A 235504-nucleotide genomic window follows, 5' to 3' on the forward strand; every position below is an offset into this window, starting at 1 on the left:
GCCCAAAGGACAATTAAAAATACCAAAAAGAGGACATGGAGGGAATTCTGTTCCACCATTGGTAGTGAAACCGAACTAAAAGATATCTGGAACATGTTTAAACAAATGAGTGGTAAAAGGAAGGTAACAAAAATCCCTGCATTAGTAGATGGAGAGAAGATGGCAGTAACAGACAAAGAGAAGGCGGATGTTCTGGGAATCTCATTTGCTGCAATACACAGTGGTGAACATCTAGATGATATACATAGACAAGAAAAAGAACGGGCAATCAGAGTAAATGAAAATGTGAGGGAAAAGAGAGAAGATGATATGTCAGCTCTTGATGTGGATATTTCAATGTCGGAACTTAAAATAGCTTTGCAAGACACCGGGTATTCAGCCCCAGGACAAGATCAGTTAAGTTATGCCATGTTTAGACAGATGCCTATGGAAACTTTGAAGATTATACAGAGACTCTTTAATAAAATATGGAGGGAAGGGGTTATACAGAAGGTGTGGAAAGAGGTGATAATATTACCATTCAACAAACCAGGGAAAGATCCTGCTAATCCAGGAAATTACAGGCCCATAGCTTTGACCTCACACTTATGTAAATGGATGGAAAAAATAATAGTAAGTAGATTAACACATGTTCTGGAACAGAGAGGATTATTATGCAAGTATCAGTTTGGATTTAGAAAATGAAGATCCACAACTGACACTCTTGTTCTAGTAAGTAATGAAGTGGAAAAGGCTATGAAAATGAAAGAGTTAATGGCAATAGTCTATTTTGACACTGAAAAGGCATACGATTCCATGTGGAGGGAAGGGCTGCTCATTAAATTAAGTAATATGGGTATGGGAGGGAGATTATGTAATTGGATACTAGACTTTTTATCAGACAGGAAAATTAAAGTCAAGGTTGGGGAGGAAGTTTCTAAGGACATTGAAATTGATAATGGTATCCTACAGGGTAGTGTAATCAGTCCTACACTGTTTAATATCATGATAAATTACATTTTCTCAGATCTTGAAGGCTGTATCAAATCTGCATTATATGCAGATGATGGGGCTATATGGATAAGGTGAAGAAATGTGAAATATGTAATAGGAAAATTAAGAGAAGCAATAAAGAAAGGGGATAAATGGTCATTTAAATGGGGGTTTAAGCTGTCAATGAGTAAATCATGCTATATGATATTTACAAATAAGCAAAAGATTGATGTTGAGAAGCTGACACTATATGGGAAGCCAATGGAGAGGGTGTCTGAGTTTAAGTACTTAGGACTATGGCTAGATGATAAATACACATGGAAAGTGCATATTAAACATATAGAATCAAAATGCAAGAAAGTAATAAATTTACTAAGAGCAGTGGCTTGATATGATTGGGGGGCTGATAAGCAGTGGATTGATATATACAGAGCTATTATGAGATCGACAATTGATTATGGATGTATAGTCTATGGAGCAGCAGCTAAGACAATACTACAAAATGTAGACAGATTACAGTATAGAGCTCTACGGCTATGTATAGGAGCCATAAAGTCAACCCCCATTAATGCTGTCCTAATAGAAGCAGGTGAAATACCATTGGAGTTCAGAAGAGAAAAATTATCACTTACATACTGGATTAGGTTAAAAGGAAGTGGAGAGGAAAACCCCACAAAAATAACAATTCAGAACTGCTGGGAATATGACAAATTTAAGTGAAGTGGATTTGGATGGACATCGAAAGAAAGAGCTAGTGAATATGGCTTGGAGGCTATAGAGTTCACTAGGACTACCCCAATTAGTAATATTCCACCATGGCTTTATCCAGCAACAGAAGTAGATATTAATATATTAGAGAAGAAAAGAGAATGGCAAACAAATGAAGTGGGTAACAAAGCAAGTTTATATGTAAGAAATAAGTATTTCAACTACCTTAAAATTTACACAGATGGGTCAAAGAATAAGCAAGGGAGTGTGGGAATTGGTGTATACATCCCTGAATTGAAAATAACTATAGCTAAAAGACTTTCCTATTATTTATCAGTATATACAGCAGAATTAGTGGCAGTCATAATAGGGTTACAATGGGTTGAAGAGGTTAAACCGGATAGGGTGGTTATATGCACTGATTCAGTCGCTGTTTTGGGAAGCATCCAATCGAGGAAAAGTGATAGAGAAGATCTTATCATAGAACTATTTCAAAATTAGTTTAGGATCCATAGAGATGGTATTGATGTGCAGTTTTGTTGGGTGCCAGCTCATGAGGGACTGAAAGGAAATGAGGGTGCTGACTGGCTTGCAAAAAAAACTTTACAAAAGGAAATCTCAATTTCAATTACATTAGGAAAAGGAGAAGGGAAAGCCCTGATTAAGAATACAGGAATGGAGATTTGGCAGAATAAGTGGGATGAAGATCTGAAAGGAAGGAGATTTTAATAAATTCAAAAATCAGTTAAAATAAAGATCTATAAAGAAAAGAACAGAAGAGAGGAAATAATAATAACAAGACTCAGATTAGATCACACAGGATTAAATAGTACGTTGGCTGTTCTAGGGAAAAGAAATAGTAATATGTGTGCTAACTGTGGAGATAAAGAAAATGTAGAACATGTCATCATGCATTGTACCATATATGAATCTGATAGAAGGGTCTTACATGACAAAGGACGGGCGTGGGATCTAAAAGGGGTATTGGGAACAGAAGGGGAGGAAGAAGGAATAAGAGAGATCAGGAGGGCACTTTTTACCTTTTTAAAAAGCACAAAATTGAATAATAGAATATGAGCTAAGTGACATGGTGATACACACTCTTGTACAGTAGGTGGCGGTATGCACCTTTAAAAGTTGTTTGCAACCTGCCAAAAAACGAAGAGAAGAAGAAGACGAAGAAGAAGAACGTGTACCCTAGAGGTTGAAGAGGGAAGTAGTACATCCGCTAGACCAGTAGGTGGCAGTAATCCGCCCTCAACAGCTTTTCACATTATTATAAAGACGCGAGCAACCGTTTAGAGTCAGCATGTCGCCGGTACAGTTTAATATCTCAGCAGAAGTTTGAGGAAACACCGCATATTATTCTGCTATTTCAGTTGACAAAATAAATAATTCGTTTAGGATTTTTCCTGTCGCCATCAAGAAGCAGTTACTGGAAAATGTTCGTGGCGAAAAGTATCGCAGCAGATCATAAAGATCTCATTCACGATGTTTCTTATGACTTCCATGGTCGGAGGATGGCGACCTGCTCCAGTGATCAGAGTGTCAAGGCAAGAAACCGCCGTGTCTGTGTTTACTCTCACTACACAGGACATTATGTAGAGGCTGACTGTGTCTCAAAACCTAATGAGCTGAGATGCCTACATAGACAACATAGAAAAGGCTGCACGCGCCTTTGATGATTGATGCCCAAAATGAGGTCTAGGTAGGCAGCAGGTTTTGAGACACAGACAGTAGTCTTAAATAAGTGAAAGATGTTTGCTGCAACTTTGCATCAGTTTGGGCATCTTTGCCTGTGATGCAGATGCAGTTCACACTTCAGCTCCAGCCACTGGCAATTCTTCTCTTTATAACGTGCTGTTTAAGTCAAATATCATCAGTCATCTTTAGTTTTGGGATCCTCAGATTCAGAATATCCTTTCTGGGGGTCTAGACGCCATGTGTGAGAGATATGAATGAAGAGCTGTTAGATGCCATGACATTAGGGGGTTTGGTAGAATAGGAGATGAATGAACTGTTTGTCGTTTACAAAAGTTTGGGAAAGGTCCTTATGGAGCTTCTTGTTCTAGATGATCAAGAATTTAGTAATATTATGTATGTGTGTATTTCGTTCAGGCAGGCTTAAGCCTCATGTTGCATGTTGCATGTTTTTACAGACTGGAGTTTAGTTCATGTAGCAGTTTCAGATCGAAGTCTTTGTTACGTCTGATTTCTGGCTTTTCTGAACTATTGTAGGTCTGGGATAAAGGTGACAATGGAGAATGGCACTGCACTGCCAGCTGGAAGGTATGATTGTTATTTCTTGTGTTGTGATCTGGGTGTAAATGCCCATTGAAATGTCAGGCTCAACGCTAAGGATTTTTTCTACTGACCCGTTTGGGCCAGTGGTTCAGATTTTTACTTGGAAAATATAAACAAACAAATATAAACTTTAAAAGCGCTCCAGCTTCACTTTAAGCATCGTGTAACGGCAAATGTTCTTGGTCATAGCGGGTCAGAGCTCAACACTAAGGATTTTTTTTAGGGCTGCCCCCTGATAGTCGACCAAACCTTAGTCGATGAGAAGAGTCTTGGTTGACCAAGTTTTGATTGGTCGGTTCGTCGCAGGAAAAAAAAACCCGCAGGAAACTGACGAACACCAGTATTACTGCTGGTTGGATGCTAGGTGGAACTATGGGGTAATATTCATTAAGCAGGGTTAGGGTTAACGCTACACAATAAAGCAAGACACCTTGATTTCAAACTTTGTACTTTATTTTAACTAAAAATTCAAATGAAACTGGAAAAAATTAATTGCAATTAAAATGTGTGTTCAACTTTTTGAAAGATGGCTTTACAACAGTTGTGAAGGGCAACATCTCTCTGGCAAAGAACCTACTTCATCTGTGCATTCTCTACCAGTCGGGAATTTCGTTGTCCGGGAAAATACATCATGTGTGTAATAAATTCGTTTTGTTCCTTCCTTCACGATATATATATATATATATATATATCGCAATATCCATTTACATTGTCAACACCTGGGCTGAGGGATCGGTGAATATTCTTGCTTTGGTGATTTTGCATTGAAAATTAAATGAATTTATTTAAAAAATGAAAAACGTTTCTAAATACATTTCTAAATTGAAATTGCACTCCAAACGAAATGAAAAAGCAATTAAAATAATGAAGTGATTAAAAAAAACGATATACTATATATAACCTTCCATTTACCGTCAGGCAAGTTTCCGTCTAAACATGCAGGTGGAAAATTACTTACACAAATGAAGACATAAAAACAATTATAAATGTAAAAATTATAATTATAATGATGATAATAATCACTGAAATGTAAATCATGGTTGGAGGTGAATGTGTTTTTGTATTATTTTATGTTTTAATCACAGATGTATAGGCTGCAGAGTTGCGTTCACAATAAACTGCTCTGTGGAAATAAAGTGAACTGAACTCAGAGCACCTCCTGAGCTGAGATGTCTGAGGTCATTTGCAGCACTCATAGACGATACTGTTCTTGCAAAAACAAAAATCAGAAGACAGAAACAAAGAAAGAGTGAGAACCTTTTACATGCACGTGTTCCAAGAGACTGCACGCCTCTGTACAAACAGCGTGTCATACATGCGCATAGACGGCTTTTCTGTCATCTGTTCTTAATTATATAATAAATTGTTTCTTCAAGCATGTCTGTGTGTCTACGGGCAAATTATTTGTAATATTAATTTGATAATAATAATAATAATAGCTTAATAATAAAAATAATAATTTAATACATTAATGGGAAAACGAGCCAAATATCGTCTTGACATGGTCAAAGGCATCAGCTATTGGCGATAACTCTGACCATCATCGATCCCCGAGTCTATCATCCGTCAGCACAACCCTAATGTGCATTTCTCTCTATAAATAAACAAAATGTTCAGACAGTCTCCTTGCTGGTTTTTCCGACTCATTCAGAATCATTACCGCTTTTGACCTGCGTGAAGTTGGCCCCCCCACCCAACGCAAAACGTCGGCAAAATATTCTCAATCGTTTGTGCTCCGTTTGTGCTGTAAAAAGTTTCGTTTGTGCTGCTTCGGCTTTTTAGATATTAAAATAATATTTATAGGTCATTCTGAGGTCGCTCAGCCCCCCCACATGCTCCAAATTCACCTCAAATAGTCTCGTTTGTTTGTGCTTCGTTTGTGCCGGTAAAAGTTTCGTTTGTGCTGCTTCGGTTTTTTAAATATTAAACACTGAATTACAGGCGAATTATAAATGCTGATATTTATTGAATACAATACTGACAGATTAAAATAGATCACTTAATGGTCACAAAAATCAAATATAGGTTAGTAGCAGTCTCGGTCATTCTGATTACTATATATTAGGCTACTATTTTGTATATTTCTAGAATAGGTCTATCTTGTTTTGTGTGTAGTCAGTACGATTTATGAGCAGTGAGCATTTTACTTTGGTTTGTCATTTCAATATCTTACCAAAATGTTGGATGAAGATGTTTTAATACAACAACAACTCCTTATCAATGTTTTTGTAGTTGCTATGGTGTTTATTAAAAAACGTATTGGTGTTCAGACTGCAGCAGCTCAATATTCATCTGGTGCTGTCGGACTCTTTTTCTGTCACTCACTTTCGCTCAGCTCTGGGCACGAGAACAAAAGTGCAAATCTCCTCGATGTGAACACACTTTTAGAGTCGAATTGCCGAAGACTTTCTGTCAAGACTAATCATCACATCATTTGTTCAATAAACAATTATCTTTACTTCATTCACTGGTCTTTCCTGAATGAACTTTTTATTTATTTACATGGAGTATCATCTGCTACACTTCACTGCCATCCACTAGGCACAAGTGACACTTCTGTTCAAGATGCTCTTGTGGAAATGAGTGTAGAGTTTGTAGAGAAGTCGATATAAATCAAATTTCTGGCCAATGTAAGTACAATGTTTTAACACTGTCAGTTACAATATTATATGTTAACTTCAAGAATAATGGTACAACATTCAAGAGAGCTAAGATTGTCAATGTTTATTGAACAGAAAACTCATTGCTAATACTAATATATGCTCATTACAGTTGCACATGTGACCCATGTTAGTTTTTTGAATACATTGTTCATCTAGGGGTCAACATTACCATATTGGTCCTAATATAAGATAAATTATCCTTATATATTATTATTATATTATATTATCCTTATATTCAGACCAATACAGTAATACATGAAGACAAGTTTATACTGAACATGACATTTTTTGAGTCAGGATTATTTAAGTGGGTAATTATGTTTTGCTTATGCCAGATGCCCAAGAAACCAGCAGTCGACAGAGATTACATTTTCACTGTCCTGTGTTCATCTAAAGAGGCCGTAGTCCAAAATGGCAACATAGTTACTCCTAATCAGAGCATCTGGACAGAGCTTAGTAAGCAGCTAGAAAACAAAATCACTGCAAAGGCTCTATACACTTTTGTTAAATTCAATAGACACAACATCTGGATTGCTTTAGGGTTTACTCATGAATGTGATCATGAAACAAATGGCAGTAGTGATGACACTGATTTTGAGCCAGGGTCCCTTTCACCCAGTTTCATTTCAGAAATGGATTGAATTCATGCCTGAAATGGTTAAATACAACAACAAGTTCTCTAAAATACAAAAAGGGAATACACAATTTTAAGCCTGGCATCTGGACACATGTGATATATCATCACATGTTTTTAAGTTTAAGTTTTTAAAGGTCCATTATTTGTGTTAATGGATGTTCGATAGTACACAGTAATTACATTTCAAAAGTAAAATCATTTTGGCTTAATTCATTGAGTCACGAGTTTCCACATACATATATAGTACTAGTCAAAAGTTTGAAAATATTAAGATTTTTTAATGTTTCTGAAAGAAGTCTCTTCTGCTCATCAAGGCTGCATTTATTTGATCAAAAATACAGTAAAACAGTAATGTTGTGAAATATTATTCCAATGTAAAACAATTGTTTTTATTCCTGTGATCAAAGCTGAATTTTCAGCATCATTACTTCAGTCTTCAGTGTCACATGATCCTTCAGAAATCATTCTAATATGCTGATTTGCTGCTCAAGAAACATTCATTATTTTCAGTTGAAAACAGTTGTGCTGCTTGGAAACCATGATACACAACCATTCAAAGGTTTGGGGTAAGTATGATACTTTTATTCATCAAGGATGCATTAAATTGATCAAAAGAGACAGTAAAGACATTTATATTGTTAAAAAGATTTCTATTTCAAATAAATGCTGTTCTTTTTACCTTTCTATTCATCAAAGAATCCACACAAAAATGTATCACGGTTTCCACAAAAATATTAAGCATGCAAAAATGGTTTTCAACATTGATAAAAAATAAGAACCATTCTTAATAATTGAGCACCAATAATAATTGATAATAGTTGAGCACAAAATCAACATTTTACTATGATTTCTGAAGGATCATGTGACATTGAAGACTGGAGTTTTTCTTTTTTTTTTTTATTATGCCAGTCAAATTACAAACAATGAACATGACAATAGTCATTCCAACACATAGTATAAAATATAGAGCATATATAGACTACAAATAGAAAAAAGAATATACAGTATAATCTATAAAATAAACAATACAAGTAAAACAAAGAAAAACAAAAATGAAATTAAAAACAAACAAACAAACCACTGAAGACTGGAGTAATGATGCTGAAAATTCAGCTTAGACATCACAGAAATAAAATTACATTTTAAATTATATTAAAACAGAAAACAGCTATTTTAAAGTGTATTGTTTCACAATATTACTGTTTTTACTGTTTTGTTTTTTTTTTGTTTGTTTTTTTTAATCAAATAAATACAGCCTTGGTGAGATTAAGAGAATTCTTTCAAAACATTAAAAAATCTTAATGTTTCCAAACTTTTGACCTGTACTGTATAGGCCCGCCCACACACACACACACACACACACACACACACAGCCTATGTATGTATAAACACAGAGCTACAGCAAACAGATTATGGTGCCTGTATTTATGACAGTGTTAATATAACTACTGTTATTCACATAACTACATACAGTAACAAGTAAAAACACTTGGAGTTTGTGTTACATTCCACGCATCCTCTGATCCGCTATGTCCGTTAAAAGTTGAAAATGCACAGTGGATAGGTAACAGTTAAGTGAATGCGAAAATATTTACAGCACAAACGATTGAGACTGTTTTGCCGACGTTTTGCGTGGGGGGCCAACATCACGCAGGTCTGCTTTTTATATCACAATTCCAGTGGGTCAGAAGTTTACATGCATTAAGTTAACTGTGCCTTTATGCAGCTTGGAAAATTCAAGAAAATTATGTCAAGCCTTTAGACAATTCGCCAATTAGCTTCTGATAGGAGGTGTACTGAATTGGAGGTGTTCCTGTGGATGTATTTTAAGGCCTACCTTCAAACTCAGTGCCCCTTTGCTTGACATCATGGGAAAATCAAAAGAAATCAGCCAAGACCTCAGAAAAAAAATTGTGGACCTCTACAAATCTGGTTCATCCTTGGGAGCAATTTCCAAAAGATTTTACTTTTTGGAGAAATTTCCTCTGGTCTGATGAAACAAAAATTGGAAATTTTGGTCATAATGACCATCGTTATGTTTGGAGGAAAAAGGGTGAGGCTTGCAAGCCGAAGAACACCATCCCAACCATGAATCATGGGGATGGCAGCATCATGTTGTGGGGGTGCTTTGCTGCAGGAGGGACTGGTGCACTTCACAAAATAGGTGGCATCTTGAGGAAGGAAAATTATGTGGATATATTGAAGCAACATCTCAAGACATCAGCCAGGAAGTTAAAGCTCGGTCGCAAATGGGTCTTCCAAATGGACAATGACCCCAAGCGTACCTCCAAAGTTGTGGCAAAATGGCTTAAGGACAACAAAGTCAAGGTGTTGAAGTGACCATCACAAAGCCCTGATCTCAATCTGGTAGAAAATTTGTGGGCAGAACTGAAAAAGCGTGTGCGAGCAAGGAGGCCTACAAACCTGACTCAGTTACACCAGTTCTGTCTGGAGGAATGGGCCAAAATTCCAGCAACTTATTGTGAGAAGCTTGTGGAAGACTACCCAAAATGTTCGACCCAAGTTAAACAATTTAAAGGCAATGCTACCAAATACTAACAAAGTGTATGTAAACTTCTGACCCACTGAGAATGTGGTGAAAGAAATAAAAGCTGAAATAAATCATTCTCTCTACTATTATTCTGATATTTCACATTCTTAAAATAAAGTAGTGATCTTAACTGACCTAAGACAGGGAATGTTTTCTACGATTAAATGTCAGGAATTGTGAAAAACTGAGTTTAAATGTATTTGGCTAAGGTGTATGTAAACTTCTGACTTCAACTGTAAGTGCTTTACAGATATAAATTCATAAATAGAACATATTAACCTCAAATGTCCTGTCGTTTACACGTGTTTTTAAGTGAAGAGTTCTGTGAAGCAAATTATGGGTTTTCACTTACCCATTTAGTCATGCTGTCAACTTTTGGGCCATAGTGTTTTCACAAGCAGGATCAAAGACCTAGTCACTGAGTTAAAGATTTGATTATTTGCTCAGTATAATAAAACGTATGAATTCCTGAGAGAGGAGAGCTTGCTACTAAATCGGTTGTGACGTGTAATATAAAATATAGATATTTTGCCTCATCAGTGAAACATGAAATTAAACAACCCAAACAAGACCAAAACTGACTGATACTCAAGACAGAAAGAAAATACCTGTAGAAATGAGAAATGTGACAGGTGTTTTATAAGGATGACTGTTTTAAATAGTCATTTTCAGCCTGCAGCTGAACAGCTCTGATAATAACAGCCATAGAGATTTTGCTTCGATTCTTATAATCGTATCGTATGTATTATTAATTTTCACCAACATGTTAAAACGAAATTTGGGAATTTCATGCATTGTGAACATGGAATGTGCTGTGATACTTAGTTGCATAAGACGTGCAATCCCGCTCTGAAATTTCCTCTGTAAACTGTAATTTTCTCTCGCAGTACATACTTACTCTTGCGCTTAAGATGGACATTCAATCTCTTGTGCTATACCGCATTATTATAGTGTGCTTTCATTGAAGTTACCTATTGAATCATATATATGTTAATTGAAGAAGCATGAACATCCATCCCTCGTTTATCATGAGGATTCAGATTGCTGACTGTTAAGCGCTACTGAAGTGCGTGCCAGCCTGAGAAGCGGATAATATGAGATGATGATCAATATTTATCATCGCTTGCCCTCCAAATCAGTCTCAGCTGAACTCATCAGCACCTGCTTCTAGTGTGCAATGAAGCGATTTCCATTTGCATGCCCGTGTGAAGTGGGTGAAAGACATTGCACATATTGGATAGGGGTCAGTCCATCTCAAGTGGTCCCATACAGGTTGCTTGACCATTTTTTATTTTCCTATTTTTTGTTTTGTTTTTTGGAGTGATTACCTCTATGTGCTGGTATTGCAAAACACTAGTTTTTTTATTTTTTATTTTACTTGGTTTGACCACGTCGGCCATCTTTGTGTCATGGTACATGACAAATTTTGGTTATACAGCTGTTTACGGAATCCTCTATCTCGGCTCAGGATGGTCCTAGCTCCTTGGAACAAAAACTGATCTCTAGAGCACATTACAAGGTACATGAACATGTATACAAATTGTGCACATTATTGTACCTTAGACTTTGCACTTAAGTCCTAATGTAATGCTTAAGAAAGTTCCACTTTTAGGGTCAATTTATAATGGGGTACATATGTAAGTATAGTGTGAATGCAGAACATTTCAGGTTTAAGAATTCTCTTATTTTTTTAAAAATTCGCCTAATTTTCTGGTTGAATATCTCTGGTGGGGGACCAGGTAGGAACCTGATTTTGAGTTTGAGATTCCACTGGTAACAGAGCTAGGGCTAGTAGAAATCTGGTGAAAAGCCTACTTTATTCATGCATTTTGAGAAAGTACAGATGTAATATAAGCATAACAAATAATAAAAATGCACAGTATTTTACTGTAATTGTTTATGATTGACGTACAGTAGCTTATGCTTGTCAATGAGGTCTAAAATTGTACTACTTTTGATATTGGCAACAGTGAAGCATGATCTATCACAGGGTTCTTCAAAAAGTTATTAAACAAGCATTTAGTTTTAAGTAACTAAAGTGAACTGTATGTGGAGTCTGCACACAACATCAAAACATCAAGCTGATGGTTGAGTCAGCAAAGCTAAAATGGACTACAAGGACCTGCTGGAACTTCTAGCCTGTGACATAAACAGTTATGACTGCATGCTCAACAAGTGTGACCAGTGTCCAGGTATAGAGGCCTTACTGCAGATGATTGAAGATTCAGTGAAAGATGACACACTTCCTGATAACATCACCTTTAAGCAGTGGATTATGACTGACAGAGCAGATATGATCACTGTCGTTCTCCCTAGGGATGAATTCTCTGTTTCTCTGGCTGAGAAACTCAATGCGTTAAGACACACCATTGGTTGAGGACATCAGCGTGGAAAACGTATGTTTTTGTAAAATAATTTCCACATACCTGGACCAAGAACATCATTCAAATCGTCTACTGTGGACAAAGTGTGGGTTCTCATGAACAATGTTTTCAGAAAACTGACACCCGCCGAATTGACTACTTTCACCGGACGCTCCCACAACATTTCAGAGAGACTGAGTGAGGAAATCTCACAGCTTCTAATAAAACATGAATGTGCAAAATGAATATGTACCTTGTAATATGCTTTAGAGATCAGTTTTTGTTCCAAGGAGCTAGTACCATCCTGTGCCGAGATACTGAGGTTTCCGTAAACGGCTGTATAACCAAAATGACGTGTGCCATGACACAAAGATGGCCGTCGTGGTTAAAACAAGTAAAATAAAAATAAAAAAACTAGTGGTTTTGCAATACCAGTACATAGAGGTAATATACAACAAAAAAAAAATTGGGGAAATTAAAAATGGTCAAGCAACCAACTTTACAATTATTGGACCACTTGAGATGGACTGATCCATAGAACAGACGTGAAAATAAGTTAAAAAAAAAAAATAAAAAAACTGGCCATTCTCTACGATGCGCAACGTCACATTTTTGAATCGCGATATATCATCCCACGAAAAACCATTACACCCCTAAGATAAATAGGAAACTAAATGTGAAAAACATTTCGCTGTTCACATCTTCAGAGGCACCTTTTTTGGAGGAATTCCTGGAATATCAGATGGGGGAAAAAACAGTTCACCTGTCAAATATAGCAAAACAAATTGGACTTTTTTGACCCATGTTTGCATTTTATGTCCATTACATGTATTCTCATTTCTGACTGTCTTTTTTTTTTTTTAGACCCACAGTGGTTCTGTGTGGAGAGTGACATGGGCGCACCCTGAGTTCGGTCAAGTGTTGGCATCATGTTCGTTTGATCGCACTGCGGCTGTATGGGAGGAGATAGTCGGCGAATCCAATGACAAACAACGCGGTCAAAGTCACTGGGTATGTCAAATGATTCTCTTTTTCAGAATCTAAGTCACACAAACTGTGAATTACAGAGAAGTGTCCAATCCATTTTACACTACCACTCAAAAATTTGGACACACCTACTCCCTCATATGCTGGGCACTTTTTGGCTGCATCTGACTTGAATGAACGCAGCATAATAGTTAAGGGTGTAAATCGCCGGTTTCATCACGATACGATCTTGTATCGATTCTCTTAGCCAGCAATCTGGTGTTGAGTCTGCCACGATACTATTTCGATTCAATTCAGGGGTCTGCGAGTGATATTAAGATATTATGTGCCTATTTTACACAATCAGTTACATTTATTATGTTAAACATGCAACCAAAATATAATTTAATATTTTATTGAGCTCTCAGAAAAGTGCAAATCCAGTATCCACATTTGGACATCCACAAAAAATATAAAATACAATAAAATAAATAATATAAAAAATAAAGTCATAAAATCACATACAAGTGATCATCAATGTTTTGATGACAGCTCATTGGCTTATGGAATGAGGGAAACACTAGAGTGACCATTTGTAGTATATTGGGACATATCAGAATATCGGGGCTCTTGAGCTGTTTGACATGGTTGAATTGCTCCAAAGCACTTTAAAAGAGAAAATTCTCATGTAGAATTCAAATGTGTTGCATGCGCCACCATATTGAGGGAAGCCTGATTTAATTATGTATGTGAGCCGCTCCGCGCTATGCTGTCACCAGAGCTTGCAGCCCCGTTGACGCGCACACGGAGAGGGCAGAGCGCAACTTCAATCGCTCCACGCACATCAGTGTCCCACATGATGAGAAGCATAATTAGCGCTTATAAAGCGAGATGAATATCATAAGGTTGCTGCATCACATTATGTGTGCAGATATGGCTGGCATTAGAGCGTTAAGGTACATTTAAAAAAAAAATATACATCGATCTTTACATGCTGTATCGATGACATCGCATCGTTGGTTAATTGATCAATGCATCGATCCAGATCGATAAATCGTTACATCCCTAATAATAGTAGAGTATTTTCTTGGTATTGTGACTGCGATGAATCGATTAATAATACTTATTTTGTGTGGAGCATATTCATGTCATATTCTTTATGTAGGCTACACATCCAAAACGAACTGTGATTGATACAAATAATAATAATAATTTTGACACATCAGGAGTAGACCTAAATGGAATCCTGTAATTGACACTTCTCATGAATGGTTAGCCTAATTGTGGCATCTGTAATTGATTAGAGAAAACTAAATTTAATCATTTAAGCATAAGGCTTCAAATCAAATCAAATCACTTTATTGTCACACAGCCATATACACAAGTGCAATAGTGGGTGAAATTCTTGGGTGCAGTTCCGATCAACATAGCAGTCGTGACAGTGATGAGACATATACCAATTTACAATAACATCAAATTAACACAACGCAATTTAAACATCTGATATACACATAATTACACATAACAATATACAAATAATAACATACACTGTACAGTATACAATACACACTATATAGAAACACATTATTCAATAAAAATAAAAATATATAAAAAAGTATATATAGAATGTACAGTATTGTACTGTATTGACATTCAGGCTGTCGGTTGATAGTCAGTTGTTAAGAGAGAATATAATATAATAATAATATAATTTATGACAGTCCGGTGTGAGATATAAGAGTAAGGGTAATAAAGTGCAGTGCTGATGTATTTGATCGTGGGAGATCAAGAGTTCAGAAGTCTGATTGCTTGGGGGAAGAAGCTATCATGGAGTCGGCTGGTGCGGGTCCTGATGCTGCGATACCGCCTACCTGATGGTAGCAGTGAGAACAGCCCGTGGCTCGGGTGGCTGGAGTCTCTGATGATCCTCCGAGCTTTTTTCACACACCGCCTTGTATATATTTCCTGGAGGGAGGGAAGCTCACCTCCGATGATGTGTCTGGCAGTTCGCCCCACACTTTGCAGTGCTTTGCGGTTGTGGGTGGTGCTATTGCCATACCAGGCGGAGATGCAGCCAGTCAGGATGCTCTCTACAGTGCAGGTGTAGAACCGTGTGAGGATGTGGCGGTTCGTTCCAAACTTCCTCAGCCGTCTCAGGAAGAAGAGGCGCTGATGAGCCTTCTTCACAACGACTTCAGTGTGGATGGACCATGTGAGTTCCTCAGTGATGTGGACACCCAGGAACTTGAAGCTGCTGACTCTCTCCACTGGTGCTCCATTGATGGTGATGGGACTGTGTTCTCTGTCTTTTCTTCTGAAGTCCACCACAAGCTCCTTTGTCTTACTGACGTTGAGGGAGAGGTTGTGCTCCTGACACCAGTGTGTCAGAGTGTGCACCTCCTCTCTGTAAGCTGTTTCATCATTGTCAGTGATCAGACCTACCACCGTCCTGTCATCAGCAAACTTAATGATGGCATTGGAGCTATGTGTTGCCACACAGACATGTATGTACAGGGAATACAGGAGTGGGCTGAGAACACAGCCCTGCGGGGCTCCAGTGTTGAGGGTCAGTGAGGAGGAGATGTTGCTGCCTATTCTAACCACCTGGCGTCTGCTTGACAGGAAGTCCAGGATCCAGCTGCACAGCGAGCTGTTTAAGCCTAGAGCCTGGAGTTTCTCATCTAGCTTGGAGGGCACTATGGTGTTGAATGCTGAGCTGTAGTCTACAAACAACATTCTCACATAAGTGTTCTTTTTTTCCAGGTGGGAGAGAGCAGTGTGTATTGTAGATGCAATGGCATCATCAGTGGAGCAGTTGTTGCGGTAAGCAAACTGCAACGGGTCAAGAGAGAGAGGCAGCACAGAGCAGATGTAATCTCTGATTAGTCTCTCAAAGCATTTGCTGATGATGGGGGTCAGAGCAACAGGACGCCAGTCATTTAAGCAAGTTATTTTTGATTATTTTGGAACAGGCACAATGGTGAATGTTTTAAAGCATGTGGGGACTACAGACAAAGAGAGGGAAAGGTTGAAAATGTCCATAAAAACACCAGCCAGCTGGTTCGCGCATGCTCTGATGACGCGGCCCGGAATGCCGTCTGGGCACGTGGCTTTGAGTATTTAGCTCATCCGGGAGAGAGGCAGCGGTGTTCATGGCGGAGTTTTTATTCCCTTTAAAGTCTGTGATGATGTTAATTCCCTGCCACATGCTTCTAGAGTTGGTGGTGTTAAACTGTCCTTCAATCTTGCTCCTGTACTGGCGTTTTGCAGTTCTGATAGTTTTTCGGAGGGCATAACTGGCTTGTTTATGCTCCTCCGCGTTCCCGGAATATAAAGCAGAGGTCCGCACATTAAGTGCTGCGCGAACATCGCTATTAATCCAAGGTTTCTGATTCGGATAGATCCGTATTGTTCTGGTCGGAACCACGTCCTCTACGCACGTTCTGATGAAACATATTACGCTATCAGCATAAAGCTCGATGTCGTCATCAGAGGCGGACCGGAACATCTCCCAGTCCGTGTGATCAAAACAGTCTTGTAGCGTAGAATCTGATTGGTCCGACCAGCACTGGATCGTTCTGAGGGTGGGTGCTTCCTGTTTCAATTTCTGCCTGTAAGCGGGCAGAAGCAGAATGGAAGAGTGGTCCGATTTGCCAAATGGTGGGCGGGGGAGGGATTTGTAGCCATCCCGGAAGGGAGAGTAGCAATGGTCCAAAACCCGGTCCCCTCGTGTGTTGAAACTAATGTGCTGGTGGTATTTTGGTGCGACTGATTTTAAACTGGCTTTATTAAAGTCCCCGGTCACAATGGACGTGGCCTCAGGGTGCGCGGTTTCCTGCTCACTTATACTCCCATACAGTTCCTTGAGTGCCCGGTCTGTGTCGGCTTGTGGGGGAATGTACACAGCTGTGATAATGACCGCTGTGAATTCCCTCAGTAGCCAGAATGGTTGACACAGAAGCATAAGAAATTCCAGATCAGGAGAGCAGAAAGTCTTGATAGAATGTACGTTCCTCTGATCACACCAGGATTTGTTGATCATAAAACATACACCACCTCCTCTGCTTTTACCTGAGAGGCTTTAGATTAAAAGGTTTTTAAGTAGGGTTGTGAACCAAGAATTGCATCATTTTGAAAAAGAATACAGATTTTCAGGACTCTAGGTTCCATTAATGGTTCCCGAACATGCATTATTCCACTGATGCGGATGGGACTCCTTGCTACAATTCAATACTTTGACTGTGTTTCCTGCTACCACTCAGTGGCACTACAGCTTAAATCTACACAGCAAAAGATACAGCGCTTCCTACTGAACTAATGACCCTTATCTGACCATTCTTTTTAGTGAATCAAAATCTTACTAAAGCGCAAGTCATTCATTTCATTATATCCGTCTTGAAATGAATCAAGAATTCAATAATTACTTAATTTCATTAACACAGAGTAACTCCTGGACGGTTGTTGATATGATAAAGTGTTGTTAAAGATACACAATCACATTACGAGTTTTGTTGTAATTAGTGGTATTTTTATGAATGAATGAATAAAATATATATTAAGAAGTGTGTATAAACCCCTTTTCAAGAATCTGTTCTGTTAAAATATGAAATGATCTCATCATTTGGTAACAGGCTGCTGATGGCAGTAAATCCCTTAAAGTGCATTACTTATTTCCAAATATTTCTTCCACAAAAGTACTAAAAGAATCGATAATTAAACTGTTAAGGAACCGGACTCTTTGGAATAATTTTTTTTATTTATTTATTTATTTTTTTGACTATTCCCATCTCTATTTTTGCAACACCAATTCCGAAAAAGTTGGGACAGGATGCAAAATGCTAATAAAAACAAAAAGTGATTTGTAAATTCTGTTCAATTTAACACTGATATATGGAAAACACTACAACAACACATGATGTTTTACCTTGTGAATTTATTTGTTTTTTTGAAAATATACACTCATTTCAAATCAGTTGATTGCAACACGCTCCAAAAAAGTTGGGACAGTTGAGTGTTTACCACTGTGTAAAATCACCATTTCTTCTTATAACACTTAAGCGTTTGGGCACTAAAGACTTAAGACAAGTTTAAGTTTAGCTAGCAGAATTTCCCACATTCATCCATTATGCAGGTCTTTAGATTCACAATTGTACAGGGCTTTCATTGTCGTAGTGTGTGCTTAATAATGCACCACACATTCTCAACTGGAGACAGGTCTGGACTGCAGGCAGATTAATCTAGCACCCGGACTCTCTTCTTACACAGTCATGCACTTGTCATGCAGTTTGTGGTTTGGCGTTGTCCTGCTGGAAAATGCAAGGATGACCCTGGAAAAGACGGGGTCTGGATGGCAATATATGTTGCTCCAAAATTTGTACATACCTTTCTGCATTAATGGAGAAGTCTGCAGCGTTCTGGACAGTGTTGATGTATGGCTTCTCCTTTGCATAGCAGCAAGACTTGACTTGCATCTGTAGATGCAGCAGCGAATGGTGTTGGCTGACAAGGTTTACCAAAGTATTCCCGGTTTTTAACACCGTGACGTCTGAGGGATCGGAGATCACGAGCATTCAGAATTTTATTTTTTGGCCTTGCCCTTTATGCATCAAGATTTGACCTGATTCCTTGAATCTTTTAACTATATTGTGCACTATAGATGGTGAAATTCCCCAAATCCTCCCAATTAGTCTTTTGGGGAACATTGTTCACAAAGCGCTGGATTATTAGCTGACACATCTGTTGTTGAGTCTCAACCCATCCATGCTCTTAAAGGACTAGGCTTTTTATTGGAGGCTCCTTATTTACTATAACACAACTGCCTCACCTGTTTAAAATCTCCTGTTTCACATCACCTTGTCAGTTCAACTCGTCAGATTGTTATTAGTCTTGATTTGCCCCTGTCTCAACTGTGTTGCAGCCAGGCATCAATTTCAGAAAATATCTTCAAAAAACAATGTCTGTTGATTATTTTAAACATGAAGTACCTTGTCTTTATACTGTTTGTTTAAAACAAGTCAAAGTACACTTACAAATCACTCCTTTTTGTTTTTATTAACATTTTGTCTACTGTCCCAACTTTTTGGAATTGGGGTGTTAAGATCATGAGAAACAAATAGTGTAGTGTATATGCAAAGCAATGTCACATTTCCTGTATTGATTTCTGCTGTGTGTTCATACAGATCAAGAGAACCACACTGGTGGACAGTCGAACATCAGTAACTGATGTGAAGTTTGCACCCAAGCACATGGGTCTGATGCTGACCACTTGCTCTGCAGATGGGGTGGTGCGCATCTACGAGGCCCCTGATGTGATGAACCTCAGTCAGTGGTCTCTACAGCATGAGATCTCCTGCAAGCTCTCCTGCTCCTGCATCTCCTGGAACCCGTCCAGGTCTGAACGTGATTTTTACACACTCGGTTACATCAAGACCTTACTTGCTATTTCCTCTTATGTAGTCTTTTACAAGATGACCCTGTGTCTAGTTTAAAATTCAGGAGCATTGTGTGTATGATCTGCCCTTTAGTTCCCGAGCTCATCCTCCAATGATAGCTGTGGGCAGTGATGACAGTAACGTGACATACAGTGGCAAAGTACAAATCTATGAGTATAATGAAAATACCAGGTATGAAATTCCTGTGTTTATTATGTTAACTTTAGTTCCTATTTTTCTAGATAGCCCTTACAAGCACATTTCTAATGGGTTTATGTTGACATTACAGGAAGTACGCCAAAGCTGAGACACTGATGACTGTGACGGATCCAGTGCATGACATCACCTTTGCTCCTAATCTCGGGAGATCTTTCCATGTGTTGGCGATAGCGACCAAAGACGTCCGCATTTTCAAGCTAGTACCGCTTAGGTAAATAAGCACCTCATACAAAGTATTAAAGGAGGTAAGCAGACACATATTTTTGTTTTTAGTAATATCCATAAATCTAGACATGCAAGAAATGATGGCTAGCCATTGCACCATAACCTGCAGATATATATTAAAACAAATAAAGATTGCCTCATTATGAGGCATACAGTCATATCTGTACAACACTTCCTTTTTAAGGTGTTTGACATTTCAAACCATGTGGCTTATTGAGGAATGGTGTGCTTTTATTTTTCTAAGTGATCTGACTTGCGTTTTTCATTTTTGAAAAAGTCCCTTAGACTTTGTGTTCTGTGTTTAACAGGCGAGAGAGTGCCACCAGCTCTGGTCCTACTAAGTTTGAGGTGCAGGTGATGGCTCAGTTTGACAGTCACAGCTCTCAGGTGTGGCGAGTGAGCTGGAACATCACCAGCACTCTGCTGGCCTCCTCTGGAGATGATGGCTGCGTGCGACTCTGGAAAGGTCAGCTGTGAACTTAATCTACTGCCTGCTGAGTGAACCTTTTCGACAGCTATTTCAAACGATAGCTCTTTATCATTTGCCTATTTAGATATTAGTCTTAAAGCCCAACTCTTTTATGTTCTTTCAGTGATGAAGACCACTTTGGCACAATTGTTTTTCATATTTGAAGTATTTTTGATTCCAAAAATCTCACTAATTTAAGGGTTATGTCATCCAAAAAAGAAAATTCTCTCATCATTTACTTACCCTTATGCAATCCCAGATGTGAATGACTTTCTTCTGCAGAACACAAATGAAGATTTTAAGAAGAATATCTCAGCTCTGTAGGTCCATACGATACAAGTGAATGGTGATCAGACCTTTATAGCTGCAAAAAGCACAAAGGCATCATAAAAGTTATCCATACGACTCTAGTGGTTTAATCCATGTCTTAAGAAGCGATGTGAAGAATTGTGGGTGAGAAACAGATCAATATTTAATAATAATAATAACAATAAAAACAATATTTTTTACTATAAATTCTCCTCCCTGCCCAGTAGGTGGCGATATTCAGGAAGAATGCAAATCGCCAAAAACAAAAGAAGAACAATGTGAAAGTGGAGATTTGTAGTAAAAAAGGACTTAAATATTAATCTGTTTCTCACTCACACCTATCATATCATTTCAACAGACTTGGATTAAACCACTGGAGTTGTAAGGATTATTTTATGTTGCTTTTATGTGCTTTTTGGTCATCATTCACTTGCATTGTGAGGACCTACAGAGATGAGATATAGAAATATTGAGTAAGTAATGAGAGATTTTTCAGTTTTGGGTGAAGTATTCCTTTAAAGGGGACCTATTATACAAAATTCACTTTTACATGGCGTTTGAACATAAATGTGAGTCGGCAGTGTGTGTACACAACCACCCTACAATGTTAAAAGTCCACCCACTCCTCTTTCTTATATTTCTATTAATCAAAACCAGCATTTCAGAATGATCAGTTTTCGTTTCTGCTCTAAAGTGACGTCACTTTAGAGCAGGCCTCACCCACGACTGGTGACGGACTCCACAATATTATCATAGATCCTCCCCTGAGTGATGACACACAGTCCACCATTTATTTCCACGCTGGAGCAGCTACAGTGAGAAGAATAATGTCTCAGCTTCGTAAGCATCATACGTGTTCTGTTGTTGGCTGTAAAAGTGAACATAAGAGTCTTCATGTACTCCCAGCATCAGAGCCACTGAAGACGCAGTGGACAAGTTTTGTTTTTGAAGCAAATGTGCCCCAAAACATACCAAAATTTGTGTATGTTTGTGCAAATCATTTTACACTGGACTGCTTTGTGAATGAGGATCAATATTGTGAAGGTTGCACGGGAAAGGATGAGTCGGGAAGCTCAGACACGGTCAAAGTAAGGCTTTTATTTTCTGCCCTCTGCACAGCCTGTACACTCTCTCTAGTGTTTTCCTGGGTTCACTCAGTTAGCTTCACCAATAACAAAAAACTCTCCATAAACTTCTTAAAAGACATGCAGCTTTTTGACATTCAGGACACACGCCAACACTGGACTGACATGTTGTTCTCTCTCTGCTTCTGACGGTGGCATGGCTGTTTATATGCTGCTCTCCCCAGCTCACTGGAATTAGAGACAGGTGTTAGACATAATTTAGCTCTGGTGTAAGCGCCCTTACTGCATTCTCTCTCTCCGGACGGGCACTCGACCACGCCCCCGCTGCCACAAATATAAAGCAGAATTTTCCAAAAATTCTCAAGCATGGATCAGTACCAACTGTCTGTGTTCCAGCTTTAGTATCGCGCTTTATATTTTGCGAATGTTTGCAAATCGCCTTTCCTGAATATGCTTGTTAGCTGAATCCACAGGCTAATGCAGCTAAAGTTACCATTGTCTCTGGTTGTCTTCACGGAGACCAGAGCTATGTCGTTATTTTTACGTTTACTGTCTGTATAATAATAGGGGGTGGGGAGCAGCAGCTCATTTGCATTTAAAGAGACACACACGAAAACAGCGTGTTTTTGATTCCACCCAAAAAGAGGCATTTACAACATGGTATAATAAATGATCCGTGGGGTATTTTGAGCTGAAACTTCACAGACACATTCTGGTGACACCTGAAACTTATATTACATCTTGTAAAAAGGGCAATAATAGGTCTCCTTTAATGTTGTCTACTCTTTAACACACATACTTCACCACAGAGTAAAAATGAAACCAAAATTGACCATATTTATTGATTTCGGCCATTTTAGAATTTCCACAAACTGAGCTGTTGGATTAGTCACGCCCCCTCTTTCCAAATCCCCGCATTCCGAAGATACCAAATGAGCTTTGAGACTGACACCGAGCCGAAGTGGTTGTCAAAAATAACAGCTGCAAAATGGCGCCCTCAACTGACAACTGTTATGAACAACATGGCATAAAAATGGCATTAAACCTCAATAATTCACTACAACACTATGAGAATGCGCAAAATAATTGACAGGCAGAAAGCGTCAGAGGCCGTGGCCCGCAGACACTTTTGTTGTTTGCTGTTTACAGAGTCTAGAGCTGTCACAGAGAAAGGTGAGATATCTCAAGACACTTAGAGTTGAAGTCAGAAGTTTACATACACTTCGGCTGAAGTCATTAAAACCCATTTTTTTAAGCACTCCACAGATTTAATATTAGCAAACTATAGTTTTGACAAGTTGTTTAGGACATTTACTTTGTGCATGACACGAGTCATTTTTCCAACAATTGTTTACAGATGGATTGTTTCACTTTTAATTGACTATATCACAATTCCAGTGGGTCAGAAGTTTACATACACCAAGTTAACTGTGCCTTTAAGCAGAAAATTGTCATGCAATTAGCCAATTAGCTTCTTACTGGATAATTGGTGTCAATTGGAGGTGTACCTGTGGATGTATTTTAAGGCCTACATTCAAATTCAATGCCTCTTTGCTTTACATCATGGGAAAATCAAAAGAAATCAGCCAAGACCTCAGAAAAAAAAAAGTCTGGTTCATCCTTGGGAGCAATTTCCAAACGCCTGAAGGTACCACGCTCATCTGTACAAACAATAGTATGCAAATATAAACATCATGGGACCACACAGCCATCATAACGCTCAGGAAGGAGACACATTCTGTCTCCTCGAGATGAACGTAGTTTGATGCGAAAAGTGTAAATCAATCCCAGAACAACAGCAAAGGACCTTGTGAAGATGCTGGAGGAAACAGGTAGACAAGTATCTATATCCACAGTAAAACGAGTCCTATATTCACATAACCTGAAAGGGTGTTCAGCAAGGAAGAAGCCACTTGTCCAAAACTTCCATAAAAAAGCCAGACTACAGTTTGCAAGTGCACATGGTGACAAAGATCTTACTTTTTGGAAAACTGTCCTCTGGTCTGATGAAACGAAAATTGAACTGTTTGGCCATAATGACCATTGTTATGTTTGGAGGAAAAAGGGAGAGGCTTGCAAGATGAAGAACACCATCCCAATCATGAAGCTTGGGGGTGGCAGCATCATGTTGTGGGGGTGCTTTGTTGCAGGAGAGACTGGTGCACTTCACAAAATAGATGGCATCATGAGGAAGGAAAATGATGTGGATATATTGAAGAAACTTCTCAAGACATCAGCCAGGAAACTAAAGCTTGGTCGCAAATTGGTCTTCCAAATGGACAATGACCCCAAGCATACCTCCAAAGTTGTGGCAAAATGGCTTAAGGACAACAAAGTCAAGGTATTGGAGTGGCCATCACAAAGTCCTGACCTCAATCCGATAGAAAATTTGTGGGCAGAACTGAAAAAGCTTCTGCGAGCAAGGAGGCCTACAAACCTGACTCAGTTACACCAGTTCTGTCTGAAAGATTGGGCCAAAATTCCAGCAACTTATTGTGAGAAGCTTGTGGAAGGCTACCCAAAATGTTTGACCCAAGTTAAACAATTTAAAGGCAATGCAACCAAATACTAACAAAGTGTATGTAAACTTCTGACCCACTGGGAATGTGATGAAAGAAATAAAAGCTGAAATAAATAATTCTCTCTACTATTATTCTGACATTTCACATTCTTAAAATAAAGTAGTGATCCTAACGGACCTAAGACAGGGACCTAAGTTTTCTACAATTAAATGTTAGGAATTGTGAAAAACTGAGTTTAAATGTATTTGGCTAAGGTGTATGTAAACTGACTTCATCTGTATTTCATTAATATCTTTCATGGAGTAAGACATTTTTTTGCAGACCTTTCCATGAAAAAATTTGATAACAGCACCTTTAATTTCCCTGCTCTTACTGTGCACGAATCATCAGCACACATTATTCTAAAGAAGAAAAGTAGCTTTTTAATTTTGGGGAAAATTCATTTTGCTCTTCACCCATGGTTCTCAAAGTGTGGGTGCATTTAGGTATTGTAAGGGGGACACAGAATACTGCCCCATTTTTTTAATATAAAAAAGCAAGAGTGTAACAAAACGATGAAAACTAAAAGAAAAGATAAAACTTTGTTTTCATAGTTTTTTTTTTTTAACTAAGTATTTTTGTAACATGAAGCTGAAAGCCAATGATTTAAAAGCTGTTTTTATTTTCAATAAATAAAATAAAATAAAAAACAATTCCATAATTTTTTTGATCAGATAATGGGTGAGAAGAGATTTTCTAGTTTATAATGGGGCATGACTGAAAAATTGAAAATTGAGAACCACTGCTGTACATTGTTTTTGTCCAGTCAAATGCTCTTCTTAATACCAGGGATGAGTTCTTATATTTCCTGCCCAAATGTCCTGTTTTAATAGGAAAACATCAGAAAGAGAACTGTGATTTGATTGGGGTCTTTATTAAACTTTCTTTTTCTCTGAAATTACTTTTTCTTCTGATTTAAACTAAGAAAAACATCATATTAACCAATAATATCACAGCATGACACGAAATAAATCCCATGAAAGACTTTGTGCTGTAAATGCTGTTTCATGTCTTGAAACCCTGCAGCTAATTACATGGATAACTGGAAGTGTACAGGGATCCTGAGAGGAGATGGGAGTCCAGTGAACGGATCTTCAGGACACACTTCTGCTCTTGGCGCTGTGGGCGTCTCTGGAGCTGCACAGATGGTTGTTGTGGCGGCTTCTGCTGGAAGGTATGCGGTGGTGCTGTGATGTTGGGATGGGTGATTTGATCAAAATCTCTGTAGGAGTAATTTTTTAATCATGAGAATGGTACAACGGTACATCTCAGATGTGTTTGACTTTCTGCTGAACACAAATGAAGATTTTTAGAAGAATATCTCCGCTCTGTAGGTCATCACAATGCAAGTGAATGGTGGCCGGAAGGTCCAAAAAGCACAAAGGCAGCATAAAAGTAATCCAAATGACTCTAATGGTAAAATCCATGTTGTCAGTAGTAGGGGTGGGTAAAAATATAGATTTTCTGATCAATCGTAATCTTCATATGGACTATCTCTATATCGATTCTTAAATCCCAAGATCAGTCTTTTACTCCGTGCAATCCTCCACTACAGTGAGAGGAAATCATCAACCTGCATTTGCAACCAAATTTCACACAATGCGACTAAAATATATATATATATATATTTGTTAACTGGCTGGTAAATGTTCAGATTTCACTCACCTGGAGTATAGTTTAGTGGTGGAGTATTCAGCAGCGAGATCCTTTCACCGCATGTTGAGAGTAAAAGTTATTCCGTGTAATGTGTGTCCAAAGACATGATCCACGCAACCCATTTGTCATTGAATAATGTCTCTTTTAATACACTTTGCTCTTTACAGTCAGTTGTTAATCAGAAACAACAAAAAAAGAAACATTTAATTCTAATCATGCATGGCACAGATAAGATAAACCATTCGAGACTCTCTCGTTAATATGTGCTCATTTACAGATGCTCTTTACAGATCTGCTGGTTTTCTTAAAGAGAGAGTACAGAGACAGAAATAATTTATTTCATATGTTAGCAAAAGGTACGTTATAACTAAAATAAACCCATATGAATTTATATTGAATCGGAATAGAATTGGAAGTTATATGATAGGAGTTATATGATTATTCCTTATTCAGAAGTGATATGATAGGTCTGGGTGAGAAACAGATCAATATTTAAGTTTTTTTCTTTTCTTTTTTTTTTTTTTTTTACTATAAATGTCCACCTTTGACCAGCCTGACCAGTAGGTGGCGATATGCACGAAGAATGTGAATCGCCAAAAAAACAGCAAAAGAATGTGAAAGTGAAACTGGAGATTTATAGTAAAAAAGGTCTTAAAAGGGGCCTGGGTAGCTCAGCGAGTATTGACGCTGACTACCACCCCTGGAGTTGCGAGTTCGAATCCAAGGTGTGCTGAGTGACTCCAGCCAGGTCTCCTAAGCAACCAAATTGGCCCGGTTGCTAGGGAGGGTAGATTCACATGGGGTAACCTCCTCGTGGTCGCTGTAATGTGGCTCTTGCTCTCGGTGTGGCGCGTGGTGAGTTGTGCGTGGATGCCGCGGAGAGTAGCGTGAAGCCTCCACACGTGCTACATCTCCATGGTAACGTGCTCAACAAGCTACTTGATAAGATGCGCGGATTGACAGTCTCAGACGTGGAGGCAACTGAGATTCGTCCTCCGCCACCCAGATTGAGGCAAGTCACTACACCACCACGAGGACTTAGAGCGCATTGGGAATTGGGCATACCAAATTGGGGAGAAAAATAAAAAGGACTTAAATATTGATCTGTTTTTTAACCACACCTATCATATTGCTTCTAAAGATATTACTTTTATGCTGCCTTTTTTACTTTTTGGAGCTACAAAAGTTTGGTCACCATTCACTTGCATTGAATGGACCTACAGAGCTGAAATATTCTTCAAAAAAATATTTATTTGTGTTCTGCAGAAAAAAGAAATTCATACACATCTGGGATGGCATGAGGGTGAGTTAATGATAAGAGAACATTCATTTTTGGGTGAACTAATCCTTTAAAAAAGGGGTTGATTTTTATTGTTGGAGGTTGCCTTTTATGTTGCATGAGTTGATAGACATGCTATTTGCATTTGACCATTTCTGTTTGCATTTTTTTAAACCATTATGCTGTGTTGTGGTTTATACATAACTGTGTCTTATTTTTAACAGAAAAAAAGCTCAGATGATGCCAGGCTAATGGCATTAAATGCTGATTGGCTGCTTGCTGCATGCACAGGATTGGACAGAGAACTCATTGACCCTTTTCCCTGCACTGTGTTACACCTGTACACTCTTCCAACTACTAATCCAGCAGAAGTGTGTGATGACGCCTGGATCTGTTGTGTGACTGTTAGAGCAACTGTGCCTGTTGTGTGTTCTGTTCAGTGGCACTTAACTAATGTTGAAGTTTGTGCTTTTTGGACAAATTACACTAACCACGATTCGCCTCAATATTGACATGCTTATTAAATTTGTGATGTGATATAATATTATTATATTGTTTTTTTTTGTTTTTTTACTCAATTGAACTTTAGGTTATTGTTCAAAACTTAAATGAATTTGCCATGTTTGCATCAAGAAATCACTTCTAACTGACAGATGTCATGATAGAAAACAGCCATAGTGACCATAAGACCAGTTTGTTGGTAGGAGTCAGACCATATTTGCAATTTTTTGGGGTGCTTGTGGAACAGCTTAATGGGAACAATTGCTCTCAGTGAACAGTATATGGGTTAATATCACAATTCACCACCTATATTAACATTTCACATCTAAAGACAAAGCTTTTCAGGACATTTTCATGACATCATCCACAGAGGTGATCTGAACCTGGCAACATATTTTTTATTTCACGTATTTATATACAAAGCTTTTTAAAAAAAAAAGTCTTAATACCTCTGGGTCAATTTGACCCGGTTCATATAAAAACTTTAGAGTGTTAGAAAAGTTACAATTCTTATTTATAAGTACATTTACACTCATAATTGCACATAAGCAAACACAAATGCAAACAAGATTTTTTATTGATATTAATTTGTTTGTTATTTTACTGTTAATTCAGTGTTCATTAAAATGTTCAACATGTTCAAATGAGATATAATAAACAAACATCTGTTTGAAAAATGTAGAATAAATGCAAATTAAAGTTATTAGATTATTTTTTCAAATAATTATCAAAAGAATTTCAAAGTAAAATTCTTTAAAAAAACAAACAAACAAAAAAACACAAGTCTCATATCTGCTCCGATCACTGCTATAAGCCTCAAGTAGCCACAAACTCTATATCAGCTCTTACCTTAGGTTTTTTTTATTTATTTTTTTATTTTTTATTTAATTAATCCATTTTTACTTGTCTCTCATCTTGTCTGGGTAAATAATCCACTGTTATGTCTCAAATGTCCAGAAAAAAATGCAGTTCAGCAAAGAAAGTATTAAAAACAAATAATTTGAATATGTTCCTGACTATTGATGATGAAGTATTATACATCATAACAAAGCTGAGGTTCTTAGAGGCCGAGATATTCCACAAAACATGAGAGAAGACTGGATTACTATGGGTGAAGAAGTTACAAAACACATTTGGGTGCCTCCTGCCTTTCAGATCTGTATATTGTGATGGAACATGTAAGAGAAGAATTTTTTTTTTTTCTATTGATCGCTGCCATCTAGTGGAATGATCTAAGACTAGAACTAACAGCCATTATTACCAGCTTTTGAAATTAAATGGGTCAATTTTACCCAGCAGGTTCAAAGTAGGGACTTGATCTTTAAGACCACCCAAGGGTTAAATAAGCATGATTTAAAGACATGAGAACAACTTCCACCATGACATAGAATTAATATATCTTTGTTTTTCTTATCATTACATTAGTGAAAACTGAGGGAGTGTGCTTAATTGTCATGAAAATAATGTCACAATGTCAAAAATCTAATAGTCATAAACTGTCGCTTATAGTAAATCCAGATTTTCTTTAAGCCAAGTATTTTTTTTTTCTTCTTTGATTTTGGGGTGAAATATTAACTGGACATGGTGACATTTTTGGTGAGATTAACCCATATTCATATTTTTGCTATTTAGTGTAGGGCTATTGTTCCTCACTGTATATTGTGCAGTGTAAACAATAGAGGGAGACTGTGTTTAGTTCTGCCCAGTTCGTTTCAGACACCTGGCTCCAAATTTGGCATTACTAACACATTTTCTAATTTGTTGATTTGGATGCAACTGATGCAGTGCAGAAGCCCATTAGTCAATAATAAACCCATGGATATGGTTCAACCATATCTATCTCAGTAAATAAATTATTATCAGAAGCGTGTGCCAATCCAAAGTCTTGATGTATGAATTCATGCGTCATAATCAAGGGCTGGCACCCCTAGCTGGTTGAATGCCACATGTTTTATTCACGAGATGCCAGCACCCCCTCAAGATAGGAAGTGGGTAAATTAATTATGTTTGTGATGTACTTTAGCAATTCAGATTTAGAAGGAACTAATACAACATTTAAGAGTGTTTATTGGTAAAATAAAACTTGTTTTTCAGATTGTCATGCTGTCTGAGTCTTGTGCCTGATGTACTTCTAATAACCTCCTCTGTGAAGTTTCTTTGAACAGAGTGGTCCTCATTCAAGGAGACCTTGCATAAGTACAAGTTGGACTGAGTAGACCTTTATTTTTATATCTAAATAAGAAGTTTGTTTTTAAAATGTCACTTTGACACAGTATGATTTTAATTTTAAAGCTGATGTAACTTTTTCTGTGTTAAAATACTTTCTCCTATCCCAGCTTAATTTGCACTGTAAAAATTGTCTAATTTTAACGGTAAAAGACTTTAAAAATGCTACAGAAAAAAAAAAAACTTTAATTGGTTAATGGGTAGTTACCTTGAAATATATGGTAAAAAGTAATAATATATTTAAAAAGAAAATGAATTTTACGGTAAAATGCCGTAAAAAAAAAAAATTTCGATGTAAAAAGTATGATTTTTTTCCTGTATAACTAACAGTAAAAAAACAATTATTATGGTTAGCAAGAGAGTACATGTACTTTTTACGGAAAATTATTGTTAAAATTACAGTAAAAATAAAAACAATAACCGGGTGTACCCAGAATTCCCTGCGTGACCCATAACATTTAATTACATTTTATGGGAATAGTTATATTCTTATTTTTAATATCAGTTATGTACTTTGGGGTACAAATATGTTATATTTGATGTAGATTAGTTCATGTTTATTGCATTATTTTAATTTCACATGTGTTACCCTGATGGTGTTTAGTGTTTGTGTGAGTGACACACGTCTTTCTAGCAAGTCAGTCCACAGTCGGCCATGTTTTATAATGCTCTCGGGAGATTAATTCTAGTCATTACAGTGCAGCTCCTATCTACTTGAATGGAGAAAATCCTAAATCTCAAAAATAGTTGGTCAAGATTACAATCAAAAAACATATTTCAAATCAACAATAAAATCTGACAATACTGGTATAATTGTGATTATTTACCTAATATTACCACAAAAAAACAAAATTTTCCCTGCTTGTATAGCTAATGCGCAGGCGCGTTCTCGAGTTGATTGACAGACAATATCTGTATCTAATCGGCTCTTTTAACTGTAAGGCGGGATTTCTTATCTACATCCGTTGACCGGTGGGTGCTAGAGCTTCTCTGTTGAGCGTTCCAATTTCTCCCATTCATTTGAATAGAAGTGGCCCATCTCTGCTAAATAATCTCTGGTGACACTGAGTTCTGTCTCTACATGTTTATTTGTCATCGCTCCTGGAAGAGCCACTATTGATGAACTTCATGTCATCATGTGCCCTTCTATAATTACTACAGTGATTAACAATACATTATAAAGTGAAAAGCAGATTTTTACAGTTTCAGAAGGTTAATATATCAAGTTTATCATTTAATATGATAAATGGTATTGCACTGTAAAATATCCAGGCATCAAAATTACATCCCGTAAAGCCTGAAACGTGGTTACCGTATTTTTCTTGGTAAATCTCTGGCAACCACAGCTGCAGGTAATTTACCGTCAATTTTACGGATTTTTTTTTTACAGTGTGCAGAGACAACTATTAGTAAGCCAATCATAGGTTTTCTCTGAAACAGTAACAACTGTCTTTCTTTGGTGCTATACATATTGCTTTGTTTGTTTTGAGTGACCCACTTAGACCCGCCCCAACAACATTACTCAACAAATGGCATGAGTTGGGGGCGGGACAATCTCTTTTTTTGACCAACGGCAGACGGGGTGTATTTAGAAAGCTGTTTTGAAAACAAAGTGTATTTTTGCAATACCATTTGGTGGCGCTAATACAACAGAAATTACATACTTTAGCTTTAAAGGAATATTTTGTGCTTAATACATGTTAAGCTTGATCGACAGCATTGGTGGCATAATGTTGATTACCACAAGACTTTATTTCGACTCGTCCCTCCTTTTCTTTAAAATAAGAAAGCCACAGTGCTAAAGCATGAATTTAAACTTTACTGGTTAAGAGCGGTTTAACAGGAAATAACTGTCTGTTCTGAAAATTGAAAAAAGCAGACACAATCACAAGAACTTCATAGATTTTTTTTAGTTTGGCTGATATCAACAGACACAGAAGAGAATCATGAACATCTGAAACTCAGGTTAATACAGGTAATCCACTAAAATAACTAACAATTCTGCTAGAAATGTTGCTTTTGTGCTTGTGCTTTCTTTGTCTTATGACTTTTTGCACTATATTGTCATGCAGTAGCACACTGACATATATATGTCAGTGACATATAAACACACTGACATACATCAATCACTATGTATAGTGATTGATGTATGTAGCCATGAAGTCAGAGACCCTCCCTTCGAAATCCGATCACAAGTGGGCACAGGAGATGCATTTGAGCGACCAGCTGTAAACGACAATGTGTCTCGCCTGACCACATGTGGTCGGATCAGCTGAGACGCATCTTAATACAAGGTGTAAACAGGGTCAGTGTTATAAAAGTATAGCCATAAGTCATAAACAATATGCTTGTTAACATGATGTGTAAAATAAAATCACTTAGGCTACTAAACATTTCTGAGTAAAGTTACATCCAATTTTACAATTGATGCCATGATTACATAACATAACTTTACAGCTCAAATAATACATGAGTTTCAACAAAGGAATTAATGTAAGTGTTTTTATAAAACTATAAGCTTCACATTTCTACCTTTAAAACTCATACAAAATTGGAGGGACGAGTCAAAATTATTTTTTGTGGTAATCAACATTATGCACAAATGCTGTCGATTGAGCTTAACTTGTATTGAACACGGAATATTTCTTTAACTCTGAGAATAGTAACTTGTGTTTTATAGCTGTATTTCCTCTTCATTAAATTATAATTTTAATTCATGTTATAATTATAATAATGCACCAGTTTTGTTCACCTGTTTATCCTCAGTGTCAATTTTCACATCTCTCTCATTCTTGTTTTGTGTGTGTTGTGGGTGAATCTTGTTTCTGTTGCTTGTTTGGCTTGGCACCCACTCTTTATCCTATAGGTATTTCTTCCCTCATTTGGACCCCCCCAGGGCTGGATCTAGACTGGCCCACCTCCTGCCTCCTCCCTCGCTCATCGAGCAAATGTATGAGCCTGATCTGAACCACGCTCTTCAGCTCCGTCATCGATACATAACCAACTCCACCGATCAAACCACTGAACATGACTGAGAACTGTTTTTTTTATTATCTTATTTTGTTCATAATAACCATACTATGATCAAATATGCTGGGTTGTTTTTCAATTGAATTTTATTTATTTTTTTTTTTTCAGTTTTCTCAAAAAAGAGAAGAAATTTTATTTTGCATTAACAAAATGAAGCCTATTTTTAGGATTTTCATTTTAGGACTTGGACTATTTTTACTATAGATTTTTTTTGCATTGTGACATTATTTTCAAAGCTTTTCAGCACATTTTCCACACAATTTCTTCCCAAAAACTGTAATTTGTCCAGACATTGTACTTTCTCAAATTTTGCTCCATTGTGATTCTCAGTAGATTCTTATTACTGTGACAGAGTATTTATCCTCTTGCGGTCAGAAATCAAAACAATGTAATGTATATATTATTTATCAATACCATACCATCAGTCTGGACTATCCTGTTGACTTGCGCTCTGTTGTTGTTTGTAATAAGTATATTGTGTTTATTGTTTGGTTTTCTTGTTTTGTTTACATGTATTTTTATTTTTGAGCATTGGCTGAAAGCTAAAGTACACATGGTATTATTTTTGTCATTATTAGTAGTAGTGACTCAGTCAATTGCATGACACAGTGTCATGTGTTGTCAACATGGCAGCAACCATGAGGGGGCGACCCGCTCAATATAAAATTAAACAGCTTTTATTGGGTTTTTGGCATGACAGGAGACTTCATCTATTGTGAGTGTTCATCATTTTCAACATATTTCTAAAAGATGATATTTATGTCTTTATGTGTAAAAATTTTTATCAAGCAAAATCTTACTTGGTGCACATTTAGTGCACCTTAGTGCAAATTTTTCATTTTAAAATCAAAACATTAACAAAATCATAGTATGCCCTCTACACTGAGAACTTCAAACCTCATTGGTTCTCATCAGTCTCGTGACCAAACGTTTGATATGATGTCATGACGTGGTCACAACACACGACAGAATAATGTTAGAATGCAAAACAATGTATGGTCCTATAAAAAAGGCTTTATTTTCTTCTAGCAATATATGATTTCTTGTTTGTTTCTTATTATTTTGGTGAAACATGACCTTGACATGTTCTTTATAGGTTTTGTGAGATCCACCCTCTTGCATTTGGCTCATCCATTCTGAAATCTTAGTTACGAGACAACAAGTATCCTACTTTTAAAACAGATTTATGAATTTGCTCTTTCTGTGTTGTTACAATCAATAACACTTTAAGCTTCTGTATATGTCAGATTGTGATTGGGTTGACCAGCCAGTCCTGAGTGGATCAAAACACTTTTAGTCACAGTTATATCTTTGGGTCTATTTTATTCCTCTTCTGTGTTTCTGTGGCAGATGTAACTGGCCAGGGCTTTTGCCCTCAGGCTAGAGAGTATTTTAATCAAGAGAACATGTGATCTGCTAACCCATGTCTGCATTGCTTTGGCAAGGATTTACTGATACACAACCACACAGCAATGGCAAACAAGCTTGTTAAATCCCTGCCTTTTCTTTCTGCCTTTTCTTTCTGCCTTTCCTTTCTGTCTTTTCTATCTATCTATCTATCTATCTATCTATCTATCTATCTATCTATCTACACTATGTGGCCAAAGGTTTGTGGACACCATATGTGCTTGATGAACCTTCAATTTCAAAACCATATGCATCAATTTCCCCCTTTGGTGCAATAACAACTTCCACTCTTCTGGGAAGGCTTTTCACTATACTGTATGTAGTGACATGGCTGCAGGGATTTGTTCCCATTCAGACACAAGTGCATCACTGAGGTCTGGCACTGATGTTGGGTGATGGGGCGATGGGGCCTGGCTTTCAGTTGGCATTCCAATTCACCCCAAAGGTGTTCAGTGGGGTTCAGGTCTCGGCTTTGTGCAGGCCAGTCAATTTCTTCCACATCAGACACAGTAAACCATTTCTTTATAGACTTTGCTTTGTGCACAGGGGTATTTTCATGCTGAAATAGAAAAGGGCTCTCCCCAAACTGTTGCCATAAAGTTGGAAGCACCAAATGCCCTAGAATGCCATTGTTTGGAGTAGAATTATGATTTATCTTCACTGGTATTAACGGAGTAACCAAACTCTTTAATTAGAAGGGGGTGCCCACATATTTTTGGCCATATAGTGTGTGTATCTATCTATCTATCTATCTATCTACCTAACTATCTGTCTGTCTGTCTGTCTGTCTGTCTGTCTATCGAGCCCTGATTGACACAGGATCCACCATCTCCATTGTCCGCCCTGGGGTCCTGCCAGGGACCAAGTGACTGTGGGCACTGATAACATTACCCATTAGTTCTGGTTGGCCGACGTTGAGGATGCACTGTGGAGCATGACACACTGTGGAGCATGTGTAGATGTAGCAGGGACTCATCTCCGATTAGGTAAGAACATTGTGCCCTTGCAGAGGGGTCAGAGAACAGCTGGAGTGTCCCGGGCCCACCTACGGAGGAAATCAACCAGCCAGCAGACCTGGGAGTCACCCCAGGAAACTACGCTCCTGGATGTCCAGACCATACTGCACCAGGACTCCCAACAAGTGCCACCCCACACTGGCAGTTTGTTGCAATGGGAAACCCCATCATCAGAGACCATCCAGGCTGTCCACAAACTGTGGCAGCGCAGCAGGGGAGGACTCACCACTAATCAAGGTCAGCAGCTCTGGGAACTGTTTGACAAAAGCCAGGACATCTTCATGGCGCGAGATGAGGAATGTTGGCAGACGGGGCTGATAAAGCATGAAATTGACACCGGCACTGTTCCACCGATACGCCTGAGGCCCCACGGACTGGCTCTGGCCAAGCAGTCGTCGGCGGAGCGGAAGATCCTGGAGATGGAAAAGGCAGGAGTCATTGAGCTGTTAAACAGTCCGTGGGCAGCTCCCGCTGTGCTTGTTAGGAAAAAGGACTCTGTGTTGAGTACTGACGTATCAACGCAGTCATAAGGAAAGATTCCTATCCACTGCCCCGCATTGACAACACCCTGTATTACATTGCTGGCTCTAGCTGGTTCAACTCCCTTAACCTCAAAAGTGGGTATTGGCAGGTGGAAAAAAGCCCAAGACTGCTTTTATCATTGGTCAAAGGCTTTGGCAGTTCCGGGTGATGCCGTTTGGACTTTGCAATGCCCCTGCCACCTTTGAGCGCTTGAAGGAGCAGGTGCTGACAGGTGTCTCTCATCGGGCATCTCTTGTCTGGTTGGATGACCTGCTAGTACACGCCCCAGACTTAGGAGGGGCTCTGCAACCCAACCTAAAGAAGTGCCATTTGTTACGCCGAGAAACAGTTTTTCTGGAGCACATAATAAGCATCGCAGATGTAGCCACTGACCCAGCTAAGGTGACAGCAGTACTGGACTTGCCCATGCCAAAGGACACTACCGAACTGCGCAGTTTCTTGGGTCTGGCATCTTACTACCAGCGAACTTCGCCACCATCGCAAGTCCACTGCACTGGCTGACGGAGAAAGGCCACCCCTTTAATTGGGATGGTGCCTGTGTGGAAGCCTTCCATCAGCTGCGGGAAGCTCTGTCTGAGGCTCCAATGCTGGCATATCCTGACCTAGGGCATCCATTCATCATTGACACTGATGCAAGCAACATGGGGGTCGGAGCAGTGTTGTCTCAGGCGGGCAACAACAGGGAACATGTTGTCGCTTACTACAGCCAAGCCTTAAGTAAAGCTGAGAGGAACTATGGCATCACCCGTTGAGAGATGTTGACAGTGATGCGGGCGCTCCACCACTTCCGGCCATACCTCTAAAGATTCCAGCTGTGAACTGACCATGCTTCTATTACCTGGCTGCTGAGTTTCTGAAATCCAGAGGGTCAGGTAGCCTGGTGGCTGGAGGTCCTTCAGGATTATGATTTTGAAATCCAGCACTGAACTGGCTGGCAGCATGGGAATGCAGACGCTCTGTCCCACCACCCATGTGAGGTGGTTGACAATTGCAGACGGCTGGAGGAGCGAGACCAGGCGGTGCGGGAGATGACCATACGACAGATTGACGGAGAGGTTGGCGACTGGGCTGCAGCCCAGCAGCTGCAGGAGTCCGACTCCACAATAGTGAGGCTATGGGCATGGCTGGCAGCCGGACAGTGACCAGAGTGGCAGGAAGTGATGGCACTGGAACCAGAAGTGAAAGCCTATTACTCGCAGTGGGACACTCTCACCCTCTATAATGATCTGCTGTACCAGCAGTGGCAAGCACCCAGGGGGCAACTACCTACTTGCAACTACTGGTGCTCCCTTAGACCCCAGGTCATGCAAATGGTCCATGGCTCGGTGGAGGCCAGACACTTTGGGGTGGCAAATGCCCTGAAATGGCTGAGGAGTCGTTTTAACTGGGCAGGATGTCGTCAGGATGTGGAGCTTTACATCCAATCTGTGATGCCTGCACAACCCAGAAGGGTCCCACGCGACAACCGCATGCCCCTCTGCAGCAGTACCTGGTGGGGGCGCCTATGGAGTGGGTAGGGGTCGACATCCTGGGGCCCTTTCTGATCTCAGAGGCTGGTAACCGCTATGTCCTTGTGGCCATAGAACACTTCACGAAGTAGCCCGAGGCATAAGCGGTACCTGACCAGAGCACTGCAACGACAGCAGAGAGGTTGGTGGAGGAAATGTTCTGCTTATTCGGGGCACCGAGGTAAGTCATAGCAATCAGGGACACAACTTCGAAGCGGAGGTCTTTGGAGAAGTTTGTCGGCTCCTGGGGATCAGTGATGGCCTGGTGGAGCGATTTAACCACACCCTTTCCACCCAACTGGCCATCCTGACTAGCGATCACCAGCACGACTGGGATCGTCACCTACCCCTTTTACTGTGGTCCTACTGGATGGCAATTCAGGAGTCCACAGTTTACACACCGGCTATTCTCATGTTTGACCGGGAGCTCCGGACACCGGTGGCCCCCTACAGAATACGGGTGGTCCACCAAAAGGCAAGAAATCAGCAGGGGAGTGTGGCGGCGAGACAGAAGCGGGCGTACGATATCCGCAGCAATGACAAGGACTTTACTCCTGGGAACAAAGTTTGGGTTTATTGCCCAGAACGGAACAAGGGCCGCTCTCCAAAACTCTGCAGTCACTGGCGAGGCCCTTGCGAGGTATTGTCTAAAGTTTGTGATGTCATCTACCAAATTCGGATGGTAGGGCAGAGGCGACGGACAGTGGTGCTTCATCGGGAACGACTCGCCCCGTACCAGTCCTTGGCAGCGGAACATTCTGGTGAGAGCAGGGAGGGGGACTCTCTGCTGGTGATTGGGGAAGCCGGGGATACCTCAAGGCTACAAGTAGCCTGCCACTCAACAGCCTGATACCCATGAGGAACATCCAGAGGCCCTCCAGGGCTATGTTTGTGATACCGTTGGTATTGAATTGGTAACCTCTGAGTGAAAATGTTTAATGTGTGTTATTTTATACGCAATAGGGTTTGTAGACGCCAGGACGGCTATCTGTTATGGGGGAGCAGTGTAGCATCACAGTTGCTAGTTCTGATTGGCTGCTCATGTTGCAATGCATTATGTGTACTTGTCATTTTCTCTCACCCTCTGGCAGAAATGTAGCACCATTAGTTAGGTGCTTGGGTGTGCTGTGTATTTCCTAGATTGTTCTGTGTTGGGTGCCAAAAAAAAAAAAAAAGCTTTTGAGTGTGATTAAACCATGGCACTTGTCTTCATTAAGACATTTCTCTGTCTGTCTGTCTGTCTGTCTATCTCTCTATGACGCATGTCTATAGTAGCCCCAGATTGCAGTCTGGACAATGGGACAGGGTGACACGTTGATGACACAAGAGGCACTTCAAACTTAAAAAAGTGGAACGATTTAGGAGGAAGGAGAAAATAATGACGTTGTCATTGCACGAGTTGAGAGAAACTGGTCGGTGTAAAGTTAGTTAATATATATACACTATATGGCCAAAAATATGTGGACACCCCCTTCTAATTAAAGAGTTTGGTTACTCCGTTAATACCAGTGAAGATATATCATAATTCTACTCCAAACAATGGTATTCTAGGGCATTTGGTGCTTCCAACTTTATGGCAACAGTTTGGGGAGAGCCCTTTTCTATTTCTTCTGCTCCGCCAACGACTGCTTGGCCAGAGCCAGTCGGTGGGGCCTCAGGCGTATGGGTGGAACAGTGCCGGTGTCAATTTCATGCTTTATCAGCCCCGTCCGCCAACACTCCTCATCTCGTGCCATGAAGATGTCCTGGCTTTTGTCAAACAGTTCCCAGAGCTGCTGACCTTGATTAGTGGTGAGTCCTCCCCTGCTGCGCTGCCACAGTTTGTGGACAGCCTGGATGGTCTCTGATGATGGGGTTTCCCATTGCAACAAACTGCCAGTGTGGGGTGGCACTTGTTGGGAGTCCTGGTGCAGTATGGTCTGGACATCCAGGGGCGTAGTTTCCTGGGGTGACTCCCAGGTCTGCTGGCTGGTTGATTTCCTCCATAGGTGGGCCCGGGACACTCCAGCTGTTCTCCGACCCCTCTGCAAGGGCACAATGTTCTTACCTAATCGGAGATGAGACCCTGCTACATCTACACAAGCTCCACAGTGTGTCATGCTCCACAGTGCATCCTCAACGTTGGCCAACCAGAACTCATGGGTAATGTTATCAGTGCCCACAATCACTTGGTCCCTGGCAGGACCCCAGGGCGGACAATGGAGATGGTGGATTCTGTGTCAATCAAGGCTCGATAGACAGACAGACAGACAGACAGACAGACAGACAGTTAGATAGACAGTTAGATAGATAGATACACACACTATATGGCCAAAAATATGTGGGCACCCCCTTCTAATTAAAGAGTTTGGTTACTCCATTAATACCAGTGAAGATAAATCATAATTCTACTCCAAACAATGGCATTCTAGGGCATTCCTGCTTCCAAATTTATGGCAACAGTTTGGGGAGAGCCCTTTTCTATTTCAGCATGAAAATGGCCCTGTGCACAAAGCAAAGTCCATAAAGAAATGGTTTACTGTGTTTGATGTGGAAGAAATTGACTGGCCTGCACAAAGCCGAGACCTGAACCCCTCTGAACACCTTTGGGGTGAATTGGAATGCCAACTGAAAGCCAGGCCCCATCGCCCAACATCAGTGCCGGACCTCAGTGATGCACTTGTGTCTGAATGGGAACAAATTCCTGCAGCCATGTCACTACATATAGTATAGTGAAAAGCCTTCCCAGAAGAGTGGAAGTTGTTATTGCACCAAAGGGGGAAATTGATGCCTATGGTTTTGAAATTGAATGTTCATCAAGCACATATGGTGTCCAAAAACTTTTAGCCACATAGTGTGTATATATGTAAAATAATGCTATGTTCGAGAATCAAATGCAGCTTAATAGCTTAAGCATAGCTGTCATTCACAGCAAATATGAAGCACCATACAGTCTTATCAGAGACAGAACGTAAGCAGCAGGAGTCATATTGTAAGATGGTTTTCAATACATTGGCAGCTATATTAAATCGATAAAACTCGCTCACAGGGGTAGAAGGTGAGATCGATAAGTTTTTTTTACTTTCTCTAGCAACAGCATTAAGAAGCATATTAGCAGATGTCCACTACACTGCAAGCCAAATAAAATGATAAAGTTAACTTGCATTGCAGAATAAGTGCTAATAAAAAGTTATGGCAAACTCATCCCACGTGTCTCTCATTTACCTTTTAATAAAATATGTATGTGGGCCAGTATGTTGGTTCTTTTCATTTTTTTTAAGCTGTGTAGAGAGTTGTTGCTCTCACAAAAAACTGAAAATTCCTGCAGGTGCGTGGAGCCAGAGAATCTTGCCCAAATTTTAGAGATTGCTGTCCACACACTGAAAAATGATCATGACTAGCCAAGCCTATCAAAAATTATTGTATACAAAATTCCATAGTGAGAAAAAAGTGCACAGTGCAGTCCTCACAGAAAGTATGTGCTGAAACGTTTGCTCAGTTTTAACCACTGCTCTGTGCACTTTTTTCTTACTATGGAATTTTGTATACAATAAAGATGGATACTTTTTGATAAGTCATTTTTATTTGTATAGCGCTTTTCACAACACACATCATTTCAAATCAGATTTACAGAAAATCTTGCATTAACAGAACATGAAACTTTACTATCTATAAAGTCTTAGAGTCATCATAGACTTGAGTAGTCTGGATCATTTTTCAGTGTGCTGTCAGCAATCTCTGTGACCATAGGCATTCAAAATTCAATTAGATAAAGTATTTTAAGCTGCATAATAATGGTCAGCTGGAGCTGTTACAATTCTGTGCTGTCCACTTCAAACACATTCATACATTGAGCTCGTTGTGCCACAACAGCCGAGCGCTGCATAATAAAACAAGAGTTTACAATCTGCCGGTTACGTGAGGATTACGTGAGCATAAAAGGGAAATAACCGCACGATCGGAACATTTTTTAAAAACGAAACATGAACATGAACTTCACGAAATGATTCAGTGTGTCTGATATCATCACGAGGGACAGATATGAGAGGCATGCACGCACATTAGAATCTCAGTTACAGGTACTGCACTAAAATAACTCTAAGAATTCTGCTCTGAACGTCACGTTTGCTTATAATTAAGAGAAACTGTACGCCGGTTTTTTGCGCTTTCTTTCTCTTTGTTTACTTTTTGAGCTTTATTATTATTCAGTAAAACATATGATGATTTATATATGTCCTCATAAAACTGTTTAGGCTTAGTTTAAAGCGTCAAACTTCTCAACACCACACACCAATGAGCGCTGCCGTATAAACCAATGAAATCGGAAGTGGGCGGAGCTACATGTGTCGCCGCGCCCCATCGTCCAGACTGCATTCTGGAGTCCTTGCATGTCTCCGCTGATTGGTACTCCTGTTCTGCAGATGTCGCTGCAGTGTGTTGTAAATGGCTCGTAGAGACAGACAGAGGGCTGGACTGACTGGAACACAACGGGAGTTTGTGCTCTGCTGAGTTCTGGCCATGAGAGTGAGACAATCAGTCTAGACGCTCTTGACAGCTTCGTCTGGAGGAGAGACACTTCCCTTTGCGGCTCTGTCCATATCACTACGAGACGTTTACTAACGTAAGACATTTATATCTTCCATATGAAGTTATTTAATGATGTCTGGGAGTGCTGCGAGAGAGTAAATGTGCAGCATTTCTGCAAGCAAAAAACAACTGAAGTTGTTGCAGGCAGTCGCAACGGAAAAGACCCTATGGGCGTTCACGTTCTTAAAGGGACCGTCACTAATTAATTAATGACGCGAAAACGTTTGCTTTTTCGCCGTGCACAACTGCGGTGTTTTCGGGGTACAGACGCGTTATGTAACGATGCTGTGATGCCGTTGGACTCTTGTAAAAGTTTTTTTTTTTTTTTTTTTTTTTTTTTTTTTACTTCAAAGTAAAGTCAGGCTGTTGTGTTTTCGTCTAATTAAAAGTTTCTTTGCGCATGTGTGTGGGGAGCTGCAAAGAAGGCAAACATATTACGTACTTAGAAATGTAGCTTTCTGTGCTTTAAAAGCTGTTTTTACTATCCAATATAAATACCTTAAAGCTGTCTGTGCATTATGTTAATCGTTTTATTGAGAGACAACATTTTGCCTTTTATGTGACTTATTTGCTGAAATGCAGTCCTAAATTACACACGATGTGAATATTTGCTAGTAGTGGTTGACCGTTTTGAGTTATCAGATACCAATATATAGAAAGGAGGGTGTCCGGAAAAAATACCAATATATGTAATATTAATAATATTAATGACAGCAAGTAAGATGTTTATAAAATGACAGAAATTAAACAAACACTTATTTTACCTCATATTTATTATTTACTCAAAACTCATTAAACATTTTGAAAATAGGAATTGTTTATTTTTCATTGACAAGACTGGAAGGTTTTGGAACTGACACAAGGGGTGGGTAACATTTCTGTTAAAGGGATAGTTTACTCAAAAAAGAACATTCTCCCATTATTTACTCACCCTCATGATATCCCAGGTGTGTATGACTTTCTTTCTTCACCAGAACACATTTGAAGAAAAAAATCTCAGCTCAGTAGGTCCTTAAAGGTGCATTATGTAAGATTCAGAAACCCTTGTTATTAATGACACCTGTGGCCATTAAGTGAACTGCAGCCAGCTACCTGTTGCTTGTGCTCGCGCTCGTGCACACACTCCATAGGGACGCGAGCATCGACCAAAACAATGACATAACGTACAAAGAGACTGAACGACTGAACTGAAAGTTATGAAGCAAGGTATCTTGCAATTCATCAGCGTTATCAGGCAAGATCAAGTTAGCTAAAATTACACACATCAATCCTTATGGCACTATATTTCACATGCTTTGCAGTTATGTAAGCTTACCTATCCAATAAGAAGAACGCCAATTCAGGGTCGGTTTTGATCCCCAAAACCGAACGAAGGTCCCTCCAGGAATCAAACGCCCTGCTGATGTTCACTCTAGTTTTCGCTCGACCACGATCACATTCCCGCTCAGCCAGACGGGATTCAGTAGAAGGCTCTCGGGAGCGTGCATAAACATCACATCCTTTGGATTTTCCCAGCAAAACCGACCCGCTCCCTTCGTATGAAAATCAGTCTTCAGGCTTTAATAGGCAACCTAGGAAGTCCGGGAAGGGCTCATTTTTTAAGTTGCATTACAAGCCGTTCACTCATTGGCAAAAAATGGTGAATATTACATGAAAATTGGTACATACTGCACCTTTAAAATGCAAGTGAATGTAGATTTCTCATTTAAAGCTTCAAAGATAACAGACATTCAGCATAAACTTCATCCATACGACAACAGCTGTTAAATTAATGTCTTATAAAGCGACACGATCACTTTTGGTGTGAAAAAGATAAATATTTAAGTACTTATTACTTATTAAGTACTTTTAACTCAAAATCATGCTTCCAGTGAGCAGCAGTACGCCTGTGTGACGTAATCGCATTGGCATTTGAAACATGAGAACTGACACAAGTTCGTCACAGCCGGAAGAGCAGCACTGTTTACAAGTGAGGAGGAACGCTGTTACAGTAGCTTGGTTGATTTTGCTTTAGATCTGTTATTATCTTTTTCTTTACTCACAGTGGTGCATTTCTGTGCTTGTCCTGGATGTCTCAACCGCGTGGAGAACGTGAAATTACGTCTGTATCCATGGCAACGCGAATAAGTCACACGAGAGACTGCTTGGACTCCAACCTCTCTTGAAGCATTGGATTAGAGTTAAAATGTACTTAAATATTGATCTTTTTTCGCACCAAATGCAATCATATTGCTTTTGAAGACATTAACCGCTGGAGTCGTATCGATAATGTTTATGCTGACTGTCAGTGATTTTTGGGGCTTCAAAAGAGAAACCTCTTTTCACTTGCATTTTAAGGACCTTCAAATGTGTTCTGGTGAAGAAAGTAAGTCATACACACCTGGGATATCATGAGAGTGAGTAAATAATGAGAGAATTTTCATTTTTGTGTGAACTATCCCTTTAATAGGCCAAGCGGGCAGCATTATCGACCGATAATTTCAAAATGGCCAGTACTGGCCGATTAATCAGCCTGGCTGATATATCAGTCTATCAATAATTGCTATAGTTTGAAAAACAACATAAGATAAATCATGAAACATTGAAGTGCGCTGAGTATCTATGACACTAATGTATCTGTGAGGTTATTGCTTGATTTGCTTCTTTTTGTGTGTAATGAAGCTCTTACATAGGAGTACATAACAACCTCAGGGGCCAGTTTGAAGCCTCATAACTCATGTCTGAGTTGAGAGAGAGGTGAATCACAGACCATGGCTATGGTCTCCTCGCTGTCTCGACCGAATAATTTAGCCCTACTCAGCCCCTACTGGCACCTTAAATGCAGCTCAACAGTAATTCTTAGAACAAGATCCTCTGTCTCTTTCCTGGGGCCATTCTTAATGGCTGAAGTAACATAAAGTGGCATTGCGCGGAGCCCCGGGCCCCAAATTCACCCGTTCGTTCCTAGTGATGCACAAAAACCAGCATCATAACACCCATGTCTGGGGTTGTGTTTTTAAAATCTACTGAGCTGCCTTCGTTGGCAGCATTTAAAGTCATAATAGGTGCACTCCAGGTGTGAAGGCTGTTCCTTTAAAGATGGATTCTTTTCGACAAATTCCAAGGAAGCATCGCATTTCTCCTTCACGTCATTGAGGCAATCCCCCAATGCATTGCGATGTAGTCATTGAAAAAATCCCTCCGAGATGGTGAACAAGTAAGAGAAATGACGATTATAAATACAATTCACTCAATACCAAAAAGTATTAATAACTATAGTTAAATTTAATTATAAATGGATTATTTGACCCAATATTTGTGTATGCTATTTATTTTTATGCTTATTGGCATATAATGTTGTTAGGCTAGCAACATGCAGGTTTGGGAGGGTTACTTCTGAAATGTATTCCACTACAGATTACAGAATACATGCTGTAAAATGTAATTTGTAACGTATTTCGTTAGATTACTCAAGGTCAGTAACGTATTCTAAATACTTTGGATTACTTCTTCAGCACTGGTAGATTTTTTTCAGTTGTTTTGATTATAAAAACTCTGCCTGTACAGTAAGACAAAATACACATGTTAAAAATACATTCTCTGAAAAACCTAAATATCTTATGCAGTGTTTTTTCTAAAACAAGATAAATCAAACTGATCTTGTTTTAAGTATTTTTAGATATTTTTAAAGGAAAACAATACAAAAATGATTATCAAGAATATGATTTTTGCCCTAATATCAAAGGTCTTACTAGAAAAAAAGAAATTATGATCCAACGTGAATTTTCTTGATAAAAAATATGATCGCGCCTGGTAACGTGCATGTTTTCTTGATAAAAAATATGATCGCGCCTGGTACCGTGCATGTAAAATGGCTAGAAATATCATTTTAGCTTAGCGTAAAGCTGACAATTTACACAAGGGTTATTTCTATTTCTTACTTCAAACTTACTTCAAACTTACTTCTCTGTCTGCTCGTATGAATGTAACACATCATAAGAAAGTGTTTCACCGCTGTTCAAATGCACTTTGTGGATTGTATCATTTATATGGATAAATGTTTCCATCTGAAAGGACTAAATATTAAATGAAACAAATGACAATAAAATGCAAAGTAATCTCTTCAGTAATCAAAATACTTTTTGCATGTAACTTTATTATAATTACCAATGATTTAAATTGTAACTGTAGTGGAATACAGTTACTTATATGTTGTATTTTAAATACGTAATCCCGTTACATGTATTCCGTTACTCCCCAACCCTGTCAACATGCTGACATCAAATTCTATTGGAATCAATTGTCTGTTTTCTGTTTAATGGTTTTCTGGTCTCTTTTTTTTGTTGACCCATCTGAAGTTGGCCTAGCTGTTTAAGCTTGGTGTTTTTCTTCTTTCTTTTTTTACACTAGTATTGACCTTACATTGTTGCGTCCAAATAACCACAATCCACTGAACTCTTAAGAACGGTTGATTAAATATACTTTGACTGTAGTTGGTGCAGTCCAATCTTTTAAATCCTACCACAAATATGCTGATAGCCTGACTCCCTCCTTCAGTATATTTATAAAGCCCATTCATGCATAGTTTATGTACCATGATACTGTAAATGGAGCATTGCAGCTGTCTGAATATACTGTAAAAGTTTTTTAACTGTAATTGTCACTTAGTGCAATTAATTGTTGATTTGTTTGATTTTATTTATAACTGTATGTTGTTTTTCATTGTTTTCGAAAGATGCCATGAAATGGTTTGACGAACATTATTTTCTTTGCAGTGTTGAGATATTTTCTATTGAAATGGGAAATTTGGGCATCACATATCAAAGGGGAAGACTAGATGCCACCCACATGCAACCTGATGAGGTCATTTGACAAAAATGTAGCTTACTACTGTCTGAAACGTTTATTGTAGAATAATGCCGATTGTTTAACTTGCTACCTTTAAAGAATAGTAGGCAGTATGCATTGTATACTGTGTAGTATTTAGTAAATAGTAAAGTGTTGCATTCCGAACATAAGTGAGATCATCATGATGGCGCCGCGGATGGCTGCCTCAGTGTGGATCTCCTCAGTTCTTTTGTTGTTTTTGTTTGTTTGTCCTATGTTTAGTAATCAGAGAGGAACTGCTGAACATTCGACAGCATATACCAGACAATCTTTTCCTGGTTTTCGAATATTCAGACGTTTTGCTAGACATTTTAGTTGGAGGTGCAGCTCTGCTGTTCAAGAGATGCAGGCGATGGAGACGAGCCAGTGCGCTGGTCAAACTCTGTCGGCACGGATTTCGAACAGCGCTGCCGAGTATTCACTTAGCGAATCTCCGCTTTCTTCCTAACAAAATGGACGAACTACATCTCCTCACCCACACAAACAAGGACTTTTCAACATCTGCTGCCTTGTGCTTCACAGAAACCTGGCTGAGTGAAGCCATTCCGGACAGCGCGTTACATCTGCCGGGCTTCCAGCTGTTCAGAGCAGATCACATCGCGGAGATAACGGGGAAAACAAGAGGTGGTGGAACATGCTTTTATATCAATGCAAGTTGGTGTAACAACATTAAAGAGGATGTGCTGTCCTAATTTGGAAGCGCTCTTTATTAACTGTAAGCCTTTCTACTCGCCGCGGGAGTTTTCCTCATTTATTCTGGTGAGTGTGTATATCGCTCCAAACGCATGTGTGAACACAGCACTGCAACAGCTGGCGAATCAAATCACAGACACGGAACAACAATACCCGGACTCAGTTATTATTATTCTTGGGGATTTTAACAAAGCAAATCTCACACGTGAACTGCCCAAATACAGCACATCACATGCCCCACCAGAGACAAGAACATACTGGATCATTGTTACACAACAATAAAGGATGCATATCGCTCTGTCCCTAGAACAGCTTTGGGACTCTCTGATCACTGTCTGGTTCATCGTCTTCCAACCTACAAACAGAAATTAAAATCAACCAAGCCAGTAGTAAGGACTGTAAAGAGATGCACCAATGAAGAAGAGTGGGAACTATAAGCCTGCTTCGAATACACGGATTGGAGTGTTTTTGAGGCTGCAGCCACAGACCTGGATGAGCTCACAGATACTGTTACATCATATATCAGTTTCTGTGAGGATATGTGCATTCCTACTACGACTTATTTAAAGTTCAACAATGACAAACCGTGGTTTGCAGCAGAGCTCAAGCAGCTTCGTCAGGCCAAAGAGGATGCTTACAGGGATGGGGATAAAGTCTTGTACAATCAGGCCAGGAACACACTGAATAAGGAAATCAGAGTGGCTAAAAGAAGATACTCTGAGAAGCTGAAAAATAAGTTTTCAGCTAACGACCCTGCATCAGTGTGGAGCGGCATGAAACAACTCACAAATTTCAGGACTCCTACCCCCAACCCTGTAGGGAACCAACAACTGGCTGACGACCTGGATGTGTTCTACTGCAGATTTGAAAGGCCCAATCTCACACCCCACACCCACTCTGACCTTCACTTCACACAAACACCAACACCTTCTGCAAGCCCCCCTCCTCCCCCCTCCTGCTACTCAACCTGCACTTAAGATCTGTGAAGATGATGTGTGCCGCGTCTTTTGGAAACAAAAGACGAGGAAAGCTTCAGGCCCAGATGACGTCTCACCAGCGTGTCTTCGATCCTGTGCTAACCAGCTGGCCCCCATCTTCACACAGATCTTCAATAGATCACTGGAGTACTGTGAAGTCCCATGCTGCTTCAAACGCTCAATCATTATTCCTGTCCCAAAGAAACCAAAAATCACAGGACTTAATGACTACAGACCTGTCGCCTTGATGTCTGTGGTCATGAAATAATTTGAGACTGGTGTTGGTCCACCTGAAGGACATCACTGGACCCTTTCTAGATCCCCTTCAATTTGCTTATCGAGCAAACAGGTCTGTGGATGATGCAGTCAACATAGGATTGCATCATATCCTGCAACATCTGGACAGACCAGGGACATATGCAAGGATCCTTTTTGTGGACTTCAGTTCGGCTTTCAACACCATCATCCCAGCTATACTCCATAATAAATTACACCAACTCTCTGTTCCCATGTCTATCTGTCAGTGGATTACCAGCTTTCTGACGGACAGGCAGCAGCTTGTGAGACGGGAAACTCACTTCTAGCACCTGTACAATCAGCACTGATGCCCCCCAGGGATGTGTGCTCTCCCCACTACTCTTCTCCCTCTACACCAATGACTGCATCACCAAGGACCCCTCTGTCAAGCTCCTGAAGTTTGCAGACGATACCACTGTCAATGGCCTCATCCGAGATGATGATGAGTCTGCATACAGAAGGGAGGTTGAACAGCTGGCTGTCTGGTGCAGCCAAAACAACCTTGAGCTGAACACGCTCAAAACAGTGGAGATCATTGTGGACTTTAGGAGGAACACCCCAAAACTGACTCCCCTCACCATTCTAAACAGCACTGTGGCAGCAGTGGAGTCATTCAGGTTCCTGGACACTACCATATCACAGGACCTGAAGTGGGAGACCCACACTGACTCCATTGTGAAAAGGCCCAGCGGAGGTTGTACTTCCTTCGTCAGCTGAGGAAATTCAACCTGCCACAGGCGCTGCTGATACAGTTTTACTCAGCAGTCATTGAGTCTGTCCTCTGCACTTCAATAGCTGTCTGGTTTGGTTCAGCTACGAAATCAGACATCAGAAGACTACAAAGGACAGTTCGGACTGCTGAGAGGATTATTGGTTGCCCCCTGTCCCCCCCTTCAAGAACTATACACTTCCAGAGGAAGGAAAAAGGCTGGAAAAATTACTCTGGACCCCACTCTCCCTGTCCACTACCTTTTTGAATTGTTGCCTTCTGGCTGACGCTTCAGAGCTCTGAGCACCAAAACCGTCAGGAACAGGAACAGTTTTTTACCCCAGGCTATCCATCTCATGAACAATTAAATTGCCCCATTGAGCAATAACTATGTGCAATACACAGTTTAGTCTTTTTTATATTTATCCAACACATCCAACCTCTTCTGCCAGTTCATTCCTCTGGGGGAAAAATAAATAAATAAATAAAAAAATATTTGCACTGTACATAACAGATTTGTATTTACACTGTACATAACAGATTGTATTAGATTTGCACTACCCATGTGTGTGTATGTATGTATGTGTGTGTCTGTGTGTGTATGTACATATGTGTATAATTATTTTTATTATTATCTATGTCTTGCAGCTGTTTTTGTGTTGTATTTGTATTGTTGTACACTGGAAGCTCCTGTCACCAAGACAAATTCCTTGTATGTGTAAGCATACTTGGCAATAAAGCTGATTCTGATAACCCATGATTTGCTACTGTTATTGCAGGTTGGACCTTAAAAACGTATATCTGCTAAAAGTTTATTTTAAATAAAATAAATTAACTTTTAAGAGTACACTAGCATACAGTTGGCCTCAAAGCTAACAGACATGGGCACTTTCTTGATTTCTTGGGATTTCTTTATCAGACCCAGCAAACAGTGCTTATTATGACTCATTCACATACTATTAATCAACTACAGTGCTGTGAAAATGTATTTGCCCCCTTCCTGATTTCTTCTATTTTTGTGTATTTTTCATACTTAATTGTTTTAGATCTTCAAACGAGATATGACATAAAACAAAGGCAACATGAGTACACACAAATTACAGTTTTCAGATATATATATCTTTTATTGAAGCAAAAAAGTTATTCAACACCTATATCACCCATGTGAAAAACGAACTGCCCCTTTAAACTTAATGGCTGGTTGTGCAACCTTTAGCAGCAACAACTGCGACCGAATGCTTCCGATAACTGGGGATCAGTCTTTCACAAAGCTGTGGTTGAATTTTGGCCCACTCTTCTTTGCAGATTTGATTTAGTTCAGCCACATTGGAGGGTTTTCGAGCATGAACTGCCCGTTTAAAGTCCTGCCACAGCATCTCAATTGGGTTCAAGTCAGGACTTTGACTAGGCCACTCCTAAACTTTAATTTTGCTTCTTTTGAGCCATTCAGAGGTGGACTTACTCCTATGCTTTGGATCATTGTCTTGCTACATAATCCAGTTGCGCTTGAGCTTCAACTCACGGACTGATGAATGGACGTTCTCCTTTAGGATTTTCTGGTAGAGAGCAGAATTCATGTTTCCCTCAATTATTGCAAGTCGCCCTGGCCCTGAAGCAGCAAAGCATCCCCACACCATCACATTATCACCACCATGCTTGACCATAGGCATTATGTTCTTTTTGTGGAATTCTGTGTGTGATTTATGTCAGATGTAATGGGACCCCTGTCTTCCAAACAGTTCCACTTTTGACTCATCAGTCCACAGAACATTCTTCCTAAAGGTTTGAGGATCATCAAGGTGTGTTTTGGCAAAATTCAGGTGAGCCTTAATGTTCTTCTGGTTAGCAGTGGTTTTCGCCTCGCCACTCTTCCATGGATTTCATTTTGGCCAGAGTCTTTCTGATGGTGGAGTCATAAACAGTGACCTTTATTGATTTGAGAGAGGCCTGTAGTTTCTTGGATGTTGTCCTTGGCTTTATTGTGACTTCCTGGATGAGTCGTAGCTTTGCTCTTGGGGGAATTTTGGAAGGTCGGCCACTTCTGGGAAGGTTCACTACTGTACCAAGTTTTCTCCATTTGGAGATAATGACTCTCACTGTGGTTATTTGGAATCCCAGAGCCTTTGAAATCACTTTGTAACCCTTCATAGACTGATGTATTACAATCACTTTTTTCCTCATGATTTCTGGAATTTATTTCAACCTTGGCATAGTGTGCTACTGGGTGAGAACTTCTAGCCAACTTCATACTGCTGAAAAAGTTATATTTAGGTGTTGATTTGATTGAACAGGGTTGGCAGTAGTCAGGCCTGGGTGTGTCTAGTCCAGCTGAACCCCATAGATTTAGGGATTTAGTAACTAAGGGGGCAAATACTTTTTCACACATGCCCAGTTGGTATTGGGTAACTATTTGGCTTCAATAAATAACATTATCATTTATAAACTATTTTGTGTTTACTCAGATTGCCTTTGTTTTATGTTAGATTTAGTTAGCATTTTTTAAACAATTTAGTATGAGATATACACAAAACAGAAGAAATCAGGATGTGGGCAAATACTGTTTTCACAGCACTGTATCACTACACATTATGGTACATATTGTATATAAATCATCACTCCTGCAGCGATGGAGCATTGGTAAACAAGCATGTTAGCAGCAAGCTATCTATGTAGTTGTTCTTAAGGTTGAAAGACTGCTGATGATTAGGGACTAACAGACTACTGTTTTTCCTGTCTTTCCCTCTCGATCTTTATTTTTAGCTGTCTCAGGCACCCTTCCCAGTCTACCCAGGGAGTCTCTGTTCTAGCTCAGGCTAAGGCTCAAAATTCACCAGGTTTTACCATCAATCTATGACTCTAGCGAGAAATAAAAAGGGCCTTTCAGTCTTTCTACAGATCTCCCTTTGAAAAAGCTCAGTTTTATTCATGTATGCTCCATAAATATTGATCAGAGTCCTGCTTGAATGCATCTTTTTGCTTTGAAGGCTTATTGATGGATTAGTTTTCTGCCAGAATAATTCATCGGGCAAGAAGAGGGACAGAGCTTGATTTGGGTGAATCGAGTCTGGAGGTTCTGTGAGGATGTACTGAACAAAAACTGGAAACAATGTCAAGTATTTTTTTTTTTTTTTTTTTTCAGTTTTAAACTTCTTTATTTTTTAACATGTAACACAATGCTTATAGCTGAACATATTAGCACCAACAGCACAGTTTAAAGTGGTTATTGTATTTTTAATATTTACTGAAAAAAATAAAAATAAAAAAAATGCAGTAAAAAACTGTCTGTTGTGGTTGCCAGATATGCACCTTAAAATATGGTGACAACGTTTTGGGCATAGCAGTAGATATTTTCAAAAACAAGTAAATAATATTAAACAATTGTTCAGTTTCAGACAAAAATTAGCCAGTTAATTTGTGCATTTCTTCTCCGCCAGCGAAAATAGTTCCAAAAGAAGCCAAAGCATCAAGCACATCTCCCTCTCTGCACTTCTGTCACAGATGCTTTTGAACAAGTCTTTTAAATGAATGAATCCTTCTCATTCACTTCCATTATTTCGGTGGTGAATGATCCTGTGTTTCTTAACTAATCCGTTGAATCAATGATTTAATGACTCATAACATAAATTGTGCTCATTGGTCACCACCTACTGGCATAAATATGCAGTCTCTAAAAACGGCCAGAAAACGAATCAGGGAAAGAAGTCAAAAGATGATTAAATAAAAATCCCCAGAACTACTGTATTTGGAAAGCAACAAACACAGAGAAAATACAAATAGAGAAGCGTCCCAGTGCTGTTGGACTATATATTAGCACTCTTCGAATGCCTTTCGTTTAATCAGATTCGAAGACTGAAACTAACTCTTGAATAACCGTAAATGTGTTACTTTTTATAAGTTTAACATATGTGTCAAGTTCAAAGGAAACCATGTTGGTTTCACAATTAAAAACAAAACAAAAAACATTAACATTTTGTACAAAAAATAAAAGTATTTAATGCCTTTTAGAAATGTATGTAAAAGGTAGTAAATACTTTATCATCTTAATCATGAATAAAAATACAATATTTTTTTTAAACATATTTTCAAGGTGTCTTTTCTTAATAATTTCAAAATATTGATATTTAATGATGTTAAAATAATTTTTTTATACTTGAAAAACAACAATATGCAGAAACAACCATTTTAAAATGATTAACAGAAACTCTTGATTTTTCTTACTCAAACATAATTTTAACAATACTTCACTATAAAATGACATTATTATTATTTATTGAATATAATATAGATTTTCAGAAAAAAATATTTCATTTTGTAATTCATATTTTTTACAGTGTTTTACAGTAAAATTGTCATGATCAATCTGATGTAATTTTGTAAAACATTTGAAAGATTTTCACTTTAGCATGTTAATTTTTTTCCATTAATATTAAAGTCATGGAGCCAAAGTGCAGTGCAAGAGGATCAGAATAAAAAATTCTATGATGAGGAGGTGTTGATGCATATCAATCCGTTGCTTGCCAGCATATTTATTCATGGAGATTAACTGTGAGAACAGCCTCCTGCTCTCTCTTGTGGCCAATGAAATGTACAGTCTATCCTCAGTCTTGACTTTGATGCATTCCAGCTGAATGGCTCTTAAACCAGAATTATTCAGTTTATACACACTCCTGTTTCTATTCTGTTCACTACCTTAGTGGAGAGGACTGGGAAATCCTGTTACTATGCACAAGTATGTAGCATGCCATAAAGTTGCATCTTGTTGCCACAGAACCCCTTTGGTGCATATTGTTTGAGTTAGCATCTAGATCATTACCTTAAAATGTATTTCTTAACTTTTCGGTTCACACATTCCAAAATTCTGTGATTGTCCTATCCACCAAAAAGATGGTAAAAAGTTCCAAAGAAATTGCTGTGGTCACTTTGAACTTGCATTTCTCGCCATTTTTCTCCATCTGAAAAATTCAGAACCTCACTAACATTGGGCTAACATTCTGAATGATGACATTCAAACACTCCTAACCCCGTCTAGTGAGTGAGCCAAACAAGCCCTGTAATCTGATAGCCGTGGTTTGATGAGTCTACATGACTTTGCTGATCCATGCAGACATTACTCAACCAGCTGTGTCAGTGCAGCATTCATCAGCTGACCTGAGATCAGGCCTGTACTTTGTTGTAACTGTGGCTGTGGCAGAGATTGCGGTTAGGGATCCTGATTACAGAAAAGCAATGAGAGGAGACCTATACCTGGGCTTTGACTGCTTGATGTGGAAACCTGTTACAGATGCCTTCAGACAGCATTGTGACAATGATGCCATGTTCACACTAACAGCGATTTTTAAGCTGGAATTTGTCTGGTCACTAGAGGGCGTTCCTACTGCAGGTTGCATTAACTTCATCGGGGTAATTCTCATGAAACAAAGCTTGAACCATGGCAGTGAGAATTTCCATATGAAAATCTTCATGAAATTCATATACGCTCCATCTTGCACAATAGGATTACAAAGGAATTCATGTTTTATTTGAGATTTTTAAAGAATTTTCTTGTAAATTTCTCATTATCGCAATGCTTATAGATGTAAAATTGTGATAATTTAACGTATTATAAATAAAATAAATCATTTAAAAATATATATAACTATTTTGTACTCAATATCCAAAAGTAGCCAAAATGTAAATTATTTATGTGACGTTCCAAAAAAAATGTATGATTACCGCAACATTTTAATACACATTTCGGTAATGAGAAACTACGAATGCAGTACGAAAAAAATATTTGTTTCTTAGTATTTCAACTCAAATTAGTAAAAGAGAGCTGGGAGGGATATGTGTTAAAATATGTGCAAACTTTAAACTGACTTTGGTTTTAGAATGTAATTACGATTAAATATGGTCTATCAAGGACCGGTTGACCAATATGGTAATAAAAACAAAATCAATTATTTTAATATAATTGTGTGTGAGAGGTTGTATAAGTTGTGAGTTTGAGAGAAAGAGGGAGAAATAGTCTGTTTTTTAATTATTGGATATTAATTGTAAATTATAAATATTCCCACTGTAACTTTCAACTCATTACCGCAACGTATTATTTAAACTTGTGCCAATACCTTACGAATTGAGACAGACAAGAAAATTAAAAAAAATTATAAAATTGCAAATCTGATAATTTCTCTTTAGAACAACCATTAGACAAGCAGTTGATAAAAAAGCTTTTGGGTTAATATGAAAAATATTAAAAACAATGTGTGAAATTGTCTGGCATTTTGCTGTTATGAGAGATATTGTTTTTTTATTTTATTTTATTTGATATTAAATTAGAGACACAGTGAGCCATTTGTACAGCCTTTACTAAATGTTTACATGTTAAGATAAAAAAAAAAGCTTTTAATATTTTTGGCCCAGGTATTGCGATAATGAAAATAAATCTGTATATATTAAAGAGAATTTCAGACCTCCCTTTTCATGTTCCAAAAGAAAAGTAATTTTTAACTTAAAAATTCTTTTGTAAACAGGCCATACCTTTTGAAAATCAGATTACAAATGAAATATATTGATGGTAAAAATAAGATGTAATTCTAATTTGACAAGGAATCAGTTGTCTTGTTGTCAAACATGAACATCCTGTATAGGGAAAAGTGTTTTTTTTTTTTTTTTTTAATTAACTACAGCAATGCTCAATGCATCATCTAATTATCAAGATGAACGATCTATCAATGTATGAATCAAACTCACTCAGAATTAATGTCTGACATGGATTTCAATGCATCAGTTTTTATTATCAATGTAATTGGTTACAGAGAAATCATATAAAACATTGGCAACTTCTCCGTCTTGACTTGTAAAAACTTTTCTCAACTTCGAGACACTGGAAACACCCACATCGTGTCGCCAACAGTTGCTGTCGCACCAGAAATTGAAAATAAAAAATCTCCAGTCGCTTTGTCACTGCAGATCGCTGTCAGTGTGAATGCCCCTTCTGTCTTCATGATCTGTTCCTTCCATTGGCTTCAGACTCTTGTATGGTCATTTCTACTGCTGCCACCTAACATGCCCATAACTGGCGAGGCAGACTGCTCCTCGCTTGTAGCCTGCCCACGTCTCGCTGTCTCTCTCTGTCTCTCTCCCCCTCTCTCTCTTCACTTACTGGCTGGTGGAGTGGGAGCCGAGAGAAGCCTGCATTCCTGCAGCATAGCGGGACAGCTTCCTGACACTGGCGGGGAATGCCTGACGTCCCCCTCCGACTGCGCAGTCTAACTGCTCTCTGGGCAGAGATCTTTCCATGGCCTGTGTTTGGCCAATCTCACGCTACAGCCTTTTGATTTACCAACCAGATACTTCTAAATAACCTTAGTTTGCTTAATTTAAAGGTGCAGTATGTAGAAATGTTCATGTAATATTCACCTTTTTTTTTTTTGCCAATTTGTGACTGGTTTGTAATGCAACTTAAAAAATGAGCCCTTTCCGGACTTCCTAGGTTGCCTATTAAAGCCTGTAGGCTGATTTTCATGCAAAGGGAGCGGGTCGGTTTGCTGGGAAAATCCAAATATGTGACGGTTATGCGCACTCCCTAGAGCCTTCTACTGAATCCCGTCTGGCTAAGCGGGAACGTGATCGTGGTTGAGCGAAAACTAGAGTGAACATCGGCAGGGCATTTGATTCCTGGAGGGACCTTTATTCGGTTTTGGGGATCAAAACCGACCCTGAATTGGCATTCTTCTTATTGGACAGGTAAGCTTACATAACTGCAAAGCATGTGAAATATAGTGCCATAAGGACTGATCTGTGTAATTTTAGCTAACTTGATCTTGCCTGCTAACGCTGACAAGTTGCAAGCTAATTTGCTTCGTAACTTTCAAATAATTTCAATGATCTTTTCTTTATACTAAAAGTCAGGTATACAGGATAAATTTAAGCAAATACGCTGGTTTCTTGATCATAGTACAACATATGACTTACAAAGCATACAGTAGTGCAACATAACAGTGCAGTGCAACAGTACACTGTCTGGTATAGTTCGGAAGTATGTAGCTGTATGTGTGTATCAGTATGCTATGTTAGCTGATAAGTAGTTTTAGTTTAGTCTCAAAGTTTGTAGTAAAACAATCATAACTGTGTAATTTTAATTATGCTGTCAGCATGATGCCGGTGGATCTCGTTCAGTCTCTTTGTACGTTACGTCATTGTCGATGCTCACGTCCCTATGGAGTGTGTGCACGAGTGCGAGCACGAGCAACAGGTAGCTGGCTGCAGTTCACTTAATGGCCACAGGTGTCATTAATAACAAGGGTTTCTGAATCTTACATAATGCAATTTTAAGCGTAAATTACTAGGTTGAAGCTCCTCACACTGTGCACATTTAAAGTCCAGAATTACAAGGTTATTCTCCTCCCGACTGTAGCCACGACCCCGAAACACTCACCTGCGGAAATTTATACTTGAAGACATGTCAACAAACAACATGGAGGAAGGTCTTATGGTCATTTTTTTCAATGATTTTCACAAAATGCTAAAAATCTGGGGAGATGTGGGAGGCAGTTTATTGGGGGCTTCTGATTTTTTGGCTTCTGTTTCCCAATACATCACTCTGCTCTTGTGCTCTTTTGCTGTCTTGCAGTTTGATTGGCTGTTGGTCATTAGTGTTGCCAACTGTCCCACATTAGATGTCCTGTATTTTGGCCGAAGTGAAGATGTCCTGTACTGACATTGTTTCCTGTATTGAAGCACCAAAATGCTCAAGGGGACCCCTCAGTCATCATCTATCTGGGGATTTAAACTTAAGAGTGCAAAGAGCTTCAGTCTTGTAGGCTATGCTTGGTTCTGCAGAAGAAAGTTTTAGACGGCATAAGAGTTAGAAAATGATGAGAGACTTATCATTTCGGGGTGAACTATTCCTTTAATGCTAAAGATTCACCCATGAAAATGGATCTTGCCATGAATACAATTGCATAGTTAGTTTTCATTATAGTACAAAGCAGCATTGTGCCTCACACCACAAAAAAGGTTTTGTCTTTGTCTTTTTGAAGCATTTGTCTGTCTTCTGCCACTGCTGCCAAGCTCTGGCAAGCTCTTTTAGAACATATTGAATGGACATGCCCCAAGTTAACGCCTGTGGGAGACGAGTTCTCATAGAACGTCCAGATGGAGATGCTTTAGGCTGCTGTAGCAATCCTTTAATCCCCTCCAGGGACAAAGTCTATGACCCAGGCCATTCTGCTCAGGTGCGCCTTCCCTGAAGGCTGAGTATAATACTGTGTGTAGTGCCAATGTAGTGGAGAGAGCGCATAAAGTTAGTATGATTCACATAATGCGTCTAAGCAGACTTGGTCTTATCTCATGGGTGCAGAATATTAGGCCAGGGTCCCACTAATAATTTTTTCAGCCATAAGTTTCATTTACAGGGCTCCAGACTAAAAAAATTACTAAGGAGCCATTGGTTCCTAAACTGAAACATTTAGGAGGCAAATGGCTGTTTTAGTTCCCACATCACAGATTTGCTTCATTTAGATTGTTGTTCAAAAACAAGATAGAAAGCCAAAGAAAAGATATCTGATAGCTCATTAATCGTGTGTTTAATATATAGACTGTATAGTTAAGTGCAAAAATTTGCATTCCCCTTTTGCATTCCCCTTTTATGTGTGTGTGAAAATCCCAAGAGAAATGCTCAAACCAGCCGAGAGGGACCTACACAACGCAGGTGGTTTTATTGTTGTGGCTGATTGGTGTGTGTGTGTGTGTGTGTGTGTGTGTGTGTGTGTGTGTGTGTGTGATATATATATATATATATATATATATATATATATATATATATATATACTCCTAAAAATCAAAAGTAACAGTCAGTATCTGGTGTGGCCACCAGCTGCATTAAGTACTGCAGTGTATCTCCTCCTCATGGACTGCACCAGATTTGCCAGTTCTTGCTGTGAGATGTTACCCCACTCTTCTACCAAGGCACTTGCAAGTTCCTGGACATTTCTGTGGGGAATGGCCCTAGCCCTCACCCTCCGATCCAACAGGTCCCAGACGTGCTCTGGGATTGAGATCCGGGCTCTTCGCTGGCCATGGCAGAACACTGACATTCCTGTCTTGCAGGAAATCACGCACAGAATGAGCAGTATGGCTGGTGGCATTGTCATGCTGGAGGGTCATGTCAGGATGAGCCTGCAGGAAGGGTACCACATGAGGGAGGAGGATGTCTTCCCTGTAACAAACAGCGTTGAGATTGCCTGCAATGACAACAAGCTCAGTCCGATGATGCTTTGACACACCGTCCCAGACCACGACGGACCCTCCACCTCCAAATCGATCCCGCTCCAGAATACATGCCTCTGTGTAACGCTCATTCCTTCGACGATAAACGCGAATCCAACCATCACCCCTGGTGAGACAAAACTGCGACTCGTCAGTGAAGAGCACTTTTTGCCAGTCCTGTCTGGCCAGTGAAGGTGGGTTTGTGCCCATAGGCGACGTTGTTCCCGGTGATGTCTGGTAAGGACCTGCCTTACAACAGGCCTACAAGCCCTCAGTCCAGCCTCTCTCAGACTGTCCCTATTGCGGACAGTCTGAGCACTGATGGAGGGATTGTGCGTTCCTGGTGTAACTCGGGCAGTTGTTGTTGCCGCCATCCTTTACCTGTCCCGCAGGTATGATATTCGGATGTACCAATCCTGTGCAGGTGTTGTTACATGTGGTCTGCCTCTGCGAGGACTATCAGTTGTCCTTCCTATCTCCCTGTAGTGCTGTCTTAGGCGTCTCACAGTACGGACAGTGCAATTTATTGCCCTGGCCACATCTGCAGTCCTCATGCCTCCATGCAGCATGCCTAAGGCACATTCACGCAGATGAGCAGGGACCCTGGACATTTTCTTTTGGTTTTTTTTCAGAGTCAGTAGAAAGGTGTCTTTAGTGTCCCAAGTCTTTATAACTATGACCTTAATTGCCTACCATCTGTAAACTGTTAGTGTCTTAATGACCGTTCCACAGGTGCATGTTCATTAATTGTTTATGGTTCATTGAACAAGCATGGAAAACATTGTTTAAACCCTTTACAATAAAGATCTGTAAAGTTATTTGGATTTTTACAAAATTATCTTTAAAATACAGTGTCCTAAAAAAGGGACGTTTCTGTTTTTGCTGAGTTTTTATATATATATATATATATATATATATATATATAACGGAATACATGTAACAGAATACATGTAACGGGATTACGTATTTAAAATACAAAATATAAGTAACTGTATTCCACTACAGTTACAATTTAAATCATTGGTAATTAGAATACAGTTACATTCAAAAAGTATTTTGATTATTGAAGAGATTACTTTGCATTTTATTGTCATTTGTTTCATTTAATATTTAGTCCTTTCAGATGGAAAACATTTATCCATATAAATGATACAATCCACAAAGTGCATTTGAACAGCGGTGAAACACTTTCTTATGATGTGTTACATTCACATGAGCAGACAGAGAAGTAAGTTTGAAGTAAGTTTGGAGCAGAAGAAATAGAAATAACCCTTGTGTAAATTGTCAGCTTTACGCTAAGCTAAAATGCTATTTCTAACCATTTTACATGCACGTTACTAGGCACGATCATATTTTTTTATCAAGAAAATTCATACTGGATCATAATTTCTTTTTTTCTAGTAAGACCTTTGATATTAGGGCAAAAATCACTTTCTTGATAATAATTTTTGTATTATTTTCCTTCAAAAAATATCTAAAAATCCTTAAAACAAGATCAGTTGGATTTATCTTGTTTTAGAAACAACACTGCATAAGATATTTAGGTTTTTCAGAGAATGTATTTTTAACATGTGTATTTTGTCTTACTGTACTGGCAGAGTTTTTATAGTCAAAACAACTGAAAAAAATCTACCAGTGCTGAAGAAGTAATCCAAAGTATTTAGAATACGTTACTGACCTTGAGTAATCTAACGAAATACGTTACAAATTACATTTTACAGCATGTAATCTGTAGAGGAATACATTTCAGAAGTAACCCTCCCAACCCTGTATATATATATATTTAATTAAAAAATATCTTAGTCTTTCTTTACTGTAACTAGATGGCCCAGAGACAGAGACTACCAGAGCTCAAACTGAATTAAATCCCAGATGCAGTTTATTGTGCCACTCCAATCCTAATCAATAATAACCAGGGGAAAAAAAAAGATTTGGTACATAATACAGAACTTTTAATTATAAACAAGCCCGACATACACATGGGACTACTGTTTTGAAAAGTCTGCACTCCCAGTTGTGAGCTCACGGACTGCTGATTCACTGAGAAAGTGATTCGAATTCAAACTGCTAACCTGAGCTCCTGAGATCAAACGAGCTCTTATCGGGTGATTAATTATAAAGACCCGGTTCAAAAGAGTCATTTGTTCACAAATCGGACATCATTGCTCACACTGTGTTTGTTGTTGCGTGCAGCCAGCGAGCTCATATCATCAACAGAAAGGGTGAAAAGTGGCGTGAGACACACTGGCACTCTCAAGATGTATTCAATGACTCACAAGATGATATCTGACGAAACCGCATATGAAAGCACATATCCTGACTGTTGCCAGTGGTGATTAGATTTTAAATTATTGTCGCAATCATTTATTTTTGGTCGCATTTGCGACCATTTTAGTCGCAGTTTGGAGCCCTGATTTACATAGTAGTTTGAGAATCAGAGGGAGTCATTGTGCTCGCTGCATCTTTTGGTGGGTGAGCATTAACGACCTCAGTGAAAGACTCTTTGCTAAGTTAATGGCCTTACCAACTCAAAGATGACTTCAGACTAGGGCTGGCCAATATAGCTGGTATTTTTCAGTCTTTTGATGATTTACAGTATGTATCTGTTTTGATATGTACAGTACATATTATGCAGCTCAAAAATGGCTTTAAGGAATAGTTTACCCAAAAATAAAAACTCTTTCCTTATTTACTAACCCCTTTTTAAAAAATATTCACATAAGTCTGGGCTGTCAAACTTCCTTAAAGGACCCAAAAAATTTAAAAAGCGGCATACAACTACTGTACAATTAGTCAATACATCTTCTGAAGCCATACGATTGCTTTGCATGACAAACAGACCAAAATGAAATATGCTGACTACGTCAATAACATCAAACCTCATTGGTTCTTGCGTGTCTCATCAATAAAACATTATGACACAAGAACATGTGAGGTTTGATTTTATTGATGTAGTCGCCATATTTGATTTGATTGGATCTGAGAGTGAATATCAACTGACTTTCGGTCATAGCACAGAGTGACCGTGTGCCTTCAGAAAATTTAGAAAATAGTTGGGGTTCACAATATATTGATGGCCGATCTATTATTGGCCAATATAATGGAAAATTAAAATATTACTGCGTCAGTATTGGAATTCACGGCGACACTTTTGCCAATAATTTGCTACAGTTTGTTTTCTTGAGGCAGACAATCTGTGAAAGTTTCAAGTGTCCGTGTGCGTCACGTCGCTCAGTGAGGATAATTTCAGCATCATGTTATGTTGTTTTGGATCATTTTACTGTATATCGGGATCATCTGCTGTAAGTAACAATATGCCATTACCCGTTTTCTATTTATGTTTTAAGTAATAAGTGACTACAATACAACGTGCACTATTTTCTAGGGATGCACCGATATGGAATTTCTGGGCCGATACCAATAACCGATTCAGAGCTCATTCTGGCTGAAACTAATATTTTTACTTTTTGCATTTTAACCCTTTAAATGCTAGCTAATAATTAAATTAAATAAAAACTAGCTAGCTAACTTATCAACTAAATAAAAATTACTCATTTGAAATGAAAATCGACCTGATAAGTTTGGAATATGGACTTTACAATCTGACCAACTTAACTGCTACTATTGGAGGTTTAACAGATGCAACGTAAACCACTTATGGTCATATCGACTACTTTTTCTGTGGGGTTATGGTGTTTTTTGTTTGTTTTTGTTTTTACCTTTATGGAGCTTGACAGCATGGAGTAACTATTTTCTTTCATTATATGGTGAAAAGACGTGTGTAGATTTAAAAATATATACTATGTATATAATTTAGTGTTCAGCAAAGAAAGACATATAAGTTTGGACTGATGTAAAGGTGAGTAAATGAGGACATTTTCATTATTGTATGAATTATTCCTCTTAAAGGGGGATTTTTTTATTTATTTTTTATTATTTTTTTTTAATCAAAGGAACCATCATTTCAACCAAACAGCCATTGTTGTCCATCAGATTCTAAATGTTTTATATAAAGTAAAATAGCTAGTCAAGTTGCCTAGTTTAGATTCTCCTTTCCTGATATTTGGAGTGAGGGATGACCGCTAAACCGTGTGCCAGACGACGTTTTATCTGGGTGAAAATTGTTGCAGAATCTTTAAATAGTAATGGGTAAATGCTAAGAGGTGTTTCTGTCTCGCACACATGCACGCCTCACTTTTCCTTTGTGAAAACTGTAAGAACAGGGCTATAAATGTTTGCTGGTACTATGGCAAACACTGCCTGCAGTTGGCATGGTTTCACTCGAGATCTGTGTGTGTGTGAGTGAGTGTGTGTGTTCTGATCGGAACAGAACAGTGCTGTACAAGCCCTCATTCTTTAGATTGTACGGGATGTACAGCTGTGGCCTGTGTCTCGTCATCTGGTAACACAAGAGCCCCTTTGGAAAGAGGCTCCGGAACATTGTGAATGCAATCAGACACATTCAAGAACACAGAGACGGAACAGCCCAATCTGACAAACACTTCAGCTACAAGAATGCTCAAGTTTTAAATGTTAAAACCAGCTGTGTTTAAGCTTGTATGCCAAAATAAATAAATAAATAATATTTTTTTGTGTTCTTTGCCTGACGGTACATAGGTACATGCTATCCTTCTAGAGAGTTGTCCAGTGATGGATGGATGAAAATCAGACTTCATTATATAACTCTGTTTTAAAACCTACAGTGAACTGCCTACCTAGACAGTATTTTAAAGTCGACATGAAATCTAAATGGACCCTATTTACTTTAAAGTAATAGTTTATCCAAAAATGAAAATTCTGTCATTATTTAGTCACAGTAATGTCACTCCAAACCCATATGTCTTCCATGTATCACAAAAGGTGATATTTTAAGCCTTCACTGGGTTTATTTGCCATACCGTATAAAGGGGTCTTCAACCATTTTCAGTCCAAGGACCCCTTGGTATGTAGAGAGACTGAGCAGGGACCCCCGTTGTATTTTGTCTGAAAATTGAGTGTTGCATTTTATGCCTATTAAAACGTGTACCATATTATTGTATGTACATATTTTATGATGTTTACATTGCAAAGCCATTAAAATAATCATTAAATTAAGTGTAGCAGAGGTCTGCAACCTTTTTGACATGAAGTGCTATTTTTAATTTTCCTTTTTAATCACTGTGCCACACCCCCTCCAAAAAAATAAATAAATAAATAGACAGATAGACCCTATCCATGCAGAATAAAAAACTTTTAGAAGGTTACTGATAGGCCTATATCTGGAGTCTTCATCTCATGTTAGTGATCGATTTTATACATATGTTTCAAAATTACTGTTGATTTCTGTAGGAGAGAAACTTTGTAATGAGTAAAAAAATGACCGTATGCACCTTTAATTATGTTGATTTGACAGTCACCATCAGTGTAGCCTATGGCAGCTTGATAAACTCAGCGGTAACTATATATTTAGACATATACTATATTACATATACATACACTACCAGTCAAAAGTTTTGAAACACTTATTCTTTATTATATTTTTTTTTCTTCACATTTAGAATAATATTAAAGTCATCAAAACTATGGAATAACATAAATGGAACTATGGGAATTATGTTGTGACTAAACAAAATCCAAAATAAATCAAAACTGTGTTATATTTTAGCATCTTCAAAGTAGTCACCCTTTGCCTAGAATTTGCAGACATGCACTCTTGACATTTTCTCAACCAACTTCTTGAGGTATCACCCTGGGATGCTTTTTAAACAGTATTGAAGGAGTTCCCATCTATGTTGGGCACTTATTGGCTGCTTTTCTTTATTATTTGGTCCAAGTCATCAATTTCAAAAACATTTTTTATTTTTATTTTTATTAATTTTTAGATTTATAATGAAATAAATTAATATGGTGGCACAATTATATTTTTGTCTACAAATCTAATTTCATACATTTAAGCATATGCCTTCAGATCAAAAGATTTTTAAGATCATGAGAAACATTTCAGTCAAGTATTTCAAAACTTTTGACCGGTAGTGTATATATTAAGTAAGTATAGGCTATTGTTCTGAAAGCAAAAAGCGACTAATAATTCAAGAAACTGTTGGCTGACATATGCACACAGCGAAAAATGCAAAGCAGATGTGTTTACTTATGCAACCCTCTCCTGCAGCACTGCTTAACCTGATATGCGTTGCGTTGTGAGCGGCTCTTAATGAGCATGGGCGATGGGCTAATTTCGTCAAACTTTTACAATGTTCGGCATTCCATTTAGTTAACAACTAAATAAAATGGGATGCATGAATATGAGGAAGGATTACTGCAAGAGGAAGATTTTGAATGCAGGTTCGTGGAGCTTCAGAATGTGGATGGACTAAAATACATACTCATCTCTCGCCAGGGACGTGTGAGCACGAGGAGAAAGTGCGAGCGTGAGGCAATCATTTGTGTTCTGCGACTACTACCGGGTCCTTGAATAACGTATAACGTGTAAGGGCAGCGGGTGAAGTTTCTGGTTACCCCCCTATGGTAAGATGGTGCACCCCTAGGGAGTTGGTGCCTTACGCAGACTGTGTAATATGCGTATAGGGAGCGGCGGTACTGTCTCTTGCTCGTGTGCGAGTGATTATTACAAGTGCTGGTGGTGGATCAAACAACAATTTGCGGACCCCCTGCGGTTCCTCCATGGACCCCCTGTTGAAGTAAACAGTGACTCCGATCTGTCAAGTTTAAAAAAGGACAAAAACAAAACAAAACTTAAAACCACTACGTATATTGATAACCGATATTGGATTTGGCCAGTACAGTAACTAAGGTGGTGGAAAAAGCCAATAACCTAATGATCGGAATGGCCGATGTTTTTTTTAAAACCAATGTACTGAATCATTTCAGAATGTTTTGCTTCAAAATGGAACACTTAATGATTATCTAATCAAAATTGTCAATGAAGACCAATGTAGACACAGTATATCCACAAGAGGTATCAGTGATTGTTTATATTTCACCTCTAGAGGCTGCAGTGGTATTCCAGAACCCTCTAATGCCAAACCACAGGGGTAAAAAAAAAGCTATTGGCAAACTGTTCCAAAAGGAGCTATTGGCACAGATTAATGGGCAAAAGTGATATATCGGTCTACCCCTTTTTAGAAATGCTCTATTTTTCTCAATATTTGAGTGTGCTATGTATATTTATGTTCATCACAGTACTATATTGTTAGCTTAGCAACATTCTAACGTGCAACATGCCCCTATTGGAAGTTTTTGTGTGCTCCGTGTAAAAAGCGATTTTTGTGTGGTGCATGGAGTTGCTGCTCATGAAAATTATTCCAATTCAGTCATTTAGGATTCCCCTTTTAGGATGCCTTTGTAGGCAATAGTCAGCAAGGCAGCTTACTAGGGTTTGAAACAGAGCTGTTTTCATTTCAACCCACCGCCTTGTAAATGTTGATGCTTAGCAATGTCAGATGTGACTTTGTAAGGTCAAGCCCACCCATCTCATGTCTAAACTTGGGCCTTTTAAGACACATGTTTAGAATCTAGCTTCAATTCTCTAGTGTCCTCATACATCAGGCGAGCAGACGACACAGACATGCTTAAATTCAACACATGGCCTTTGAAGTGAAATGTTTAGTCTGCCTACAGTCTGAGTGTGTCGAGGTATGTGAGGACGAGATAGCGATCCCCCAACCCCCACACCACACACGGTCAATGTAATGCCTCGTGTCCCACTGGAGAGCACGCACCCTGTGCGTGACCTCTGTTCCGAGACACACACACACACTTCTGAAGAGCAGTCAATGACCCCGGCGTCTAGACGATGTTAGTGCTACCATAAGAGCCATTGATTGAGTGAAAGCTGACACTTCTAACATCGCTGAGAGAGAGAGAGGGAGATACTGACAAAGCAGAGGCGAACTGGAAACTCCCCTCAGGCATTAATGTCAGGGCCTTTTTGCTGTCCGCACCCCCCCCCCCCACACACGCACATGTGAATGCGTATCCATATCCATAGGGATATGCCAGGATGTTTTTTTCCAGTCCCCTATGGAGTGCTGTGGTTATTAGTGCACCTAGTCATACCTGTCCTATTTAAAATGCTGCAATGTAGTTTTCTTTACACCTAGATAACATATGATAATTGAAAAATGTGTTTTGGGATGTAAAGTATTAGCTTAGTTCTGATTCGCTGGCGTTCATATGGCCACACCCAAAGATCTTGTACACCTTCAGAATGTTTGGAATGACATCAGTGTTAATTCTCACAGTTTTTTCATTTTAGTTATAATTGTTTTGACGAAAATGTCCTTTAAATTTAGTCAATATTTCATCATGTTGTATTCAGTAATTGTAGAACCTTTTTTAACTTTTTAGACACCGATAGTGTCATGAAAGCAAATGTGAGATGATATTTTTTTCTATTTCGACATGAACAAAACCAGCGCCCCTACCCTAAATGCTACATCTAAACCTAAACGATAGTGCGATAAAAGCAAATGTTAGGGGAACAAAACAGACAAATTGAGTTATAGTGACATTTTTACTATCAGACCAGATTGGACCAAACTTTAACCAAATATGTAAATATTTAAAAAAATATATAAACTGCGTACAATTACTTAATCATGTATCAAACATATTAAAGATTAATATGTTTAATATGTAAGATTTAACAACATGAGAAAACCTTCCTGAAAATCATCTGTCAAAGAAAAGTTAAATTATTTATAAATAAATAAAAAACAGTGTTAGTGCATTGGTAATATCTTGCAGTTTTATTTTTTCTTGTCATATTTTAATCAATTTTAATTAAAACAGCGTTTAATTATCATGATGTATCTTTTTCGTCTCGTCTTTGTTAACATTAACAAAATAAAATAAAAACCTTCTTCAAACATTTTCGTTAGTAATTTCGTTGAGATCAACACTGAATGACATACTGTCATACTACATGCTGTACACTAGTTTTTGCAGTACTGTATTTATGCACTGTATGTACTGTGCACAGTATGCAGGGAATACCCGAATGACCTGCTATTGCTGAAAATGTATTTCTATGATGATAACTGGGTTATTGCCACTCACTGAATGAAACATGCAACATAATGAAGTGATGTGTTGCTTACTGTTTAACATACTTATTTAAAAAACAATAGTTGGCAGTGTATAAAGCATGCAGTATGCACTAAGCAGAATACTAGTATTTTATCCCAAACATAGCCTGTCATACTATTTTTACTAGTTTTGCAGTATGTATTTTATGCACCGCATGCTTGGAATAGAGGAAGTATTTTTCCAAATTCTGTTTTTTTATTTTTTCAGAGGCTTTTCTTAAAATCCTTCATAAAAGCGTTCCAAGTCATGAATCAAACCAACTAGCTCAACTAGAGTCACAACATTACAAATTTTGATTTGAAGCAAAAAATTATTTGAAAATCGAACAAAGAGACAAAGTTACAAAATTGTGTACTTTTTTAATGAGGACATGCACTACAATCCCTTGGAAGCATTGTGAATGATGTAATTGAATAAAAAACAATGGAATTTTCTTTTATAAAACAATTGATTTAATGTTGTTTATAAGTTTAGAAACAATGTATATTAATGTTATATGTTAATGTTTTATTCACTTTCACTCAAATCATGCCCATAATGGCTGATTATGACTTTATAAATACTTTATGAATTTTTCTCCCTTTTACTCAGACCCTGCTATTTTATGATATCGCCAGTAACCGACCCACTGACATATATACACTTATTCCAATATGATAAGCTTGCGCGGTAGCTCACCTCACAGAGCGTTGGACTCTGACTCGAAGGACCACAGTTCAAGACCAGTCATGAACTTAAGCTGACACATGTCACAAACAGAGTCATAGAAGTGTCGCGAAATGACACGGTTCCTTCAGAATATGTGCTTTTCATTTCGCTTCTGCTTTTAAAAACACTATTGGTTAGGTTCAGGCAAAAGTTTTTTCAGGCTGGAGATTTCACTGGAAAACTGCAGCCAAACATGTAATACAGCACGTAAATTATGAATTACAAACTTTTTGTCATGTTCACATAAATTTCACGAGATCAGGCTGAATGTATAAATATAGAAGCATTCACAGTGCATCATGGAAGTGGGCGGTCGCTCCAGAGCTCTTTGGTGCACTTTGTTGCCCGCGATTCTCTGATTGGTGGATCTTGTCTCTTCAGGATCATGGGTAGTGTAGATCTTCACAAGGAATTCTTCTGTCAGACATGATTTAAAAAAAAATAAGTTTAAATAATGCAGACTGATGGCTTCAACAGAAGCATATATCATCGATTAACAACATCAGAGTTCATAGTAGGTCTGTCTTGAAATGTTTGTAATTATTCGTTAAAAAATTGATTTGCCTATGGAAAAAATGAATGGGTTTTTTACTTCTGGAACCAGACTGTTGAGGTCTATAGCTGAAGGATCTACTAAATTTGCCAAAATGTGTTTTATACAACTAGAGCACACCACGTAGGATGCTGTATCCTGCAATGCACTAACCTTCCAGTTTCAGTGTGACAAATGAACCTGAAGTAAAATCAACCTCCTTCCTTACTCATTGGCTTGAACTGACAGTTAAGACATTTTACACAAAATTGGATTAAAAATGCAAAAAAAAAAAAAAAAAAAAAACATTTATCTCCAAGATCATTACAGTACACCATTTGCAGAAAACAATGGGATGTTTCAGTGTGAACTGTAAAATTAGATTAAGCAGTTTGAATTGTAATCTAACATAATTTAACATGGGTCATGTAAAATATATAGAGCACCTATTATGGTTTTTCAAATATTACCTCTCATGTAGTGTGTTATATAGCTGTTTGTGAATGTAAAGAAGTCTGCAAAGTTTCAAAAATCAAAGTGCACGAAATATGAGTTACTGACTCCCAAAAGAAAGAACTGATTCCAGACTTACTTCCTGTACTAACCTACGTAATTTGGTAACAAAAAACCTGCCTCTGGTCTGTTTACATGTACAGCCAGTGCAGGCTGTTAGCCTGTTAGCTGTTAGCCTCTGCTAACCGGCTAACTCACGTTATCGTCAAACTACATATAAACTTACCACAGAGAAACGTCCTGTTCTCGTCGTGCTTGTGATGGTGGTTCGGGTTGATCTTCCGATGTAACACTATCGGACTCGGGCTCAAATTGGTAAGGTAAAACAGAAATATTTTCAGATGGAGCTGAAACTCTGATAAGGTAGTGGGTGTTTCCTTTCTGACATGCGCTGTAAGCGGTAGACCAATCACAACAGACAGGGACATCTGACCAATCAGAGCAGAGTAGGCTCTCTGAAAGGAGGAGTTTAGAATGAATCCTTTAGAACAGATCATTGCAGTCGTTTTTGACACTGGGAAAAAAAGGTAATGCTGCAATGAAAATTATGAGCAAATTAAAGTGTTTTTTTGACCTTGGATGCATGTAAATCTATTGTATGAGACCTTTAAAACAAATTTAGGCACGTATAAAAATCATAATAGGTGCACTTTAAGGCTGTCAATCTAATGCGTGAATTCAGTGCAATTAATTATATAAAACGTAATGTGTTAAAAACATTTACGCAATTAATCGTGTCTCCGACTCATACGTAAATTATGTAATAAGGGATTTTCCTACCAATTAAGCAATTCAAACTTGAAGAACCACCTTCATGTTTTGTGAGTCGCAGCCAGCAGGGGGCAGTCAGTGCAGCTCCAGCTGTACAGGCAACACACCACTGTAAAAGTGGTTGACTGACCTACAGAAGGAAAGTTAACATTTCTGTTAATCGGCCAAGTGGACATGGCTATTGGCTGATGATGATAATTGCAAAATGGCCAAAAATCGTCCGATATATCGGCCTGGCCTATATGTCGTCGATCACTAGTAAAACCCGCTTCAAAATTGTTCTTTTTTTTTTTTTTAAGTTTCATACTACATTAAACTTGACAGAGTACCCTATAAATGGGGCTTATATGGCTAGAGATGCTGAAAACCAGTAAAACATGACAGAACCATCGTGAGAGCTCCAAAAAATGCCTGTCTACCTCGGACAAATTGACAAACTCAGTTGCAGTATGGATCGCTGTGGACTGTAGGCCAGTGATAAGCTAATGTTCAATGAGATGGAAATAAGGCAAACAATTTATGGACTTCTAAGCCAATTTTTGTGGCTTTTCTGCCACAATAATGGAATGTATATGAATTATTTAATTTTATTTCTATCTACATTTTTCTCTCTCTCTCTCTGCGCTTGGGATCCTTACACCTCTCTTTCTCTCTTTTTTTATATCGTCTCTGTTGTTCATTATAGTCTGGCACCCTGGTACCTAACAAGACGCTAACATGCTCCTGCCCTTTCCATGCACTCTCTGTTTCTCTCTCGTCTTCCTGCGGCTCACACAGACACACGTCCAGCTAACACCCGAGGGCCATGGGAAGGTCACAGACATTTTATGTCCTCACTTAGACTCTCTCATTTACTGTCTAGACTACTATTTTATCATATATCTGTCCTGCTGCTGTTGTTGTTTTTTTAATGCAGGATGGTTTTTACCTCAGATAGCTGTTTTGAGGTAGAATTAAATTAACAGTTCACCCAAAAATGAAAATCAGTATCCACTGTCATTTTATTAAAAGTAGGACCAGGATATTCTTCAAAACACCTCCGTTTGTGTTTCACGAAGGAAAGAAAGTCATATAGGTTTGGATCGACATGAGGGTAAATGATATTCATTTTTGTGTAAACTATGCCTTTAAGACAGGAACTCATGAATTACCCTGTCAGCAAAACGTATAAGGTCAATTAGAAAGGATGAAATGAAGCTCAAGTCTGCACTCCTCCAGCCAATAACACCAACCAATTAGCTGTGGAAGCTTCTGCTGCAGATATATTAGCATCTGTTCTCTCACTGTACTAGACGCTTTGTATCGGCTGTTGTCTTTTTAAAAAGCTGTCCCCTTGATGCAAGTACACTGATATAATGTTTGATGAGGTATCAAGCTGAAACGTATGCATTAGCATTTATGAAAGAAAGTATCTGATTCAGCTTGTGATATTCATCTCACTCTCATATTGAGCTTAAGTCCTCTGCGGTCATAAAAAATTATATTTCAGCAGACTGGAACATTGTGTCTAGTTTGTTTCTTGCGGGATGAGAGAGATTTTGGCTGTTTGTCCCTGTACAGGCCTTTCAACCTTAGATAACACTAATGGAAAACCAAAAAGTGCATGTTTTCAAATTATTTTTACTTCAAACCTTGGTTTTGTTGGAGAGGATAAATTAACTTCATACTGTGTGACCCACATTTGGTTTTTGACCATTGAAAATGGGTAAAATGTTGTAATTTTTGGATGGAGCCACACTGAGAGCCCCATATCTCTGGGATTTAACCATAACGAGCCTTAAAAATGAAGAAAGTGACGTTTGTTCTGTACCAGAATCTAAAAGAATATTATGATATATTTAATACTTCTGGAGTTGTAAGCACTCAAACACAAAAGAAGTTGGACTCATCCCTCTGGTGTATAATGCAACAAGGGGTGCTGAAATCATTTTGGTAATAGACCTACACAACCTAATCTCACAGAATGAACGTTACTAGAACTACATTTTTGCAAAGTGACTTTTCGTGCCATGTTCTACATTTCACCGCAGTTTCCTGGTGAAATTAACACTAGAGGTGCTACAACAACTGTGCGTTTCATTCATTTTCAAACTAATCTTGCGTACAACGGCTGTTTATGAATTTATAAACACTTATTTTTAATACCATCACTCACACACTGCTATGTCAAAATATCGACACACTTTTACTCTATTACGTTATTTGAATAACGAAAAATTTGAATGCTTGTATTTAGTGCTGTCGGCGTTAACGTCAGTGATGAATCGCGATTTAAATATTTTAATCTACTGACAGCACTACTTGTGTTACAGACCCACCTACATTTACACACTTATTCCAAAGTGATTAGCTTGCACAGTACCACACCTCACGGTGTGTTTTACTTTTAACTCTGAAGACCGCGGTTTTACACCAGTCAAGCACACAAGTTGACACATCAGGTGAGTGTGTCACAAATGTGCTTTTCATGTCACATTTCCTTTTAAAACACTGTTGGTTAGGTTTAGGTGTTGGTTTAGGGTAAGGATGTCTGTTTTGTTTACCTCTCATTGTCCCGGTTTGAGAAGGGAGGACCCAAACGCAAGAGGCAGTTAAAGGGCTTTTATTTAAAAGAACAATATACAAACAAAAACTCTCACATGGGAGAGGAAACCAATAAACAAAAACGAAACCAAAACAGAACCGACATGAGAACAGGAACAAAACACGGCAACTGATAGACAAATTCACAAAACAATCTGGCAGAGAAATGTATAGGCAGGAAGGCACATGAGGAGCAGGTGAAACTAATTAACATAACAAGGACTAAACTAGGGAGGGTGATAAGGGAATGAGGAGGCGGAGTCGGAGAAGCACACATCAAGACAAACACAAAGCCATGTGCGATCATACAAGACAAACTGACATGAGTGCACATGGCTATGAGGAATCAACACAGCCATATGCACTCACAAAAACGAACCGAACCCGAAGCCATGTGCTCACAAAGATGAGACATGGCGCACGAGTGTCCGGATCCTGAACAGAAACCGAACAAGGCTGGAGAGCCAGGACCCAGACACCATGCTCCAAACATCAAAACACAAACACAGAACATGGGTGTCTGGATCCTGTCACAGCAATAAACATGACTGACAAAGTGGCAGGATCCAGACACTCATTTGAGTTTAGATCACTTAGTGGTTAGGTTTAGGTTAAAGTTTTAGGTTAGGGAGGTACGTTTTACTCATTTAAACCTCCTGGCTCTCTAACATTTTCTTTTAAAACCTTTTCTGATTACAACACCATTTCACTCACATTTCACCTCCCTGGACATTTCATTGGGAAACTTCAGCAAAATGTGTAATGAAGCCCGTAATTTTGTTTTGCATAAATGTTGCCACGGTAACCTAATTTTCATGAGATCAGACTGGACTTATCTATAGCTGTGTCTCGTTTGGAAGGCTGCTTGCTAGGTAGGACGCGTCCTTTGAAGGCTTCAGTATACCGAGTGTCCTCCTTTAAACAAGCCTCGTTTAAACGAGACTGTCTTCATAGGACAAATGGAAACAGAATGTAACATGGTTGCTATGACAGCACGCCACTCTTTAACAAGTGCGAGCACTTTGAGTGAGAAGGGAACAAAGTCCCTCTGGAAGGGAATGTATGAGGTACATTTTAGGAGAGTTATAATGATGTAAAGAGAAAAGAAAATAGATTTTACAGGTGTACTTTTAGTCTAATACTTTATTTTAATTATATATTAATATAATTATACATATTATATACTCTGCACCCATCTACTGAGGTACTTCAACTTGGGAATTAACATTCCTTGCGTTTGAACATAATATTTACGGGCAAATTGGCGTTTTTTTTTTTTATTTTTTTTTTTGACATTTCCGTTGAAGCAAAGAATTGTGGGTTGTGGGTTGTGAGTGCCCACGAAGGATACACCTCACGCATCCTCCGAATTCCTGTGAAAGAAGGTCGCATTCGAAGGCTGCATTCTGAGTGTCTTACTCACTTTTATGAAATGAGACAGCCTCTGACATATGCGGCCGACAAATGTGACCTCCGGAGGACGCAGCCTTCTAAACGAGACACAGCCTATCTCTATGTAAAAATAAAATAATGCTGCCACCTTTCTAAGGGTATTTATGTGTTTATGTTTTGCTCCAAAATCAAAGGTGAAAATTGTTGTTTTGACCCCCATTTGCAAAATAGTGGATTACTCAGTATATATTGATCTATGTTTTTTGCTTTCATCACCGTTTATGTTTATCTTTCTTCAAAAAAGTATGAACAAAATAAAAAAATGCACTCGGGGAAGTTTCTGAAATTTGATTGATTTGACATGGTTAAACCACATAGCAATAATTTTTTTTTTTTTTTTTTTTTAATAATTTTTTTTTATTACTTGTACCATGGCAATACCATTATTTGTATTTGAAAAATATAATGTCCCTATGATAAAGGGATTATTTAGCTGTTTTCCCTTGCATATTAATGATGGTCATTCATTGTGTCACTTTCGGCATAATATTCGAGGCGAGCCGGTCTCTGTCTCAATGTAAAACCTTACCAGAATCATAAAGACACGGTACCATGGCATATACAGTATCAACGTACCATGTTATTACCATGTGATTCTATTACTTTACCATGGTACTGCCACCACAGGACTTTTTTCACTGGGGGAAAAGGCCCCTGTCACAACTCCACCCACACTGCTACACTTTGCTTTCAAACTTTTCATTTCTATTTTTTGTCATTTGTTCTTGTGGGGAACACAACAGAGATTAAAAATGTTCCGCTGGCTTTTCTGTTCCCCCGCAAGCTCTCAGTCTCGTCAGCCAATTGAGAACGAGGCAGACAGATAATGATGCAGGCGAGAGACAGAAGTTTTTGCGCAGGGAGGGGAAAGGGGAAAAACATCCTCCCACGTTTTTTATTTCCATATTTTATTGTGCTGTAAATCAAATAAAAGAGAAAATTATGTTATTTACCTCCGTCATGCTTCACTACCATCAAGTGTTATGATTCCCCCTGTTCCAACTCCCCCCCCCCGCACCACCCTGTGTGTGTGTGTGATACACTGTGTCTGGCTGGCAAGCATTTGTCTGAAGGGAAAATGTGATGGTGGCAGGGGTGAGTGGGGGCGTTTTTTTGGGACTGTCTCACTTTGTGTGTTTGAAAGAGACAGAGATGGCGTTAGGGGGCTGTTGTCTTGATAAATCAATTGAAAGCATGGCAGACGAGACGGGCACCACAGAGACACTCTCAGACTGGCACCATTCAGCCCTGGACCCCTGTGCACACACACAGAGACAATAATTAGACACCGAAACCACGACACAATTATACACATATTACAATTGTAAGACACAAAAACAAAGTATACAGGCAGACACGACAGTTCTGGACCTGTCATCCTTATTCATGCTGTAGATGTGCAAACACTCATTGTGACAAATTCTTTTTATCCATTGTGTAATCCTGTGCAGTTTTGTTTGGAAAAGTTTTGTTTGGCTTTCGTGTCTTCATGTAGATGGTGTTGTTATAAGTCTCAGCCTCAGATGGCACACCCATGGATCGTCAACTTATTAGGACCAATGAGATTTTACTGTGGGTGGGGCTACTTAGTGCGACACAACAGAAACAGAAATTGTTCTGTTGCTTGTCAAGGTCCACGGCTCAATTTAGTTTTTGATCTCTTTTTTTATTTTATTTTATTTTTTTTTTTTTTTACATAAATGATGATGAAAGCCAAAATATTAAATGCCATGGAATGGATCAGGACAAGTGATCCACTATTTTGTAGACGGGGATCAAAACGACATTCATTTTGTAGTAAAACTACAGGTAAAAAAATAACTTGAAAGGTGGCACAAAGATACGCACAGCAGGTCTACTACTAAAATCAATTGACTTTAGCACCCCTTCTTGCATTGGATGTCCATGGGGTGAGTCCAACATTTTTTGTGTTGTTTTTATAAATTGGAGTGGTTATAACACCAGAAGTTTAAAAAAATTTCTAAATATATTTTTATATTATTGTTTGGAACAAACTTTCCTTCTTGTATCTTAATTTTTAAGGCTCCATATGGTTAAATCACATAAAGATCATCACTGATCCTCCACCTGGTCATTTAATGGTTAGACGGAGATCTGGAGAGGCCTTCGAGCCACAGTGTCGTGCACCCACTGTGAAATTTGGTGGAGGATCGGTGATGATCTGGGGGTTCTTCAGCAAGGCTGGAATCTGGCAGATTCGTATTTGTGAAGGACACTATGAATCAAGCCACGTACAAGGTTATCCTGGAAGAAAATTTGCTTCCTTCTGCTCTTGACAACGTTCCCCAACTTGAGGATTGGTTTTTCCAGCAGGACAATGCTCCATGCCACACAGCCAGGTCAATCAATGTGTGAATGGAGGACCACTGGTTCAAGACCATGTTATTTCTAGTTTCAACATTATTTGTATTTCAAACCTTTGTTTTGTTGGACATGAAAAGTAGCTTCATTCCATGCGATTCGACCATTGAAAATGGGTACATTTTAACAGTTTGCAGATGGAACCACATTGAGAGCCCCACATCTCTGGGATTTAATCATATGGAGCCTTAAAAATGAAGATACAAGACAAAGTTTTTCTGAACCAGAATCTTAGATATTTAGATATCTTTAATATTTCTGGTGTTCTATGCTTTATTTTCTGAAAACTTTATGTTCTTAGTTATGGCAGTGAAATAATCAGTACTTGTTACTTTTGGATGGAGAGAAATTCTAATCTACCAAGTCTAATCTAGTCTACCAACCAAAGTCTGCCCATTTTTAGTTTTCTGTACAGCTGTTTGTGGACCGAGACTGCTGCATCATAATTTGTTTTCGTTTCACCATTATGATTTTTTTCCACACTGTTCTGTTATTGTTGTAGTATCAATTTCAGATAAACCCGCAACCATAATTCCACAAAAAATAAAACTCTGGTTGGCCACTTAACATGCCAGTCTTGCAGTTCCCTTATGTCTAAGTGGGCGTTTCTTGGCCAGAAATGCTGCAAATTGAGTCAGACTTTATGCCGATGGTCAAAAGTCTGGATGAGACGTTTGCCTGAGGCCAGACCCACTATATCCAGTGCTGCCCTTCTGAGCTCTCAGCCTGCTTGAAGTGTGTGTGTGTGTGTGTGTGTGTGTGTGTGTGTGTGTGTGTGTGTGTGTGTGTGAGTGCCAGGGGAGGTTTAATTGAGCTGTGACTCATCTAATGGATAAGGCAATAGCCTTGTGTCACAATAGGAGCATGGCAGGACTGCAGTGAGAACAACAGGTGTGTATGTGGTCTGTGCTCTCCATGATGGGTATATAGTTAAATCCAGACAAATAAATTTAACAAAATGATGATTCAAATGTAGGCATGTACAAAGCTACATTTTCAAAATAGAGTAGTTGGTGGGTTGTCTGAACAGCTAGTCAGTCTTAAGGAAGCCCTGTATAATTAGTCTTGATTCGGGTTCACCTAATCACTCTATGCAAGTACGTGATGTCAGACTAGCTACACAAGTTTGATTTTGAGCGTTGTTGCATTCCACAAGTATGTGTCTCTCAACGTTGCCGCAAGGGGAGCTGTACCAGATATTAAACTGAACTGTTCATTAGTACAGGAATTTTCTCTTTTAAGACAACTACTGTCATGGCAGAACAACAGTTAAAAGAGATTATTGCTGAGCAATTAAGTTAGTCAATATATTTATAGCAAATTAACTGACTAATAACATTTCTAGTTTAATGGCACAGACTTTTGTGGGTAACTCTAATGCCCTGTTTGAGTGCTAAGGTTTGTTACTGCCGAACTCAAACAAATTAACTGTTGGATTTACTTAAAAAGGGAGTGAAAAGTGGTGTCACGCAACAGTATTGAATAGTTCCAAACAGCCACTGTTCAGTTGTATGCACTAAAGAAATTCAAGTAAATTGGACAAGAGCTTTTTGAGTAAATCTCAACCATTTGGATTTGTCAGTTTTACATATTGTTATTATTATGCTGGTTTTACTTGATATAAGCATTGAACTTACATAAGCCTAAGTTTAATGTATTCCCTCATTTAACAATTGGCTTGCAACTGTTCGCTTTGTCATGGTAAATGTATTGGCATGTATCTCAACAAAGTAGATTCATACCACTCTGCTGTGTGAGTGACACAAATATAGCTCATTGGACAAAGCAATTTAACAGTGTTAAGTATTTGTCCTCCTCAACCTATGCTCAAGCTCCACTCTTCATCACATTCCAACATTACAGAAACACTAAATCTCCACATGAACATTAAATGCTAACTGTTTTTTTGTTGTCTATTTTTTTTTGTTTTATGTTGTCCCAACACAAATGGAAAAAGTTAAGCCAACAACTGTCCTTTTTTTCTCCCATTGAAACAACTAATTTAAATTAAGTTCACATGGTTACATGCATTTGTTGAGTAACGTGAACAAGGGAGGATTCAGCTAAAGTGACGATAGTGAAAATTAAGTATTTGGAGTTCACAGTAACGCAAGAGCGTCCATTAAGCATGTTCAACCGGACCACACATTGGCAATGTGGTGGTTAACTGCTTGCATCAGCATATGCTTACTTGAGTAAAGTACTGTATGTTTCTGGCCTTAAGGCGTGGTCACACATACCTTTGCACAGTGAAATTCCAAGGGCGAAATACTGTCCTGTTAATGGTAATCTGTGCAAATGTGAATTTCGCACTATGGACTTCCAGTGGCAAAGAATTTCCTTGCGCTGATTTCGCCTTGAGTTCAAGTTTGGTGAACTTTGACAGGCGAAATCGCCACGTTGACCAATAGAAAGTTGTTTGGTTTGGCAGTGATCTCTGTGTGGGCAGTGCTTCGTACACCGCTACACTGAATATTCATGATGGACAAGGATATAATTTTAGAGGTGAGTTTCTTTATAACTTAAGTCTCATTGAGTATAAAGTGCAGTGTTAAAAAAAGACTGCTTGACAATTATATTTTTCCTGGTTTCACATGCGCTCAACGCCATCTTTGCCCGTGGAATTTTGCTGTGAGAAGGACTGTATGACTGCACCTTCAGGGGGCAGGTACTTAAAAGGGTTAGTCCACCCAAAAATGAAAATTCTGTCATCATTCACTCACCCTCATGCCATCCCATATGTGTATGACTTTCTTTCTTCTGCTGAACACAAATGAAGATTTTTAGAAGAATATTTCAGCTCTTTTGGTCCATACACATTGCAAGTGAATGGGGACCAGAACTCTGAAGGCCCCAAAAGCAGATAAATTGCATTGTGTGGACCTAAAGAGCTGAAATATTCTTCTATAAATGTTCATTTGTGTTCTATAGAAGAAAGTCATACACATCTGAGATGGCATGAGGGTGAGTAAATGATGAGAGAATTTTATTTTTTAGGTGAACTAATCCTTTAAGACATCTTCTGTTCATAAACAGCTTGACATAGTGCAGCAAAATGGAACATAATGCAGGGGCCTTGAAATCAATTTATTTATTTATTTTTTTACTATTTTTTTTATTTGACACTGTCTTAATTAAAAATAACTTATAATTTGTGTTGAGACTTAAAAAACAGGGTAAGAAGCATTACATTGGCCACAGATGTCCGTCTGAATATGTATTGCTGTTGTAGCTGTGCTATTCTAGCTGTAACTTTTCTGAGAGAGATTTACAGTGTTAGTGTTTACAGTGTTTACACACTGTTAGCATGCTAATTAAAGCACCGCCACTAAAAATATGAAAACTAAAAAGTTTATATAAGAAGAAATGTAGAGGAACTAGTCAACTTTACTGATCAACTTGTCAAAGTTGGACAGCTAGTCGGCCATTGTGACCCATCCCTACTGGAGAGTAGGTGTATGCTCCATTAATAGCAGGACGTTATCGGCAGTGTGTATATTTGAGTGTATTTGAGCAGTGTTTGGGTGTCAGAATATGCCTGAGAGAATGAAATCTAAGCTTGGCACATCCGGGCTGATTCACAGCTCCTCATAATAAAGAACAACAGAATGAAAGTGAAGACAGAAGGAAATCTTTCACGGGAGAGTAAAACAAAACTATGATGGGTTTTGGGATCTTACGTAAGATAAAAGATTATTACATGGATACACCTACACCAAATGCTTAAACCATCCCAAAAATTGGCGAAACAGGCTGAATGCTTATATACTTGTTAATATTGCTTTTGATTCTGGCTGGTGGTGCGAATAAGGTTGGGAGGGTTTAACCTGTCTGCTGTTATGTTTTACATTAGAAATAATAGAAGAATCGTTTTGCAGCTCTTGCCATACCATGACAGTTCAAATGACGGTACCTGCCAAAATCCAAATAAAGCCATAAACACCATAAATACAACCACTGTGTTATCAATTTTTTTTTTTTACAGTATGTTGCTAACAAGTTGCTAAATAAGGACTACTTCGTCCCTGACAAAACAGAAAACCGTTGTAATACTTTTCTAGCAACTTGTTTGCAACATACTTTTTTAAAAACAGGGTGGCTTCAGAATTCACATTTGGGGTATGATTGGTGTAATTTAACCTCATGCGACCCTGCGTCCACATGTGTGGACATTGTATTTTGGCTTCGCTACACACAACGCATAATTTAAATTAATTTAAACTGACTGAATACTGTTCACAAGACTCTATACTGTCATTTAAGGGTTAAACTTCTGGCGCACCACGTCACGTGACACAACAGCATGACGTTGATTTCTGTGAAGTGCTTCTATGGGCGCAGTGCCTGCAAATGTGCCTCTGGTAAGAAACCTTATTAAGTTTTTTGATTGAAACCTGTTTGGTTGTAAAGAGTAGTGTCTCTAGTTTAGTTTAATATGCCGCTTTAAAAAATCTGTTCATTTTCCGTGCATCAATGCGCTGATAAACATGATGTCCACATATGTGGAAATTGGGACCTTATTCCCTCAAAAGGTAAAAAAAAACAAAAAAAAACATATTTGTTATTTAGAATAACTGTGGATAATTTCACTTAATTTTAATATAAATTTTGTTCTTTTATTTTGTTATCACTGTACTCTACAGTTCTATTCATTAACATTAGTAAATGCATTCCTATATTTACTGTGCATTTTCACATTGAGAATAAATGGGTTCATGCAAAAGCTGAAAAATGTTGCTTTCAGAGGCTTTAAATGGAGTTAAGATGAAAATAAGGTGCATTTCTAACTGTTCTGAGACCAATGCAGACAGTCAACACACTGGAGGTTAATCATTCACTAAATGGGAGCAAGGGTCCTATAGCTTTCTATGTAGCTATGTGCATTCACTCCTAAAATCCGACCAAAAGTTCAGTTTCAGGCTGCAAATGATGTTTGGACCACTCAACATGTTTGGCAGATATGGGACAATGATATTCAGTACATAGATTCAGAATTTTAGAATGCAAAATTTTATTTTAACATGGTTGGTTGTGACTAGATGATGCTGACCATTACTTTTAATCAGAATTATTTATTCAGCTTTACAGAAAATCAGCTGTAATGTCTATAACGTCTCAAAAACATGAATAACCAACACTCCTGGAAACATAATAAACAATTTGATAAAAAAAATCTGACATTCTGTAGCTTGGTATTATTTAAAATTTCACAACTTAGTCCCGCTTTCCACATATGTTGACATAATTTTTTAGGGAAACTATTTGCTCTAGGTTTTTTTTCTTTTTTTTTTGCTCGTTTATTAGGTGCTACTAGTTACAAATCAAAAAGGGAAATGGAAAATGCACACAACAGTCATGCTTTAGTCTCAGAAGGTTAAGAACAAAACATCCAAGTTTCTTTTCAAGTAATGTTTACCACAGGCCTTATTTTATAAATCCAAAACTCCATGGGGGAAACTCCAGAGAGAACCCATGGCTCGAAAATGTTAATTCTGTTCCAGGTCTTTGGACTACAACCTGAACAGCTCTATTGCATAATATTCCAGTACATACAAATATATAAGTAGTTTGAGACTCAATTACATAATTTGCAGTGCCTCATGGAAGTGGATGGTCGCTGCAGAGCTCTTTTGGCGAGCTTTGTGCGCTGTGATTCTCTAATTGGTAGATCTTTCTTCAGGATCATGGGTAGTGTAGTCCAGTTCCTCATAAAAATTCTTCTATTAACGTGGTTTTAAAAAAATTATTTGAAATAACGTGGACTAATGGCTTCATGTGACGCATGAACCATCGACTAACAACTTCGGAGCTCAAGGTAGGTCTGTCTTTAAAGATTTATAAGTTATTGTTAAAAATTCATTTCCCTGAATGGGATTTTTATTGCTGGAATGAGACTGACAACAACAAAAAAATCAGTGTTTTGTTTAAGAATTCTTTATGATAGACATTTGGCTAACTGTGCTTGGGACGCCAAAAGACAGTTTGTGTTACATAAGACAAACCTTAATAGCCTGCATCCAGAAAATCTATAGAAATTTCTTTAACTTCACCCTCCTGAAAGTCATTGTTTGATTTGCACACTGGCTTTTGAATATGGCCAGTTATATAAGACAGCTGGTTACATAAAGTGTTAGGATTGTGTGTGGGGAGAGTATCCTAAGTGTGGCCAGAGACAAACATTAATATTAGGGTCAGGAATTAGGGTTAGGGATTCTCACTCGGCTTGCATCATGGGGAAACTTGCTGAAACAAAAGATCATTTATTGGCAAATAAGGGTGTGTTCACACTTGGCAGGTTTGGTTCGATTAAAACGAACTCTGGTGCGATTGTTCTGTTAGTGCGGTTCATTTGAACAAGTGTGAACGCTGCCATCCGAACCTTGGTGCACACCAAATAAGCGGACTGAGACCATCTGAATAGTGGGTCTCGGTCCGCTTCCAAACAAACTCTGGTGCGGTTCGATTGATATATGAACGCAACATGGACCAAAGACGTCTAAACGGACCAAAAACAGGAAGTAATTTGCCCAATACTGACCTCAAGCATACCTGGTTCTTCTCATCATAGGAGCTATGTTGCCCATTACAGTTCGGTACAGGTGTCGGAAACGCCGTCAGCCATCCTTGCAGCATACCTTCTTTTGTGTGTGCAACGGAGGAATTCCTGGCACTGTTTTGACTCCTTTACACATTTTATTAGCTCTTCGTTTGTTCTCAACTGGTAAAAATACCACTATATATACATATTTAAATCCAACGAACGCATTTCGCCCAGCAGCCAGCATTGTTTTGGATGTTCGGAAAGTTCCGTAAAAAAATATACGTCATAAAAGCTGTCCAATCAGGTTGTGACTTTTTCCTGATGCCGTTTGTTTTGTATCGTTAGGTTCAGTGTTAAAAATACCAGTGTGAACGCTAAGCGAACCAGGACTAAATGTTTCATTTTCTTTTTGGGTCCGGACCAAGAGAACCGAACTACAAGTGTGAACACACCCTAAGTCATAAATGGAACCTAATAAATAAATAAACGGAACTGGGTTTTCTTCAGTGTGATGGAAAATAAATGCAATGCAGTAGATTTGCTTCGTCAGCAGTGCTGCATTTTGGGTGTCTACACTGTGGCTGCAAATGGACCAGAACTTCAGTGGTCTGTGGGTGGGAGGCTTCACCTTCACTGTGCCTGTGTTTGCCTGTCAGACAGACTGCCTTTATCTGGAATTTGTGAATTTGTCAGATCGTTAATCAATGTCAGAAGAGCAAAATGCCCTCCGGCATCTCTCATCTCAATGCAGGGAGCTGCCATGTGCTTGTGTCATAATGCAATGGCACCCATTGACGGGCGAATGCAAGGATTAGTCAGTGTATTATGTCAAAGCTGAGCTTCAAGATTCCTGTCTCGTTGAAACCTTTTGTTTATCATTCAGTCATGACTGAAATGCATTTCTTTCTTTCCCAGATATCCCCAGTCTAAGATGTGCTTTCCTGGCCTAGCTTCAAGGAGCAAGATGTATGGTCAGATGTTATGGGCACTTTTGGCCCTGTTGATTTTTATAAAAAACTTTTTTCTTTTTTTTTTAAATCTCAGAAAACATACATTTCCCACTCTTACGAGTTCACTCCCTTACTAGTTACATGGTAAGACCTGTGAATTGTGGCTTCCATTGACTTTTTAGGTTTTTAGGACAGTGCCATACAGTATATTTTTAATGCAAATATTGTTAGGTATTAATTAACAATCAATTTAGGATTTTCTAAATGATTTCTTTGTTTTTATTTAATTCTGAATTTTGTACAGCATCTCCTAAGAGTCTTCTTTTAAAAGAGACCATTTTATTTTGAGGATGTCTTGTCAGGTTTGTGCTCAACAAATGAGCCACCAGTTAAAGTAGTTTGCCTAAAAATGGAAAATGTACTTTTACTCACTCATATACTCACCCTTATGTTGTTCAAAACCCATATGCTGTATTTTTTCTTGGAACATAAAAATAGATATTTTAAGCAGCTCTATTCCATAGAATAACTGTTCATAGTGAGCAGGAGCTGTCGAGCTTTAAAAAGGACAAATACTGTAAAGCATTATTAAATGTTCCATTGTTATGCACTTTTTTCCAAGCTCCCAAGCATATTTCAAATTTTATTTATTTACTTTTTTCTAGCTAGCTGACACAGTCATGTTATTTTACAGATACATCATTGATGAAAAGAAATTCAAATTATATTCATCTTTTCTTTGAGAAAGCACAAAAAAGAAAGAAAAGATGACTGAAACAGGCAAATTGCTAGCAATGCAGACACAGTATTAGCGTACAGAACTAGACTGAGAGACCATTTAAAGGCCTTTGCAGGTGTTTTGAGTTAATTAGCTGATTAGAGTGTGGCACCAGGTGTCTTCAATATTGAACCTTTTCACAATATTCTAATTTTCTGAGATACTGAATTTGGGATTTTCCTTAGTTGTCAGTTATAATCATCAAAATTAAAAGAAATAAACATTTGAAATATATCAGTCTGTGTGTAATGAATTAATATAATATACAAGTTTCACTTTTTGAATGGAATTAGTGAAATAAATCAACTTTTTGATGATATTCTAATTATATGACCAGCACCTGTATATATGGTTATTCGAGAATCCCGTTTTTAAAAAGTAGTTATTTTTGAAGGCTAGTGAAACTCACATCAGTCTAATTACTGACTGCTTGTACTTACTTACTTATCTGCAAATGAGTCAGCATCTAACAATTGTTTTTATAAGTTTAGAAAGTAGCAGGGACACTTGGAGGGCCAATCAGTCCTTCGCATTACTCGATATCTGCTGCAGTTGTTGCATTGAGGCCCTATCTTCCATTGTCAGTTTATCACAGTGAGCAGCAGAATGCTGGCCGATTTCCAGAAAGAGATATTCGGTGCACATAATGCTGACACAAGGTGGAGAGGAGCGAGGAAGTGTCTTGGCTGCGTGCGTGCTGGCTGATATCGCAGCTGTCAGTCAAACAATGAACAAAATGTGTCCTGGGGACAAAAAGAAAACTTCACTCACAATTCATCCAAACTTCCTCCCACATACTTATCTCTATATATCAACTCCACTGTTGTTCAAATTGAATGTGTTCTTTTATTTTAAACGACCTCATCCTCGAGTTGAACACACTGCCTGTGACAATCTATGTCCATAGACTAGTGATCTGCCATAGTCCTGAGATAGTGGGTTGTCTGAACAAATGGTCAATAAGCAAATCATTTATTTATTCATTTATTTTTGTCAGTTACTCAATCTCATGTCAACATATTCCAATACTGTATTATAGCCTTTCTTCAATGAAACACAAAAGGTGTCAGGCATAATGTCTGAGCAGCTCCTTTCCATAAAACAAAAGTGGATAATGATTAAGGGGCGTTCACAGGATGCATTTAAAGGGATAGTTCACCGAAAAACTTGAAAAATTTGAATTCTCTCATGATTTACTCACCCTCCTGGCATCCCAGATGTGTATGACTTTCTTTCTTCTGCAGAACACAAATGAAGATTTTTAGAAACATATTTCTGCTCTGTGGGTCAGTACAATGCAAGTGAATGGGTGCCAAAAATGTACAAGCTCCAAAATCCACATAAAGGGAGCATAAAAGTAATCCATATGACTCCAGTTGTTAAATCCATGTGTTCAGACACGATATAATAGGTGTGGGTGAGAAACAGATCAATATTTAAGTTATTTTATCATAAATGAATCACCAAAAACAGAAGGTGAAAGTGAAGGAAAAAGGACTTAAAATATTGAGCCATTTACCACCAGAATCGTCTGGAGTACTTTTATGTTGCCCTTATGTGGATTTTGGAGCTTCAAAATTTTGGCACCCATTAAATTTTATGGATCTACAGAGCTGAAATATTCTAAAAATCTTAATTTGTGTTCCACAGAAGAAAGAAAGTCATACACATTTGGGATGGCATGAGGGTTTGTACAGTGCATCCGGAAAGTATTCACAGCGCTTCACTTTTTCCACATTTTGTTATGTTACAGCCTTATTCCAAAATGGATTAAATTCATTATTTTCCTCAAAATTCTACAAACAATACCCCATAATGACAACGTGAAAGAAGTTTGTTTGAAATCTTTGCAAATTTATTATAAATAAAAAATGAAAAAAATCACATGTACAGAAGTATTCACAGCCTTTGCCATGACACTCAAAATTGAGCTCAGGTGCATCCTGTTTCCACTGATCATCCTTGAGATGTTTCTACAACTTGATTGGAGTCCACCTGTGGTAAATTCAGTTGATTGGACATGATTTGGAAAGGCACACACCTGTCTATATAAGGTCCCACAGTTAACAGTGCATGTCAGAGCACAAACCAAGCCATGAAGTCCAAGGAATTGTCTGTAGACCTCCGAGACAGGATTGTATCGAGGCACAGATCTGGGGAAGGTTACAGAAAAATTTCTGCAGCATTGAAGGTCCCAATGAGCACAGTGGCCTCCATCATCTGTAAATGGAAGAAGTTTGGAACCACCAGGACTCTTCCTCGGCCAAACTGAGCGATCGGGGGAGAAGGGCCTTAGTCAGGGAGGTGACCAAGAACCCGATGGTCACTCTGACAGAGCTCCAGCGTTTCTCTGTGGAGAGAGGAGAACCTTCCAGAAGAACAACCATGTCTGCAGCACTCCACCAACCAGCCCTGTATGGTAGAGTGGCCAGACGGAAGCCACTCCTCAGTAAAAGCACATGACAGCCCGCCTGGAGTTTGCCAAAAGGCACCTGAAGGACTCTCAGACCATGAGAAACAAAGAATGAACTCTTTGGCCTGAATGTTAAGCGTTATGTCTGGAGGAAACCAGGCACCGCTCATCACCTGGCCAATACCATCCATACAGTGAAGCATGGTGGTGGCAGCATCATGCTGTGGGGATGTTTTTCAGCGGCAGGATCTGGGAGACTAGTCAGGATCGAGGGAAAAATGAATGCAGCAATGTACAGAGACATCCTTGATGAAAACCTGCTCCAGAGCACTCTGGACCTCAGACTGGGGTGAAGGTTCATCTTCCAACAGGACAACGACCCTAAGCACACAGCCAAGATAACAAAGAAGTGTCTCTGGGACAACTCTGTGAATGTCCTTGAGTGGCCCAGCCAGAGCCCAGACTTGAACCCGATTGAACATCTCTGGAGAGATCTGAAAATGGCTGTGCACTGACGCTCCCCATCCAACCTGATGGAGCTTGAGAGGTCCTGCAAAGCAGAATGGGAGAAACTGCCCAAAAATATGTGTGCCAAGCTTGTAGCATCATAATCAAAAAGACTTGAGGCTGTAATTGGTGCCAAAGGTGCTTCAACAAAGTACTGAGCAAAGGCTGTGAATACTTACGTACATGTGATTTTTTTTTAAAAAATTTTTTATACATTTGCAAAGATTTCAAACAAACTTCTTTCACGTTGTCATTATGGGGTGTTGTTTGTAGAATTTTGAGGAAAATAATTAATTTAATCCATTTTGGAATAAGGCTGTAACATAACAAAATGTGGAAAAAGTGAAGCGCTGTGAATACTTTCCGGATGCACTGTAAATGATGAGAGAATTTTCATTTTTGGGTGAACTATCCCTTTAAGGCTTCAATATAATGCCTGTGCAGACATTGATGCATAAATCAAGAACCAGACACTGTTTCTAGAATTGCCGACAAATATTAACATTATTTGCTTTCCCTTCTGTCTACACACTTGTACTCTCTGCTAACAATGTTTCATTTGCTCTTGTTGAGCGAGTCTCTGTTATCCTTGTACTGTTTGATGTGGATCTGATTTTACTTTCAGAGGTGTGCACGCCACCCCCAGTTATATTTATCTCCCAGACTTCAAAGAGCCACCCTCTGTGTTTCTGCATCTGAACAAATAAAGAAAGTTGTTTCTCCAGTGTAGCCTTCCATATGGCTCTCTTCCCAAATGAGCCAGTGGAGGGTAACAGGAATCAAAGTATAATCATGTTAACCTAGTGTTTTCTACAAAATTCTGTTGTTGAAAGGGGGATCTGTAATGTATGTTTCTTCAACTTTGGGCACTTTTAGCATGGTGGATTTTTAGAAAGTAAAATCTCGTTAAAACTATTTTCACACCCTCAATATTTTGTTTTTTACAGTTGTCCTCTAACAATTTCCAGCATTGTATGTTCATGCATCACAGGAGTTTCATAGAATTCTGTGCTGGAAATGATGCTGATAGACATTTTTAAAATGTTTGAAATAAAATGACTGACTCCTTTGGCTAAGGCTAATTTCATAGTTAACATTTTATGTGTGCTAAATACACACAATTAAATAATATTTAACATCTTTTGCATAATTTTGCAAAATTACAACTTGATTGGAAATGACGCCTAATAACAAACAGTAAAATCTATACATAAAAGGCATTTGAAAAGTACCATAAATAAAACTGAATGAATTCAGTTTTAATGAGACCTTCATATAACAAAAAGACAAAAGTTGAAATCTGTTAAGACATGAAAGTGTCCGAAATGTAAGAAACACCCATATCTATTATGTACTGTATGTATGAGTGTGTGTTTGTGTGTAGATTTTTTTATTATTATTGATATACCTATTTTTAACAGTGTTGTAAATGTGTATCATTAACTACACATTGTCAAATTGAACAACAAGTTCAACAAGAAAATTTTAAGCAAGCAAAACCGTTCTTGCTTCATTTAGAATCAGACATGACTAAAAGTAAAGATTTGCAGTTCAGTGAGTCAGAGGTTAATTCAGTAACTGCTCTGACTGATCCAGTGAGTTCATTAAAATTGCATTAAAGGTGAATTCGTCATCTTGGACTTAGTGACACCTAGTGGTGTGGATGCAGCATCATTCAAATGCAATAGATTTCAGTTACAGATGCAATTGTTGAAATTCACTTTTCACAGTCAGTCATGATTAATTTAATTAACGAGTGAAAATGTCCAATAACGGGGTGGTTACTGAGATTAAGCGAGTAGTATTCAGCTATTCATGTGATGCTAACATAGCAGCCCCCATGATGAGACATTCTCCATGTAAAATAAAAAAGCTTTTACTGTATAAGGTTACTGATATGACTAGAGTCCTCATCTCATGTGAGTGCTCATGATTTTATACTTGTGTTTAAAAATTACAGTTCGTTTCTTCTGGTGTAAAACTTTTTTAATGAGGAGAAAATTACATCAAACTGATAACTTGTGAGTCATTTAGAGCAAATCATTTAAAGGACCAGCTCAAAAGAGTCATTGGTTTGTGAATCAGACTACACCAGTCACGCTGTACGGCTGTATGGATGATTTCGCAATAGAAATTTGTTAATTTGTGGTACACACTCTTTTTCTAGTATGTCATCACATTCAATCTAGACAGCAATGCTCAAATTAAATTTATGTCAAATATAATTTCCACTGCTGAACACTGCTGAACTGTTAACCCATTTTCTCTGATTCTCTTTTTCTGCAGTTTCTCTTGAGATGAAACTCCAGGGCTCCTGAAAAATGATGGCACCCCGAGGACATTGGATAGGATGGAGCCCGTTGGCATCTGTGTCACTCATATGCCAAGCCTGAAAAGCAGGGAAAAAAGTGAAAAAAACAGCCATTGCAGACAAAACAAACTTCCAAGCACTAGAGTGAAATTTTGCACACTCGGCCATGGCTATATATCTGTGGCTCGGAGGATAGGGTCTCTTATTTTACTATACTGAGTGTGTAAATTGGTCATTTAGTTTAGCACTTCCATTGGCACAGAGAGGCTGAAAGAGTAACTCTCAAGCCCATCTTGAAGGATCTGATATGGAGGTCGTACAGCCACGTTCTTTCAAAAGCAGCTCTTTCTGCTGGACTGGTTGAAGCTGCAGTCACAAGCATTACTGCAAGGGCAGTATGCAGGCAGCTGACTACCCAGCCACACATAATAATACAGGTAAGACTGACTTTACACATAGGTGCAAATTTTGAATTGTATGTTAAAAATGATGTACACTTACAGGAGTGAAAGACTGTAGTCACATCAGTGGTTTAGAAAAAGCTGTTTTAATTTACACGAGACAGGTTGCCCTTTCATGGTGGCCGCCATGTTGCGATCACAATCACTTTATCTCAATAACCCCTGTATTATCAGACACTTTCGTGTTTGTGAATAAATTAATCATGGGTGACAAAAGGGATGAGTTGAATGACTAAAATAGCACATTCACATCACAGTAAAAGTATATACAGGATCACAAAATTATTTTTGTAAGCACTTTTGTAAGTTCATTCCCAAATGAACATATAACATCTGCAACAACACCTACATTTACTCCAAGCTAATAACTGAACGTTAATTCATTTATGTATTGACTCAAGTCATAGTAAAAGCGATAGTAAATAAACAGTTCACAGCATCAAAATGAGTGTGTTATGAGACGGCTCTGTTAACTTATGCTAATGATATTAGATGTGTAATCGCTATTAAATGAAGTTTTTCTCTTTTCAAGTGACTGTAATAATCGTTTGCCTTGATTCTGATTCACAGTCTCCACAGTTTTGAATCAAATTATTGCGTAATTTAACAATTTATTTTACAAAAGTGCGGCAAAATACGGCAAAAGTGCTTTGCAGCGACCGCCCACTCCTATGATGCATTTTGAATGACGCAATCGAGTCAGTCTCCCCACACTCTCAAACAATTATATATATGAATATTTCAATAGTAGAGTATCTTGCAATAACCGTAATATGTCGTTTCTGCACTTTAAATTAGCAACTTTAAAATTAGTGTTATATTTTAATGTAGTATTTTTATTATTTTTTTATTACATAATTTTCAGTGCTTCATTGGGTCATAATTCATGCCCTCATTACAGACATTGAGTACACTGTCTTGTACCTTTTGTCTTTTTGTCTAATTTTCAAAGAAAAAAATGCCTTCAAATCAATGTTTGTAATGCTGTTTCACCTCAGAGCTGGTTGGTTTGTTTCAGAACTCTTTTATGAATTATTTTATGAAAGTTAAATGATTGGTTAAGTCTTTTGCATGAAAAATAAAAAATAACACTTGGGACATGTTTGAGAATACATCATTAAGTGTAAATCATTGTCAACCACAAACCGTCCCTGTCGTTTTATCGGCTCAAAAATTTTCAGAAAGTGAAACTTTTGCCTTTGTGTGTGGCCAGCCAAATGCTGACTCTGAAAATACTCCAATCTCCCGTTTTTTAATATCAGATGTGGAATTTGAACTTGGAGTGGAATTTGGAACCATACATCCAAAAATTCCTGCGGGACCTGAGGTAGAGTATATTGTTTTAACAACTGGAGGTCCCACAAGCTGAGCTGAGGTCACTATTTTATTCATCATTGGAGAGAAATGAAAATGTAGAACATTCTGTTCAAACGCATGTGATGGGCTCTCCAGCTGAGGGGAAACAATGCCGGCCCACCATCACCAGCAACCTGTCAATCAAAAAAATCTAAACTAGCAAAATCACATAATCATTACAAAGCTGGTTTGAAAATGAAAATTCTGTAATAATTTATTTACCCTCATGTCATTCTAAACTATATATAGTATGGTTTTCTTTCTTCTTTGGGACAAAAAAGGAGGAATAGAGCAGAATCTCAGATGTGAATGGGAACAAGGACTGTCAAGCTCCAAAAAGGACAAAAAAAGGAACATGATAGTATCATAATGTAGTCCATACATACTCAACGCTAGATTTCAAGTCTTCTGAAGCCATATGAAAACTTTGTGCGACCAATGGAACCTGTTTGACAAAATTAATTATTTTTTACAATTCCATTTGATGATGTTAGTGGCTTAGAAATGACACATTTCATCTTTGTTCCTCAGAATAGTTTGGGTAAATGATTCCTTTAACACAAAGATGTTTTGAACTTAAATTCTATACTTCCCCTCAGTGGGCGCCGTGAACGTGGCAGCCTGTTGCAGTAGCTTTAGAGTTTGTGTTTGTTTGTAATGGTTTTTATGTGTTTTTTTTGTTTTGTTTTTTTTTTTAGGTGTTTTTAGTGTTGTTTACTTTGTTAATGTGGACATAGGAAGGTGGTGGACCTTTTTACTTGCATTTTTGGTTGCAGGAATATTTTTATTTAATAGTAGTAACGCATGTCTGAAGAGGAGTGGAATTGTTTATACACGGGACCAGCAGATCAAGCTACAGGAGTCGGTAGGGCTATATGGTGGAAAACAGGACATACCAGGGGAAATCTGGAGAAGAATGCGAGGGTGTAGAGTGGGGGCTAAATGTAAAGAGAAAAGGAGATATAAACCATCAGTCACGTTTTTAGTTATAGGCAATGTGTGCGAGCATTGGCCAACAAAATGGATGAGCTAGCAGCACTGACAAGGAGTCAGAAAGAGTTCCGGGTATGCAGTGTCATGAGTTTTACTGAAAGGTGGCTCAACAACCATATACCAGACTCGAATGTGACTGTCGACGGCTTTCATACAGTGCGGACAGGAGCCAGCGAGAGAGTGGTAAGTGAAGGGGAGGAGGGCTTGCTGTGCTGGTCAATAATAGATGGTGTAATCCTAAACACATCACTGTTAAAGAACGAGGCTGTAAATCCAATATTGAATTGATAACGGTCTCTATGCATCCATACTATTTACAGAGGGACTTCTCTCATTTTATTTTTCTTGCTATTTACACCGATCAGCCACAACATTAAAACCACCTGCCTAATATTTTGTAGGTCCCCCTCGTGCCACCAAAACAATGCCAACCCGCATCTCAGAGTACCATTCTGAGATACTATTCTTCTCACCACCATTGTAAAGAGTGGCCATTTGAGTTACCGTAGACTTTGTCAGTTCGAACCAGTCTGGCCATTCTCTGTTGACCTCTCTCATCAACAAGCCATTTCTTAATGTTCACATCAACCATCAGAATGGGGAAAGAAATGTGATCTCAGTTATTTGGACCGTGGCATGATTGTTGGTGCCAGATGGGCTGGTTTGAGTATTTCTGTAACTGCTGATCTGGGATTTTCATGCACAGCAGTCTTTAGAATTGATTCAGAATGGTGCCAAAAACAAAAAGCATCCAGTGAGCAGCAGTTATGAGGACGGAAATGCCTTGTTGATGAGATAGGTCAACAGAGAATGGCCAGACTGGTTGGAACTGAAGTTTACAGTAACTCAGATAACCGCTCTGTACAATTGTGGTGAGAGGAATATCATCTCAGAATGCTATTCTGAGATGCGGGTTGGCACTGTTTTGGCGGTACGAGGGGGACCTACACAATATTAGTCAGGTGGTTTTAATGTTGTGGCTGATTGGTGTATATTACCCCCTCTGCTGAAGGAAAGACTGCATGTGAAATCATTCATATTGTAACAGCACGGATAACATTTTAATCATGTCTCCATATCAATTATGCTGCCTAACTTCAAACAGTATGTGGATTGTTACACTAGAGAAAATAGAACTTTGGACCTGTTGTATGCTAATGTTAAGTAGGCATACTGTGCCACAGCTCTCCCTCCCATGGATAGTTCAGACCACAGTTTGGTTTACCTTAAGCCCCTCTATAAACCATTGAGGAGACAGCTGGATCCAAGAAGGCAAAGCAGCAGAACCAGATAACATCAAACCCCAAGGGTTTTGAAGGTGTGTGCAGCTCAGCTGTGTGGAGTTCTCCAGTACATTTTTAACCTCAGTTTGACAATTGAACAGATTCCCGTGTTGTGGAAAACCTCATGTCTGATCCCCATACCTAAGAAGGGCCGTTCAGACACCTTAAATGACTATAAGCCCAATTAAAGACCTCAATTCAATTCAAAAATTCTGGAAAGGATTGTGTTGGGTCGCCTCAGACCTATGGTGAGAGGCAAAGTGGATCTGATGCAATTTACTTACCAAGAAAACATTGGTGTGGATGCCATCATTTATCTATTGCACCAGGTCTATACCAGGGGCGGGGCCAGAAGGGTGTCACGGGGTGGCAGCTGCCACCCTAAAAATGAGCTTTGCCACCCCAACTCGGAACACACTCGGGTCCTGGAGACGGTGCGCAATGGCTAAACCCGTCCGTGTCGCACATCCGTTTCTCCCTTCCTATTTACACTTTACACAACTGACTTCAAATACAACACTGGAACATGTCATCTACAGAAATATTCAGATGACACAGTGATTGTAGGATGTGTGAAAGGGGGTGAGAATGGAGAGTACAGAGGAGTAATTAGTGATTTTGTTGACTGGTGTGAGCAGAATCATTTAAGGTTAAATGTGGATAAAACAGGAGATGTTGCTAGATTTTAGGAGGAAGAAGGAACTTCACATGCCTGTTTCCATCAGGGGAGAGGAGATTGAGATGATACAGTCATACAAATACCTTGGAGTTTACCTCGACAACAGGCTCGACTGGACTATTAACACACAGAACGTATATAAGAAAGGCCTTAGCCGGCTCTGTTTTTTAAGAAGGCTTAGGTCTTTCAATGTATGTACAACCATGATTAGCATGTTTTATCAGTCTGTGGTAGCAAGTGCCCTCTTTTATGCAGTGGTTTGCTGGGGAAACAGCATTAAAAGTGTGGATACCAACAGGATAGGTAAACTGCTGAGGAAGGCAGGGTCTGTCATAAGGACCAGTAATGACCCACTAAATGTTGTGACTGAGAAGAGGTTACTGTCCAAAATTGTATGTATTATGGATAACTCTGCCTATCCACTACGACACTATAATGAGTTATAAGTGCACCTTCAGTAAGAGACTTGGAATGCCTTGGTGTATGAATGAGAGACATAGAAAATACTTTCTACCTACCACCATTAGCCTGTTTAATTCACTCCTTTAAACAGTGTATATTGCAGCGGTCACCAATTAGCGGATCACGGTCTGAGTCCAGACCTCGGCTTGGTTCCATCCGGACTGCGAGATAATGACAACGGTATCTTAAAGTTTCTACAGCTTTAGTGAGCAGTGCATCAAAACAACAGAGCTATACACATCACAAAGCACCAGTGGTGGATTTAGGCATGGGTGACTTGGGCAGTCGCCCAGGGTGGTGTCTTGTGGCAGGGGGGGCGGCACGAGGGGGTGGCACCAGGTCAACAACTTTGGGGGCGTGTTTAAGCAGGATTTGCCCAGGGCACCAAACAAGCTAGAACCGCTACTGACAAGCACTCAGGGGCAATCAGCACTATATCATCTTTTTCTCAAGCGCCGAACACAATTTCCTGCTCCATGCATGTTGCCTCTCTCCCTCGCGATATACATGAGGCATCGCATAAAGCCTGATTAGGCTACGTAGAGTTCCAGGTGCGGTTATTTCAACAACAGCAGCAGAGACACGGTGAGCAGCAATGTAGATGGAGACTGGCATCTTTCACTAAAACACTGCAGAAAATGAGAATAAAGCAAAGTGAAACTATCTTCATCTGTCTGATAAATGACTGGGATGGTTAAGCTAAAGAAGGTTTGTGACAGGGCAAGTTCACGTGTCACCTTTTTAGACTAACGTCTTTTTCCGTCTAAATTTAGCATGTTACGTGCATTTCATGACAAACAGTTTTTTGTTTTCATTTTATGAAAATCAGATGTCTTCATCTCTGATTATTAGTTAGAATTAATAGAAATAATTAGTTAACCTGGTTAGTAGAGTTCTCTGCTTATGATGAGAATTTTCCCTTTATTTCATAGTCAGCCCATTTGTATGTAACTACAGTATTTTTAAGATGAAAATTGTTAGTTTATTGTTATTAGATTCTCACTTCAGGAAAATATAAAAATGGTCCATTCAGACTTTTACATTTTCTAAATTTTCTCTCAGGGGTTACCCCTGAAACCCCATACAGTAACCTATATTTTCTCAGACAAAAGTACTCCTATGTCCCATACATACAGTTGTGCTCAAAAGTTTGCATACCCTGGCAGAAATTGTGAAATTTTGGCATTCATTTTTAAAATATGACTGATCATGCAAAAAAAACAAAACTGTCTTTTATGTAAGGATAGTGATCATATGAAGCCATTTATTATCACATAGTTGTTTGGCTCCTTTTTAAATCATAATGATAACAGAAATCACCCAAATGGCCCTGATCAAAAGTTTACATACCCTTGAATATTTGGCCTTGTTACAGACACACAAGGTAACACACACAGGTTTAAATGGCAATTAAAGGTTAATTTCCCATACCTGTGACTTATTAAATTGCAATTAGTGACTGTGTATAAATAGTCAATGAGTTCGTTAGCTCTCACTTGGATGTTTATAAAGATGGAAAAGGGTATAAAAAGATATCCAAAGCCTTGAAAATGCCAGTCAGTACTGTTCAATCACTTATTAAGAAGTGGAAAATTCAGGGAGCTCTTGATACCAAGCCAAGGTCAGGTAGACCAAGAAAGATTTCAGCCACAACTGCCAGAAGAATTGTCTGGGATACAAAGAAAAACCCACAGGTAACCTCAGGAGAAATACAGGCTGCTCTGGAAAAAGACGGTGTGGTTGTTTCAAGGAGCACAATATGACGATACCTGAACAAAAATGAGCTGCATGGTCGAGTTGCCAGAAAGAAGCCAATGCCACAAAAAAGCCCAGTTACAATATGCCCAACAACACCTTGACACGCCTCACAGCTTCTGGCACACTGTAATTTGGAGTGATGAGACCAAAATAGAGCTTTATGGTCACAAGCATAAGTGCTATGTTTGGAGAGGGGTCAACAAGTATTGTGCTCCTTGAAACAACCACACCGTCTTTTTCCAGAGCAGCCTGTATTTCTCCTGAGGTTACCTGTGGGTTTTTCTTTGTATCCTGAATAATTCTGCTGGCAGTTGTTGCTGAAATCTTTCTTGGTCTACCTGACCTTGGCTTGGTATCAAGAGATCCCCGAATTTTCCACTTCTTAATAAGTGATTGAACAGTACTTACTGGCATTTTCAGGGCTTTGGATATCTTTTTATATCCTTTTCCATCTTTATAAAGTTCTATTACCTTGTTGCGCAGGTCTTTTGACAGTTCTTTTCTGCTCCCCATGGCTCAGTATCTAGCCTGCTCAGTGCATCCACGTGAGAGCTAACAAACTCATTGACTATTTATACACAGACACTAACTGCAATTTAATAAGTCACAGGTATGGGAAATTAACCTTTAATTGCCATTTAAACCTGTGTGTGTCACCTTGTGTGTCTGTAACAAGGCCAAACATTCAAGGGTATGTAAACTTTTGATCAGGGCCATTTGGGTGATTTCTGTTACCATTATGATTTAAAAAGGAGCCAAACAACTATGTGATAATAAATGGCTTCATATGATCACTATCCTTACATAAAAGACAGTTTTTTTTTTTTTTTTGCATGATCAGTCATATTTTAAAAATGAATGCCAAAATTTCACAATTTCTGCCAGGGTATGCAAACTTTTGAGCACAACTGAGGTATCTGAATGTAAAAATAAATATTCAGAATGTAAAAATATCGAACACAAAAACTGGACTTCTGTCACCTAGCTTGAAAACAAATGTTAATCTTATCTTGTAATATTAAGATCCAAGTGCCCTCGACTAATGAACTTTATGAAATATATTAGCCTAATCTTTTGGTAGAAAAGATCCCTCACACCCCACTGCTTTGGCTTTGTCTCTGGGCCAGTGTCCTCATCTCTGCTTTGAAGAGACTATTTTGACTGTTTAAATGTTTTTTCTTTTACAAAGTACTGTTGCTGCCAATGTGGAAAGTTATAATAACTATTCCCAAAAAACAAATAAAAAAAATCATAATTTCATACTGACTACTGATAATATCTTGCAAAATATTATTTTCCGGACCTTTGCTGGGAAGGAAATGGAGAGACCGGACCTCTTGAAACTTTAATTGAATACCCCTGGTATAGTGTATATGTTGTATGTGTGTGTATGTTGTATTTGTACTTAATTTTACCTAACAATTGCATTTTATATTTATGTGTTGCTACTGTAACAAAGAAATTTCCCAATCAATCAGTCAGTCAGTCAATCAGTCAATCAATCAATTAGTCAATCAATGTATTTTAAATCAAGTACAGAAATGACCACAGTTAAGTTCTATAAAATGTTTGAGTTTAAGAGAGAGAACCACAAAGCTTAGTAAATGAGTATGTAATTAGACAAGTGCTATATATACTTAATTACAGATAATGTAATTTGATAAATATAAATCTCTGCCATTGTTCAGTGAACTTTTTCATTTCTATTTTCATTTAATACCAATTTAATGTTATTTAATCCCAATTAAAGAAATTAATGCTGGTGCTGAAATGATTTGATTTAATTTGCTCATGGTTTTGCCTAGCAACAGAGACAGAAGATACTCTGTTTTAAAGCTTGTGCTCTCTTCACTTTTTTTATACATGGCTCACACACTCACACACACACAATTTTTGGAGTGGGAATCGTGTTGGTGTTTTATGGCAGAGGCGTTTTGAGTGTGGACCGCTTCCAAATCGATTCCCGTCATTTTGCAAGCCCACGGCACACAGGTTTGCGTAGGGAGCTTTGGAAAGGTTGAGGGAGTTTACCGTGGGCTGCATGACGGGGAATATGGCCGTATTAAACAAACGGGTTAGGGGGAGAGAAAAACAATCGATACTGGCAAGATTAAACTGTGGTTAGCTGTGCTTGTTTTTACAGTAGTTTTTGTGCAAAGGCAGTGGACTGAATTGTTTAAAGATTCCTTCTAGTACATCCATTTTCAATCAAATTAAGAACATTTTAGACAAAAGAATGATTAGGGAAAATTAGCTCAAAGAAATTATTCAACCTAAAATGATAAATCTGTCATCATTAACTCAGCTTTATGTTGTTCCAAACCTGCATAACTTTCTTCCATTGAAAACCAATGATGTTAGGCAGGATGTTCACTCTGCTCTTTTTAATGAAAATGGATGGGGACTGGGGCTGTCAAGCTCCAAAAATTACAAAAACAGCAGCATAAAAGCACCATAACAGTAGTCCATACAGTATGATTCAATGCTATAGTCCAATCCTTCTGAAGACATTCGATTAGTGTGTGAGGTACACACTAAACTTTAAGTGCGATTTGAATATGTGCATATTATTTTATGATTCTAATAATTAAACAATAATTATATGTGAAAAAATTATATAATTATATACATAAATGATTTAATATTTTGAATTTAATTTAAATATATTATTGCATAACTGTGTAAATTAAAATAATTGAAATGGTTTTATCTTAAAATTAAATATTTAGAATGTAATATTAATATTACATATTACATGTACTATATGATTTTATTTTATTTATAATTATAATTTTATTATAATTATAATGTTATAAATGATTATATTATTTATTATGTTATAAATTATTACATTTTTTTGGTGTATTTGTCTTTTTTTTTTTAAAGTTTGACATTCTCTGGTCACCATTCACTTTCATTGTATGGAATAGAGCTGCATCAACATTCTACTAAAAAATCTCCTTTAGTGATCCTTTGAAGAAAGAAATTCACACGGGTTTGAAATGGTATGAGGGTGAGTAAATGTTGACAGAAATTTCAATTTTGGCATGAACTAGTCCTTTAAAAGTTTTCAACTTCAAAAAAGATGTTCCAATTAGTTATATGTAGTACATTGTCTAGCCCTTGTCTGGTTTACATTTTACACAGAAATATTAATAAAGTGAGAACATATTCGAGACGGCTGCTCCGTCTCGCACTTTTGACTTGGTTCTGCAATGCATACAAGCTTAATTATCTGAGCTCAGCCGGCGGAGGTCATTCTCTTCTCACCACGACACACACACCGACACTGTTGCTCCTCACCGTGCTGGGGAATTTGGCGCAAGAAATCTTTTGCTGGCTTTCTCGCCCTTATTTTCTGAATAAAGAAGCCAAGAGCTGGAGGTGGCGACAGACAGAGACGGAGGGAGAAAGACAGGGAGGGAGTGTTGAAAGTTAAAAAAGAAATAGTGATGTGTGGGAGAAAAGGTCTAAATAAGATTAAAGCTATTAAGAACAAAACTCATTTTGCAGCCTTGGAAGAGCATGCAGGCCTTGTGTAACAACAATGCCTTTAAAGACACCATTTACAAATCTAGACAGGAAAGTAACAATCTATTTGAAGGGCCAGATTACAAAACACCTGGTTCTGTCTCTGAGCTAATAAAGTGCTTTGTTTTCAATCATAGACGTCAGGGATCTTAAAGTAAACATAAAAATATAAATTCACCATGTTTCCTTTATTAGTACATGTTCCTGGTCTTCCTGTGTACGTTATTTCAAAGACAAAAAAAAAAAAAAGGTTCAGAGACGTAACTTTCCTTTTCGACTGACATCACATAGGCCGCGCAGGCTATAGGTCAATGTTAACAAACACCCAATTGCTATTGCTTTTATACAATAGTTTTATGCACAACCACTTAATAAAAGTTATTACACGGCTCTCAGGAATACTCAATTCTGATTGGTCAATGGTGCCATCTAGTGGTCTGATATTTCTGAGTAACAAAAGCACATCCAGGGATTAAGACTAGTAGTGTAGTCGAGGCCATACGAAGGCATACACCATTTGCCCACCTATCCGTCTTGGGATTTTGCATATGCCCACCTAAAATAAGTGATGATATGTATGGCCGCCAGAACAACGAGTAGGCTTTTGACCCGGAACTTTTTCAATCTATTAATGTGATGCCGCAGCACGGTTGAGTGAATTATTATTTATTTATTTTTTTGTAAAGTGTACACAGATTCTCCCTAAACGCACACGGAGCTTCAGGAGGCAGACAGTCTGACTAAACTGATCCACCAATCAGAATGTTCCTTTTAGACGTGACTTAATATTTGATAACCAGTCATATTTTCCATCTCAGTAAGGGGCGGGACATTTCCAGTGTCTAATGCTGATGCAAAAGCATCCCTGGAGGAACCATTATTTGCGCTGTAAATTTATTTCCCTGCTAAATGTGTGTGTGTGTGTGTGTGTGTGTGTGTGTGTATGTATGTATGTATGTATGTATGTATGTATATATATATATATATATATATATATATACACTACCGGTCAAAAGTTTTGAAACACTTGACTGAAAAGATTCTCATGATCTTAAAAATCTTTTGATTTGAAGGCGTATGCTTAAATGTTTTAAATTAGTTTTGTAGACAAAAATATAATTGTGCCACCATATTAATTTATTTCATTATAAAACTAACATTTAAAAAAAAAAAACGTTTTTGAAATTGATGACTTGGACTAAATAATAAAGAAAAGCAGCCAATAAGTGCCCAACATAGATGGGAACTCCTTCAATACTGTTTAAAAAGCATCCCAGGGTGATACCTCAAGAAGTTGGTTGAGAAAATGTCAAGAGTACATTTCTGCAAATTCTAGGCAAAGGGTGACTACTTTGAAGATGCTAAAATATAACACAATTTTGATTTATTTTGGATTTTGTTTAGTCACAATATAATTCCAATAGATCCATTTATGTTATTCCATAGTTTTGATGACTTTACTATTATTCTAATATGTGAAAAAATTATAATAAAGAATGAGTGTTTCAAAACTTTTGACTGTATATATTATATACACACAGTTGAAGTCAGAAATTTACATACACCTTAGCCAAATACATTTAAACCAAATATGTTTTTCACAATTCTTGTCATTTAATCATAGAAAACATGTCTTAGGTCAATTAGGACGCCATGCCATGCAAGGTTCGGACATGTGAACAGCGAGCTCTGCGCATTTCATACACTCTGTTCCATAACTGTTCTAGGAGGACAATATGTCAAAGAATTCAAAATCTTCAGGCTTTGGAGACATTAAAAGACACTTACGTGCTCAAGCTGACACCTCTGTGTAGGCCCTGAGCCCAGGAGTCAATTTGGTCGGAGAAATTAGGGAAATTCGGCGAGAAATGTTGAACATGTCGGCAATACTGACGAAGGTTGTTGCTGACTTGGAGGATCTTGCTGTAATACGTTGATCGATCACTGCCATGGAGATGAAATTCACTGAGGTGGTTACAAGAGTGGGGGATGTCGAGAAACGGATCGATTAACTGGAGTCATCGGAGAGGAAATTAGCTGCTAATCCGCTAGTGACCAAGGTGGATTTGGAGCATGTCTTGGAGAAATTGGAGGACGTGGAGAACCATAGCCGGCAGAATAATGTACATATTGTTGGAATTCCTGAGGCCGAAGAGGGTCGAGATATGGTGAAATTCCTGGAAGGTCTCTTTCCGAGTCTACTCAACATAGCAGGCCATAAGCTGGAAATCGAGCGAGCTCTCAGGGTTCCGGCTTGGCGATCGGCTGAAGGAGACAGGCCCCGATCAATTCTGGCCAAATTTCTGAGATCATCTGATAAAGACCTCGGGTTACGTGAGGTGAGGAATAAAGGAAGGCTTTCTTGGAAGAACCACAGCATTTTCTTGTTCCCAGACTTTGCGAATTTGACAAAAGAGAAACGTGATCGATTCAAGGAATGCAAGAAACTCTTACATCAACGGAAGGTCGCTTTTGCACTGATGTTCCCGGCCAAATTGAGAATAGATGCTAAGGATGGCCGTAAAACATTCACATGTCCCCAGCAAGCGATTTTCTTCATAAAGTCAATGGATTAAGTTATTTTGTGGTACTCACGTTGCAGCCGAGTGGACATTCATTTGACTGTCCGAGGAAACTGAGTGCCTTTTTTGTTTCTTTTTGTGCTGGTTCCGCCTAGCGGCTGGAGTTTGTTTTGTGGAGGAACACACCTTCGGGACAGTTATGCTGATGAATCTACACGTTCTTTGTGTTTTTTCCACCTATTGGCTGGTGTTTGTTTTATAGATTATCTTTTGCTGTGTAATTCTGTCTCACAAAATTTTTATAGAAACACCGGACATGAGCAATCTGACGGCAAAGTTGTCGCGGGGGCTCTCATAGGCGTACATGGACTGTTTGAGTTTAGAGGGATAGACGCCAGTTGGCACTGTCGTGCGTGGGGTTAATGAGCACATTTTCTTTTTTCTGTTTGTTTGGTTCAGGGGGAAGTTTGGGGTTTAAATTTTGGAATGTGGTCTTTATAATTTTGTTTTTGACACACAATCTATTTTTTCTAATATGTCAAAATGTCAAATGTTAAAATGAGTGGATTGTCTCTCTCCACGTGGAATGTGAATGGATTGGGGAACCCCATTAAAAGAAGGAAGGTTATTTCTCTTCTTAAGCATAAGAAATATGATATAGTGTTTCTTCAAGAAATGCATCTTTCCCTGCAGGAAACTGAAAATTTGGGAAGATATGGGGTGGACATGTTTTTTTTAGTGCTGGCTCAAGTAAGAGCAGGGGAGTCATTGCACTGATAAGTAAGCATCTACAATTCAAATCTCTCAAACAGATTAAAGATAAATTAGGAAGAGCCATTATTATTTTAGCAGAAATTCAGGGGCAAAGTCTTATTTTGGCTAATATTTATGCACCTAACGTTGATGATCAGGGCTTTTTTTATAGATCTTGAAGGGATGTTGCATGCTGCTGGCATTCCTCATGATATAATATTGGGAGGAGACTTTAATCTTTTGATGAATTCAGTCCTTGATCATAGTGAAGCAAAAGTGTGTAAGCCCCCTAGAGCAACACTGATGCTTCAGAGGATGTGTTACAGATATTTGGAGACTTTTGAACCCATCTGGTAGGGACTATAACATTTTTTCATCAGTCCATAAGATTTATTCTACAATAGATTTTTTTTCCCCTCATTTCATCTGTTGTTGATTGCTCAGTTGGAAACATTTTAGTCTCAGATCACACCCTGGTGAGTTTAGAGGTGTTGCCACATTTGGAGAAAAGATAATCATATAGGTGGCACTTTAATGTATCCATTTTGCAAAATCCTGAATTCCAACAAATGTTAAAGGCTGAAATCAGTGTTTATACCGAGACCAACTGGTCTTCAGTATCCTCTGTGGGCGTGGCTTGGGAGGCACTTAAGGCGGTTCTTAGGGGCCAGATCATACAGTATGCTTCATTCACCAAAAAATCCAAAGCACAAGAACTCGTGGAGTTGGAAGGGAATATTAAAAGTGCCAGGCAGAGCTGAAGCGCCAAATGTCGTCTGATGGCCTCAGAGAACTAACCCGATTGAAATACAGATATAATACTATTTTTTCACAGAAGGTGGAGTTTTGGCTATTCAGGGCAAGACAGTCATACATTGAGTTGGGGGACAAGGCAGGAAAACTTCTTGCTAGACATATAAAGCAGAGAGAGTCTTTTTCTACCATTCCCTTAGTGAAATCTGCTGGTGGTGAAATATTGACCTCATCCATTGATATTAATAATGCTTTTAAAGAATTCTATCTTGATCTTTATAGTTCCACGTCTTCGTCTACTGATGAGGATATTAGAAACTTTGTGGAACCATTAGAACTTCCTAAACTGACGGCTGAGCAAAACAATTCTCTTGATTCTGAGATAACCTTGGAGGAGCTTGGTGAGGTAATTAAGGACTTGCCTCCAGGCAAGGCTCTGAGGCCAGATGGCTTTGCCGCTGAATTTGTTAGATCTTATACTACAGAACTGGCTCCACCTTTGTTAGAAGTTTATATGGAATTATTAAAGAATGGAAAGCTTCTGCCAACCATGACGCAAGCCTGGATCAGTCCGATTCTTAAAAAGGACAAAGATCCAAGTGAGGGTAAGAGTTACCGTCCAATTTCCCTGATCCAGCTAGACATTAAAATATTGTCAAAACTTTTGGCTAACCGATTAAGTAAAGTTATGACATCTTTTATACATATAGATCAGGTGGGGTTTATTCAGGGCTGTAGCTCTTCTGATAACATTAGGCGTTTCATCAATATCATGTGGTCAGTGGCAAATGATCAGACTCCGGTCGCTGCCATCTTACTTGATGCCGAAAAGGCATTTGATATGGTAGAATGGGATTATTTTTTTACGATTATGGAAATGTATGGGTTCGGGAATACTTTTATTGGTTGGATTAAGTTACTTTATAGACACTCGGTAGCGCATTACAAACGAATGGATTAATTTCAGATTATTTTACTCTGGATAGGGGCACACAGCAGGGTTGCCTCTTTCCCCATTATTGTTCTGTCTTACCCTGGAACCATTAGCAGCCACAATAAGGAAGGAGGAGGATTTTCCAGGGGTGGTGTCGGGAGGTGTGCCGCATAAGCTTTTGCTTTACGCAGATTATATTTTATTATTCGTCTCCGACCCTACTAGATTGATGCCTTGCCTCCACAGAATTATTAATTCCTTTTCTAAGTTCTCGTGATACAGAGTTAATTGGTCTGAATCCGAAGCTTTGGCTCTGACAGCATACTGCAAGGTAACGGCTTTTCAACCAGGTGCCTTCCAGTGGCCCAAACAGGGCATTAAGTATTTGGGTATTTTATTCCCAGCAAATTTGTGTGATTTAGTTAATGTTAATTTTGACCCTTTAATAAAAAGGTTTTCAAGCAATGTGGGCAGGCGGTCTTCATTACATTTATCTATGATTGGGAAGGTTAATGTTATTAAAATGAATTGTATTCCAAAATTCAACTACCTGCTACAATCTCTCCCTATAGATGTCCCCTCTCTTATTTCAAGCAATTTGATAGCATAGGGAAGTCCTTCATTTGGAATGGTAAACATCCCAGATTACATTTCAATAAGTTACATAGGCCGATTGACAAAGGTGGGCTAGGCCTACCCAAGATTTTGTTTTATTATTATGCATTCGGTCTCAGACATTTGGCTCATTGGTCGCTTCCACCTGACAGAGCCCCTACCTGGTTTTGTATTGAACAGGAATTTCTTGTCCCTATTTTGCCATTGCAAAGCCTTTCTATCAAACTAATCGGAGAGCTTAAGTTACACCCTGTTATCTCGCATTTGCACTCGGTATGGACAGAAGTGTCCAGAGTGTTTAATTTGGACATTTATTTAAATGTTGCCTCGAGCATATGGCTGAACCCAAAATTATGTATTAATAAGTCACCTTTCTGCTGGTCAAAGTGGATTGTGAGGGAGGTTAATACACTCGGTGACCTATATGAGAGTGGAGTGTTGAGATCCTTTGAATATTTGGTTCAACATTTTGGGATTCACAGATCTCAGTACTTTAGATATTTACAGCTGCGCCACCAGCTCTGTATTATTCTTGGGAGTAGCATACACCCCACTAAAGAGGCAGATACTCTGGGAGTGGTGATTGCTGCTTTTGGAAAAGGTCATTAGGCATCAGTTTATTACTTCCTGCTAATTCAGAGTCTGGGGGACAGAGCTTCAACTTCTCTTGAGATAATGGGAGAAGGATTTAAACTTGGTATTGGAGGAGGGAGTGTGGGCTAGGATTCTAAAAAACTTCAAGTCTGCATCTAGAGATGCAAGGGTGCGCCTTATGCAATTCAAGATTTTACATCAATTCTATTGGACCCCCTCTAGATTGTATAGGCTTGGTCTTAAAGACACACCCACCTGCTGGCGATGCCAATCAGAAGATGGAGACACAACCAAAACACCAAGAATTTTGGTTGAAGGTTCAGAGTTTTGTGTTTGACGTATTGGGCACTCAGATTTCATTTTGCCCCAGGCTCTGTATTTTAGGCGATGGGGTGGTCATCAATATAGGGAATAAACACATAAAAAATTGGGACCTAACCAGTGGTATGATTGCCAGACAAATTGTTTTAAGGGGATGGAAGTCTGCTGGATCACCCCCATTTCAGGAGTGGTGTACGTAAATGTTGATTCTGTGTACATATGTTTTGCTTTTCTTTTTTTACTGTATGAATCAATAAAAAATGTTAATCCCAAAAAAAAAAAAAAAAAAAGAAAAAGAAAAAGAAATGTGAAATGTCAGAATAATAGTAGAGAAAATGATTTCGTTCAGCTTTTATTTCTTTCATCACATTCTCAGTGGATCAGAAGTTTACATACACTTTGTTAGTATTTGGTAGCATTGCCTTTTGGAAGCTTCTCACAATAAGTTGCTGAAATTTTAGCCCATTCCTCCAGACAGAACTGGTGTAACTGAGTCAGGTTTGTAGGCCTCCTTGCTTGCACACGCTTCTTCAGTTTTGCCCACAAATTTCCTATCGGATTGAGGTCAGGGCTTTGTGATGGCCACTCCAGTACCTTGACTTTGTTGTCCTTAAGCCATTTTGCCACAACTTTGGAGGTATGCTTGGGGTCATTGTCCATTTGAAAGACCCATTTGCGACCGAGCTTTAACTTCCTGGCTGATGTCTTGAGATGTTGTTTCAATATATCCATATAAATTTCCTTCCTCATGATGCCATCTATTTTGTGAAGCGCCCCAGTCCCTCCTGCAGCAAAGCACCCCCACAACATGATGCTGCCATCCCCATGCTTCACGGTTGGGATGGTGGTCTTTGACTTGCAAGCCTCACCCTTTTCCTCCAAACATAACGATGGTCATTATGGCCAAACAGTAAAAATTTTGTTTCATTAGACCAGAATATATTTCTCCAGAAAGTAAGATCTTTGTCCCCATTTGCACTTGCAATCTGTAGTCTGGCTTTTTTATGGTGGTTTTGGAGCAGATGCTTCTTCCTTGCTGAGCAGCCTTTCATGTTATATCAACATAGGACTTTTTTACTGTGGATATAGATACTTGTCTACCTGTTTCCTCCAGCATCTTCACAAGATCCTTTGCTGTTGTTCTGGGATTGATTTGCACTTTTCGCACCAAACTACGTTCATCTCTAGGAGACAGAATGCATCTCCTTCCTGAGCGGTATGATGGCTGCGTGGTCCCATGGTGTTTATACTTGCGTACTATTGTTTGTACAGATGAACGTGGTACCTTCAGCCATTTGGAAATTGCTCCCAAGGATGAACCAGATTTGTAGAGGTCCACAATTTTTTTTCTGAGGTCTGGCTGATTTCTTTTGATTTTCCCATGATGTCAAGCAAAGTGGCACTGTGTTTGAAGGTAGGCCTTAAAATACATCCACAGGTACACCTCCAATTCAGTACACCTATCAGAAGCTAATTGTCTAAAGGCTTGACAGCATTTTCTGGAATTTTCTAAGCTGCTTAAAGGCACAGTTAACTTGGTGTATGTAATCTTCTGACCCACTGGAATTGTGATAAAGTCAATTAAAAGTGAAACAATCTGTCTGTAAACAATTGTTGGAAAAATAACTCATGTCATCCACAAAGTAGATGTTCTAAATGACTTGCCAAAACTATAGTTTGCTAATATTAAATCTGTGGAGTTGTTAAAAAAATTAGTTTTAATGACTTCAACCTAAGTGTATGTAAACTTTGGACTTCAACTGTGTGTGTGTGTGTGTGTGTGTGTGTGTGTGTGTGTGTATATATATATATATATATATATATATATATATATATATATATATATATATATATATATACACATTTGATTTAACATGCAGTTAAAATTTTTAAAAATACAGCTTTTTTTTTTTGCCTTTTACTGCTGTCAGTGGTGCCTTTTTCTCGTTATATCAAATCATTTCAATTTATGTATAAGTAGGAAAACAATTTCACTATACACAGAAAAGCACAGTATAGTACACAAATAAAACAAAGAACCATTAATGTAGGCTATATATGGTAGGCTAATACAAGATAACGTTACATTACTACACTCATATTAGCTATACAGTGCTTAACAGTTTAGTGCAAATTATTTATGCATTAGTTTATTAGAGTAGTCATAAAGTAATATACATTTTCATAGTAGCCTAATGAAAGGAACATAATTGATAGGCCTACCTATTCATTTATATACATAACATCAAGTAACCATCATTTCCATTCTTAGTTGTGTACTGTACACCATGCCAGCAACAAACTTACGCCGATATACATTTTGTAGGCTCATTTGGGACTATATGACAACAGCCCATTTTTTTAATGGAAAATATATTTATTACACATTTTACATATGTACAGTATATACATTTAAATATATGATTTTTAGAGTCCATGTACATGTTTTATTTTTTATTTTTTTATTTTTTTATTTCCTTTATAAATTCACAGTATGCCCACCTCTTTAGACACCAGTACACCACTGATTAAGACGTATCAGACCGCTCATCCGGGTATTTGTGAGTCATCTTTCCTGCTCCTCAGATCACTGTGCAATCTCTACAAATAAACTAATAAAATAATTTAAACTCGAATCATTGTTTCGTGTGCATTTATTTATTTGTTTAGCAAGTAGTCTTGTAATATGATACAAAATTAGCAGTCAGACATTCATTAATTACAAAATAAACACAGACGGAACTCAGACGCAAACTGGGATTTATTTATTCTCACATAATTGCATAATTTCAAAGTAAATCAATCTTTCATATACATTTATTTGTTTATTTGGCAAGTAGTCTTGTAATAGGCTTGATAATGAGCAGTCAGACATTCATTAATTACTAAATAAACCCCAACAGATCTCCAGCGCAAACCGGAGGTGGATTTCAGCTGTTCAGCAATTTATTACTTACTTTGTAACACTCTCACAAATCATAGAGGATACACAGATACAAAATCATGTAAGATCATGGATTGGTATCTCTAAAATAAATAATGCAGGATGCACAAAAATGTTATAGTCTATTGAACCCTCAACAAGTGAAAGACATAAATGTAAATAAAACCTACCATAAGCACAAATATATACACAACCAACCTAAGCACACACACACACATATACATATACAGTTGTGCTCAAAAGTTTGCATACCCTGGCAGAAATTGTGAAATTTTGGCATTGATTTTGAAAATATGACTGATCATGTCTTTTATTTAAGGATAGTGATCATATGAAGCCATTTATTATCACATAGTTATTTGGCTCCTTTTTAAATCATAATGATAACAGAAATCACCCAAATGGCCCTGATCAAAAGTTTACATACCCTTGAATGTTTGGCCTTGTTACAGACACACAAGGTGACACACACAGGTTTAAATGGCAATTAAAGGTTAATTTCCCACACCTGTGGCTTATTAATTAATTGCAATTAATGTCTGTGTATAAATAGTCAATGAGTTTGTTAGCTCTCACATGGATGCACTGAGCAGGCTAGATACTGAGCCATGGGGAGCAGAAAAGAACTGTCAAAAGACCTACGTAACAAGGTAATGGAACTTTATAAAGATGGAAAAGGATATAAAAAGATATCCAAAGCCTTGAAAATGCCAGTCAGTACTGTTCAATCACTCATTAAGAAGTGGAAAATTTGGGGATCTCTTGATACCAAGCCAAGGTCAGGTAGGCCAAGAAAGATTTCAGCCACAACTGCCAGAAGAATTGTTCGGGATACAAAGGAAAAACTCACAGGTAACCTCAGGAGAAATACAGGCTGCTCTGGAAAAAGACTGTGTGGTTGTTTCAAGGAGCACAATATGATGATACTTGAACAAAAGTGAACTGCATGGTCGAGTTGCCAGAAAGAAGCCTTTACTGCGCCAATGCCACAAAAAAGCCGGGTTACAATATGCCCGACAACACCTTGACACGCCTCACAGCTTCTGGCACACTGTAATTTGGAGTGACGAGACCAAAATAGAGCTTTATGGTCACAACCATAAGTGCTATGTTTGGAGAGGGGTCAACAAGGCCTATACTGAAAAGAATACCATCCCCACTGTGAAGCATGGTGGTGGCTCACTGATGTTTTGGGGGTGTGTGAGCTCTAAAGGCACGGAGAATCTTGTGAAAATTGATGGCAAGATGAATGCAGCATGTTATCAGAAAATACTGGCAGACAATTTGCATTCTTCTGCACGAAAGCTGCACATGGGACGCACTTGGACTTTCCAGCACGACAATGACCCTAAGCACAAGGCCAAGTTGACCCTCCAGTGGTTACAGCAGAAAAAGGTGAAGGTTTTGGAGTGGCCATCACAGTCTCCTGACCTTAATATCATCGAGCCACTTTGGGGAGATCTCAAACGTCCGGTTCATGCAAGACAACCAAAGACTTTGCATGACCTGGAGGCATTTTGCCAAGACGAATGGGCAGCTATACCACCTGCAAGAATTTGGGACCTCATAGACAACTATTACAAAAGTCTGCACACTGTCATTGATGCTAAAGGGGGCAATACACAGTATTAAGAACTAAGGGTATGCAGACTTTTGAACAGGGGTCATTTCATTATTTTCTTTGTTGCCATGTTTTGTCTTATGATTGTGCCATTCTGTTATAACGTACAGTTGAATATGAATCCCATAAGAAATCAAATAAATGTGTTTTTCCTGCTCACTCATGTTTTCTTTAAAAATGGTACATATATTACCAATTCTCCAAGGGTATACAAACTTTTGAGCACAACTGTGTATATGTGTGTGTGTGTGTGTGTGTGTGTGATATATATATATATAATATACAGTTTCACAAATACCTCAACCCAGAGTCCATCATAATTAGCTCACTCTAGAAGAATATAGCACTAAACTTAGGGAGTCCGCTTATTATCAATGCATGCATTGGATTCCTTGTCAAGAAACGGAATCAATCTCACCGGTATCTGTAGAAGGTGAATGATCCAGCTAGCTGTTGTTAACTTAGTTGTCACTGAAGAATTAATTCAAGAGAAAGTCTTCCATAGTACATTAATCCACAGGGAGCAATCAGTACAGGCATATAATCCAAGCAATAGCGTTGCTAGCAACCACATTGAGTGCGAGAGAGTGTCTATTCACCATGCGGCACTCGCCTTTAGCATCTCTGAGAAATGAATGCCGCATCCCATTTCTGGGAAGCGTGGGAAGATGACGTCATCAGCACTATTACGGCAACTAGACACATACTCGTAACGTTAATCGGCACCAACCACACAAAACACAAAGGGAAATACACATAACGGGGACAGGTACATAATAATGTGTTCAACTCATAACAATATACATTATTATTAATTACAACCCCTTATAATGTGTGGCAAGTGTTACAACTTTTTACTTATTACTCTTACATAATTACATAATTTCAATGCAAATCAATATTTTATGTCCATGTATTTATTTATTTGGTTAGTAGCTGTTTAATAAACTGGATTGCATCGCGTCGGGATCCTGATCACTCTGTCAGGGTTTATTTTGCAACAACAACTGCCGGATTGTACCTTATTCCTTACGTAACTTACATTTTAGAAACAGTATGGGCAGTTATTTAGTCTATTTTTACTTTACTAATGGAAATAGTTCTGAACAAAGGCAAAGCTTGTCAACAAGCAGTGTGACTAAAAAAAAGTAATCCACTACAAATTACTAATTACTTCTCTAAAATCGTTATCAGATTACTTTATTGATTACTTCATAAAAAAGTAATCAAATTACTAATTTACTTTAAATTATTAGTTACTTTCTAAAACACAAAATTTCACCAAATTGTTTTTTTTCCTCAACAAATTTAAAATTATGTCTATATGTCCTTCTTATTAATTGTCGCATGCAAATCGTACACTCAGTACCACTCTTTTCTCCCTTACCATGAGTCATTATTGACTCTTCCCCAACGAAATGCAAACAGGTGAAAATATGCATGTAATTCCTGTTTTAAATTAGGGCTGTCAGTTGATTATACTTTTTAATCAAAATAATTGCATGACATGCTAAGTAATCAAATTAATTGCAATTATTAGCATATTTCAATATTTGCTGAGAAAGCCCCCCAAATAAAGATAATTCAATTTAAATAATACATAATGCAAATAATTATAAATGTATTATGTATAATAAATAAAATAATTCAGATATTTAGATCCTTTGTGACCTGCTATGAGGTTTGGTGAGGCGTGCTGACTGCCTCACGCTGATGCGGCTCATAAAAACATAGTTACGTTTACTTCAAGCTTGAATTGCTCTGATGGTATGAAAATATGTACTTTTATTACAAAATGTATGTGTGGGTCACAGGGCATGATTAATTGTGTTAATTTTTTTTAAGCGGTATTTTTATATAAGTAATCACACAAAATGAATGCGTTAAATCGGTAGCCCTAGTTAAAATGTATTCTACATATATATTTGTGGTGGTGGGGGTGTAGTCGAGCGCCAGTTTATGAATGGAGAGCGAGTTCAGGAGATGAGAGCGGTAAGGAATTACACCTGGAGTGAATTATCTCTAACAGCTGTTTTCTATTGCAATGAGAGCTGGCGAGGGATAAGAGCGAGCCAGACCGCCAGAGAGGCAGAGAGAAAAAGCACGTGGCTGCTTATGTTGTTGTGAGTTTTGTGTGCTTGTGATAGACACTGAAAAGTGTGTTCAATAAAAAAAAGGACTCACATTGTATTGTTTAACTGGCTCCTGCTTCCTCCTTGCTTTGAATGACCTAGATCTTGCCACAATATTATTTTAAAAATGTGTAACCTAAGTTATGCACTTAAGAATAATTGATATTAATATCTTAATTGAAAGTCACTAACTGTAATCTGATTACAAGAATTTAAAATGTTATGCATTACACTACTATTTGAATTAAAATAGGAGTACTTCGATTAAAGTATTACTCAGTAATCAGATAACACCCAACACTGCCGCCGAACAATGGATGGAGTGACAGACTGGAACACTTCAAAAACCCTATATACGGTTCTATGGGCTGCCGGAGACTCATGAGCGGAAGAAGAGAAAGAAGTAGAATAATAAAAATTCAAAATGCTGTTTAGGAAGTATGGCCGAGAAGGACAATTAAGACACGAATAGTCAATAAACCACAATCATGAACAGCTGGCACACTTGGACGGGTGGACTCTAAATCCCAGGTGTGGGGTAAATTTAGGCACTGAAGCTTCTCTCGCACCTATCCATTCCATAAATTCCACTGGCCAGCCAGCGGCTCACAGATAGCTTTGTCTGATGGCTTCTGGAGAGCAGAGGGCAGGACATCAGCAGCCAGGCCAAGGAAGTGAACCCAAACACTTGACATCTTATCAGGGCCAAATGAGTCATGAGAATGACAGGCAATTGCATGATGGGCATCCAGCGATACCGAGAGCAGCCAGAGAGCATCAGTTTAACCGACCAGACATGGGAAAAAGAGACAGAATGAGTGCTGGTCTACTGCATGACAATAGCCATTTATTACATTTGTCTGTGTTTGATACAGCAGTCTAAGGCGAATATCACTATTGCTATTGTTCATACTTTGAACAAACCACTAAATGTAAGTATTAAACAAATAGTTCACCCAAAAAAGACAATTCTATCATCATTTACTCACCCTTATGCCGCTTGTGAACATCCGTCCTTCTGTCCGTCCGTCCATCCATCCATCCGCGATAATAAAATGTGATGTAACCCAAAGCAACAAGGTCAACTCCGCCTTTCTCTTGCATTAGGATTTCCTTATTAAAACTTGCTCTTAGCAGTTTTTTGAATTGCTTTTAAGAAAAAACTCTTAACTAGGAAGAGAACTCCTAGTGGTTAGATGAAAATTATTTGTGAATATGGGCCCAGAACTGTTAAATTCCTGATTTTTATCCAGTGTGAATATTTACACAGTTTTTAACTTTGTACACAGTTTTAGTTCTAATTTTAGTCTTTTGATGAAAAGTTCTGTTAAATTTAGTCTATATCTCATCATTTCATATTCATTCATTTTTGTCAACTTTACTCATATCATTTTAGTGTGTAAAATGACAAAAACATGTAGGTATCAAACTCTTAACAGAACAGATAATTATAACCAATTATTCAAATATTTTGAAAAATGCACAAACTATTTACAAATAAACATGTATCAAACATATAAAGATTAATTTGTAGTATTAAACAACATGAAATCTGTACTGAATACTTCGAGCTCTTGAAGTAGCATATAATGAATATACTGAAGCAGGGTCCAAAACTAACTTTTATACACACCTGCCAAAAGCCGGTGACTTGAGAAAATTTACCGGCCATAAATATTTTTTACTGGCCATGAAACTGTATTTGCATTATTTCATAAAAAAATAGGCAGTTACTATTACTACTACTAAACATATTTACTATGTTTTTAACTTGTTCTGGCTTTACTTTCAAGAGAAAACAGGGGTTGACAACACATTTAAAGACATGGCCTGTGCAACACCATTATTGTGGCACCAGGGGCCTCGTTTATAAAGATGTTCGTAAAATGATCTTAAATGTGAACGTAAGACAATTTCCTAAATGTTCCTTTGAACGATTTATAAAACAGCCGTACGCACGAATAAATGTTCCTAAATGCATCTCACTTTCTAAATCGCAGTTTTAAATCAGTCACTGATTCAGATTTGCATCAGTAAAAATAAGAAAGCAAGCACGCACGCACTGGCTCATTGGAGCATACGTAAGCACAAAAAATTTTCGTACACATACTTGTCAGTTGACGTAGATGCATAAGATCATTTTCACTTCAGTTTCTGTTATAAGTCCTGATTTGTTCCAAACTTTTGACGTAGGATCAAATCCATGGAATTTAGGATCAAATCTGATTGTACGGACGTTTTATAAATGAGGCCCCATTTCGTGTTCTTAAATGCTTTCGAGTTTGTTTGTTTTTTTTGTTTTGTTTTTGTCCCTAAAACAAATTTTTTTTGAGATTCTTCTCCTTTGCGTATTTTTGGCGTACAGAGCAGGCCATTGTTTCAGTCACAGTATCAAATACAAGCCACTCTCTCTGTGATCCATCGTCAGTGAAACGCCACCTCTCACAAAAATGCCGAGAACCATCGTGATTTTGTAATGTTTGCGCATCATGTTTGCATTTTGGTGGCTTAACACCAGGTATGTGTCGCCACATTCTGGGGTTATGAACAATAAAAGAAGGGAATAGTTTTAACTTCTTCCAAGCAAAACTTATTCTTCCAAAGCAAAGCAATTTTCTCAGGTAAATGTTATTAGAACTGTGATACAGAACATCTAACCAATCACTGCGCTGACCGCTTGTATCTGATTCACACCCGTCGCTTACGACAGAACAGCTAACCAATCACTGATCTCTTTTTTAGTGGATGACTTGAATATTATAATTTGATTCGCTTACATCAGATAAATAGAAACAGTGAAGGTCTGACTATCTCTCTTTAAAATCTGACCATCGTTCTCACAACCATGCATTGTTACAATTCATAAAAAAGTTACCGGTGTTCTGACAATCTGTGTTACCTGCTCAGAATGTGCTACCAGCAGTAAAAACAGTGATGTGTAAAGCTACAACATGGGTAGCACATGTCAGGTGGCACAAGAGAACCTGTTGGTATGTACTACAACAGCATGAAAAATGTTAAAAACATAGGTAGCACATCTTGTCAGGCAGATAATACCTATCAGGATGTGCTACCAGCATAAATATCATGTAGTGTGATATGGTGTGAGGCTATACTAAGCCCTAACCCAACCACAAACCCTACCTGAAACCCTAACCCTAAAACTATGCAATTATAGCGTTGGTAGGTCATCCTGATAGGTAGCATATATTTTCAGGATACCGGCCAATTTGCGGGTAACACCGTTTCATATACTTGCCAACGCTGATTTTTACTCACATTTGGTGCTTTCCGAGTGTTCATTTTGGACCCTGCACTGAACTATTAGCTACCTTTTAGAAGTTACTCTGTTGTGAAATCCTCATGTTTAGAGAGTTTAGGATATTGCGTTACGTGTTCCACGTTTTTAAGGAAACGGCATATTCACAATGCAAGTTACGCATTCTGACTAGCGTGCAATGTTCAAGTTCACCTGTTCATTTACTTTATTATCTGTGCTGATGTATGTTGTAATATTATGTTTATTTAGTGGATATAACTGATTAATCTCACACTGAATGTGTTTGAGTGAGGTAATTTATCCGCTAGTTAAGTTTGTACTGGTTTTCAGCTCTTGCAGCTCAAGCGGCAACGTACTATGACAGGATTATTTCAATCAGTTCCTTTTAGAATTTTCTTTAAATAAATAAATAAAACACTAAACAGTTTTAGTACATTGTTAATATCTTGCAGTATAATTTTTTTCTCTCGTCATATTATTGTCAGCAGTGTTTTAATTAAAACATTTTGATTTTCGTCAAGTGTCTTTTTCGTCCCGTCTTTGATACTGTTGACAAAATCAAAAAACTTTTGTCAAGGAACATATTCGTCAGTCATTTCGTTGACAGCATAACGACACACTAAAAAGCACTCAGAACACCTTAACAACCGCATTGCAACAACCTAGCATTGTGACAGCGAGCTTTGCTCTGGCAAGCAGCACAAAAATGTAAGAATGTAGTTATATTGCTATAACTGGAGATGATACCAACAATGTGAGGCTGTATGTCGGCATCGCTCAGACTTTGCCCTACTTTTCTAGATCATCCTAAAATTGAGTGACACGCCTGAGTGTCTGCTCGGCACAGAAACAAAGGCCCTGTCCCAATACCCCCACTTGTGGTTTTGGTCTTGCCTACTTACCCACTTGTCTTATGTATTTCCAGTGTTTGGCCACTAGTGTGCAAGTAGACGTGAAGACTGTGAGTGTGTGGATGACTTCTGATTGCACGTTGGGACACTTGTAGACTTAAAGATGTTGGTGCTGGTTGTGACAGCTGTTTTTGTCTTTTCACTCAGCTGAAGACTGATTGTTTTTGGTAGCAGTGACTGTTATAGCCTACTTGAAATAATAAATAACTGAAAATTGTACCCATCTTTTCATTTATTAATACACTACTGGTTGTTGGAAGTGTATTGTGCTATAGAAAATGTTTTATAATGTTTTTACTGTGTGAAAATAATTGTTACTCATTTTGATTTTCAGTACTTTGCACATTAAAAGATGTTAACTAAAATTGCATCATTCATAACTGCTGAAAAATATGAAATATAAGCAATTTCTTTCTTCTTTGTTTCTCAATACACTGCATAAAACCTCATTTTAAAAAGATTACAACTTTATTCTATAAACCTGTGTGATCCATTAATAGCTACTAATACAAACCATTTAAATGATAAGCTTTGGCTTGTCATTTATATAAGATGACCAAAGACTGCTTTACACAACTTATAAGTATGTGGTTTCATACAACAAATAAAAAGCATTAAAACCTATATTTTAAATACATAAATATGAGAAAGAACCTGTTGTAGTAGCTGATAAATTTTAATTTTATAACAACATTTACTAGACTGCATATTGTATGCCACAATGGCTGATAAATTACCAAAATAACCAGTAGTATTAGTAGTATTAATATAAATATACACATAAATAATATTTTGTAATTATGATGCTGATATTAAGTCATCCCAAACACGTTATATAATGTTGAATATATTCATTTATACTAAAATAAATATATGCTTCACTTAAGTTTCACCATCTGATTATAATAAATAACTTGTGTTGACAAGCTTCCCTTGACATCATCTTGGCAAAAATACACGATTGCTCAGGTAGGCGGGGTGTGGCTCCTGGTCGTGATGAACTCTGGGATACACTTAGCCTGAAAGACCGCTCCGAAGCGGTATTCGTACTAGTGTGGGTTAAGTGCACTGAGCTTTGGCATGTTTTAGACATGGGACAGTCTTGAACACTTACTTCCTGTCGCGTACACGCGCACTCAGGTGGCCAAGACTGCAAGTGTGGGTATTGGGACACATAGTTGTCTCTTTTTAACCAGACATTTGTAGTGTGTTTGAGTATGTTAGGGCGTTGTGAAGAGACTAGCGTTTCAAACATAGTGTTTCGTTTCCACTGCTGGTGATCAAATCTGTGATTACTGCCACAGACCAGACAGCGGCGTACAGAAATCCTGCCCGTTATAATGGTTGTGAAGTGAATATTTTATGGTGGAGTATTATGTCATGGGGTGCGGCGGCAGGTCACGCATCATCAGATACAGAATCTGGGTAGATTAAAGACCCGTGAAACTCCATCACAACACCCGTGACCTCTTACTCAGAGCTGTCTGCCAAATAATTGCCTCAAATACTACATTATTCCTTTCCAAGGGATTTTTAAAGTACACCTGTATAAAAGACAAACAAAGCTTATTTGTTATTAAAAGGATGAAAATTAGGATGAAACATCCAACTTTTTTTCAGTGGTGTTGATCTAATTCATCTTTTAGTTGGTGACATCATTTACTCACACTCATGTGGTTACAAACCTTTAAGATTTTCTTCTTTTCCATAGAACACAAAAAGAGCAGAATCTTTATGAAGCACTTTTCCATGTGGGGACCAGGGGCTTTCAAGCTCAAACAATATCAAAAAAGTGCCATAAAGTATCATAATCTTGGTCGATACGGCTAGTGTGATATATTCCAAGCCAGTTTTTTTTCACGTGCCTTGTTGTACGTATTGGAGCAGTTTCCTGGCGAATTGAACACTAGATACGCTACAACAACATTGACATTTATTCCATTCCATAAAAATCAAAGTAAAATGATAATTGAGTAAAATGATTATCAGTTTATAAATACTTACTTTTGCCCTGTTCCTGACTAGGGGTCGATAAAAATATCGATTGTCCGATGCATCGTGATTTTCATTTGAACAATATCGATTCTTAAATCCCTAGATCGATCTTTTACTCTATGCACAACCCTCTACAACAATGAGATTAAATCACTTGCATTTGCAACCAAATTTCGCACTATGCGACTAAAATGTATATATTTGACAACTTGTTTCTAAATGTTTACATTTCACTCACCAAAAATTTAAATTGAAGTATTCAGCAGCGAGATCCTTTCTCAGTGTGTTGAGAGTAAAAGTTGTGTTATGTGTGTCCAAAGACGAGATCCACGCAACCCGTTTGCTATTGAATAATGTCTCTTTTAAAACCCTTTCTGTTCTTTACAGTCAGTTTTTGATCGAAAACAACAAAAAATAATTATGTAATTTTAATCATGCATGGCACAGATGAGATAAAGCCATTGAAGTCCTGTCTCATTAAGATGCGCTCATCCACAGACACTCATTACAGAAATGCTGGTTTTATTAACGAGACAGTACCGGTTTTAGCACAATCAATACTTCAATAGTTCAATACTTCAGTATACATGTAAATAGTATAAATTATGCAATTAAGCAATAAACATGTAACAAAAACAATTATATATGGAATATAATATCTTATTTATTGATACATGGATTTGTTCATTTTTAAAAAGACAATATGTGAACGAAATGATGAAAAACAAATAAAATATCATTAGTAAAATATATATTTTCGTAATGTACCCAGTAAAAAGGTCCCCTGTATAATTAACAGCATTAGCTGGGAGAGGATTTCTTTCATATGTAAGCAAAAGTGACATTATAACTTAAATATACCCATATGAATTTATATCTAATCGAAATCAGAACTGAATTGAGAACTTGTGAATCGAATCAGGAAATCTACGTATATCAATACCCAGCCCTATTCCTGACACAATGCTATCTTATGACAGCCATAAATTTGTGTGGCAAAAAAAATGACAAAAAGGCAAAAAAATGACAGGTGTTCAAAGACTAGTTTCAAAGTACATTTAAAATGCTGCTTTTATGACGTGAGACGCTGAAAACAAGTGAGAAGCACCACGACTGAAGTAACGGTTATACCAACAAAACCATAACGCAAGAACACATCCTGTAAAAATAACCCAAGTCTTCCTTGGACAGATTGTCCAACTCATTTTGCAAAATGGATCGCTGTGGACTGTAGGCCAGTGATAGGCTTATGTTCAATGAGATGGAAATAAAACAAACAATATTTTGACTGGTAAAGATCAATCAACAATGTAATGAATTTGGATCGCCTCCGGTCTGAGACCGTCAACCCGCACATCTTATCACGTGGCTTGTTGAGCGCGTTGCCACAGAGACATAGCGTGTGTGGAGGCTTCATGGCATCCACGCTCAACTCACCACGTGCCCCACCAAGAACGAACCACATTATAGCGACCACAAGGAGGTTACCCCATGTGACTCAACCCTCCCTAGCAACCGGGCCAATTTGGTTGCTTAGGAGACCTGGCTGGAGTCACTCAGCACGCCCTGGGATTCGAACTAGTGAACTCCAGGTGTGGAAGCCAGCGTATTTTACCACTGAGCTACCCAGGCCTCCCAATATTTGTATTTTTAATATAAGCGTCTGCTAAATGACTAAATGTATATGTACATTTTCCCGACTTGGCTGACTATTTTTTTGAAGCTGTGAAGGCGCCGATAATCATCATCTTGCATGTGAAGGAGCTGTCTGAGACATGTAAACAACCAATCACAGTTCATTTTGTTGTTACTTTACTTTCTTTAAAGACTTTCTCAGCAAATCTTAATTGCCATATCATGATGTAATTATTTTTATTAATTGTCATTTGTAAAAAACGTATCGATTGACAGCACTAGTAAGAAGTACCTATTGTTTTACTGATAAAACTCTGCACACAAAGTGAGATACAGTTGTGCTTGACAAGCTTTTACTGCTAATTGCCTCAAAACTCCTGATTATTGACAGATTTTATGGTACAAATCCATTAAATAGTTATTTCTCAGATGAGCTCATTGTAGCAACCAGATACCAAACCTGTTTATCAAAGGTTACTAAATTATGTACTTGATGTGGACTTGTGTCTTGTGGTATTCTGTCCTTTGCTTGTGCATGTTCACGAAAAGTGTCCATGTAAAGTTTTGACATTTCTATTGATCCTAACATTCCACCCAAAGCAAAGTTGTCATTTGTTATTCTCTTGCATGTGGTGCATTGCATCAGCTTAATTATTGAATCTGTCTGGTATGCAGTGCCTTCAGTTGTGTCATAGTGCCATTCTGTGTCATAATGATCCTTGAAAACCATTTCTCTTCCTCTCTCTTTATCTGACTGCAGAGTGCAAGTTCCGCTGCAACAATGGCAGATGTCTGAAACTTCTCTCGTTGATTTGTAATCATCTGAATGAATGTGGAGACAACAGTGATGAGGAACACTGCCCTGCTGCTGTACCTCCACCTCCAGACACCATCCAGTGTAAGTGCATCCACTCACCTCTGCCCTAACACCACATCTGAATCTCACACTGGTGATATTGCATCAGTGTTGGGGAAGCTACTTTGAAACTGTTTCTTGCCAAAGCTGCAATCTACCCATAACTGAACATAGTTTTAATTACTGCCAAGCTACCCCTTTGAAAATGTAGTTTGTTATAGTACAAGCATTGGCGTAACAACAGACAATGCAGGGTGAAAACAAATGCGGGCCTGGCGGCAAAATTGACCAAAGGGCCACTGGGGAAAGGCCACAGATGGACACAAAAACGGTTCTTTGTGAATGGCCCTATATACTGTGAAATGCTGATAAGTGCAAGAGATAACGATGAAGGACGCAATGACCAAAGACCTCCACCTAAGTCCTCGTCAGTGCTTGGCACACATCTTAAATTTGAACGCATAGTTTTCACATTCGAATGTGAATTATTATCTTAAATTCGATGAATATTCGAAGCTCCAATTTTAATTTGACTGCCTTATCAATCATTGTAACCTACAGCATTAAAATAAAAGACATATTTTTAAATAAATAATTACATTTATTAATGAAAATATTATCAATAAAACAATTCTTCCGACATTTAATAGAGTTCATTAAGCTTTAAATGTAGATGATAAATGTTGACTTGGTGCCTTAATATCAAATATATGTGCAATTAATGTGCAGGGTATACAGATATCGTTTTATAACAACTTTGAACGTGGCTCATCCAGTCAGATTTTTGAGCCAGAGCTAAAGTTTTTGTGACAGGTTCTTAGCTCTCTTGTAAAGGAGGAAGTGGGAGCCGGATAAACAGTCCACGTGATTCTTTATTTCTACACACTTTTCAGTATTTTCATCACTGTTTACTTTTTAGCACAACATGCACACACACAGCTTCGTGCGTCTCTCTCTCTCTCTCCTCCGGCAGACTGGACTGCTCTTTTATATCCCTCTCAGCTCTCACTGCAAAAACAAACAGCTGTTAGAGATAATTTCCCACAGGTGTCAATCCTTACCGTTCCTCCTCTCATGGCCTCACTCTCCACAGACTTCGCTCGGCCGCGCCCCCATCCCCTCAGTTTTATAATAGTATTCACTGGCCAGTTGTCATTTTTAACAAAATCTCTTTCAACTTTCTCCCATGCTGTGCTGATTTTATAAAGGTCAGCACTTTGGCTGTCTGCGGTCATTTTTGACCGGAAACAGAACAGGTGAAACGTTTTTTTTTTTTTTTTTTTTTTTTTTAATAAAGAAATTATAACATTTCTTCTTCCCTGAAATAATAACTAATTCTTTTGAATTGATATAAGTTTAAACATAAGAAAAATATGAAAATGTGTCATGTATTGGGGGCAGATTGCTGACATCTGGTTGGAAAAAAAGAACAATTACATGACTTAAAAAATCATGTCATAACAATAATAACCATTAGATGACTGCAGAGACTGTGTGGTCTGATTGTCTGTTGTAACTTGATTTTAGATTATCTAATTTTAGATTTAGATTAGATTATCACATGTTATGCATTTGGATATATTTAGACATTTATCAAACTTATTATTTGTCAAACTTTAACTTTTTTTAAATAGTTTTGGAGTGTCAGTTTTTGCAAAAATGTCACATTATGTTTACAGTCAAACTTGACCATGGTTTTACGAAGAGAAGACATAGAATGAGCATTTTGATACCAATAATTGATGTCATATATTAAAATTCAATAACTCAATGTCAGTTAATTAAACTTCATTATTTCAATAACAGAAAGAGAAATGTTTTGCACTCTGGATGTTTTATAGTCCCACCTCTTCATTTGTGTGTGTCTTCTGAATTGTAGCTGATTTACTGAAAAAAAAAAAATCCTCTGTGTCAGGGTCTTGCCCAATCATTTCCTAAGGTCCGTCAATTTTGACCATGAACAGCAAAGGTTTCAATTTAGACTTATCGAAACAAGTTCTTTTTTTTCTTTTTTCTTTGTATGTTTAGATTGCAAGTCTAGGACCACTCAAAATGTATTGTACCACTCAGACTGAGGAAACCATATATATATATATATAAATAAATATTGGTCAAAAGTGACCGAACAGCCCAGGAAGGTAAACTTAGTTGAACACATCTCTTTATAATTGATTCTGTCTGAATGAGTATTGCTGTTGAAGGTTAATTTTATTTTTGCTTTATCCCTTGCAAGTGGACTGTGTGTTTGTGTGTATTTGTTTAACAGTGGCTTTTGCTGAATTGGATTGTGTAGTCGTTTGTATGACCTTCCCCTTACATCTTGTGCATGAATGTGTGTTTTTATGTGTGGAAGTTTGTACATTAAAGTGTGCTTTAACTTGCTCTTGAAATCCCATACAAACGCACACAAACTCTTTCTTGCTGGATGTCACCCATGTTACAGTTTTAATTAAAGCATCCAGACTGGCGGTTCACTCTTTGGAACGTTAACAAATGTGCTTAGGTTTCTTTTCAAGACCAAGCTTAATTAGTGGATTTTTTTTAGGGCCAATGTAGGGTCAGGTTAGGTTAGGGGTAAAAGTAAGGGAATGGATAGTGTTAGAGTAGTGGTAAGGTAGGGCAAGAGAGGTTTACAGATCTCCAGCTGAGCACTGATTAAAAAAAAGAGGTGTCAGAGGGCTGATCATCTGACAATGGGTTGGTTTGGAAAGGTGGATGATGACTTTTTAAAGTTTTCTAGAAGTAACAAAAACTTCTGTTACAGCTCAGCTTTTATTGGCCGTGTCAGTTTCCTCCCACTTTATGTTACTCTTTTTTTCACGTTTCCGATTCCTTCTCAAGCACTCCTCGAGTTGAGATCGCTTGGTTTTGTGTGCTTTATTTAACATGCTTTTTTCCCATTTTCCCTGCTGTCTGCTGAACAAGGGCCACTCTTTAGCAATGGAACAAGTCCAACCACTGCACTTAAAATATTTAGCAGTCTGGACCGCATGTTAATGAAGGGCGTCTGCGGCTGGCTGGTATTTTTGAGACACCTGTGTGCGCCGTGATTTAATTTTCAGAGGCTGAGGAGTGCTGATTTTTTGTCTCAGAGACAGAGTGAGAGAGAGACACAGAGGAGGCAAAACGAGAGATGAACAGACAGGAATGAGGGGGGGTTGCGGTAAAAATATTTCAGTTCTAATGGTCACGGCCGTAGTGTTGTGTTCTCTCAGACAGATGGATCATGAATATGGTCTAGACGCTGTGTGTCTGGGTGAGTCAGGGGGCCCTGGTACGAGAGAGTGGTCTTTACGGATCCCCACCCCCACAACACACACACTCTCTGTCAGCAGGAGAGAATGAGAGTGTTTTGCAGGCAGAACATAAATGTTAGTTATCACGTGCTCATCAGACAGACATTAGAGGGCGGTTGCACTAAATACCAGTGGGGTTTTTTTTGGTGTCCATTGAAGAGCTAAAAAGCGGGATAGTTCACCCAAATATTTACATTCTGTCATCATTTACCAACCCTCATGATGTTCCAAATCTGTATGGCTCTTTTCTTCCACAGAAAACAAAAGGGAATGTTAGGTAGAATTTTAGCCTCCATCACTATTACCTTTCATTTTATGGAAAAACATGCAATGAATGTGAATGGTGAATGAAGCATTCTGCCTAACATCTCCTTTTTGTGTTGGAAGAAAGTCATACAAGTTTGGAATTACATAATGGGCTCTATTTTTTTGAGCATGCAAAGCGAAGCGCTACGTGATATGACTGTTCGCTATGTCTTATCCAATTTTCATGAGAGCGCTAATTCTAAGCGCAATTTTCGTGCCAGCACAAAGCGCAAGTGGGCCTAGTTGGGAGTGTTTGTGCTATTTGTGGATGTATGCATGCAAACTGTGGGTGTATTGTATGTAAATGAAGTGCCGCAAAGCACAATTTGCTATTTTCCTGAGAAATAGATTATTGCACTAAGATGTTTCAATGCCATGTCTGTTTCCAGCACAAAGTCTAAACTTAGTTCCTGCATTTGAAGTTTGGAGATTCCACCAGCAGGTGGTTATAAAGTTCATGTCCAAACACTGAAAATATAGTGGAACATCAAATTAAGTCACTGACAATCACTGTTCTAGCTGTTTTATGAAGCAAAATGCATGAAATTTGTGCTAAACTATCTATAGGTTATTTGTCAATTATTATTATTATGTTTATATTTACATTTATATTTATGATCTAATTTGTATTGGTATTTTTCCACCTGTTGTCAAAGTGTGATTTTTATGTCATTTTAAAAGGGGCCAGTGGAAGTTGGTGAGGGTAAAATGTTTGGATTTCGCATGATTTTTTTACCATTTTAATTTGAAAATATAATTTGAATTTAGAAATATTTTTGGTTTATTTTTTTTTGTGTTTCAATAATAAAAATAAATTTAATAAAAAAAGATCTAAATCGACCGGTTGAGGTGAAGTGCATGCCGATACAATTACTGTTAATACTAGCCATGATTTGTGTGTCAGTAGATGAAGACGATTAATAATACTTAAATTCTCTATAATTTTACAGAGCATACATTGAAATTCTGACGAGAATCACATTTTCTTTGTGTTTAAAAAGAGTGAGTCATGGGGCCTGGGTAGCTCAGCAAGTAAAGACGCTGACTACCACACCTGGAGTCACGTGTTCGAATCCAGGGCGTGCTGAGTGACTCCAGCCAGGCTTCCTAAGCAACCAGTTGGCCCGGTTGCTAGGGTAGGTAGAGTCACGTTGTGGGGTGCGTGGCGAGTTGTGCGTGGATGCCGCGGAGAATAGCGTGAAGTCTCCACATGCGCTTTGACGGTCTCAGACGCGGAGGCACCTGAGATTCGTTCTCCGCCATGCGGATTGAGGCGAGTCACTACGCCACCACGAGGACCTAGAGCAAATTGGGAATTGGGCATGCCAAATTGGGGAGAAAAGGGGAGAAACCCCCCCCCCCCAAAGAAAAGGAGCGGGTCACTGTCATAGAAATATGCCCAACAATCAACAAGGATGCAGTTATTGCACAAAAGAACATAACTCCATATTTCTATTCTACTAATTCATTGCATACAGTCTATATACACTACCAAACTCTGATGAATGTGCTGTCTTTGTTTATATTGCTGGTGGACTATGTATTAATACACAGATGCTGCAATAATCGAAAAGAACCTCAGAATTAAATTGCACTTGACCTAGCCCATTAGCGTGTTGTTCACGCGATTTCGCCAAACCCACATGTGCTTAGACTTAGCACATACTTAAACAAAATTAACAAAACTTCATGGCCTTGCCCACAGCCTTTGAATTATAATGACTTATGGCATGGCACTGCGCTTAGCGCTAGTGCTCTTAAAATAGGGTAGAATTCAATTCTATGATAGAATTTTTTATTTTAGAATTTTTAATTTTTTAAACATTGATCCAAAATCAGCTTTATTTGAACTAACCCTAACACCGTGGAGTTAGAAAAAATGCCAAAATCATAAACGTGACATTTCACAAAATGTAAAAAAAAATTGGCATACTTTAAATTTAAATTGTATTTTTAAACATCATATTTTTGGTTTAAAATTTTTTAGTGATGGAAATATTCATGTGCATATTTTCAGTTTATAAATTCAGATTGTAAATTACAAGTTTACATTTTCAGAAAGAAAAACATTTCAGAAGAATTTCAGAACTCCTAACACAAATCTCTATACAAAATACAAAAAATAAAAATCTGCTGTTTGAAAATACCAATTAATAAAATATACCACAAAATCCTTCATTTTGTTAAATGTTACAGCAAAATTCTGATTCAAATACTTTAGTCATTGTTCTAGCTTCATATAAAACGGTGTGCTGACCAGGTGTGAAGTTTCCATCATCAAATAATTTGTCTGACCTTACACAACGTGAAATGTACAATGTGGCAATCAGCAGTATGAAACAAATTTTTTGGACCATATTAAGACTAAACAGCCGACAAAATGTCATCTTGCAATGCTTGTTGCAGTCGTGGCTGGTTAGGACAAACACTCAGTCTGCATTCTAATTTGCATACTTATACTACATCTACAAGTATGTTCATCACTCATGATTGGAAAATATGCACATTTGAGGTAAAGAGGCTTGATTATTGTAAAATAGAGCAATTAGTTTTCAACATAATATTGTATTATTTTTATATGAAATGAAGTGCTTTTATACAGAACCTCACAGCACAATACAAAATACAACACTGGAGTTATTCTTGTCAAATAAAGTACTGCATAACAGAGCATCACAGATGTGAGATGTTGCTTAAATATAATACAATTACTATTTATTATTATTAGTAGTAGTAGAATTACAGTGAATATTACATAACTATACAGTAGTGAGTTGTTTCTGCAATATATACAGGTGCATCTCAATAAATTAGAATGTCGTGGAAAAGTTCATTTATTTCAGTAATTCAACTCAAATTGTGAAACTCGTGTATTAAATAAATTAAATGCACACAGACTGAAGTAGTTTAAGTCTTTGGTTCTTTTAATTGTGATGATTTTGGCTCACATTTAACAAAAACCCACCAATTCACTATCTCAAAAAATTAGAATATGGTGACATGCCAATCAGCTAATCAACTCAAAACACTTCAAAATGGTCTCTCAGTTTGGTTCACTAGGCTACACAATCATGGGGAAGACTGCTGATCTGACAGTTGTCCAGAAGACAATCACTGATACCCTTCACAAGGAGGGTAAGCCACAAACATTCATTGCCAAAGAAGCTGGCTGTTCACAATTCACAGAATGCTGTATCCAAGCATGTTAACAGAAAGTTGAGTGGAAGGAAAAAGTGTGGAAGAAAAAGATGCACAACCAACCAAGAGAACCGCAGCCTTATGATTGTCAAGCAAAATCGATTCAAGAATTTGGGTGAACTTCACAAGGAATGGACTGAGGCTGGGGTCAAGGCATCAAGAGCCACCACACACAGACGTGTCAAGGAATTTGGCTACAGTTGTCGTATTCCTCTTGTTAAGCCACTCCTGAACCACAGACAACGTCAGAGGCGTCTTACCTGGGCTAAGGAGAAGAAGAACTGGACTGTTGCCCAGTGGTCCAAAGTCCTCTTTTCAGATGAGAGCAAGTTTTGTATTTCATTTGGAAACCAAGGTCCTAGAGTCTGGAGGAAGGGTGGAGAAGCTCATAGCCCAAGTTGCTGGAAGTCCAGTGTTAAGTTTCCACAGTCTGTGATGATTTGGGGTGCAATGTCATCCGCTGGTGTTGGTCCATTGTGTTTTTTGAAAACCAAAGTCACTGCACCTGTTTACCAAGAAATTTTGGAGCACTTCATGCTTCCTTCTGCTGACCAGCTTTTTAAAGATGCTGATTTCATTTTCCAGCAGGATTTGGCACCTGCCCACACTGCCAAAAGCACCAAAAGTTGGTTAAATGACCATGGTGTTGGTGTGCTTGACTGGCCAGCAAACTCACCAGACCTGAACCCCATAGAGAATCTATGGGGTATTGTCAAGAGGAAAATGAGAAACAAGAGACCAAAAAATGTAGATGAGCTGAAGGCCACTGTCAAAGAAACCTGGGCTTCCATACCACCTCAGCAGTGCCACAAACTGATCACCTCCATGCCACGCTGAATTGAGGCAGTAATTAAAGCAAAAGGAGCCCCTACCAAGTATTGAGTACATATACAGTAAATGAACATACTTTCCAGAAGGCCAACAATTCACTAAAAATGTTTTTTTTATTGGTCTTATGATGTATTCTAATTTTTTGAGATAGTGAGTTGGTGGGTTTTTGTTAAATGTGAGCCAAAATCATCACAATTAAAAGAACCAAAGACTTAAACTACTTCATTCTGTGTGCATTGAATTTATTTAATACACGAGTTTCACAATTTGAGTTGAACTACTGAAATAAGTGAACTTTTCCACGACATTCTAATTTATTGAGATGCACCTGTATATATATATATATATATATATATATATATATATATTCATTTAAATTGTGTTTTTATTTTGGCAGAAGCTTTTCTTTTGGAGTGAAGCCTTTTCTGTTTCTGTGCGTTTTTGATGATAGCTTCTCACTTCCAGAAAAGCAGGCCTCTAGTGACCCAATGTGATTATTAAACCACAAAAGGCTGCTATATAATTAAATAAATATGGAGTCTGTGTCTTGCGCTACAAAGTGAATTAGCGCTCTGCTTGCTGTCATCTGCTACAAACAGAACACACGATGCTCATGATGTTTTTTTCCGTGTATGAACCAAGGAGCTCTAAAAGCAGCTCCACACATTCACAAGTGCTCACATTTGAAGCTTGTAGCACCTTTGCGATTTAATAATCATACTAGGACATAACATGATTTTAATTTGTGTGCTGAATGTTTATGTGATGACATTCGTACGTCAGATATCGGTTTTTGGTATTGGAGCATTTTTGAAGTAGATTTGACTATGTCAGATTTAGATGAGCTGGAACTCTGTCTACCTGATACAACTTTAGGGATATCTAAATAGCACTTGTGCGATGTGACCTGTGACAGAGTAGAAGAGCCATGAAGGGTTCATGGCTCACACATCTCTGTGCTCATATACACTATTTAACATGTGTCGCTTCACCGGCCTGCAGCACATGAAGAAATATAATGTAATATGTAAGAAATAAAATGTCTTTAAATGACTCAATATCATGTTGGGGTTATAATAATGCGTTGGTCATATTTTAGCCTAAAATCTAGATAAATAAAAAACAATTATAAATTATATTTTGCTCACAGAAAATAAAGTGTTGAAGCCTATTTATGACCATCAAGAGTTTTTTCTATCTGACATTGTTTCATTAAAATTTTAAGCACCATAATTCTCACAAAAATGCTACCTAACAGAACATGTGGCACTCTAATGTTGATATGGGAAATTCTTAATAAGAATGTTTTAGTTTACAATGTTGGCGTGTTGAAGATCAAAATCAAAATGTTGGGCTGGGAAATGTAATGTTAATTTCTGTGATAAATAGTTGACTGTTCAACGCGTTACTTTTTTTTTTTTTTTTTTTTTTTACGCAATTAATGCAGTCTGTTTTTTTTGTTTGTTTTTTTTTTTTCACTTCCTGAAACTTCACTAATGTTTTCCCCCAATTCCTGTAGTTAAAATTGGCATATTTAAATTTCCAGGAGGTGCACGCTTGACTCGACTGCACATCCTAGCACAGAAACTGATTGTGTGGAGCAGTTCACGCTTACTCGTTACACGCGACACATATTCTGGGCATAATATACACAGGAGTGAATTTACTGTACAGAGAATGAAGACTCCACCCGCAAGCGGTGAACAAGTTGTAGGCTAGATACAGGCAAGCTACCGTATCTCTTTGCAACGCCCAAAAATGCTCACTGTCATCTGAGCCAGTGTCAAAAGTGAAACCGCTCAAGAGAGACCCAGCGTGTGCACAGAGAAAATAATAGTTATGAGGTTTTAGCAACGGTGATTTTGATGGTGTTGTGCGAGTGTGTCTCCAGCAAGTGTGTCTCCAGCTTCACTTGCACTTGGGGGTGCATAGCGATAATTTGGGGGGGGGCAAAGCCTACCCCAGCACCCCCACTAGATCCGGCCCTGTTCATGTTGTTAAAGTTTCTTCGTGCAAAATAGCCTATTTTTAAACATAAGACAGCTGAGTTGTTTAAGTAACAAACAACGCAACATATCTACATTCTATTCACATGTTCCCACAGTACTAAAAAACTAAATGCTTAATAATAATAAATAATAATTATGTTTCAAATCACAGTAAATGTTTCAAGGACGAAATAGTTTCACATTAGTAAATGTACATCTTTCTGTCCCCTTTTAAAACGAAAAAGTAAATATGGGAAACAGAACATTTTTATACAGTTCAGTGCAACAACAGAGCCAAGGATTTTTGTCCTTGTCAAATAATGACATGGTATGTAATAATATTACGTGCAATGTCTTATCACCTATGCTTGTCTTATGAAACTGGACCTAGTTATTTGATGGCCAATTTGCCTTGAATTTGCAATAGAAATGACTCGTTAGTGGGCTCTGCACTACATTTAGCGGCAAGCGGGGCGGATTAAAGGAATAGTTCACCCAAAAATGATAATTTTATCATCACACTTATGCCGTCTCAAACTCGTATGACTTTTTTTTTCTCTGTGGAACAAAAACGAAGATATTTTAATGGAGATATGATGTGAACATATCCATACAATGCAATTTAATGGGGTTCAAAACTTTAAAGCTCCAAAAAGCACATAAAGGTGGCATGAAAGTAATCCATATGACTCCAGTGGTTTAATCCATGTCTTCTGAAGCTATATGATCATTTTGGGTGAGAAGCGCACCAAAATGTAACTCCTTATTCACTATATCTTGCCATCTGGAGTAGCCTTGCCATGATTATTATTTGAAGCTCGATTACCCTTCTGACTTGATGCATAACGATAAAGTAATCATTAAAAATAAATTCCCCACTGCAACAAACAAACAAAACGCTGCTTATATTTCCAGAACCAGACTGTTGTGCTCAATACTCTGGAAATGTTTTTCACACCCCTAGATTCATCTGGTACATCATTGTTAAATTTACCTTGACCTTCTGCTCTGTCAAAAGCTGAACTATTTTAAACCAGACACTGTGTCATCAAAACACAGCGCTCATGGCGCAAGACACTGAAAATGCTGTGAGAATGACCAAAGACATTCATCAGGCACATGTTTAAATAAACAAACAATTGAAAAATAGCTCAGACTAAACAATGCAAGACGCATCCTATGTGAACTGTCACTGAATGTTAAGGAAAGAATGTCTAGCCAATTTTCCATAAATTCTATGTGTGATGATCATGCACAATTCTGTATCTGTGATTATCTCTACCAAATTATACTATAGGGAACTGTGGGAGGTGAAAATAGCCTGACAGTGCAGTACATTGAAACACAAAAGGAATGAAAGCATTGAGTCTGTCTGTGGAGTGTATTGAAAAGCACTGTCACTGTTTTCAGCTGGTTCTGTCTGTCTGCCACACTCAAACAAACACACACATCCTGACCTGTGCTGTCTGCAGAGAGCACGAGAGCATTTTGTGCTTAATAAAGAAAAATCCAAACATATAAGATGATTTGAGGCAAAGACAAAACCCAGGGGTACCATTTTTGCATTCGAAGCAAGCCTTTTTATGTAGGGAGAGTAAAAAACAAAACAAATGCTGCTAAGAAGATAGCATGTTTTTTTGTGTGCTGATGTTACATTTGCTAGCGTTCAAGATATCAGCCTGTTGTTTGTCAGTCCGGTGGAGTCGGCGGCCCTTGAATAGTTCTCTGCTCCCTCCCTCTGGCAGTTGTGCGCAGGGTGTATTTATGTGTTTTGGGAAGGAAATGAGTGTGTCGGTGGTGAAGTGCACACTATACGCCTCTCTCTCGCTCTCTGCAGCAAACCCCAAAACAGCCCGACACACTGCACCGGCAACAGGAGCCACAGCAGACTGCAGATGTTTGAGTTTAAATTCTCAAAGGCACCGATTGTAGATTTAGCATGTAACTATTTGGAAATTATCAAATCTTGGAAAGGACAGATTGCAAAGAACAATTTCCCTGCTGAGAAAACAAAAGAGCATCGTAAAGGAATGTTCCAGGTTTAATACAAGTTAAGCTCAATCAACAGCCTTTGTGGCATAATGCTAATAACCACACAAATGAATTTCGACTCCTTCCTTCTTTATAATAAAAAAAAGCAAAAATGATGGTAACAGTGAGGCACTTACAACGGAACTGAATGGGGCCATTCAGTAAATGCTATAATACACAGCGTTTCAGAAGTATAGCCACAAGACGTAAAAAAAATTTACATATGTGCTTATATGGTTTGAGTGTGATCTGATTATTTAGAGCAACATCTGGCGATACTGATCACTTGGTGGTTCTGCATTTTTATGCTACCTTGTTTCAAATCACTGATAATTAATTACACATCTTTGAAAGAAATTTAGATAACCTTATTCTCCATGTCTTTATATACATATATTTGTTTTAATGTTTAAGAGTAACTGGTCACAGTTATAAACAAAACACTAAAACAAAAAGCACACTACAGTATTAACTCACATGAACTGAATTCTGAATAGCCTCCTGTCAGGCTTACATTAAATTGGTAAGATTTATTATTCTTTTATTTTTTTAACTCATATTATGATTTCAAGCCTGATTACACTTCATAGTGCTTGATGCACGCACAGAGCACTAGGAAGTGTAATCGAGCTGGAAATGATCAGCAGAGGTCAATAATTATAGTGAAAAATGTATATTATAGTTATAGTTAGATTTTGGTCTTTTCTCACCCAAAACCGATTGGATCGCATCAGAAGACATGGATTAAAACACTGGAGTCGTATGGATTACTTTCATGCTACCTTTATGTGCTTTTTGGAGCTTCAAAGTTTTGGATCCCATTTACTTGCATTGTATGGACCATCCAAAAAAATTATAATTAAGAACCTTTTACCCTGGAGCAAATTAAATATTGAATAAGGCTGATAAATACTAAGATATCATTTTAAAGGTATATTGCTCACCCTTCTTGGTATCAAAGAACCATGGTATTGTCACAGTACATTTTTGTAAGGGTCTGCAAGTTTATATGGTTTATTTTGATGTATTCTAGAATTGTTTCTCTCAAATATTCCAATCAGTTTAAATCAAGGGATTCAATCATTTACCAAAACAGAGAGGAAACAGACTCGCTCTGAGTGTGTGTCCTGGTCTGAGGCCTGAATCATGTGTCTGTGGAAGTTGCTAAAAGCCAGGCGAGACAGTCAGACCTGGGCGTGTGTTTCCCATCGGTGGATTGTGTGTGGTTTAGCTTACCACAAGTGTCCTACACCGGGCAAGAAAAATCAGGTGGAATCTACAGATGAAAGACTGAGTGTTCTCCTAAAAACTCTTGTTTGTGGTGTTGATTTCTGTATTCTCCAAGTTTAAGGGCTGCTTCAGCCAACAAATGTTATATGCGTCTGTGTGTGTGCTCTCCTGTGTTTCTACTGTACACATCAGACTTTAGTTGCAGAGTTGAGGTCTTTAGTTTCCCTGTCTGTTTAGCCTCCGCTGTTGTTGTAAGTTTTATCAGATTTTGTCTTGTTCTGAGTCTGTTTGGGGTTTTTTGTGGGATCTTAGGGGAAAAGGAGAATGAAAATGGATATTCCGCATGCAAAGTTTATGTGGCCAGACACAGATATTGCATACTGAAAAACACTTGCACTATATTCACCTGTACTGTATATAGTATCAATACCAGTAAAATTGTACCTGGCCAATGATTAAATGGGTGAAAAAAATCCCACAGACTTGCAATGAATGAGGGACCGGAACCAGATCTAGGGACCAGAATATATCACAGAGACTTGGGGTGGGCTCGTTACGGCCTAGCAACCACCCAGAACACCCTTGCAACCGCCAAGCAATTCTTTGGCAACCTCTCCCATTTATTTTCTTCAGAACATGTAAAAATCTTGTTCTTTTAATTCTTAACACTCGTGCATTAAAGACTCCCCTGAGCTACAGTTGCGTTCTTGTCAGTACAGTTTGTAAATGAATTAAATTAGGTGCTATGAAGCTCCAAGTGGAGCAAAGCTCAACAGCAAAAGTCTAAGTTCAAGAGCAGCTCCTCAAACAGAAGTTGTAGAAAGTGTGTGTGCATGAGAGCGAGAGGTTCAGTGTAGCGTGAGAAGTCAATAGTCTAAGTCTGTTAGTGTGGTTAATGAATACCGCCCCCTCAGGGTGATCCCTTCATGTAAACACTTCATCACACCAGCAGTGAGAGACTGCATAGCTCCCAGGGGTACGACTGCTCCCCGCCCAAGACTTTACAGCCTATCAATATCTCTCTAAACACAAGCACTAGGAGTGGGATTCAGCAGGGACCTGATGATATTATATCCATATCTGGGTTGCGATACGATCATGTTGCAATTCTTTAGTGTATTACAATTTCAAAACATATATATATATTGTGACACATATGGTTTCCTCCGGGTGCTCCGGTTTCCCCCAAAGTTCAAAAAAACATGCAGGTTAAGTTAATTGGAGACGCTAAATTGCCTGTAGGTGTGAGTGAGAGTGTGAATGTGTATGTCTGTGTGTGTTGCCCTGTGATGGACTGGTGTTTCCCTGCCTTTGGCCCAAGACAGCTGGGATAGGCTCTAGCACTACCCACGTCCCTATAGGACAAGCGGCTATAGAAGATGGATGGATGGATGGATGTTTAATATTGGAATTCTTGGTAAAGAACTACACTACCCATGATCCTGAGGGGGCAAATCCACCAATCAGAGAACTGCAGCAAACGAAGCACGACAAAAGAGCTCTGCAGCGACCGCCCACTTCCATGAAGCACTGTAAATGACGCAATTAAGTTGCTCTCCCTACACTCTCAAAGTACTTATATATTTGCATATTTCTGAATATTTTGCAATTATATTTTATATTTTAAATATATTGATTCTATTCTTATAATCAATGACTTTAAATGAATAGTTTTATATTTTTTCCTTCATTTTTAATTTGATTACATCATTCTCAATGCTTCATGGGATTGTAGTTTATGCCCTCATTAAAGATTGTCTGATTTTTAAATACTTTATTTGCTTCAAATCACAGTTTGTATAATGTTGTGATTCACATTGGAGCTGGTCGGTTTGGTTCATGGCTTAGAACTCTTTTATGAAGTTCTATGGAAGTTTTTTTTATTTATTTTTTTAAAAATGCCTATGGAAGAAATTAATGTAAAACCTACTTCTGGAAGCAAGACGGCTGAAAAAGTGGGCAGGCATTGTTGCTCTCTATAGAAATGGAAGTAATTGAGTGTCAGAGCCATAGCCTTGTGTGCAGTGCTTCGACATGGTGTGAGTCACAGGTGACCCAAACTTGAGGTCCTTTCCTGATCTCATTCCATCTCTTCTTTCCTGTTGTTTCCAGTCGCCCTCTCCAATTTTCTATCTAATAAAGGTAGGACAAAATGGTAAAACAAAGTAAACAAATACAAATAAATAATTGTGTGCTTGTTAACCTAATGCTGCTACATGTTTCAATGTCACAGCAGTGGTCAGTCTGTTTTCCCAAAAATAGTAATGTGAAAATATAACTATATTGATTTTTGGTGTTAGAATATTGATACAGTATCGTAAGATAAAATATTGGAATAATTACACCCATTCCCACACACACGCCCACCCTGAATTTTGTCTGCTATTTCTTCCTTACTACTCTTATACCTCATTTTGGAGTATTACCATAATTAATAGTCTAGTACTTAGAGAGAGAGTTGATTAAAGCTACACTATGGAACTTTTGGCCCTCTAGCGGTTGAAGCATAGAACTGCAAGTTACTTGCAGATGAACACTGTTTTGGTAAGTACGTCAGTCGGGCTTTGGCTCTGCTCTTCTGCGCTGATCAGTCTGATGGTAACTCGAACTGGTGTAACCATGGATACCAATGATGAACTTATCAGAGCGAATGTCAATAACAACAACAAAACTCGCCCCTCCCCTCAAAATTTAAATAATAACGAAAGGAAGAAAAAGACGGATATCCGAAAAATATTAGACAACGATTGCTAGTCATATCAGATGAAGTCAAACGATGGAAACTAGTATAAATTATCTAGCAGGCAAACAGACCAAGGTAGTAACTGGTTTAGAGATTGGCATTGTTACCAGCATGAAGTTTATTTTTTCCCATTGTCCTTCATCAAAAATGAAATTGAAAGCACTGCAGTATCACAATCCATAATAAAATGCCCCATTATCTAACGCACTACCGCACTAAGAGAGCTACCTGGCTAACTATCGTCCAATAAAATATATTGCCTGTAGATCAAGAAAAACTCCATCTCTGGGTCAGTTTTAAGTCCTTCGATATCTCTGAGTTGTCGCCACCTCTGAAAAAGCCAAGCCGATGTTGTTTCGTGTTTTATTATTACAGGCTCTGTCACTTCCCTTTTTGCTTGTAGACTCTCCTCGGTTCTCGGTTTCTTTATTTTGAAAACGGGTGATTCCCCAGACTGTCGCTCATTTGTTGTGGCTACAAGCTTTCAGCTTCAAACTACTACCACACCTATCACTGCACACATACACATGCTGTAGTAGCTCCGGACCTTCTTTTCTTTATTTACAGACATGGCGAAACACGCATGGATGAATGACGGAAGTATGTAATTTCCTGCCAAATCCGCCCTGACAGCTCTAAAATATAAATCATTATTATAGGCTTACCATAGTGAATTGGGGTGTGGCAAATACATTGTTTTGAAGACTGATTGTTGGTGTACTTGATAAAATCTTACATAGTTTAGCTTTAACAAGGATTACATTAGTCAGTAGTCATTAGTCAGCCCTAATCAATACTGTTTCCTATTCATGTGTAGAAGTAGTTCAGTGTGTGTTTGTGTGAACTTGTTAAACTTTCAGGCCAAGAACCGCTCAGTTAGACAGGAACAAACTGTTGTAAAGTGACTAACCACAGTTAGCTTTGTTTTCACGTGCCATTTAGGGCCGGATTTATTTGTAATAGTGGGTAGCAAAATAATAGACTTGCATGGGAATTGTTTTTTTTTTTGTTTTTTGTTTTTTCAGAAAACGACAAAGAAATTAGTGGGAAATGTGTGTAGATATTACAATCAGAATTTCTGTCCCTCCAACAGTAATAAGTAATGATTGTTTCTAGGGCTGTCAATTTAACATGTTAATTCAGTGTGATTAATTGTATAAAAAAATATGTTAAAAAATGTACGCAATTAATCATGTCCCCGAGCCCTAATAAGGAATATCTCTACCATCGGTGCAATTCAAGCTGGAAGTACCAGGTGTTTTCAGCAAGGGGCAGTAAGTTAAACTCCAGCTGTAAAGAAAACTCACAGCTGTACAGAGAACAAACCACACACAGGCTTGCTTGACACTAGCGACAGCACAAGATGAGGATGCGTTCTTCAAACACTGCTGGACGGAGTACAATTCCAAATGCAGGGATCTCGAGATGTGTTTTTCTATGTTTAACTTGACAATGACCTAAAACTGCTGTGTTTATGACACAACACAACCAAAGTGAGACGCTCCAAAAGCATCCGTTTGACACACGTGTACATTGACGCATCCTTAGGAAACCCTTTTAATAAATCGGTCTCGGACAGATTGGCAAATTAAATTGCAAAATGGATTACTGTGTACTGAAGGCCAATGATAGGCTTATGTTCAATATTATTATAATATGAAAATAAACAATATATTGCCTTCTAAATCGTCAGACATAATAATATAATGCATTTTAAATGTGTGAATTATATTTATAAAATATATTACATTATTAGTTATTCAAATATCATTATTTATAATTATTTAATCGTAATATATTGAATTATTGTTATTTGGGGGCCTCTCTCCACCAATATTTATATATGCGATTAATTGCGATACGATTCATTAATCAGCATATTATGTAATTAATTTGATTTAAAAAATTAATCGATTGACAGCCCCAATTATTTCAAAAACAGAGTACAATCTATAGTCTTGCTCATGGATTTCTGGTTTACTAGCTACTAAGTGCCTCAATAAAGAGTTATTTTTTAAGCTAACAAAAAGTAGCTGCTATTTTCAGAACAAAATATTTCTGAAGATATAATTATATTATTTATTAATTAGGGTGACAACATTAAATATATGTCTTAATATTTCGCTTTGAGAAAAAAAAAAAAAAAAAGGCAAAGTCCGTTTAAGGCTGTTCGGTGCTCAAGCGAATCATTTATTTGAACTAGTTAATTTCCATTAACCATCTGAAAGAACCAACTGATTAAAATGAATTGGAGTTGCCAACGCTAAATATAAGTGAATCGCTTATTGTAACTGGTTCATTTACTTCAGGGGTGCTCACATTTCTATGGCATGAGATCTACTTTTTCATAATGCTATTACAGTAAGTTCTACTATGTACAGTTTTAGTAGTCTGTGCCAGTACCAGTGAAATTTGACGATTCTTGACACAAAAACAAATACTATTAATTATTTAAAAAAAATTTAGTTCTCAAATAATTATTCAAGTCATTATTTAATTCATGTCAATCACTCCTGTTCAAAATGCAATTGCAAATTTCGATAATCTATTACTAGTTGAAATTCCAAATAGACTTACATATCAGCTATGAACTTATTACTAGTAAAATTATTATTTTTTTAATCAATAATTACATTGTTACTAGAAATGTCCATTCCTTATATCAACATTTGATACCGATATCAATAATTAGCATTTTTAATTGTAGTAATTGCACTGCTGAACTCGATAATTAACGTTAGCCTATAACAAGTGACAGCTGAATTATAGATATCTGTAATTCATATCCTGTACATGATCGAAAATGTCAAAAGGACTTGTGATAGTTCATTACCTAATTTGCATAATTATTTTAATGAATCAGGCTCTAAAACAATGCAGTACAAATAAACCACACCATCAGTGGCCACAATTCATTCTTAGTGAATTCCCCACTTGATGTCAATAAAAGGTCCTCACAAGATGATGTGTTCAAGGTTGTGTTTGTGTGTGTGTAAGCAATTTTCCTTCAGCTACTTTCATTTTTCTTATTCTCATCATATTGTCCAGACAGATTGTTCAATATATCAGTATAAACAAGAAGTTCCTGCCCGTTTCCCTGAAAATGAGGCACATGTACTTTATACGAACACAGCAGACACGGTGCAGTGGATGTTCTAATGGTGAGATGTTGATCTGTGCTGATGTGATCTCTGACAGCACTGTGATTTAGACTTCCACCTGAGCAATCACAAGTGCTGTAACGGAGCCAGACGGATGTGTCTGCATCTCAGCCGTAAGGAGCTTGGCCTCTGGGAACAGACACTATGAGTCATCCCTATAGACACTAACGAGTTTGTGGTGTGAGCTGATATTGTAAGAAGGCTTGATTAGTGTTAGGTAACTATGAAATCATGTGCATATGACTGCAGCTTACGTTTCATTTTCTTTTGAGCTGCTGTCATTGGTGGTGTTTGCTAAGGCACTATGGTCCCAGTTACACCTGGTATTAAAGGGATACTTCACCCAAAAAATAATTTACTCACCCTCATGCCATCCCAGATGTTTATGACTTTCTTTCTTCTGCTGAATACAAACAAAGGCATGGCAGAAAGGTGAATAAATTATGAGAGAATTTTCATTTTTGGGTGAACGATTCCTTGAAGATGTGTTTCAGGCAATCTGATCACAAGGACATCGCTAACAGTTTTGGGGAGTATTTAACTAAAAGTAATGACGCTACTACCATAACTACATTTTTCAGTAGCGTGACAGTAGCTATTATCACAGTAGTTTAGCTTTTCAAGTAACAAACTAAACATTTTCCAATAAGAAGCGCTGTATTGTCATGAAACGCTACAGTGCATTCAGAAAGTATTCAGACCCCTTCATTTGTTTTTCACATTTTATGTTGCAGCCTTATGCTAAAATGCTTTAAATTATTTTTATTTCCACATCAATCTAGTATAGTAAACCAATCACTAATTTTTTTTTTATTGGATGGATTGAATGAATGAATGAATGAAAGAAAGAATTAAAGAAAGAAAGCCACCACCTGGCCACCACCCACAACGCCCTAGCACCACTCACGTTTTCTTTAGAAAATGTATAAAATCTAGTTTGATTTTGCTGTCCATCTTTGTCGTAGTGGCCTTTGTTTACATTACAGTGTAAAGTGTACCGTGTTTTAGGACACAAGGTTAAATTTTTCCAATACTCCAAAATGAGGTTGTCGTAAACTGTACTCATCTGTTTGAACTTACTGTGACCTGCTCGTAGGGGAAACTAGTCTCAATGCAGATTTCATCTTATCATTGTAAATATACTCACAGCTGCACACTCACACATATATGTTACCGCAACTCATCAATCATCACACCGTTAGTGAGAGGTCATAGGAGAAAGTAGGCCACCAACACAGGTCATTTCCTCTGGACATGTAAAGCATTACAGTGGCGCTATGTCGCCAGACATCGCCAGAGGGCGCTAAAGTGAAGTCTGTGTCTCCAGTTCAACTGCAGACATAACAAGGCTAATTTTACCTCTCAAGTCCAAAGAACAGTTCTTAAACCCACAGCAGTTTAATGGAGTATACGTTTCATCTTTATATACACAATTGAATTAAGCCACATGGCCTTTGTTTTTGAGACATAAACATTTCTTTGTTTTGTCTTCTCTTATAAAAAAGTGTCAACAGTGGCCAGTATTGTTTAGGGTGAATCTCTCAAGAACGCGTCCAGGTCACATTTCAAACCCAAAATTTTAAAAAGATTTTTTGAATGAAAGATTTTTGAAAAACATTGGATCACAGTATTTTTTTCTTTAATGTATTACAGAAATGGGAATCATCATTAAGTAATAATAGGAATTAAAAAAAAAAAAAGTAACATTTTTGTATGCATTACAGTAATGAGAATTTGGGTTCAAATGTTCCACTAATATTTGACAACCAGAAAGTGTCCAAATACTTTTTGTACAGCACTTATTGGCTGCTTTTCTTTATTATTTGGTCCAAGTCATCAATTTCAAAAACTTTTTTTTTTTTAATAAAATGTTAGTTTTATAATGAAATAAATTAATATGGTGGCACAATTATATTTTTGTCTACAAAATTAATTTCAAACATTTAAGCATACGCCTTCAGATCAAAATAATTTTTAGATCATGAGAAACATTTCAGTCAAGTGTTTCAAAACTTTTGAACGGTAGTGTGTGTGTTTATATATGTGTATATATATATATATATATATATATATATATATATATATATATATATATATATATATATATACAGTACTGTGCAAAAGATGTTTCACAAAAACATTTGTCTTAAGATGGTTATTTATATCTTCAGCTTTAGTGTGTCAATAGGAAATATAAATGTTAGACTCCCAAACATTACTTTTGCAAATAGAAAAGATTAGAATAGAAGAACAGAGAGCCCTGCAACAGATGTCATGGCCCCCACAGAGCCCCCCACCGAACACTGTGTCTGTCTGAGATTACATAAAGAAACAGAAGCAATTGAGACAGCCGAAATAGATAGAAGAACTGTGGTGAATTCTCCAAGAAACTTGGAACATCCTGTCTGCCAACAACCAAGAAAAACTGTGTCCAGATGTACCTAGGAGAAATGGTACAGATTGGTGCTGGTCACACCGAATATTGATTTAGCTTTTTTTTGTTTACTGGACTTTGTATGACATTAAGTGATAAATGAAAACTATTTATTTAATTTTGTATTATTTTTGAAGACATCCTCACTATGCAACATTTTTCACAACCGCCTAAAACTTTTGCACAGTACTGTATATATATATATATATATATATATATATATATATATATATATATATATATATATATATATATATATATACATTTCACTCCCAAATCCAGACATTTTACAATTTTTTATTTTTTTAATTCCCATTATTCTTAATAACGATTCTCATTAGATTCTCATTATTACAATACTTTAGTGAAAAATTCTGTTATACAATGTTTTTTTCACTTAAATCAGGGTAAAAGTTTTTATTATTTTTAATAATAAAAAATAAAATTTCTTATTTCTTTGAATTTGGGGTGAAATGTGACCTGGGCATTTCACCCCCAGGGTTCCCGCGGCTCCTCAAAAACTCTTAAAATGTCTTAAATTCATTTTTCTAAAATTTAAGGTCATAAAAAGTCTTAAATATCTTAAACGGTATATAGCAAAAGTCTTAATTTTGTGTTATAAATTTGGGGAGGAAAGGAATTGCAATATAGCCTAAAATGATTAACAAACTTAAAAGTGTGAGAGTGCATTTTTTTTCCCTTAACCATTTAAACAAGTAGCTGGAAGCAGTGAATACCTTTCAAAATATGAGTCCACAGTTTTGGGCTTGTTTATAGTTATAAGTCCCACTGCATCTGCAATTGAATTCAGTTTGGTCTTTTGTAACCTCTGTCTGGTCCACCTTGTCACAGGAAGGAAAGACTAAGAAAATTTTTGAACACATTCGATTTTATCCAATATCGGACCTCTAATTATTATGTACTGATATATTGGTATATAAACCTTTTTTAATGTGATATATATATACATACACTACCGGTCAAAAGTTTTGAAACACTTGACTGAAATGTTTCTCATGATCTTAAAAATCTTTTGATCTGAAGGCGTATGATTAAATGTTTGAAATTAGTTTTGTAGACAAAAATATAATTGTGCCACCATATTAATTTATTTCATTATAAATCTAAAATTTAATAAAAATAAAAATAAAAAACGTTTTTGAAATGGATGACTTGGACCAAATAATAAAGAAAAGCAGCCAATAAGTGCCCAACATAGATGGGAACTCCTTCAATACTGTTTAAAAAGCATCCCAGGGTGATACCTCAAGAAGTTGGTTGAGAAAATGTCAAGAGTACATGTCTGCAAAGTCTAGGCAAAGGGTGACTACTTTGAAGATGATAAAATATAACACAGTTTTGATTTATTTTGGATTTTGTTTAGTCACAACATAATTTCCATAGTTCCATTTATGTTATTCCATAGTTTTGATGACTTTAATATTATTCTAAATGTGAAAATAATAATAATAATAATAATAATAAAGAATGAGTAAGTGTTTCAAAACTTTTGACCGGTAGTGAGTGTGTGAGTGTGTGTGTGTGTGTGTGTGTGTGTGTGTGTGTGTGTGTGGAAAACATGTCTTTAGTATTTTAAACTTGCAGATACCCTGTTTTTCTGATAAGCAGTTTTTAAGGCCTTGTTGAATGTGTGCCCCAGCCTGTTCAAGTAAAAGAATGTGTGATACATGATTTATTTTGAAATTCTGTGGGTTTGTTTTGGTATGGACATGCGTTATTAGTTTTATTTGTTCAAATCTGAAAAAGGCCTAAAGGGATAGTTCACCCAAAAATGAAAATTCTCTCATCATTTATTCACTCATATGCCATCCCAGATGTGTGATTTTCTTTCTTATGCAGAACACAAACAAAGATTTTTAGAAGAATATTTCAGCTCTGTTGGTCCTTACAATGGAAGTGAATGGTGACCAGACCTTTGAAGCTCCAAAAAGCACATAAAGGCAGCATAAAAGTAATCCATAAGACTCCAGCGGTTTAATCAATGTCTTCAGAGGCATCATGATATGTGTGGGTGTGAAACAGAACAATTTTATGTCCTTTTTTACTATAAATCTCCACTTTCACATTCTTTCAAATTTTGAAAGTGAAAGTGGAGATTTATAGTAAAAAAGGACTTAAAAATTGTTCTGTTTATTTATTTGTTTTACTGAGCTGAGATATTCTTCTGAAAATCTTTGCGTATGTTCTGCAGAAGAAAGAAAGTCATACACATCTGGGATGGCATGAGGGTGAGTAAATGATGAGAGAATCGACATTGTTGGGTGAACTTTCCCTTTAAAAAGTCCTAAAAACTTTGCAGCAACCCTGGCCCCAATTTACTATTGGCCACTAATGACACTATTTCTAAGAAAATTCTAAATAAAGAAATATTGTTTTATAAGCCTAACAAACATCTATTGTTGAAATGATTTGCTTAAAGTGTGCTGTCTATATTTCATGAAGATAAATGCCACTTGCTTTGATATTTTCTTATCCAATGGAATGACATTCATTCATTCACACAGTGTGACTTTAACTGTCCAAATAATTTTAAGTGTTCCAAATACGTTTTGGTGCCACAGTGTTTCAAAAACTCAGTTTACTTCACTTTGCCCACTCAGCTGGACATTCCCCCACACCAAAGTATCCGGATATATTTATAGACCGCAGACAGTTTGGGAAAGAAGGGGGTTGTCTGACACATCTGCTGAATATCTGCTAGACTGTGGGGTCAGCCCAAGGTTAAAGCCTCTTCAATGCCTGCCTTGATTGGTCGTGGCTGGCACTAATGAGTGTGTGTGTGTGTGTGTGTGTGTGTGTGTATGTGTGTAATTCTATACACACACAGTCCCAGTGAGTGTAGAGCAGCCTTTCTCTCTTTCTCTCTCTCTCTCTCTCTCACCACCGCCATTGTCAGCGCCAGTCTCTCTCCGCCCCCCCACCCCCCCACCCCCCGCTCCGCTCCTGTCTGTCTGTCTGGAGCTGCTCCCCTCTCAGAGGAGGAGGGAGGTGGAGTCTGAGCCTGAGACCGTCACAGAAAGCCATTCTTCTGAATGAACGCGATAGGAATAGACTGTCAGGATGCGGGTAACGTATTTACCGTAGTCGAGCAGCAGTAAATGCGTCGGGAGGCGAGCGAGCATGGCATGAGACGCTAGTGAACCGAGAGGCCGACACTGACAGCGGACTCCTGCTGTGGAGGTGTTCCTCAGTTCATCTGAGGGCCGCGGCCGGCGGCTCTCTTGCCCCCCGTCCCGTCTCTTCCCCGAGCCCCCATGCGAAACATCACGGTCCCGGACAGCAGCTCCAGAAACAACAACAACGCCAACTCCAATGACCCATGCTCCTGCAACAGCACCCTATCCCAACCACAGGGAATGGATATATGTAAGTAGGGCGGGTTTGCTGTGAATGGAACGCGAATGCGAAATATTTTCGAATCAAATGGAACGTTTGAATGTGCGACCGTTTTCTACTGACCCTGGTTAGAATATAGCAGTTTCAGATTCAAACGTTCCATTCCACTCGCTCCGCATCCGAAATGTATCAAATGGAACTGTAGCAGTTTTGAATTCTTTGTGCTTTATTAGTATATGCGCGAGCTGCGCGCACGTTTCAGACGGGCGCAAATCAGCAATTGTTTAAAAATAATAATAATAATAATAATAATTTTAACCATTGTGAGGTAGAATTATTCTATTATTTGACTGTAACTGTTTCACTGGCACATCAATCGAATTTGGCTGTGGCGTATTAAACTATTCATTCAGGCCCCCCAAAATGCGACGTGTTTGTCTGAATCGCGTTTTTAAACAGTCTCAGCGATTGAAATATTAATACAAGTGAGTGCTGATGATGACTCGGGCGTCTGGGAGTGTTATGAACAGAACTCAATGCATCTGTTATTGAAAATGGCTTGTGTTTCTGTGGGGGCTGCGCACATATTCCTTTAACTCTATCACTTCTGTGTTTCCACAAAAATACACCTCTATACTTGACTAGACGCACATATTCCCACCGTTATTGTAAAATGTAAGCACATTTTACTTTAGTATTCTTGTTACATGCGAACTACATGCACGTAATATGTAATGTTCCTACAATTGGTAATATTTGACATAGACACTGTATTGTAAAGTGTTAGCAAATATCTCTGTGCTGCTGGTGTTATTGCTGAGAATTGGTCCACTGCGGTCTGAAGCGGGCAGGCAGTCGGTCAACTCTTCCCCTACTTCAGTCCAGACCGTCTTACTCAAGTTCGGCTAAGATTCTGGGCTGTCTGAATCTACAGAGGACAAAAGGGCCCGTTATATTCAGCACTGGCTATTTCTGCCTCAAATGGGATGAATTATTAAAAGAAAACCTTTCGTATAATAGAATTGGCCCTCTTCTTAAGGGCCCCTGGTAGACAGCGGTGATGTCATAGCCCAGAAACTTTTCATCTGCTCTTGAACTTGAATTAGTTTGTGTTCTGTTAGATGTATGACGCATGTGTAATGTCCCTCGGCTATGATGATGACTACACTAGGGAGAACTAGGGAAAAGAGAGGAAAGAGTTTGTGTATTTCAACAGGAAACTGAGACGCAAAAGAAACTAGATTTTGTAAATGGGGGAATCTCATGAAAACATGTCCAGGTCATATTTCACCACAAAACTAAAATAATGCAGTATATTTAAAGGACTGTTAAGCTGTTTTAATATTGTGACATTATTTTCATTACAATTAAGCATTTTTTAAGATGTTTAAGATTTTGTGTAAATATTATTTATTATTTTTTAAATCCTATTTTGTGTGCATTTTTTAAAATTATTATTTAAATGCATTTTTTAAAATTATTATTTAAATCAGCATTAATTAAAAGCAGTGCAACAAATACAACCATGATGTCTAATAATCACTGTTCAATGAAAAAAAGGAAATGTAATAAAATTACATAAATACTCAGACCAGCTCGACTGGCACCAACAGTCATTCATGCGATTATCTAATCAGCCAATCGTGTGGCAGCTGTGTGTAAAATCATGCAGATACGGGTCAGGAGCTTCAGTTAATGTTCATATCAACCATCAGAATTGGGGGAAAAAAAAATTGATCTCAGTGATTTGGACTCTCAGAGAAGTAAGTTTGGAGCAGAAGAAATAGAAATAAACCTTGTGTAAATTGTCGGCTTTACGCTAAGCTAAAATGCTATTTCTAGCCATTTTACATGCACGTTACCAGGCTAAGGATTAGGGATGGGCCATGGTGGTTGACTAGTCGTACAACAATTGTCTAGTCGATTAGTGGGGTCGACTACTAACATTAATATTTTTAGTGATGGTGTTTTTTTTTTTTTTTCGTTTTTTTTTGTGGATTTTTCCCCTTTTTCACCCAGTTTGGATGCCCAATTCCCAGTGCGCTTTTAAGTCCTCGTGGTGGCATAGTGATTCGCCTCAATCTGGGTGGTGGAGGATGAATCCCAGTTGCCTCCGTGTATGAGACCATCAAACCGCGCATCTTATCACGTGGCTTGTTGAGCGCGTTGCCACATAGACATAGCACGTGTGGTGGTTTCACGCCACCCACCGCGGCATCCGCGCTCAACTCACCACGTGCCCCAGGAGACCTGGCTGAAGTCACTCAGCACACCCTGGGATTCGAACTAGCGAACTAGCGAACTCCAGGGGTGGTAGCCAGTGTCTTTTACCACTGAGCTACCCAGGCCCCCAGTGATGGTGGTTTTAATGGCAGATGCAATTCTCAAATTAATTGAGAGACGCAACTTCTCGGAGAGTGTTTTTGTGTGATTATTGCTCGCTGTGCTTAATGGTGAATAACAGTTAGCAGAGTAAAACCGTCTGCATGAAGTTTAATCTCTTTAATTCTTAAAGTTTAGTCCTTTTTTTATGAACCGCTGCTGTTTCAGCCATCAAAGCGGCATATAATCAACAATACATTTCAAGACGATCACTGTCAGATGTTAAATCCTCTGCTTTGAGTAATGTTCCCGTATTTGTGAGGTGTTGTGAAGAGATTACTGATTCTGTCTGACACTGCTTAAATAAATAGTTGCAGTACAAAAGGTTTAAATTTAAGGATGACGTGAGCTAGATGTTGCGTAGCCGCAATCTTGCAGTTCTGCACTTTTGAATGTGCAGCGAGGATCGACCTGATGCACTCTTGTAATCATTCTGCGTTCAAGATGCACATAAGTGGTTTTGTGCCGCTCTGTATCTTATGTCTTACTTTTCTTACTTTGATAGTTTTGTGCAATAAGATGTTATAGTTATTTAGCCTATTTATTTGAAATTATTTTGAAGTGCTATTCTTAGCGTCCGTATATATCCCTCTGAAAGGTGTCTGATCGGGGTCAAGTGAACATAATGGAGCCTAAGTAAATGAGAATGAAAATTTTTAGTTTTGCACATCCTAAAGATATTTTCCTTATAAGTGCATGTCTGTGTTAGCAGCACGTGAGTGTGTTGAGTGCATTTTTGGGTTTGCGTGTTTGTGCTGTGGCATTTGGGACGGGCCTTTCAGACAGGGGAATGCCTGGTGACTTGGCACTCAGATTCTACTGCAGTGCTGGCTGCATTCAGGGCTACTACAGAAAGACTGGGAAACTGGGGGAGCCTTTGACACACACACACACACACACACACACACACACACTTGCTAAGGACACACCATTCAGGGCCCAGCTCGCCAAACTTTGATAAAATAATCAGTGCTATATTAACTTAAAGGTGTGTTGACCCAAATAATGATCATTTATATCGTCATTTATTCTATTGATGTTCCAAAACTGCATGGCATTCTGTCGTGGGACACAAAAGAATCATAGGTATTTTAATTTTTGGTGTGGACTATCACTTTAAGCATTGCCTCACCTCAAATGCATACCTAGCAAGCAGTTTAATGAGTCTCCTATCCTGTTGTCTTTTCCAGGACTAGCCCCATTTTTGCATTGTTCTGTTTGCTGTTTTAGGTGCAGTCCACGTCTGAGGTTTTGCGAGCCAAAGGCTGCTTATCTTATCTAACAAAGGCCTTGCAGTATACAGCTATTTCAAGTGAAAACAGAAGCCAGCTATTAATAGAGCGTCGTGTGGAACGGCACTGTTGAGCGCTGGCATACAGTAGCTAGCTGTGCTGCATACAAGGAGCAATAGCTAACCGTTGCGTTATTCTTTCTGCAGTCTTCCTCTAGCACACAAATGGCTGCTCAATCAGGGTTAGTGTAATCCATTTTCAATGGGGCAGCAGCCAAAGCCAAGCATCAGAATGGAGAAACAGGATATTGGACTGGCATTTGGCTCCTCAATGCACTGCAGCTCATTTGTAACGAATATGCAGGGGACAAAAACACCATCCTCGTCAATATCTGATCACAGCATCAGTTTGGCACCTTTTGATTTTCCACTGGCGGGCCAAGGCTTGGCCCAGGCGAGAAGGTCGAGTGTGTATTGTAAGAGGGCAGAGGTTCTGTCTGTGTTGTTAACTATTTATTACAGATGTGCCCTGTATAAATCTGGTATTAAAAGTTTAGCGTGTGAGGGTGGTGTTTTTTTGTTTGTTTTTTTAACTCTTTGATTTAAAGTGTTATTACGTTTAGAGCTGTTTTCTGATTTTTGTGTGTGTTTATGGTTTGGAGCATAGTATTTCAACCTTAAACTAAAGCTTTTGCCCTCTACTGCTCAAGAATAGTTATAGACCAAAACATATCAGCTAGGCCCAATTAATTGGCCAATATTTGGCCATTTTGACAGTATCGGCGTCAGCTGACAAAACATGCCCTCTTGGCCGGTTGAAAAAAGTATTAGTTCCCAAAAGTCTACAGAAAGCCTTGTCAATGGATAATGCGCAATTTACCACATAGTCTCATGACATTGCATTGTACTTAATGCGAGAAAGCGAAATCATAATATATCATACTACTTGGCAGTTACGAAAAGTTACGACTTTTATTCCCAAAGAGACCAACCAATTAACAAACAGAATTTAAAATGGATACAATACAGGTATCAAATTTAAGCTAGCCTCCAATCCAACACTTTGTTTTCAGATGTTTCTTTTTTAAAGCAAATTTGGTTACTCATTCCATATTTATTTATGTAATACACATGACTATTGAATGTCAATAATCATCTCATTCCAAACCCTGATGTTTCCTTCTTCCATGGTACACAAAAGTTATTTTCCTATTATTACACGGCTCTCTGGCATACTCGATTCTGATTGGTCAATGGCGCCATCCAGCAGTCGGATATTGCTCTTTAACAACTGCACATCCGGGGTATAGACGTATCAGATTGCTCATCCGGGTTCTGCGCGCCGCCTCTCCTGCTTCTCGGCTCACTGTGCGATCTCTACAATTAAGCTAATAAAATATTTCAACTAGTGGTGGGTGATATGATGATACTGTATATATGGCGAAATAAAGTGTCAATCGACAGAGATTTTTTAATATTGTGGTATGTAAATATCCATGTGCGCAGCATGACTGTATCTATCAGTGGGCACGCTTAACGTGAAACTGAAACTAGGCTTGGAGCGGGGATTGAATTCGCCGGTTATTTGCACGCGCTGGTTTAACAGCAGATTCACGGAAGAAATTCAGGTAACGCCTACAAACTCGTGGCTGATTCTTTGCAATTCTGATTTTGCGGGCCGGTTCTGAGCGCTCTACAGCGGAAGATGCAGAAGTCAGCCATGATCTGACTGACATACTCTGCTGTAGGGATGCACCGATACCACTTTTTCTCTTCCGATTCTGATATCAGAAATCTCAGTATCGGCCGATCCCGATCCGATATCAGTGTTGTTTTTTTTGCATAATCAGTTTAGAATATCTTTACATTATCGTGTGGAACTAATAGGGAGTACTCTTTAATAAGTAAAGAAACACAAACCTCTAACTACACATTATTTCAATATAAATGTGTTTCTTAATAAACTATACTTTATTATTAACTAGTATACTGGATAATGTTGCAGCAAAATTAACAGTAATTCCAGTCTTCAAGTCTTCAGTAGAAAATAAGTTTTTATTTTTTTTATTTATTTTTTTTTTCTTGTATCTGGACTTAAAGGATTCAGATCTCTTTTTTGTGTTTAATTTATTTGTAAGATATCAGCTCACTTTTCATTCACACAGTTATTTTTTGGAACCCATTAACCTTAAATATTATAATAATTTGTAAACAAATGATAATAATAATATTATAATAGTAATATATAGTAATATATCTCAATCGTGCACCTTTAAATTTTAAACCCTCACGTTTTTATTATGACATTCTGAACTCTCCAGGAAGTCCTGTATGTGTCTGTTTGTAGGCAAGTTCACAGTTTAATTAGCTTCTTGTTCAAATTCTGGTAAAATGCACCTCCGGTGCCATTCTAAATGCATATTATAAGTGAACCGAGCTATTGAGCATCTACATCGGAGCTGCTGTTCTTGAGTAGCGCTCAAATATCGCGCATCATGTGAAGGCTAAAAATAGCCGCAAGTGTGTGTGTAAACAGAGCAGTGCCATTCAGTAACGTGCTGGCGCTGCACGTGCATATTATAGATTTACTTATTAAACATAGCCTTTTGTGATTCACAGAGCTATCACACATCTTCAAGTGGCTTTGAATAAAATGCACGAGTCATATGAACTACTTTAATGGTGTTTTTATGTTCTTTTATTTCATTTTTGGAGCTTGACAGTAACGAACATGACTAACACACAATATCGGATTTGGATCGGGCTCGTCGGACCGATACCCGATCCGTTTAAAAGCTTCAGTATCGGAGCCGATACTGATCTAGGTATCAGATCGGTGCATCCCTACTCTGCTGGGACAGCATTACTGTGATCCAGACACCTGGATCATCTCTTTAACATGCCGAGGTGCGCATGACTACAACGCACATCTGTACGTTCTCATCATTTGATTAATTTTTGATGATGCGATCAAAAGAAATTTAAGAAAATGAAGGGGAGCTTGTTATTAAAACAGGTGCGGCATCTGGTTCACAAAAGCCGACACAGATTAGAAAAATTTAATCTGCAAACTGTTGCGTTACGATAATCACTTGTGGTAATATAAACAGTCTGTTTTAACACCTTAAAATGAAGCACAATAAAGAATATTATGGGGGGGCCTCGGTAGCTCAGCGAGTATTGACGCTGACTACCACCTCTGGAGTCGTGAGTTTGAATCCAGGGCGTGCTGAGTGACTCCAGCCAGGTCTCCTAAGCAACCAAATTGGCCCGGTTGCTAGGGAGGGTAGAGTCACATGGGGTAACCTCCTCGTGGTCGCTATAATGTGGTTCGCTCTCGGTGGGGCGAGTGGTGAGTTGTGCGTGGATGCCGCGGAGAATAGCGTGAAGCCTCCTTACGTGCTACATCTCCGCAGATGCAGAGGCAACTGAGATTCGTCCTCCGCCATCCGGATTGAGGCGAGTCACTACGCCACCATGAGGACTTAGTGTGCATTGGGAATTGGGCATTCCAAACTGGGGAGAAAAGGGGAGAAAAAAAACAAAACAATAAATATATCTTTTAACTTTTTTTTAAATAGCAAGCACCTCGCGATCATTTTTTGATTGTAAAGTGTGTGAGATGTGTTAGTTTAACGATATTAACCATCATAGAAGAATTTACTTGCTGCTAACCATTTGATGACTTTTAATTTGACATGGAGGAAAAGAAAAGAAACAAAAGTAGACAAGAGGGTCTTGTTGAGGAAATTAAAAGGAAAAAGTTCTCCTTGGGAAGCTTGATAATTATATCACGTTGGAAATTAAGAGGCGAGAAACTGGGAAAGGGTGGCGATGCTGTCTCCACTGTGCCCAACTCCGATAGGGATGTGGATGGGGGGTGAAAAAGAAAGTCTTAGCTTTCTAATGTTATACAGTTGAAGTCAGAAGTTTACATACACTTAGGTTAAAGTCATTAAAACTAATTTTTTAGCCACTCCACAGATTTAGTATTAGCAAGCTATAGTTTTGCCAAGTCATTTAAGACATCTAATTTGTGCAAGACACGAGTTATTTTTCCAACAATTGTTTACAGACAGATTGTTTCACTTTTAATTGACTATATCACAATTCCAGTGGGTCAGAAGTTTACATACATTAAGTTAACTGTGCCTTTAAGCATCTTGGAAAATTCTAGAAAATGATGTCAGGCCTTTAGACAATTAGACAATTAGTTCTGATAGGTGGTGTACTGAATTGGAGGTGTACCTGTGGATTTATTTATACCTTCAAAATCATGGGAAAATCAAAAGAAATCAGCCAAAACCTCAGAAAAAAAATTGTGGACCTCCACAAGTTGGTTCATCCTTGGGAGCAATTTCCAAACGCCTGAAGGTGCCGAAAGATGCGCTCTGCATTAATTCAGACTTTTTTTTTAATCTTATTTATAATTATTTATTTATTTTTGTTGCAAGAAGTGTTTATAAATATATTTTACATTTATTTTCTACAAGACGTGTTATTTTCGTTATGTATTTTTAACTAACATTATGTAATATTTTCTACGTTTATAATAATACTGGTCAACAACATATCAAACTGAAATGTGGCATAATGTGAAATCGAGTATTATGGTAAGGTTGATTTAAAACTGAGTGTTTATTTTATTTCTAACTTTGTCAAGTTCTAAATAAAGTGAAAATTATAAAAGAGGAAGTAGTTTTCATTCAGAAAGTATTTATTTCACTGACTAGATTTTCCAAAAATAGCCATTACAATATGGTTATTTATTATGTTAACCGATTTTTAGTGGTTTTCCAGAAAAAATTACTATATTGCGATTATATATCGTTAACATGATATAAAATTACTCATATAGTGATATAAGATTTCGGTCATATCGCCACCCCAATTTTCAACTCAAATCAATGTTTCATGTGCCTTTATTTATTTATTTGGCAAGCAGTCTTGTAATAGGCTGAATAACGAGGAGTCAGACGGTCATTTCCTCAAAACAAACACCAACAGAACTCTGATGCAAATTAGAGGTTGATTTCAGATGTTCAGCGAATTCTTGCTTCTCAAATTACATAATTTCAACGCAAATCAGTATTTTATGTCCATATATTTATTTATTTGGTTAGTAGCTGTGTAATGAGGGGTATGATGTACAGTCAACCGGTTGTTATCACACAATAAACCCCTTCAGGGTGATGCAAGACCCCGTGCTTTGCGTCGGGGTCCTGATCCCCCTGTCGGGGGGTTTATTGTGCGATAACAACCGGCTGACTGTACATTATCCCATACTTAAAATCATGGTTAGGTTTAGGTTTGGGTTAGAGGTTAAACTTGGGGGAAAAAATTGTCATAACATAACAATCTGTCTTTAGTTTGTTTTTGTTTTTTTCTTCATGGAAGTAAAAGTTGTGCGTTTTTGTATGAGCCAACTCATGCGATTTCTTATGATTTTGCCATGTTGCACTATTATTCCGACTTGTTATTAGACGGTAGACCAGGTTGACAATTCTCAATTATTTTAGTGAATATTGAGACAAGTGTTTACTTCTTTAATTTTATAAAGGCAAAACGCAGTGGTTTTTTGTACATTGCAATGAAACAACGTTATCATTAAAGTACTAATTATTAAAAATACTATTTTATCTATTATATATTTCCAAGGCATGTTTTTTAATCCAAGCAAGGCCTCTTTGTTTAGTTGAACATCCATCACGTATCGAACGTAACAGATTGGCCAAACTGATACGTATTGTTATGTCACAACATTGCTATTGCCCATATTTTAAATCTATACTGTGTTGCCATGTGTTTTGCTCCAATGCTCCAGTCTTGAATTTTACATGGTGAAATAAGGCATCAAAACTATTGTGTCAAGTGTGTGAACACACTGGACGGTCAGTAATTGCCTGCTTAGAGAGGTGTCACTCAAACAACCCCGTTGGATCTAGCACTCTATCCAATACAATATGCATGTTGTGCTGCACCATTCCTCTCCAGCACAGCTTTAGGGTAGGCTCATGGTCACACCCCTGCCCCCGTAACCCCAGGCAGGGCAATCAAAACCAGACTTTACAGGCCCACCACGGCCATTACACAGCTCCATCTAATAATCTAATGCACCTAATGCATAAACTCAGGGGGCGTGTGTGTGCGCGTCTGTAAGCGAGTGTGTTGAGGTCACGCCGGAGGTCAGCTGTCACCCCCTTCCGCTAATCTTTGTATGGCCTGCTCCTGCTCTGAGGAGGGCGTGTGCCCGCTGGGTGTCATGTCAGATGGGTTTTAAGGCACAAAGGGGGAGGGTATGCCTGCTGAGGGGTAAGTAGATTTGTCTTTTACAACACTACTAAAATGAAACGCACTAAAAGGCACCATTCCATGTCCGTTTGATTATTAAATATCCTCAAGAGCTACTCCACTAGATAAGGACGCTGTGCTGATGAAATGCGTTGCTTGGACCACTACTTAAAACGTGCTACTGTAACTTGCAGTGTTGGGTAAGCAACTCTGAAACTGTAGCTTCTCAAGCTACATGATTCTCATCTTTAAACCAATTAATCGCACATTTTAATGGGTTAATGGGGTAATTTTCATTAAGCAGGGTTAGGGTTAAGCCTAATCTTCTGGTGTTTTCCAGCGGACTTTTTTTTAATAAAAGTATCATATGGGCAGATTCAATTCATATCAAACTTTATTAGCAAGAGAAACTAAAGTGTACATTGCCAATGCATTATTAGACACTATAAATACAGATATAAATCATATTGAAGGCTTAAGTTTAATTTGCTGATTTTAATTTTAAGTTTAAAATCTCAAAACTATTATTTTCTCTGGCTTCCGCTCAGTCTCTACAAGTATACCTGTCTGCAGCTCGCTGAGCATCCAGGTCCTTCTCAGTCTCTCTCTCGGGCGGTTTGACTTTTGACACTGGTTCAGATGAAAGTGAGTGAGCATTTTTGCCGATGACTCAGCAGCTTGCCCGTATCTCTCGCAAGCCTGGTTCACAGCTTGCGGGATAAGTTTTCATTCTCCATACAGTTAATCCACTCATGTGTTTATTAGGGGTTTAACGGTTCAAATTGCTCATGGTTTGGTTTGTATCACGGTTTTAGGGTCACGGTTTTGGTATGGTTCAGTATTTGCTATGTTCAGAAAAAAATATATATTCAAAATCCAAAGAATACTCTATTTGGTAAACACTTCAACAGGTTTGCCCTTAACAAAAATCATGGTTTTACAACAGTTACCACAGTTTAATCATGGTATTTGTAGTAAAATCATAATAACAACAAAATCAACATGGTTACTGTCATGGTTACAATATATAGTAAAATCATGATTACTATATGAAAACTGCAGTATTACTGTTAAAAAACCAAGGTTAATTGTATCAAAAACATGATTTCTGTTCAGATGGTTACTTCTGGTTGATGGTTACTATAATATTACTATAGTAAAACCATGATTAATTTTCATCAGGGTCCTTAACTAAAAAAAAAAAAAAATTATTTCTCTAATTACTGAATCAACATTTAAAATTAATACCAGGCAGAGCTTGTTTATCTACAGAGCCATACAGGTGCATTAGCAGAGGTTGTTACTGTGCCTGTTTATTTGACTCTGTTTCTTTCACCAAACCTTGTGCTCCAAATGCGTCATTAAACTTGAGGTGAAACGTGGTGCCAATGCTTACCGAACCGTGGGTGGCAAACCATACGGTTCAGTTTTTTGCCAAGAGCCATTACACCCCTAGTGTTTATTATGAACAGGACATGCGTCGCACGCAAAGAATAAGCGTGCACTGCTCCACACAATCAGTTTCTGTGCGGGGATGTGCAGTTGATCATACTACTTGGCAGCAATGAAAAGGTATGACTTTATTCCCAAAGAGACCAACCAATTAACAAACAGAATTTCAAATGGATACAATACAGGTATCAAATTTGAGCTAGCCTCCAATCCAACACTTTGTTACATCTTAAAACAAATTTGGTTACTTATTCCATATTTATTTATGTAATACAAATGACTGTAGAATGTCAATAATTTGAATCATCTCATTCCAAACCCTGATGTTTTCCTTCTTCCTTCGTACACAAAAGTTATTTTCCTGTTATTATAGGGCTCTCTGGCATACTCGATTCTGATTGGTCAGTGGTGCCATCCAGTGGTCAGATATTGCTCTTTAACAACCGTACATCCGAGGATTAAGACGTATCAGATCGCTCATCCAAGTTCAGCGAGCTGTCTCTCCTGCTTCTCGGCTCATGGTGCGATCTCTACAAGTCAGCAAACACAATATTTTCAACTCAAATCAGTGTTTCATGTGCATTTATTTATTTATTTGGCAAGTAGTCTTATAATAGGCTGAATAATGAGGAGTCAGATGGTCATTTCCTCAAAACAAACACCAACAGAACTCTGATGCAAATCGGAGGTTTATTTCAGTTGTTTAGCGATTTCTTCTCAAATTACATAATTTCAATCAATTCAATATTTTATGTCCATGTATTTATTTATTTGGTTAGTAGCCATGCAATAAGGGGTATAATGTACAGTCAGCCAGTTGTTATCACAAAATAAACCCCTTCAGGGTGATACAAGACCCCGTGTTTATTATGAATGGGACATATATTAATCGCAGAAATTAACGTGTTAAATTTCCCACCTCTAGTAATAATACAGATAAACTTGGCTTTTGAAAAAGTATTTAGCTACACTAAAAGCTACACACAAAAAGTAACTTAGCTACTTAAAGCTGAAGTTTGTAATTTCTGCGACATTTGAAAAAATAAATATTGTTTTCAAACAGATTTTCCAAACACTCCCCCGGCCTTCCATTGGTTGGTCAAACAGATAGTCCCCTCCCAAACTCATCCCATTGGTTGGGCCAATGTTGCTGTGTCGGGTTGGTTGGAATGCTCAAACAATAAAGCAGTGTTTTGATATTAACACAGAATTTTTCAGGGGAATCGGCCTACAAATTACTTGTCTCTGCATACTATGCTGGGAATGATAAAACATTTATTTTAACATTGAAAGATGCACTTCAGAAGTCACTTCAGCTTTGTCTTTTTAAATATGTAACAAATTATATTATTTATAAGATGATATAATTTATAATTTAATCAGAGAGGTGTTTTGGCACAAAACTTGATTGATGAACAATGAATGGACAGTCTCAATTAGGATGACCGCATTAAACTAAGACACAGTTATACTAAATGCAACTAAAAAGCTGGAATACACTTTTAATTTATTTAACTAACTTAGAGTCAAACGCAGTAACAGAGCATTTCATTAAAAAGAAGGAATTGGAATGGGTGAATTGTTTTTTTGTAATTGGGTCGTGTACATGAACCATCTGAAAAAACTGAAATTAATCTGACTTTACAATGGCACATAAAAGAGAGAGGAAAGTTTAAGGGAGCGTGTTTCATTATTGCCTCAGCTCACTTGTTTGTAGAGCTATGTGTGCATTTATAATGTGATGTTAATAACAGTTATATAGTGGTTTTTGTTTTCTGCACTCCAGCCTGACCTCATGAAAATTACAAGACTGTAGGGACATTTTTTTTTAAATAATATTACATGGTTCATTAAACTCATCATGGCAGTTCTGAGGTTAAATGTTGAAGTAAATGTTCTCCTAAACAGATGAGGTTAATGCTCTATTGACTTTTAAATCAACAAAACCTAACCCTAAACCTAAAGAGACAAAACATACAACTGCTGAAGCAAACACCTAATTTTGTGGTGCTTCGATGACATTGTGGTGCTTCGGCTTATGTGTCCACTCACGTGCTCTTCAGGACTTGTACCCTGGTCCTTTGCATCGCATGTGCAACGTTCTATCAATTGAGCTACCGTGCAATTTGAATGCACTCGAACAAGCTTGTCAGTGTAGGTATAGTAAAGTGATTCTATGAGACCAAAATGGGAAAAGCTATACTGTTTTGAAAACAGCTCAACTACTGCCACGCTACTGAAAATGTAAAAGTTAGCTGAATCACTACTTGTACCCAAAAATGAAAATTGTGATTATTTACTCGCCCTCACACAGCCTCAGTCCCCATTTCACTTCAAAAAAAATGTATCTTGTATTCCATAGAAGAAAGTAAAGTCATATGGGTTTGGAACAAGTAAATGATGACAGAATTTAAATTTTTTGGGTGAACTACCCATTTAATTACTCCCCAACACTCATGACTGGATAGCCTAGAACCCAGCCTCTCTTTGTTTGTTTGTTTGTTTGAGCCGGGTAATTTCACCGCAGTATTCCGGGTGTCTTTAGAAGGGCGGAAAGGGGGCCAGTTCCTGGAGTGTTTGCGCAGGGGTGTCACCCTCTGCCAGCGATGAGCTTTGCCCTCTGACAGCAGCAGCTGAGCCTCACCCTGCAGCACTCAGCCAGCCTTGACATTGGCCATGGTCCTCTCCTTTGTGTCTGGCCCCCACACACACCCTCTGGGACTCTCCAGAGGAGTCTCGGAGGAGATTGGTAGTTGTGCAGGGGGGTTTGCATGCCCTGCGGGGAAGGGGGGTTTGTGTGTTCACATGGGTCTGGCAGAGTCATATATATGGACCGACCCCATGCATGTATTCATGCTGTCTGATGGGGGTGCACTGATAATGGATAGAGTTTAAGAGTGCACGTCAGTCGCTTGTGTTTGGCTTTTGTGTAACCGGAGGACCAGACTTGTGTCCGATGTCAGCCCGTTTGTTTGTTTTCTTTTTTCTTTTTCTTCTTGAGAGAGGTCATTTCCTATAGGCAGTAACACACCACAGAAAAAAATGTGTGTGGTTTTTCAGTAACCGATACCGATATCTACAGAGCAGAGTGGTCGATGGTAGGGCTGGGTATTAATACAGATTTCCTGATTTGATTTGATTTGATTCGATTCCGATTCACATGCCCTCGATTGAATTGGACTCCAATTGCGATATGATTTGATTCGATTCTGATTCATTTGGGTATATATCAGTTGTAATGTCTATTTTGCTTACATATGAAAGAGATTCTCTCCCAGCTTATGCTGTAAATTATACTGGGAACCTTCAAACTTTTAAAGAAATAAAAAAATTAACAACAGGGCCCAAACCATGAAGTTCAATTGCTTTTTATTAAACAGATGTAACAGACTAATCAACTGAACCAAACAGAACTAAATTTTAAAGGAAAAGTTCACTCAAAAATGATAATTCTCTCATCATTTAATCACCCTTATTTCATCTCAAACTTGAATGACTTTCTTTCTTCTGCAGAACAGAAACTTGGTTATTGTGATGGAGAAATTATGTGAACATATCCATATAATGCAAGTCAACACTTTGACGCTCCAAAAAAAGACTTACAGGCAGCATTAAGGTAATCCATACGACTCGAGTGGTTTAATCCATGTCTTTTGAAGCGATACAATAGGTTTTGGGTGAGAAACAAAGAAATGAAAAAGGAAGATATCGAAATATCTTTGAATGCGTTCCGCAGAAGAAAGTCATAAGAGTTTGAGAAGACAAAAGGTGAGCAAATTATGAGAGAACTATTGTTTTTTGGGTGAACTATTCCTTTAAGGTACAAGATCGATCTTGGAATTTAAAGAATTGATTTCGAGATCTTTCAAATGAAGATTATGATTAATCGGAAAATCAATATATTTACCCAGTCCTAGTTGATGGCCATTATCATTATGACATATATATTTTTATGATGGTAAATGACACACAAAATTTCAGAAATAAAATAAAGAATTTTAGTTTTAGATGAACTACAGAATGTCACACTGCTGATAATGCTTGAAATTTAAATTAAATTAAAAAAAAATGATTGCATGAAATTCTTAATCAATCATCAATTGAAGGTTGATTAAGAATTTCAGGCAGGGCAAAAACCATTTAATTTCAAGCAGTTTCAGCAATGTCCTGCAGTGTGACATTCTGTAGTCCATCCAAAACTATTTCAAACTATTCAACTATTTCTCAAAAATGTTCCAATTTTTCTATATTGACACAATTTTGTTGATTCAAAAATACGTTCACAGACCTGTTATATGCACAACTTATTTTACACTAATTTCACAAAAATATGTGATTTGAATGGGAAATGTGACTTAGCCATTGAGAAAGCTGTTTAGAAACTGATACAAGCAGGAACTAATGCCAGTGATGATGCCGCTGATGCAGGTTGTCTCAAAATGTACAAATGGCCCTATTAATCATCTTCGCCGTTATACCAGTCTACCACTAGTTCTAACTCTAGTTTTAGTTTAAGAGTAAATGGAATGAGCACTGTTTTTGTTTGTGCCCATTTTGCATCTTCCGTCAATGAAATCTGCACTTTTAGTGTGCAAAATTGAAGCACTTAATGTGCAAAAAAATGTGTAGTTGTTAATGTGTAAAATTTTCTGGTAAGTGTAAAGCAAGCAGGCCTTTATTGTCCAACATAAAAGCAGAGCATGTAAGAAAAGGCTTGTCTGTTTCATGCCATAGTTTATAGAAATATTATATATAATATTTTTTTTTTTTCATGCAGACTAGGGCTGGGCGATATATTGAATATTAACAATATAATCGAGATAATTTTGACAAAGTAAAATTGACCAATATCGTGAATATCGCGATGATTTGAATGTGCTCTCATTTAGCCATTAAGGTTCATAAAGAGCGCATCAGTACAATAATTTAAGGATCCTTCAGGATCACAATGAATCAAAATAACATCAAAATGGCGAGTTGGTCATATGTGATTATTAAACCACAAAAGGCTGTGATTTAAAGACATTTAATCACGGTCTGTGTGTGATTCAGAACAAACCGGTGACGCTCTGAACTGTGCACACATGGTGGTGCTCTCAGATCAGTTCATGTGCATTGTGAAATCAAAGTAATGCAGTTTCAGACATTAGTAACAGTTACAAGTTATTATACAAATCTACAAACGGCACCGTATAACAGAAAAGGAGGAGATTACAGCGTTTCAGGAAATGACGTGTCCCAGTAATAATTTAGTATTATGCAATGTTCAACTGGGGTTTCACAAATAAGTCAGTGAAGTAGCTTTGCACACCTTGTTCATTCACAAAAATGTATTAGTAAAAACATTTGATGGTAAATAATGCTTTTTATTAAGCTACTAGGTATCACTGTATATGAAATATAAATATAAAAGTGCATATCAATGAAAATGATTGAATTTCATTCTCCCTTAGGTTTATTTATTGAAAACTAATTATTCGATTTTTATTTAATGCCTTTAAAATATTTAATCTACTTGGCTACAGTGACTGTTTGGATGAAATTATGGTTCCTCTGATAAAAATAAAAAAAAAATACACTTTTGAGCCATTTTAGGACATACATAATTATCAAGATATATATCGAATATCGTCAATAGGCTGAAAAATATCGAGATATAATTTTTTAAGACATATCGCCCAGCCCTTATGCAGACACAGACGAGGAAATCAGATTTAAAAATGCACTGTGTGGTTTTCAAAACAGTCGCGGCAGAATGCAGACCTATCTAAAGCAGTGTTGCTGTTTAGCTTTTACCCAGGAATGTAAACAATTTGTCTGCATAACACACACAACGTCTGGCCTCCCTTCCGCTGACTGTTTTTTGTGGTAAAATGGTGCATTTGTGCTCTGGGTGAGAGAGAGACGCGGGCGAGCAGACAGCAAACACAACAGTCAGATCAGACGTGATGTTATCAGACATTGTGTCTCGCACCCATCCCTTCTCATCAAGCATGCATGCACTGGGTTCTGCTTCCAGACATCACCCCTCCTGCTTCCTGCTCTCGGGGTTCAAAGGTCACAAGGTCACCGTGGTAACTTCGCCTCACTCTCATTCTTTGTGTCTGTCCTCATGCAGTGCAGTCTGCCTAATTTAAATATAAAAACAATCTTCTTTCCACTGGCAATGGCATGGAAAATAACTCAGTTTTCAACTGGGGATCAGATGTTTTATTTTGTTGAAACATAGAAGAATATTTTAACCATCATTTTTATATATATATATATATATATATATATATATATATATATATATATATATATATATATATATATATTTGGGGTGTACATTTAGCCAAGCACAAGATGTGATGTTGTTTAGGTGAGCCTACATTTGTACTTTGTGGGGGTTTTTGTGTTGTCTTTGCAGCCATTTTACTTTCAACATGTAGCCATTTTTCAGGCTTATGATGGTGTTTTATAATAACTCAATATTTGAGTATTTTCTCTGAAACTGCTTAAAAGAGTCTGTGTTTTTATATATGCAGTTGAAGTCAGAAGTTTACATACACCTTAGCCAAATACATTTAAATTCAGTTTTTCACAATTTGTGACATTTAATCGTAGAAAACATTCCCTGTCTTAGGTCAGTTGTGAAATGTCAGAATAATAGTAGAGAGAATTATTTATTTCAGCTTTTATTTATTTCATCACATTCCCAGTGGGTCAGAAGTTTATATACACTTTGTTAGTATTTGGTAGCATTGCCTTTAAATTGTTTAACTTGGGTCAAACATTTTGGGTAGCCTTCCACAAGCTTCACACTATAAGTTGCTGGAATTTTGGCCCATTCCTCCAGACAGAACTGGTGTAACTGAGTCAGGTTTGTAGGCCTCCTTGCTCACACACGCTTTTTCAGTTCTGCCCACAAATTCTATATCTGATTGAGGTCAGGGCTTTGTGATGGCCACTCCAATACCTTGACTTTGTTGTCCTTAAGCCATTTTGCCACAACTTTGCCACAACTTTTGTCCCCATGTGCACTTGCAAACTGTAGTCTGGCTTTTTTATGGCGGTTTTGGAGCAGTGGCTTCCTTGCTGAGCAGCCTTTCAGGTTATGTCGATATAGGACTCGTTTTACTGTGGATATAGATACTTGTCTACCTGTTTCCTCCAGCATCTTCACAAGGTCCTTTACTGTTGTTCTGGGATAGATCTGCACTTTTTGCACCAAACTATGTTCCTCTCTAGGAGACAGAATGCGTCTCCTTCCTGAGCGTATGATGGCTGCGTGGTCCCATTGTGTTTATACTTGCATACTATTGTTTGTACAGATGAACGTGGTACCTTAAGGCATTTGGAAATTACTCCCAAGGATGAACCAGACATGTGGAGGTCCACAATTCTTTTTCTGAGGTCTTGGCTGATTTCTTTTGATTTTCCCATGATGTCAAGCAAAGAGGCACTGAGTTTGAAGGTAGATCTTAAAATACATCCACAGATACACCTCCAATTGGCTAATTGTCTAAAGGCTTGACATCATTTTCTGGAATTTTTCAAGCTGCTTATAGGCACAATTGTAAATGTTGTTTAGTTGTTAGTGTATGTAAACTTCTGACACACTGGAATTGTGATATAATCAGTTAAAAGTGAAACAATCTGTCTGTAAACAATTGTTGGAAAAATTACTCATGTCATGAACAAAGTAGATGTCCTAAATGACTTGCCAAAACTATAGTTTGCTAAAATGAAATCTGTGGAGTGGTTAAAGAATGAGTTTTATAAACAGCACTATTAACACACACAAACACAAACACACACACACACACTAACATATATATATATATATATATATATATGTGTGTGTATATATATATGTGTGTGTATATATATATCAATTAGCTCATGTTTTGGTTGACAGGCTTCAGTCCTTTCGACATATATGATGGTGTTGGCATTTACACTCATTTACATTTACGAGAGAGAGAAAAACAAAATTACTTTTAAGCGGCTCTTCAGCATGAAACCAATCTAACGGTGCCATTTTTAGGGTGTGTCGCCAGTGTTAGGTTTCAACACATTCAAAATATATATATAGGATATTAAAATGAATAAATGTCTTCATTAGTATTTTTCACCCCTCATTTATTTTAGATACAGTTCCTATATATTATAATTTACACAGGGCAAATATACTATTTATTAAATCTACTTTTATTGGAAAACCAGACTTTTAAATATTACATTTTATAAATGCAACGACTGGAATTGTTCGATTGAAGGGGGAACTAATCTGTGAATCCTGAACAAAACAGTTTGGTGAATACATGTTTACACATTAGCTTTCACTCAGCTGACAACAATGAAAGTAGCTACGTGGTTAGCTAGTTAGCTATAAGCTTGTTGTCATGGAGAGTAAAAGATGGACTTTATTTACTTTCCAGCATTGTGTCTCACCAACTAGGCAACAGTGAAGCGTGAAATCAACACTCACCACACACAAACCACCACCGCACCGTTGTCTGCTGAGCTGCAAAAAGATGCTCTGATGTTTACCTTTCAATCTGCTGCATTACTGACTGCACTGACAAACTATAGCTGGCTAACAGCAAACATATATGATAAACATGAGTGACATGGTTGTCAGGGACAGGGTTAATGTTATATTAGTTATATAAAATGATGGGGTTATTTTGTATTAACTTTCCAGTATGTATTTCACAAACTAGTTAGCAATATAATGAGAAGAGATCGCTCAAATCCACACCGTTTAACTCCGCCCTGTCTGCAGTGCCACGTCAGCTTAGAGTCAGCTCTGTAAACAATGGAGTCGGGGCACGCTCTGCTGGACAAACTATGCTATGACACCAATTCTAAAGTATTGTTTTTTGCATTATATGTTCTGAAAAATAGTTTTCATATCGGCGCATATCGGTAAAATATACGGCGATACCGATATATCAGTGAAAGGCTAATATCGGCAGACTGATATATCGGTCGGGCACTAGTTACAAACATTATATAGCAGCATTTTAAACCATCGCTGGCTTTATTGTTGTGTGACAGGTGACTGATACTGGGGGAGGGATGTGGCCTGACCCTGATTTAAAAGTCTGTCGGGGATCTGATTATGTCGGTCACCACTTTCTGCATCTGACCCCAAACAGAGAGAATGGGGCTGCATAATTTTATTTATTTATTAAAATCAAAACAACAGTTGGCCTGTTGGTAAAAAAAAAAATTACCCCCAGTCCCCCATTATTATTAAATATAGTTATGTATTAGATGCGCTTTGGGGGTAGGAATCAGATTTGTGCTTACCACATTGCAAACACCTCAGTCACATGTAATGCTGCCTGTTATATTAGATATAAACAAGGTCCATAATTAACACTAAATTAACGTTCATGCACGTAAACATCTCTCGTGATTTGAAGATAAAAATATCTTGTGTTTTTCCTCTGGGAAATTTGCATCTGGAAATTCATGTGGTGAATTATATGAGGAATTGGCCTTGCATTAAACTACAAAAAAGAAAATATGAGGAACCAATTCACCATGCTTCAGCTTCACATTTTTGTAACTCGTGGCGTTTCACCAAGAGACAAAGACTGGCTCATCCCATACTGTATACTGTATGATGCTGCAAGTGACAGAATGACTTGCAATGTTTGTTACTAACATGCGAGGGAAAAACAGCTAAATAATTCCATTATAGGGACATAAAAAAGAAGCAAAATGCAGATTTTGCTCGCTCCAAAAGTGGAACAATATTCAGCACTGCTCAATGGATAGAGCGGGAGAGCGCAGAGCAGGTGCGTTTACTCACAGACCGGTCTCACCCAGCCAGTGCACATCATTATAAACATACTCATGAACCTGTGAAAAGCAGTGCGCAGATCGAGAAACCCATTTGAATGTGGCACAGAATTGTCTGTTGAAACACTCCATGTGTTGGCGATTAAACTTGTTTAAAACCGTATTAAACAGCTTCGCCATTCTAGAAGTCTCTGACAAAAACAAAAAAAAATAGAAGGCTTTTCAATCCACACATCCACACAAACCTTAATAAAAATTACCATGGATTCACCCTAGTAACACTGACTGTATTAACTGTGGTATTTTGGCAGAAATAGTTTCTAAATGTATTTAGCCTACAGTTTTTAATTAAAAAAATGCCATAGTTTAATGTAGAAACCATAGTTACCAATACCATCCATGATAGTGAAGAGCAATGAATGGTTTTATGAGTTGCCATGGTTTTACTACAAATACCATTGTAAAACTAGGGATACTATGGAAGAACTATGTTAAGTTTTTATAATTATTGTGGATCAAGTTATCAGTTTTCCTTCAGAAATTCCAAGAGATGACTGTACTTGAATCAGTAGGAGCCTGATGAAAGGAATCTGTAAAGGGGACCCAACTTAGTCCTACTGTCAGTATATTTTAATTTTGCCCTGTATAAATTAGGTGTTCATTTTTTTCACATATGTTACTGTTGTTAATGTCATAATTTACATATGCATCCCAAACTCAAAATCAATGCTTTACAGTCAAAGTCCCTTTCAAGGCAAGTCAGTCCACTCAGTGGCCATTTTTCCTTTTCTACATCTGTTGGCCACTACAGTTTCTCCCATTCATTTTAATAGCAGTGGCCTGTCTCTGTTAAATAGTCTCTGTTGCTGTCAAATGTGCATTTCAGTGCACAAAATATGCAATATTATTGGCAATTACGTGGGTAACACCAAATCAGGTGTTGGTGCCACTTTTTTAGCTGGCCCTTGAGAAATTTAGTTTGATACCCCTGATCTAGTGTGTCAGTGTTCAGACAGGATGGGTCTTACCTTCACGTCTCATATTACAGCCGTCAGAGTAGTCACATGCTTAACCCATCTTAATCATCATGATGTTGACTTGATGTTCACCGTTGGTTCGCCGACACTCTCTGCACTGTTTAGAAGACACTCTCCTGCCAAGACTAAAGCAAGCGAGGCTTAGCAGCGCTCGTTCTTTAGGTTTCCCTCTGTGATAATTTCCATTATCTTTTTGGAAGAGTTTGTCTGGGGTTTGGCAGGGTGACACATGCATGTTTGAGAGCTATTTTCTCTGCGTCACTTGTGTCTGTTGTAAGAGCCACTGAACCATTTGCTCTCCAGTCGGTAATGTTGTTCGGTCCATGGAGAGCAGATAAAGAAAATGGAGGAAAAGAGCCTTCAAAATGGGGGTGACTACACCAATTTAATCTTTTAATCCAAAATTAATTGTTTTAGCAGCTGAGGTTTTGATGTAAGTTCAGTTAAAAATACACTGCCAGCTAAATGTCTGTCTTTGTGTTGTATCTGTTTTTATTTCCTATTTAATTTTCTGCAACACATCAACCATTTTCCATATTTTGTTTATTTCTGTCACATCCTGTGAATCAAATAGTGGCTCTAATAATGGAATTTTAATGTTTGTTTCTTTTTTGCTCTGTTCCAAAACTTTCTGTGTTGCCTACTCAGACAGCATTTTAAGGCATCATAACCACACTTCCAAGGCAGAGCCTGTTCCAAAAGGTAGGCGGCAATGTTATGATGCCTTTTTAGTTTTGGTCAAATTTTAAACCAGGATCATATGCATCCCTTACAGTGAAGGCATCCCCAGGATGCATTGCTACAAGCTTAGTGAAAAAATACATTCAAGATGGTGGACGGAGTTAAGAGAAATGTCAGCTATACATTTTTAAAGTAAAACTAGTCAAATAAGACAAAAAAGTCAAATCTAATTAAGAATAGACTAAATGGTAAATGGTCTGCACTTATATAGTGCTTTTTTAACCTTAGTGGTTCCAAAGCACTTTACACTGTGACACATTCACGCACACACTCACACACCAATGAGGCAGAGCTGCTATGCAAGGTGCTAGCCTGCCATTGGGAGCAACTTGGGGTTCAGTGTCTTGCCCAAGGACACTTTGGCATGTGGAGTCATGTGGGCCAGGAATCTAACCACCAACCCTGCGATTAGTGGCCAACCCGCTCTGCCACCTGAGCCACAGCTGCCCTTGTGACTAGGGCTGAGAATCTTAAGGAATTTAACGATTCCGATTCCTAACGAGTAACTTTTAGTACCTTTTTTTTTAAATAATTATTTGGAAATGAGAAATGCAATTTTGATTGTATTTACTACCTTCTGCTGTCTATTACCAAATAATGAGATCATTTCAGATTTCTACAGAGCAGATATAACAAATCAGAAATAAATGTAATACAATTCTTGTAAAAGGTGTATTTGCAGACTTTTTAGAGACATAATTACAATCCAATAATAGATCCTAACTATATTTTAAATAAATCTAAACCAAAAAGAAATGTGATGGCATAAATTAATTCATTTATTATTTTATAAAATTCCACTTAGTACAACAAAACTTGTGTATATTTAATTATACAGTGTCATATGAACAACCAGTCAGTAACTACACTGTAAGTCTCACAGGTCATCATTAAATAAACAGTAACAGTTCCAGAGACAGTTTAGACTGTATTTTGTAGCCTAATGTTGTACTTCAGGCTTGTGAGACTTCAACAGTTATTATTTAATTTTGAGTTGGACATTCATAACTTGCACATCAGTATAAGATTACGTGTATACCAGACTACAAATGGAAGCGCTGTACGTTTTGCGCTGTAGATTCAAAAGAACTGGCTGATTAGAATAATTATTTCGGGAATTTAATTATATTGGAAGCGCTGTATGTTTTTGTGCTGTAGATTCAAAAGAACCGGCTCCTTTGAATAATCATTTTGGGAATCTAACTATACCGGAAGCGCATATGTTTTGCATTGTAGATTCAAAAGAGCCGGCTCGAGACTCGTTTGATCAGGAATCAAATACACTTGTAGACCTGTGTGTTTTACACTGTAGAGTCAGTAGAGGACAGTGCTGCTAGATATGTGCAGCTGGAAACACTGTCAGAGTATTTCAGGATGGTGTTCCAGCCGCATCAGTGGAAAATTGCACACAGGAGAACAGTTAACAGAACCGAAAGTCACGAAGATCATACGTTTCTGGTGTTTTTCTAGAGAATGGAACCGGTTCTGTACAAGAACCAGTTCTCGGTTCCCAACCCTAGAATAGACTATTCTGTCTTATATTTGTGTATGTATGCTCATGATATTAATGCATAGTTAGTGTGGCTACATGTTTAGGTCAGACTCAATTGGAATCAACTGTGAGTCGAGTCTTCTGAGCACTTCATGTAAACATAGCTATTTGTGTGGCTACATTTTGGTTAGAATCCTGCCTTTGAAGGCATTAAACAGGCAACTCACCAGTTTTGGAATAGAGCTTTTGATTCTTGGTATGGTATGTATTTTGTAATAGTGACGCTGAAGAGTAGTAATGCCAGCAAAGCTCTGATCAGATATGCTCAATGGCATCCACGTGAGATGCCTGTTTCATTTCGTCCCCTCAGGATGTGGGTTGAAATGAGCTGTTCTGAGCAGTATGTGGTATTTCAGCATGCCTCAGTGTGAGGTCCCCACATGCCTGTTCTCAGGGCATCCCTGTGGACAGAGACCACCAGTGAGGGACTACCCCACCATGGAATGACATTGATTATGAGAGTGAAATTGGGATTATGATGATGAAAGCTACATCTGAAGCCTGTCTGAACTGAGTATGTTTGAGTGTGTTTGTATGCACGCATGCGTTCCAGGTACCGAGGGAAGGCTTCCAGAGGAAACTTTGTCGTATGCAGCATGTGGCCGTAGTCTTACTTCAGCACATGCACTTGAAGGGCTCTGCTGTGCCATCAAAATTACAGTGAGAACATCATGTACCAAATGCTGTTTAATGAAGAACCAAACTCTGGGCTTGGTCCCATTTCAAGGGGATATGACTCAATCTGCCTGGTCTGAGTGGTAGTGAGAGAAGGAGGAGGAAAGGGGGTTGTTGGATGGAAGAAGAGGAGGAGAGGGGTATAAGGCAATATTCATTTGAAGTTGGTGTCACCGGTGGGATAAGATGAGTTGTAGGTTGGGGGTGGGTGTAGGGGATCTCTGTAGCAGGTGGCGTCTGGGCCTAGACAGAGCTTATCCTGTACAGTCTTACCGGGAGGTTAAATAATTAAAGAAAAGTGGGTGTTATGGCATGGGGAGTCAAGATGTGTCTGGCGCCCATACGGGGCGTCTCTTTAATACGAGCGCTTTATCTCAGATTAGAGAGCGAGGTCAGTGGCTTGCGCCCTGCTTAGGTGACAGTGCCTCTTTGCCAGTGAGGCACAGATGAATAGCTGCTGCCACTGGCATGATTAAATGCGCCCTAGATCCAGAACCGTACTTCCTGCTATCTCTCTGACTGTGAAAGGCCATGCGTTAGATAGTAGCATTCATTTTTACTCTGCTTTTTAGAGTGATTGAATATGGTGTGCCTCAAGCCCATATTTTAGGCCCATTTCTTTTTCTGGGAGCTCTTTGAGTTGTTCTCTGATCTCATTTGTTCCTTGAGACTCGCTCTCTCTCTTTCCTTTTCTCTGTCTCCCACATTTTCTCTTTCACACTCACTCTCTTGCGTTTTTTCATACACCTTGTGTGTGAATGGAAAATGTCTGTCACACCAGAAAAGGCCTGCTCTGGTGAGAGACTTCACAAGCTCTCCCTCCCCCTTTCTCGCAGTTTCCCAAAAACAGAAAAACTAGACAGTTCCACAGTGTGTAGAAACCTCCTTTCTTGTTTGCTTTCTTGCTTTCTTTCTTTCTTTCTTTGCTCTCATAAAGTGACTCATAGCATGTTGCTAGGGAATGTTCCAGAAAGGGGCATTTATTGCAGCAGTGAGATGCGGTTTTCCCTTATCATTGTGTACTGTTTCTGGGTGAAACCTACCATCTCACAAGTCTCCAGTCCACATGGGCGTCTGGCATGTGCCCTTTCCTTTTGTCTGGCGTTCTGATGGGACAACTCAGATAACACAGGAGGAGGGGGCAATGCCTCCCCTCTCAAGTTCCCATGAGGCTTTTGTTGTCTGGTCTGTACTGTGACGTGGGTGTATGGACTGTTAACTAGATTATGGCCTGTGCTTGATGAAACAGTGCCACTATCACTGGAAAAGTCCATCTCTGTTTTTTTCTGGTTACCAGTGCAACCCACAGTCATGAGCGCCAACGAGGGTGGTTGATAATTTTAGCCTATGATATTAATATTTACATTTAAAAGTGTACCTCCAGCTGATGGCTCAAACTGGTTGGAGAACTAGAGGATGCAAGAACACTTTCAACATTTTCTCACCTTCACAGTCTTGCCGTGCCGATGAAGTCACATGGAAACTAGTCGTTCGCTTCACATGTAACTCTTTGCTGTGGAAATGTGTTGTGTAATGTGTGTCTTGGTATGATGTCAAAGCCCAGTCTGAAGAGTTTTCCTCATGACTGTGAGCTCGACCGTCAGATCTGGCATGACATGATACCCACGTGTTGTGCTCGACTCCACTAGCATGGCACTGTACCGGGAAGACATTTGGAGATGGAGCACAGATGGCTGGCAATGAGTTGCAATCCCCATTCTCCAGCCTTTCCCCCACCTCCTCCACCCTCTCTTTTTTCTTTCCTCCCAGATCGTGAGAGCACAGCTGTTTTCCTTCTGTTATGAAACTGCGGAGAGGAGGAAACAGGAAATGGCTTCATGAAATATAGATCTGGAGGCCAGACTCGGTTGTCTTTGCAGCTTGTGAGCACGTTATAAAAAGAATAGAGTGAGAGAGAGGGAAAAAGTTTTGGGTAGGCTTATGTAATGCCTCCTCCATTTACTTAGGCTTGGAAACAGAATGGCTTCCGCAGAACAAGAGCAGTCCGGCAGCAGCCTGGGCTTTCCAACCTTAGAAACGAGGTAACGGTTAGTCCCTGCGCTTGAACAAAGCGTACAGAGTTCACCTAAGAGCCTGTTATAGGCTCGGTGACAGGTGTTAATGCATTTCTCCTCTTAGCTAACAACACAATGGAGCAGCAAATGTAGGGGTAAGAGGATTGAACCGTCTGATCTCAGGGAGTCCAAATAAGGCTAACCCGAATTAGCCCAGCTGCCTCTCAGGCATGCTGTTGTGCAGTCGTTGCCACATTATTGCAGTCTGTTTACATTTCTGCCCCTTTTGCAAACAGGCTGATGGCAGTTTGTTTTGTCTGCTCTGTCTGGGGTTTGTGCCGGTAATTATAACACATTAACAGATCTTCCGGGATGCTCTCATGTCTGACTTAGACACCTGAGTCCTCTGATTAGCATAGGGATGGTTGAACGAGGCTCAAGGAATACTAATTTATGTGTTTGAGTCAGAAGAGGCCATTCTGAAGGAGAAACGGTTTAGGCTACCTGATGAGATAATCTTGCCTGGCTTCATAGAAAAAACTGTTAGAACCGCAGTGGATAGTCCTGGATGAGGGAATGGTGCTAGGGGAGTGCCCAGTTCTCTAGCTCGGCTTAGATTAGGACCTTAATGTCTCTGAGGATGAGATGTGTTACAACATGTTCTCCCCACCCCCTATATCTCCATCATTTGTCTGTTTCTTGGAGCCGGTCCAGATAGTAATCCGGTTAAGGGCGGCAGATTTGGGCTGTTTTATCTCCTGTGCTGGGTTAACTCCTGAGATGTGTCTGGTCTCTGGTCCTCTCCTCCAAGCCCTCAACAGATGGAGCCTTGTCTTGCAAGCACTCTCTCTCTACATGGCACAGAGTCAGCGCCAACGCAGCTTATTTAACAGTGCCACTACAAAGCCCAGCTGCATTCTGTGTATGGCCTTGTTCCTGGAGAGAGAAAGTGGCCATGATCGGGAGGTCAGAAACATCATACTCAAGAATGAGACAGCTCAGCTACAGATAAAGCTGGACACCTCATTTAAACTTGGCTTTGAGTAGGAATGGGTCAGGATGGTCGGCTAGTCAGCCAACTGCCAACTAGTTGGACTTGTGAGGTTAATGTGAGGTCAAATCACCACTTTTGTTACAAATACATCACCTTCAACAATACATTTCTAAACAATTACTGTTGAACTTCAAATCACATGCCAAGAGACACATTCCCATTATTATGCATGTTCTAATATAATTTGTTTATGGCAATGTGATACAGATTATTTAGCGATTATTTTTAGGTTTAAGTGTCCGATAAACAATATGCAGAACCAATTTCTAATTGTTGCATTTCTGCCTTTGACACAATAAATACATAACCATTAATATTCATGCCATTATATTTATGCACCCACTGACTAGTTGATTTGGAAAATATGTAGTTTTGCACATCAATAGCTTTTAACGTTTAATATAGAATCTTAAATAGAGCTGCTTTTATTAGATTATCATCATCTTTTGAGGAAAACATGAAACGGTGTGTTGTCATATCCGTACATTTGAAAATGATCCTCAACCGCAATGTAGATGTGTTAGCTGCTGGTTCCAAGTTTTCAAACAGACTAAACCCTCATGTGTTAGAAGGAATTGTGGGAGTTTTTCAGTGGGCAGCAGGGCTAACAAGATTTTTGTGAATGTATGTGTGGCACATTTTTGCATGGTTTTCATGTGACTGGGGAACAAGCCTGTATTGACTGGGCCCATCTGTGTGTGAAAGTGTGTCGGGCAGGGCGGGGTGTGTTCAGGGGTCAGCTGGAGGTTGAAAAAAGGTCTCAGTGTGAGAATGAGGTCTGCCCTTGGTGTAACAAGGGTCTGGAACAACACAACACATTTGATCGCTTTTCACGATTGCTGGAGGTCACCCTTAAACATGGAGTGAAGAGGAGGCTGTCATGTTCATCCAGAAATTCCTTTCAAACAATTTCCAATACATGCTCCTGTTTCAATAGCAAAAATAATAATAATAAAAAAAAGCCTGTATTTTCATTAGCTCCCTTCTTGACTTTGCTAACATTCACAAAAATCTGTTTAGTGATGTAAGGCACAGAAGCCATGTGGAACGGCACGTTATCACATTTTTGTGGATTAGTCTATTACATCACAGTCTGATTTTGGTCAATTCCACCCCACACACATAATCCCCAGTACCTCACATGTGTTCTGTTTGCTGCCCTCTGGTGGTCAGAATAATGAACATGTTGGACTTGCTATAACATTATCTCTATTTTTTAGGTGACTATCAAGATACTTATTACCACAGTAATGTTAACATCATTTGGGCCTGAAAACACTCAAATCTGTTGAAATGTAAGCATCACTATTATTATTGCTCATGCTTGGGTTTGGGATTTGTACAAACCCTGCATGTTCTACAGACACAAACGATACCTCAAATCGTTCGGCTTGTTGGGGAGAGGTGTGCTAGTACTCTTCTAAGCAATCAGACTTAAGATTTTTGCCTGGTGGACAAAAGGGTTATAAAAATTGCAATCCCAAAATCCCCATTTACATTGATGGAGGGACATGAGCCATATATAGGGACCAAAATATAATAGATACTTGGGTGGTGGGCTCTTTTGGGCTAGTAAGTAACCACCTAGCAACCACCCATAATACCCTAGAAACTGCATAGCAACGCCCTGGCGACTTTTAACATCAGATCTCTCTGAATGACTGTACAATGCTAATGACTTTCTTTGTTTGCTTGTGTTGCAGCTGAACTGGAGTTTGTTCAGATAATAATCATAATTGTGGTGATGACTGTAATGGTAGTTGTGATCATCTGTTTGCTGAACCATTATCGGCTGTCAGCCTGGGCCTTCCTCACACGTCACAGCCAGGCTCGCAGACGAGACGAGGGCATGCAACCGGTAAGTGTATTCTGAGTGGGTGTTCTGTTTAGAAATGTGTCAGGATGGTTGATAAGTTATCCAACAACCAACTAGTCAGTTAGTGAGCCACTTGAACAATGAGTTTATATAGATTTTTCTTTTTTTTCAAATCTAGATTTCTATTAGAGATGCACTGATGTAATGGGCAAACATGGGACATCAGCCAGTTGTTTAAAAACAGTTGATGATCAGGGTAGATCAGTCGATTATTTCATGTCAAAATGGGGTGGAAATACACGTTGGACCAATAAGGGCCCAATATAATTCTAGAGGCAAATCAAAGAACAAACAAAACGCCCAGTTTTGAGTTTGTTGTGGTGGGGGGTGCATTTTAGAAGACAGTGTGATGTCATTTTTTTTTCTTTCTCAGATTAAGTCATAAATATGTTAACTGGTGCACATGGCCACAAATAGCATGTTAGCGTTAGCATTAGTGCAATGAATGCAGAATGTAAACATGACAAATGGCACAGGAATGTAGTCATTGATAACACATTTTAATGTCACATTTGTTAAAGTTTTACATGTTGATTGTCTGGCCCAGCAGCGTGGGCAGTATCCAAATTTCACAAATAGCATCCCATTGCTCAGCTGTTTCGACCTTTCTAGCTTTGAGTGAAAAACGAAGAAGATCTTCGCAATAATTGTATCAAAGCCTTTATCATGCTAACAATAATATTTGAACCGTTAGTCTGCTAAAGCCCTCTCTGAGAAATTGAATTTGTGTCTGTTTATGGAGTCTCCACTCCACCATGTGTGTCCTGTCTGTGTGAGTTCTAAACTCAAGTGGGTGTTTAGTTCCTGTTCTTTCATTTGAATGCTGTGTGTGGCTTTGTGACCGTGTTCATATGGGACTCATTCATGTCTGTGCCCACTTCTGAGTCTTTGCAGCAATGCCAGTAAACCTGCGCATTTAATGTACCTCCTCATGTTGATTTTTGTCCTGTAGTTGAGTGCTGAGACACGCTCGTTTAGACTGCAGTCCATTTCACCTCCCAGAGAGAGAGAGAGGAGAGAAACAGATAGGAAGAGGGTGAAAACATGATTTAGGAACAGATGCAGAGTATGAAAGGAGAAAAAACTGCTAAGCTCTTAAATTCAGAAACAAGCTCATAAATTAGAAAAAGTGCATTCCTCTTTTTTTCCCTGCATTTTGCTCATTTTATTTTGTAGAGGCTGCAAGACTAACCAGATGCATGTTATTTATGTATTCTGATATTGGGGTTTTGCATTTTCGGCCCAAAATCAAACCTCAATGCATCAGATGTTGATTTAAATGCATGAAAGTTGATTTTATATGTTGTCTTCAATGCATGACTCAAATTGTCCCTTTCTCTTCTGTATCTTTACTAGGATGGCTGTGCATGGCCTACAGATAGTTTGGTGACGCAACAAGGAGCCACTGAGGTTAGTTGAGTCAACTGACTTATTATTCAACCAGCCTGAAAAGCACTGTCCAATAGTTTTAATGTCATGTATTGGGCTGGAGGAGAATGCTATCTAAATATAAATGATATTATATCTGAATAATGTTGTTTTTTTTTTTGGCCTTTTGACAATATTTAATATTGATCATGACATTTATGTATTTGCTCTAAAATGGCTTAAAAAATGTTTTTCAATAATTTTCAACTAAACTAAACCATTTCAAGTACATTGAAAAAGTGTAATACAAGAAGAAAAATGTAGTTAAAAATAAAGAAGCCGTGGTTTCCACAATGATTTTGCACTAAATAACTTCAGGGAAGAATTATATTTAATAAATTGTATCTATGTATATAATATAACATACAATATAGGCCTAAGTACATTCAACCAGTCTGAAAAATACTGTTCAGTGTTCTTGTTTTAATGTTTTATGGTCTGTAAGAGAATGCTTAAATTATATCTAGATTTTCTTTCTTTATTTTTACAATATTTATGTTGATCACAACATTTGTTTTTTGGCTCTAAAATTGTTTAAAAAAATATTTGTTTACCAAACGTAACATTTTTACTAAGTACATTCAATTAAATGTTTAATGTGAGAAGGTGAATACAGTAAAAGCCTAGTTAAAAATAATTGAAGCATGTTTTTGTTTTTTGTTTTTTGTTTGTTTTTTACAATATTTCCCACTAAATAAACAGGGAAGAATTATATTTAATAATTTGTATCTATATATAACAATATAATATACAAGTACATAGTAATACAAATATATTTTTATCTACATATAATTTTTACTAAACTTAATAAGGCATGTAAAATGTCATACCTCAATGTCTACATACCTACCCTTGAAAGAGTGCCTCGACAAAACTAGATAATTTTTTTTTAAATATTCAGTATAATTCCCAGCACTAGTCAAGTATACATATTAGTCTGAGGGTTTGCTATAGAAATTGAGGTCTATATCAGTTGTCTTGATTGAGAGTAACCCTGATATAACATCAAATAAACTTGCCCATAAGCAAACAATTAATAGATGTTGACATTTAAAGCTTGACCGAAATGTGTTTATTGTATGATATAATTAGGGCTCAAGTGATATAATTTTTTTATTGAATTCATCACATGACACACAAATTAATCAAATTAATTAATCGTGTATATATAGTATAATACTATATATACTGTAAATACTGTATAACTTGCTAAGAATTTCCCAAATAGAGGAAATTCAATAGAATCTGTAATAATCAAAATATTTTTTAATACATTATATATAATAAAGATAATAATTGTGATATTCAGATTCAAATCCAATGCATTATTGTTCAGAAGAGTACAGAATTGATTAGATACTACAAAAAGTGCCTTTAGATTTCAGTATATTGTTTGTTTTGTTGCCATATCATTGAACATAAGCATGAAGTCGACAGCAATTAATTTTGCAGTTCTCACATGGTGCGTTCTTGTGTTCCATCTGTACTATTTTTTATTGTCGTCTATGTACATATGCGTAAGATAGATGCTTTTTAAGCGTTTTCAGCATCACAATCATGCGTTTTTATGATACTGAGTTGAAACTTTGAAAATAATGTCTCGAGGTCCCTGCATTCTGTTGTTCTTCGTCCAGCTGTCAAGAATGCGTCTTGTGTGACGCAAATCTGTAAGATTTGTTGAGGCGTGCTGACTGCCCCCTGCTGACGCAGTTCATAAAAACGCAAAGTTACATGAACTTCAAGCTTGAATTGCTCAGATGATCAAAAAATATGTATGTTTATTACATAATTTATGTACGGGTCACGGGGCTTGATTAATTTAACACATTTTCATGTATTTATTTGCACTAAATTAACGTGTTGAATTTGACAGCCCTAGATACTGTATAATACAATTAAATGATACACAAGATGTACAAAAAATTGCTTAAAATTAAATCAGCATTTACAGTATATAGTGTCAGAATTCACTCAAAAATATTTGGAAACAGTCTGTTCAGATTTCTGTTAAATGGCCAAGTGGGCATGATATTCGGTTAATGGTGATATTCTCAAAATGCCAAATGTTAGCTGATTAATCGGTTTTCCCGATATATTGGTCTACCACATGTTTATGTAAAACTTTACACTACACTCTCAGGTTAAATTCTAATGGTGTATCTTTTGTTTTTTCCATTTTAAGGTGATGTATGGGCCACGGAGCGGAGATCGCTTCAACCCGCCTTCATTTATGCAAAGGGACCGATTCAGCCGCTTCCAGCCCACCTACCCATACCTGCAGCAGGACATCCACTTACCACCCACCATCTGCCTGTCGGATGGCGAGGAGTTGCCGCCCTATAAGGGCCCCTGTACGCTGCAACTCAGAGACCCGGAGCAGCAGCTCGAGCTTAGCCGCGCATCCGTACGCGCCCCCCCCAACCGGACCATTTTCGACAGTGACCTGATAGACGTTTATGTGCATGGAGGCGGGCCGCTGCCCCCAAGCAGCAACTCTGGCAAGAGTGCCTCGAACTCGCACGTAGAGGGGCCACCGCCCACCTATAGTGAGGTGATGGGTCAGATGTATCCAGGCTCCGCCTCCTTTTTGCACCAGCACAGCAATAACGCACCGCCCTCCAATCAGAGGACAGCCAGCCGCTCCGCCCAAAATGGTGCAAGCACAACCCTGTTCGTCAAAGCTAAGGATAGCCGGCGAGACAAACCGGTGTGACCAGGAGGAGCCTGTGCTCTCTGGTACTGCCTCCTGGACCTAGAGGGGAGTGGCTTCACTCTTGGCCACGCCCCTTGCACAATTTGATTAGAGAATTGAGGAACCAAGCTTACAAAATTTATTTTTTGTATTTTTGTTGTTTTTGCGAGAACTACGGGGCCTTCAATGGATGTTTGGGCTCCTTGGCTAAATCTTTGTCTGTTTGTTTGGTGTTGTATGCTTTCCTGTATTTAAAGAGAACGTGTGTTGGCACAGATTGTTTGCGTGAGAGACCACCTAGGTCATAGGATTGAGAACATTTTCTATTTGTGCATTTCCAGGACCTGTGCACATAAACTGTTCACAACCAATCAAAATCCAAATTGAGTGCCATGATAGAATCTTACTTCTTGGGGATGAATGACTCATAACAACAACAACAAGTCTTTACGCTGCACTTATTCTTTAAAGAGAACACATGGCTACCCTTAGTTACTTTTTTGTATATCAAATCCACAGGTTTTCTGGTCTTTGACTGTACCTGGGAATGTTTTCCTTACTTTTTTTTTTTTTTTTTCGTTTTCCTGCAGTGGAGATGTAGAACTCTGATCCAGCCTAAAATCTCCACAACTGATCTGCATCATGGCACTTATAAAAAAGGGGTTTAACAAACCGTTCAAATTCCAGATCATTTTCCACTGACCAAGTGAGAGATATTGGCATGGATATCTGCAAGATGGAAGTTACGACACACACACCACTTTCATCCTGTCGAGTAGCACTTTAAACTTGCATCACTTCAGCATTGTGGGGTCCAAGTGCAAGGGAATCATGGGAACTGTAGTCTTATGCACATCCTCGCTGTCCCCATCTGAATGAGTGTGTCATATCTCATAATGTTTATCGTTTTCCACTAAGAAAAGCATGCATCATATAGTTTTCCAGTTATCCATACTATATCGTATTTTAATCCCTAACTCTTCTCTCCTGGAATGCTGTTTAATTCCAAGGCACCATTTATCTGACACCAGTATTTATTCTTTGTGCAAGTGTACCAATCACCATCTATGCTCTCCCCCATTTTTTTTCCAATTATCACCACATGGCGCACATTTGGAATGCTTTCAGACACATTGATTGTTTTTGTGATCACATCAGAACTTTGTAAACCATCGGCTTTTGGCCTTTCCTTAGAAAGTCCCATAGAAAACCTATCAGAGCTTAGGCTATTTATTTGTTAATAACTATTTAATAATGTTACAATTTTAGGAGGATATTTGGTTGTGGGTGGGAAAGCCACTGTTTTCCCCCAAAATAGGTTTCTCTACAATCTTTTTTTTTTTTTTTTTTAACAACCAAACGTTATCGCCTGTCCGGTTTTATGTTTGGTTTGATGCTTCAAAACGACCTCCTCTCACTGGCTCCGCTTCCTGTCACTCATTCTGGCCACGCGGTTTGAGTTTGTACTGTATTGCTGCTGCTGCTACTGCTGCTACTGTTGTTTGTTTGGCATGTAGGCCTATGTCCGCTTCCCTGTTACTTTATATCCCAATAGATGTTTGTGCTATTTTTTTTTTGTTTTTTTTTTTGAACCGTTAACATTCATAGTCGTACTAGGAAAACCAATCGATATGTATTTCTTATGTTTTACGCAGGTTTGCATGTTCCAATTTACGTGAGCAAATTTGGTGCCTAACAGTCATGTTTAAGCAGACATAGAAACCCACTTGCACTCAAAAGTCCCCACCTTTGTTGTGCCTCACTTCCTATGGTGCTTCTTTCAGTAGTCGGACTCTGTTTATTTGTACGGTGCTGTATATAACTTGAATATATTATGCACATATCCTACCCAATGGGTAGAAAACCACAAGAAAGCATTGTTAATACTGTAATATAACGTATAGGTATTAAAAATAAGAATTTAACACGGTGGCATCAAGTTTTGTGAATGCCTTCAATTGTGCTTTGTCTTTTTTGTAAAACAGAGTAATGTTTGCAAAGAGAAATGCTACAGTATGGTCATATAAATAAATACAAAAGTACTTCTTATATTTTTCTTTCTTATACAGTAAATGCAAATCTGTTATGTGATTAAACAAATATTCTGATTATAAGGTGGTTATATAATGGATAACTAGCTGCTGCTTTTGTAACTTCCAGAGAAAGAATGATAAAATGACAGCGCTTGTCATTTTATTTATTGAAATTTTTATTTTGTGACTGCTAGCTGTTTGGACTTGTAATAGCCATGCTCAGCCAATCGGAGAGAATAACTCAATTACGTTACGTCAAGTTAATTAAATGGTTTGTCGACATTGGGCACCCGAAACCGGAAAGAAGTTTAGTGGTTTATATCAAAACGGTAGTTCAGGGTGAAGCTTTATCTTATTGGTGTGACATCCGTAGGCCAACAAAAGGGATTTAAGTGATGCATTCCGAGAAAAAGCAAGAGCAAATGAGGAAAATCCAGCCCATTGCTGATTGTTACTGCATGTTCTTTTTGCCATTTTGCATAGCAGTCTCGTTTTGAGTTCCCCGCACCAAACAGTTCCTATTCAGAAACACGCTGTGTTCTGTTTCCTGTACTTGCTTGAATAAACGAATGATTGACTGACTGAAGTGTTGTGTGGGTGAATTCAGCAACGGGAATTCCGGCTTCATAGAAATTCACAGCAGTGCTCATCAATGGCCTTGCGCAAGATCACATCACAGGACTTTGACATATTGTGGACTACAACCTTTTTCTTTTCTTTTTTTACAAGAAAAAAAAAACATTTTTTTGAGCAAAGAATGCTGCTGTCCTTATGCCTTTTTTATTTTTATTGTTCTATTATTTAATTGTGATGTCAGCGGTTTTCAGTTTGAGGTCTGTCAATTGCAATATTTTACAGGAAAAATGTGACTAAAAACAATAAAAATAAATAAATACAAGGACAGAAAAACATAAAACTATTGCTCAAAGATACCGTTGTAGTCCCTTATGAAACGATTCCACGCTTGTTCTTTCGCTGTCATCAAATGGCTAGAGAGAGCAATAAAGTTGAGGAAAACATGCACTGTAGAATGAGTCTCTTTTGTGCTTTGTTTCTGTCATCCTGATATTCTCCTAAAAGTGAATCTACCAATCAGTAATCTAGAAAAGCTGGTTGTTTGCAATTGCATACTAACATATTCCTCTTACTTGTTCTGCAGTATATAGCCTAATACTGTTTGTAAATCCAGCTCAGTATGCAAGTTTTCAGTATGCATGGAATAGCCAGAACACACTGTGCAGAATACTGTATAGCATAATATGTGCTCCACTTGACCTTCCATTTTCAGTTTGACTCATTATTTGATAGGACTAACAAATTTTTTTAAATTTTTACCCAACTTAAAAAGAAAAAGCAAAATAACAATTTCTGCTTGTTTACATGTGTATACTGAACATAATATACACTCACCAGCCACACCTGTACACCTACTTATTCATGTGATTATCTAATCAGCTAATCTTGTGGCAGCAGTGCAGTGCATAAAATCATTCAGATATGGGTCAGGAGCTTCAGTTAATGCTCACATCAACTATCAGAATGGGGGAAAAAAATGTGATCTCAGTGATTTGGACCGTGGCATGATTGTTGGTGCCAGATGGGCTGGTTTGAGTATTTCTGTAACTGCTGATCTCCTGGAATTTTCACACTCAACAGTCTCTAGAATTTACTCAGAATAGTGCAAAAAACAAAAAACATCCAGTGAGGGGCAGTTCTGCAGATGGAAATGCCTTGCTGATGAAAGAGGTCAACAGAGAATGGCCAGACTGGTTCGAGCTGACAGAAAGTCTACGGTAACTCAGACAACCCCTCTGTACAATTGAAATGAGCAGAATAACATCTCAGAATGCACAACATGTCGAATCTTGAGGTGGATGGGCTACAACAGCAGAAGACCACGTCGGGTTCCACTTCTGTCAGCCAAGAACGGAAACTGAGGCTGCAGTGGGCCTACCATTGGTGTACCTCAGCAGAAATCCAGATTTGTCAGATCAGGTGATATTTTTCCAGTCCTCTACTGTCCAGTTTTGGTGAGCGTGTGCCCACTGCAGTTTCAGTTTCCTGTTCTAAGCTGGCAGTAGTGGTAGCCGGAGGGGTCTTCTGCTGCTGTAGCCCATCCGCCTCAATGTTCAACGTGTTGTATGTTCAGAAATGCTTTTCTGCATAGAACTGTTGTAACGCGCGTTTATTTGGGTTACTGTCACCTTCCTGTCAGCTTGGATCAGTCTGGCCATTCTCCTCTGACTTCTGTCATTAACAAGCAGTTTTCACCCACAGAACTGCCGCTCACTGGATGTTTTTTGTTTTTCGCACCATTCTCTATACCCTCTACAGACTGTTGTGTGTGAAAATCCCAGAAAATCAGCAGTTACAGAAATACTCGTCTGGCACCAACAATCATGCTAAATCACAATTCTTTCCCATTCTGATGGTTGATGTGAACATTAACTGAAGCTCCTGACCCATATCTGCATGATTTTATACTTTACACTGCTGCTACACGATTAGCTGATTAGATAATCGCATGAATAAGCAGATGTACAGGTGTACCAAATAAAGTGGCTGGTGAGTGTATACACACACACACACACACACACACACACTTGTATTTACAGCACAATATTTAGTAAGCCATCATTCAATTCCAAATGTTTTTACTGTTTTATTCTACATGGAACAGGTTGCCCCCTCATGGTGGCTGCCATGTTGAGGTCACATGACAAGTCACATGTCTTGCTCTAAACAAAAATAATAATCTTTAATTTATTAAGTGCTTGTCCAGTGATCTGAATGTTGTTCATCAATGGTATATGCTTCTGCTGAATCTGTAAGTCCATGTTATTTCAACTTCATAAAAAAATAAATAAAAAAAAAGAAGTAGTTTTAATAGGGTGATTCCTGGTAAAGAACTACACTACCCATGATCCTGAGAGGGAAAATCCACCAATCAGAGAGTTTCCACAGATAATTCATTCCCTACACTCTCAAAAATCATATATTTGTATATATCTGAATATTTTGCAATAAAATTAAGAAATATTGTTTCAATAGTTGTATATATTTTGATCGTTTTTAATACATCATTCGCACATTTAATACATCGTTCACACGGGGTTGTGGTTGATTTCCTCATGAAAGATGTTAACATATTATTTAACTAGAGACTGAGCACCTGTATTAAAATAAATGGGAGAAACTGGAACATCCAAATTGACGGATGTAGAGAAGGAAGTCCCGCCTACAGTTAAAACAGCCAATCATCTTTTAGATACAAACAGTTACCTCGAGAAAGTGCATGCACATTCGCTGCACCAGCCTGAAATTCTATTTTTTAGCATGATCTGAGATAAAGAAGCACAATTTATGATACCAGTGTTCTTTGATCGTAATCTTGACCAACAGTTTTAGAGATTTATCCATTCAAGTAGACAGGAGCTGTACTTTAATGCTGCTGGTATCCATAGAAAAAATGCCAGGGAGCGTTCAGGTGGCTGAGAGGACTCGCTTGCCTTGAAAGGGACTTTGACGTTAAGTACACAGTCTTGCATCTTTGTCTTTTTGTTTGAATCCTTTTTTGCATCGTCAAAGTTTGTGGTGTTGCGATTGACCTCGGAGATGGTTTGTTTTGTTAATGGCTTACAACTCTTTTATGAAGCACTTTATGAAATCCCTTTGTAGAAAAAAATCTATAAATAGGAAAAACACTTCTGGAACCATGACAGCTCAAAAACTGGGCTGTTTCCGTCACAAATATGAACCACGTTCTGCAACTTACTAGTCGGCTGCAGGTGAGGAACTCTAGAGAGTATTCATGGGACAAATATCTGGGTAGTGCAAGATGAGTCAACAATATTTTCCCAGGAAAAGAGAAAGACTAGATTTAAAACTAGACCGATGTATCCAATTTGCACAGTATAGAAAAGTGAGACACATAATAGTTATAAGGACATTGAATTTGAAGGCTTAATAATTAATGTTAATGTCTGAGATGAGAGATCACGGTTTATTTTTTATGTCTTTATTGTTCGTGTGGACAGACAGGTGTAATCACATCATGGTGCATCCTTCAGTTAACTGACAAAACAACAGATGCAGCCTCGCCTCATAACCATAACATCCATATGAACATTAACAGACAAAGCAGACAGTCCAAGTGCTTGACCAGCAGAAACATTTCATCAGCGGTTCAATAATCAGTTAAAGGATGAAACCTCATTTCTCACCCGTTCCGTATTTAAAGATAAAATGATGGGACGCGATTTGTCCCGTATTTAAGCTGGTCAGATGCCCTCACGGTGAAATCGTTCCAGATCGCTAATTTAACATTGTTGTAAGTTGAAAAATGTGCCTACGGTGAGTAAGGGACCGTCTGAAATGTCCACACATTGTGCTAAAACGTGCTGATACTGTGGAGGGTGTGGTAAGGGACCGTCTGTAAAGTCCACAAATGGTGGTTAAACGGTGGAGTTTTTTTTCTATAAAAATGTTCAATAAGATCAGACAATGTATGAATACAATCATAAAGACAAGTACAGGTGAAGGAAAAAAATAAAATACAAATTAAAAAAAAAAAAAAGATACATTTTGTATATATATATATATATATATATATATATATATATATATATATATATATATATATATATAAACCATCCAAAATGTATACATTATTAAGACAAATAATCGAAAAAATAAAAATAAATATATCTTTAACATATAAATGTTTTTTTTATTATTATTTTTTATAAATAAGTCATGGGTCAGGAAAATTCTAATTTTAGCATATAAGAAAGGATATACAATTTTTATTAATAACGCATATTAACGCATTTATTGCTAAAACTGTGGAGGATGTGGTTAGGACCGTGACCGTGACCCCCCCCTCCCTTATTTTAAAACTTAAAAAGTGGCAACCCTATTTCTCACTATGCAAAACTAAAGCAAACATAGAACCTGTAGGTGTGTATGACAGGTAGTGCATGGACATTAATTACTGAAAAACAACAATTCAAAAGATCATCATATAAGTTAAATATCTGACATCATGGCAGGAACTTTTGGTGACTTCCAAAAAGGATGCAAAATGGTTGTTCGTTCTTGGATTTCGTTTGATTTGCAGAATGACACAAGACTATTTGTGAATTAAAGTTTCTCTCTTTCTGTATTTTTCAGTTCGGTACATTAGCTATCTGCATTACATGTAAATCTGCAGCTTTGTGATGAACTGTTTTGCATAATACCCAATTAATAATCAGAATTTTGTAACATGATAATTTTATCTTCAGTAACACATCTATGTGACTAGTTCAAGTGCTGTTTTTTAGTTGAAATATAATTTAAATTGCCACTGTAAGAAATGAACAAAGCAGTGCTATGAATGGAGCATTACTGCTATACAATAACAGGCCTCACATGTGGACATTTATAATATTGGACAAATTACACCATGTCCTCTTTAGAAAAACATACTCTCATCCTTTAAAAAAAATATATAGTTCATGTAGAGTCCAACAGCTTTCAGCGGACTTATATGCTTTTGATGTGCTGTAATATTTTATATCTAGTCGTGGAGAAACTATAATCTTAATGAACTATGATTTTACCATCTTGCGATAGCTTAACCTGTTATGTGCCTATTATAACTGTAAAGCTATGAGCCTACTTTAGATATTTATTTATTCTTAAGACAGAATTCATGATGTTTCTCATGAGTAAAAAGACAGAATTTTCATTTCCCTTTAAAGTGAATTATATTGTTAAATAAAATCATGTGAATCTTCATAACATTATTGGTGGTGTCAGATAATCTTTAGTGCAACACTCACATTCTGACCTCTCGTAAGTCATAATAGCCCCTTCATGAGGCATTATAAACCTATTCCTTTTTCTTCCGGAAAGACACTTTGTCTTTGGTTTCTTGAAGTTTTTCAGTGAACTTGTCTTTCGTTTCCTCCATTCTCACAGATATCCGATCCTTGGTCTCTTCCATCTTCTCAGAGATCCTCTCTTTGGTCTCCTCCATCTTCTCCTGCAGGTATTCTTTCACAGGTGGAGGAGTGGACATGTAGCCGTGCTTCCTCAGGTACTTCACAGAGAGTGATGTTCCTCCTAAAGTCACAGTGTACCTTGCAGGTGTGGCGATCTTTGGGAAGTGAGAGAAAATAAGACCAGTGTCACATTAACTTAAGCTAAAAGGAAGCGAGTAAGCCAAATGTTGAGGTCAATTTTCACACAAACGTTGCAGTCACTGAGCACGTTTACATGCACTTAAGAAAACTCTTTATTCCAGGGTTTTTGCAGAAAGTGGCGTTCTGAAACGCCATGTAAACAAGAACGCTGATTTCCTTACGCCGTTTAAGCGATTAAGAGAAAGTGGTTTAACACACCTAGGTTTCTCTCAGAGAATGCAGCTTAATGTGCTCATGTAAACACATAAGCAGTGTTCTGATGTGCGCATAACAAACGTCATAGATAGAGCCCAACAACATGTCAACATAGTGGAAAGAATTCAACATTTCTGGGAGTACAGTGGGAAAATCACATAAACTATAAGCTATACCCATTTACACACACTAATGAAAAATATGGACTGTCCCTAACATCGGTGTATAAGCATACACTGGGGGAATCCCAGAGTTTTATGTAAAAGGGAAACCCCCAATACTGCATCACAATTCAGCTGCAGGTCATGATAGTAAGTGAAGGAAACAAACACAGCAACAACTGGAATATCTGGAAATAAGTAAAATAGTGAAGTCTTTCTCAGATGCCGTGTTATTTACACAAGCGTATACAGAGCATAAACAGGAACGCTGTTTTCTCGCAATAAGCTGCTTTCTGGTGTCCATGTAAAGGTAAGTCAATGTCATTCTAACTAAATGTTTTCAGATGAGCTGCAGTAAATATTACATTTCATACAGTATATATACACTATATTGCCAAAAGTATTCGCTCACCCATCCAAATAATTGAATTCAGGTGTTCCAATCACTTCCATGGCCACAGGTGTATAAAATGAAGCACCTAGGCATGCAGACTGCTTCTACAAACATTTGTGAAAGAATGGGCCGCTCTCAGGAGCTCAGTGAATTCTAGCGTGGTACTGTGATAGGATGCCACCTGTGCAACAAGTCCAGTCGTGAAATTTCCTCGCTACTAAATATTCCACAGTCAACTGTCAGTGGTATTATAACAAAGTGGAAGCGATTGGGAATGACAGCAACTCAGCCACGAAGTGGTAGGCCACGTAAAATGACAGAGCGGGGTCAGCGGATGCTGAGGCGCATAGTGCGCAGAGGTCGCCAACTTTCTGCAGAGTCAATCGCTACAGACCTCCAAAGTTCATGTGGCCTTCAGATTAGCTCAAGAACAGTGCATAGAGAGCTTCATGGAATGGGTTTCCATGGCCGAGCAGCTGCATCCAAGCCATACATCACCAAGTGCAATGCAAAGCATCGGATGCAGTGGTGTAAAGCACGCCGCCACTGGACTCTAGAGCAGTGGAGACGCGTTCTCTGGAGTGACGAATCACGCTTCTCCATCTGGCAATCTGATGGACGAGTCTGGGTTTGGCGGTTGCCAGGAGAACGGTACTTGTCTGACTGCATTGTGCCAACTGTGAAGTTTGGTGGAGGGGGGATTATGGTGTGGGGTTGTTTTTCAGGAGCTGGGCTTGGCCCTTTAGTTCCAGTGAAAGGAACTCTGAATGCTTCAGCATACCAAGAGATTTTGGACAATTCCATGCTCCCAACTTTGTGGGAACAGTTTGGGGATGGCCCCTTCCTGTTCCAACATGACTGCGCACCAGTGCACAAAGCAAGGTCCATAAAGACATGGATGAGCGAGTTTGGTGTGGAAGAACTTGACTGGCCTGCACAGAGTCCTGACCTCAACCCGATAGAGCACCTTTGGGATGAATTAGAGCGAAGACTGCGAGCCAGGCCTTCTCGTCCAACATCAGTGTCTGACCTCACAAATGCGCTTCTGGAAGAATGGTCAAAAATTCCCATAAACACACTCCTAAACCTTGTGGAAAGCCTTCCCAGAAGAGTTGAAGCTGTTATAGCTGCAAAGGGTGGGCCGATGTCATATTAAACCCTATGGATTAAGAATGGGATGTCACTTAAGTTCATATGCGTCTAAAGGCAGATGAGCGAATACTTTTGGCAATATAGTGTATATATATATTTAATCAAATCTAATATAAATATAATTTCTTAATATATTTGTTAATATTTATTTACATGTATATATTTATTTGACTTATTATTAAATATTCAAACATAAAATACATATACTTAAATGTAAATATTTTAATCATAGGCTTGGTTAATCTTTTCAATTAACCACTAATGGAAAAGTACTGTCTTAGAGACAGAACTTCTTTCTGAAATATGAACTTAAATTGCCTTGATTTTGTTTTGAACTTGACGCTAATCAACCTTGAAGTTCAATAATTGGTTCAACAGTTCAAGGTCAAGCTTGCTACTAATTTTATTTTTGTTATCACTATTATGTTATTTTTCTTACAAATTTTAATAAGTGAACCAATTACTGTATTATGTAAATTCATTTTTCATTTAGCTAAATAATTAGTTTACTAATTAAAAATAAATGTAGAAAAAGTTATCCTACCTTGTACATGGCATATGCTGTCAGTGCATATCCACTTTGAGAATTCTCCAGCAGTTTAACAACCTTGTCAGGAAATCCAACATACTCAAGAAATGGCACCAAATTTACTCCTCTAAGGTCAAGAAACAAAGGCAAAATTGATTTAAGAGAGTAAGCTTATTTTTAACAAGAATTTAGATTTCTATTGTTAATAATACAGTTCTGATATATTACTTTATACTGACAGAATGCACATTCAGGGTTCCCACATGGGTAGGGAAAGTAAGACATTTTAAGACCTTTTCATGCAATTAAAAAAATAATTTCAGAACAATTCTGCAGCAAAACAAAAGATAAAAAAAAAAAATCACATTAAATAAATACATAGAAGTTTTAACAAGGAAACATAGCTTTAAAAAACACATTATGTGGCCAGTAACCATTTGATCTGTATAACTGGTGATAACAGATAAAAATGAAAATTAAATCCTGATATTTTTAGACTTCTGGTGATATTTAGTATTCTCATATCAAACAGCAATTGTTGCAAAGTACATTAAAATGTTTAATGCAACTAAAACAGTAAAAATCTAGTTAAAATAATCCATAGTTTATCACTAAAAGAATCATATTTCATCATGTTTATTTTTATGTACCAATAAATATTAATAAACAGCAATAACTACCTACATACTTATTATCCTAAAACATTTTACAGCATGTAAAATGCCACACTGGAGCACTTAGCACCTTATTAAAAGCGTCTCCTGTTTTTCCGTCACTGTGTGACACCTGCACAATGATATTTAAGACTTCTCCATGGGCTTTAATTTTAAAATGTGAAATTAAAACATTTTAACACTTTTTAAGGACAAAATGAATCCCTTTGTAACGGTGGTAACTAAGCAAAATAAATGGTAATCAAATGATCAGATTAGAACAGAACGACCATCCTTATGTTAGCTAAAAGAGCTGTGAAGTTTGCTTGTGAGCACCTGGTGATGGGAACTGATAACTCGGACTTTCTCTGTAAAGTGAGGTCATGGTGAATGAAATGAGGCCATTTTTAAGCATCCATTACCACCTCCCACATTTGTGAAATGTCTAGACTGTGGTGACCCACATTCCGCCAGATGTCTTGCAGAGTAAACATTCCAGTGTGCCATTTACCTCAATTCACCACGCCACTTACAGATACAATGACCTGTTTGTATTTAAAATTAAAATAAACAAATAAATAATAATAATAAAGTAATTAGTTATATTTCTTTGATTGATTATATTTAATTATTAAATGTCATTAGTGATGGACCGATTAAGAGTACAATAGTCCGGAAGTGGAAATCCCACTCATTTTCTTCAAAGAGAAATTCATTTTTAATGCTAATATATAAAACGTTCAAGACAAACCTTTGAACTCTGAGGTTTTTAAGCCATTAATATATGCTTCTGTAAGAGCCACGAGTCAGTGTGACTTAAACTTCATAAAAATAATAAAAAGTTTAATAGTCAAATTCCCAAGGAGGAGTCACGTGACGCTTTGCGAGTATTGGCCTCCTAGTGGTGAGCTCCGCTTCACTTTGTTACAATAATCCTTTTAATCAATATTAACTGGTGAGAACTAAAAACATTTTGATTGTTAAACTGAGCTGGGAGTTCAGGATGCCGAAAAATTTGAAATCGTTGGCCTGTGGGAACATTAAAAGGCACTTACGTTCACAGAAGCCTGCCGCTTAACATGATCAAGATGGCAGGGGTCCAGTTGATAATGACAGCGAGCTTCATGACGTAGGTCAAGATATTGCGAACATTTATGCAGCACTAACGAAAGTTTCGACCGACATGGAGGCCCTCGCAGAAATACGTAGTGCGACCACATCTGTGGAGGCGAAACTTTCCACCCTGTTTACAAGAAAAGACGGCTTTGAAAAGCGAGTTGAGTCTCTGGAGGCTACCAAGAAAGAGTTGCAGGCTAACCCACCGGCGACCAAAACTGATCGCATTGCTTTACCCTGCTAAGCTGAGAATTGATGCCAAGGATGGACGCAAGACATTTACATGCCCAAGACAAGCTATGGCCTTCATTAAATCAATGGAGTGAGTGGGTAACTTTGCCTGCACATAATCAACAATATAGTCTACAGATCGTACATTTTGCTGATGCAGTCTGATCATATTGATGCAAAAGTGTGTAGACCCTTTAGGGCAATGTTGACACTAAAGAGGATGTGTAAAAATCTTGGTCTTACAGACATTTGGAGACTTCTGAATCCATATGGGAGGGATTATATCTTTTTATTTTCATAAATTCATAAGATTTACTCTAGAATAGATTTTTTTTTATTATTTCTAAGTCAATCATTCCTTTTGACACTGATTGCTCAGTTGGGAACATTTTAGTTTCAGATCATGCTTTGGTGCGTTTAGAGATGTTGCAGCATATAGAGAAAAGAAAATCATATAGTTGGTGCTTTAATACATCCCTTCTACAAGACCCAGAATTTCAGACCTTAGGAGACCTGGCTGGAGTCACTCAACACGCCCTGGATTCGAACTCGCGACTCCAGGGGTGGTAGTCAACGTCTTTATTCGCTGAGCTACCCAGGCCCCTGATCAGTCTCATTCTTAAAAAAGATAAAGACCAAATTAATGTAAAAGTTATCGTCCAATTTCGCTGATTCAGTTAGATGTAAAAAAATAAGTAAAAAAAAAAAAAGTCTAAAATTCTAGCTAATCGATTAAACAGATTCATTACATCTCTTATACATATAGATCAAGTGGGGTTTATTTGTGGTCGTAGTTCTTCTGATAATATTAGACATTTTATGGCCTAAACTATTATGTGGTCAGTAGCGAATGATCAGACCCTGATCGCTGCCATCTCACTTGATGCAGAGAAGGCATTTGATATGGTGGAATGGGACTATCTTTTTAAGGTTTTGGAACACTTTTACTGGGTGGATTAAGTTACTTTATAAACAACCGTTAGCGGCAGTGCAAATTAATGGATTAATTTCAGATTATTTTTCTCTTGGTAGGGGAACCCTGCAAGGCTGTCCTCTCTCCTTTTTATTGTTCTGTCTTGCCCTGGAAACATTAGCAGCCGCAATAAGAAAAGAGGATGATTTTCCTGGTATTGTAGCAGGAGGTGTGGTGCATAAACTTCTACTCTATGCAGATGATATATTATTATTTGTCTCCGACCCTAGTAGATCTATGCCTACCCTCCACAGAATTATTCATTATTTCTCCAAATTTTCAGGATATAGGGTGAATTGGTCTAAATCTGAAGCTCTTGCTCTGACAGCATATTGCCCTACCATAGCTTTCCAACCTGGCATCTTTCAATGGCCCAAGCAAGGCATTAGGTATTTAGGCATTTTATTTCCAGCACATTTGAGAGGTTTACTGGGGGTTAAAAGGGGATAATGGTTGATTTTGTACATATATACTGTATTTGTATAAAAATCAATAAAAATTAAAAACAAATTATCATAAAAAGGTCAAATTCCCAGTGAAGAACTACACTACCCATAATCCTGAAGAGAGATCCACCAATCAGAGAAGTCCCTGTTAACATGGGAAAGTTTCCTTCTCTCAAATTAATTATATATTTGTAAATCTTGTATAAACTTAAGACATATACCTACTTTATATACTTCTAATCAATCACTACAAGTCAATTGTTTTATATTGTACCATAATGTTTGATTCAATTACATTATTTGCAATACTTCATGGGATGAGTAGTTCACTGCCTCAAAATAATTTAAGGATAGTCTTGTGCCTTTGTCTTTTTTAATGATCGCTATATACTTCTTGGCTTCAAATGGAAGTTTATAATGTTAAGATTCATCTTGGTGATGGTTTGGTTCATGGGTCACCCTGGTCTCCGTATATTAGTATCGTCCCTTAAAAAACCCATATCAGTTGACCATTAAATATCATTGTTTGTGATTTACTCTGTGGTCTTTGACTAACATGCATCTTCAAGTTATTATTTTGAACTAAAAAGGCCAAAACATCCTCTACGCAGAACGCAGATGCGAGCACTTGGCCAACGCATTGCTAATGTGCGGTCCGATTATACATACATAAGTTGCATTCATGCCTTACCATGGCAGTAACAAACCTCAGTATTATTCTGGTAATTAGCTATAAATATATTAACCCTTAAATTACTCAATCAGCAGTATTCTATTTAAACAATTGCTCAGCCATGACCTTTTTTGACTTGAAATCACTCGCCGTAGAAGTGGACAATTCACACTAATAACTGCTATAGCGCCCCTAGTGGTAATGTTTATAATGCAACACGTACTTACGATGTGTTATGAATTGCGACCAGACACATTTGGGAATGCAACTATCCACAAAATCAAGCTTGCAAGGCTAGAAGCCTCTGCGATCACGTGCTTGTTTCGGCCTTAAAGTGTATGACTTTCTTTCTTCTGCTGAACACAAATTAAGATTTTTAGAAAAATGTATCTGCTCTTTTGGTCCATACAATGCAAGTGAACAGGTGCCAAAATGTTGAAGCTCCAAAAATCACACAAGTCAGTAATCCATATGACTCCAGTGGTTAAATCTTCAGAAGTGATATGATAGGTGTGGGTGAGAAACTTTTTTACTATAAATTCTCCTCTCTGGTCACTCAATCTCCACTTTAACTTTCTCTTTCAAATTCTTATTGTGTTTTTGGTAATTCACATTCTTCATGCATATCACCCTCTACTGGGCAAGGAGAATTTATAGCAAAAAAGGGCTTAAATATTGATCTGTTTCTCTCACACACCTATATCACTTCTGAACACATTGGTTAAACCACTGGAGTCATATGGATTACTTTTATGCTGCCTTTATGTGATTTTTGGAGTGTCAAAATGTTGGCACCCATTCACTTGAATTTTATGGACCTTCAGTGCTGAAATATTCTTCTAAATATCTTCATTAATGTTCTGCAGAAGAAAGAAAGTCATACACATCTGGGATGGCATAACGTGATAAGGGTGAGTAAATGATGAAATAATTTTCATTTTGGGGTGAACTAACCCTTTAATATGGCATTTTAACCTCTGACCCAAGTTTACATAATCTATTATTAATCTTGATTAATATACTTACTTCATTGCAGCATAGTAAAATGTACTGAACCATACTGTAGACAACACCAAGTGCACAGGGATCATGACTTTGCCATACTGCTTGAAGGTCTTTTTGTACTTCTGGATGAGGCCAATTGATTTGTCCTGCAGCGGGTCTGGATCATCCTGCCCTGTAGCTACATTAACCGGATAATCTCTGGAGGAGTTTTTTCGTGAGGCTGGAGAGCAGACGGCACTAGAGGAGCTCAGACATCGTGTGCCGGAGCTCAGGAGTGTCCAGCACCGCCAGGCTGGGGTTTCCAGCATCTGTGTGGGGTGACTGCAGTATGCATGTCTGATGTGCAGCAGGGCAGCCATCTGCCTGAAGACTTGAGCACACACAAACCGCTGCATGTCACACAAGCTTTTTATTCCTAGAGGTATATAACAAAAAAAAAAAAAACAGTAAATAGTTAGAGAGGGGACCTACTGTGGGTTTCGGACATCGGTCAAGGATATCTCACATTGATGCAAAGGGACTTGAAGAGTATACAGAGATAGCAGTCAGGTCAACAGCACAGATGCAAAATATACAAGAGGGTCCAAAAGTGCACTTTTAAAATCTGGGATTTTTTCCTTTTAAATTTGAAAATAAAAGTTTTATGATTGTAAAAAAAAATTACATTTCGAAACGTTTTTGTTCTTCTAGGCCACTTCTAGTTGGGTGATTCTTTTTAAACCTGTCAGAAAATGTCCTGGTCATACTTAGCTCCAAATCAATGCAGAAAAATATTTCGCATAAAGAAAATTAAGCCTTCCTTTAAGGCCTTTAAGATGTTGTGCACTATGAATTTATTTTCCATTAAAGTCACAATACGTGACTTTTTACTCCCTAATTCTCAATACCGTAACATGTTTGGAACTTTTACTTTCCCTATTGTTTTCAATAATAATTCTCATTACCGTAACAGTATTTTTTTCACTGTATAACAGTAAAAAAATTTTTGTTATACAATGATTTTTTTAAATTAAAATAATAAAAATGAAAAGCAGTATCAACAGAGAAGTACTACATAAAAACTTGACCATTTAAATAATGGTTTTTCTCTCTGCAGTAATGACAATATCACAATGACCATCTTTTTTTCACATTGCCTTCATTAGAATTGGGGGACAAAATGGTCATAACTGTCAAGAAATTCAAAAAAATATTAATGGTGCTATAAATAGGCTTCATTATCTATATGCAAAATACAATTTCTTGTTTCTTTTCATTTTGGAGTATAATATATATTTTGTTCTTGAAAGGTAAGCAGATTTGTGACACTGAAATCCTCAAATTTATGTACACTTTTCATAAAAGTCAATATCATAATTGACAACTGAATATACTGTATATATAAAAAGCAGGCAAAACACAGATTAAAGGAATATTCTGAGTTCAATACAAGTTGAGCTCAATCGGCAGCATTTGTGGCATAATGTTGATTCCCACAAAAATTAATTTTGACTTGTCCCTCCTTTTCTTTAAAAAAAAAAAAAAGAACAAAAATCAAGGTTACAGTGAGGCACTTACAATGGAAGTGAATGAGACCAATTATTGGAGGGTTTAAAGGCAGAAATGTGAAGATTATAATTTTATAAAAGCACACATTAATTATCCTGTTAAAAATCATGTATTATTTGTGCTGTAAAGTTTTAAAATCATAACTTTTACAGTCGTTTTAGGTTTTTTTGACAATACATCATAACTTTACACAGAAAAGGTTAGCAAGTGATTTTATCACACTAAAATCATGTTAACACACACATTGTTCATGTCTTGTGGCTAAACTTTTGAAAAAGTGAGTATTTTAACGTTTTCAGATTGTCCCCATTCACTTCTATTGTAAGCGCATCACTGTTACCTCAATATTTTTTTTTAAGTCAAAATAAATTTTTTAGGTAATTAATATTATGCCACAAATGCTGATTGAGCTTAACTTGTAATAACATTCCATATAAATAATTATTACCAGCTTAACAGTATCTACTAAAATTTCTATATACAGTGCATCTGGAAAGTATTCACAGCGCTTCACTTTTTCCACATTTTGTTATGTTACAGCCTTATTCCAAAATGGATTAAATTCATTATTTTCCTCAAAATTCTACAAACAATACCCCATAATGACAACGTGAAAGAAGTTTGTTTGAAATCTTTGCAAATTTATTAAAAATAAAAAACGAAAAAAAATCACATGTACATAAGTATTCACAGATTTTGCCATGACACTCAAAATTGAGCTCAGGTGCATCCTGTTTCCACTGATCATCCTTGAGATGTCTCTACAACTTGATTGGAGTCCACCTGTGGTAAATTCAGTTGATTGGACATGATTTGGAAAGGCACACACCTGTCTATATAAGGTCCCACAGTTAACAGTGCATGTCAGAGCACAAACCAAGCCATGAAGTCCAAGGAATTGTCTGTAGACCTCTGAGACAGGATTGTATCGAGGCACAGATCTGAGGAAGGTTACAGAAAAATTTCTGCAGCAGTGAAGGTCACAATGAGCACAGTGGCCTCCATCATCTGTAAATGGAAGAAGTTTGGAACCACCAGGACTCTTCCTAGAGATGGCCGCCCGGCCAAACTGAGTGATCGGGGGGAGAAGGGCCTTAGTCAGGGAGGTGACCAAGAACCCGATGGTCACTCTGACAGAGCTCCAGCATTTCTCTGTGGAGAGAGGAGAACCTTCCAGAAGAACAACCATCTCTGCAGCACTCCACCAATCAGGCCTGTATGGTAGAGTGGCCAGACGGAAGCCACTCCTCAGTAAAAGCACATGACAGCCCGCCTGGAGTTTGACAAAAGGCACCTGAAGGACTCTCAGACCATGAGAAACAAAATTCTCTGGTCTGATGAAACAAAGATTGAACTCTTTGGCCTGAATGGCAAATGTCATGTCTGGAGGAAACCAGGCACCGCTCATCAGCTGGCCAATACCATCCCTACAGTGAAGCATGGTGGTGGCAGCATCATGCTGTGGGGATGTTTTTCAGCAGCAGGAACTGGGAGACTAGTCAGGATCGAGGGAAAGATGAATGCAGCAATGTACAGAGAGATCCTTGATGAAAACCTGCTCCAGAGCGCTCTGGACCTTAGACTGGGGCAAAGGTTCATCTTCCAACAGGACAATGACCCTAAGCACACAGCCAAGATAACAAAGGAGTGGCTATGGGACAACTCTGTGAATGTCCTTGAGTGGCCCAGCCAGAGCCCAGACTTGAACCCGATTGAACATCTCTGGAGAGATCTGAAAATGGCTGTGCACCGACACTCCCCATCCAACCTGATAGAGCTTGAGAGGTCCTGCAAAGAAGAATGGGAGAAACTGCCCAAAAATAGGTGTGCCAAGCTTGTAGCATCATAATCAAAAAGACTTGAGGCTGTAATTGGTGCCAAAGGTGCTTCAACAAAGTATTGAGCAAAGGCTGTGAATACTTATGTACATGTGATTTTTTTTATTTATTTTTTTTTATAAATTTGCAAAGATTTCAAACAAACTTCTTTCACGTTGTCATTATGGGGTATTGTTTGTAGAATGGAGGAAAATAATGAATTTAATCCATTTTGGAATAAGGCTGTAACATAACAAAATGTGGAAAAAGTGAAGCGCTGTGAATACTTTCCGGATGCACTGTAGGTGAATCAATATTCAGGACACCCGTGCATACAGAAAATTCATGCAATAAAAAAAAAAAAGAAAAAAAAAAAAAACATTTTAGTTAGATCTATCCACCTTATTTTTCAGCGAAACTAGAACGCCGCCATTATCAACCTTGAATGGTTTCTGATTTCAGCCACTTTCAGCTATTTTAGCGATACAAAAATACTACATTATGCTGCTTTATATTACAGGCTGGCAATATATGTCATCATATTATTATCATTAATTATGATTTTCATACACTCATCGGTTTCAGAGGCATATAGTTTTACCGTATATCACATTTTGCCATCGTTTAATCACACTGTTGCACAGGCAGAATGAATGAGAGATCAGGCGCTGACAGGACAGTCCTCCGTGCTGTCTGACACACCTCCACAAACTTTACACAACATGCAGAGAGAAGAAAGTCACCGGGCAAATGCTGCTTTAACTTTCTTTGCATTAAAACTGCATCTTGTTTCATCTTAGCAAAATAATAAACGCATTTTACTTTTCTTGTCAGAGAGCATTCTCTCTTTCTTAGCGCTGTATAGTAAACAGACACGCAGATAACCATTCAGCATGGCTTATGAAACATCGCCTTTGGAAATAAAGGCATAAAAGGAGGTTATGCAGGTACATATAAATGGAAGTTTACATGAAGACAAGAAACACTGCATCGTCACGATCTCATTAAAGAAACACATTTTATTACCGTCTCTTCAATACAACACACAGCAACAAGTGAATGATCTACTTACTCTTTTACTATAAATGCTGAAGTTAGAAAATGATCTGACATTAGGCCATCATTCTGCTGTACATACTGTGGTTGTGTGATAGTTTATAAACTTATATCACTAAATTCTGGTATTATTATCCTTCTGTTTATTTACATTGCGATCAATAACAGTGGAACTTTTACATATTCGCCGGAAATGCAGCTGCTGCTTAATTCCGCGTTGCAAAATAAGGTGGATACACAGAATATAATTCCCTTACCTTCAATTTCCCTACAGTAATGATGACGTCACTGATGCTGGTTCAGCTGGAAACAAGGAAATACATGATAAGTGCAATCTGTTAAGTTACATTCATGTTATGAACATAGACAACATCAAATTCAACCTCGTTCTTGCATAATAAGCATATTTAAGGTTCAAATCTTTCAGTAGACTCTTCACATGTTTGGAGTATGTAATGATGGTCACTAAACGTGGGGGGTGGGGGGGTTGTAGCTGTCCTTTTCTGCATATCGCGGCGCCGTTTTGTGGCCCGTTCTGCATAACGCGGCGGCCCATTTCAGCTTATCGCGGCCCATTAGGCCCCGTTTCGCGGCCGGCCCTTCGGGAAAAGTCCAGGTTCTCCCGATGGCCAGTCCGCCCCTGGTCAGCTAGCTTTGCGAAGTGATGTCTAATGTTTGACCTACTATACTAACCAGAGTTTCACACGTTTATCTGTCTGAACACACAGAAATGATCATCGGAGAGCCGCACGGCTACATACATGAGTCACTAGGTCCGGCATGGTGCCATTTCTCCACCGCAAACACATTTTATTCATGTCCCTTCTGTCATTCACTGAACTCCTCGCCAGACTCACCGATATAACACATGCTGGCTGTGCTCGCAGTGCAGTGTGGGAAGTGTAGTACAGTAACACCGAAGAGAAAACGCGTTCTTACTGTTGTAACGCCTCTGTGGAACTACATTTCCGACAATGCATCGTAGCAACGCGATTTCAAGTCTATCTGCGTTTAAAAGTTCAGGGAAAAAGTTAAATAGGCCTAAATAAAACAAAAAGAGCCCCATTACACCCTATTATTTTATATATTAATAATATATAACAATAAGTCAAGTTTGTGAGTAGTTCAAAAGAGACCAATTTGAACAACTTTATAGGGTGATACATTTATAGGGTCAAGTGAGATTACAGTCCTTCAGAAAAAAATAAACTAAATATAATGAATTAATAAACAGATCAGCCAATTCAATAAGGCAATTAATGATCTAGATTATAATTTTAATTTTTATAAGGTTTAAAAGTAGCTGAAGTAATAGAAAGGACGTTGTTCAATAAATATCAGTAAGATCCTACTGGTTTAGATTTGACTGTGTAAGCTATTTACAAATAAATATTAAAGGGATAGTTCACCCAAAAATGAAAATTCTCTCATCATTTACTCATCCTCATGCCATCTCAGAGGTGTATGACTTTCTTTCTTCTACAGAACACAAATGAAGATTTTTAGAAGAATATTTCAGCTCTGTAGGCCTATACAATGCAAGTGAATGTTGAACAGAACTTTGAAGCTTCAAAAAGCACATAAAGGCATCATAAAACTAATCCATATGACTCCAGTGGTTTAATCCATGTTTTCTGAAGAGATATGATAGGTGTGGGTGAGAAATAGATCAATATTTAGGTCGTTTTTTACAAAAAATTCTGGGCTTCCTGCCCAGTAGATGGCGATATGCGCGAATTATGCAAATAGCCAAAAACAAAAGAAGATGAATGTGAAAGTGAAAGTGGAGATTTATAGTAAAAAGGGACTTAAATATCATGAGATCATTTTCATTTTTGGGCGAACTGTCCATTTAAGCTACTTTTTTTTTAAATGCATATAAAAGTGTATAGTTTAAATTTTTATTAGATTTTTTATTTTAATTAGCTACTAGCTTTTTTTTTCTTTTTTTTTTTTTTACAGTTTACTTGAATGGTTGTGTAGAGTGACAAATGAAAAGTGCACGTAATACGTGTCATTACATATTTCAATTAATATGACGTCATAATTATACAATATTTAAAACGTTTTTTATTATTATAAGCTACTGTATGTTTGTGCGTATATTGTGGGTTGTGTAATATCATATCATGTTGATATGGCATGTTCACTGTTCTTTTGGAGCACTCTTGTAGTAACACCAGTCCTGTAGGCGGCGCGACGTTCATTATCTGCACATGAAATACTCCAGTGAACATCCGTGAAGAGCGCTGTTGAATGCGAGTACATGATGGCGCAAAACTCAAGTGAGTACAGGAACATTCATTCCGCCTTCAGAGATCAGTGGGCAATCTAATGCTGCTGTTGAGCACATAAACTCACGATGTATTCCATGATGTTTGCGACCCTCTAAAACTCAACTGGACTAGATATGAGTTTGTACAGATGAAGCACGTGTCGAAATGGACGCTTGATATGAATGTTACTTTCGTTTGTTATTAATCTCAACACGGATGTGCTTCATCTACACATTTACACTGATCTATCAGTATCAAACTACATTAATGCCCTTTATCTTCTTCATTTTACTCCTTACATGTTTAATTCTGTTTTGTCCAGCTGTTCATAACCCTCATGCTTGTGTGTATTCTTTCTGCAGATTACAGAAATGTTTCATAATATATTAATATAATACACTGTGTGTTTATTCACAGGTGTATATGAGGCAGACAGAAAATATTCTGACTCTGAGAAGGACATGACAGGATCAGCTTTAGATGTGGCTCAGACATCATCATCATCATCATCATCATTGAAGAGACAGAGGGATGGCCCTGATGAGGAGGGGGATGAAGATGAATCTCCCAGAAAGAAGCTGGTAAGACTCACTATAGAGAGCAACAGTGATCGCCCACTTTTTAAGTGTGTTTTTCCCATCAGTTTTCTTTTCAGAATTCTTCAGTGAAGCGTTTTAAGCCATAAATCAAACCAAGCATAACCGCATTTGATTAAAAGCAAATATTTTAGAAAAATCTGAAAAAGGCACAAGACAGTTTACAGAGAGAGTTCAAACAAAAAAGTAAATTCTGGCATAATGTTTTCACCCTTATGTTGTTCCAAGCCTGTATGACTCTCTGTATTAACTTCTCATTCACTTTCAATGCATATTTTTTCCATGTGATGAAAGTGAATGGTGAATGAGTCTGTGAGTTAATGATTTTTGCTGAACCACCCTTTAATTGATTTTGTGTGAATGAACTACAATGATGTAATTGAATCAGAAACAGTTGTACAGTATAAAACTATTGACTGTAAGTCATTAATTGACTTGAAAAATATAATGCAAGTTTATTGCAAAATACTCACATATATACAAATGTACAGTATAAGTAGTCTGAGAGTGTAGGAAGACTCGATTATGTAATCTGCAATGCTTCATGGGAGGTGGACAATTTGACCAAAATCTTATATCATGATATGTGTAATTTTATATCACGATAATGATAATATACCACGATATAGTATAATTTTTTGGAAAATCAAGAATTTTTTTAAATATATTAACAATATTGTAATGCTTATTTGTGGATAATCCTGTCATTGAATTAAATACTTCCAAATACTTCCTTTTATATAATTTTCTCTTTATTTGGGACGTGCTTAACATTAGTCAAAGAAAAAAACACTTGACACATTTCAGTCCGTTATGTCTTTGACCAATATTATTATTATTATTATAAACTTTCCTCAAGAAACTCAATTTCTTCCCAAATCAATGCAACAAAGAAAATAATGTATAAGTAAAAAAAAAAATCCAATGAAAATAAACACTTCTTGCAGAAAATATCCAAAATTATGTAAACATTTCTTAAAGAAAATAAATATTAAATAAAAATAAATACTTGTTGCAAAATAAATAAATAATGCTGAGTGCATCTTTTGGCTTTCATAATATTCTTTTGCATGCTTCATTTTGAGATAAAACAAATTGCTTGTATTACGAGTGATTGTCATCATGCGACAAACTCAGATGAGAAGCATGAAGCTCGTGTCTTATGTAGTGCCGAACGCAAGATGAATGTCATTGAATGTGCTTGGGCGGCCGCCAAAAAGTTTGTAATGCCATATAAACCATGTCTGTTTCTTAAATTCTCTCAGTCTCACGTGAAGCCCTGCACACTGAAAGATATGCACACGCCACACTCATTGATATTTACATATCGCGATATAGACGATATAGCAAAATCTCTATCGATTGACACTTTACGATATATATCGTCATATCGCCCAGCCCTAATACATGATAGTGGGCAGTCGCTGCAGATCTCTTGCTGTGATTTCAGTTTCCATGTTAACAGGGACATCTCTGATTGGTGAGTCTTTGTTCAGGATTATGGGTAGTGTAGTTCTTTACCAGGAATCTGTCTATCAAGTAATTTTTTATTTTTTTTAACCAAAGTTAAAATCACTCTTATGAAGAGTTGATTACAGGCTATTTATTGGCTTTTCAGGAATATTTAAATAGTCAAAAAACAATTAATAAAAGAGTAAGAATGGAAATGTATACAAAAATATTAACCCATCATTTTGACCAACAGAAATTGTAATTACTGAATTATATAAAACACAACAAAGTTGTGTTCTCAGAACTCAATCTTTCGGTTAAAAGTTTTTTTTTTTTTTTTTTTAGGTCACGGAGGAAATACACAGTCAAAAAGTGGCCACACATTACAACAAACTGCAGGAGTGTGGCCTGGCAGAACGCAATAAAAGCAGGATAGTCCACATGCGCAACTTCAACAACTGGTTGAAGAGCGTGCTCATCGGTAAGAAACACAGCTTTACTTTGTTTTATAAGGCATGCTTACCCAGTCCATCTTAACTCAATGTAGCCTATGTGTTGTTGTATGGAAAAATCTTCCCTTAAATAGTTATCTTATACAACTTATCCTTTAAAATTTCATCTGTTGTTAATTTTAGAGATCTTAAGATATCAGTGATTTACTCTCGAATATGGACAAGCTTCGAGTATAGGGCAAATCTAACGTGATTGAGAGAAACTGTTATGAGGTCATTGTGCTGGTTTGCTCAGGGGAAATCCTGGACAAGGTGAGACAGAGGAGGAGAGAGGTGTCCGTGTTAGATCTGGGCTGTGGGAAAGGAGGAGACCTTCTCAAATGGAAGAAAGGACGTATTGACAAACTGGTGTGTGCAGGTAACCACGCGATTCTCGTATATTCTTTATAGAGATCGAGCCATGTTACTTTTGACAATCTGTGTTAATTATTTGAAACACGCACTTGATTTTTAGCAATCGTTTTATTTTCTTTTGAGTACAATACAAACATGATATGCAGTAAAAATATTTGAATTATGATTATTATTTATGCTAAGCTGTTTTGAGATCTAAATGGTAAAAAATATATTAAGCTAAGTTTATTTTCATCTTTGTTTTGGGCTAGGTCGAACTGTTAAAGCAGTAGTTCCACCCAAAATAAAAATTCTGTCATCATTTTGCTTTAGATGAATAAATGCAATTTCCTTGACTGCACTTGTGTTCCTCCATTACAGATATCGCTGGTGTTTCCATTGAGCAGTGTCAGCAGCGCTACAATGACATAAGACGGAGGGGTCATCCGAACGACCGCACGTTCTCTGCCGAGTTTATCACTGCAGACTGCAGCAGGGTATGTGCTGTTTACACTTCTGTTTTATTTGAAATTGTCAGAAACTGCCAATTAATTACAGTTTCCGAAGCGTTGCACTGTTTTTATTAGGGCTGAGTATTGATATAGATTTCTAGATTCAATTTGATTCCGGTTCACAAGCTCTCGATTCAGTTCGATATAGATTCATATGGGTATAGTTCAGTTATAATGTTGCTTTTGCTTACATATGAAAGAAATGCTCCCCCAAATAATGCTGTTAATTATAAAGGTGACTTTCTAACTGGGTACATTTGGAAAATTTTACTAGTTTTACATCATTTTGGTCACATTTAGGCTTTTTTAAAATGAACAAATCCATGTATTATGTCAATAAATAACATATATTTCATTTATGATTTTTTGTGACATGTTTTTTGTTTAATTGCATAATTTGCACTATTTACAAGTATTTACACTGATTTGTTAAACACGTGTTAAAAACCGGTACTGTCTCTTTAAGAAAACCGGCAGTTCTTCAAAGAGCGTCTGTAAATGTGCACGTGTCAACGAGAGAGACTCGAATGGCTTTACCTCATCTGTGCTATGCATGATTAGAATTTAATATTTCTATTTTTGTTATTTTTTTATCTAATACTGAACATAAAGAACAGAAAGGGTATTAAAAGTGACATTATTCAATGGCAAATGGGTTGCGTGGTTCTCGTCCTTGGACAAACATTACTCTCAACATGCTGTGAAAGGATCTCGCTGCTGAATACTGGATGGCTTTTGTTGTGTTAATTTATTTATATATATTAAATAATACTCAAAGTCTAAATGAACATCTTGACTTTTGTTTAATTAGCCACATGCCGTGTCCTCTTGCTGTCTTCTATGTCGCTTTTATACTTAACACAGAGGCACCATTTCAACATTGACATCTAGTGGTACAAATTGGTACTTACAATAATCTCTTATCATTACATCCCCCTTTTTCATTAAGTGAATAAAACAACTCAAGTAATAATGTTACATAAGCAATACAGCATTACATAAAAGATTATCAAAACATTACCAACATTCGACAATAAATTAGCACATCAATTTGACATTGAATCATATTCAAACTTGAATATCACAAATAATTATTCACCATTCTGATGTGTTTACCATACTGATATATCAGATTTTCAATATCATAAACACATTTCTTTGACTCAGAGATTTAGTCTGTCAGGTTTCTTTACTATTTGACTAGATCTTCTCAACACAGGCAAATTAGAATGTCCATCAGATATTTGTGAAAGATCAAGTTCAGAATGTTCATCTTGCTCAGAAAAAGGCTCAGCAGTCTTAACAAACTACGCCGATACCTTCCGAACACTTGACCATTTTCAGTCTTTATCTTGTACGATCTCGAATTGATTTCGTCCAACACGGTTGCTTTTCTGCTCCATGAATTTCCATCATGAACTCTTACCACATGTTGTTGAAAAAGAGGTGGTAATTCTTTAGCTGTTTTGTCATAGTAGAACTTTTGCTTACATTTCAACCATTCTCTTTTTCTTGTGATCCTCTTGTTGGTCTTGATTTTTAACAGAGAAGGAAGTGTAGTCCGTAACTTATGACCCATTAACAACTCGGCTGGAAATGCTCCACATTCCAACGGAGAATCTCTGTAACTCAACAAAGCTAGATACAAATCTGCATTGTCATCTACAGCTTTCTTAAGAAGATGTTTGAGAATTTGAACTCCTTTTTCTGCTTTACCATTTGACTGGGGATACAATGGACTGGATGTTACATGTTGAAATTCGTACTGTACCACAAATTCCTGGAACTCTTTGCAGCTGTAACACTGACCATTGTCACTGACTACTGTTCTCAGAATCCCGTGTCTGGCAAAGATAGATTTCAGGCGAGTTATTTCATTACTTGCTGTCGTGCTTGTGAGTAGAGCCATCTCGGGATAGTTGGAATAATAGTCTATCACCAACAAATAATCTTTCCCATTAAAGTGAAAAAGATCTGTGCTAACCTTTTCCCAAGGTTCTGATGTTTTGTCGGCAACGATCATGGGCTCTAACTGTTTTGTTCTGGAATTTGAGACAAGTAGCACATTTGCTTACCATTCTCTGAATATCACTGTTGATGCCAGGCCAGTACACAAATTCTCTGGCCCTCCTTTTACATTTTTCAACTCCCAGATGTCCTTCATGTATTCTCTTGAGTATGTCTGGGCGCATTGATTCTGGAATCACAGTCCTGTTATTCCTCAGCAACATTCCATTGACCAAAAACAAGTCTGATCTCAAATGATAGGATTGCGAACCTTTTTTCCAGCCTTGCTGCATATTGGTGATCACATCTTTCAGCACCATGTTCTTTTTAGTCTCATCTGCAATCTGTTTTGATTTATGATCAGGCACTGGTAGAGATGTAACAATCATGTTCACATGCAAAAGTACATCTTCCTCTGTTGAACTCTGCTGAGTTTTAACAGGCACACGAGACAGAGCATCTGCTAAAACCAGATATTTACCAGGTGTGTAGATCATTTCAAAATCATAGCACTGCAGTTTCATCATAAGAAGCTGGACATGTCATTCAAGTTTTTTTTTTTTTTTTTGTTGAAATCAGTGGCTTGTGATCTGTTTCAATGGTAAACATAGGTAAACCATAAACATAGCTATGGAACTTTTCACATGCAAAAACTAATCCGAGACATTCTTTTTCAATTTGTGCATAGTGATGTTCAGCTTAAATTTACAGTATAAAATTAAGGTGTATATACAGTGCTAATGTTTGTCCTTCATAAATAAACAATAAATATTAATATTATAAAGCACAGACTTTATTCATTCCACCAGTCTGAAAATAAAAACATATTAGTCATGTACACATAGCAAGTTTATATGGAAAATACTGTATATATTTTTTAATGAACTTATTTAACTTTTTTTTTTTATTATTATTATTGTGATTTTTAAAATTTTTATTGATTCATCTATTAAAAAGGAACAGCAAAACATATATATACACAGAATCAGTATTTAACCCTAACTATCCCCCCCCAATCCCTCACCCGACCCCCATCAACACCCCGGTGGTCACATAATTACAGACACACAACAAACAAAAAAAAAGTTTATAAATAAAAATAAAATAAATAATAAACTAATCACACATTTCCCCTACACCTCTCTCCACTGATCCTCCCCGAGAGCCCTCCAAAAAAGACAGATATTTGCCCCATTTCTCCCCAAACAGGTCTAGACTCCCCAGTCTTCTGGATATCTCCTCCTCAAGAGCTGCCACTCTGGCGACCTCTGAACACCACTCCTGAAATGGGGGCGCTCCAGCCAACTTCCAACTCCTTAAAATAATCTGTCTGGCAATCATAATACTAGTTAGGACCCAGTTTTTCACGTGTTTATTCTCCAAATTAATGACATCTCCTAAAATACAGAGTCTGGGGCAGAATAAAATCTGAGAGGCCAAAACCTCGCACATAAAACTCTGAATCCTCAACCAGAACTCTTGAATCTTAACACATCCCCAAAAGACATGGGTTGTATCTCCATCTTCTGATTGAAACCAAATTTTGAAAGGATCTCAACGCACCACTCTCATATAGGTCACCGAGTGTAGTAACCCCCCTCCCAATCCATTCTGACCAGCAAAAAAGGGGACTTGTTGATGCATAATTTGAGGTTCAGCCATATGCTCGAAGCAACATTTAAATAAATGTCTGAATTAAACACTCTGGATACTTTTGTCCATACCGAGTTCAAATGCGAGATAACGGGATGTAACTTCTCCGATTAATTCGGCCTATGTAACTTATTGAAATATAATTTGGGACGCTTACCATTCCAAATGAAGGACTTCGCTATGCTATCAAATTGCTTGAAATAAGAGAGGGGGACATCTGTAGGGAGAGACTGCAGCAAGTAATTGGATTTTAGAATACAGTTCATTTTAATAACATTAACTTTCCCGATCATAGATAAATGCAATGAAGCCCACCTGCCCACATCGCTCAAACCGTTTTATTAAGGGGTCAAAATTAACTCTAACTTAATCACACAATTTTGCGGTGAATAAAATGCCCAAATACTTAATGCCCTTTTTGGGCCACTGAAAAGCGCCCGGCTGGAAAGCCGTTACTGGGCAGTACGCTGTCAAAGCCAAAGCTTCGGATTTAGACCAATTGACTTTGTATCCTGAAAACTTAGAAAAGGAATTAATAATTCTGTGGAGGCAAGGCATAGATCTAGTGGGGTCAGAGACAAATAATAAAATATAATCTGCGTAAAGCAAAAGCTTAAGCACCACACCTCCCGCCACCACCCCTGGAAAATCCTTCTCCTATCTTATCGCAGCTGCTAATGGTTCCAGGGCAAGATGGAACAATAATGGGGAAAGAGGGCAACCCTGCCGAGTGCCCCTATTCTAAGTAAAATAATCTGAAATTAATCCATTTGATTGTACCGCCGCTACAGTGTCTATAAAGTAACTTAATCCAACCAATAAATGTACTCCCGAACCCATATATTTCCAAAATCTTAAAAAGATAATCCCATTCTACCATATCAAACGCCTTTTCGGCATCAAGTGAGATGACAGCGACTGGAGTCTGAACATTCGCCACTGACCACATGATATTAATGAGATGCCTAATGTTGTCAGAAGAGCTGCGGCCCCGAATAAACCCCACCTGATCTATATGTATAAGAGATGTCATAACTTAATCAATTAGCCAACATTTTTGACAATATTTTTACATCTAGCTGAATCAGGGAAATTGGACAGTAACTTGTACACTCGCTTGGATCTTTGTCCTTTTTAAGAATCAGACTGATCCGGGCTTGTGTCATGGTTGGAGGAAGCTTTCCATTCTTTAATGATTCCGTATAAACTTCTAACAAAAGTGGAGCCAGTTCTGCAGCATAGGATCTAAAAAATTCAGCGGCAAATCCATCTGGCCCCGGAGCTTTGCCTGAAGGCAAGGCTTTAATTACCTCGTCAAGCTCCTCCAATTTTTGCTCAGTCGTTAATTTAGGGAGTTCTAATGGTTCCACAAATGTTCTAATATATTCATCAGTAGACAAAGATGTGAACTATAGAGATCAAGATAGAACTCTTTAAAAGCATCATTAATATCAATGGGTGAGGTAAAAATTTCACCACCAGAAGATTTCACTGAGGGAGTGGTAGAAAAAGACTCTTTGCTTTATATATCTAGCCAGCAGCTTCCCTGCTTTGTCTCCCGACTCAAAGCATGACTGTCTTGCCCTGAACAACCAAAACTCCACTTTCCGCGACAGAATAGTATTATATCTGTATTTCAATTGGGTCAATTCTCTGAGGCCATCAGACGACATTCGGCGCTTCAGCTCTGCCTCGGCACTTTTAATATTCTCTTCCAACTCCACGAGTTCTCATGCTTTGGATTTTTTGATGAATGAGGCGTACTGTATGATCCGACCCCTAAGAACTGCCTTAAGTGCCTCCCAAGCCACACCCTCAGAGGATACTGAGAACCAGTTGGTCTCCATGTAAACATTGATTTCAGTCTTTAACATTTGGAAATCAGGATTTTGCAAAAGGGATACATTAAAGCGCCAACTATATGATTTCCTTTTCTCCTTATGTGGCAACACCTTTAAACTCACCAGGGCATGATCTGAGACTAAGATGTTTCCAATTGAGCAGTCAACAACAGATGAAACGAGGGATTTAGATATATATATATATATATATATATATATTAAAAATAAATCTTATGAACTAGATATCATCCTGTGAAGTGTCACTGTTGCTCTAGGGGGCTTACACACTTTTGCTTCACTATGGTCAAGGATTGAGTCCATCAATAAATTAAAGTCTCCTCCCAATATTATATCATACTAGCGGTTTGCAACATCCCTTCAAGATCTATAAAAAAGCCGTGATCATCAGCGTTAGGTGCGTAAATATTAGCCAAAATCAATCTTTGCCCCTGAATGTCTGCTAAAACAATAATGACTTCCTATTTGATCTATAATCTGTTTGAGAAATTTGAATTGTAGATGTTTATTTATCAGTATAATGACTCTCCTACTCTTACTTGAGCCAGCACTAAAGAAAACATGCCCACCCCATATCTTCCCAAATGTTTCAGCTTCCTGTGGGGAGAGATGTGTTTCTTGAAGAAACACTATATCATATTTCCTTCTTTTTATGGGGTGTCCCAACTCATTCACATTCCATGTGGAGAGAGATTCACATAAATATTTGACATGTTGATATAATAAAATAAATTGTGTGTCAAAAGCAAGATTATACAGACCACATTCCCCATTAATGCAACAATCAAACCCCGAACAAAACAAACAGAAAAAAGAAAAATGTGCACATTAACCCCACGCACGACAGCAGCAACCGGTGTCAATCCCTCTAAACTCAAAAGGTCCATGTACGCATGCGAGAACCCCAGCGAATTTTGCCATCGGATTGCTCAAGTCCGGTGCTTCTGCACAGGTTTTGTGAGGCAAAATTACATAACAGGAAATACTTTGTAAAACAAACTCCAGCCAATAGGCATAATAAACACAAAGAACGTGTAGATTCATTCACAGAACTGCCTTGAAAGTGTGTTCCTCCACAAAACAAACTCCAGCTGATATAAAGCCGTTCAGTTTCCTCAGACAGACAGACAATTGTTCAGTGAGCCGGCTGTTATGAGTGCAGACGATGACGTAATCATTCTGATGTCCCTTAAAATTACTCCACAAAACAAACTCCAGCGAACAGGAGGCGTAAGCACAAAGAACGATCAGATTCATCCACAGCTGACCTAGAGGAGTATTATTCAACAAAACAAACTCCAGCCGCTAGGTGGAGCCAGCACTTAAAGAAACAAAACAGGCATCCCGGTTCCTCAGATGATCCAGAGTCAAATTCACTCAGAGGCCGCATAAAAAAAATGACATCATGACTCAGTCCGTCAACTTTATAAAAGACGTCCTTTATGTGAGCAAGTAGATATTTTGCGGTCATCCATAGTGTCCATTCTCAATCTGGCTGGGAACTTCAGTGTAAAAGCGATCTTCCATCAATGCAAAAGTTTCTTGGAGTGTCATGCCACAAAACAAACTCCAGCTGCTAGGCGGAGCCATCGCAGAAAGAAACAAAAAATGGTGCCCAGCTTCCTCAGACAATCGAGACACTGAACAGCGAGTCAGTCCACTCACATAAGAAACCCCCAATGGTTTACTTACCCATAGTTTGTATGAAGGCCAGTGCCTTTTTGGGGCATAAAAATACTTTGCTGTCGTCCTTGGTGTCTATTCTCAGTTTGGCCGGAAACATCAGTGCAAAATTGATTTTCCGTTGATGTAAGAGTTTCTTACATTCCTTGAACCAATCGCGTTTCTCTCTTGTCGAATTCGCAAAGTCTGGGAACAAGAAAATATTGTGATTCTTCCAAGAAAGCTTTCCTTTGCTCCTCGCCTGGCGCAACATTAGATCTTTATCGGATGATCTCAGAAATTTGGCCAGAATTGATCGGGGCCTGTCTCCCTCAGCAGATCTGCGAGCCGGGACTCTGTGAGCTCGCTCAATTTCCAGCGTATGGCCTGTTATGTCGAGCAGACTCAGGAAGAGCTCGTCTAGGAATTTCACCATATCTCTGCCTTCATGTTCAGGAATTCCAACAATTTGTATGTTATTCCTTCGGTTCATATTTTCAAAATATTCAAGTTTTTCCAAGAATCGATTCGTTTTTCAACATCTGTCACTCTTGTGACCAGCTCAAAGTATTTTGTTTCCATCGCCGTAATCAATTGACATATTACAGCGAGATCCTCCAAATCAGCAACAACCTTTGTCAGCATCACCGAGTTGTTGGACAGTTGATGTGACCTCTAGTCATCGTTCTTGACGCATAGGCTACCGGCCTCCAAACATCACCATCAGCTTGAAACAGTGCTGCCCCCAATCCATCTTTTGACGCATCAGCTGATATTTTCACTGGCTTTGAAGGATCAAAGAACGCTTGCACAGGTTCTGTGGTGAGTGCTGCTTTTATGCTTGACCACTCTTTCTCATGTCTTGACATCCATTTGAACTCATTTTTTTGAAGTACTAGTTCTCTTAGACACACAGTTTTAGATGAAAGGTTTGGGATAAACTTTCCTATGACATTTATCATTCCTAAGACTCGTAATATGCCTTGTTTATCAGAAGGTCTTTCCATGTCAAGAATTGCTTGTATTTTGTACTTTTCAGGCTCGACACCTTGCTCTGACAGTTTGCCTCTGAGAAACACAAGTTTTCTCACTCCAAATTGACATTTACTCTTGAGTTTTAAGTTATTGTTGTGAATCCTCTCCAACACTTTTCTCAGTCTGTCATTATGTTGCTCTAAAGTGGAGCCCCAGACTATTATATCGTCAATGTTCACGTACACCTGCTAGTCCTTCAATCACATTCTCCAGAGCCCTATGAAAAATCTCGGAAGCTGAAACAATTCCAAAAGGTAGTCTGAGAAAACAATACCTTCCAAAAGGTGTATTGAAGGTGCAGAGTTTTGCGCGCTCTGCATCAAGCTTGATCTGCCAAAATCCTTGTGACGCATCTAATTTAGTGAAATACTTTGCATTTGCCATGTCACTTAAAATTTCTTCACGCTTGGTAATTTGGTAGTGTTCTCATTTTATGTTTTCATTTAAGTCTTTTGGATCCATACAAATTCTAATCTCACCAGTTTTTTGCTTTATGCAGACCACTGAGTTGACCCAGTCCGTTGGTTCCTCGACTTTGCGGATGATGCCCAACGCTGTCATTCGATCCAACTTTTTCTTTAGCTGGTCGCGCACAGATACAGGGATTCTTTTTGAAGCATGCACCATGGGCTGCGTGTCAAACTTCAACTGTATCTTATAGGTGTAAGGAAGAGCACCAAATCCTGTGAAGACATCTGCAAACTTTTGAAGTATAGGATTGAGAGAGTTATTTCCATGCACATCGTTAATATTCTGCACTCTTTTTACCAGCTCCAGGTCTTCACATGCTTTATCTCCAAGCAACGATTCATGACCCTCTGGCACAACTACAAACATCAGGTTATGGACTCTGCTCTTTACCATCACTTTGAGCCAACATACTCCTTCAGCATCAATTGTCTGGCCATTGTAAGCTTTCAAAGGAACAGTTTTCTTTTTGATTTGTGGTCTTTCCTTCATTGACTTTGTCACTCATGCTCATCAGATTTACCTTTGCACCTGTGTCAAGCTTCATTGTAATGACTGATCCATTACAAGGCACAATCCATTTATCATCATTCAGACTTACATCATTGACCTTCAGATGTACATCATTTTTCTCCTGAGACACTTTAGTTCATTTTTCTCAGTTGCATTGTCATTACATGCAACCAGTCCTACAAAGAATGTTTCAGCTAAATCAGTGTCCTCCACCATATGCAAATGTTTTCCTCTCTTAGCTTTTCCTTTTGAAAAACATTGCTTAGCAAAGTGATTGTTTCCTTTGCAGATCATGCACTGTTTGCCATAGGCAGGACATTGTCTTGGCTGGTGTTGATTACCACATCTTTTGCAATTAAAAGTGTCAGTATTCTCCATTTTCTTCATTAACATCTGCTGTTTCAGATTCTTTGCCTTAAATTTCACTGCGCTCACGGCTGCACTATCATTTCCTACGGCTGCACTTTAATTCACAAAAGTCTTTATGTGCTGCTGCGCGATTTCGCTCGCTTGACATTTTCACAGCGTCATCCAAACACAACTCTGTCTCTCTGAGTCGCCGCTCTCTAACTATTTGATCAATAATGCCAAAAACAATTTGGTCACGGATCATTGACTCTTGTAAATTGGCAAAATTGCATGATTGAGCTTTTAATCTTAGATCAGTCGAAAAAACAGTAAAATGATGCTCCTTGCATTTGAATTCGAGAACAAAACACATACCTCTCATATGTCTCATTTCCTTTTGGAGAGCAGTGTGCATCAAACCTCTGCAGCACAACATCAAACTTTCCACTGTCAACCTGGTTCTCAAAGACAAAAGTGTTGAAAACTTCAGTGGCTTGTGGACCTGCAACAGTAAGCAGTAATGAGATTTTCCTTCCATCTGCTTTGTCTTCGAGTCCAATGGCCTGCATATACAACTTGAATTGCTGCTTGAAAGTTCTCCAGTTACTGTTGATATTCCCAGTTAATCTCAATCCATCTGGCGGTTTCAAACAACTTTCCATCTTGGATTCTTTATCAACTCAGAGAAATGACCACTTCTGGTACCATGTTGTGTTCATTTATTTATATATATATGTTAAAGAATACTCAAAGTCTTAATGAACATCTTGACTTTTGTTTAATCAAAATCATTCGAGTTCATAAATGAAGATGCTTCAGAAAATCATAATTTTTACCCACCCCTAGTTTTTATACACCAGTTTATTGTGAGATTCTTTTTGACAATCAATAAAGTGCCAAGACAGGCTACCTGTATATTTAATGTCCCTGTGAATTGCTTCGACAAAAACGATTATTTTATTTTTTATTTTTTTTTTATGTATTTCCTACTATAAAACAGGAGATGGGGATGGGACATACTAAACGACTCATTTAAAAAAAATAGTCAATAGGCATTTCGTTTACAGCCATACACACACCTCTTTCCACCGTGCTGCTAATGTCTTACAGGAGAAACGAGACACGATCTCAACACCAGCCAGCTTTTCCAAAGATCACTGATCGGTTCTCAACTCTAACTAAACACGTTACTGCATAAAAAGCCCTAAAACAAACAGAACATTGTGGTCTTTGCTTACAATGAGGCTGGAGCCAGTACCTTAACAGATGAAGAAGAAATAAGCGAGTAAAAATAATATACCCATGTTTTCAATCACAATACAGTAAGCATAAAGAACACATAAGCCTTAAGTATACTTAGATTTTGACGTGAACGTTCAGCATCTGCGTACAGTTGAACACAAGTCTTTCAAATTATACTCCATTTGACGGTGCACGCATACACAGGCGGTTGGCGCATGCGCTACGATTGTACGAGAAACCAGACTATTTCTCTTCAGGAGTTTAGACCCATAAAGATGTCTTTATATTCCTTCAGACTCGAGTTATACAATTACATGTATCTCCTGACCTCCTCACACATGCGCTCTTGACATGCACATCAACTTTTGAAGTTTTTACTCCTGTCTCCTGTTGTTTACCAGCGATTACATCTAGCATTTCTTCGTGACAGCAACGGCTCAAATGTGAATGTTGCAACCTTTTGGACCCACAAATTAGTGCACATAATTCCAGGCGCATGCGCATTCTGCACATTCAAAGACGCACGGTTAGAAAAATCAGGCTGCGCGCGTTCAGTGTTTGCGCTGTCTGCTGATGACGAGAATTGTGTCACGCGTCCTGTACGTTAACGCGTTTGACCGAAGTATACTTTGGGCTTTACTCGAGCTGAACATCCCAACCTCCAGTGTTCGAGTTTATATAAATAAACTCAAGCAATTTTCCTCGTATCCAGCTCCCACTTTGGCGCGTCCTATTCAGAAGTGGTCATCCCTATGCCCTATTCCCTTCAAAGACAATTACTCTACACTCTAAGAGCTTAAATCATCTGAAAACAAATGTTGTCAGTGTTTAGAAGTACACTAACATATAGATTATACCTAGCTAATAGATATGAACTAAAAGCAGCAAAACTTTCATTTTGATTTCACAGGGTCTTTAAGGATGTTTCTTGAACTTCAGGCACTTTCATGCCCCATTGAATTTTTTATTAAAACGAAAAGTTTTCAATATTGTTCTTTTCGTTATATGATGGTCTCATTTAAGCTGACTTGGAAACTTTTTACCAGGCCTTCGTCATTTATTTTTGGTACTTTGCAAATGCCTTATGTATATATTTTACACCAAGACCCAGACTTTTAACATTAAACTATAAAATCCATGAAAAAAATATAGATTATTACATGATGAAAATATTTGCAATCCACTTTTTTCTTTTATTGCTGATAGTTTTTTAGTTTCTACCATGAAAAAGCCAATTCAATAAAGGTGGTTTTAACTAACAATACAAGTGTGCCGATGATACAAATAATTATGTTTAAAACTATGATAATCTAAACAAAGAGTGAAATAAACCATTTCAATATTTATTGTGTAAAAATGATTTCTATCAGTTAAAAAAAGTTTACGACTGTCCCACAGTTGTAGCATCATTTCCACAACACTAAACAATTTTGACACTAAAAAAAGTTTTTTCAAAAGTGTACTTGTTAACCAAGTGGACAAAAGTGTCAGTAAAGAGCATGCTTGAGATGAAATATGAGACAAGTGTTGTTTGAAGAAAATAAAAGGTAAATATCACTTGTGAGCAGAATATTTTTGTGCAATTTCCGTAATTTTGCCAAAATATGCAAAAAGTGTGAAAATATTTAATTGTGTGTATTTAGGATACAAAAAATTTTAGCTATGAAATTAGCCTTAGCAAGACAAAGGAGTCTTTTTTTTTATTTCCAAAACATTAAAAAAAAAAATATTTCCATCAGCATCATTTCCAGCACAGAATTCTATTAAACCCAATACAGAATTTGAGATGTGCTGGAAATGACACTGTGATGGGAATTTTTGACTTTAAAGAGAAAAAAAATAATACCCTGTGATGCATGTACATAAACCGTTTGACATTGTTAGTAGACAAATAAAATAAAAAATTGTTTGGAAAAATCTTTGAGACTTTTTTGGAAGTCCACAGTGGTAAAAGTGCGTGAAGCTGAAGAAACACCCTTATTTTTTCCATATTAAAATGAGTATGGATGCACTGATCCGATACCTTGACTTGGAGTTTACGTTTTCATTGCAGTTGGCATTAAATCTCTTAAACTTTCATCCTCGGGATTCCTCCACAATATTAATTGTTGCTATCCACGTTGCCACAGCAATCCTGAAGTCGCATTCCCAAGATTCACGCCGTTTTCAACTCCATGTGAAAAGTGCTTGCAGAAAACGTCTCATTTTGCTTTTACCGCTTGCACCATGCATGTAAATTATATTTTATCCAAATTGTCTGGTAAGATGGATAAAAAATACCCTCCAAAAATTGGCCCCATTCACTAACATTGCAAGTGCCTCACTGTAATCTCGATTTTTACTTTTTTAAAGAAAAGGAGGGACGAGTCAAAATTAATTTTTGTGGTAATCAACATTATGCCACAAGTGCTGTCGATACTTGAAATGAACCCAGAATATTCCTTTAAGAGGTCCTTTCTCCATCACTTGATCATTGACACGGAAAGCTGTTGTGTATTTGAGGTGTGTGCGTCAGTGTAATGACCTCGGGAGGACACATCGCAAAGCTCCGACCTATTCCAACCAGCGTTCAAAACTCACATGGAGCTGAAGGAAATGTCAAATTGGTGTTAAAGGTCTTGAATTAATTGCATGTGTTTACGCGTTTATTGTTAACAGCTCTAATTAAAATTCAATGGCAGATGGTGGGAATGTATGGGAAACCTGTTTGGAAGTGGTCATTATTTTTGCACTTCAGTTTGGTTCCTCTGGTGCTGCAGGAATGGCACACTTCACCTTTAAAAGCTTCTTTCATTTGTGAGAGACACTTCATGATCTAAATTCTCAGAGGGACTTCAACATTAAAGTAATTGAACATCATGACATGACAGCACAGGGTCATATTCTCTCTGTATCTCTTTTTTTCTGTCACAGGAGTTGCTATGTGAGAAGTTGCGAGACCCTGATCTGCGGTTTGACGTGTGCAGCTGTCAGTTTGTGTATCATTATTCGTTTGAGAGCGAGCAGCAAGCAGACACCATGCTGAGAAACGCCTGTGAGAGACTCCGACCGGGAGGATTCTTCATCGGAACAACTCCAGATGCATTTGAGCTGGTGTAAGCTCACACACACAGACATTGTGGCAGATTTCGGTCTTTCCCCATTGAATTAAAGCACGACTAGTAACTAGCTGCCTGGGTGCATTACGAATATGGTTGCAGAGTGACCTGACTTGTCTTCAGTTGTCCCAATACAGTTTCGATTTGCTCATCCTCTAGAGACAGCATAGATTCATTTTCAGTGCATAAAAGCTGCAATACAGAAATTTAAGAGTGATAAGCATGTTTCACAATGTATTATAATATTAAGCCACTTTGGTCCACAGGAAACGTTTGGAGGTGTCAGACTCGAACAGTTTTGGGAATGAAGTGTACAGTGTGTCCTTCCAGAAGAAAGGAGAATACCCTCTGTTCGGCTGTCAGTACGACTTCAACCTGGAGGGAGTCGTCAATGTCCCAGAGTTTCTGGTGTATTTCCCCCTGTTTGAGGAGTGAGTGTCACATCTCGAGTGCTCTTTGTGTACTCCTGGTTTTTGCAATGTTATTGCCTTGACTCGCCAGCAGAGGGCACAACTGATTCATAAATGTGTGCTTACAGCGAGCATTATGTTTGTAGTGTCTGAGATATTCTACATTTTATTATGCTATTTTGTCGTCTCTAGCAAATTCCCCAAATCAGATACATATGGAGACATTAGCAGATTTAAATATGTTTTGGCTAAATATGCTGACTGTATAGCACTGCATGCTTAATAATCAGTCTGTATATTAGTTGTTGTGTTTAAATTATTTCTTCTTATTTTCTGTCCAGAATGGCCAAAAAGTACAGCATGCGTCTGGTGTATAAGAAAACCTTCCTTGAGTTCTTTGAGGAGAAAGTTAAAGATGAGAAGCATAAGATGCTCATGCAGTGGATGCAGGCGCTGGAGGTATGTGTGTGTCTTTGTGTGCAGGGCTACAACTAACGAAACAATTTTGATTAAAAAATGGCTGTTTTCTGAACTTCAGGCACTTTTAGCACTGTGAACTAGAAAGTGAAGTCTTGATTAAACATTAAAACATTTTATTTGTCTGCTAACAATGTCTAACACTGTATGCACATGCATCACAGATTTATGTTGGTTTTGTCATAATTTTTTCCCACAGCAGTGTAATTTCCAGCACAACTCAAATTCTGTGTTTTTAGAATTTTGTGCTGGAAATTATGTTTTTATCAGTTTTTGAAATAAAATGTCAGACTCCTATCTTGCTAAGGCTAATTTCATTGCTAATGTTTGATGTATCCTAAAAACACACAATTAAATAATATTTTCACCATTTTTGAATAATTTAGCAAAATTACAGCTTGATTGGAAATGGAAACCTAATAAAAATATTCTGCTTGTGATATCTTCATTTTTCTTTGTTTTCTTCAGACATCACTTGTTTCACATTTCATCTCAAGCATGCTCTTCACTGACTCTTTTGTCCACTTAGTTAACAAGAAAACTAACAAAAAAATAAAATAAAATAATAATAATTGGGTTAATTGTGTTTGGTGTGGTGGAAATGATGGCACAACTGTGGGACAGTCATTATTTTTGAAAAAGTAATAAATAAATTTCACGCAGTAAATACTTAAATTGTTTTTGTTATTTCACTCTGTTTAGATGATCATAGTTTTAAACATGTAATAATTTGTATTTATTTAATGGATTTTCATGGTTTGATATTGAAAGTCTTGGTCTGGCACAAGGCAAAAACAGTAAAATCTGCACATAAAAGGTTTTTTAAAAGTACCAAAAATAAATGAAGGCTTGGTGAAAAGTTTTAATGTGACCATATAACAGAGACAAAAAGTTGAGATCGGTTAGTTTTAATACAACCAACCCCTATGTTAAAGAAACATACATACAGTTGAAGTCATAAGTTTACATACACTTACATATTTGAAGTCATTAAAACTCATTTTTTTAACCACTCCACAGATTTACTGTTAGCAAACTATAGTTTTGGCAGGTCGTTTAGGACATCTACTTTGTGGATGACATGAGTAATTTTTCCAACAATTGTGTACAGACAGATTGTTTCACTTTTAATCGACTATATCACAATTCCAGTGGGTCAGAAGTTTACATACACTAAGTTAACTGTGCCTTTAAGGAGCTTGGAAAATTCCAGAAAATGATGCCAAGCCTTTAGACAGTTACCTTCTGATAGGAGGTGTACTGAATTGGAGGTGTACCTGTGGATGTATTTTAAGGCCTACCTTCAAACTCATTGTCTCTTTGCTTGACATCATGGGAAAATCAAAAGAAATCAGCAAAGACCTCAGAACAAAAAATGTGGACCTCCACAAGCCTGGTTCATCCTTGGCGATTTCCAAACACCTGAAGGTACCACGTTCATCTGTACGAACAATAGTATGCAAGTATAAACCCCATGGGACCACGCAGCCATCATACTGCTCAGGAAGGAGATGCATTCTGTCTCCTAGAGATAAATCAATCCCAGAACAACAGCAAAGGACCTTGTGAAGATGCTGGAGGAAACAGGTAGACAAGTATCTATATCCACAGTAAAACGAGTCCTATATCGACATAACCTGAAAGGCTGCTCAGCAAGGAAGAAGCAACTGCTCCAAAACTGCCATAAGAAAGCCAGACTACAGTTTGCAAGTACACATGGGGACAAAGATCTTACTATTTGGAGAAATGTCCTCTGGTCTGATGAAACAAAAATGTATCTGTTTGGCCATAATGATTATTGTTATGTTTGGAGGAAAAAGGGTGAGGCTTACAAGCCGAAGAACACCATCCCAACCGTGAAGCTTGGGGGTGGCAGCATCATGTTGTGAGGGTGCTTTGCTGCAGGAGGGACTGGTGCACTTCACAAAATAGATGGCATCATAAGGAAGGAAAAATTATGTGGATATATTGAAGAAACTTCTCAAGACATCAGCCAGGAAGATAAAGCTCGGTTGCAAATGGGTCTTCCAAATGGACAGTGACCCCAAGCATACCTCCAAAGTTGTGGCAAAATGGCTTAAGGACAACAAAGTCAAGGTACTGGAGTGGCCATCACAAAGCCCTGACCTCAATCCCATAGAAAATTTGTGGGTAGAACTGAAAAGTGTGTGTGAGCAAGGAGGCCTACAAACCTGACTCAGTTACACCAGTTCTGTCTGGAGGAATGGGCCAAAATTCCAGCAACTTATTGTGAGAAGCTTGTGGAAGGCTACCCAAAATATTTGACGCAAGTTAAACAATTTAAAGGCAATGCTACCAAATACTAACAAAGTGTATGTAAACTTCTGACCCACTGGGAATGTGATGAAAGAAATAAAAGCTGAAATAAATAATTCTCTCTACTATTATTCTGACATTTCACATTCTTAAAATAAAGTAGTGATCCTAACGGACCTACGACAGGAAATGTTTTCTATGTTTAAATGTCAGGAATTGTGAAAAACTGAGTTTAAATGTATTTGGCTAAGGTGCATGTAAACTTCTGACTTCAGCTGTATATTGATTATACTCTATATTGATTATTAACAGAGACTTTTTTTTCTTTTTCTCCCAATTTGGAATGCCCAATTCGAAATGTGCTTTTAAGTCCTCGTGGTCGCGTAGTGATTCACCTCAGTCCGGGTGGTGGAGGACGAATCCCAGTTGCCTCCGCGTCTGAGACCGTCAACCCGCGCATCTTATCACGTGGCTTGTTGAGCGCGTTGCCACAGAGACACAGTGCGTGTGGAGGCTTCACGCCATCCACCGCGGCAACCACGCTCAACTCATCAAGTGCCCCACCGAGAACGAACCACATTATAGCGACCACGAGGAGTTTATCCCATGTGACTCTACCCCGCCTAGCAACCGGGCCAATTTGGTTGCTTAGGAGACCTGGCTGGAGTCACTCAGCACGCCCTGGGATTCAAACTAGCGAACTCCAGGGGTGGTAGCCAGTGTATTTTACCACTGAGCTACACAGGCCTCCCAACAGAGACTAATTAGCAGAGACAGGTTACTTCTATTTAAATAAAAAGGAGAAATTGGAACACCCAATGGTCAGTGGATGTAGAAAGGTAGTCCTGCCTTACAGGCATTAGAGCCAATCACCTTTTAGATACAGACATCGCCTGTCAATCAACTTGAGAACTTGCATGCACATTAGCTATACAAGCTGGGAAAATTGCGTTTTTCAGCATAACCTGAGGTAAAGAAGCACAATTTATGATTCCAATTATCCGATTTTATTGCTGATTTGAAATATGTTCTTTGATCCTAATCTTGACCAGCCGTTATTCCCCCATTCAAGTAGATAGGAGCTGCACTAGCATGATGTCTGACAGTGGACTGACTTGCTAGAAAGACTTTATTAATGTTAATATGAGGTAAATTAAAATGTGTATATTAAATATAAGTATATTAAATATTGATTCATTTGTTGGTGAATTAATTGATTAGAAAAAAAGCCTAATTGTTAAGATGCATGTGTGCAATCAAAGGTATTTGACCATTTAACTGCGTGTAATTTTTTGCTATTTAGTTTAAACGCAACAGTGGCATTTTATCGGTCATGTAAGGAGGGGCTGTTTTGCGAATAGAAATGCTTTCATTTTGTATTTCTAACATTTACAGATAAGAATATTACTGTAAAATATAAATGGTCACAACTTTCAGCCATGTTAAGCAGCATAAGAGCTGTCGGCTTGAAATCTGACACATTTGAAGTCACATGAAATCAAAACTGGCCCTATTTACTTTATTAATGCATATTCCTGGTATAATTGAGAACGATCACCTGTGCACATTATTCCAAAGGAAAAAAATGCTTGTTTTTTTTAAAGATTTAAATATTAAAAGATTACAGAAAAATAACTTTCCTTTTTCAGCTGGTCACAGATCCCTCTTATTTTGACACATAGAGCCCACTTTTCACAATCCAATTATTTCCTGGAGGATTTGTTAGTCCAGCCCTGCATTTCTTTTTAAATATTTTGTGTCACTTGGAAATATGTCACAGCACTGTTGCTCTCATGGTTTTGCCGATTTGGGTCTTACACTTTTGCTTGCTCTGTGGCCATTATTCAAATTTTTTTTTTTTTTTTCATATTTTTTTTCACGACTCTAAATTGACATCAGTTACAGGTTTTCAGTGCCACATGTAATCAAAACATCCATAAAAATGAGATTTACGTTCTTGAAAAGCAAAATTGCATAAGATATTAACATTTTAACATATTAATATTTTTTTGAATTAAGTTTATTTGTCTTCCTCATTGGTAAATGTTTTTTTTTTTTATATATATATAATTTTTTTTTTTATAAACCACATAAAATTTTGTCAGATTTAAGCTGAAACCTTAATTTAAGATATATCCTCTGAAAACAGCAAGTCCTACCTTCTATTATCTTGTTGTGTGGATGTGAAAATATTTTGACTGGAAAACAAGACTACATTTTGTTTTTTATCCAAGTGCACTCAGAGTGACTGCTGCCACATCAGCACAGAAATCTAGTCAAACAGCCATCATAAAGCACATTAGCACACATTGAGCATATTTAACCCACTCCAGTGCTCTTGGCCCTGTGAGAAATCCCTTTCACAATTACATATAATCATATTAGCCTTTCAGCGGTAATGCGGAAATAACTACTCCGTAACTGGCACTAGAAAAAAAATTTGTGCACACTAGATGAGAGAGTTGAGATTTCATCCCAGGGCTGCTTCTGTGAGCCAGATCTGTCTGTGGATAATGATGTCTGCCTTATCTTTACTTTAGAAGAATCAAACCATTTTTGTGCCTCCTTGTTGTCATAGCAATACCCTCCGGATGAGAGGGGCAGACTGGCATCCGATAGTACGGGGGAGTACGACCATGCCAAGAGAATAGCTGAGAATCCTGCTGTTAGACTTCCACTGGTGAGCACTGATGTGTTTTCCTTCTATTGAAAGGAGTTTTCTTCTTGGTATTAATTATGTTCTGATAGTTCCCCCTCTCTTTTCTCCACAGGGAACCTTGAGCAAGTCTGAGTGGGAGGCTACAAGTACGTGGGGATGTTCTCTTCCTGTTCAGATCAGTTTTAAAATTCACTATTGCTGCTTTTATACACTTGAGACTTTAGACTTTATGGTGTAACTTTTGATATTTGTCTTGATGTACAGATGCATTAACTTTGTCATCGCAGAGTCTCAAAGGCTTTAGAGATTGTACAAAAACACGATAAAAAACAAGAAATTACTGAAAATGTAAGATAATGTCACTTTCGTGAAAGGCTCTTTTAGCTGAGCTATTTGATATTAATATGCATAGGTACCGAGTAAAACACGCATCAGGGCTCATTTGTATTGAAAGCGTAGCCTGTACCAAAGGCAAGAAATTAAAGACTCCTGCTGTGTGTGCAGACTCTTTTATGAGGATAAAATGCTTGATCTTTTAGATGTTTCCTGCTGGTGAAGTACAGCTCGTGGGTCAAAACTGAATTTTTCACTTAAATATTAAAAACAATTCTAATTTTATTCCAATTTTGCAGAAAGTTAACACATTAACCACAGCGTAGTAAGACGAACTCCTTAAAGTGGTTCAAGACTTTCAATTATTTCTTATCTTGTAGCCCCATCTAGTGGACAAAATTGTACTTTCAATTGCCTTTCAATTATTTCTTATCTTGTAGCCCCATCTAGTGGACAAAAATCCTACATATGTTCTTCACTAGCATCATAAATTGACATTTTTGCACATGTCCTCAGAATGTTCTGTTAAGTTTGAAATGCGCTTACAAGATATAGTCCAATTCGTCATAATAGGCCACACCCAAAAATGTATTGGTTTATATCTTCAGAACGGTTTAACGAATCGAAATGCTCTCCTTACAGTAAGAATTTAAAATGTGAATTTTCTTCTAATTTTATACTCTTTATTTGACTTAAACAGCAAATGTCTGGACCTTATAGCAGCTTAAATTGTCCAAGAACCGCCCACGTTGACAGGAAGAGCCATTTAACTGACATGTAAATCGTTCAATCAGTCGATTTTGTCATTTTGAAACATGCCAAAATGTTTGAGTTATCAAAGATATAATAAAAGACAGACGTGGGGAAAGAAATAATTGATATATTGGTGTGGCAGTCTCTGCAAGCAATTGAACAGAAAACCTCATCACAGTATTTCACAGACATAACTGCGTAAATTTAGCAGAATATGCAGCTCTGCTCGTGGATTTCTTGTCGGGTTGTCTAGCTTTTTGATTTCCTCAATAGCACTTAAAAACAGTTGAAAAAATTCAAATGGGTCACGTAAGTTTTGTGGTCTTCGCTGCAAGTGATCCCGCTCTGCGCTTTCCTGTCTCTGGAGCGCAAATGTCGGGAAGCCTGCCGGATTTCAGAGATGGTGTGTGCGACACTCATGTAACACAGATGTGCGTGTCAGATGAGAAGCAAAATTAGCGCTTATGAATGGCTGAACGCAAGATGAATGTCATTGAGTTTTTGAAATTTCATTGAAGTTTTCAATGCCTGAAAAACCCTGTCTATGTCTCTTCAATTCTCTCAGTCTCACGTGAAGCCCTGACTGCTGATAGAGACACACACACCACGCTCATGGGTATTTACATATCTCGATTTACACGATATAGCAAAATCTCAATCGATTGACACTTTATATCGTCGCCACGATATATCATCATATCACCCAGGCCCAGTTGGATGTCTTTTACTTAAAAACTTTATGTAACATTCCAATTCTGCATCATTTCCCAGTGTACTGTATACTTTTGGCACCACAATGCAGTGCTAATCCTGGGCAGGAGCAGGGTTTTATTACCTTGGGTTAAAAATTACAAGTGTGAAATGTTGCTTTACCCAGGGTTATAAGCGGGGACTAAAAAGACAATAACTCAGGGTTAAGCGCAGTGTGAAATGCCCTAGAGTTTTAAAACGCATTGCTTATGCTGCGAGACGCCGATAAGAGAGCAAGACGCAACGGCCGAAGACCTCTGCCTTGTCGCCAGTGCTTTCAACACATACAATTCAAATGCAGAGTTTTAGCATTCAAATCTGCATTTTTTGTATTAAATTCAATGAATTTCAACAGCCTTTGTCAAAATAACTGTCAAAACGCCATACGGATATTATCATATGGCTTCAGAAGTCTCTGACTAGAGTGCACAACTCAGATCGACATATCATGCTTTTATGACGCTTCTTTGTCTGTTTTTTGACAGCTTGACAGATGTGGTTTTTGGCTCAAAAATAACGAACAGTAAGAATTGCGATCAGCCATCAGAAATGGTGAATGTCAGGCATGTCGTTTTTTGGCGTGAAGCAAATCTATTTTTACATGCAGATCATCTTATACCTTCTGTCTACTACAGTAATACCCAATACAACACTGACTGATGACACCATAAGAACATACATACAGTCTCAAGCCCTTCACTTGCATCTGTCCTGAGATGTGATGTCCAAGGCAGCAGACAGGGAAAAATAAGTCTCTTTTTAAGAGCCCCAAAAAAAGTTTTACTGGCAAAACACCTAACTATAATGAAATATTTACAATAAACAGTATATGCTGATAACTGGACTATGTTAACCAGCCAAACCTTGACCACTTAACTGAGGTTTGTTACCACTACATTAATGCAAGAACACAAGTGTATACAGTGGAACAGCATGCAATGTGTTGAGCAAGCATTTGAGTATTTCCATTGAGTAGTTTTCTGCCTACTTTATTTCAAAATAAGCTTTAGTGGCAGTCTAGTTTACAGTGCATCCGGAAAGTATTCACAGCGCTTCACTTTTTCCACATTTTGTTACAGCCTTATTCCAAAATGGATTAAATTCATTATTTTCCTCAACATTCTACAAACAATACCCCATAATGACAACATGAAAGAAGTTTGTTTGAAATCTTTGCAAATTTTTAAAAATATATATATTTTTTTTAAAAACACACGTACATAAGTATTCACAGCCTTTGCTCAATACTTTGTTGAAGCACTTTTGGCACCAATTACAGCCTCAAGTCTTTTTGATTATGATGCTACAAGCTTGGCACACCTATTTTTGGGCAGTTTCTCCCATTCTTCTTTGCAGGACCTCTCAAGCTCCATCAGGTTGGATAGGGAGTGTCGGTGCACAGCCATTTTCAGATCTCTCCAGAGATGTTCAATTGGGTTCAAGTCTGGGCTCTGGCTGGGCCACTCAAGGACATTCACAGAGTTGTCCCGGAGCCACTCCTTTGTTATCTTGGCTGTGTGCTTAGGGTCGTTGTCCTGTTGGAAGAAGAACCTTCACCCCAGTCTGAGGTCCAGAGCGCTCTGGAACAGGTTTTCATCAAGGATGTCTCTGTACATTGCTGTATTCATCTTTCCCTCGATCCTGACTAGTCTCCCAGTTCCTGCCGCTGAAAAACATCCCCACAGCATGCTGCTGCCACCACCATGCTTCACTGTAGGGATGGTATTGCCCAGGTGATGAGCGGTGCCTGGTTTCCTCCAGACATGACACTTGCCATTCAGGCCAAAGATTTCAATCTTTGTTTCTCATGGTCTGAGAGTCCTTCAGGTGCATTTTGGCAAACTCCAGGTGGGCTGTCATGTGCCTTTTACTGAGGAGTGGCTTCCGTCTGGCCACTCTACCATACAGGCCTGATTGGTGGAGTGCTGCAGAGATGGTTGTTGTTCTGGAAGGTTCTCCTCTCTCTACAGAGAAATGCTGGAGCTTTGTCAGAGTGACCATAAGGTTCTTGGTCACCTCCCTGACTAAGGCCCTTCTCCCCCGATCACTCAGTTTGGCCAGGCGGCCATCTCTAGGAAGAGTCCTGGTGGTTCCAAACTTCTTCCATTTACGGATGATGGAGGCCACTGTGCTCATTGGGACCTTCAATGCTGCAGAAATTTTTCTGTACCCTTCCCCAGATCTGTGCCTCGATATAATCCTGTCTCTCCACTTCATGGCTTGGTTTGTGCTCTGACATGCACTGTTAACTGTGGGACCTTATATAGACAGGTGTGTGCCTTTTCAAATCATGTCCAATCAACTGAATTTACCACAGCTGGACTCCAATCAAGTTGTAGAAACATCTCAAGGATGATCAGTGGAAACAGGATGCACCTGAGCTCAATTTTGAGTGTCATGGCAAAGGCTGTGAATACTTATGTATATGTGATTGATTTTTTTTATTTTATAAATTTGCAAAGATTTCAAACAAACTTCTTTCACGTTGTCATTATGGGGTATTGTTTGTAGAATTTTGAGGAAAATAATGAATTAATCCAATTTGGAATAAGGCTGTAACATAAAATGTGGAAAAAGTGAAGCGCTGTGAATACTTTCCAGATGCACTGTAGCTTCATTTTTTGGCATGTTTCAGTTTTGTTTTATAATAAGTATTTTAGGGCCAAGTCTCATCATTTCCCTTATGCAATTCTCTTCTCTCTTGTCTTTTTTTAGGCATATACCTGGTGTTTGTGTTTGAGAAAATGTTATGAGTCGGAGGGATTCACCGTTGTTTCCGCATGAATGATTGCCGCAGATGTGGAGAGTAGCCCTGTCTCATTTCCATTCATTCAGTTTCTACAACCCTGCTGAGCTTGTCCTTTTCACAAACCGTCAAATATTTTATACAGCCAGAGCATTTTTTGTGTGTGGGTTGGGGGTGGGGGGAAATAAAGAATGAGTGGGCAGCTGAATGAGGAAAATGTGTGTACTGCACATAATCAGTATTCTCATTTATACTGTATTTCTGTGGTTACCTGTTATACACAGCTTACCTGGTACCCTTTCTCTGTGTCAAAGAATCTAACAGCCCAGGATGGCTTACAGTCCCTACAGTCCCTTTGGGTTTTACTTTAATTTGTACTCCACACTTGCCTTCAAGCTTGACTGAACTGTTTAGGATTCCTCTTGTTCTGAAAATCACCGACCTAAAGCAAAAAATAAAAAAGAAGCTCAGTTTGTCAAAAATACAGTGTCCAGCTGTGAAGGTTTAGATGTGTGACTGGGGCCAACCACAGTTCATTATGACATATGGAACCTCAGCTTTAATCCATGAAAAAAAAAAATGGTTTTCTGTTTTTGTAATTGTTATTAAATAAATCAGTGTATTTTTCTCCAAATGTTGTCGCTGATGGTTACGACAGATGACAAGTTTTACACTGTCATTGTGTAGAGAATTGTTGTTTGGGAATGTAAACCTACCGTAGGAGTAATAAAAACCTCAAATTACATTAAGTGTCCGTTGTATGTTTTTTGCGAGATTATTTTCAAGAAAGGGGGTACAATACGTTTGCTTTATGCTATAGACAAACGAATAAGGTAAAAAGAATACTGAAATATACAGTATATGTACGGTACAAACACATGAATATAATGGGATGTATATTCATTACAAATAACACATTTCAGCTTTATTGTTTTTGTAAATTGAAGGTCTCATTAAAACTGACTTTAAATATTTAAGGCATGGTAAAAAGTTTAACTTTTGGTACTTTCCAAATGACTTTAATGTGTAGATGTTATTGTTTTAGCCTGGTCTCAGACCCAAGCTTTCAATATTACACTATAAAAATCCATTATAAAAATACAAAACATTGCATGTTTGAAACTATGATCATCTAAACAAAGTGAAATAAACCAATTTGATAATTGGCCCAGATGTGTCACTTACATTTCCTTTCAAAAGTAAGTGTAGACCTACTTGTTAACCAAGTATACAAAAGACTGAAACTATTATCTAATTGTGTATATTTAGGATACATCATATGTTAGCAATGATATTAGCTATTTTAATTCAGAAACATTAAAAATACCATCTCCATCAGCATCATTTCCAGAATTTGAGATGCGCTGGAAATGACAATTTCGTGGGAATTTTCATTACTTTCAGAAAAAAGGACAAATATGACAAATTTCTCACGATACATGTGCATACACCTGGAGCTCCACCTAATTTGAGGCCGACAACGAATTCATTTTCATTCAGTTAAGCTCAGTCAACATGAACACAACGATGTGTAGAGTTATAAGCAAGCTGGTACAAATTTACTTGCATCTGAATGATAGTTCACATAAAGATATTGTCCAAGAACATGTCATGTGATTTTTTGTTTGTTTAATAAGTCTAGAAAACTAATGTAATCTACTCAAAACTCTTAAGTGCCCATTCACTCATTTGCCATCTGCAGCCAAAAGCCATTCACACATCTGCCCAAAGTGAGATATGTTATCATTCTTTTGTCTATATTCTACCAATACTCTTTTAAACACACGTAGTGTAATCATAATTACAAAAACAGCATGTAATCGGCACATAATATGGTGTATAATATAGTTTTCATGTATAGTGTATAGTATGCATAGTGTAGCATGTTAGCACATTAGAGCCATGAATGCAAAATGTAAACATTACAAATGACATATCTACTGCATATACATTACTTTAAATAATCACTGAGTATTTAAAACAGTTTCTTTTACTGAACTTGTTTGAATTCTACTCAAAGAATGAGGCATGATGTCATTGATGCCACATTTTAATGTCACATTCGTTAAGGTTTTACATGTAGTCTTGAGCATCCTTGTATTTATACGCTTCCCTTAGTGGTGTGGCCGGTGTCTGAATTCAAACAGTATGTCGTTGCTCAGCTGTTTCGAACTTCTTTTGGCTCTGAGCGAAGAACGAAGAAGAACTTTGCCATGAGTGTGCCGGGGCCTTAAAAATGCACTATTCTCTGTCAGCCAACATTCATTTATTTCATGAGTGAAAGTGTTCAATTACAGGGGATTACTGAGATAATAGGAGTGATATTCAACTGGATAATAAGCAAAAAACAAAACAAAACTATAAATCACTGAGTGCACCTTTAAAGTGCATGTTAAGTTAATGGAAATATCCACTTGCAGACAATCATGTGGCAACTCAAAGTATAGACCCATGCAGATGTGATTAAACCTGGAAAGTGCTATCTTAGGATGAACCTATCAATATACATCTGAATCCAATAACACTTTATTGAAGTGCCTTCACTCTTTTTTGTTGTTTTTTTTTTTTTTTTGAAGGCAACATTAATGTGTCCTTCACTGCCTAATATCCCATTATCCTGTTCGGAGTATGAATGAAGCAATACAAATTTCTCCAGATGGAG

At 38.0% G+C, this 235504-nt stretch overlaps 4 protein-coding genes across 10 annotated transcripts; 3 read left to right on the plus strand and 1 right to left on the minus strand.

Annotated features, from left to right (window-relative positions):
* The first annotated feature begins 2966 nt into the window (after positions 1-2966).
* On the plus strand, positions 2967-29997 carry LOC127420744 (nucleoporin SEH1-like). The gene is made up of 9 exons (XM_051663264.1): positions 2967-3233; positions 3919-3969; positions 13063-13209; positions 19344-19555; positions 19689-19787; positions 19885-20025; positions 20348-20505; positions 25490-25637; positions 27623-29997. The coding sequence occupies exons 1-9, from the start codon at positions 3123-3125 to the stop codon at positions 27648-27650; spliced, it is 1095 nt and encodes a 364-aa protein (XP_051519224.1). The 5' UTR covers positions 2967-3122; the 3' UTR covers positions 27651-29997.
* An 11758-nt stretch (positions 29998-41755) lies between these two features.
* LOC127420755 (low-density lipoprotein receptor class A domain-containing protein 4-like) lies at positions 41756-185755 on the plus strand. 5 transcript variants are annotated; one of them, XM_051663284.1, is made up of 7 exons: positions 41756-42229; positions 57209-57462; positions 91489-91950; positions 123807-123944; positions 178409-178563; positions 179938-179991; positions 182192-185755. In XM_051663284.1, exons 3-7 carry the CDS (start codon positions 91911-91913, stop codon positions 182720-182722), a joined length of 918 nt encoding a protein of 305 aa, XP_051519244.1. In that variant the 5' UTR covers positions 41756-42229; positions 57209-57462; positions 91489-91910; the 3' UTR covers positions 182723-185755. The 5 variants fall into 5 exon arrangements, with proteins under 5 accessions (XP_051519244.1, XP_051519243.1, XP_051519245.1 ...); XM_051663285.1 differs by lacking the exon at positions 41756-42229 and adding an exon at positions 56929-57101; XM_051663283.1 differs by lacking the exon at positions 57209-57462.
* Positions 185756-188736: 2981 nt separating this feature from the next.
* On the minus strand, positions 188737-203749 carry LOC127420761 (uncharacterized protein C18orf19 homolog A-like). 3 transcript variants are annotated; one of them, XM_051663296.1, is made up of 5 exons: positions 203729-203749; positions 203129-203174; positions 198472-198865; positions 193369-193480; positions 188737-190876 (listed from the first exon to the last, which is right to left on the minus strand). In XM_051663296.1, exons 3-5 carry the CDS (start codon positions 198843-198845, stop codon positions 190610-190612), a joined length of 753 nt encoding a protein of 250 aa, XP_051519256.1. In that variant the 5' UTR covers positions 198846-198865; positions 203129-203174; positions 203729-203749; the 3' UTR covers positions 188737-190609. The 3 variants fall into 3 exon arrangements, with proteins under 3 accessions (XP_051519256.1, XP_051519254.1, XP_051519255.1); XM_051663294.1 differs by having other exon boundaries at positions 203633-203749; XM_051663295.1 differs by having other exon boundaries at positions 203565-203746.
* Positions 203750-205019: 1270 nt separating this feature from the next.
* Positions 205020-233587, plus strand: rnmt (RNA (guanine-7-) methyltransferase). The gene is made up of 11 exons (XM_051663246.1): positions 205020-205156; positions 205565-205728; positions 207541-207676; positions 207943-208065; positions 208422-208537; positions 222253-222434; positions 222704-222868; positions 223189-223306; positions 228180-228281; positions 228373-228406; positions 232812-233587. The coding sequence occupies exons 1-11, from the start codon at positions 205138-205140 to the stop codon at positions 232847-232849; spliced, it is 1197 nt and encodes a 398-aa protein (XP_051519206.1). The 5' UTR covers positions 205020-205137; the 3' UTR covers positions 232850-233587.
* Positions 233588-235504: the final 1917 nt, after the last annotated feature.

The sequence above is a fragment of the Myxocyprinus asiaticus genome, chromosome 30 (genome assembly GCF_019703515.2).
Source record: "Myxocyprinus asiaticus isolate MX2 ecotype Aquarium Trade chromosome 30, UBuf_Myxa_2, whole genome shotgun sequence".
In the NCBI taxonomy this organism is placed as follows: Eukaryota; Metazoa; Chordata; class Actinopteri; order Cypriniformes; family Catostomidae; genus Myxocyprinus; species Myxocyprinus asiaticus.

What these genes read in the sequence shown, in the direction of transcription:
- LOC127420755 (XM_051663284.1), top strand. Translation starts at nt 91,911, where the DNA reads ATGCAGGCAGCTGACTACCCAGCCACACATAATAATACAG. An exon ending in ACCTCCAGACACCATCCAGT is followed by an intron (nt 123,945 to 178,408) that starts GTAAGTGCATCC and finishes CTTGTGTTGCAG; the next exon opens with CTGAACTGGAGTTTGTTCAG. An exon ending in GAGACGAGGGCATGCAACCG is followed by an intron (nt 178,564 to 179,937) that starts GTAAGTGTATTC and finishes TATCTTTACTAG; the next exon opens with GATGGCTGTGCATGGCCTAC.
- rnmt (XM_051663246.1), top strand. An exon ending in AATCTCCCAGAAAGAAGCTG is followed by an intron (nt 205,729 to 207,540) that starts GTAAGACTCACT and finishes TTTTTTTTTTAG; the next exon opens with GTCACGGAGGAAATACACAG. An exon ending in TGACAAACTGGTGTGTGCAG is followed by an intron (nt 208,066 to 208,421) that starts GTAACCACGCGA and finishes CCTCCATTACAG; the next exon opens with ATATCGCTGGTGTTTCCATT.
- LOC127420744 (XM_051663264.1), top strand. Translation starts at nt 3,123, where the DNA reads ATGTTCGTGGCGAAAAGTATCGCAGCAGATCATAAAGATCTCATTCAC. An exon ending in GAGTATAATGAAAATACCAG is followed by an intron (nt 19,788 to 19,884) that starts GTATGAAATTCC and finishes TTGACATTACAG; the next exon opens with GAAGTACGCCAAAGCTGAGA. An exon ending in GTGGCGGCTTCTGCTGGAAG is followed by an intron (nt 25,638 to 27,622) that starts GTATGCGGTGGT and finishes TATTTTTAACAG; the next exon opens with AAAAAAAGCTCAGATGATGC.
- LOC127420761 (XM_051663296.1), bottom strand. Translation starts at nt 198,845, where the DNA reads ATGCAGCGGTTTGTGTGTGCTCAAGTCTTCAGGCAGATGGCTGCCCTG. An exon ending in TTTTACTATGCTGCAATGAA is followed by an intron (nt 193,481 to 198,471) that starts GTAAGTATATTA and finishes TCTTGACCTTAG; the next exon opens with AGGAGTAAATTTGGTGCCAT. An exon ending in CAGCATATGCCATGTACAAG is followed by an intron (nt 190,877 to 193,368) that starts GTAGGATAACTT and finishes CACTTCCCAAAG; the next exon opens with ATCGCCACACCTGCAAGGTA.